At 42.4% G+C, this 288,358-nt stretch overlaps 4 protein-coding genes and 2 long non-coding RNA genes across 15 annotated transcripts in view; 4 read left to right on the top strand and 2 right to left on the bottom strand.

The window, feature by feature from the left end:
- Positions 1–81,641, top strand: part of znf385d (zinc finger protein 385D) — a 101,360-nt gene extending 19,719 nt beyond the window's left edge. Inside the window, exons 3-12 of one of the 6 annotated variants that reach the window (XM_052066040.1) lie at positions 5,093–5,235; positions 12,971–13,112; positions 26,027–26,204; positions 51,618–51,766; positions 67,162–67,293; positions 70,184–70,304; positions 76,506–76,814; positions 76,923–77,110; positions 79,688–79,780; positions 80,901–81,641. In XM_052066040.1, the coding sequence (XP_051922000.1) occupies positions 67,162–67,293; positions 70,184–70,304; positions 76,506–76,814; positions 76,923–77,110; positions 79,688–79,780; positions 80,901–81,140 (1,083 nt within the window). In that variant the 5' untranslated portion in view covers positions 5,093–5,235; positions 12,971–13,112; positions 26,027–26,204; positions 51,618–51,766 and the 3' untranslated portion in view covers positions 81,141–81,641. Of the gene's footprint in view, positions 1–5,092; positions 5,236–12,966; positions 13,113–26,026; positions 26,205–33,166; positions 33,374–51,617; positions 51,767–67,161; positions 67,294–70,183; positions 70,305–76,505; positions 76,815–76,922; positions 77,111–79,687; positions 79,781–80,900 lie in introns of those variants that run through there. The other 5 variants (XM_052066041.1, XM_052066042.1, XM_052066036.1 and 2 more) reach the window with 5 other exon arrangements.
- On the top strand, positions 64,196–66,226 carry LOC127601066 (uncharacterized). The gene is made up of 2 exons (XR_007962485.1): positions 64,196–64,333; positions 64,518–66,226. It is a non-coding gene; the product is annotated as an uncharacterized LOC127601066 (long non-coding RNA).
- A 5,549-nt stretch (positions 81,642–87,190) lies between the features above and the next one.
- On the bottom strand, positions 87,191–91,913 carry rab5ab (RAB5A, member RAS oncogene family, b). The gene is made up of 6 exons (XM_052066049.1): positions 91,721–91,913; positions 89,833–90,031; positions 89,000–89,151; positions 88,582–88,704; positions 88,286–88,379; positions 87,191–88,051 (listed from the first exon to the last, which is right to left on the bottom strand). Exons 2-6 carry the CDS (start codon positions 89,996–89,998, stop codon positions 87,936–87,938), a joined length of 651 nt encoding a protein of 216 aa, XP_051922009.1. The 5' UTR covers positions 89,999–90,031; positions 91,721–91,913; the 3' UTR covers positions 87,191–87,935.
- Positions 91,914–92,157: 244 nt separating this feature from the next.
- efhb (EF-hand domain family, member B) lies at positions 92,158–100,133 on the top strand. 2 transcript variants are annotated; one of them, XM_052066034.1, is made up of 13 exons: positions 92,158–92,393; positions 92,536–92,595; positions 93,576–93,719; positions 93,937–94,111; positions 94,210–94,320; positions 94,414–94,534; positions 95,062–95,142; positions 95,219–95,286; positions 95,364–95,524; positions 97,523–97,730; positions 97,805–98,017; positions 98,885–99,066; positions 99,587–100,133. In XM_052066034.1, the coding sequence occupies exons 1-13, from the start codon at positions 92,358–92,360 to the stop codon at positions 99,731–99,733; spliced, it is 1,707 nt and encodes a 568-aa protein (XP_051921994.1). In that variant the 5' UTR covers positions 92,158–92,357; the 3' UTR covers positions 99,734–100,133. The 2 variants fall into 2 exon arrangements, with proteins under 2 accessions (XP_051921994.1, XP_051921993.1); XM_052066033.1 differs by lacking the exons at positions 92,158–92,393; positions 92,536–92,595 and adding an exon at positions 93,364–93,491.
- A 24,043-nt stretch (positions 100,134–124,176) lies between these two features.
- LOC127601052 (DNA-binding protein SATB1) lies at positions 124,177–191,276 on the top strand. 3 transcript variants are annotated; one of them, XM_052066028.1, is made up of 13 exons: positions 124,177–124,465; positions 142,574–142,819; positions 149,712–149,888; positions 150,612–150,738; positions 152,818–152,941; positions 160,428–160,539; positions 161,390–161,467; positions 163,631–164,133; positions 166,614–166,826; positions 170,309–170,380; positions 171,213–171,368; positions 186,666–186,881; positions 188,382–191,276. In XM_052066028.1, the coding sequence occupies exons 2-13, from the start codon at positions 142,603–142,605 to the stop codon at positions 188,955–188,957; spliced, it is 2,571 nt and encodes an 856-aa protein (XP_051921988.1). In that variant the 5' UTR covers positions 124,177–124,465; positions 142,574–142,602; the 3' UTR covers positions 188,958–191,276. The 3 variants fall into 3 exon arrangements, with proteins under 3 accessions (XP_051921988.1, XP_051921990.1, XP_051921987.1); XM_052066030.1 differs by lacking the exon at positions 124,177–124,465 and adding an exon at positions 138,114–140,781 and having other exon boundaries at positions 152,818–152,866; XM_052066027.1 differs by lacking the exon at positions 124,177–124,465 and adding an exon at positions 138,114–140,781.
- A 36,356-nt stretch (positions 191,277–227,632) lies between these two features.
- On the bottom strand, positions 227,633–273,977 carry LOC127601065 (uncharacterized). 2 transcript variants are annotated; one of them, XR_007962483.1, is made up of 3 exons: positions 273,900–273,977; positions 273,691–273,817; positions 227,633–228,237 (listed from the first exon to the last, which is right to left on the bottom strand). It is a non-coding gene; the product is annotated as an uncharacterized LOC127601065 (long non-coding RNA). The 2 variants fall into 2 exon arrangements; XR_007962484.1 differs by lacking the exon at positions 227,633–228,237 and adding an exon at positions 268,914–269,732.
- Between the last annotated feature and the right edge of the window lie 14,381 nt (positions 273,978–288,358).

The following is a 288,358-nucleotide window of genomic DNA, read 5'->3' as shown; positions in this document are numbered from 1 at the left end:
AATTTAGAGTGTTCAATCAGCCTGCCACGCATGTTTTTGGAATGTGGGAGGAAACCGGAGCACCCGGAGAAAACCCACACAGGGGGAGAACATGCAAACTCCACACAGGGAGGCCGGAGCTGGAATCGAACCCGGTACCTCTGCACTGTGAAGCCGACGTGCTAACCACTGGACTACCGGGCCGCCCACCGCATATACAGGAAATTCTAAATTTTGAGTCTATGACCACGTTGTGTCACAACATGCCAGGCGGTGCTGGGCTCTGTTGGAAGTGTAATTCACAGCAAGAAGTAAAGAAGACACAGGTTATGTTAAAAAAACGTGTTCTGATGCTAATCTGCTAGCTCACCGCTAGCTACCCCAACAGCACTGCCGACAGTGCTTTAAGTGTGTTTATTTATTGTCTGTCGAAATCTTCAGCGATTAATGGTGTGTCTGGAATGTATCCCTTGAAAATTAACAACAGTTAGCTGAAGTGGTAATGTCATGACTTGTTGGCTGTGATCTTATTGTTCAGCTGCAGGCCTCACCGCGATTTCCAAGTAGCTGACTTTTGTATTCGGCGGCGTCAAGCCCCTCGGGAAGAGTCAACCTTTTGCTACCGACGAGCGGCAGTCTTAATGCTGTTCCTTCCTTCTTGTAGCGTAGCCGTTGTTCTCCTTGCGGCCACCATTTTATGTCAAAACTTGTAAACGTTTGCCGGGTGGTCAACTCACGCTCCAGCCAGAAGGATTGGAGCATAAAAGATGAATCCAACTCCAGGTTTATCACACCTGCTCGGTCATTTTGGATTTAATAGACATCTTTTATTGTGTGAATGTGTGTGTGTGTGTGGGGGGGGGGGGGGGCGGGGGCGGGCTCTTTATCGCACCTCTCGCGTCGCTCTATCATTTACAACTACATCCAGAAATAAGTAGTTTGTGTTTAGAAAAGTGAGCAAACACAAAGTCGTCAGGGAGATAATACAAACCATCAAGTGCATTTCAAAACATCGCTGTTGGGTAAATGATGGATGGATGGATGGATGGATGGATGAAGGATGATTGGAGGGAGAGAACGAAGGACAGATGGATGGATGAGTATGGATGATGGATGACTGGAGGGAAGGAGAGTGGAAAGGGTGGATGATAGTTGAAGAGATACATTGTGGGACAGATGAATTGACGATTGGAGAGAGGGAAGGGGAGAGGAAAAGATATATAGAGGGATGAGTTCTGAGTAGATGACGGATGGCGGTGGAATAAATTGGTGGTTGGAGGATGGCGATAGGAGTACTGATGGATGGATGAGGTTAGAATCAATGACAGATGCAGGGAGGGATAAATTGGTGGGTGGATGATGGACTGGTAAAAGGATGGACGGATTGATTCAGGAAAGGGAATGACTGAAGGATGGATGGGTGAAGGGATGGATGAAAGGATGAATGGAAGGAGGGATGGATGCTGATATATTGGTGAGGAGATTGATGATGGAATGGATGGATGGATGAGGTTAGGGCAGATGGATGTGGATGAAATGGGGTATGCAAGAATGTATTGATGGATGGATGAATGCATGATGTACGGATGAATGTATGGGTAAAGCGATGATGCAGGGATGAATGGATGATGGAAGGATTGGTTGACGGTTGACGGTTGATGGATGGGGTTGGGATGTATTGATGGATGAAGAAATGGCTTTATGTAAGGGATGTTTATGTGTATGCATGTATGCGTGTCATTGGTGCTTCCTGATAGTTGTCCTCGTAGTTATGTAAATAATAATAATAATAATAATAATAATAATACATTTTATTTATAAGCGCCTTTCAAGACACCCAAGGACACTTTACAATAACAAAAAACACAAAATAATACAGGTTGAGCAGCGGCAGCCAAAACGCGCCAGCGTTCACTCAACCCGAAAGTCAGAAAGAAACCACAAGGGAGGGAGAAGGGGAGAAAAAAAAACACGCTCGATGCTTGTACATGCCGCACCAGGTAGCGTTTGAATAAAAATTAATTTGACCGTCAAATCAGGAGTAGAGAGGAACGATGTGGAAAACGCTGCGTTCGATTCAAACATCATATTTTTACTTTTTAGATATTCAAACTGACTTAAAAAAAAAAACTACAACCAAGGCCAGCGTCTGCCTTTCCATCCTGTTGAAAAGAGCTGTCATAAAACTGTGATTGACTGCCCCTTGTTTCGTCTTTCCTCCAGATCAAAGACAAGAATTTTCAAAGGACATTTGGTTTGCTCACCCACCCGATGTTTTGTTTGACTTCAGAATATGCGGTGGTTTCCTGTAACGCCTAAAAAAAAGTTGCTTCACAACAAACGTGCCTGGACAGAAAGTGATGAGCTGGCAGGGAACGCACTGGCATCCGTGTTAAACTGCACGCCGAACCCTAGGACGCCAATGAGCCTCCAGGACTCAGCAGCCCTTCCCCGCTCACCCCCTCCCACGACCCGTCACAAATGCCTACGATAGACTGTGAGAAAACTTAACATGACTTGAATACACAGAAAAAAATAAAAGGGCAAAATCCCAACCGTGAATTACGTTTTGGGCAAACTCGGCTGCCGCAGCAGCCGGAAAGTCGGTGTTAGCGTAGTATTATGGGAAGTCTGGCATGTTTCTCGATTAGATTCAAGCAATAGGAATATAGCGAGGGGAAGCCCTCGGAGAATCTATTCATGACAGCAGCTCTAAAAGCCGTTCAAATCCATTCACTGCTTGATGGGACTCAATATTGCGTTTTGCTGTTGGAGCTCACATTGTGTCCCTCGGGCTGCGTCCGCTCTCGTATTCATTCCAACCTCTTCGTGAAAACCTTATTAACGAGGAGCAGATAAGCAAATACTATCCTCCCTCATCCCCGTCCCCCCTGAACCTCCCAATAATAATTAGCCAACTAACGAGAAGGACGAGGAGCTGCCGATCCCGGTCCGGCACGTCAAGTCCAACCTGGAAAAACAAACGGTCTGACAAATGGACATGGAACGTACGCGCACACATCTGGACGGTCAGGAAGGGAAAAAAGAAAACAAATGAGAAACGCTGAAGCAAGCTGTTATTAATTACAAGAAAATGATGATGAGGATGAGTAGTCTGATGGGGGAAGGTCCACGCTTTGGAAAGACACGTGAGAAGGATGACAAATCGGCTGCAGCCTGAGCCCCTTGGCGGGAATTCCAGGAGTTAAAATCCCAAAATATATACGCGGCACATTCTTGAACAAACACAGGGCGGCTCCTCAAGGCTGGATTATCACGCATCCATCATCTTGGAGCTTGTTTTTCTTTAAAGAGTACAGTGAACCCATGTTAATAGGTAAAAATAAAAAAAACACATTAACAAATGCATTAACGCACTACAAAACGCTGAAACACATTAAGAAAACCCCACCAAAACACTTTTGGAATATTCCCTTGTGTCTGTACTTTATCGCTGTCAAAGAGGAGCCAGTCATATAAAATCACGTAAAAAAAAAAAAAGACTTTCACTTGCATAGTTATTTTATTATTATTATTCATTCATTCATCTTCCGTACCACTTGATCCTCACCAGGGTTGCGGGGGGTGCTGGAGCCCATCCCAGCCGTCTCCGGGCAGTAGGCGGGGGACACCCTGAATCGGTTGCCAGCCAATCGCAGGGCACACATAGACGAACAACCATCCACGCTCACACTCACACCTAGGGACAATTTAGAGTGTTCAATCAGCCTGCCATGCATATTTTTGGAATGTGGGAGGAAACCGGAGTACCCGGAGAAAACCCACGCAGGCCCAGGGAGAACATGCAAACTCCACACAAAGGAGGCCGGAGCTGGAATCGAACCCGGTACCTCTGCACTGTGAAGCCGACGTGCTAACCACTGGACTACCGGGCCGCCCTATTTTATTATTATTTATTTATTGTATTATTTATTATTTATTCATTATTTTAACACACACGGAGCAGCAACATCTACAAACCGAGTTGAAAACAATACTCATGGATATCTCCTAGGTTGGAGCAATGATGATTGGGGTCCTTCTCTGCCCCTTCTTATTCTGTTACGCTACTGTTATTCAGACAGTGTGTACATCAATACTGGACTTGAATATGTCTAAAAATGCATGGAAATAATGATATAATTAAAATGCTTTGGACAAAAAAAGTTAGAAACATATTTTTTTTAATAAACACATGCACTACTAAAAAGTTTAAAACACCTCCGCCGTACTGTAACTATGCACAGTTTTCAAACATTTTATTCTGTGATTCTTTCACCACATTTTGCAAATCGCTCGTTTTGATATTATGGCTTGAATGCAAGGTTTGGTGTTGAAACCGTACAATGTTTTAATTGGAGTTTGTTTTTATGTGTCAGTATTTAACTAGAGGAGACAAGCGAGTAGCTTGAAGCAGGCACACCTTGACTCTTACTTGGAGAACCGTGAGGCTTTAGTCACGGTGGAAGAAATTAAGAACAGTTCCAAATCACAGTCACTCTTAGCATAAAACCGACATACTTTTGCTAGAATGCAAAAACCTGCCAGGAAAACAACTGCAGAATTTGGGGGTTAATTAGAAGCACTTTAAGTGGTGGCAGGTGTGTGCTGACGCCCCCGTTTGTCATCAGGTTAAATGTGACTGGTTAATTCCGAGCGCAGCCTCTTCCCCGGTTAAAATAGGGTGTGCACATTTGTACAACCACATGATCTCATTGTTCCTCATTTTGACTTCCCCTCTCAAAATTTTTTTTTTTTGCAATATTAGTTAAATTGTGCAGATTACGGATTTTTTTTTCATGTCACACAAACCTGACATTTGCACTTGGATGTGTGTACTTTGACTGTGTTCTAGTGGTGGACTGTATGTTACAAAGAGAGCAACTAAGAAGACAAAAACAAGTGAGCTCATTGTTGCCGTGCGAGTTTCCAACCCATTACAGCGGATTCGGGTCAGCGAGCTTGATAAACGACCGGCGGTGGCATGGCGCTGACCCACGGGTCCAGTCAGACCCATTCAGGCCCGGTCAGGCCCGAGCGGATAATGTTGCCGGCCGGGTTGTCATTAATTCCCGTTCTTCCGTCAATATCTAATTATCTGATCTGTCTGCAGGAGCGCAGCCGCAAGATCAAGCCCACGGTAGAAGTCTTTAAATGGCCAATAAAGCCACCCGGCAGAGATGCCGTGCCTCAGTGGCCGCGTTTGGTTCGGGCCATTATCATCATCATCATCATCATCATCATCATCATCATCAGGTATATTCCTATCTTCGTTGTAGGATGTTATTAATTTACATTAACTACCTGGTTGGGGAGATAAAGATGCAGTTGTGTTGTTGCATCCCGAATGTGTTCCGGCCGTGAATACTTGTATGTATTTTTCTCATTACACATGTAATATATTCTTATTAGTGAGCACGTTCACAAATATCCTTTCATCAAATGTACCCAAAAAGCATAGAAAATGAAAGGTCTCTAGTCAGCGTACACAGCAGCAAAATACCAAATATAATTAAATTCCATCCATCCATCCATTTTCCGATCCACTTTATCCTCACAAAGGTCATGGGCCGTGCTGGAGCCTATCCCAGCTGTCTTCGGGCAGTGGGCTGGGGACACCCTGAAACGGTTGCCAGCCAATCACAGGGCACACAAACAACCATCCACACTCAAGCACACACCTAGGGTGTGATTTTTGGTTTAATTACATGAAAAACAAATGTTTATTTTGTTACCTTGTATATTTTCCGTACTATAAGTCGCTTCTGAGTATAAGTCGCACCAGCCATAAAATGCATATTAAAGAAGAAAAAAAAAACAAATACTGTATTTGTCAAACAGGAGTATAATTCACATTTTGGGAGGCGTGGGGGACATTTATTTGAGAAACTCCAAGACCAGACATGTCATCTTGAAAGGCAAATAATAATAATCAAGAACAATAGGCTGAATAGGTACGATATGTTACATGACGCACAAACGCGAACTGAGGACGTGCCTGGTATGTTCACATTAAGTATTCAGAGTTATTCAGATAATTATAGCATAAAGAACATGCTATGAATACATCAGTTTCGCTACAAATCAGTAAATCCAATGAAATTTTCTTTCACGGTGATCTCTGCAAACTCCGGAGGTAGAAGTTGCATCACTTCCTCTTCTACGTCACTTACGTCAGAGTCATTGTCAACTATTTTTATCAGTTATCGCCAATGTAGAAAGTATCAACACAGGGCTAGAGTACCCTCTTGCGGTTGAATGTAAAAATAACGTGAAATAATACACAGTCGGGGTGGTCCGGTAGTCCAGTGGTTAGCACGTCGACTTCACAGTGCAGAGGTACCGGGTTCGATTCCAGCTCCGGCCTCCCTGGGTGGAGTTTGCATGTTCTCCCCGGCCCTGCGTGGGTTTTCTCCGGGTGCTCTGGTTTCCTCCCAGATTCCAAAAACATGCGTGGCAGGATGATTGAACACTCTAAATTGTCCCTAGGTGTGAGTGTGAGTGCGAATGGTTGTTCGTTTCTGTGTGCCCTGCGATTGGCTGGCTACCGATTCAGGGTGTCCCCCGCCTACTGCCCGAAGACAGCTGGGATAGGCTCCAGCACCCCCCGCGACCCTAGTGAGGATTCAAGTGGCTCGGAAGATGAATGAATGAATATACAGTCATGTGTGACATACATAAATCGCACCCCCGCCCAAACAATGAAAAAAACCCCCTGCGATTTATAGTCTGGAAAATACGGTATGCTTTTTAAACAGTGTAGTGTTAGTTTTCTTGATTGAAAAAATTGAACAGAATCAGTCGCGGTGTTTTTCGTTTGTCTGGAATGAAATGATGGCATTTCAAATCATTTCAAAGGGGAACATTGATTTGACAGTTGGATTTGATATGTGGACATTCCAACCTTTGCGAATGACTCCCGCACCCTTCTTTCTCGTGAGGGGGGGTTACTCACACTTGATAAATTGATATCATCGTTACCACTCACTGTTTTTTGCACAACTTGTGCAAAAAGCAGCATGAAAAGACCGTGTTTATCATCTGTTCACCTTCACGCTCAGATTATGATTGGAGAAGAGATAAGCAAGGATCAGATAACACGGACAATAAAAGTCTGGAGCAGGAAGGGACTAAAATGTAATGTTATTCCTGTGGCGTTCCAATGTTTTGTGTTGAGTTGCAACTCCACATTCCCAATCCTCCACAGCGGGTTTTGAAATATAAATGAAATGTCCGCATGTCTTATGAACACATCACATTACATTGTTATGAACTCAGAATGCACGTTTTTATAGAGATGGATGCCCAAAACGTAATGCACAGTGGGATTTTGCCCTTTTATTTTTTCTGTGTATTCAAGTCATTGTTTTAAATGGAGACTCCAAAGATGGTTTCACTGAAGCAACATGAAATTTGGTAGGTATATATATTATGAATAGTCCTATAAAATATCTCAAGAAGCCATGTCCAAATAAAAGCACAGCAAGTTTGCAATGACAGTTTGAAGCAGATAATCGGGCTGGAAATCAGGAAAATTCTGAAGTCAGTTTTACTTGGCAACATGCAATTTGATAGGCATGTCAGAATGAGTAAACAAGAAGCCATGTGTGTGTGTGTGTGTGTGTGGGGGGGGGGGGTTAACCCTGGGGGTGCCCCCCTTCCAAGATAAGAAAGTGTAGGAAGTCTGCCATTTTGATTTGATGTAGCCAATTTTGACCATTCTCAGGGGTTATTTAGTTGATTTTTTTCAAAATTTGGCATTTGATGCCAATTATTTTACAAACTAGACAATATAAAATTTGCTCGGCATGTGCATTGTGAGTAAACACAATTTTTTTTCGAGAAGTCATCCATGAAAATACACAGAAAGTCAACCAATTTGATTTGAAACAATGATTTTTAGGGATCGTTCAAAGTTCAAACTACTAAAAGCTCACAATGTCGGTTTTTAATTCGACGGACATGTCTATCATGAGTAGAAACACACAAAAAAAAATCTCAAGAAACCACACCAAAAAAAAGAAGCAAAAGAACTTTGACATTTTACTTTGCAGCAGATTTGGGCTACATGGAAAATTTTGCCCCACTACTCAGTGTTACTTTGCAATGTGAAATTGGATAGGCATGTGATCATAAGGAGACACACGAAAACAGTCTCAATAAGTCATGTCGGGGGGGGGGGGCTGAAATTCATTCTGCCATTTCAGGGTAATTTCGGCCATTCTCAGTGGTCCTTGCAATTGTTTCAAAATCTAGCCTTCAAAGCTAGTTTTACTGGACACTAAAAAATTTGGAAGATGTGTCCATTGTGAGCCGACGCAAAAAAAAAAAAGTCTGAAAAAGTCATGCTGGAAAAGACACAGGAAGTCTTCTATTTTGGTTTGATCTTATCCCGTTCATTAGGTCTTTTGTTTCCATTTGTGTTCGTCAACCGGGGGCCCCTTGTGTCTTCCGATCGGCTCTCTCAGCTACTTGTGGCTCGTCCAGGTGTTCCTCGTTGTCTCGTCAGTTGGCTTGTATTTTGTTCTCTGCTTTCTTTCAACCCTGCTCAGTTCATTGTTTGTGCTTTCTGTCAGCTGTCTTGTTCCCAGCTCATGTTCTGTTGAGTCTTGTCCCAATGTTTATTTGGAACTTTGAATCTGGTTTTTGGACTTTGTTGATTTTGTTGATGTGTCCATTTTGAATTGCGTATGCCTTATTTACTTTCCTTTGAGCTCTTTTAAGATTGCATTCCTATTTTTTTGGAGTGCAATCCGACCTTCCTCCCTGCTTCGCTGCACTTGGGTCCGCAACCTCATATGCACCTCATTTGACAGGTATGGCCAATTTCAGGTCATTTGATCAATTTCCAAAGGTCCTTTGAAGTCCTTGCGTTGGAAGTTGGCCGAGAAAAGTTGTCTGGTTGCTACTCACCGTGAATCATGTGTACTCGGTGAGTTTTTGTCAGTGCATGTGACCGAGCAAAGCTGTGATGTTTGATGACTCGGCATTAAAATTTTACAAATACAACCAACTACAAAGCTGCTTTGATTTTGCAGCTTCACATTTGGTAGGCATGTCCAGTTTGGGTCGAGTCGCAAAGAAAAGTGGCTATTTTTTAATGAGGGGGAAAAAAATAAGTTGAGCTTTACATGAAACTTGGTAGGCATTTCTATTATGAGTAGACCCACCAAAAAGGCTGAAGAAGACATGCCTAAAAAGACTCCAAGTCTGCCATGTTGGTTTGAACAAACCATTTTGGGTCCTTTTGGGCCATTTCCAGAGGTCCTTTCTTGGCTTTGTCTTGGAACATGTCCTCAATGCTTCACCCAATTCTGACCAAATTTGAACCACCTGCACCAAACAGATGGACCACTGACCATTTGAGATTTTGGATTGCAGGTGGAAACAAAATGGGAGTGAAATTTGATGAGCCACCGTGAAACGGGAAACTCCAATAAGTCAACTCCATCGGGTCAGAGCTTGACTCGTGACTCCTGATGCTTGTTTTTTTTTTCTTCTCTTTGTCCCCCAAAACTGCCTCATTGCCCATTTTTTTCTTGACTTTGTCACAGTTTGGTTTGAAGCTTTATTCATTATTTGTGGATGACTCATTACTGATGGCGGGCATGCAATTCGCCACATTTTCCGTGTAGAAGACATAGTGCAGGATGGTTAAAGAGGAAGCCAGGATGCCAAATGAAAGAGTACACAATTTTGCTCTCTCCTATTCCTCACTGATCAAATTCAAGTCACAAATGTGAGTTTTATCGACACCAAGCAAAATGACTCCGGCTTCACTCGTATCCCCGTAGTTCCATCATCCGCTAAGGATAATTTCTCCTCTATTGATTTGTTCTTTTACACATTATTTCTCGGGTTGGAGGTGAGTGGGGAGACTTGAGCGTCTCCAAATGGGAAGATGATTTATTTTTTTTAAAAGAACAAGAGCAGCAGAATGTTCCGCTGGTGGCACTTGTTACACCAGGGAGCTTGTAAAGGGACTGACTCTCGTCTTTGTGCTGTGGTGTGATCATATAGAGGACATCATGAGCCATGCTCTATGTAGCGGATTTTTAGTGAGCTTTTTTTAATGGGTTTATATTATGCGCACAAGTCTGAATTGAGCACATTGCGTCGTAACGTGGTATAGTTATCAGCTAGAAGAAGAGGCAGAGAAGGTCTCCAATAAATCTCTTGTTATAGCCATTGTGCCCAGAGAGGAATATCTGCCTGTCAGTACTTTTGGTTGCTCTGTTTGTATGTGCCGCTGCTGTATTTTTTTTCAAGTCACCCTTTTTGAAGGTTAAGAATTACTGTACTTGGTCTTAGTATGTCAGGAGTGACCCACCAGTGGCCGGTCGACCAGGGCGGAAAAGGAGAGAGATTTTTTTGTTGTGTATGTGTGGATGATATTGACCTTTTCAGGGACAACAGTTACTACAGTGGACAGTCTCTGTTACAAAGTGCATGAAAGGGTTAATATTTTTGTGTTGGTGTGCAGCTGCATCCTATCTGTCTCCCGTCCGCAAAAGGCGTAAGAACAAGTGCAAAGGAATACTAATTGAAATGTACATTTTAATCAGTGAAAATGTGTTTAAAACCTATGGGAGGGGCAAAACTAAAAATATTTTTAATACAATACACAAAGTAGGTGAAAGGCAGAAAGACGATTTGCACTTAAGCCTATCGATGCAAAAAAAAATCATAAAGCCAAATAACAGCCGTTTTAGCTAACCAGAAACCTGAAGTGTTAAGACAATGACTTTACTCTGTATGAATGTAAATGGAGTGTATAAAAAAAAAGAGGCAAAAAATAAACAATGAAATTGAATGAAAACAAAGCTAACTTTAGAAATCTTGATGGATTTTAGTTACAAAAAAGGGTATCGTAAAAAGAAATTTGCGTTCCACCATGTTGAGTTTTCTCCATTGTTGAGTTAAGTGGTTGGCACATCATAGCACTCCCGAGTGGAGTCTTTGCCATTTTAGCTGTTAAATTCGTTCAGGCAGTCCCATATTGAATTTCAGTTCAGATATTTTTATAGGAAACCGTGTCTTACATCTTGCCGTATACACATCACACCTCATAGCTTTAGCGTTTAAGCTAATCAGGCCACGGTGTTGTGTGCTTGTTCCACTGAGTATCCATGCTGGAGTTAAGTGGCTGGAATGTGCTAAACTGGAGTCATGCTGGGTTCACAGTAGTTGACAGGAAATTACATTTATCCCCCACTTGTATCCCTCAACTCCCCCGCTAAGTTGCTGGCAGGCCGCAGCGAAGGGCATAACCGATCGTGAGGTTCAGAGCTTTACACCAGGTTCATCCGAAGCACAGAAGCTGATCATTACTACCCATGCTAATAATGCCTGACATTTACAACGTGTATCACGCTTTTCCAGACACTCAGATGCGTTACAGTGGATACATTATAATAATAATAATAATACATCTTATTTATAATCGCCTTTCAACATTAGTCATGCACTCGCCACCCAATCACCATCTTTGTCCAAAGACATGTACAGCACTTTGTGTGCAGCGATGGCTGTTTGAAAGTGCTCTATAAATACAGTTGAGTTGAGAAAGACTGGAAACGTAAGAAACAAGTGTTGAACTGTGCATGCTTGCCCCGGAATCTCGTGCCTGAATGGACGTTGGCCCCGAGGGCATGTGATTGTTGGATGGTTTCACAGGCGCCTGCTCAGGTCTGGTGCCAATGTCGTCAAGCCTGAATAAGCTCAGTGTGATTTCCGCCACACCGCCCAAAGACAATCTCCAGCTCTTCAAAGACGAGCGTAGAAAAGACAAAACATGACAGGACAGCTTCATCCACCTTGTGTGCTGTCACTTCAGCACTATTCTCTCACAAACACCTCATAACCTCTGTTTTATTTCATCTGTCATCACTCCAGCTCAAACTGCTGTCAGGGTTTTTAAGTTATGAGCTGTTGCCGCGTACTAGGTGGTGGAAATTATTCAATGTAGAGGCTTTGAGCGGTTTCTCATGTTGAGTGTTTAACCAAACCACAAAAGTTACAAAAGTCCATTAGCTTCATGTTAACACACAACCCAAAACATCAAACCTTGGCTAAGTCTAGCATGAATGTTGTGGTAGTTAATGCCCTTTAAGCAACTTATTTTAGAACGCAAAACATGCAGCAAGGCATGTATACAGACACAATATAATTTTCCTAATAACATTATTGCCCCGATTTTTTTTTTTTTTTAATGTTTGTCTATCGAGATTCTCAGTTATCCAGGTCATCGTATCAGTAAAGGTTGAATCGATGCAAATGGACTGATTTTGTTTGAAGACTTTGTGTCCTTTTTTTGTCATTTTTCCCAAAATGTTTAAAGATGACACAGGCACTTATACATTCGAGCCACAGTATGACAATACTTCTCATGCGCTTTTATTCTTTATCCTCTGTGGTAAATGACTATCGTCTGTATTATAACGGTGGCCAAGGCCCACACGCTGGAAGGAGCAGCACAATGCCAATGTACTTACTGTGTTAAAGTATGAAAGCAGGATGCACCTAACAGTTTAAATATATATGTTCAATTTTATTATGTTATTACTATTTTTTTATTGCTCTTTTGTTGATACAAAAAGAACACCTCATAATACACATTAATGACATGACCATTATTTCAGTGGAGAAAGATGGCTTCAGTGTTTTTTGGCCTTAAAGGTGTGTTGGTGGAATTAAGTGAACGAGAAATTAAAGTCAAATACACATATACAAGTAAGTTTTTTTCAGTTGCTACCATTGACTAATTTCGTGTACAGTCAATTCACAATGTTAGCAAAACTACAGTAACTCATTGTTTGGGTAGCATAAAAGTCGCGCAAATGCTAGCTAGCGTTGAGTGTAAGAAAACAAAACGAGGCATTTACATTAAGTCACATGGATGGATAAGGAGTTGAATTAGTACTTCTATTTTTACCATTTTGATACCTATGAAGCTTTTTATATTATTATTTTTTTTGTCCTTGTCAGACAGTACAATATTCCAGACAAATGAGGCTCCAAAGTATTTCCATCGCCAGCAAGATGACGGTGATGAGGTCTCGCGGGGGAACAAGATGGAATTGTGGAGGTCTGCTATTGGATTGTGGAGTACGACGTCTTCGGAGTGGTGCCAGGTGACTGTTTTCATTTTACATTTCACCTCAAAATTAATGCGGTTCCTGTTTGGATACATTTGAAGTTTAACCAAGAAATAGCTCAAATAATACAGTCTAATCTTGACTCAAGAATTAATTGTGTTCCTTATACAAGCTTGCAACTCAAACTAAAATCGAATTTCCCTATTGAAATGAATCGAAATGCCCTAAATCCTTTCCAGTCGCTGTGTCAATGACTGTGGCTCTCCTTGCGCTCATGCGAAATGATTACAGTGTACATATGGTACAATAAATACAATGTAAATATGGTACATTTGAGGTGCGTAGTCATTAAGTATGGTGCAAATAAGGGACATCAGAGGTACAGTATGCACATCAAATATTATGCATATGTGGTACATTAGAGGTGCACAGACATAAAATACACCTCGGCGCACCCATCAAACTTCGAAAGTTCACAGACGACAACATAGTCATCCGACAAGAATTGGAGCAGCTGGCGCTCTGAACACGCTCAAGACTGTAGAGATGATCACGGACTTTAGGGAACATTCTTCGCCACAGCTGCCCCTCACATTATTCAACTGCTGCGTGTCAACTGTGGAGACCTTCAAGATCCTGGGAATCACAGTCGCTCAGGACTTGAAGTAGGAGGCCAACATTAACTCCGTTCTGAAAAAGGACCAGCAGATGATGTAATGCCTGAAAGCTGCTGAAGAAGCACTGCCTGCCACAGCTGCTGTCATCAAGTCAGTCCTGTGTTCCTCCATCACAGTCTGGTTTCGGGCCCGCAAAAAAAAAAAAGGATAAAATCTGACTACAATGTACAATTAGGACTGGGGTGGTGGTGGGGGGCCGGAGTAAAAAAAAATCATTGGTACTGTTCTACCAACTTTCGAGGACTTGCTTATCGCAAGAACCATTAGGGGTACCAACTTTACATTTCGTGAAAATAAGTTGCATTGGTGGTGTATGGAAGATTAAATAAGACGTAAATATGATCCATTAGGTGTACATACATTTTATGTAAATATAATTCATTAGAGGCATTTAGGACATTAAACACGATGTAAATAATGTACATTGATTCTGCATGCCTTGTTCCGACTGAGAGTGTCACAGATGCGCGTCTTCCCATGAGGCCTTGCAATCTGTATGCAAATGTACATGGGGGAGTGACAAATGAACAAGGCACGCTGTTGTCAGCTCCTATTTGTCAGGTGAGGGCTGAGCAGGCCTCCTGTATGTCCACCAGGCACGAAACACTTGTACCACGCATCGCATGATTCATAATCACAGAATGGCAAAATGAAAGAGGCGTCTCGACGGAGGCACGCCGAAGTGCACGAGATGATCCGTGGTGCTGTGTATATTCACGATAGACGAATTGACCTTTTGGCAAACTCGCGTGTTCGTTTGCATCAACGGTCTGGCACATTTGCGACGCGCAGTTAGCTGGCGAGCCATGACTCTGCCCCTAAAAATGTATCTTTGCTCCAAATCGTCTGCTGCAATGGTTGCTTTAGCGTACCCTAAGTGCACATATAATTGACGCCTTCAAAAATGTGATTCAGTTGACAAAAAAGGATATTAAAAGTGTTGAAGTGTCTTGAAAATCACATCAGTCCTTTACATGAATGTGTCATAAAATTACTCCTTTTTTTTTAATGCTCGATTTTCAGCCTTCGTTTTCTCATTACTTCACACTTTTTGCCTTCCTGATACTCTGCACACACAAAAGGTGCGGAAAAAAAAGCTCAGATTTATTTACTTTGTCTGTTGAGTTTTAACCAGGCAATATGATGATTTTCACTGAGCGTGCAGCTGTTTGTTTAACCAAAACTCCAATCTGTGTTGGAGATATTGCTTCTGGCGTAGGAAAGGAAATCAAATCAGGATGGACACCCCCCCACCCCCCAGCACAAATGACACAGCAGGCAGAATAAAATATAGGAAAAAAGCTGACATTTCCTACATGACATGGAGTGTACAACATGGGAAACATGAGTGGGATTATCAAGTTGGGTTGATTAAGATAAGGTAAAAATAATTAAAAACTGTGCAAAATACGTCGTCAGCTCTGAAAAATAAATGAATACATCATACAGATATTTATAAGTCGACACACCCTTGTTGAAATTCCAAATCTTTCTAAGTCAAAGAAGATAAGACAGAAATTTTATTTAAAAAATATATATATTTTTGTTATTTACAAGAACTACAACTCAAGTGAAATAAATACATCTCTTCAAGAGCACACGCCCGCCTCCATTTAAAGTGCCTCCCATTAAAATAAAGTTCAGCTGTTCTAGTATGCCTTTCCTGACACCTTTGTGGCCCCTCGCCAATAATTTGCCCACCCCTCTTGTTGTGTTGTGAGACATAAAGCAAGATTCAACCCAACTTCAGATATCCACAACTGGAGTGAGGAAAAAAAAAATAGAGCAATTAAGACACTTGATGCCCTCGCATATGGGCAAAGAGAGCTATTTGTTTTTGCAAGGCTGAAGAAACTAAATCTTTACATTTATCCATTTTATCAAGTTACTCTTAATTACCAATTCATCGTATAAATTCGGAATACATTTCAGCTTTGGAACATTTCCCAAATTCTTGAACCTCCCACAGAAATTTACTGGAAATTTTGTCAACCTTCACGGGGAAATTTCCCCTCCCCCTATGTAACTCCAACTCTCTCCAAATAGTATGACCCGGGTCTCCTTTGCAGGGGTCATCTGTAAGTAGTTGAGGAGGGTGAAAAGACCCGCCAGGCAATGAACTGCTTGCTCTGTCCTTGGCGGCGGTCACAGCTAAACAGCGGGAGGAGGGGAAAATAGCTCCAGTGGAGCATCGGGATTTATGTGGATGACATGTTCTTTACGAGCATTACGCCAGAGATGATGGCAGTTGGTGGTCCCCATAAATAACCCGACACTTACATTTTTATTGACTTTTGATTGATGATGGAAGCGCCATTGTTACAGCTGCAATGCCAGAATTGAATTGGAAACGGACACTAAATTTCAACCAAAATGGCCGCCAACGCGGGATTCACAGCCGAGGGTACCAGCGTTGATCCACATGGGTCGTATTTATTCTAGCTCGGGGGAAAGACGTGTCATTGCTGTCTAAAAGCTGTTTGCTTACAGGTCCATAGTTACTGGAATGATGGCAATGAAAGCCTCCTTCCCAAAAACGCCAACAGTTCGTGGCTCGTGCCAAAGTCCATGTCACGTCAACATTTTTAAAAAGTGAGCGTTTGTATCGGAAAGTTGCCGTTTGCCAGACAAACATGTTTATTTGTACACAGCGTGAGACATCGGAGGAGCAAGCGAGAATGGATTTTTATTTTCTTTTTTCAGGACAGAATGATTTATCACAATTAAGTTGGACTTGATTTAAAAATCAAAATTTGCTCCAGTCAGACGTCCCTCATCTTTTCTTCCGCATGGATCAAGTATCAGCATGAAACCAGCAATTTGTTCCTCTTGCGGCTCCTCTGCAAACTTTATTTGATTTTTCCTTGTTGTTGACTATTCAGCTATTCAACTTTGCATTGACTTAAAAAAAATACTGTGAAAAAGCATTTGTTATTGTCATGACAAGAGTATGTTGTGCAACTCTCAATTACATTTTGTCATGAAGAAAAAAAATAAAACAAGGCTTGTGTGGGAAAACGGCACAAAAAAAGAGACGAAAGGTTATTTAGTTACTGGAATAATAATGAAAGCATCTCAAAAAGCGAGTTAATAAAAGTAATTAAATCCCTTTAGTCGCTGGAAACATAACAATCAATCATAATAATTATCAGTATTAAAATGCTTGTTTTATCACTCCAAAAATATTCCATGTGTTATATTTATATTTAACTAATGAAATAACTATACATTTTTTGGTAAATAAAATAAGCCACAATATATTTAAATCAATTTTTTAATACATTTTAACAATGTTTTTGTTTTCCTCTTTGAGAATCGCATATGATTAAAAAAAAAAAAAATCCAATTGAACCGAGAAAGTTTGCTCAGCCCCAGTCGAATTAGGTGAAATCAATGACACTATTATATAAAAACTGTGTTAAGTAGAATTAGAATCTAACTGAGGTCCAATCATGGCTCAGCAAAATACAAATAAAATGTCATTTTATTTCAAAGAGCCCAATTCAGATTGGATGTAGATGAGAGATTTCATTCCCTTGTACTAACTACTTGGTGCTACTGTGCGATTTCAAGCCAAGTACTTGAAAGCAGAAATGTCTTCCTTCCCACCAGGGTGGCTGTCACGAGGCCTGGGCCTGGCTGCAAAGTTTTCTGGGCTTCCTCACAAAGTAACTCTCTTGTAAATGTGTCCCACAAAAAAAGTGTCCCAATAAAAACTCTGCCATTTCATCGCTGCCATATTAGCGAGCTGCGGTGGAGTTAATCTAGCAGGTCGCCCGGATAGCACGTTTGAGTCGGTTCACTCAAGGACTCCGAAATGGATCTTCTCAAACAATGAAGCTCCCGGACAACCACGCTCAGTTTTTAGTGGGATAGCGCTGACTGAAGAGATTAACGAACTGCAGGAGCCGCTCTTGCCTTACCATCAAAGACTGGATTTACATCACTCCAGTCAGACAATTCAAATTTTTTTTTTTTGGGGGGGTGGGGTTCAAGTAGCATGACAACCTTTTCCGAAATACATAAATCAGAAATGGGATCAATTTCCCAATGGGAATTCAGTGTAAAGGCACCGATGAGATCTACCCTGTGAATGTCATCTTGACGTCATTGTTATCCACCTTTAAAATTTGTGGTCTCCAATCACCGGTCCGCGGGCTATTTGGGACCGCATTTGCTCAGACGGACAACAACAAAAATATTAATAAAATATGCAGTGGAGCTTCTACGCCAGCACGCCACAACTCCCCACCCTGTCGGTTAACTTACAAAGGGCAATAATATATGTTGGGAGGGGTTAAAATGATTAAAATATGATTAAAAATTGTGATATTAAAGTTGCTATCAATCAGATGCGGCAGAAATGTGTATGACGGCAGCCAATCGGGAGTCCAAAAAGTAACGATTATTTTACTGATGACTTTCTTTCAGAAGTAACTTATTTACCCTACTATTAACTTCATTCTAAAAGAAACTTAGAAAAAGTTACTTTAGTAGTTACATGGAGCGGATGGCGACAGTCCAGATTTGGCTACGTCATAGGAAGACTTTACGTAACATAACAGAGCTACCGGTACTTGTATACGTGTGTGTGTATGTGTGTGTGTGTAATATGTACTGTATATCTACAAATGTGTGTGTATATATGTATATATATATATATATACAGTATCTATCTATATATATCTATCTCATGACATGATGTCACTCCCTCAGATGGGAATGTAAAGTTGACTTCTCCCGCAATAGCTGACTATGTTCAAGCTGTAAATACCAGAGTTTCCTTTTCTCATGTGTTCCATCGTGTCAAATTACTTGTTGAGTGCCTTCACCGAGCACATGATGGTGTTCGGAATCAGGTGAACATGGCCGAGGTGCACGCGCTGTGAATTTACGTCTTGTGAAATATTTTTTCCTGCCGCAACCTGGAGGTGGTTAACTGTAATTGCCTCTGGTGGTGAAAGGTGCTGCGCTTAGAAATATTGATGTCTTCTTCGAGTAGAAGTGAATATATTATACATGGCGACGTTTTGTGGTGTGTGATAAGTGAACAATGACTGAACATGCAGCAATGACCAATCCTCAACCACAACATTTTTTAAATGAGAAACATTAGCTAGCGGAGGATAAAAATCCCCAAGAACTTCATCTAACATGCTTCTATCAAAACAACCATTTCTAGATATACACAGAGAGAGAGATTCATTCGCAGTTCAGTCTGTATTTTTCTTGTAGGCTCCCGTGCCTGAGGAATTGTGTCAATTTGTGAGGTCCAATCTCCATTTGATTTCATCCGAACGGTGTTCTTCATCACCAAACCGTTCCAAGCCTGCCTTGATTGACTTTGCTCTGGAACAGAAGAGGAACTTCCCCAAACCGTTGCCACAAAGTTGGCAACGCTCAGTTCCAAAGCTCATCCGAAAGGCTGTCATCCAAGCCCTGATCCTGATTGATTGATTAATGGATTAAGAGCTATGTCGTGGATCTTTTCGTGTCTTTGATGATTTGACAGTTTTGGACGCGGTGTCTGTTGTCAGCAGAGCCTTCTTGGAATCATCCTCTGATGATGATGTCACTTCTCATTCAGTGGGAACGCCAGACATCGGGATTGCATTTAAACCCCAGAAATGCAAGTCAGATGATCAGTCAGGCGGGATATAAAACTGTGGTAAAAGTAGATGTTCTGATTCCTTCATTTAAGTAAAAGTAAATGAGTTCGGACAAAAAAAAAAACAACCAAACAAAAAAAATCAAAACAATATATTGTCATAGCTTTGTTCATGTTACACAGTGATAAACAAAAAATGTTCAATAAGCCAATGAGGACAAAAGAAAAAAAATACATTTAGCTGTTCGTGTGTTTTCAGGTTAAACAAAATTTGAACGCTAAATGTTGGTGGTTTTCACTTTTTTTGTAGCCTACAATATCTTTCAATTTTTTCAAATAAGACTATGAATGCGGAATATTTTTCTCATATGAATTATGTCGTTGTTAACGTTCCCCGGTTCATGCTCCACCATTTTATACGTGCCAAGATCGTAATCCATCCATCGATGTTGAAAAAATGAACATGCATATTTCGAGCAAGGAGTAGAAAATACAGATGTCTTTTTTTTAAATAGGGAGTAAAAGTAAATGGTTGTAATATAATACTTACATAAAGTGCAGAAACTCTGAACCTCCATTTATTGTGAGGGATACGTTCCATATCCATGACAGGTGCAATTCACAAAATTCAGAGAACGTTTCCGAAACACGTTTGCTTTGTAGTTTTAGTTTTAAAACACAATTTTTTTTTTAGTCTCTTGGTCTGAATTTACTGTAAAACTGGCACACAAAAAGAGACCTAAATAGCAAATTTGACCACCATGTTCAACTAAGCAATGCAATTTTATCGAACAAGCATCCACTTAGCTTAATGCCTACGCAATGGAAATTAGCATAAAGAGTAATTACGAAACAGCTGCTACTTTAATACACGCGGAGCGGCAAGGCATTCAAACGGAGCATACAATAACACTCACGGGCATGTATCACAAAATCACATTTTCTCACACACACACACACACACACACACACACACACACACACACACACACACACACACACACACACACACACACACACACACACACACGTGCGCACTCGGTGATGAGACACTGACAGAGAGTAACTTGAGTGATGAGACTCAAGGGAGGTTTTTTGGCGGGCTGCACAGCCAATCAGCTCACAGGATAAATCCACTCGTGCTGTCATTGGTCAACGTCACGCTGGGAACCAATCAAGTAAGATAAGATAAGATATCCTTTATTCGTCCCACACTGGGGAAACGACAAACAACAAACATCTTTCAATTAAATGCAATATGAACACAAAATGGATAAATCGCAGTACTATTTACAATTTTCCTTCACATCATTTAATTATTATTATTATTATTGTTGTTATTTTTTATTCATCAGCCTGACAGCAGTCGGTAGGAACGAGCGTCGGTATCTCTCCTTCTTGCAGCGCGGGTGTAAGAGTCTCTGGCTGAAGGAGCTACCAAGTGCTGTCAGGGCGGGCTGGAGGGGGTGGGAGGGACTGGCCATCATAGCTTTTAGCTTCGTTAGCATCCTTCTGTTGCCCACCACCTCCAGAGTGTCAAGGGAGCAACCCAGGACAGAACTGGCCTTCCTGACCAGTCGCTCCAGTCTCTTTCTGTCCCGGGCCGAGATGCTGCCTGACCAGCAGACAATGCCATAATGGATGGCCGAGGCCACCACCGAGTTATAGAACGTCTTAAGGAGTGACCCCTGAACCCCAAAAGACCTCAGTTTCCTGAGTAGGAAGAGTCGGCTCTGTCCTTTCCTAATCAGGGTGTCCGTGTTTGTAGACCAGTCCAGTTTGTCGTTGAGAAGAACACCAAGGTACTTGTAGGAGGTCACCCTCTCTATGTCCATACCCTGGATGTTCATCGGTGCTGGTGAGGACTTATTCCTGCAGAAATCCACAACCAACTCCTTAGTTTTCCCAGGGTTGATCTGGAGGAGATTCTGCTGGCACCAGTCCACAAAGTCCTTTGTCAGTACAGCCATGTCCAAAACCTTTGAGTCATTCTGCATTTTTTATGAATACAGTACTTTGGGGAAAAAAAAACCTGCGATGGAGTGAGACCATGATAATTGAAGCGCAATATAGCGGGGATCACTGTAATCAAGAACAGATTTATCAAAACTTGACCTTCAATAGAGTATCCGAGTTTCTGAACTTACTTCACACCACTGCCCTCCATACAATCATGCCGACGTGAGACTTCCCTGCTCTCTTCCGCAAAGAGACAGCGGGGCCCGAGGACTTAATTTGTCCCCGCACACTTTGTCCCCAACTCCAGTGGAAGCCGTTTTCAGCATGTAGCCGGTGACATTCCAGCGCTAATGCCTGCCTTGGCTTTCAGCGTAACAAGAGTCAGATGATTGGCTGAGTCACAGTGGATCACGTAGAGCCTGTCCTTCGTCTTAATCCGCTCTTCAGTGGCCTTGAGTTGGCTTCGCCGCGGGTTACGAGTTACACAAAACCACAGTTTACCCTCTGCGTTCCTTGTAAAATGGGGAGTTGTTTAGTCAGATGCCATTTGCTGCAGACTTGATTTAACACCAGTCTTGCTTTATTTTTGCTGAGCATTAAGGAAGGAGGTCACCGGGAAACACAGCAGTGACCAATTAGACTGTCAAACCGGGGAGCTTTTGCACGCGGACTCGATGAAAGTCGGATCGTCACGAGGGAGGGAGCGTAGGGACCGATCGTCAAGCTACCAAAGCAGGGGTGGTAATCACAATTTTGTTGCCAATGATAACGATGATATCACCGTGCAACCATTGTGCGCTAATCGATATTGGAATGAAAAGCTCCAAGGTTGTCTGCAGCAAAGTAGCACCCGGCTCCATTTTCGACTAACTCGTCATTCAAGAACAACGCGGCGGCTTCAGCCCTAGAAAAAAAATAACTCACGAGTTTTGTTGAAATGTTTTGTGGGTAGCCGTCTAATTGTTGAGGGAAAATACTTTTTTGGAAGAAAAACTCCAAGGATATCTGCAGCCACTTTGTTGAACCAAAGTAGCACCACTCCATTTTTGATTGACACTTCATGCAAAAAAAAAATAAAAATCCAAAACAACAAACAAACAAATCAGCTCTACACATAGAGAGAGATATTTGTTAAGTTACAATATTCTGTTAATAGTCTATTTTTTTTTTGTTTTGGAATTTTTTTTTGAAGGAAAAGTCAGGAGAATTACATTTCGGTGTTCCAAGAATAAAGTCATCATATTTAGTGAAATATGTAATAATCCTCTACAAAGAAGAAAACTACAACTACGTTTATCTGCAGTGTCTTTATTAAAACAAAACGCTGTTGTGACTCTTCACCATTTTTGAGGGAAATATCACCAGGGGTCATAAATATGTCATAATATTACAACAATAAAGTCACAATTAAGCGTGGGATGGGAACCGGTTTGAAGGTATACCACATTCTGGAGGAATCACATTAACCCTTTGAGGGACAGCCGTTAGTCCAGTGAATGATTTATCATGTTATCGGCTTTCAGGGTGCATGAAAGGGGTCAAATTTTCCGTGCTAAGTTCCATTTGACGGTTAAGTTGTCACGTTAAAAATATAATAATTGTGCCTTATGATATTAGGCCGCAGGTGTCAAACACAAGGCCCGGGGGCCAGATCTGGCCCACCACATCATTTGATGTGGCCCGCGAAAGCAAATCAAGCATGTCAAGTTCCATGATGCTTGCTAAAGTCTGAACCAAAATTTCAAATTGTCATATGTAGTAAATAATCATGTTGAGCTATTGCAAGCATTTTCTTGTTTTACATTATTACAGAAACTTGAACAACAGTGCAACAAACTACTCTCCTGTCTCGACTTTTGATTTCAAAAATCGCGATCTATTAATTGCGTACTGTATATTTAATAATATGAGGCGGTGATTCAACATTTATACGGTATCACCGTCATAACGGCCCTTCGAGGAAAACTGACTACAATGTGACCCGCGACAAAAATGAGTTTGACACCCCTGGTTTAGGCAATTGTCAGAGTGCATTCTTTTTGGGGGGGGGGGGGTAATTGCAACGTAATTGCAACCTAATTGCAACGTTCCGTCAATACAGTTTTGTTGAACGTGATGAGAGTGGAGTTTTTATTGTAAGAGAAGTACTTCATGTGAGGCATAAATGTTATAGTTGCGCTTTTTTTCGCACAAGAATAAAGCCACAGTAGTATAAAAAGAGTCCCAATTTTATGTTGAGGATTTGCAAAGCTTGTGCGAATTGGAACTAGCTCTTCAAGTTTGATAGTGTCATATTTTCCCTTTAATTATTTTTTGTTGCTTCCCCAAAAATTCACGTGACAATACAAGTACCAGTACCTGTTGGACAAGGTAGTCTTTGCTGTTCTTTTAATTGCCTTTCAAGAGTGACACCGGCATGGCAGATTGCATTCATTTAAAAGTGCCACAACACTTTCCACGTCACCTTTTGTTAGACTTTTCTAATCAGCGCTGAGGAGATTCCAATTATACGAAATGTCGTCCAAGTGAATTCCAACAAGGATGGTCTCGCCCGGTTGGCTAAGAATAAAAATGGTCATAATAATATGCACCTCCCTACTCTGCTAATTTTTCAAAACAACAATATTTGTTTGAGATTTCTAAAGGAGAGTCGCATGAATCTTTATCAGTTTGAAGCTTTTGATGACCCAAACATTGAAAGCCTCAAGTGGTTTCATGCACGCGCTAATTAAAAGTCCACAAAAAGGGTCGCGTTGGGGACCTACGTTATAAAAGCCATTCCAAATTGAACTTGTTGTCATTCTCTGCACAAGTCGTCTCCTTGCAATCTCCCGCTGCTTCTTCTTCTTCTTCCTCCTTCATCCTCGTTATCAGTCCCTGCAGCTTGTCAAGCAGAACGCGCCCGAACGGACGAACGCAGGTATTGATCTCCGGGGAAGGCACAATCGCTGCCGTCTAACGAGCACAAATTAGAGTCAAAAGCTCGGCGGACGACTAAAAAGAGCTTTACTGCACAAAGACGCGGAAAACCGATGAAGTGAGGCGGCTGAGACAAAAGGCGAAATCAAAATTGGGAGATGACGAGCTTTGAAGTCCGATCACAACAGCAGCTTTGATTGACTTCAGGCGCAGTTGCAATTACATGGGAAAAAAAAAACACTCTGACAATATTTCTATACAAAGAAATGATCTAAGACAGAGGGTGTCAAAGTGTTTTTTTTTGTCGGGGGGCCCCCATAGTGGTTCTGGTTTGTCTTCAGAGGGCTGTGGTAACTGTGTAATCACTTCATTACGTGCTCACATCAACACAATGACGATCAAAATTGGCTCTGCAATTTATTCTTGTTTGGTACACTGCTACCGCAACTTAACGAATGCCCTGACTTGATTCAAGGAGCCGATTTTTGCCACGGTTCCTATATAGGCATACATATGATGATATATTACCGTTGGCACAATGGTGGCCTAATTTCTTGTGAAATATTCATTTTTTTGCGGTGGCTACTTCTCGAACCCGGAAATAAGACGCTCGATTCACTGAAAACCCCGCCTCTCCCCATGTGGCTGCTCCTCCCCTTTTGTGACGTCCTCAAGCAGCTTGCTGCGCACACCACAAAGCAAAACTGTAAATGAAAAGCTGTTATCACTTGGCAGACGAGTGGCGCTTTTCCTTTAGTCCCACACAGTCCCACGCCGCTATGAGCTGTCATGCATTTGGCCGCCCCTCTTAAGTCAACAACTCATCGACTTCACTCAGCGGTTTCCGAAGCCGGTCGCCAGCTGCCCAAAGCCGCCATCCCCGAGGCTGGAGCTGCAACACGGCCTCTTAAATCTTGATGAGAGACTTCATCAAATATCATGAAATTGTTGCTAATCTCACAAGACTTCTTCGAATAGAACAAAACTCTCACAAAAACTAGTGAGACGTTAAAATGATTCGTGCACTGAGTTGGTCATCCATCAGTCGATCAACTCGGGTCACCAAATGTTGCAGCGCTTCTGCTTGTGAAACTTTTTGAAATCTCACAAATTCTCGGCTAAATCTCATGAGACTTGGTCAGATCATGCAGATTTTGCGATGAAATGCTTGAGGTTTCCTTAAATCTCACTTGTGGGTTCCTTACGCAACGTCCACAGAATCTGGTAAAAATTGCTTCAACTAAATCTTTTAAGAATGGTTGGAATGTCAAGTCGTCCACCAAATCTTACAAGACTCAAACAAAATCTCATAAGACTTGCTTGAATCACGCAAAAAAAGAGAAAATCTGCCAAATCTTATGGGACTTTCTCTAAATTGCATAAAAAGTGATCCATTCTTGTAAGACACATTTTTTTTACAAACTGCGAGTTGCAGCAAGGTAATGTGAAACATTTTTGTTGTTTTTTGCTTTTATTAAATATACAACAATCTTGTTTACATCGTGCCGTCATGTTCTCCAACTTACGAGCGTGTGCAGGACCACCTGCTAGTAATCACATCCGCCATCCGGGGCGCTGCAACTTATTCCGATGTCTGCTTCCAATTACGCCAAAGCGTAGGATTGGTCGACGATGAAAAAGGGGAGGGGATCGGGGGATTGTGAGGACATTTTGATCCTCTCTGCTTAAAAGAAATATACATAAAACAAGCTAGGCGAAGGGTCAAAAGTTTGTCGAGTTTAACAAGGCTGTGAAACTTTTTAAAATGTTGTTTCTCAATCTCACAGCAACTGGACACTTGGTTTCCTGCCCCCGCCGAGCCGCTATCTTCCCGCATTAATAACGTCCTCAGCTGCTCCATCCCAGATGACTCACAGCTGCAAATGGAAACAGCCAGAATAGTTTGAAGATGCTGCCACTTGTTCCAGTCTTCACCGATCCACTCCCAGCCCGGAGGCCCCCCAGGTACGAGTGCTTATCTGGCCGCCCCGCTGATAAGAAACACATGGAGGGGAAGCGGTGGGAAGTCAGTCTTCAGTTGCAACAGGCTAAGTGGGGACCGTGGGGGGAAGGGCGGGGTTAAGGAGTGCATGTCACAAACAAATCCCATGTGAAGAGAGCAGAGATGCTCCAGTGAAAGGTCCCCGCACTCAAAAGAACACGTAATCTGAACGCAGTACTAACTTGTGGTATCGGGAGTGCAAATCTACACATATTCACTTTAAAAAAAAATACACAAATGCCTCTACGTCCAAATTTCGGCATCTCAATTGTCATTATACACTGGTACTTCTACTTAAGAAATGAATTGGTTCTGGAAGAAATTTCTTTACTCGAAAATGTTGTAAGTAGAGACGCGTTTTCCATGTAAATGGTCTAATCTGTCCCAAGCCCGTAAAAAAATTTCATTCTCAAGCATAAAAATGCATCAAAATATGTAACAAATATATGTTACGAACAGATTATTGCACAATAAATAAGAATTGTGCATAATGTATTTAAAAAAAAGAATAAAGATTAAAAATGGTCATTTAACTTTTAACTGCAACCTCATCGTTTTCTGCCCTCTTTAGTCCATCTTCTCTCTCAGAAGTGGTTTTTGCCTGGCGTTTTGTAAAGAACTGATCCGAGGACGTTTACTTTTGTCAGATTTTAACAATCCTTCAAAAATGTCAAATTGCAAACATCAGCATAGTGAGCAATCGCCCGACTAGTGAACACTTTTTCTGGCTGATTCACATTTACGTCAAACTATCGTATAATACCTCAAAAGAACCCTCGCAATGACTTCCTCTAAATTCTGTCAGAATTCTGCTAAATCACTTCTTCAAATCTGCTGAGTTTTCCAGCGAAACACGTGAGACTTACATCATTCTCACGAGACTTACACACAAATCATACAAGACTCGTGAAATTCCCACGAGATTTAAGTCAATCTCACTTCCACAATGTATTGTGTTGGAACTTGGTCGCTGTATTTTTCCTCCGCGCGCTCTGCATGAGCATGTTCTCCCCGTGACGGCCGCTGGATAAATATCACGCAAACGTGAAGTGACACTTCGGGACGTTCTTGAAGGGTGCAGCAGTCGCAGCTCTCGCGCAGCCTTACACCATTTTGTACGCCAGCCAACTCATCAGCGTCGACAAGTGAATACAAACGCTCAATCTGGAGCACTTGCATGAGAACAAGAACCACCTCAAATGTACATCAAGGGAAAGTTCGTATACGCAACAAGAGAATGGTTTCTATTTTCAGACATTTTCTTTTTAAGGGCAGCTCTTGTATGTTCTTAAATGTTTGACTTGTGCAGAAATGTATATAAATGGATTTATGTATGAGAACCAACGGCCCGGTAGACCAGTGGTTCGCGCGTCGGCTTCACAGTGCAGAGGTACCGGGTTCGATTCCAGCTCCGGCCTCCCTGTGTGGAGTTTGCATGTTCTCCCCGGGCCTGCGTGGGTTTTCTCCGGGTGCTCCGGTTTCCTCCCACATTCCAAAAACATGCGTGGCAGGCTGATTGAACGCTCCAAATTGTCCCTAGGTGTGAGTGTGAGCGTGAATGGTTGTTCGTCTCTGTGTGCCCTGTGATTGGCTGGCAACCGATTCAGGGTGTCCCCCGCCTACTGCCCGAAGACGGCTGGGATAGGCTCCAGCACCCCCCGCGACCCTAGTGAGGATCAAGCGGTTCGGAAAATGGATGGATGGATGGATGTATGAGAACCGACTGTCAGGAATGTCAAAGGTAGTTATCCTGTGCAGTGGTACTTCAACTTACAAACATCTCTTCAGATGAAATTTTCAAGTAACCAAACGTCTCAGCAGGAAAATATTGCCTCTTTTTACAAAAGAAATGTTAAGATACCAAAGGTAAAAATACAACATGGGCTGCTAGCCGCTGCTCCGAGTTTCCTGAACGCAACATACTCATAGCTGCTCTGCCATTGGCTATTAGCTAGCATCTTCCTGGCCTCCCATTGGCTAACAGGGACCTCTACCGGATGTGTCTATGTGTATGGATAGATAAATAGATATGTGTCTATGCGGCGCCCTCGTCATTCGGCCGTTGGGCCATGAGGCGTTCCGATAGTTTGACGTAAATCACCCAGAAAAAGTGTTCACCGGTTGGGCGATCGCTCACTATGCTGATGCTTGCCTTGGACATTTTGGAAGGGATTGTTAAAAGCCTAAAATCACTTCTGAGAGAGAACATGAACTAAAGAGGGCAAAAAAAATGATGAAAAAAAACCCCAAACTAAAATTATATAGTTATATAGTATATATTTTTTTTCTGTTGAAGAGCTGTCTTTAATTATTTCTTACTTGGACAAGTCAAGTTACGTAGTCCTTACTTTCAAAAACGCCTCAAGGGCTTCACAAGCGCACAGTTGACATTTATTATAAGGTATCAAAAATTATTTCGATGTCCAAACAAATGGGGTTTTTGACCAACGTCCTGCAATAAATCTCCTTCGACTTAAGAGGTTCCACCAGAGACGACTAAAACCATAAAAGCGATGCATACGATTGTTGTAATCTTTCCCTCCCAGAATCATTCCGTGAACAAGATAGCGCCTTATTCCGCTTTGTGGGGGTCAACAAGCTCCCTCAGGGGGCCGAATTTCCCCTCCCTGGCATCTCCTTTACGAGCGCTGCACGGGTCCTGTCGTCTTCAAACTAATGAAAAGTGTCATGAAAGTGACATCAGGATTAATGCAGTATCCCGGGCTCTACGTCACTCAGGCGCCGTCTTCACGCTACTTAACCGCCAAGACAAACAACCCCTTCGAGTCAAGGTTAAAAACGCCTTTGGATAAACAGTGCAGTAAGTATGCACTTTTCATCAATAATTTACAGAAAAAAAAAAGGTTATGAAAATTCATGCGGTTCAACACGCTCCTCGACACTACACTGACAAATAAGGCCCGTAAAATAAAAAAACGCTTACGGAATCAAGGTCTTTACAAGAATGAGGCTGCTGGGAATTGAGGATGAATAGAAAATGCGCATGGTGCAAAATGGCTGTCCGGAGAAGGCTGAAGGGAACCGCCGGCTGAGAAACGCTGAGCTGGCAGAGGACAGACATTTCATAGATGGTTTTTGATTGGAGTGGAGACACGTCACAGTGTGTCTGCTGGACATCTGTGTGCGTGCAAGCGCGCCTGTGTGTGTGTGTGTGATGCCTTGATGAAGAACAGCATCTCATTTGTAGTCGATAGCGTCGTCTCGGGCTCCAATCGGTCAATTCTGTCTGACCTTCAGCGTTAGTGGTACAGTCGACCAATCACACCACTTGTGTGAGTGTGTGTGTGTGGGAGTGTGTGAGCACGCCTGCGCGGGAATACCAAGCAACGTAGCAAAACAAAGCTTTTGCAATCCTGGTGTGGCGTTGGCAACAAACACGTCGCATGTCACGACTGGTTATTTTGTTAATTGATTATTATTTGGGTAAATAATCGCAGCATTGAAGACTTGGGAAGGAGATCAAAGAGCCACAGCATCCGATTAATTGAGGATTAAAATGTCTTACATCAACAACATCGCTGATTGCACATTTGCGGAAACGACACGTTTTAGAAGAACTTTTGAGTGGTTCCACATTAATATATCTGTCTGGAGTGATGAAAAATGTTTGAGATGAAAATCATATTGACAATGTACAAATTAACAATTATTTCAGTTGAAGATGTTCATTTTAGAGTTTTCTTTTGTTGATGCAAAAAAATTCAGTCATGTACAAAATTATCTATATTTTATATTTATAATTATAAAAAAAATACATTGAATTGTCATTTTCTTGATGAAAATAATTTCAAATAGAATGACACACCAATAAAAATATTCAAGAAACAAATTCCATTTGATATTGTAATGTAAAAATATATACTTGGAAAAAATCATGGCGTGAAAATTTGTATTGAAAATATCTAAAATAAATCTCAAATAATTTGATATCAAAGGATAGTTTAAAATTTTTTGTCAGCAACTTAAAAAAACATAACATAAAATCAATCAATATTTTTTTTATTTAATTTTTTGCTGCAATAAAGTCAAAGAAAAAAATAGGTTGAACCTGTTTTTAATTTGTGCATTTGTATACCTTTCGATACTTTAATGAGAAAAATATTAACCCTTTCAGTGTCATGATTCTGTTTGTGACCAACAGGTGGTACTGTAGGGCTCCCCCTGCAGCTGCACACCTGTTGGTCGTTATGCAATTATTGTTTTAAAAGGACTGCCGGCACAACCACTCGGTGTTGAGTCATTGTTGCTGTTTGGTTGCTACTGTCATGTTTGTTTTCGGTCATGTTTCTGTTTTTGAGAGTTTTTAGTTTCTGCCATGGTTTTTGTTACTTTGGATTCGTTTTGTTCTTAGGACTTTGTTTTGGATTTAAAGTTTTCTGTGTTTTATGAATACAATTTGTCAAGTACACCCTGCTCCTCCCTCCTGCCCTGCTTTTTGGGGTCCACCACCACCACCACCATCACCAGCACCTCGCAAACGTGACATTCAGGGACAGCAGTCACTACAGTGGACAGCTTATCGTGTTATCAGGTTACAGGGTGCACAAAAGGGTTAAGCAGCACATACCTACGTCAGAATATTCAAAAGCTTACATAACCAAGCTCAACAGGTGATGAGTAAGACGATTCGATACACAGACGAGCACAAGCAAGGCAGATAATCTATTTTTAAACGAGCACAAATGTAAAATTTTTCACACGAACGCATCCCTTTCCTTCCGTGCGTTCACATGGCGAGGATAAGGCCTTTGCATCAACATCAATCACGCAGTGTGTTTGCGATAAGGTTGTTGTACTGCGGTGACGGTTTGAAGAATATGAAAAGTTGCATGCAAAAATGCTTACTTGAATTACTTTGCCAAGCAAAAAAAAACATGAACAGCATTGTTTACTTTCAAGAGATTGCAGAAAAGGCTGATAAAAATGTTGATTGTTTGCGACATTAGAAAGACGATTTTCACTCAAAAAGATGGTTTCTCTGCTGTGTGTGTCCACGTCACATCCACCCTCTTTTTTTTTTCAATCATTTGTACTGTGTCGATGCAAATGTAACTATTTTTTTAATCTCCTGCTTTTTAAGTCTGTCAGTAATATACCGTTTCCCTTTTTTGAATTAAAAATAATTGCCACGCATTACTTTTCTTCGATTCGTCACCGTTACCATATGACGTACGTCAAAACCGCTAATTTATTGCAAGGCCACCTGGTGAGTCCCACATGAACCCTTCTCTCTTTTTTTTTTTGCTTACTTTTGGTCTGCAGTCACTCCGGAGGGAAATAAGCAGCTGTGCTTTTAACGCTAAGCAGCAAGAGTAACTTTTTTTTTCTCCTCCCACCTTCTGGAAGCAGCTGTCTAATGTTGGTGAACGTGATGGATGACAGCCGACGTCACGGGGTTGTAAAAATCCAAAACGGCCAAGCCGAGTAGCTGCTGAACGACCAGCATCATCATTAGCTCTATTTTGTGGAAGATTAGCCGCCACCTGCTGCACAAAAGCGTCAATCAAACACTGGACGATATATTGGCGAGGGAAGGGGTCCATATGTGCGCGTTAATGACCTTGCCAAACAGACAGATCATTAGCATTTAGCTCAATTACAACCAAGATGCTCACGGTGTCGCTAAAATGCACTTAATCCTTTGTCGAAGGGACTTTAAGGAAGTTTTGTGGAAAATATTCAGCCACTGACGCTACTTTCGCTTGGCAATGTAATGTAGACTCTCAAACAAGTCAAAGTAGCAAAGCCTGAAAAGTCACAGGAAGTCTGCCATTTTTCTTTGTGGCAGCCATTTTGTTTGTTTTTTCCTGGCATCCCTTCAAAGGCCAATGTGTTGTTGTTGCACTCCATGGAATTCAAAACAAAAACAAAATAATAATCTGCCCTCCAAGCAGATTTCCTTCAGGAAATTGGGTAGGCATGTCTGTCATGAAGAGACCCATAAAAACTCTCAAAAAAGGCATGTCTCAAAAGACACGGGATGTCTGCCGTTTTGCTTTGAAGTCGCCATTTTAGAGGTTTTGCAACGATTCTTCAAAGATCAATTTGTCACCCCCGCGAATAAATAAGTAAATCAAAATTCCCGTGCTGGTTTTACTCGGCAACAAAAAAGCGGGTAAACAGATCTATCATGACTTCAACCGCAAAAAGGTATCAAGACGCCATGACCAAAAAGAAACAAAGTCTGCCATTTAGCTGTGAAGCAAAAACTTTTATCGTCATTTTGGAGAGATTTCTACCACGTTTTAAAAGTTCAGCCCAAAAAACAACAACAACAAAAAAAAACCTGCCTTTTTGTCAATTTTACTTTTTTTTGTTGTTGTTTTAAACATGGTGTCGCGATCACATTTTCACCTGTTGCAGACGGACTTGGAATGTCACCCTGCCAATAAACGGGCGTTCACTGTACAAATGTAATCCCGCACATCACAGTTAAGGAACCCCTGAACACTTAATTGTGCTTTCATGCATGTATATTGTGCATTGGAGTGCATGAGAAAATCTCATCTACCACTTTGCATTTAAAGTTTATTACTGTTATGAGATCACATTTGGCACCGAGTGTGCAGAATAAGACCACAACAACCCCCCCCCCCAAAAAAAAAAAAAAACGGAGAGCAGCCAGGAAAGTAAAGATACATCTGAAGAATGGAGAGGGGCTGCGGGATTAAAAAATAAAAATAAAAAACAACAACAAAAGAACAGACGTGAGATGAAATAAAAGGTGAGTGAGCGCGAGAGGCTTGGTTGACACATAAAACAAAGATGAGAGACCTCATGGGAGAGGAGAGGCTGGAAAATGTAGATAGACAAGAGAGAGAGAGAGAGAGAGAGAGGAGGGGAAGGATGAGGAGGAGGAGACGGAGACGAGCGAGGCCGGGGGAATGCAGGGCGAGAGAGAGAGAGAGAGAGAGAGAAAGAGAGAGAGAGAAAGAGAGAGGGATCTCCTCGTGCAGTTTGCAGACCGAGCATTGACGCCGAAGTGAACACACGCGTTTGCACACACACACTCACGCGCACACGCCGAAGGAGTGTATGACCATGCTGCACACACACACACATTGACACGGAGTTAAGCGTGAAGGAGCTATGGAGGGAAGCATCTTTTTCGGTGAGTCCCTTTACTGTCTTTTTCAGATTTGACACACACACATATACACACACACACACGACTGAGTACACACACAACTGAGTACACACACAGTTTTTGGATGAAAGTGTATGCAGAGTGTGTTGTGTTCAATCTGGCAGGTAGTCCACTTGAGTTTCCTTTAATTGTAATCCCACAAAAAAAAGGAGGAAAGAAAGAGATGGGGTGGGGTGGGGGGCTATGCATGGATTACAAACAGTGACAGCATGGAGAAGCGCGGGTCCGATTCGTGGCAGGCGAGGGTGACCTTGTTCATGGACGTAATCCGACGGATTAAAGGCATCTGTTGTTGGAGGAAGAGAGGAAAGGGGGGGGATTGTTGATGTTGGATGTGGAGGAGAAAGTCCCTGTGAATGGACAAGACACCATGGTGATTGTTTTTTTTTTAGTTTTTTTTTTTAGGTAGAACTAACTTTGACTATATCCTGATTCGTCCTTTCAAATTTTAATTGAAAGGCAAAACAAATTGCAGTATTATCTTTGACATTTTAAATTTGATACTTTTTTTGGTATTTTTACCCAAGGATGCAGTTTTTTTTATTGTTTGAAAACAGGAAAAATATCCACATTGCACTAAAATTAAATACAATTACTTTTTATTACCCTCCACCTTTTTTTAAACTAGAAAATAAGATTTTTAAAAAGTAAAGTTAAAATGTAACATTTATATTACATGATGTTATCCGTACTTTTTTTTTTAAACATGAGAAGCATTATTTCTAATTAAAAAAAGATAAATACATTGTCATAAATGAATACATTTGAATTACAATTATTTGTTCTGATATTTCCCCTCTTTTGTGTTTTTGCTAGAGAAGCAAAAAAACAAACAAACAAAAAACATCCAACCAAACAAAAAAACTCCCAATAACGTCATTACACGATAATTAAATTGTGTGCGCTGCAGTTGATCCCCAGGAATCTTGCGTGTTATTATGATGATGATGATGATGATGATTATTTATTTTTTTTTACCACAAGAGCACATTCATCCCTTATTAAAGTATTTAACCCTTTCATCCACCCTGGAGCCCGATAACACGATCAGCTGCCCACTGTTGTAACTGCTGTAACTAAAATACGATTTTTTATTATTATGCATTTTATTATGAGTATATATAATATTGTGTGTGTATGTTTCGTATGTGCGTGTGTGTTTCGTGTGTGTGTATGTATTACACGGTGTTTGCTACTTCTTCATGTATTCCTCATTTTGAAAGGAAATTCTTTACACTCTGTCAGTCTTTCAGCCCAGTAGGCGGGCATCTGCATAAATTTAGTCAAACGATGGACTACAATTAGGGAAAATTTGTATTTTCGAATCCCACTTGGGGGGGTCAGTTGAATAATAACATTAGAATTTTTGAAGCGCCTGTAATGAAAAGAAAATGCCGGAAGCCATGTCCAATCCGCGGGAAAAATATTGCAGCTGGGTGGTTTCGCCTCGCACGCCTACGGGAAGTTTTAACAGAGGTCACGTTCAGAGATGCGAATGGAAAACAAATCCTGTTTTTTCAGCATCATACTGTAGATTGCCCTTGTTCTACCTTATAAATTCAGACAAATTCCTCCTCCTCCTTCGAGGCTTTTGCACACGTCCATTTGTAGGGTCAAATGGATGGGCTATGTTTGAACCCAAAACAAGAGCCTCCTCCTCCTACACTCCTGCCAAGTGTGGATTCGCTCAGCGTCCACACTTGGCAGAATTTCTTTTGCAGAATTACTCCAAAATTAAAGTTGTTTTGTCTTCCGACCACTGCCTATTAAAGTGGCCTTCAACCAAAGAAGACGACTAATGTTAATGAGCATATCGTTTTCCAATTTTTAGGGATTTTGGCCAAAGAATATCTAGGGCGAGAGCCAAAGAATATTGTCGTTGGGTTTATTTATTTCAAAATGGAACATCTATCTATCTATCTCCGTGTGTGTGGGTATGTGAGTGTGGGTGGGTGTATATCAATACACCCACCCACACACACACTATGTAAGGCCCGGTGGTCAACTAGTTAGCGCGTCAGTCTCACAGTGCAGAGGTGTGGTGTTCGATTCCTGTGTGGACTTTTCATGTTCCTCCACGTACCTGTGTGGGTTTTCTCTGGGTACTCCGGTTTCATCCCGTATTCCAAAAATATGCGGGCGGCAGATTAATATAACACTCTAAATTGTCCCGAGGTGTGAGTGTGAGCACGGATGCTTGTTGATCTTCTGTGTGCCCTGGCAACCGGTTCAGGGTGTCCCCCACCTACTGCCCGAAGATGGCTGGGATAGGCTCCAGCACCCCCCCTCCCCCTTGAAATCTATCTATCTATCTATCTATCTATCTATCTATCTATCTATCTATCTATCTATCTATCTATCTATCTATCTATCTATCTATCTATCTATCTATCTATCTATCTATCTATCTATCTATCTATCTATCTAGCTAGCTAGCTAGCTAGCTAGCTAGCTAGCCTCTCAGGTATACGGTAGCTATAGATGTATAGCTAGCGAGATGTATAGCTAGCTAGCTATACATCTATATCTACTGTATATCTGAGAGACAAGCATTCATGCTGACTGGCATTGCTGAGAGACAAGCATTCACATTAATCTGGATGAGTCACACAAATATCATTCCGTCTTCAAATTGTATACTCATACTGCCGAGAGGCACAAATTATGAAGACCGAAAACCTGTTTTTTCTCAGCGCGTCTGTGGACAGACACAGACGCGAAACGACACGACGGATCAATCTTTTTTAACTTATCTGCAATCAAAGCAGAGTGAAACAGGCGCACTTAAAAAAAAACAAAAAAAACACCCTCAGCCTTTTATGCATCCTGAGTGCTTGAGTGCCAAATCGAAAAAGACGACTCTTCAATTATTCATACAACAGTTTGTCCTGTGGTTTTAAACTGAACGTCATCTTCGAAATGCCTTTTCAAAAAATGTCAACATCAACATGAGAAGTGTGGCAAGTCGAGGTTTCGGACAACTTGCAGGAAATCTTTTCTGTCTTTCTTACTCTCACTAGTACTCTCCTTTCCAAAGGGCCCGGAGGGAATGGCTTTGCGGTCGCTGTGAACGTCTTCTTGGTTAACCTCAGATTACAGGGAGCGCGTGGAGTGACTGTCGGAGGCGGCCCCCTTTATTAGCTAGACGTTCACGGTAGATGGCAGGATGCTAATGCCAGGACCACACATAGACCAGATGACTGTCCGGGGGCGGAAATGCTCTCGCGTTCCTTTTGCAATGCGTTAAAATTAGATGCATGCCAAATGACTAATTACAATGAATTTCCGTTGATGTCCCGTCCTGGGCACACCTGCCTTTTCTCATTTGCAATGTAGGAACCGGATAAAAAATATATATATAAAAGAAAGAAATAAAAAATTAAATCGCCTTATCGTTTCCACACTTGAAATAAAATATTCCATAGCGCCTGTTCTCGTCCTCTCGCTGTCAAGTAATGGGCCATGAGGGATGCAATAATCGAAAGGATGAGCTGACTAAGGCGTGAATTGAAATCTACTTTCATGGCTGACCGCATCGTTCTGCAACGAAGAACGACGCTATCCATTGCGAAACGAAACAGGCTTACTTAAATGTATCTTACAAAACTATTTTTACCACTTATTAGGCGATGTGGGAATAAGACCAATTCATTCAAGGTCGTCAGTCCAGCTTTTATTTTATGGTATTCACATCAAAATGTGTTAAACAACCCAGGACAGAGCAGTTTTTTTTGTTCAAAGCCAACCACAAACGGACTTTATGAAATCCTCTGGAAGGGAATAACTTAATATTTGGTGGCATAACTATTCATTTATCCATTTTCGGATCCGCTTTATCCTTACAAGGGTCGCAGGGCATGCTTGAGCCTATCCCAGCCGTCTTCGGGCAGTCGGCGGGGGGGACACCCTGAACCGGTTGCCAGCATTAGGAGGTGACATACATGTTCCGTGGGGTTAACAGTTACATTAAAAGCTGGAATTTAAAATTTTTTGACTCATATTCATCTTTTGAGCTCAAACCTAAACATCATCAGCGTACAGCAAAAACAATACTTTGGAGTGGGCTGTACGAGGTTTTCACAAAACAATTATCAAATAAAATTGTACATGCAAACACTAATATGTACAAACGATCTATCTCATTTTGTCAAATGAACATCTGTTATCTTAATGCTAATGAATAATGCAAAAGTATTAACAGAAATTAGCATCGATTTGAGGGTCGCGCTCAGTCTTCAAACAAATGTTACTTTTGCACACCTGCAGCAGGAGCAATACATACAAACAGAGTGTATGACAAGCCCCCCCAGCCCACACTCCCCCCCCCAAAAAACATCAAATACGATTGTGATTGCCCCGTGGGGGCGCAAATGATGACCCCAATATTTTGAATCCGTAACAAATACGTGTGACAACACTGCAGAGCTGTTATTTCGAGTGGGCATTTTGACGAGGCCGCCTTCAGCGTTACACGGCCAGACAGAGTGAGTAGTTCATTGGCCGTCCTCTACCTTACCCTTCAACATTCACTTATCTGGGCTCAGAGCTGTGTCGAGAGCCAATAATAAAAAATAAAAAAAAATGTCTGGAGGACGGCGACTGCCATTAATAATGAATCACCTCGCGGCGCTCTCTCGCTCTCTTTTTGTGTCCTGGACTGGAGATGGACGAGAGAGGCTGAGAGAGTCCAGTGGTCTGGGCGCTGCCGCTTCCCCACCCTTCGGCAAATAGGAGAAATCCAATTATGATGAATCCAATTTTGATAGTTATTCCAATGTGATTACGCTCCCAATGCAAGTGAGCTGATTCCGACAAATGAATGGCCTTTTTGAGATGCCCCGCCATACCCCAAAAACCCGTCAGCTATTGCAAGTGGATTATTGTATTCTGGTGAAAACTTATGCATATTAGGGTTCTAAAACGCAACCCGATATCTTCCCCACTGGAAAGTTCAAATGAGTAAACAAACAAATCAATAAAATAGGCGGCCCGGTGGAGCAGTGGTTAGTGCGTGGACATCACAGTGCAGAGGTCGTGGACTCGATTCCGGCTCCGGCCTTCTTGTGTGACGTTTGCATGTTCTCCTCGAGCCTGTGTGGGTTTTCTCCGGGTACTCCAGTTTGCGATTGGCTGGCAACCAGTTCAGGGTGTTCCCCGCCTACTACCCGGAGACAACCGGGATAGGCTGCAGCAACCCCTGCGACCCATGTGAGGATAAAACGGTTCAAAAATGGATGGCTGGATGGATGGATGAATAAAATACATCATTTTGACCAATCAACATAAAATTGGGTGGGTATGACTAACAGGGGTGGGTGAGTACCAATAAGTACTTTGGCCAAAGTTTAGCAAGAAGTCAACATTTTGGCCCAATTCCATCCATCCATCCATCCATCCATCCATCCATCCATCCATCATCTACCGCTTATCTGGGGCCGGGTCGCGGGGGCAACAGTTTTAGCAGGGAAGCCCAGACTTCCCTCTCCCTAGCTACTTCTTCCAGCTCTCCCCGGGGGATCCCGAGACGTTCCCAGGCCAGCTGGGTGTCATAGTCTCTCCAGCGTGTCCTGGGTCTCCCTCGGGGTCTCCTCCCGGTGGGACATGCCCGGAACACCTCACCAGGGAGGCGCTCAGGAGGCATCCGAATCAGATGCCCAAGCCACCTCATCTGGCTCCTCTCGATGTGGAGAGGAGCCACCCAATTCCATGGCTTGTCTTTTTTTCTCTCTTTTTTTTAAAATTTTGCTGAATTTAGCTGAGCTGAACCATTTGCCCAAGTGTGCGCTAATCCAACGCTCGACAGACATTATTTTCGCCAGGACGTCATAACTTGCCTGCATTGTTCATGTCCTCGAAAGAAAGCTATTCAGTCATGAATACAAATATTCATCTTGCGCTTACTAAACCCTTTTCACGCACCCTGGAACTTGATAACATGGTAAGCTGTCCACTGTAGTAACCGCCGCCGTCCCTCAAAAGGTTAAATACAAACATTGAAACTTTTATGCTAACCATAAAACCTTTGTCTTTAGCCAACAGGGAATTTGGGCAGAATTCTCTCCGGTCTCGTCCAGTGCGCACCAGGGTTCGAATGACAGCGTTCATATGTGACCAAACAAACCACACTAGCCCCGGGCTTTGTTGTCAGTGAGTCATGTTTATGTATTTGCCGGAATTATTTTCGCATCCCGGGCGTCTACATCCACGCCGCAGCGGTGTGGCTATTTACCATGTGGACCGTGGCCCGGCATAAAAATAAGATGTTATTTTAATTTATGTGGTCAAATATTTGCAGTCACATTCAGTCATCGCAGTGTCAACAGGAGAAAGCACACACGCAACCGTCTCTCTATGCTTTGTTTGTCACATCCTCGTTTTCCTTCAACGGTTACTGAGCAGAAGAGCAATAATATATTCATTTGAAATTATTATTCAGACGTTTTTTTTTTAAACTTGTACATTCTTCAGCTCATTACTGACAGCCGGGAGATATTTTTCACATCCCCAACTTCTCCACGTTTCCCATTGGAAAAAATGAAATGTCCCAATGAAATGTGTTTGTATTTGAATTATTCTACTAATCCAAATATTATTCAAACATTTAATTTAATTATTATTATTTTTAAACCTCATCCTTCTACATTTCTCAAACAATTCCCGTTTCAAAATGTTCAGCTCATTCAGAATAGCCTAATAATTGCTTTCTATTTTCTACTCTTTTACCACATGCTAGCGTAAATACTGCTAGCATGTTAGCATTTGACCGACAGAGGACAGTTTAATCCAGTCTTCGAGAAAGAAACAAACAAGACTTTTACGACTACCATAAGCGACTCAGTCAACTACAGTCACCTATATTACTATATGCTGTGAGTATTGTGATATTTTCTGTCGACATGTTTTGATGTATCATTTGTGTTCACTGAAGAGTGGGTGATAGCACTAAGACGATCGATGCGATACAGTAGCCCGTTTATGGCAATTTGAATTGTGTCTTCGCATTCAGCGAGTGAAATTTGTGTGGTTGTTTTAAATATATACCATGTAATTCTCTTTGATTTATGTTGAGTTTGACCGTAAACTGGGAGCGGCAATACACATCTTGAAACCTCATTTTTGAAGAATCCTTCACCCCCTTGCCAAACTGCTGCTTGTATCTTGGAAAAACTCATAAGTCAGGCGACTCGTATCTCAAGGCACCGTCCATTTTTTTTTTTAAGCCTCCAATTCTTTCCTTTCTCACATATTCCACACCGTTCCACTCCTACATTTTAATTATTAGACCCTTGAGGGGAAAGTGGCTGTTTTGGGCCACCTGGACCTCCGGGGTTTCGTGCAAATACATCTGTCCTATCCCACCTGAGTCCAAAAGTAGAACTCAAATATTTACACCTCCAGGAAAATAAAAGCAGAGTGTGAGAGAGGCAATAGTTGTTTGTCTTGAGTGTCTGCATGGTGTGTGAGGACACAGCAGATATTTATCAAGCCTGATCCCTTGTGATGTAAATAAAGGCAGAGCACTAGAGGACAGTCTGTGAATGCAATACCGATGCACTCAATGTTAGCTCAAGCTGAACTTGATTATCTCCTCAAAGCACAAAAACACGATAGCCATCATAGTTGATGAGAATCTGGGCGCTTTCACAGTTTTGACCGTGGGTAGGATTTTGGTCTTAAGACTGTAAATACCTCATTCCTTTATAAAAGCCTCCCAATTCGCAGTTGTAATCACTTTGACTATTTTTGATAATTAACGTAAATGTGTTCAGGACTTTATCTTGTCTTGGAGTTTTATGAATAGACATAAGCGTGGCCAGGCAATGAATCAATTTTGTTAAGATTTTATTTATCAGGGTGATTGTGTTTTTTTTTGTGCCACATTTGGAGTGATTATGTGCACTCTTCCCACTAACAACATGGCCAACGATAGACTGGAGTTCATTTGCAAAAGGAGTCAGTGTTGCCAGATTAGCGACAAGCAACTTGATTCCTTTTTAGAAACTGATTTAAATGTATCTTTATTATGACCCCTACCTTCTTTTTTTAAAGCTTTTTAAAATCTTGACTGATAATATAATTACTCAGCTTGTCACTGTACATGATTTGACAAAAGCAAAGGAAGTACTTATTTTTGCTTATTTGTCGTTATTTGGGGTTCTTTTAAGGGTCAGGGGGGAGCAAAGGGGGAATTTTTTTTTTGTTTAAAATTGAACTTGTCACGTTCTGCCCGAAGCGATAACGATCGCTCCGTGCAGAACAAGGAAATAAAGGGTTGGATCCCCGGAAAACAGACAACGAAAAAATCTTGTCAAAGAAAAGGGTGTCTTTAATGACAAAAACAGAAAGAGCCCGACAGGGAAAAAACGGTAACACAAAACGCTGGTCAAATAAGGACCAGGAATAACAAAGACGGAAACAACAACTGAAAACGCTCGCGGAAAACAAGAAAGCGCGAGGAGGGCCTGAATTGGCGGAAATACGAATAATACAAAATCTTTAGAGGCTAAACGCGAATAACAAGAGTCTCGGCCGTAAGGCAAAAAGGCAACGGGTCAAATGACAAATAGCGAAATCGAGCGCGAGAGTAATATGGCACGGCGTGGAATTCTCCGGCAGTGAGATGACTGCCGGAGTCTCTTAATAAAGGAGGGTAATCAGCCCGAAATTACGGACAGGGGTGCAGATGGCGGAGGAGAAAACCCGCCACCTGCTGGCGGACACGCGACGTGACAGAACTTAGTGGAATTTTTAAAAAAAGTTCTTGAAAGATCAGATGTGAAAAACAATTCAAAGCAATCATGAAATGTGCAATGACTTATAGGGCTCTATTTTCATAGACAGGTGTGCTCGGCGTCAAACCTGGCAGATCTTGATTTTGGTGTGTGACCAAGTCTCATTTGGGAATTTGGCAGCATGCGCTGTGCCATGCTGGGCATTCTGGCGGACAGACGGCATTTTCTTTGACACGCCCCTGGCGCATCTGACAATTTGCTGACAGAAAGTCGACTAAACTTTAGACCAGGCGAAAACAGGTTTGGCGCAGGTGGCGTAACATGATTTTGAGAAATTTCACCGAGGCCCAGGCTGATAAATTCTCCGCTCTGCCGATTCACGGGGTTTCTATCATCGTGATTCATTCACACCCCCCAGACACAAATGATTGAGGTGGAAAGCGGTCTTCAATTACCCCCCCCCCCCCCCCCCCCCCCCCCCCCCCTTCGCAGCAGTGATCTGTGACCGCTCAGGTCAACTCGACATGATCCGCAATGGGAAGTTTGCCGTCGCATTCTTATAGTCATCGTTGTTTGCGTAGACCACACCGAAAAGTCTATTCCTGCTTCTGGATACTCAAAAGACTTTTTGCGCGCCTCTCCTGCGCTGAATTTAAAGGGAATGAATGGAGCCGCTTTCATTGGCTAAGAAGTAAGCCTGTTGTGGTCATTCCCACCACGGTCTCCGAAAATGCCAAAACAAAGAAAACTCCACCCATGCGTACAGTTTGCCTGCACTTGATTTGCACTGGGCGCAGAAATCAAGCCCAACGTGTCGAAAAATTCCACTTCACTCGCCGTTGACCCTTTTCCTTCCCTCCGCTATTGTTGTGGTACCTCAAACAACTTTTTGCAGATTTGACTTGGATGTGGTGTGACCGGTGTTGTGTGTGTCTTGTTCCGCGCTGAAGGCATCCCGCCTCAGTTTTTGGCTCTGTTGGGCGTAAAATTGCCGGGTGGGCTTCACCCCCCCACTCCCCCTCCACACATACACATTCTTTGGGGTCTGTGGCATTACCAATGTGTTGCATCACCACAGCAAAGGCCGAATAAAAAAAAAAAAGAACTAATTTGCCATCTGTGCTAGATAAACAAGTATAGCGGCTATGTGGCTCCACTGAACGCAGCACTGCAGGCAGGCCCGGCTGGCTTGTGGAGCAGCAGCAGCCATGCATGGAAGCATACGTTGCGCCCAAATCACTTTGGACCTTCTAGCGTTGAGTGGAGACTTCACAGATGTGCAGATTACCCATGATGCACTGGGGCACTAAAAGCACTAACCATCCCCCGCGTTTCCCCTCCTGCTCTAGCCACAGATGCTCTTCGGCATTGACCCGCTGACAAATAGGACGCGTCCTCTTCAGCCTCCACGGTGGACACAGTGGACACCATCATTTGTACGCCGTCGTCGTTGGGCAGAATCCTCACATTGGCAAAATCAGTCCCTTTCAGGAAATAAGAAGTTCTCAAACACTGCATGGTTCAAATCTTATTGCGTACAATATCAAGACAGCGCCGCCATAATATCGTGTTCAATCGCCAATTTAATAGGCTAAAATATACTCACTAATAATGCTGCCTGTCAGTGATTAAAATTGTATCACGCATTGCCAGCACGTGCACATCAAACTCTGTGCTCAGGGCTTGTCTGGTCCCACACCAGACAAAAAGACGAAAGAATAATTCACAAAAGCAAACCACTGCATTTACATCATGTTCCCAAACTTTTTCCCCGTGCTTTAAAGCCACGAGTGATGCAATAGCTATCAATGATGAGCTAGCTGCCTAAGCAGCTTAGTCGGCAAAAGATAAATCTGCTCGCATTTACGTTCATGGCTGACCTGTGCACCGAAGCATAACAGCGATCCGAACAAAACAACCTTCCTCAGATGTTTATCACCGAACTTACACTTCCAATCTTGAGGTGACAAAATGCTGCCGCAGACTGACCAATCAGGTGGCGTTTTACAACACTTATCAGACAGTTGAGCGCTATAACTGACACTATATGTTGGCGAAGAACGCGTACAAAATATTAGGTCACATCTGGACAGACCAATAGAATGGTTTGTGAAAAAAAAGTGAAATTTAACTCATTTAGACATGGCCAATTTATAGAATAGAAAATAAATAAATCAATAAATAGTGTTGGTGGCAGCCCCCCCCCTCCACCCCCCCCCCCCCCACACACACAAAAAAAACCCCAAACAAACAAAAAGTACAGGACTCCATTTCACCAAGGCCTCCCGCAGTCCTTTCGGGTGGCACTACTCTGAAACAAACCCTTCATGTTCTTCAACCAAGGCAGTGCCATTAAGAAAACATGCTAAATGGCACGAATGACGAATTACTTTGATGGTGTGATGTGTCAATCAAAAAAAAGGTCCATAGAACGGGGAGCCAACGGCATCCGGCCACAAAATTCTGACATAATTAACATGATCGTTGAGGGACTTGCTAATTAATTCAGGAGATAGAAAAAAAGAAAAAAAGAAATGCCATTAGCTTGTTCCTGGTAGATGTAGCCTAAAGGCAAGCTAACTAGCATAACATGTAAATGAGCCTAAACTAAGATTGAGTGGTTCTTTTGGAGGTTGTTGCTGTTTGATTTACAATCTGTTGGGCGAGGATTGATGATGGACTTCCCCGAAATCGAAGTAAGAAAGCTTTAATCGCTTGAGTCTGACTTTTCTGTTGCACAGACTGATGGCGGAGAAGTGCTCTTTTGACACTGAAGCGGACTGAATGCATTTGCGCTCTTTAAATGCGAGATGACATTAACGAGCTGTTACATTCTTCAAAGACAATCCAACCAAACGTTTTGAACTCGATGCCTTTGCGAAAACATCTTCTACAAACCAGATGATAGAGGTTTGGTTTCCAGTCTTGGAAGTGGCAGGCAGCCATGTCATCTTCTCTGTACAAGTAGTTTTTACAACATCCACGTGATTTTTTTCCCCCTCCTCACCTCAGATGAATTACGTTTTTATAGATATCTATTTTGGGGGGAATTTGAAAGATACTTCACATAGGTTGGAGAATCTTTGATTGACGGGAATGCGTTTTATATGAGTCATTTAACCCTTTTCATGCACCCTGTAACCTGATAACATGATAAGCTGTACACTGTAGTAACTGCTGTCCCTGAAAGGCTTAAGGCTCTGCCCTAGGAATTTATCTGATTTGAATATTTTGCGTTTTAACTTGGAGCCACGGTGATATATGTCTTTGATGTTCCTTTTCAAGTGCTTTTAGTTTTACAGTTCTCGAGAGCTACTCGCTATTGTCCATTTGGACCCGGTGCGCTATGTAGTTGTTGCACATTAAACTGATTATAGCTGACTGGCTTAGTGCTTTGACATGTTGCCAGTGGTGACCGTTGATGAGATTTAAGAGTTCCATTAAACATGGCTGAGAGTCATGATAGCTGGAATGTACCATTTTGTGTCTGGACATGTTGGCTCAGGTCACTCCTGCCATGTTATTTCCTTGCAGCTACAGAAAACCCCCCTAAAACAAAACTTAAACGGTCTTTTTTTCCTCATTAGCATTCAGAAAGCAGAGTTTATCCCATTTAAAGTTGGATTGGATTGAATTAGACTTCATAACATAAATATGACGAACCGCAATACAATCGTTATTTTATTTTTCCATTCAAGTGAGTTGTATTATTGGACCGAACCCAATCACGTTGTCATTATTGTTTCTCATTGCGCGGAAATTGGAGCAAAGAAATGTGTTCATGATTTACCATGTTTTATTAGTGTGAAGTGTATTGCAGCTTAATTGAAGTCAATTCTTTTGTCCCATCATAATCATAGTGTATTAAATCGGAATGAGAGCCAATCACATTGTATCACATATTAATTGTAATGAATTTTAATGTCTTGTATCACAGCAATGTGCAGCAACACATATAAACGCACAAATCCAACACTCTCAATTCTCAACAATTATTATAATGATTCCTATTTAAGGAAATGATCTGCCTCAGTGCTGCCTGGCATTTTGCGGTGCAACAAAACTCTCACCCTGTGCTGTAAAAAGCAATGAAGCAAAAGAACACAGCAGTAGCCCAAATTTTCTTTTCTTTTTTTTTTTTTTTTTTGGAAAGTCACATGGCTGCCTACCACATTTCAGAAACACGTATCACACATCTACTTTCAACTCTTCTCATGTCATCCGGCCGCAGACGAACCAAACGGAATCCTCACACAGGCGTGCCACGTGCTTGAAGGCTGACGTGCAAGATGGCACCAAACATGGGCTTTTATTGTTTATTGGAAGCACGGCACGCAGAGACGAGCCTCCTTATGAGTCACCACATGTGGCCTCCTGGCAGCAGATGGTGATGCTGTCACTCTGGCATCTTCTCTTCCTGCTTCCATCGGTTCAATCTATATTTTTTTCTTTCTTAACCACATGATTTATTTTATATGGTTGTTATTGCTCCTCTCTCTTGCGGTTGAGTGCTTTCATTTCACTGGAGACTTGAAATTGTATTTGAATTTTGAAAAAAACATGTACATGAAGTTTGCCAAGGACTCGATTAACTTTGGTGTTTGCGACTACACGTTTAAATGCAACCCCTTGGGTTAATTGCCGTGGTTGTTTTTGAAAAACACATTTGCTAAGTTTGTTTTAGACCGTTGTCTTTGTTACAAACATTGACCGGTTAATTTCCTTGAAGAAGAAATCGTTTTTCAGAAGTATTAAAAAAAAAAAACTAATTAATTTGTGTTAATTAGTTAACTAATTAACTAAAAATAATGACAACTAACTAAACTAGTTAATTTTCGATGAAATTATCAATGAGATAATTGGAAATCATGTGCGCTGGGTTAATTGGATTCTCAATTTTCCTCAGCATGTACATTAGGTTGGTTTAATCATTTAATATTCTTGGTTATTCATGACAGGTGGCTCGGTGGAGCACTGGTTAGGGTGACAAGCTCACAGTGCAGAGGTTGTGGGTTCGAGCCTGGCTGCGGCCTTCCTGTGTGGAGTTTGCATGTTCTCGCTGTGCCTGCGTGGCTTTTCTCTGGGTACTCTGGTTCCCTCCCAGATTCCAAAAACATGCATGGCAGGCTAATTGAACACTCCACGCGGATGGGAAAATGTTAAAATGTTCTCATAAACGGACATTACATTTTATAATCTGATGTGCCTTACGTATGGATGCCGGCTTTTCTGTTGGTTGTCTTTCATTGAAACTCCTTCCTATTTTCCAGTCACATTCTTGCTCTCATTCTGACCGACATCTAAATGCTAGCACGCGTCTATGTTTTCGTCACAGCACAACTATAGGACTGCTTCCTGCATCCGTGTCTCGGGATCATGATAAATGTAGTCCTTTTAGAGTAATGCTGCGGTCAGACCGAATGCGAGCTGACCGCTTCTGGCGGTTCCCATGATGCGATGCGGGACAATATCATTGCGCTCGGTGGGACTGAGAAGTAAATGACACAGATAGCTTCTAATAGCTGCTGGGACCGAGCAAAAAAAAAAAACGGAAGCACGCTTGGATAATGGGGAGTAGGTGGCCTATCAAGTGAGGAGAATTGACTTGTTCAAAGCCGTTGAACCGTCAATCAAGTAAAAACACAACTACTGTAAAATAACAAAAGGTACTAAAGATATGCAGTACATATGCATGCAGGTATTTGTTTAGGACAAAATTGTCGATGTAGTTTATGAATATGCATTCCTTTAGTTGAAGATGAAATTGTTATTGATGTTTCTTAAAAAACACAATAGACTAACCCCATAGTAACCTCTTTGGTCCATCTGCGATTGCGTACTGATAGCGGCTGTTGTCACTTTCTGGCCTCCTCCTCCTTTTTCTCCTCCCCTCATTCTCACCGCTTTTTTTTTATTTTTACGACTTTTGCTTTTATTTACTTTCGACTGAAACGCCGCCACCGTGGCTTTCCTTGGGCTGTAATTGATGCGACATGCTGGCCGTCGTCAAAGCCACTCTGCCTCTCTGCTTTTCGTTAGGGCCCCAACGGGCTACTTTAATTCCTTCAAGTTCTGGAAGGCCTCCACGATTTTATCGGCCCGCTCTTCTCTGATCCTGGCACGTCATAGCAAATCTCGTGCTGTTTCCAATTAGCCCTTTATGAAAACTTCAGCTGGCATGACCGTTGCGGCACAAATGTGCTCGCTCGTGACATTTGGATCATCTGATAGGACACAGGTGGTCATCCGAGGCCGCCGATTTACAATTGTATATTTTTACTATCCTTTTTGGCCTTTTAGTCCACACGCAAAGATTTGGTTTTGGAGTCGCCCCGAGCAAAATTTATGGAAAACTGCGGCTGGGTTCAAGACGAAACTGACTCTGTTGACAGGAAAATCTGATTTTGGACGTTGGCTTTCCTCCTTTTGCATGATGTCACGACTGCTAAGTGAAAATAAATAAGACGAGTAACTGTACTTACCTCAATTTAGAGACTCTGTGGCTAACCAAAACAGCAGCACTCATCATTTTGACTTTCAGGTGAATGAGTGTGTTCTCCTGTTGAAGAATGTACAGTGGTACCTCTACTTACGAACGTCTCTTTATACGAAATGTTCAAAAGGCCTCAACAGGAAAATATTGAAAAGAAATGTCAAGTTACCAAAGTTAAAAATATAGTATAGGCTGCTACTCACAGCTCCAAGTTTCATGAACGCAACATACTTTTTGCTGCTCTGCCATTGGCTATTGGCTAACATCTTCCTGGAATCCCATTGGCTAAAAGGGACTATATGTGTAGATAGATAAATGTGTGTCTATGTAAATTTACAATTTGCGTGCATTGAGTCTCATACAAAATTGCACTGATGGTTAATTTACAAGAACAAGAAAAAGAAGGAGCAGAGAAGGTCCCAAACTAGGCTCCAGTTATCGTCGTTCTCGCGGTGCAGAGAGAATATTTGCCTGTGAGTATTGCCATCATTGCCACGGGATTCAGAAAGTGAAATTGGAGAGTGTCAGTACGACTTGAGGTGCATCGGTGTCCGAATAAATAAATGAATAAATAATCAAGACGAGAACCAACATAAAGCAGAAATCTGTCTCCGTTGGAGGTTTTTACTCGTGGCGTGATGATGAAATCAAATTGAAAAATTGTCATTCACTTTCTTTTAAAACATGTTTGAAAACTGGAAAAAAGAAATGGAAAAAAACAACAAGCAACATTCCTGAGTGGGAATGGCCTCCTCAAGGGCATTGAACACGAATCTCCTTCCCACCTCATCACGTTTGTTTTTATTTTAATGTTTAAAAAAAAACGAGCTGCTGCCTTTGTGATTAAAACTGGCCCGGAAAGTAGTTAATCGTTAATTACGTGCGAACTATTTTGTGTTTGTAAGACCATTTGAGTGAGACCCATCCCTAGGGTGGAAACCGTGTCTGAGTTTGGATGTTGAGCTTTTGCCCGTTGCCAACTTTTCATTCAAAGCAGATGTTTGGCTCGTAACATTGCAAAAATAGGGAATAAACAAAACATGCGCACGTCATCCAAAACATGTTTCATGTGTGCAGCTTTGTTGTATTCGATTGGAGACAATTTAGTCAATACGGCAAGATATTTTTTTTTTGTCTATCACTTATGGGTGACTAAAATGCTTAAAAAAGCATTCACCATTGATGCGGGTCCGCAGCGTGACAGCCGTCCAAAGATTCGAGAGCGTTAATAAAGCCGTACAACTAATGGACATGTTGGAATGAAACCATGGAAGATTTTTTTTAATTTCCTCCCACGTTAGAGCAGCCTGATAAAATGACCAAAAATAAAAGCTAAGTCTAAACACTGTTAATATCGTGTTGGCGGAATGAGAATTAACCAGATTAATCCATCCGTTTTCATCCACCGAAGGGTGCCGAAATGTTGACAATTCTGCTACCACGTGCTGTCGACAGAAATTGATGTCAAAGAACCCTTTATTGCAAACACGTGACCAAAGCCAGAAAACAGGCGAGCTGGAGTTCGTACAAAGTGTGTGTCGCATATGTGTTAAGGATGACACAGTTCATGAAGTGAATAGGGAACGCCATGAAAAAAATGTAAAAAAAAAAGCCAATTGAAGGTCAACTGACAGCCGTTTGCTGAGTCAGTATTGCTCATGTCATAATTCTAATGTCATAATTGCAAAAACCGTAAATCGTTATTTTGCCATCCAAATCCCTTTCTCAATACTGCTTTAGTTTTTTTTTCAACAAAAGCCCCCCCCCGCCAAAAAAAACCCATGAAAATGAATTTTATCTCTGAAGTGGGCGGCCCGGTAGCCCAGTGGTTAGCACGTCGGCTTCACAGTGCAGAGGTACCGAGTTCGATTCCAGCTCCGGCCTCCCTGTGTGGAGTTTGCATGTTCTCCCCGGGCCTGCGTGGGTTTTCTCCGGGTGCTCCGGTTTCCTCCCACATTCCAAAAACATGCGTGGCAGGCTGATTGAACACTCTAAATTGTCCCTAGGTGTGAGTGTGAGCGTGAATGGTTGTTTGTTTCTGTGTGCCCTGCGATTGGCTGGCAAACGATTCAGGGTGTCCCCCGCCTACTGCCCGGAGACGGCTGGGATGGGCTCCAGCACCCCCCGCGACCCTAGTGAGGATCAAGCGGCTCGGAAGATGAATGAATGAATGAATGAATGAATGAATGAAAGAAGGAAGTCTACACTTGTTTTTTGTGAAGTTCGGTCACAGAACACAATCGTCTCTGGGCTCGTTAACCCTAACGAGGAGCGCCATCAACACAAGTTTTTTGATGGGAATGGGCGGAGAAAAGTCTTCATTAACTCTATTTTGCTCATAAACCCGGGGAAATACAACAAAAAAACAGTGGCCAGCAGGTGGCATCATTGTGTCCTTTTTGAATGTGATCACAGAGTATCAAAACAATGTGGACGTTGAGCGTAATCAGCAGCTTGCGATTGATCAAAATGTTTGTTACCTTAAATCTACTGCAAAGAGTGTTGCAAAAGAGAAAAAAGATGACAGATTGTTTAAATTTAGAAACATAAGTGGTGACTGAAACACCCATGCATGGCAAAATGCACATGCACGCACACACGCTGCTAAATACTACTACTACTAAATTACGTGCCAATAATTTACGTTTCTCAAATTTAAAATTGTAACCGTGGTGATAGTTGAAAATGCATCACCTTGCCATCAGAAGCGCAATTTCATCGTCGCAGTTGGTATTTGATCGAAGAACTGTTCAAATGAGGCATTGCGAACCCCCCCCCCTCCACTTGTGACGAAAGAAGAGTCGAATCTTTCATTACTTTTTTTCTTCCGTGTTTACATAATCATTTTTTTTATTGATTGCCATTGATACTTCAATCAATCACAATTCAGCAAGAGTCACATTGTCAGTATCATTTCTGTTTCTATAAGTGTACAGGAAAAATGGCTTTGAACGTTTGGATTGTGTCCCCCACCCCCCTGCAGGTAACACATGTCACAACGGCCTGGTGCACCCCGTGACCCGGTCCGCCTTGCCGTCTGTTCACAGTGCTCTGGGCGTCAAGCACTTTCTTCCCTTCCCATTGGACAACAACGTCTCGCCCGCCGTGAATATCTTCCCGGGATTCAATACTGTGAGTATCAACCTTGCTATTTTTGTGTTATGTTTTCTTTTGTTTGTTTCTTGCTGTTGTCTTTGGTTTAACGTCTTACCAAAAGCAAGCGACTAGTTCTGGGACAGTGAATGTGTCTGTTGCTGTTGACTAATTTGTAGTGGGTGAGCGTGTCTTGTTTTGGGATTTTTTTTTTCTCAGGTGTTGCATACACACACACACACGAAAAAGGTTCATTGAATAATTTCAATTGTCTGAACTGGTGCTCGTAAGAGGGAGCACATAACTCCTACTTTGGAATCCCTTCACTGGCTCCTTTTGCATTTTTGAGTTCTTTTTCATTTTTTTTTCTTATTTGTTTTCAAATGTTTCCACAGCCAGACCCGACCTTCTCTCTCTTTTATTCTTTGACTTCTGACTCACCAGGGGACATGATTGAGTGTTTTTGTGCTTTGTGTTGTATGACTTATTTTTGCTTCTTGCACAGCACGTTTGTACATAGCGGTGGTTATTTTAAAGTTCTGTATAAATACAGTTGAGTTGACGTTCCATTAGACAAAAATTGAGGAACACTGACGTTTGGTGTGTTGAATAATCCCACCTGATGTTTTTGTGATCATGTACACTGGGCTCCTTGATGACTAAATTACATTTGATACTTTGAAAATGCAAACGTAAAGTTCCTTGAAGACTTCAAAATGGAGCTTACTTAGCCATCCATTCATTCTGAAATCATCGGACCCTCTGAAAAAATGTAAATCTGATTGGTTATGGAAACAGTGCTATTGCTTATTTAGTCGAAGTCGCATCAGTCGTGGGCAGATTAGATTGACATGGCAACCTATAAAGGCTGAAATCTGATTGGACTAGAAAATCTAACATCGCCATCCACGCATCGAAGCGCTGCAGTCAAGCGAAATGCTTTCATGGAACAAAATATTTGAATTTAAGTTGTAAATGTCGGTCAGTGCTTACCACTGCATTCAAAATAAAATTGCCTGTCCATTTCCAGGCACACATTGTTGCTATTTTCTTTGTTTCTTATGGGAAAGTGATTTTTGGTGTTCACATCCTTGATGTGGGCTCGCACACAAATGATCAGAGAGACAATGTGGAACTCTTCAACCTCATCGTGAAGCTGTCATTCGCCTTCCCCCTGTGGGCTTATTGCCATTTCCTTCCACCGCGTCCTCTTTTTGCCAGCTGCACTCCAAGTATCAAACCCCTTTGTCCTAATTCGAAAGAATCGGACCGCCGGATTTTGACGCGGCTTTTATCCCTTTCCGCTTTTCTCGTTTCGCGGCAGTAATCGCGACCTTTTGATGACGCCGCCCATTCCGACTTCGCTCGTATTTCCGCTTTAATGACTTTTAAAGGGAAAATCAATAGATCTGTTTGGACGTGAAGTTGTGCACAAGCTCGATTGCACAATAGTAAATATATATCCCGACATATGTATGACTTCTGGATTTTTGGACTCAGCAAATTGACCTTCCACGTTATTGGAATTGTAAACAATGGAGACGATTTGAATAAACATACGTGGAGTCAAAAAACATCGCAGTCAATTTTGTGATTGACCCGGTGAACGAAAAACGGTCATCAAAGAAATGAACGTATGCCAATTGGAAAAAGTCAAATTCAAATTAGAGCCTGAACATTAAAATCATTCAGGAGTCTTCAGTGAACCGAACAGACACCTTTCATGAATACCAAACACAGATTCAAAAGTCTGAACCTGCTTTCGTAAACATCAAGGACAACTTAGTTTTCCATGAACTGACTGTACACTCCCCCCACCCCCGCCCAAAAAAGAAAGTAGTGCCGTGTGCAAACTGTATTAAATCAACGAGTAAAATGGATCTGCATTTGTTCTGGTAACCATGCCTGCTTCAAACCGTGGCGTGAATTTAAAATTCATGTTTGCAAAATGTGGGAAAGTGCCAGGACGCTTTGCATATTTCTCAGGTGAGGAGCTTTTTTTTTTTTGAACCCAAGAGGAGGGAACACATGTGAGCTTTAACGACAAGATGACTCGCGCTTGGCAACCAGATCCTCAGAAATCATCTCATCCCCATCATAAATCGACAGAAAATACACACACACACACACACACACACACACACACACACACACACACACAGACCAAAGCATCTCCAAAATCTGTAAATTAGCATTCCAAATCATCGCTTGCCTTTGCTTTTATGATTTCTTCACCCCCTCTCCAAAGGAAATATTCACCCAACAAAGTTAACAACTCTGGACGGCATCTCGCCTGCACTGGCCCGGTGTAGTGACGTCTCTGACGTTCTTTTGTCCAAGCTCTTTTCATTTACGACGTATGGCTTACAACTTGGTTATGAGTTATGTGTGGCAGACATGTTTGGCTCTTGCCGCTTCCACTCATCACATCGAGTCGCTCTCCAAGGGAGTGGTGGAAAGGGGGGGCGGGGGGAAAGAAATACGTCTGCCAAATTTTGCTGTCATGTGTGGTTACCATAGTGACTATTTTATAATACTTCCAAGCGAATGACAATGTTTTCCGCCACTCAAGCAGTTGTTTTTTGTTCAGTATGTTTCACCAAGTTCACATTACCCTGCCAGACAAGCTGTAAATCGCAGGACTGACACAAATCTTGGGAAATCACAGGGAGAGACGTGACAGTCCCCGATTGTTGAAAAATCGACACTATAGCGACCATGGGAAGAAACTTTTAAAACATAGATAGACCCTCACCAAAATAATTTCAATACAATTAAATGCAACACACTTCAACTCACAAATCAATCTGCTAGCTTCATGCTAACATAGACGCTCCTGTTTGTTCCAACAGAGATTAGCATAAATGTAGCAGTAATTACAAACACCCAAGCAACTGCTCGTGTTTCAATGTTTAGTGTTCACCAAAATGCCATTTGATTGTGGCAAAATTACTTTTGTCCAGTCTACACGAAGCGTCTCAATTCACTTCAACATACTGTATTTCCTTGGCACCAAGATATCACAAAGCAATACTTTTCTTGTGAATAATAAATAAATAAATAAAACCGGTGACTATGGAAAATGTCAACAAATAATGGCACACAGACCCTCCCCCCCCAAAAAAAAGGCATCATATTTTTTAAAGGAAGAATTTGTAGTTTTAAGACAACAAGCAAGATATGAATGTTCTCCACTCCCTCTCCATGGGCCTAGGGATGAGCATTTTTTTTTCGAGCGTTAGATATTCCACCATACAGTGTCATGTTTCGGTTTGTGACCAACAGGTGGCACTGTAGGGCTCTCCCTGCCGCTGCACACCTGTTGGTCGTTATGTCGTTAGCCGTTTAAAAGGACTCCCGGCACGACCACTCAGTGTCGGGTCATGTGTGGCTGTTTGTTTGCTACTGTCATGGTTGTTCTCAGTCATGTTTTGTTTTAGCTTCAGTCATGGTTTTGTTTGACACTATGGATTCATTTTGTTGTTAGGACTTTGTTTGTTTAGGATTTAAGTTTTTTGTGTTTTATCAATACACTTGTTCAAGTACACCCTGCTCCTCCCTCCTGCCTGCTTTTTTGGGGTCCTCCACCAGCTCGCAACGTGATACACAGTTTCAGCAAAGCTCTTGACGCCAGAGCAAACAGGTCAGTTACGAGGCCGCAAGATTGTGCCACTTACCGGCGACAAAGCTATCCTCCAACTGAAATGATTGACACTTCATTGGTCACGCCTTCTGTCTCTGATTGGTTGTTCTTTCTCGGGCTCGGTGGTTTCTCAGAACTCAAATAAGAGGTACAGGATGAAAGTGGAAGCAGAAAGTGATCATTTACAAATGTGCGACTCTCAGGTTTATAACGACGGGTTTAACAATATGGCAAATTGAGATTTTTATTTATTTATTTGTTTTTTTGGGGAGAACTGCAAACTCTTTCAAGAACAGGAGATGTATCAGTACTCCTCCTACGTGCATTCATCGGCACAAATACCTGCACCATCACATCCTTACTGAGCGCAAACACTTTTGCCGGACCTGTGGTGAGGTATCTGTCAGTCAGGTCGGGCTGGTCACGTTTGTGCAGTTGTTGAGCGGCCAAAAAAAACTGAAATTGAAACTTTTTGGATTGGAATGAAAGCGAAACTTAAAGTGAGGGCAGCGGCTTAACACATAGAAGTGTGTGTGCCCGTATGTGTGTATGAGTGTACAAGTCTCTGCAGGCCTGAAAATAAGATCTGTCTGGCAAGCGGCCGACATTTGTCTTAGAGAAACAATACAAAGTCCATTTCCCCCTGCAGAGTAATCAGGAGTGTGATTTATTGATTGTGCACGCTGGGAAATTGCTTTGTAGTGGCACGCATACACACGGACACACTCACACTGGAGGCTTCCATCATCGTCCATTTGGGGCGTGGACACACACTCACTTAGTCAATGTTAGCGTTCCTGCTCAATGGAGGTGACGGACGTGTTTATTCAAGTAACTTAGTGTCTCATAAAAGCAATGGGATAATTATCGAGTGTTAGGATTTTGATAGATCTTTTTCAGACCGTTTGGCCTTATTTAGGAGCGGCATTTGAGCAAAACAAAAATGGGATTGAGCTTTTGTTGCGATGAAAATGCAGGAAACAAAATATTAATTTTTTTATTATCATGTTTTTAACCCTTAGGTCCTTCGAAACAAAAAACCCCTAAGTTACGCGTTTTACAATTTTGGAAATGATGTATGTTGTGTTATACAAACATTCTTTTTTTTTTTTTTTTCAAACACTCAAAATGTTCAGAGGCATCTGTGCTATCCATACATATATAGTTTTTATTAGTTATAAAGGCAAACTCATTTGCGATCCTCTGGCGCCACCTAAAAGTTGCACAATTGGAATGACTTCAACCCAACAATGTGGCATGCATACGTCTGTCCAAGCGAAAACAAAGCGATTGACGTAAAAATCGCGTGAAATGCATGTTTACACATTAGGTTTACGATGCATTCAAAAATATGAATTATAATCGGTCTCTATGGTGCAAAATATGTAAATTGTGAAGATTACGGAATCAAAACCTTTTTTATTATTGCTGCAATGCCTGAGAATTATCAGCCGGTGACGTCATGAAATTTCGGCCATTTTAGAACCCCCCCCCCCATACGTTTCAGCTCTCTCGTGTTTTTCCGAATGCCTTTGCCTTTGATTCAAAGACATAATTTTGCATTTATCGCAAACGGTGGACTACGAGGGTTAAACACATCACTCTGTGTTTCGTTTTTAGAATACTACCTCAGATCTCCCTCCCTGCCCCTCTCTCTCTCACTATATATACAGTATTCATTCATTCATTCATCTTCCGAGCCGCTTGATCCTCACTAGGGTCGCGGGGGTGTTGGAGCCTATCCCAGCTGTCTTCGGGCAGTAGGCGGGGGACACCCTGAATCGGTTGCCAGCCAATCGCAGGGCACACAGAAACGAACAACCATTCGCACTCACACTCACACCTAGGGACAATTTAGAGTGTTCAATCAGCCTGCCACGCATGTTTTTGGAAATGTGGGAGGAAACCGGAGCACCCGGAGAAAACCCACGCAGGCCCGGGGAGAACATGCAAACTCCACACAGGGAGGCCGGAGCTGGAATCGAACCCGGTACCTCTGCACTGTGAAGCCGACGTGCTAACCACTGGACTACCGGGCCGCCTCTATATACAGTATATACTGTATATATACATTTTTTTTCATTTGACTGATGACTCAGCTGGCTAGTTCTGCGTATAAAATTTTTGGGAATCATGAACTCATTCTTTAACACCGTATCGGGATTATAACAAGACTTTACAGAAGGATTTTTCTTTTGAAGTGAACTACATAGTCCACTCGATAAAAATCCCGATTGAGTGCTGAGCGAGTAACGATTGAGTGAATAGTTCCAGACACAACAATAGAGTTAAAGCTCAGCTGGGAGGGAGATTAACAACGGTATTTAGTACAAGTGAACAGCGTACTACAGGACTCAAAATTAGGGTTCCTCCCAAAATCCGATAGATGAGGAGCAGGCAGCTTGAAGCCATTAAGCTTATCTACAAACTCGTGACTTTATCTGCGGGTCGCCCAGGCAACCCATCCCAAAACCCGCCAGCTGGATTGTTCGTGGCTCGTAAATCTCTGGGAACATTCAGGTTGAAATGATTTTCTTCTTTTTTTCTTTTTTTATTTTTTGCCACAGGGACCACGTACTGTTTTCTTCTCTCCATGGGGACGACATGTTCCATCCTAAACTTTAAACATAGTCACGCTCCAACTTACAACTGGAGATGAGGTATCAAGCTTTGAAAGCAAAGTGCCATACTTGCTTTGCGATCTGCTCCACGCTCTCCACGGTTCTCACAGAGGCGTTCTTATCTTGAGTTTTGGGACGACCAGATGTGCGGTTAGAGCCGACAAACGTTTTTTTGGGGTCTCTCCTCAATGAGACGTCAAAGTAGAACATGCACAAAGGAAGACAAAACGTAGTCAACCTCTCTTTAGTGCAGGCTTTAAAACACACCCCTTGGGAGATGTTAAAATTAAAATTGAGAGTTAGTTTTATCCCTCTGATGCGCTTGAAACACATTGAAAGTTATCGAAATCCACAAAAAGAAAGCCATGGTTCTCAACTGTCATCAAGTCAACTTTATCGAAGTTAGAATTCCCTTGCCAGAAAACGAAAACACGGAAGTACATATTTGTAAAAGTTCACTAATGAGGTATCTGTACCCACTGTATAAAGTCTTGCTGACAACGTCCGAAGAAAGACCAGGTGGGTCGTGGATCCCAAAAATGCAGACTCGGATAAATGCCGATACAAAAATCTTCATTTAAGGAAAAGCGACTGACCGAAAAAAGTATAAAGAGAAATCGCTGGCGACCAACAGGCAGGAAAACCAATCGAGAACAAAAGGCGGCTTGAAACCTGCAAGGTAAAATCAGTAACCGAAAATCCACAAAACTAAATGACAACAGTCCAAAAACACCAACGTAAAACAAGTCAAAAAGGACTTGACAAAAGAGATACTTACAAAACCAAAATCTATCGAGACAAGAGCGACTACGAGAAAGAACATGAGGTCGAGAAAATGGCACTTGGGCATGAACGGCGAACAAGGTCAATAATCTGATGAGCGACATGAGATCTTGGTAGTCCTGACTTACATAGAGTTGTGATGATGATCAAATTGGCGGCAGGAGTGACCACTCGAAGAGGAACCTTCCACTGCTACCTGCTGGAGAAACACAAGAACAGTTGGTGCTCAGTGCTGCCGACCACATTGTGGTACAATCTGGTATCACGCCGAAGCTGCACAACTCTAAATTCAAGACTTGTCTGTGGAGCCGACATTTAAAAACAACAACAATGCGATATAAATTTTCAAGATGAAGCTCTGGCGTTTTGGAAGCCACATGGCGATGTGGACAACAGGTGCGACCACAGATGGGCCACACATGATTCCTGCTCGCTCAACCTTTGATCATTTTTTTTTTCACCCCATCACCAGTGTGAACTCCTCAGGCTCCAAGATCCCAGGCCAATGTTTACGGCAAGGAGGCAACCCCCCCCCCCAAAAAAAACTGAGATCCAGAATTTAAGAAACAAGTCAAAATTAAAAAATTTGTTCCACAATGTGCAGCTCCTTATTATGTGCCTTTTGTTCAGAATAAATAGCCTGTGCTCCAGCCACGTCCTTTAATTTACTGTTAGCTATATTTTTATGTTTCATAAATTAGATTTTGTTTGGTTGTATTAGAGATGAAGTGATTGTGTTTGCATAAAAGTACCTTGAGAAAAAAGAATCGCAGAGTAAGTCGCAATCGCAATGACTTTTTCTTTTTTTTCAAAATCCTTCTGTTCAAAATCCCAATTTGAGACTTGAGTTTGAAATGCCAGCCCTCGTCTGAAACCCGAACACAGGCCTGAAACTGTAGTTTGGCTTTAAATATCCCACTTGAAATTCCAAAGATGACATTTACTATCAAACAGAAACCGCAAAGTATCCAACGTGCTTTGCGGTAACTTGTACGTTTAGCCATGAAAGAGTGAGAACTCTGGAGTGCGTGAAGCGAACCTAATGAAATTTGTCCGGGCGCGCGTCCAACATCCCTACGGGGATGAATAAAATGCAATCTCGCTCCCTCACCTCAAACTTGTCCACACTTCTAAGTGTGGTTTGGGAGCTTTGCGTGCATGTACTCGGCACAGGTGGCCAAAATACTTGCACTCTGTACTACTCGATAGAAGAGAAAAAGAAAGGTCAGGATTGAAGCACAAATACTGCAGATTGGGTGACAGACTGGACCAAGATGGTTCTTTTGATGAGGCCCCCGGGATGGGGGCCGGAGGGGTGCGCTGGTCAGCAGTAAATCATTGATTACAAAGTAAAAGCACAGTTTGGCCTTGGCGACGTGGCGGAGAGAAAAAAAATGCGGCTAGTTTTGTAGCGACGGGAGGCTAATTATGGTACATTCAGTGATGCAGTCAGTTTTTTGTGACTCTCCATTAAAAAAAATATATATGTGTGTGTGTGTATATATATATATATATATATATATATATATATATACAGTCAAACCTCGGTTTTCGTCCATAATCCGTTCCAGAAGGCGGTTCGAACCGTCACTTCCTCGTCTACCTGCTCTAATCCTCGTGTAAGGAAGGCGACAGGAGTCAAATGGTGCATTCAAGTGCGCTCAGGTCCTTCGAGAACCGAAATTTGTCGTCATCCGAGGCATAAAAAAACTTTTGGTCCAAAACCGAATTGGTTGAGAACCGAGACGTTCGAAAACCGAGGTTTTACTGTAGTTGCAAATCAGTGTAGTACACAAATGTAAAAAAAATAAAAATAAATAATAATCATTATAATCATAAACAAATTTTAAATAGAGGCCAAGATATCAGTTTTTTTTCTGACCATTTATCCTTTGTGAATTGAAGGACATGGAGCCCCCCACCCTACCTCCCACCCCCACTCCCTCATTACCGTGTTTGATATTCATGATAGAATATTACAGCAAGATAAATGGTTTAATCTGGCTTTTTTATTGAACGCTGTCACTGCCGAGACGCCCCCATCCTTCGTCTCCCCAGGCGAGTAGAGCCGCCCCGGCCGGCCTCCTGATAGTATGATAGATTAGAAATTAACCTAAAGGGGAATTTTGCGGGGTGAAAAAAAATTAAAAAACACGATCGAAGTCCAGCCAGCGGACTAACAGATGAGGATTTATAAGCCTTGCCTGACATTGCACTTTGGTGGGAAACGCTCCAGTGAACTCCACGTTGAGGTTTTAAAACATTTTTTTTTTCTTTGTCCGATGGACTTCAGCAAGGGAGTAGATGTACTATCCCAGTTGTCAATCATAACGACACATATGGATGACGCAGGCCTGATTATTTTTGTGTTGAATCAAAACAAAATATTTGCAAACATCTGCTTTGACTTTAAAAAAATGATCACCTTTTTTTGCCCATTTTCTGGCATGTTACAAACCAAACAATTGACTGAATTGTGATTCATTTTATGCTAATTCATTTTCTGCGCTGTCTGTTTGAAATAATGCCCCGTTGTTTTAATCTTGGGGTGGAAGACAATTTATTCATTTTTTTAAACTATCTGATTCATCAATTTATCGACCAACCGATCAACGGATTAATCGAATGATGAAATATTCACTAATTGTAGCCCTAGTTGGGTTACTTATTTTGACTCAACAGATTGGCTTGAAGATTGGATTTGAGCTGGCTGAAGAGCTGGTATCAAGCTTGGGTCAATGCCTCGGATTTGTATTTTGTATTTTATCTCGCTGCCGCCAAGCCACGCAGTCAACGTGATTTAAAGTCTCCGCAAGGAGCCAAAGTCACGTCAGCTTTCAAGCCAACAATAGCCCGGAGGTGCGGACGGAGCTTGCGGTGATTCCGGCGGGGGTTCGGCTTTTCAAATGAAGGCAGGTTTTAGTCATTAAAACGGGGGTTTGGATTTCAAATTCGGGTTTCATGTCAGAGGGAGGGTTTCAAATTACAAAACAACAACAAAAATGTTCGCAGTTTGAATGCATCAAATTTCAAGTTGGACCAACGTATGATTGCTAGCGGCGTATTATTAAAAACACAAACCATCAAAGTCCGTCTTGATCAACCAGATCCAAACTCAAACACTCTTCACTTGTTTCCCGTGCTTTGAGATTTTATTGATCGCCGACAGTGCAGCAGTAAATGTCACGTCATTGATTTGAAAAGATCACTGCTTGTTGTCGCCTTTTCTGGCAATCCTCATTGCGGGAAAGCCAGACGTTGTCGTCACCGTCGTGTTTTTCCCGTCACGTTTTCCCGCCGTGTTGGACCGGTTGTCACATGAAGTGCGCCAAATGAGATCGTCGTCCACATTCTGCCATTTTCTCTCCCCTGACGTGACGAGCCCACAGGAAGACTTTTCTTGACTGTCGGATCTGTGTAAAAACGCGTGTTTGCATACGTGACTTACTGTTGTGTTCTCTTGTCTGCATCGGCGCGCACTGTGTGTTCCTGTCGCCATTTTGTCGAGCTTTCAAAATGCCGTGTCTAAACCGATTTCTGTTGAGGTTAAATCCTTTCGTATCTCATTGCAACTGAACAGGGTCAAACACTGATCGTCACTGGAGTGGTTCATATCTGCTCATTTGAAATCGCAATCAATCGGAATCATTTCTACTGCATCGTCGTTACTCTTTGCATCGTCATTGCCGCGTATCACATCGTAATGGGGAAAATCGTATCTCCCTGTATCAGAATCGGAGCGATTTGTATCTACCGCATTGTAGTTGGAGTAAATTGTTTTCACTGCGTCGCAACGTGTTCGAATTGCAGTGTCGCGGATTGTAATTGGGCCGAATCGTATCGATGGCTTTATATTTGAAGCAAATCGGATCTCAATCGTAATTACAGTGAATCCAACCTACTGCTTTGTCCATCCATTTCCAGATCCGCTTATTTTCACTAGGTTCGTGGGGCATGCTGGAGCCTATCCCAGTTGTCTTAGGGCAGTAGGCGGGGTACACCCTGAACTGGTCGCCATCCAATCACAGGGACGAACAACCATCCGCGGTCACACTCACACCTTGAGTGTTCCATTAACCTGCCACGCATGTTCTTGGAATGCGGGAGGAAACGGGAGTACCCGGAGAAAACCCACGCAGGCACAAGGAGAACATGCCAACTCCACACAGGAAGGCTGAACCCGGAATCAACTCTGTACTGTGACGCGGACATCCTCACAAATAATCTCCTTATGGTGTAGAGGTGCAGAGTTCGATTCCGACTTCAGACCTCCTGTGTGGAGTTGGCATTTTCTCCCCATGCCTGAGTGGGTTTTCTCTGGGTACTCCCGATTCCTCCCACATTAACGGAGCACACTAAATTTGTCTTGAGGTGTGAGTGGAGGCGCAGATGGTTGTTCGTCTATGTGTGCTCTGCGATTGGCTGGCAAACGGTTCAGGGTGGGCCCCGCCTACTGCCCAAAGAGAGCTGGGATAGGCTCCAGCACATCCCGTGACCTTCGTGAGGAGATGCGCATGAGAAAATGAATGAAGGGACGTTGCGATTGAATCGTAAATGTAGTGAAACCAACTTCTTTGCAACTGGAGTGAATTGGACGGCATTGCGTTGCACATGTAATGATAGCATTGAAGCAAATTGTATCGTAATCGAAGCGCATCCCACCTACTGAATCGAAATTAGAGTGACTCACATCTCATCACGACTGGAGTGAATTGCATGCTTTCACTTTGTAACAGCAGTGCCTCACAATCATAATTGCAGTGAATCTGATGGATTGATTGAATTGGAATGAAGGTACACTGTGTTTTATCATATCATCATAGAGTGTGTCATCCCAGAATTGAAGTCAAATGGTATCGTTTTGTCGCAGTTGTGTTCTGTGTCATCGCCCAAGTACCGTGAATGACATCACATCCCAAACGTTGTTTGTGCCGGAGACTGCGTGGACGTACGCAGCTCATCAGGATGATTGACAGCTGCGTCTGGGACACGAGCGTCCCAAAGCGTGTGGGCTGTGGCGAGTCCCTCGTGCCACTCGGCGTGGGTGTCGGATGCTGAGACCAAACACGTAAGGTTTAAGTCAGGTGAATAGGTAGGGTTAGGGTCTTAAAACAGAATAAGGGTTTCAAATGACAGATTCGAGTCAGGGTTAGGGTTTCAAATTAGTATTTGAAGACAAGCTCAGGGTGTCGAACTAGCGCTTCAAGACAGGCTTTGGGTTTCAAAGTAGGATTTCAATTAGTGTTTTAAACTACAGTTCTAAAGTGAGGTTTCCAGCCAGTGTTAGGGTGTCAAAGTAAAGTTTCAAACCAGGATTAGAGTTTCAAATTAGTGTGAACTGGGTTTTCAAGCCTGGGTTAGGGCTTCAAGCACCAATTACCATCTTCAAATACGGTTTTTGGCTATGTTTACAGTTTCAAGTTAGGATTAGGGTTCAAATTGGGGTTTCAAGACTGGGGTAGGAATTCCAGATAGGATTCAGGTTTACGCTACAAATCCATAGTTAGGATTTCAAACTAGGGTTACAAGTCATCGGTTTGCGTTCAAGATAGGATTAAGGTTCTAAACTAAAGTTACGGTTTTTGGCTATGTTTACAGTTTCAAGTTACGATTAGGGTTCAAATTTGGGTTTCAAGACTGGGGTAGGAATTCCAGATAGGATTCAGGTTTACGCTTCAAATCCATAGTTGGGATTTCAAACTAGGGTTACAAGTCATCGGTTTGCGTTCAAGATAGGATTAAGGTTCTAAACTAAAGTTTAAAAGTAAGGTTTTTAGCTAAAGTTGGGGTTTCAAGACAGGAGCTGTCTGTCTGGACGGTGTTTGGGTTGTTTCAAACATGGTTAGGGTTTCAAGTTTGATGTTGGCTTTTAAAAGAGCCTTCTGAAAAAAAAGAAATAAGAGGCTTATTTATGAACACGAATTTACAGAAAATCATCGAAGGCAGGGAATGAAACATCTGCAACGGGGCTACAGAGGAAGAATATTGACAGTTGCCATCAATTGAAAGATGAAGGATGTTCCTGAGTCGGTCCTGATGCTGCACTTTTGAAAAGAGTAAAAAGAAGAAAAAAAAAAGGTGTTTGCAGGCCAGCGCGTGTTTCTAACAGCAGGTCATCCTGCTCTGTGACAGCCCAGATGTTTCTCACTGCCGCTGCCTTTCCACAGCTCAGCTGTCCCAGTATGCCGAGCTGCCAGCGCACGCCGCCAACTCCGTGTTTCTCACACACACACACGCGCGCGCACATTTACGCGCACAAAAGGAGCCCTCCCCTTACAAAGTTTTGAGGCGAAAGCTGCAAGTCTGAAGTCTCAGCGATACGAACACAAGCTGGTCGTCGCTCGTGAATAGTACGGCAAGTGCACAGAAATGTGACAGTAACTGCCGTCGCTTTGATAAACCGTGAGCAGAAATGTTGCCATTTCTCAGTACCGCAATTGCAGCTGTTCAATGAATCGTTTTGAAATGTTTGAGGGAATCTCGTAAACGTCAAGAGAAAATTTGGCCTACTTCAAGTATGAATATTACTGTTTAATTAACCCTTTTCAGGGACAATGGTTACTAAAATGGACATTTTATCATGTTCTCAGGATGCAGGGTGCAAGAAAGTGTTCATCTGCAAAATTGTCCTCTTGCTCCGCAGACCCTCCGACCGTCAGTCTTGTCTCTGTAGCTTTGCCAGAGTCAGGAAGCTGGACATTTAGTTAGCTGTGTCGCGGCAGGTCACTAACCTATGACCTACTAATGACTGACCTTTCTGAGCGAAAACCTAAACAGTCCCTGGTGCCGTACTGTCTGGCAGATGTCTGCTGACAGGCCAGTTATTCAAAGAATGCTAGCAAGGATTCGCGCTAGCTGTGAATTTAGGTTGTAAATCTCTAATCTGTACATTTTTACACATTAAAGTCGCTTCTTCTCTCCTCTTCTACGCTCTGTGAAATAACGTCAAACGTCAAAGATTAACTGATGTTAGCCATGCCAGTGAGCTTGTTAGCTAGTTATTTGCTTTAGCTTCAAGTGCAGACATGCTAACTCTCTTCGGTGGCTGTAAGCTCTCAAGACAGCATTTAATTAGTAATTAATGTTATGGTGACTTTGTCTTTAAAAAAAAAGGATCATACCGCTGCTGAAAACTTGTTGACACATTACACAAATTGTGAATTTTTACTTTGATAAACTTCAGCGTCGCTAGTTTCTGCAGTGTATAGGAAAAATATCAATGTTTCAAAAAGTAAATGTGGAAATGGTTTACAATAAAACCATCTGTGTTACGTGGATTGTTGCAAGAGTCTTACAATCTGACTGTCTTTTGACCCCAAATGTATCTGTGAGTCAGCAGATTTTAGCAGATGCAGGGGGGGCGGGGGGGGGGGGGGGGGTGAAGCATCACTTGGACGTTCTGTTTTGTACATTACCCGTTCATTTTTTACAATAAAGAGATTATTGATGTAACTTGGCATGTGTCTGTGTCCATGTGTAAGCAGATGCTACAGTAAATCGTCTTTTTACTGTTACGAGTGAGCATTTAGTGGAGACTGAGGATATATGGCTGCTTGTCAGTGAGCATAGGAGAAAGGTAAATAAGACCTTTGCTTTTGTTGCAGTTCAGGATCGACTTTCATATTTTGCGAGTGACGGTGTGAGCAATGTCATTTCTCGTCAAATATTGCCACACATGCTGTTAGTTAGCCACGCGAACCCAACACCTTGGGTGAACAACTTGTGTATGTGTTGGGGAGACTTGTCAAACACAGACGCACAATCGCAGACTTCACCTGATCCGCAAGTGGACATTTTGCAGTTCTTTATAAACGTACTTTACACACGCCAATCTCCATTATGTAGACCACGCGTCTCACCTGCAGTACATTTAAAATGACTGAGGGGAGCCGCTTCAAATGGACAGGAGTAAAGTCGGCTGTGTTCACTCCCACAGTGGCGCACCCTCCAATTTCTCCCTGCGCGTATGATAATGCACTTTGCACGAAACTTACACAAAATGAGGCCCTTTTCTTTGGAATAATATGTTCGATTTACCCCCAATAATCTAAGCACGGTGTTCTGGCTAAGCTGCTAATTCCACCCATTTTCAGCCACCCAAGGAGGCTGACATTTTATGCAGCACCTCCCCTTTTGTTGATTGAAATTCACTTTAAAGTGCCCTTGGGGTCGGATCACGAACGTCACAGCTTACCTATTTTGAGTTTGGTCACGTAATGTTCTCAATGAGAACCCGAGGGGCACTTTGACACCACTGTTACTTGCGTAACTGACTCGCGTGTAATGTTGCCAGCTTGTAATTTACCTTAGGTCTCAATTCAGAAAAAGTTAACTTGCATGCAACGTCACTCTTAATACGTCCCTCCCCAATTGTGGTACCTCCACAGATGGACCCGGTGCAGAAGGCCGTCCTCCATCACACGCTGGGCCTCCTGCCCGCTGCTACTGCCGCTGCCCCAAAGAGGAGGCACGTTTCCTGTGGAGTTTGCCGCCTGAGGTTCAATTCGCAGGTACACCTGGTAGGGCTTGTAGGCTCAGTGGCAAAATTTTTTTTTAAATGTTGATTTTACACGGCAGCCTCAAATCAATTCAAAAAATTCGCCTCAAAAGATGCGTGAAGTTAAGAAACAGGAAGTCGTCCATTTTGGAAAAAAAAATAGACAATATAGAGATGTTTTCTCTGTATTTTTTACCCCTCATCAGCATTTTTATTCTATACATATTTAAGCTTTTCAAGACACACTTTTTCAAGAATTCCTTCGCGCTCGAAATGGAAGACTATCGGATGAAAACTCTTGGAGGGAACAAAAAAAATAATTCACTTGCACAGTTCTTCAATAAGAGTTGAAACATGCTTGCTGCAAGCTGTTTTATTTTTCACCCTCTGGAAATATTTGCTCTGAAACGGACATGTAAAATAAAAAGTGCATGAAACATTGTGTATCTCAACACCAAATTTGGTTGAACACAACCAAATCATCTGATTTTCTCAAACAAAAGTCTGCTAGCTTAATGCTAACAGATACAATGTTCCCTTGCAAATTCACCTATTTGTTGACTTATTTGGGGAACCGAGTCTCTGTTGCTGAAAAATGAACTTCCTGTTATTGTGCTCGGTTTAAAGTCCTAACGAAAATAAAGGAACTGCTTTGGTGCCATGTTGTGGCATCTTGGTACCAAGAAATTATGTGAATACATGGGGAGGAGTTTCATTTAGACAGACCATTGCTTTGTGTACTGTAGAAATAGTATTGTGGCATCTCTGGAAACATAAAGCCAAAGACGATTAAACATTAGGTATTTAAACACCAAAATGTTCAACCATACCAAGGTCTGCTAGCTTAATGCTAACCTACAATGTGAAACGCCGTAGAGAAGCTAAAGGACATTAGCGTCGATGTCAGTAATTGGAACCTTCAAAATCTTGCTACTTCAACACACATGGCACGTTAATTGGGACTTGTGAAAGGAATTATTTTTAACAACTGCAACCAACTAACGCGACGATTTTCATGTGTCCGAAAAGGTGGTTAAGTGGGCGCGGAAAAATAAATTGTGATCAAGCGTTAGAACGTGGGACTAGATATTCAGCATGGATGTGTCGGTGCTGACACAGCACTTTCACTTGTGCGGTTTATACCGCCTGATTTAGAATGTATAGGATCAAGTAGGACTAATGCAATTCAAATGTTTTATTGATCAGCAAACACATTCACGACACACACACACACAGACGATGTGTATAAATACCATAAAAGTAGATTCTTTGTTTCTTGTTGCGTGCTTGTGAATAAAAGTTTTTTGTTGCTGTGGCAACAAGGGTCGGAAGGCCACAATTATCCCCACGGGTGTTTCGGGCGAAACTTTCTAGCAGAAAATTAGCCATTGTGTGATGTGACAAGCGTGTTTGTTTCCATCGTGTCTCAAAGGGAGCTTGCATGTGGCTGGAGGCAAGCATGGCCCTTGCGTGTTATCTGGTGACCTTCCTGAACTCACAACCTCAATCATGAGTGAAAATGAAAGAAATTGTATTTTGTTGTAATATTCATGATTGATCACGGTTGAATGGATGACTTTACGGACCTGACCACGAATTGTGAAAGTCTGCAAATATCTTTTCTTTTCTTTTATTTTTTACAATCTCTCTCTGTTTATGTTAAATAAGTATGGAAATGCATTCTGTAATGTAAGGGTATAATTTTAAGATGAATAAGTCCAGCAGGAAAAAATGTTGTTATTTACAAAAAGGATAAAATACAGATGCAATCACTTATAACAAGGAAAAATTTAGAATGTTGATCCATAACGGGTTGTTGTATGTTTTTGGGGGGAGGGGTGAAAAAGAAACTTCCTTCTTCTTTACTTTGTGTATGCCCTTTTAATGTCAATTGAACAAAAAAGGGGAAAAATACAATACATTTCTGATGTATCTATTGCATATGTTTTAAAAATGACTACTAATCGTTTTTTAAATTATTATTTTAATTACATTTATTTATTCATTCATTCATTCATCTTCCGAGCCGCTTGATCCTCACTAGGGTCGCGGGGGGTGCTGGAGCCTATCCCAGCTGTCTTCGGGCAGTAGGCGGGGGACACCCTGAATCGGTCGCCAGCCAATCGCAGGGCACACAGAAACAAACAACCATTCGCACTCACACTCACACCTAGGGACAATTTTGAGTGTTCAATCAGCCTGCCATGCATGTTTTTGGAATGTGGGAGGAAACCGGAGCACCCGGAGAAAACCCACGCAGGCCCGGGGAGAACATGCAAACTCCACACAGGGAGGCCAGAGCTGGAATCGAACCCGGTACCTCTGCACTGTGAAGCCGACGTGCTAACCACTGGATACCGGGCCGCCTACATTTATTTACTGAATTACATTTAGTTACTAATAGCCGTAATGATTCATTGGTGGGCAAATCCAACACTATTTAGCTGTGAAATATTTGTTTTTATTGTTTGGGTTTGTTTTTTTATTGGCGGTGTCTTATTACAGGGTTAAAACCACCCGAGATCTCACAGTTTGTCTCGCGCTTCTTTGGATCCATTGAAAATTTATTAGCAGGATTTTAGAGTTGGGAAAGAAAAATGTTGAAATGTGAACAAAAGTGACAAAAGATTGGCATTGGTTACTAAAAAACAATCACATAAATCTGCTCTTTCCAAGTGAATAAGACACTCGTTGGACCATAAAAGCAAGACAAATAGTCTGAAAGGGGTCGGTGAATCACCCCGTAAGATGTGTTCAAAACTGGCAGAGGGAAAATCAAACCTTAGCGCTTTGTGGCCGGGACTAATTAGCTCTAAACTGCTTCGCTCGCCCCTGCGCTCGCCGGCTTTTTCAGGTTTCATTTCATACCATTCCCCGGATTCAATCCAGCCTGCTGTTTGTTCTCCTGGCAGAACCAAGCGTTGGCCCACTACAAGGGCACCAAGCATGCCAGGAAGCTAAAAGCCCGGGACACTCCCAAAAGCAAGCTCAAAGGAACACCGCTCGCCAAGGAGCCCAGAACAGACAGGAAAGGTTGGTGGAAAGCTCCTCCTCTTTTTGTGATTTCACTCGGTAACATTTTGCTGACGTGGTTCTGCGATGACTGCGGTGGCCTTCTAATCCCAAAATGATGTCAGACAAGAGCAATGACTTTTTATGCCCCCCAAAAGTTTGGCTCTGTGAATGTTGAATATTTAATCAACACAAGCAACACGTAATTTCGCTGGCCTGGAACATAGCTCGCGTGTCACATGAGTCGCATGTAACCAAACGTATTCGAATGTAACGTAACCGGCGTGCAATCTAGGACGACTGTTGCGCAACTCAGCTGGCTTGTGACATAATTTGCCATTTGCACGTAAACTAACATAACTCACATGTCACCTAACTATTAAACTGGTGTGCAACGTAACGGAACTCGTGCATAATTTAGCTTGCCCGCGTGTAACAAAGAATTTTCCCATCATGTAACTTGGGTACACTATAACTTTGACGCAAGGTAACTCTTAATACAACAATACAACACAACAATAACAGCTTAAGTGACGTGAAACACAACTTGCTTGCAAATTTAGCTAGCTTGTAATGTAACTTGCGTGTATCTTAACACAGCCCACATATAATTTCGTTTACTTGTACCGTAGCTTTTTCGCATCGCATAATCGGTGTGTAAGCTAACTCTTAGTTAGCATGTAATCTAACGAGGCCTTGGGTGTGTTGTAACACTTGTAAACACACTTTGTGTGGGACCTAACACAGCTCACATATAATTTAGCTTCTTTGTCTCGTGACTTTGTGAGCTGACATGTGTAGCGAACCTTCTAACTGCATATTTATGAATTAGCTTAGCTTTTTCAACTTAGCTAATTGAATGTGAGTCTGTAGGCATACAAACACTTTCATGATCCAACTTTTGCTTACTTTTTTTTTTTTCTGGTGCTGGTCCAACAATTTAACAGACCTGACGTCGCTGCCAGGTGGGTGCTTGAATCCAATGATCTCAACCAGATGTCAGAATCAAAACAAAACAAGAGCACTGAAAAAGACAATATCATCACCATTCCCGCCGGGTAACCGACTTAAAACTGCGACTCACAGCATCTGAGAGGAATCAAAGAAAGCTGGATTTGTAATCGCTGGACTTGATCATGGAAGCTGGGCTATGTTTTGATATGCCTTGCGAGCCAACAGCAGAGTTTAAAACAACCTACAGAGCCATTATTAAGGAAAAGGCACATGATACGGTTGAATAACACCACTATCAGTGTGAATTTGTGTGTGTGACCTATCTGGTGTATAACATAAATTGCATGTCACGTATCTCACTTAATAAACACAAAATGGATGAAATAGCTAACCCAGCACTGGGTCCAAAAGGGATCAAGCCAATGCTGGCTTATTTATGCCAAGCCTGTAGTATTGTGGATTTGACCTAGCATGATGGTTCAAGATTTTTATCCAACAGGGGGTAAAAATTATCCATAATGATGAGTTAAACTGCCAAGTAAACAGGCAACCAGCTGGTCAGTATAGCTGTGGAAATTTATTTAAAATAAAAAAATTAAGAACATTTTTGAAAAAGAAGCAAGTTTCCCCTGTCAGGGATGCCACAGCAAATCACTGGCGTATGCCTGGCACAGTTTTTACACCAGATGCGTGATCCTTGTGTCCTTGGGTGATCCTTGGGTGGGTCAGTGTCACCCACTTAGCCATCCAACTTTTTCAAAGAATGCCACATTAAATTTACTTCAACTTCAGAACACAAAACTGTCCAAAAATAAATAAACATTCGCAACCAGCTTCATATCTTCAACACGTCCGAATCCAAACTTTAACCCAATCTGCCAGGTCAAAATAATTGACAAAACCTTGGTTAAAATTAACCCAAAGTCAAAAGCAACAGCTACCGAGTGAGTGGGTTAAGAAAACCCGTGTCATGTAATGCAACTCAAAAATAACCCAATTTACTTTTTAAAAAATGGACTGATCCACGACTTGGGTCATTTTCTACAAAATCCAGAAAGTTGGGTCCAATTGACCCAAGTACCTTATCGATCCATTTTTGACTCAAATGGGGTTATTTTCGACCCAGCTGTTGTGTGAATCGTAACTCACGTGTCACGTCACTTTCATGTTGCATCAGTTGCCGTACAACACATTACATGCAAAACACATGCACACACACTCTCTTATTGCGATATTGGTAACTTGTCACGTAAAAAACAGCGCCGAGGGGACCTTCCTGGCCACTGTGGCGCTCATTAATCATCCTGAAAGACACCTGCGCATTCCTGGCCCTGTCTGACTCTGCTTTACCCACAATGCACCGGTGGCACCTGCTAATAAATATTAATACACAAGAAGGAATTGGCCACCGGGCAGATGTCAGTTTTTTTGTATCTGTTTATATGAATATTGTATTTGACGTTGTTTTATTTTTTTTATTTATTTGGGAAATAACCAGAAGAACAGCTCATTGACTTAAGTGGGTGCAACCACTGCAGCTATTATATTGATATGATTTTGAAATAATGTGGGATAAAAACACTTCATGCGTGGACATAAGGCTGATCATTTAATGGAGGAATCATTACGAACGTTTTACTTCCTCCATTAACTTAATGTGAGTGAGGACTAATGGACAGCTGGACTCACTGTGTGTGCGTGTGCAGGTGTGTATGTGTGTGTGTGTGTGTGTGTGTGTGTGTGTGCGTGTGTTTCATTTAAGTCTTGAAATGTAAAGTATATTGATGTTTCTGAACTTTATTTCAGAACCACCACAGTTGTACAAGAAAGAACCTAAAAAAAATCTCTTGGTAACATTTCTGTGAAAAAAAACAAATATCCATTTTTTAAGAATTTCTAAATCACAAAATAGGACCAAATTATTGTCAAAATTGTCAACACAAAACATGAAAGAAATGGCAAAAAAATTTTTCGAAAAATGTATATCTTACCAAAAGGCTTGTTTTACAAGCAGTTAAAAAATATTACACCGACCAATTACGAATGGAAGTAATGTAAATTATTTATTCTTTCTGTGCGGCCCGGTGCCAAATGACCCACGGACCGGTATTGGTCCGCGGCCCGGGGTTGGGAACCACTGCTTTAACACAATGAAAAGTATCGCAATCCAATACCTTAAAATAAGGCCGGTATCGGTCTGATACTGATTCGTGGTATCGGTACTCGCCCATCCCAAGATATGAATCTACCATGAGGTTTTTTTTCCTCCAACCCTCTTCTTCTTATTCCTCCTCTTTCATCCATCCTCATCTTCCGTCTTAATCCATCAATCTCCATTTCCTTCCTCCCTTGCGTTCCTCAGCGTTGGCGTGTTTACTCCCCGCCGCCATCCCCTCCTCCTCCTCCTAATGTGAATCCTGCCACTCGGCAGATGATTTTTGGAAGCTTCCCGGTGATCTTGTTGGAGATTTCACAAAGCGGGCCAGATTTTGCAACAAGAAATTAGCCGTGGTTCATTTGGCCACACTGGGGTGAAATTAGAATCAAAAACAAAAGTGTATGACTATGACAAAAAAAAAAAAAAACGTGAAGACGGCAAAAGATTGAACGAGTGCTCGGGCCGTGTAAGAAGCTTATCGATATTCCGCCAGAGGGTAGCGAAGAGCCGTCGAGGGATTTGGGGCTTTTAAGTTGTGACGGCGTGTAATGAGCGCCGGCCGCTTTAACGGGAAGCTTTTCATCCATCCGGCTTCCTCCACAAAGCTAATCACATCTCAGGGGGACACGTGCCATCGCACCGGAAGCGTGATGGCGGAAGAACACAGGAAGAAAAGAGTTGAGCGTTGCCGCCATCCTCTTCTTTGTCGCCTTGGCCCAATTTTTCTCAACCGTTGCCGCTTGCTCAATTACTCTTCTCAGCACATTTGTTTTCTTTGTCATATTACATCATTTTCCTTGGAATATGAATGCAGATTTCTCGTAATACTACAAAAAAGATTCTCAAGAAGACAATAGTTTTCTTTCAGGTTCTTTTTTGTGAACCTATCCCTCCATTCCATCCATTGAATAGCTGTTTTTTTCTTTGGAGGAGTGGGGGTGGCGGGATGAATGTCCTGTGCACTTATCTGAGCTCTCACCTCGTGACGTCCTCCTCCTCGTCCTCGCTCGGCTTTAGAGTCGTCTCACTTTTCATTTGCCTTATTCCGTTTGCTCCCTTTCCTGTCCGCTGTGTTGAGATGGATGGCGGTTGTTAGCTCCATTAGCGATAGCCCATTGACTTCTCCGTCCGTTGGGTCAAGGGTACCAAATACTACCGGCCAACGTAATCTAAATTATTTTCTGCGGCTTTTCTAAAAGACACCAGTAATTTTTTTTGTTTGTTTAATTAGAAAAATATCTCTTAATAATGATGTACTTAAAAAAAAAAACATACACCAATTAAATTTTTCAAAAAGCTAACAGGTTTGCCTCTTTTTTGTGTGTGCACCTTGTCCACTGGGGGGCAGCATAATACACAGTGAGACACAAAGAAGCATTTTTTTTTGCGTCGTGTGTTAGCATCGATTTTGAGGCAAAATGTTAAAATTGTTGTGGCGGAACACCTTTTTATTTATTTGTTTATTTATTTATTGATTGTCATTTTTAGAAAACCATTAATCATGAAAATTGCAAACATACTCTTACATTGCGAAACGTTTTATTATGGCGCTTGCATTCAAGTGAATACATTTTGGAAACTGGGAACGATGAAACAACACGGAAACATCATGATAAAAATGAACCCTTATTTCTGCCAAGTGTCATCTGATTGATTTTTTAAAAATTTTATTAATTGTCAAACAATTGTATATTTGTCATACAAGGAGGCTCATGTTTAGCATTATTCTGACCCGTATTAGCATACTGCATTCCGTTCCCTTTTGTCTGCTTGTTGCAATTCCTCCTGGGTTTTTCTTTAAACTAGAAAGCCACCTTGTTCAGGTATGTCATGTTATTTGGACTGAAATGACACTGACTGAATTGCATTGACTTCACTATTGATTTTCTCTTCTTTCGCTCACTCTTGACTTGTTTTTGTTGTTATTCTGGCAAGTTGCTTGTGTGGATCCCATAAATGGGATTGATTAATCATGTTCATTCTGAGCTGCTGACTGTAAATAAAGTCAAGAGGTGACCGTTTGCCTCCCGAATATAAGATTTATTTATTGCTTGGTCCCTTTCATGCACCCTGTGACCTGAAAACACGATAAGCTGTCCACTGTAGTAACCGCTGTCCCTCAAAGGGTTAAGTCACACACACAACATGTCCTGGGCACTATAAAGCAATCAGAGCAGAAACACCTTGAAAATTCAGCCCCTGGATTCACTAAGTAACATAACATCATCAAGTTCGGTAGGAACGTCTATGACTTGGAGACCCGCAAAAAAAAAAAATTTTAATTAAAAATTAAAAAGTCTTACCATCCGCCATTTTGGTTTGAAGCGGCCAATGTAACATAGATTAGAACATTTCAAGGGTTCCTCTGAATGCCTTCAACTTCATTTACATTCAGCAACATTGAATTTGGAAGACATGTTTATCATGAGGAGACCCACAAAAAAAGTCTCAAGCAGCAGCGCTTTAAAAGATACAGGAAGTCCGCCATCTTGGTTGGATTGATTTCATCATCAATTGGGCCGTTTCTGAGTTATTTTAGAATTATTTGAAAATTCAGCCTCAAAATGCTGTTTCACTCAGCAATGTGAAATTTGGTAGGTATGTCTTTAGGAGTATTTTAAAAAAAAGAGTCTCAAAATGACATGTCAATTTTGGCCTTTAAATTGTTGGAAAATGTAGCTCGCCCCTGAAGTCAGTTTCACAGCGCAACATGAAATTCGGGACGCATGTCTATCATGAGTAGATCGACAAAAATGTCTCAAGAAATCCCACCCAAAACTACACAAAAAAACGTGCAATTTTTGTTTGAAGCAGTCATTTTAGCATCAATATGGCTATTTCTAGAGCTCCTTGGCATTGTTTGAAAACCCAGCCCTCAAAGTCAGGTTCCCCGAGCAACATGAATTTTGGTAGGCATAAATAACAAAAGTAGCCCCCCCCCCCCGCACCAAAGTCTCAAGAAGCTATGCGCAAAAATCAGTTTTGTTTTGTAGCCAACATTTCTGGGGGTCCTTCAAAGACGCAACTGGCAAGCAAAGTTTTGGTGACTTGCCATAATATGCACAAATGTCCATCCATCATCAGCTTTAACGCCGATGATGTCTCTCCAGATGCGGTTCCTACCACAGTGCCTCCGCCGCTGTCCTCCACGCTCCGACTGGCAATCCCATCAGAGTCCACAGTGACCCGTGAGACGCCGACCGACGACGCCGGAAACTTGTCGTCGGTCACCAATGCCCCGGAGGTGACCTCGGAGTTTGAGCTCAACTCGCCCTCAGAACCCGAACCGGATCTGGACCCTGACAAAGAACCCGAGAAGGACGCGGAAACGGAGGAGGAGAAAGCTCGGCGCCTGCTCTACTGCTCGCTCTGCAAGGTGGCCGTCAACTCGCCGTCGCAGCTGGAGGCTCACAATAGCGGTACGAGATTCCAATGGAGGTCATGGGTTCGATTCTAGCTCCAGCGAGGGAACGCCGTACGGTATCGTGACGTGACATGATTGCATTTTTCTGGTTGCCGATGAAAAGGTACCAAGCACAAGACTATGCTGGAGGCCCGCAGCGGCGTGGGCTCCATCAAGTCGTTCCCACGGCCGGGAATCAAAGGCAAAGTGGCGCCGCCGTCCTCGTCCAAGGCTTCCACGGGCCTGCAGAACAAAACGTTTTACTGTGAGACGTGCGACGTGCACGTCAACTCCGAGACGCAGCTGAAGCAGGTGATTGATTCAGCTATGCTCTTTTTCGTGTACTTAATATTTTGTCAGGATTCTAGTTTTACTCAATTGTATTGGTGAATAATTTTGTCAAGGTTGATGTACTGTATATATTGACAGTACAGTGTGTAAATTATCTTGATTTTTGTTGTTTTTTTTTATGTAGGTGTCTATTTCAGATTGACTGCAAGAGTATTTAATGTTGTAAGTGGAGCTGATGTTTGGCGGTTGTCATAATGCGGCGGCTCAGGCTCGTCAGTTGCCATGGCAATGTTCCACTTGCATCATTATCAGACAGCTTGTCAAAAGAAAAAAAGAATCAGGGCAATACGGAATCTTTGTCCGTCTTCGGAAATATCAATGTCGTGTTGGTCGCGTTACCGTGGCAACAGTGGCGCAAAAATACAAACGGTGAACGACGTCGATGACCCTCCGTCTTGAGAGGCCGGCGTGACTTCCTTTAATCCATTTTCTAATCCGTTTGTCCTCAGCAGGGTCACGGGGCGTGCTTGGAGCCTATCCAAGTTGTCTTTGGCCAGCAGTTGGGCTACACCCCAAACTGGTCGCCAACCAATCGCAGAATACATTTAAAAAAAAAATCCAACAAAAACATTGCTCATGTTGATGCTTCTCCCTCATAGCAATGGAACACGGCCCTTCCCTTTGCGTTGCCGTATCAGCAGATGCATGATACACTCCATGTGGAAACCAGCTGTCTCCTTTAGACCACCCAAAACAAACTACGCGAGTGTCTTTTTCCTCATATTACATAACAACAGGGTGGCCCGGTAGTCCAGTGGTTAGCACGTCGGCTTCACAGTGCAGAGGTACCGGGTTCGATTCCAGCTCCGGCCTCCCTGTGTGGAGTTTGCATGTTCTCCCCGGGCCTGCGTGGGTTTTCTCCGGGTGCTCCAGTTTCCTCCCACATTCCGAAAACATGCATGGCAAGCTGATTGGACGCTCTAAATTGTCCCTAGGTGTGAGTGTGGGTGCGTATGGTTGTTCGTTTCTGTGTGCCCTGCGATTGGCTGGCAACCGATTCAGGGTGTCCCCCGCCTACTGCCCGGAGACGGCTGGGATAGGCTCCAGCACCCCCCGCGACCCTGGTGAGGATTAAGCGGTTCGGAAAATGGATGGATGGATGGATGGATATAAAACAACAACAACAAAAAGACAAAACTCGTGTTACTAATTTCAGGGTGTTTGGCCAGCCATTTAATTAAATTTAAGTGGCTAAAATCATGTCAAATTCCCCAATAGAAGTTACGTCACTGGATGCTAAATTGAATTTTGCACGCCGCTTCAGATTTTTTTGGGGGGGAGGGGCATATAAATCTTGTAAGACGTGGCTTTTGTCGGAGTTCACGCTGAGATATTCCACCCAGATGTGACTCGCCTATTTTTCACGTCAACAAAGAAGAACAAGCAGCAGCAGTTAAGTGCAGGACCAATCAAACCACGCAGGGCATGATTTTAAAAAACAAAACCACGGTGGCTCATGGAAACAGATGTGGAGGGTTATCTGGCCACCGACCAATTGCCACACAGTTCATTTTTACACTTTGTGGATGTAGATCAATGAATTTCGCATGTGCGTGTGATTTATCAAAACCGAGATGAACTGCACGAGCTAGTTTTGCGTTTTCAAAAAGCGCTTCTGCACGATTAATATTAAGATTCGACGCCACAAACAAGAATGATTGCAACGTCAGCTATTCAGCAATGCGGATTTAGAGCAGCTGAATGATCTGTGTGAACCCTATTCGACCACGATAAAGCATTTTAAAACTTTTTCGACCTAGAACCTGCACAACTCAATTGAAAAATCCAAGTGGGGACAACATTTTTTTGAGATAATGTCCATCACTGCCCATGTTCCTGTCTTGAAAATAAACAAATAACATTCAAACTCATGTTAAATGGAAGTCACCACATATCCATCATTTAAAATGTCCCTGATTAACCTCAAATAAACTTCAGATGTTCGAGTCGGCTTTTTCTGACATTTCTTGCTTCCGAGCAAAAGCGTGATGGCGCTGTGTTGACACTGTCAGCTTTTTCGAACTGGTTATAGCTTCTGCCACCTTAACTAAGACCTAACTCTTATTATCTCAACTCACAGGTAAGTGGTTCTTTTCCGAGACAAGCCAAATAAAGTTCAGGTGTTTTAGTAGGCTTTCAGTGACAGTTTTTGTTGTTGTTGTCTCGCCGAACCCTGACACTGACGGCTATTTGGAACCGTTCACAATTACCTCCACCTTGACTAAAACCGTTTTCTCAGTGCACTGGTTAAAGGTTCTTTTTGGATTAACCCCCAATACTGTTTTAGACTTTTTGATTTTTGTATTGTTTTGTGCAAACACTGACAACTATTTGTTCATTTTTTTTGGGGGGGGGGGGGGTTATCTATGCTCACCAGGTGGCTTATACTGTATTTAGTGAGCAAGCCGATAAACGTCCTGTACCGCACTCGGGACTGTGCCTTTGTTCTCTACAAACTCTTCTCAACTCTTGGGCGTTTCACACAGTTTGTTTCAGTAATCCAGAAATGTTTCTTGTTTTTCCCCATCCTGCCCTCAGCACATCAGCAGTCGTCGTCATAAAGACAGAGCGGCAGGCAAACCGGCCAAGCCCAAATACACCCCTTACAGCAAAGGAGCCACCAAGCAAACGGTAAGCTAGCAACACACGTTTAGCGCTTCCGACAACACTCTTGGTTGGATTTCCATAAGGATGTAGTTGACATTGACCTGAAAAATTAGCATCTGCTTTTATCCCCGTAGCTTATACGAGGTACTTGTATATCCAAGCACTTTTGTTGTCGGATTTTAGAGTACATTTGACAATTGTGTTAAATGTTATATAAGGAGAATGCTATGACGTTTATCATAGCATGTACGATAGCATTATGTTTGATGTGCCAAGTATTGTAAGACTACATTCTAAGACTAAAAGTGTGAAGATGAAGGATAAAAGGGGGAAGAAGAAGAGGAGCTAAAGCTCCGGAGGGCTGGTTGTTACCAGTTGTGAGGAAAATGTCTCTCACCCCCCTTCTCAACCCATCATTGAGCGAGTTAACGGAGGGGAGCTGGGACTTCTGAGACTTCCTTGTTCGGCCCCCTCCTCGTCCTCCAACAGTGATTGATAAGCCGTGACATGGCGGCGCCGCCGGAGCGCCGCATTTCCATTATGGATACAGAAGATTAGGCCGGATAACTTTGGTCACCTTTTCACACTATTAGCTTCACTGTGTGTGTGTGAGGCTGAGGCTGAGGCTGGATCCGCAAACTCACACCAATTCCAGCTACTATCTTGTGAATTTTGTCTCGCATTATTTAACTTTAATGTCTTCGCCGAAACATTGTGCCATTCTTGCAGAATCCATTTTCCTCTTCTGTGTATCGTTGATACTGATGGACTACGTTGCCTTCGCTCTCATTGATTGAACTGCTTTGGACTCAGAGGCCAACACTCGGCATTTATGTTTGACAAAAACACGTGAAACAAAAGATTTTTGGTTCATCAAAAACATGTACAGTCGAACCTCGTTACGACGTTACTCGAGGGACATAACAAATCTGTACGATATAACGGGAGCTCGTTGGAACCATTTCCAATAAAATGGTCGCCAACAACGGTACAGTATATGAACATCAATAGATGAACTGGATGCGCTGCATCCTGAACTGGAGAAGCCGTTTACGATCATCTTTCAACCTCTTAGACCCAAACTCAATGATTGTCAAATTCATCAACCTTGTGTGTGTGTGTCCCCTAATTTTGTCTTTGTCAGCAGATCAAGCTAAGTTTGGGCAAAGAGCATCCGTGCCCCCCCCTGGCTGCCCTTCTTCCCACACAGCTCATGGCTGCCGCAGCTGCCGCTCTTGGTAGCACGTTCCCGCAGCGCCCGACCCACGGCCCCGCCTCCAACCCTGCCCTCTTCCCGACTCCACCCCTCACCACGCCCCTGCTCCGCCCCGCCGCTGGCCCTATAAGGACCGCCCACCCTCAAGTCCTCTTTGCGCCATACTGAACCCAGATTGGGCAGTGGCAACGGATTTCATGCGGGACCAGTCTATGCATCCAGGATTCAAGATTTGCGCTGTCAGTCAACCTGTACAGCTACATGAGGGCAATAATGTAACACACACACACACACACTCACGTACGTAAATGAACTATGCAGTGTCATTACGTCATGAGTGTCACTAGGTGGCACTCACGTTCCTGTTTGCACTTTAACTATTGTTGATGTGCATGTTTGACGGTGTTCAATGGTTGACTAGGTATCGTTTTTTTTGGGGGGGGGGGTTATGGATTAGTCCTTGTCAAAAAAAATGGTGGTATTTTGTGTTGGTGTGAAATTTCCAGAGGAACCTAAAATGACCTTGAAAGGTGACATTAATTTGACCTCTTGTAAAAATGTTGAATTCCAATCCATTTATTGTTTCAATGCTTTTTGCAAGACTTGCTGTTCGACCATAACGAGCTGAAGAGCAAAATTCACAGTAGGTGTTGGATCCGTGAAAAAAATTCTATGAGATTCTTCTATGAGATTCATAGAGATAAGATAAGATAAGATAAGATATCCTTTATTTGTCCCACAATGGGGAAATTTAGATGAGATTCATAGAGATTCTTCTATGAGATATGAGAGAAGATTCTAAAGATTCTTCACTAAGCACCATTTTCAAACTGGTCCAGGGCTGGTTTCTAAACTGTGACGCGACAAACCTTGCAAGTTCGGGTCATCCTGAAATTTCACACCAAAACCCCATATCAGAAGGTTCTTGTGTGTGTGTGCGTGCGTGCGTGCGTGCCTGTGTGTGTGGTGTCTGGATCACCAGTACCTCTGTGTGTTATCTGTCCAATGTGTTAAAAGTGTTCATTTGAAATAAAACAAGAGTCCTACTTTGTTAAATGTGGTTCTGATTTTCAGATTTAAGTCACGGAAAAGTTGATTAGGTCCACCAAGTTCATTACTAATGGCATTAAAAATTGGAAGGAAGTTAAACTCAAGGGAAAAAGTTTTGAGAAGAATCAAAAAATAGCTTGGAAGGAGCATTTGAATACTTTATAATGACTTTTGAACTCAATGACTTTGACCATCGTCTGTTTTATAATCATCTCAAAATATTTAAGGAATTTTCCATAAAAACAAAACACATGTAACCCTTTCAGGGACAGCGGTTACTACAGTGGACATTTTATCATGTTATCAGGTTACAGGTTGTCATTATTAGTGCATGAAAGGGTAAATAATCCCATTAAAAATGGGGAAAAGACTGCTGCAGAAGAGCATTTTATTGTCTTAAAATTACTGACGTTTGGAACTTGGTGATTTTGACCATTTTGTGATGCATAATCCCTCAAATTTTTGCTGGTCTACTCCCATCAAAAGCCTCATGAATAATCCCATAAAATTAAGAATTTGGAAGCAAGTGAATTGAACATTTCTGGGAAGGAACAACTGAATCCCTCGAAATTACTTTTGAACAAAGCAACTGTGATGGCTTTCGGCTGCTTGCATGAACATTTTATAACCGAGCCTTCAGATTTGGATGCCGAGAGCTCAAAATAGCTCAAGAGTCAAAAGTTGAATGAACAAACACACAAAGTGCATGTACACACACACTCACACGCACACACAGCAGCAGCAGCGTCTGCCCACGCGTGAATGAACACACAAGGATTTGGGAGGAGTTGTCGCCCCCTCTTGGTTGTGTTTGTCTTCACGTGCCTTCAGTATAAATAAAATGAGTAGTCCATGCTATGGATTTTGCGTGGACCGAACCCACATAATTCTAACACACTAAGATAACTTTCTTTAAATCTCTGAAAATCAAATCAATCACTTGTAAACGCCAGAGCAAGAATCCCATCAAACTATTTTCGATTCAACATTTTTTTGTCCTATCTGCATTGTTGAATTTGAAGGCCAGCCAACACGATTAACAAGCTAGCCGAGCTTTAAACCCAACAATGTTGATGATTCTACTTTCAATTCAACAGAGGTGGCAAATCCGGGTCTATAAAATAGAAACCTTGCCAGGGTTCGGCTTTTGCCACAGGTGCTTCTACTCTGATAATCGAGTTCCCCCTGGCAACATTGTGACGGTGTTTTCACTCTCTGGATTTGGATTTGCCACGCCTGCAATCCAAGATTCTCGAGGTGGACCGGGTCTGTGCTACTCCAGGTACAATTTTCAATTCACCATTGTGGTCCTTTCCGTCGTATTGGAAGAACCTTGTTGGTTTTTTTACGGCTCGCTGGCAAAACATACCCTTGCTAGCTGAGGTTAAAGTCCAAGTATCCTCATGATTTTTCGGTTAAACTAAACATAAAACTAGTAGAATGACATGTTATGTATTTTAAACAAACGCATAATCTGTTATTTAATGCTCACAGATGAATAGAAAACTCATATGTAAATCCTCCAAGCAAATGATATTTTGATGCAGTGGTACCTCTACTTACAAAATGAATATGTTCTGGAAGAAATTTCTTAACTAGAACATTTTGGAAGGAGTGACGCATTTTTGGGGGAAAGCTGGAAAGCATTAATAGCATTTTCATGCGAATGTTTGGAGGTCACGAAATGAATTGCTTTTATCTGAGGGCATACCGTATTTGAGATCGAGGGTAGATCGGTAGACTTACCGGTAACTAGCCTATCAGTGTAAAAGGTATTACTGTAGCAGCGTCTATTGATGAAAAAGTAGGGCGGCTGATAACCACAAGAGAAAGGAAACATCTGGAATGTTGTCCAGCACGGACGTCATCACCATAATCGCACTGTTGTTGTTTTTTTAGCTGCGCACTCTCCAAAAGCAGTAACGCAAAGTGATGTCAAGAACATTTTTGTGTCGTTTTCATACGTCCGATGAGAGCAGATGCTCGCTGTCTGTGAAATGTTCTTTGAGGTGGGCACAAAAGTGGTCAGGCTTGATTCTGTGTAGCGGTGTATGCTAGCTTCTGGGCTTAGCGAATCAAATTAATTTGAGAATCATGAATGTGGACAGCACAGCCGGGTGCACTTATCATAGCTTGCCACTTTTCATTTATTAATCTCGCTTGATGTTTACTAAAACATCCATTCTTGTTCCGTAACTCTCTTAGCTCTGGGATTTGTGGCCACCCTCTCCTTCTTTTTCTACCTTCTTAGCTGTGTTCATGCAAATCGCTGGCGTCAGGCCAAATCCTTGTTCCTCCAAAATCATCACACCCCAAAAAATGGCATATTTGTTCAAACCTTAACATGACATATCAGTCAATCATATCATTGTAGCATCAGGACTGTAGTGCCAGCAGGAGAACAATTTAAAACTGAAAGCCATGATAAAATAAGCGTTTAGCAGTTGATATTCTGTCCTTCACATCTCACTTTGATGAAAGAGACTGAATGAGATTCAGGCGCAAGCTGGACCCTTCTTTTGACACCACGGTGCACAACAACTGTCTACCGTTATCTGTGTAGCATTTCCTCATATTAGTGATAAGTTTTCGACCCTGCCAAAATAGCATTGTGGGTGAGTGGACTCCAAGCGCTGTCTGGTGGTTGTGACTCAACTCACGCCACAATAACCAACAGTTTGGCAAATATTCAACAGCTAGTCAAAAAAAAAAGAGGCTTGAAGCACTTCATTGGCACTCCCGGTTGAAGTTTAAAGTCAAAATAAACATTTAAAAATATATATATTGTGTATTTAAAAAACGGCTTAGATTTCCTGTTCGCTAGCTTAATGCTAACATGAAATAGCATCTAAAGTCTGTGGTATTGCTAAAACCATTTTTATCCAATTTTTTTTAATGTCGTCATAAAAATCTTATTCCTGGAGCAGTCACATACACAAGTGAGAAGAGAAGTCAAACAAATTTAGTCTTAAATAAAATAAATAAATACAACCATTTTAACTTGGATGACACACTTCTTTCACATTTGTACCTGTCCTGTGCAATAATAGAGCAATTGGAGACCATTGGGGTCGGGTGGGGGGGAAATGACTCGAACCTTTCCGTGGCATTCAACAACACGAAACGTAGAGTAAGTGTCAATCAAAAGTGAACAATGTCATCATTATAATCGTCGCTACAGCTCTTGTACTGGCTCTCATTAGCTTCTGCGGGTCACCTCTACTTAATCACGCCTCCCCGATGATTGACGGCTCCAACCATGATGGAATTATTCATTAGCGGCTCAGACAGGTGAGACGAACCATTTGACTTTGACGCCCGCTGAACACTGTGCTCTTTGTCCCAAGATGGAGAACAAGGGAACATAGTACAGTACTGTGGAAAATTTGCCGCTGGCTTTGTTGTTAACAGATTAAACAAAACAACAAAAACAATTTCCACAAAGGAATAAATAAAATGAGGAACATACTAATTTAAGCAAAATTAGATTTCCTATCAATTAAATGAAGTCGTAGAGCTGGCCTAAGTAAAGTGAAGAGTCGCCGCACTCCCCCCCTATATAATAGTTTAAGTGCCTTTGTTCGCATCAGCAGTTATCTGGCGCAATTGTGCACTTAGCGAGCTAGCTATATCTGTGTCCCACAAACTGTATCTTCCCTTCAGATATTCCGTTAATGTGGTCGCTTTAGAGTGCCTCATTGTTGGATGTGAGTCGGCACACAGGAGGAAAGCAGAAGAGCGAATGAGGTTTAAAAAAAAAACAGATAAAATGGCCAGCATGTGATTGTGGACAGGCGGCTTCACACTGGCATTCTGAGCACCTCGTCACGGCCTAGAAATATTCCAGCCACCAACAATTTAATTTTTATTTCGTAGTTCAAATAGGTCGTTCTGTGCAGGCATAAAAAAAGATGCTTAGATGAGCATTTTTACGGATCGTAGCAGTTGTATTTCATTGAGAGTTAAATTGGGCATTATTTCAATGCCTTCGGCAAACAGACCCAGAGCATTTTGAAATTGGCTTTTTTTGTTTGTTTGTTTGTTTTTGGTTTTAATGGCTCATTTTATATGCTAGACCATATTTTTAGTGGTTTAAATCATTCTCTATAATGATTTAGAAGACGCATATTTTCTCTTTACACACTAAAGGGAAAAAAGTGTGATGTTCTTACATCAAAAATGTCTGACAAGAAGAAATAGAGGCAGACATGGAACAAGCAGAGTTTGCCTTGATTTAAGATATTTTACCTTTCCAGGCTTTTTTTGTTTGCAATTTACACAGCCATGTATGTTTTGTTCATTTGTTTATTTACCTTCCAAGCCCTCTGCTCATTTTCCCATCGTTTTTTTTTTCAAGGATTTTATTTATACAGACGTACCGATGAATAGGACTTATGAGCCCAAATGACCTTTATGAAATTCGTCTAACGCACGATGCAAAACACGATAGACAGGCTCGGAAAAATAAAAAAGCTGCAGTTTTTTATAAACCTTTAAATGCCTTCATGTGGAAGCGACAAATACATGCCATAAATAATTTTATTAGGTGCCTGGGAACTTTTTAATGGAGAAAAAATAAAAAGCACGTCTGAAAAGTTTAGCCTGCTGCCACCCTTCAGGGAGCACCAGAGAGATGCCGTAAATAAGGATGCTGTCACCTTGGTTAGGGCAAGAGATCAAAGCCTGTTATATACTGTATATTTTTAATTTTGGAGGGTCATAACATGCCAAATACAAGCCGACAAACCTTGATAACATTTCTTAGATCTGCAACATGTACATTTGAATGATTTAAAATGACATTTCAACCCTGTGTTTTGAAGCATGAAGAGGACGTTGTGACGGCGCACTACTGCCCTCGCGTGGCGATGCCAGGGAACTGCTGCAGTGGGACACGTGAAAATGAAGGTACGAGGGGTCTTCTTGGTTTATGGTGGCAAAAACCGTAACCTTCTCAAACGTACACCACGGGGATGTCTGCGCCAGTGTAGTTGTTCCATTCAAACAGTGCGGCGTTTCTTTTTTTGTGTGTAACTTAATGATGTAAGTAAAATGAATCAAATGTTTTAAATTCATGGGCTGCAAGTATTTTTCATACAAATGTTTGCTGGCTATGATGAAGATTTGGTTCAAGCACAACCATTGATCCAGCAAGAGATCAGAGGACGTACAAGAGATTCAATCTTTATTGAATTTATTAAGTTGTATTCAGACACTCAAAAACCGATTAGGCCCGTCGCGTGGTTAAAACCCATCGAGCCGTTAGCGGGTCACAAGCACTCGCTCGTATAAAATGAAGACATGATGATCAACACTGTGCAATGCGATTAAAAGTTCCTTTCCAACGTGACACCAGAGAGTTGATTTTTTTTTTGTCATTGTTTTTGTTAATAACACTACACAGAGCTAATTGGAATTATTAAAAAAAAAAAAGAAACACCACAGCTTTACCAGTTGGAGACAAGAAGAGAATGAATAAAAAAAATAAAATAAAAAGCAAAACCAACTGTACATTTGTTCAAAATCTCTTTCGTTGCGTGGTCATTTCTACACGTGCGGTGTTGACTCAGGGGAAGGGGGAAATGATCCATGAATCCTCCAGGAAGCAAAAAAAAAAAATTTAAAATTCCCTCCTTTTGGAACTGGGGAAAAAGGCGGGGGCATGTCACGGTGAGAGCCATTTTGTGGGCAAGGAGCGTTTGTGTTGGTGAGTTAGTTTACTTCAGGCGTTGTAGTGATAACATGCATCCTTTATACTGATGTACACTTGTTTAAAAAGAAAGAGGAGGAACAAAAGATTTTAGAAATGCAGCTATACAAAGTCTTTTGCTATTTTGGACTGGGGTGGTGAGGAACAAAGTGTGTGTGTGTGTATGTGTGTGTGTGTGGTAACCAAGACCACGGGCGGCCCTCCTAGTTACTGCAACAGGTGCGGCTGCTGGGTTGGGCGGACTCGGTCAGGTCTACTCCCCGGTTTCGCCCGCCGCCGGCGCTAGCTGCCTGGGGCTCGTTTTTGGGGAGCTTCTTGGCTACAACGATATCACCACAAAGCGTCGTCAACAAGCAGCTTTTCCCGGGAGCCCATTGCTACGTCTGACAGCTTTTGCGCGTCATCAAACTCTCAAGGTTGTCTCATGCATTGTGATACGTTTTTTTTTACATGATGTAATATACTCATATTAATAAATGCAATTCACATTAAAAAAATTCTGAAATGGCGTTATACAGTACGTGAAATCCAAGTTTCAGGAGGTGATGCTCACCGATGGCCATGAAAATCTCATTGACGTTCATGGAGGTCTTTGCTGACGTCTCCATGAAGAGCAGGCTGTTGTCGTCGGCGTACGATTGTGCGTCCTGAACACAACACAGGGTCCATGATATCCGCTTCATTATCGCGTGCTTGGGGCACATTCCTAAAGCGCCGCATTAAAGGAACTATTTTCAAAACGCAAACGACTCAGCCGGTACGATGTGACTAAAACTCTCAGCGGCAACTTCATTCGGTAACACTAAACAAAAAAGCTGAGCAAACGGGTGATGGTGTATTTTGACGCACCTGGAAGTCGAGTGCTCGCTTGCTGGCCAGGTCGGCTTTGTTACCGGCGAGCGCGATGACGATGTTGGGACTGGCTTGCCTCTGGAGCTCCTTCACCCAATTCTTTGCTCGCACGAACGACTCCTGCGCGGGGGACACATGAGCCAGGTGTTTGGATGTACCGTATATGCCCGGCTACTAGCTAGCAACCAGTTCTGCCCGGCTACTAGCTAGCAACCAGTTCAGGTTGTACCACATTTCACCAGCCAGAAAAAAAATAAACGCTGTCAGACTCAATCTCACTTATGAATCAAAACTATCCATACAGGTGATGATGAGTGTGAAAGTTGTAACCCACTACACTGGCCAAACGTCAGTTCCATTTTTACCCGCGACCCTAATAAAAAGGCCCAATGCGATAGAAAATGGAGGGATGTACCTCATTGGTGATATCATAGACCACGATGGCGGCCTGGGCACCTCTGTAGTACATGGGCGCCAGGCTGTGGTAGCGTTCCTGACCGGCCGTGTCCCAGATTTCAAATTTGACCGTCGTGTCATCCAAGCAGACTGTCTGAGTCAGGAAAGCGGCTGTGGGGAGCACCAATATGAGACGGGGGGGGGGGGGGGGGGTGTTAGCGTCAGCCTTCTTAGGTTTATAACAATCATGCAGTAAACAACGCAAAAAACTAAATAAGCAAAGTAGTCGACCTGCCCCTCCCAAATGTTTGGACTTGCCTATAATTCATCAAGAGTTCATAACCTTTCAAACCAGAACAAATTACTGGGTTACAGATGATTTTATTTCTATTTTTGTATTTCTTTAAATGCACGGAAGTGCACATGTACATGCAGCAAAGATGCTCTGTCATTTTCAGTAAGAACCCAGGCAAAATGTAGCTCCTCCCGAAAATGCAAATCTTTTTCTCAATTGAGATGTAGCGCTTCAACCATAATTCACGGACAGAAATGACGACTTCCTGATTAGACATGGCTCCGGGCAGCAAACTATTTTCTTGTCTCGAACCATATCCAGTGAAGCAATTTCAAACACAAAAGGCAATTATCAGTTCAAACTCGGCATTTCTTCTAAGTATAAAAAAGCATTAAGGCATTCATTAAAAAAAAAAAAAAAAAAAAAAAAAGGTATCAACAGCAACAAGTTTTTTCTGTCTGTTCATTTTCCAACTCGTGTGAATGGGGCAGGAAGTTTACCAGATTTTTTTGTTTGTTTTTTTGCCGATGACAGGTGGGACAAGAAAAAAAGCAAACCTCCAATGGTGCTTTCCTGGAATTCGTGGAACTGTCCCTTGACGAAGCGGAGCACCAGACTTGACTTCCCCACCGCCGACTCCCCCAGCAGCACGAGCTTGAACTGGCAGATTTTGTTGCCGGCGTTGGGCCCATTGGGTCGGGTAGCTCCGCCTCTACTTGCCATGTCGCTTTTTCCGCACACTTCCTGTTGTGGATGCTGCGGAAACACACGGGCAAATGTCACCTCAACAACTGAATGTTGAAAGCACCTGCACGATGCAAGTTAAGGCTAAAGTGACAAAATTATATGTAGTTGTCCTCAAGGGGCTGCTTAACTATGAAACGACTTCATAAATGTTTAATGGTAAGTGGTCCAATGCCAAAATTCATGTACCCCGGTATGTACCCCGGGGTTCAGTTCCCATTGTGTCCAGTGGAGGAAGATAATGTAAAACACGCTTTTCTTTTGTGTAAACAGGAACAGATTATAAAACATTAAATATGTTCAACCTTTTCTTTTTAAGAAAGTGCAACATCAATGGTTTGTCTTCTTTTTAGGAGATAAAGGATTTGACAAGTGGAACAGTAAGTTATATTTTCATAACTAGTTTTGAACAGAAGTAGAGTTGCATAGATAAAATGAACTGGAAGGCTGGATTTAGCCCGGAGACCTTGAAATCTAAAAGTAGCCAATACAAGAGCGATATTTCTTCGATTGATGGTAATTATTGTGCACCATCACACAATACTTAATGCACAGCAACACCCAAACATTTCCCATGTGTTTGTATGTTTTCATTTTGGTTTTCCCAACATATGATGTAGCACCGCAGATGTGGCGAGTTCACATCTGACTGCTCAGTACACATGGGCTAAAGCAACGATAATCACTGTGAAGAGTCTCACCTCCCACCTCAAGAGACTTGAATGATAACGACCGTTCACATCGACTGAGTCATCGGAATGGTTTGGCATTCCCAATGTCACACGACAAACACTGGCTGCTTTGACAAATTCAACAAGTAGTTGCAGCAACTATGACAATGTCCATGGTACGACCTGACCTCAATATTCTCATTTAGTTATCGTTGTCTCGTCGTCATCGTCGTTATTTTAGGTCACAGGTGTGGAGCAATGGTTATAAAACAGATTTCTGGGAAATAATGTGGGAATATTTAGGACGGAGGCAGTTTCCTTGGCAGTTTTTCCAAACTAACATATTATTACATTACCAGACAAACTGGCCACGTGATTAATTTAACACATTTGACTGCGAACTGCAGTAGTCTGCGTGTAACGCGTTACGAGAGCAAGTTCAATCAACCAACTCGTTCGGTTGTTGTTGATTAGCGCGAACTAGCACAATACTAGCTAACGTTAGCACAGCGGCTACCTTTTAAGTTCGCAACGCCGTACCGAGAGGCGATTCTTAGCTGGTGGCAATGTCAACTTGACGGCGCGTGGTGTCACGGAGCGTGTGTGTACATTTGCGCGTTAAAGTGTCGTTTTGGCAAACGGTGATGGTATGTGCGCTCGATTTGGGTGTGTACGGCTAATGACAGCTACCATGTTAGCCGTCAATGGCAAACAGCTGGCTAGCGTCACAATCCGTTCGCTGTCTTTTGGGTCAATCAAATGTGGTCAAAATGCTTCACAAGCGTCCATGTTTATAATCAAAAGTAGCGCAATCCAGCCGGTCGGACGGGCCTGAGTCACCACGTTAGCGGTTTAGCTTGCTCGATTCCACTCCAGCGTCGCCGTTAAAGGCAGGCTGAGGCTAGCAAGCTAGCCCGCAGAGGAGGCGCTGCGCTCGGGGTTGGACGTGTGTTTAGCCGCGGCCGTGTCGGGTGGAGTCCCCCCCGGTTAGCCGTCAGCTCGCTTTCTCCTTATGGGCTCCTTTACTCACCCAGCCAAGAGACGACGCCGCTGTCTAATGCTGCTGACAGAGTCCCCCCCGAAAAAACAAAACAAAACTACGCACTTTGATGTCTGGCGGGATTAGTGAAACATTAGATTTTTTTGAATGTATTTTTTTTGCTCCAGTAGGCTCCGCCACTTGTCTCAACTTCCCTGTAGGCTTTGTACGAGCGATGATGACAGATCGTATGACTGCGACTGGCAATCCTCCTACGTCTCACCGAGCCCCACCAATCAAACGCGCGACTTCATTCTTATCGTTTGGGGATATTTTATATTATGCGCCTAAAATCCTCGCTTGATAAAACACCAACAAGGCTGAGAAATGAACACAAAATGGCGATGTCTACATTCAATATAAATCTAACTCGTTCGTCTACACGACATTCATTTTTTTTTGTTCGAATCTTTTTTTTGTCAGTTTCGGTTTATTTAATTTCGCGTTTACTCGGACGCACTCTTATTTTGTGTTCGAATGAAATCTTTTCAATATAACAGCGTGTCCTTTTGAAATGTTGCTAGGCAACAACAAACGGTTGGTATGCCTGCTCTCCTGTGTCGTCCTCGAAGAAATATGTTCTTAGTTGAACATTATTTTAAGTATTAAAAGTCAATTGGAGCTCAGTATGACAGACGCAATGAGGATAGCAGACCTGCCGAGGGTAAGTAAACCTTTGTTGTCTGAGTTTATTCACAGAACGCCACCGCCGTTAGCCAAATTTCTGACTGATACTCTGAGCTGATCTGTATTTTCAATATACATTTCATTTGTATCCCCCCCTCACTCACCAACACACACGCCAGGCTGGAAAACAAGTTCCAATTGGGGACAGAGCAGCAACTTGTCTTCAAGAAATAACAAGGGTAAGTTCTAATGAGCGTTTTGAGGGACCCTAAAAGGCTTGATTAAAATTAGGACATTAGTTTTAACATACAGGCTTTCAAAAGACACTGATAATGTTTGAAACTAAATACAAGTTAGATGACCACCATTAAACACATTGATTCACTTTAAATCCAAATAAGACATTTGTGTCACTGAACGTCCAACAGATGTCATTTTCTTGAAATGTTGATCCATGTCGCAATTTTACATAGTAAGACACTAACTAGGAGTAAGTGCTCAAAGCCGGCCTGCTATTTTTTCATCTCTGAGGTCATCTCATCGCCTAAATACAAGCGCGTGTAATTATTCACACTAAAGTCTCCTGCCTGGTTTTGTTGAAAGCAACAATTGGTGTTGGGAGGTGTCAATTTCCCACTTTCCACCAGGTCACTGTTATGGGATACTGACACTGACATACATGGAATAAATGGTTGGACAAAGTTTTCCAGGCAACTTTTTTGCTTTCAGGGGGAGTATGTAAGTCGTAACAGAGCTGGGACAGCACAAGTTGTAACGATCGTATGCCTTTGCTGCTTTGTGTCTTCCACCTTTTCTCCATTGTGACACTATAAATGACACTGAAGCAGACAGGGAAGTGAAGTTAATCACCTGACGCTTACTTCCCCCACCCTGAGTCATGTTGAAAGTAGATTTGGTGTCAAATAATTATTTGATGTCACAATAGATGTTGCCGAATACATCTATCATCTAATTGTGGATGGCAGGATGCAGTGTCACAAGGCATACAGTCATGGCATTATTCTGCCTTTGCTGGCAGAGATTGTGCGTTCTGGATCTGACTGCACAAGAAAGAATCTCTATGAAAGAATCTGAAGATTGGTACTTTTCTGAGTATCTTTGCAGGCTCACTATGGTCATATTGCAACATATCCTCGGTTTCACAAAGCCATGATAAATATGTCAACACGGTGATATTTCTACTTGTTATTTTTTCCAGGCCACAACTCCGCCTATGGTTCGAAAGTACCGCAACAGCAACCGACCAGGACTCGGCATGGTCCGAGTGCACCACGGCAAGGCCAACGACCCAAAAGTGGCCGCCACCCTCGTTCACGGTCTCTGCAGCAAGTCTTCGCAAACGGTCAGCTGGCATTTGAAAGTCCATCCATCAATTTTCTATCGCACTTAAAATGGGTCACGGGTGAACTGGAATCTATTCCGTCTGATTTTTGGAGAGAGGCGGGGAAACACGACCTTGAGGTCAAAATGTATCCTAGCTTAATTTTATGAATAATGCCTTAAATAATGTTATTGCAAAAAAAATAAATAAAATGATACTGTTATTTTACATGTGACAGGCTGCGGTTTTGCTCAACCCGCAACCTGTCAGCAAGTTCCAACAGAAGCTGCAGGAATTCAGTGAGGCTGTGATTGCCTCACGGAAGGCGGCGTTACAGGGACGCTCGCCAAACCCTGCCGGACTTCCCATCTGGTACAATGAGCAAACCACGTTTGGAATTAAAACACTTCGGGGTACGTCACTCCAAATAATCTCTTTAGGTTTTGAGTGTGGTTGGTTTCTCATTTTTTCTTACTGTTTTTTTCTTTTTCTCTTTTTTATTTTTGTGCAGATGTGGAAGCCGCCGATTTGATTTATCCTCCTAAAACTTTGGAAGAGCTGGAAAAGGAGGAACAGGAGGCGCACAAGGTTTACGTTCGCAGTCACAACGGATACTTTGTTGGTGAGAACTCTGCAAAACGAAAAGTTAAACAAGTCAAAGCTGTATGATCAAAGCAGAAGAACACTTTTTTATTCTATTGTAATTGTGTTCCAGGTGAGCAAAAAGACAGGAAGTACAACTATGACAAAAGCATTTGCTTTGGGATCCAGACGCCCTTTTGCAAAGACGGACGCCAAGTCAGTAGAAGTTTGCATTGGTTGGGAGAATCCACCAGGTGACACCAACAGCAACATTTTGATTTGTGTATTTTTTTTATTTTTATTTTGTACCGACAGCTTTTTACTGATCCCAGTTCTATCATTAGCGGTTCTCTAAAGATGTAAGACCATGTGACTGTGGTGGTTGCTGTGCAGCAGTTGTCAGGAACCACTGGCCACTGCTATTTCACTTTTGATCAATCATTAATCAATTACAGATTTTATTTATAACTTCACATTATCTATCGTTTGATTTTTACTGATTTAGATTTTTTTTTTTAATACGAAGTGTTTATTTGATCTTTTTCAATGGGCATTTTTACCTACCTGTATGTATTTTAATAAGCATCCATCCATAATCTGACCCGTTTATCATGACAAGGGTTGCAGTATGATTTCATATTCATAGAATATTACCACAATTTTCATGAAATGTCATTTATTATTTGGGATGATGGAAAAGTGTGAAATGAAAATTGTGGGGCTCATACTCAATGGTATTGAATTTTTGACTCATAAATTGTTAATCATTTATTTTCTGAAGGTTGTACAATCCAAACCCCGAGTGGAAGAGATCTCCAAACAGCAGGGAGAAGTTGGAACGACAAATTGGAAACGTGAACAAGTACGTTTAAAAAAAAAAATTCACACCAACTACGTCAAAACTTCAACTTTTAAAACTTGCCGTGTGTTTCTCCCAGGAGAGGAAACAACGTTGAGGTGCCCCTAGACCGCACCTTTGGAATTATCATACCACAAGATGAATACAGTGAGTTTTTTTTTTTTTTAATGAGAGTGGATGGCGTGAGCAAAGGTGGGCGATGACGTTTTCACGTGTTTGGGCAGGTGTGGAGGAACTGATCCATTCAGCGGAGCAGCCAGTGGATAAGCGAGAGCGAGGCAGCGAGCGCCAGCGTTGCCTGGCCATGGCCGTGCGGAACCGCCTCAAAGTGATCAATTTGCAGAACTTCCCGTCATTGCTGCAAGCCTTCAGGCACTATGACAAGGTACACATGGACTCACAAATCCAGGATTGGGATGATTCGGTCTATGGCCCACTTCAGGCATGAAACAAAGACATTTATTAAATTTATTAGGGCATCTAATCATTTGAGAAATGATCAAAGAAAATACATTGAGTGTATCCGGAAAGTATTCACAGCGTTTTACTTTTTCTGCGTTTTGGTGAGTTATAACTTTATTAGAATGTGGATTTGTCTTTGACATTTTTTTTTTTGTGTGTACAATTTTATAGAAAAAAATACATGTAATTACGTATCGGCCGTGAAATAACAACTCAGATGTAAACAAAATACTGATGCTGCTCGACTAACTCGGGGCCTACTTGTTCCTTTAACCCAGGGGTGTCCAAACTTTTTGCCAAGGGGGCCAGATTTTATGTGGTAAAATGTCGGGGGGCCGACTTTGGCTGACATTCTTTACATTGAACAACAATATTGTTCAACAAATTTTAGTAAGCCAGTCTGTTTCACATTGCCATTTTTATTTTAATTTCAACAATCTTAAGAATTTCTTTTGGTTCATTTGAAACAGGTATATCACATGCAACTGCTTATTCACTTGACTTTTTCTTAAACAGAAGTCTCCTGAGTGCAAATTGATTGATTTGAAACATAAAATGTATCACCATGACTTTTCAATAGTCACAAAACCTTTGACTCAAACAACAGGGAAATGAACAAGCAATACACATATCCACAACTGCAAGGATCATTTGAAATATGACATATCAGTCAATATAAACACGGAGTGATGTCTTGTTAACTCGTGAGTGATGCCCTCTAGTGTCTAAATGCTATTACTCATTTAGTGAATGCTATTACTCATTTAGCCACTAGAGGGAAGCAGTACTCTATGAAACATCACTCACCAGTCTACGAGACCTCAGTCAATGCAACACGTGTTCCATTGCGCCCAACCTGCGGGCCAGACGGCACTGATTTTATGACAGGGGCCGAGGGCCGGATGAAATTCGACCGCGGGCCGGATTTGGCCCGTGGGCCGGACTTTGGACATGCCTGCTTTAACCAATCAAATTTTGAATTCGCCTAACGGTACCATCTCTCTGACCCACCAGCATTTTTCCATCCTCTGGTTGGTGAATCGGAGCAAAACTTGTTGCGGCCAGGTCTGAGGAGCAAAAGACTTCTGTGATCCGCACGCATTTAATATTCCAAGATTTTCAAACATGCTCTGTGTTCTTTTCCCGATTTGATAAATCCTGATTGTGAACCCTTGATAGATGATTGAGATTTTTTGTATTTGTGGTTTCTGTAATTTTGATGTGATAGCGGCACAGTAGATTCATTCATTCATTCATTCATTCATTCATTCATTCATTCATTCATCTTCCGAGCCGCTTGATCCTCATTAGGGTGGCGGGGGGTGCTGGAGCCTTTCCCAGCTGTTTTCGGGCAGTAGGCAGGGGACACCCTGAATCGGTTGCCAGCCAATCGCAGGGCACACATAGACGAACAACCATCCACGCTCACACTCACACCTCGGGACAATTTAGAGTGTTCAACCAGCCTGCCACGCATGTTTTTGGAATGTGGGAGCAAACCGGAGCACCCGGAGAAAACCCACGCAGGCCCGGGGAGAACATGCAAACTCCACACAGGGAGGCCGGGGCTGGAATCGAACCCTGTACCTCTGCACTGTGAAGCCGACGTGCTAACCACTGGACTACCGGGCCGCCCGCACAGTAGATTACTTCGCTAAATTCCCCAACTGAAGGGCCAGCTACCAAATACGCAGGCTGCTAATGATTAGTGGGAAAATGGCTACGGCAACATACGGTAATTTTGGACAAACTACTCGTCAGTGAACACGGATTTAGAATTCCATACAGTATGTATAAAATGAAATAGGAACAATCTCCGCAATCCAGGAAGTAGTCTGGTAACCGGACGGCCCGGGAGATGGATTGATTGAGAACCGCGACGGTCCAAAGATCTGACTACAAAGGCGATTTTTGTCCCTAGAAAGGCAAAGGGCGCATCGACAAGGAGGACCTGCAGGAGGTGTGCCGTCACTTTCAGGTGGTCGCCAGCGAGGCCGTCCTGGACGACGTGGTGAACGACTGCGACCTCGACCGAGACGGATTCATCAACTTCCTGGAGTTTGCCAACTTTCTGAACTTGAAGGACAAGATGCCGCTGGACAAACGGGAGCAGCATTTGGTCATGAACAGTGAGTACCATGTGTGCAGAATTTGTCGATAAAAGACAAACCATTTTTATTCATTTTTTGGTGTATATTTTCAGGCCAGTTCCAGACCGGCTTAGACTGTGACCACAAATTGCGATTGTCTGAACCTGGTTGTGGCGCTTTGTTGACAACCAGTGACCTGGAACCTTTCAAGACCGGCAGCTCAAAGAGGATCGTGAGGACCCTCAGACGACCCGAGCAACACTCAGACCGCTTCATCACCACTGCTTCCTTCATTGGGGCCACTGCGGAGGAGCCGCAACCATCTTGTAAGTTATTCCTATCAGGTCACTACGTTGGAGCCTTGATTTGTGTCGGTCCACTTGGTGCCACGGATGTCCGAGGTGTTCCGACTCGTTTTTAATTGCAGACGAATGAGCTGATCTAAACTTATGCGGGTGCTAATTTTGGGAATTAAAATTTACAGGGTGAATCCATAATTTTTTTTCGCTTTGGTTGGTGTAAAATAAGTAACTGTGAGTGAATACCACATTTGAGCTTGATTTCTTTGAGTGTTTCTTAAAGTCAAAAAGTTGCCATTCAAAATGACTTTACTTTTGTTTCTATACACTCTAAAAACAATCGGGTCAAAAAGAACTCATTTTCAGTTAAATTTGACCAAACTACTGTGTTTAAAAACCCACACTTGGGTCAATTTTAGTCCAAAATTGGGTTATTCAATTTTGACCCAATTTTTAGGGTTACATGAATATAACAAATTGGGTCACAACAATGCAAAAATTTGGTTTATTCCATTTTGACCCAAACTTGAGGTTTAAATGAATACATGAAATTGGGTCAAAATAATGCGATTTATATATATATATATATATATATATATATATATATATACTGTATATATATATTTTTTTTTTTTTACCCAACTCTGATTTAACAAGAAAATTGAGCCAAGTATTCTTGGCTCAATTTATTATCTTAATTTTCTTATCTTAATTATAATTCCCCTAATTGTTTGATGAAAATAGACCAATATTAAAAATGTCTTCATATCTATTAGGCCCTGACAAATGCATTAAATAGGCATTTTCAAATAAGCAAATATCATCCAATTGTTTTGGATGATGGCGAGGGAAGACTGTATTGCGACATATTCTACCCATGTTCGCTTTCCTTAGACGCTCGCACCTTCGGTGTACCGTCAGTGCGCACGGACCTCGTGCCGCCGCGCAACCGGAGGTTCAACAACAACATCAACTACGGTGACGTGGTCTCAGTGGTGGATGTGCTGCTGCCATCAGTTTACGCACGCCAAGGAGTCTACCAGGACCACTTCTTCTGCCCACGCTCCAAGTCAGAAGTATGTATGCTACGTCGGACTATTGAACAAAAAAAAAAATGGCGCTCAAAATTATTTCATAGCTCAAAGAGCAGCACGGATATACAGAGCAAGAATGCGGCATCTAAGAATCGCATGTTGTCGTCCATTTCTGGATTTGTGCTTTCGGTGCCGCCCTCGTCATTTCTGTCCAATGGGAATATCGGATCTTCACACACGTCGAGGTGCTTAAGGAATATAGTTCACTTGCGAAAACGAAAAGAAAATTAAGTCTGTTTTTGGTCCGGTCCAAAGTAATAATATTAATAATAATAATAATAATTCATTTTATTTAAAACCGCCTTTCATGCCACCCAAGGACACTGTACCGACAATGAGGAAATACAATGTAAAAATAGATGAGAAAAATATTATATAAAAACAGGACATGAAATCACAAAACTTGGGAAATGGAAAAATTAAGTGTAGTTTCCATTGTTTGGCTTCCCAAGACAAAGATTTTTTTTTTTTGCGTTACAAGTATTTTGATTCCCATTGACAGATTGCTGAGATTTTCAGCAACGTGGGTGCAAACCTTCCCGAAGAGACGTTCGAGGAGGCCTGGAATCTGGCCTCTACGAAGCATCCCGGCGGCGAAGTCTGCGTGGAATCCTTCCGAACGGTACTCAAGGAAATCAATGCTTTTTAGTGAGGACCAAAAAATTGGTTTTAGCGGCTATTTTTTAGTTTTCTACCAAATGTGGGCATTTAATGTCACGATGAAATGATTCAAAATGTCAACTATCAAGACGAAAACTATCTTTTAATTAGCCGAGGAACAAAGACGTGTGGTGGAATGCTGTGGACTTATAAATGAGTCATGCAAATGATTTGCTGTGTTTTTTTTAAATCATTTGTTCTGTGTGAACATTATATTTGAGGTCTAATTGCATCAAAGGGACAAAACAATTCATTTACAGGCTGTTTGGCTTCACGGAGCTATTTTGCCATCATTTTGGCTAAGCGGATTAATGAAGCGTCTTGTTGGCATGCCGCCTCGACTCGTTGACGCTGTGAAATAGTTTTAAATAAATCAAAATATGAATTCATCACACGTGTCGCGTGCGCTTCTTTGTGTCTGCCGCCATTTAAAAGGGAGTGACGCGATGGCGTGACGAATTGTTTAAACGCCGCGTCCGCTGTCGCGTTGACATCGCGTCACTACGCCTAATCTCATTAGCGCGTCACGAGGAAATGAATCATCTTGTGTGATCTAAACACTATGAATGACGCATTAATGTTCTGCTACATTCAAATGTCTTTTTGTGTTCCTCACACGGCAATCGTGTCAAAATCGCATTTCTGCATGTTGACGTCTTCCACCTTTGATGATATTGAAGCGGTAAAAGTTTTGCAAGTTACACCGGGATCATCAATAAGCGGGAAATATAAACAGAGTGCTGACACATTGTTGGAGAAGTTCAAAATCAGAATTCTCTTATTCTGTCTCACCTCATCATTGATTTGCGACTTACTCGGAATTGATACACAGAATTGTCTGACAAGTACCCCCCCACACCCCCAAAAAAATCCCAGGTGGTCAAATAATTAAAATTTGCCTCACTAATTATATCAATATAAATATCAGGTGAGTTTCGCCAATATTAATACTGCTACTTTAAATAATTAAAGTTGATGGATCACGAAATTGCTCATTTGAATGTATTTTCATGACCTTCAAGTGTTTGACTTTCTTACTCGTGAGGCAAAACTACTAGTTGCCATGTTGATACTAATAGGGTCTAGGTTTAATTGTGGATCAAAAGTGGTACTCGTAGCAGAAATAGATATTCCTAGTGAGAGACGTTTTTTTCCATCGAGTGCACTTAATTGTCTTATCAGAGAGGACAAAGGGTGTCCCATATATGCGCCTCAAAAACGGGTTTCCAAATAACTTCCTGGTTCACAGGCCTGTGCCATTTTTGATTCTGGGCAAGAGAGGAGTGATTGGATCCAGACTCAAACTGCAACACAACCGCGGAAAAATGACCCAGTCCATGTATTGAATTTGTGATTTTTCATTGAGCAAAATTTTATGAAGATGCAATTTTTAAAAAATGGTGAATGGAGTATTAAATATATAGTCTAAATGATTGCAATGACCTCATGAGACGGCACCACGGTCCCATGAAAGACCACACCATTTTTTCCCCTGATGATATTCAGTCAGTTGGTTTCCGGTTCTTGTGCCAAACGGTGGTCACCGTTTAGTTCTCAGACGCTCCCTTTGTCAATGGAATCTGACAAACAAAGTGTACAAAATACAAGTTAATCATGTAGTCGGTCACAAGAAATTACATTTGATGAGACCAGCCATTTTATTCAAATCAGGCTTCAAAACTTGGTTAGGGTTTCATATTATTGTTTCAAGTCACTGAACGGTACAATTGAATTAAACCTCTCGGTGCCATCGGTGACTTTATATTACACAACATGTGTGTTATATGTCACCTGCTTCACTCAAACTCATTCGAGTTGAAGCCCAGGTCGAAGTTTGCTCAGCGAGGAGAGGGACCACTTTACACAGGATCCATGTGATTGGATCCCGGATGTCCACCACCGAAATGTCGGGCCGCCGGCCACAGCTGTCCTCCTTCGACACCGTCAGCTCCCGGCTGCGAGCAGAATGTGCCGCGGTTGAATCCCCCGCGCGGGACGATGGGGACTGCTTCCTCCGGCCGCACTTCGCGGGTGAGCTCACCGCGAGTCCCCGGCACACAGAGAGACAGTTGATAGCCATGGCGGCTCGAGTGAGATGGCGTTGCACCGGGAGACCGCGGACCAAAAGAAAGGTAGGAGGATTGAATCCAACGGCTTTTCTTTGACCACCTTTCACAAGTTATCCAATTTTCTCCCCCACAAAACGTTTGTGTTCGTGCATGCGCCTGCAGCGTTCAAGTACTGTTGGACATCGCACAACTGCATTCAAAAGCTTCGCTTCTTAACATTTGTCAGCGTCAAACTTTGAGAGACAAGTTGGTCACTAAAGTCACTGAAAGCCACCATTTAAAGAGCAAATAATACTTTATTGCTCTTATCATTATGATGGTAGTTTATTACACAGACATGGTGCATATTTCAACAATGGTAAAAATGATCCCATCACTCTTGTGAGGGGTCATAAAAAATAATACCAAAACTTATACCAAAATAATGAAATTGAAGGTCATTTCAAGACATTATTGCCCATTTATTTAATCAAGTCATATTTAATTGTTTATTTTAATGAATTTTATAATTAACCTTCTTAATTTTTAATCAATTTTCTTTCACATTTTAATGATTTCACGGACTGGTTTGATGATGCTAAAAAAACAAAGAAAAACAAACGTGACGCTCAGTTATGGATGTTTTGTTGGTTTTTAAGTGCAATATGAAATAATTACAAATATCTTTTTAGCGAGATTTTCAAAGGTTTAACACACACGGGAAATGGAAAACGCTGCCACAACCTGAAACTAAATCAAAGAAAATAAAGTTTTTAAAAGTTAGACAGTGAAGGATTAAGCTCACAGGAAATGACTTACAAATGCCGCGATCCGAGCTAAAAAAACAGCTCATATTCGGATGGAATTGACATATTTAGGTAGCTTGAAGGCATTTTTAATAAAGTACATAAATACTTTTCTTATCTCTGCAGTAATGTAGATGGACACGTGAGTGCCTCTACCTTACAAGTCCAGCAGAGGGAGCTATGGATCTATTTTTAAGTCTTCTTAAACGATCGAAAAATGACGCACCAATTTGTTTTGTTTTTTGTCAGTTTTTTAAATATTGCATATATTTCCATATTTTGACACCTGGATGTGTCTGTGGAGTAAAATGAAATGGTAAAATATTTAATGTAGTTTTGATGATATGAACTGTTGACATGAAGCTTCCATACACACATGAAATACTTTTTGCAATAGACAATGTGTAAACTAAATGTGTAGTATTTTATAAGCTCCATAGTGTACAATATCATTAGTCCATGTTATGTTGGTTATTTGTGGTTTTATATCTTATGTCGTTGAGCAAATAAAGAAAATGTTCATTCGTGGTATTGAAACTAATTCCTGGATTTACATTTTTTTTAATGAAATTATTTCACATCATTCATTTGGTCATTTATTCCGCTATTTTCAAATAATCAACTCAGGAGGAATTGAACAAGACCAATAAAAAACACTATGGTACGGATATTAAAAATGCATAAAATATACATAAAATACCAAGTTATTATTATTACTGTTGTACTCTTTAATAATAAAGTTAAGTTGAATTTGTGAAACTATTTTGAATCTTTCAAACACCCACACAATTAAATGGCATCTACATAATGTTACGTGGCCAAACTGCCACTGAAAGGCACTGTTGTCTGCATATTGTGCGTGTCTGAGTGTGTGTGAGAGAGAGAGTGAGTGAGAACGCGCGTGCGGCCATGCGTGTGATTGTAAATACATACCCTAATAAAATCCATATATTCGGTGCTATATTGTGAGCAGAGTGTGATAACAAGCAGCTTGACAAAATAAGAAAGGGTGCCATTTGGAATTTACAAGTCTTGCAATTTGACACTTTTTGTGGCACCAAAAATGTTTTAATTGAGGCCAAATAGGAACTATAACGATGTGATAGCTTTTTAGGTGTTAATGAAGACAGTTGAATGCCGAGAAATGGCGCCGCTATTTATCAAAATTGATCATTTGCACACACTGACCATTTTCTGAGGGACATTACATTATGTACTGTACTGTTCATGATGTTGAATCAGAGCAAAAAAAAAAAAAAAACCCAAAACCAAACGGTATCTAAGATGATAACAATCACTTTTGATTAACATTCAAGTAAGCTATTATTTCAAAACAATATTTTATGAGGCATTTATAGAGTATTACACCCCTAAAATATTTGCAACATTTTCTTGCACTCTGTGAGTGTGTTTTTAGTAAGATGCCTCTTGACTAAAAAATTATGGCATAGCTGTGTACTGTATTTTTGTAGTATTAAAAAATATTTGCTTTTAAATTAATCAAAATTATAATCATTTTAAATGTTTCCTGAATTAATTGCATTCCCCCCCCCAAACTTCAACAAGACGTCACTCATCTTTGACGCTAATGAGAGAAATGAGTGTCATTTTTTTAGATTTACTTATCTGTGCATAAATGAAAAAAAAAAATCTGCCCCAAATTTATTATTCATCAGCGATGTGATTAATATGCAAAATTATGCAAATGAAGATGCAATTAGGCTCCAATTCACCAGCGGAGTTTTTCCATTGTAATTTAATACAAAGTAACAGAGCAATTGGTGTCACGTGTAATTATACTTAGCAGAGCGCATGCACACTCGCCGTTCCACAGAAAACCTCTGGGTACTTAAGAGCTGGAGCCATGGGAGCAGAACCTCACAATTGTCCCATCCATTTTTGGGGGGTGTGGGGCTGTGGGGGGTGGGGGCGGGGCATAGATTTTTAATTGCCACATACCTAAGAACAATTTCTGAAATTCCATGTCTTGGTTCCGGCCGGGATTTTAGAGCGGACAATATCAGAGCAGATACTCATGGAACATGGATTATGGATTCCGTTATAGGAGGGCCATAGATTTCAAACTTCTAACGAATGCATCCACACCAACTTTACAGAATTTGAGGCCTTGTTCCTTCCTGGGATGAAAATGAGAGGAATGCGAGACGAACCTGACAAATGAAAGTCAAAAGTTTCCATCTTGAGAGGGCCATAGATTTTACATCATTTCACAGTAACGCGCAGAAACGTACGGGTACTTTTCAGAATTCCAGGTTTTGCTTGAGCTGATAATTCAGAATCTAAGAGATAGGAGAAGCGTCACAAAAATTATTTTGCCATCGCCCTGGTTCTATTGGCTTTTGTTTTGTGACTGCTCTAGACTTTAAATAATCACACACAAACACACACACACACACACACACACACACACACACACACACACACACACACACACACACACACACACACACACACTTTCTGATATGATCTGTAAACCCAGGACTTACTCAGAGTGACGAGAGAGGGACATTTTTTGACCATCTTGCTGGTTCAAACAGTATCTCTCTTGGGAGGGCCATCGATTTTAAATAGTCTCTCTCTCTCTCTCTCATTTATATATATTAGAGCTGTTAGTTTAGCGCGTTTTTATTGGCATTAATTTAAATGAATTTTAACGGGATTAAAATTTTTCTCGCGAGATTAACGCGGCACATGTCACAAGCGGATGTTACGTTGCTCTATAAATACACCAGAAACAAAACAACAAGCGCGCTGCAGAAGTCCACGCCCATGTCTGTTTTACCAGCCACGGCAGCTCGAGACACCCAAAACGGAAACTTAAAGAGTTTATGAATGGGAAGTTTACTTTTAGAAAGTTGCCAGATTGCTCCACTGACAAGACCAAAGTTACCTGTTCTTCTCTCTCTCTATATATCATACAGGTACACGATGTATGCCACTGACGCGATTGTTACTTGTTTGGAACTATTTTGTGTGGAAGGTTACAGTGTTCCGTGTCCATATAAATTGAGCGGGTGGAGTTCGTCTGACAGTGACAGTGCTGCAGTGGTAGCGACCTAGCGAAAATAAAACGCCTCCAGTGTTGTCATCGAACCAAGTGTAGTCATCCGAAATGAGGTCTACACAAAACCGTAGAGAGACTTCCGCACAAGAAGGACCAACACAATCAACATATCCTGACTGTGTTAGGGGGAGTGACCCCCGCCCCCTTTCAGAATGGTTTGCCCCAGCAGTCGGGGGAAGTGCTTGCGCTTGTTTGTACGGCCGGCAGTTTTGAATACAGCACCCTAGATGTGCACTTTATAATGTTATATTGCTCTGTTTTGATTTCATTAAAAAAAGCTGTTAAAGCAGCTGTTGTGTGACAAAATATTTTTTTCACCGTTATTGATGGACAGTAATATTGTGTGAGAGATCATGTGTGAACAACTGCTCCAAGTGAAAAATGTTCATGTAAAATTGAAAATTGAAATCGTTATTTCAGTAAATATTTGCATTTGGCACATATAAAACTGATTCATGATTCCAAGTTGATGAGAGCATTAAAATGGGGAAAAATAGGACAAAAAAACGTAAAAAGTAAAAGGAAATTCAGAAACGATAAAAAATGTGTGAGTAATCACGATTAATTTTTTAGTTCATTTGAGTTAATTATGACAGTTGCATTTTTAATTAGATTAAATATTTTAATCGTTTTAATCGTTATATATATATATATATAAATAAAACGGTGACATTATCTGGTGCTTTTCCAAAATTTTGTGCCTTGTTCTGACCTGGTATTGGAACACGCGAGTTGGGAGATGAATGTCACGGATGTCCCATTGCTCCGGTTTTTCTGCCGAGCCATATATTTTAGATTGTCACATGCGCACTGAAACATACCGTACTTTTTGGGAATTGTAACCCTCGTTCTAATTGGAATTTAGAATTAGGTTCTTCCTCACTCTCTCCGAGTCTAATAGATTTCGTCTTGGTGGGGGGGCCATAAATGTTAAATTGTCACATGCACGTACACATGCACACGGGGAACAAAGACGTCCTCCTTCGTCCGTCCTCACCGCCTCCACTCCGCTGGCTGCGCTCTGTCAAAGAACATAATCCCTCCACAAAATGGAAGCACAAAGGAAACTTGAGCTGAATCCTGTAAAGGCGCGGACACGCCGCACAATGCGTCCTCCCACCCGATTTTTTTTTCTCTCCCCTCGTCTCGCTCGCCTGATGGAAAAAATGCCCCGTGGCGCAGATCAAGCGTTTTCTCCTCCTCCTCCTTCATCATCCCTACTTTTCACCCCCCAGTCCTCCCCCCAACACCACATTACCTCCACAACCAGAGGCCAAGGTCCACTAGGACCTGACCAAGTTTCATTACTTGAAAGCGTCTTTGTTGGGCCACAAATTAGTTGAGTTAGTACATGAATTAGGGAGACCGGGAGTTGATTTGTGAATTCATTCGTTGACCGTGTAAGGGTTAGTTATTAAGTTAGTTATGTGTGATGGGTAGTCAGCCGAGTGAGTTCGCGAGTCAGTGCAGATTGAGTCATGCAGTTAATTCCGTGACTTATGGAGTTAGTGATTTTGTTAGGTGAGTGAGCACTGCAGTTATCGATTGAGTTGAGTGAGTTAGGAAGTTAGGTCGTCAGTTAGGGAGTTAATACGTTTTTGTTTTTTTTAGTGACAGTGCTGTAGCTAAAGGGGTGAGAGAAGAGACTTCAGGTGGGGTTTCTTTGAGGGAAACATGGAGCTAATTCAGGGGTCGGCAACCCAAAATGTTGAAAGAGCCATATTGAATCAAAAAAACGAATCTGTCTGGAGCCGCAACAAATTAAAAGCCTTAGAAAGAAGGCAACACACGCTGTATGTATCTATATTAGCTTTTGCAGTGTGCTAACTTTTGTAGCTGACGTGTACCGTTTTAAAATAATCCTCTCGGTCCTTCAGATTGCCATTCTTTGCCAGTACTCGGTGTATTGGACATGAAACGCCGTTTCTTCATATACAGCCACTTGCCTGGATCCCTGCCCTGCTAATAGAAACGTGTTGCAGGCTATGACGCAAATCTTCGTTGACAGAAAATATTGAAATGTAATATTTATTCGACACATTTTTACAGCATTGGAAAATGTTAAGAATGTTTGTCCTCCTACAGAAAACATATTCAAACAAAAAATATATTTCCCCATCTTTTCCAATTTTCAAACATTTTTAAAAGGCTCCAGGGAGCCACTAGGGCGGGGCTAAAGAGCCGCATGCAGCCCCGGAGGCGCGGGTTGCCGACCCCCGAGCTAATTGAATAACTTAGTTGTTGAATTAGCTAGCTAAAGATGCGATGTCGAGATTGTGATGGCTAAATAGGGAGTGAGTTGAGTGATAGAGGTGGTTAGCTGAGTGAGATATTTTCAGAGCAGTTTGGGACTTAGCTTTCCGTGCGGGTTAACAATTGAAATATTTTTTTTGTATTGTGAGTGAATGAGTTAAGCGAGATAGGGAGGGAGCTGCTTGAGTCAATGATTTCATGGTTTAGTTATGGGAGTGATTTTTGAGATGAGGGAGTTCGTTGATTGAATTAGGTGAGCGAGTTATGTTGGTCAGGGAATTCTTTTTGTATTCAAAATGTATTCAAGATGTATTCAAATTCAGTTTGTAAGTTCAAAAGTGTGTTAAGTGAGGTTGGATGTTGGTGATTAAAAAAAAAAAATTTTTTTTTTTAGCTGCTGAGTGTGTTCAGGAACATATTTACTGTGTGTGGAGAAAGACTTTTCCAAAGACATTTTTCTGGGCATCTAACATAATATTATTGTTTAAAAGCGGTACATATGCAACAAAATAGACAAAATCAAAGGAAGATGAGACGGATTTTGGGCGGAAAAAAAAACAATCTGAGTTTAAATTGGGGAAATTTTAACAGTTAAAAGGAATCGAAATGTTTTATGTCATCTTCATTGGAAGTGAGTGGGGGACATTTCTGGGGGTTGACCTAGCTTCATTGAATGCGGAGTTGGTTGTTTGAAAAACAGAAGAGACGTATCATTTAAATGAGAACACTTGCCGTTTTATTTATGTGTGGCGGAAAGAAAAACAGTTGTTGAGGTTACTCCATGTAGGTCATTGTTGTCTGTTGTTGGCTTTTTTTTGCCTTAAAAGTAGCACCTGAGGGGTGTGTCCCACTCAGGCTCACCCCCTGCAGGCGGAAGTCAGAAGGGCGAGCGTCTGTGCGGTTTGCCATCCACCTCGCCGCCTCTGCCGATTAGATCGCGCCTTTGCTAAAGTAGGCCGCCCGCGCTCGCCGCCGCCACAGGAAGAGGAAGTGCCCCGTGGGGTGGGCGCACCTCCACCTGTGTCGCTGCACATCTGCTGAGTGGCGAGGCGCTCCTCCTGTCGCGCTTCCTGTCGCTGCTTCCATTCGCATGACATATGTCAAAACACGCACGTGAGGTATCGACTCTTGACATGACACACAAACGTAGACACTAATAGTGCTGTTGGTGGGGAGACAGGTGTGTGTGTGAGTGTGTGTGTGTGTTGTTGCGAAACTCATTCAGTTAATAGTAGAGTGAGTTGGTTACAGTGAGCAATACCAATGAGTAAGTTGAATTAGTTAAGCATGACGTTAGTGAATTAGTTGAGTGGGTTAGTGTAGTGCAGTGGTCACCAACATGGTGCCCGCGGGCACCAGGTAGCCCGTGAAGACCACTTGAGTAGCCCGCCAGTGCCTGGACATTGTGATTTGCTAGTAGAAATTATGATTTAAAAATGCAAACATTGGCAGTACTGTGAGACATTTCGAAACACGATCAAAGTCTGACAATTTAAATCATCAAGTATTAAAAATAACACATCCTCATATTATTGAAGGTATTTTGGACAAATATGTTATTTCAGACGTGTATCAATTTGGTAGCCCTTCACACAATCGGTACACATGAAGTTGCTCTCACCCTCAAAAATGTTGGTGACACCTGGTGTAGTGAATTAGTAATCGAGTTATCTGGGTGAGTTAGTTGAGTTCATATTAAGTGAGCGAGTCAACCAAGTGAGTTGGGCATGAAGGTGGTGACTTAATTGACTAAGTTAGGCCATGAAGTTAGTGTGTTGAGTAAGTTAGTGACATGAGAGAGGGACCGCTCCCCACTGCGTCTGTGATCGGACGCCAGATGACGTCCTGCTTGTGCGTCTTGTTCAAGTTTGAGCGCACAAGTGTGGTAATTAACCTCCTTGGTGTGCCGACGCGACGATGAGAGTCAAACACAAGGTGGCGATTGCTGTATTTTTCCACATTTTTTGCCCCCCCCCCAACCCCCAAACATCACAGACATTGACTGTAAATTCTCTAAATGTCTGCTTTGCTTTCATGGATTACTGTCAGTATTGTGAGCGGCTGCCAGGCCCGCTCGCCTTTTTCCGGGCCCGTCTCCGCCACCTTGATATATCTGCCAAATGAATATCTGAAGCCGTAATTAAATTTATCCACCTCTGCACCTTCTGTACGGACGCCACCTTGCACACATCACACCTTACACGCACACACTCGCTTCGGGACATTTTATTTTCAAAAAGAGATTTGAGCATCCCCAACATATTTAATAATAATCATCTGGCACTTTAGTTTTAAGCAGCGGATGAATCGAACATGTCCCAAGTATTTGTGACAAATTTAGTCAATAGATCAAATAGCTTCCAACCTTACTATTTATTTTGTGATTCCTTTTTTTCCACTTGGGAATCTTGAAATGGAAAATATTCAAAGTGAAGTAACCAGCTAACCAGTCGACTACCGTGCCGCCCTGATTTAAACCAATGAGGAATTGAAAATAAACTCATTTAAAAACCTTTCTGCAGGCTTCAAAATCTAATTTGATTTAGATTTAACCCCCAAGGTTTTTAATGAGTAAATCTGATGAATTTGTCTGAATTGGTCTCGTCATGCTATGTGAACCACTATGTGGCCTTGTCCAGTTGACCACCACCACCGGTGTGTCCGGACCCCTGGAACTGCCTGAAAGCAACCAATCGCATTAGCATTAGCGTTAGCATTATCATAAGCATTATCATAGCCTGGCATTCATCACTTTGTCCAATCTTTTGTTTCTCGCCCTTTTTTTTTTCTCTCTGAAGGCGAGCGCGGGAATTATTAGCAGCTTAGCGTGGAGAGGCCCCCCTAAGAAGCTCCAGGGATGTGTAAGCCCCTCTCCCGAGTCCCCGCCAACAACAGCGATGCCGTGTTGGTGTCAGCGGAGGGGTACGGGGGGGTTGGTACGACACCACCACACTGTCAAATCCGCCCCCCCCCCCCCCAAAAAAAGGAACAAAAATAAAACCCCGGGAAATATTAAGTGAACAATAGGAACCATGACTCAGCACATACCCTTTGTTCCCACTTTGTGCGTTTCTGCGCACAACAGTGCACACTTATGTGGGAAAGCCGCGGCGGAGTTTAGTTTTTTTTTTTCCACGGATTTGGGGGTACGGCGTGAAATCCTGTGGCACTTCTCCTCAGCTTGCTGGCATACGTGGGACCAAGGCGCCGGGATTGAACGCGGCTTAATGTTGGCGCTGGCCGCGTGTGCGCGCGTGATAACGCGCTGGCTTTTCTTCCCAGGTTAGCTGCCAGGTTAGCCGCCTAGCGACGCCCGCCCTGTTCCCGCGCTGTATTTTGAGGGGGGGGGGGCGGATGAAGAAGCTGAAGCCTGGTCGCCGAGGTGGTAGTGGGGGAGGGCTAATGCATGTTTTTGGAAGGGTTTTGGTAATTCCCTCCATGTTTGTGAATGCAGATAGTGTGTGACAATGCATGTAAAAACAAACCGCTAGCGCTTAGCCGCTAATGGCTGATTGGCTATTTTGAGGTTATAAATGGAGGCAGAAAATACCTGTGCGTGCACACAGTATGTGCCAGGTTATTTTAACACACACGCTTACAACATTATTTTGGCTTGTTGGATGTAAATTCACATTTGAAACCATAACTTCAGACCCTGTCTTGAAAGCATCATTTGAAAACCATAAACCAGGCCTGAAACTATTATTTGAAAGACTGCTTTAGCCTTAAAACCCTAATTCAGGCTAGAAATCCTAATTGAAACCATAAACAGGCTTGAAACCTTAACATTGGATTGAAACCCTAATTTGAATCCCTTTCTTGTAACCCTAACCCTGACTTGAAACCCTAATTTGAAACCCTGAAAAATATCTTGAAATACTCATTTTGGCTTGACCCGAGCCACTGAATTGAAACCCAAATACAGGATGAAAATCTCACCATATCTTGAAACCTTAACCAGACTTAATATCAAACCATAAAATAAACTCCAAATCCTGGTTTGAAACCCTAATTTGAAACCATAACCTACACTTGAAACCCTGACTTAAAACCGTAACCCAAACTCTAAATCCACATTTGAAACCTTAATTTCAAACCCCGAACCTGGTTTGAAATCCTAACTTGAAACACAAACCCCATTTTCAAACCCTAATTTAAAACCCTAATACAGGCTTGAAACCCTAACACCTTAACCTTAATTTGACATCATTGGTGAGATGTAACTTCCGATTGAATCCTAACCCTGTCTTGACAACCTCGTACTGTATTGGTTTCAAACCCTAATTTGAAACTTTAACGTTTGTTTGAAACCATCTGAGTTGTTTGTGTGTCGACGACGTGTGAGAAATGATAATGTTTGTTGTAAACTGACAACTAGCGCTTAGCCGCTAACAACAGATGGTGAGGAGACTCCTCTTTGCTATATTGGGGCTTTAAATGGCGGCAAACAGAAATATACCTGGACACACACACACACACACGCACGCACTCTATGCGGCAGGTTATTTTTACAGCACTCAACATCTGTAGGTTCCACACTGCAGAGACACTTTTGACGCATGTTCATTAAGTACACGCTTCTTCTTACTCTTGGACGCCGGTGTGTCTACAGTATATGCACTCAAGCAAGAATTTTTAATCCAAGTCCATGGTTGAAACCCTAATTTGACATCTAACACTGTCCGGAAACATTAACCTACCTACATTTGAAACCTCATTTCAGACCCCAAATCTGAATCATAGTTTAAAAACCTAATCCAGGTTTGAAATCCGAATTTGGAACCATACCCCTGGTCTTGAAACCTTAATGTGAAATCCTCATCCAGGTTTGAAATCCCAGTTTGAAACTCTAGCCTTGATTCATAACCCAAACATAAAACCCAAATTCAGGTTCGAAATTCTAATTTGAAAGCCGAATGTGGGTTTCAAACCCTAATAATATACCTGAGGATGATTTTTTAAACCTAACCTTAGTTTGAAACAGTTGTGTTTGAAAAAAGCAAATCCATAATTGAAATCCTAATTTGAAACCCTCACCATAGTTTGAAACACTGATCCAAGTTTTAAATCCGAATTTACTAATCCTAACCTAACCTGTTTTTTAAACCTAAACAAAAGCGCATTTTTCAGTCTTGAAACCCAAATTCAGGTTTTGAAGATTCATTTAAAACCATACCCTCAATTTGAAACCCTAACCTTGTTTAGAACCACCAACCACATCTTGAAACTCTAACCTTTGTTGAAAATGCTAATTTAAACCCAAGACTGTCCTGAAATCCGAATTTAACACTCTCGCCTTCATTTGAAACCTTAATTCAAAACCAACCAACCTTTCCTTGAAACCCTAATTTCAAAACCGAACCTTGGTTTGACACCATAATGTGAACGACTAACCTTTATTTCAAATTGTTAGCCTGGTTTAAAACCTTGTCTTGAAATCCAGGTTCAAAATCCTTGTGTGAAACCCTAACCTTGCCTTGAAACCCTAATATAAAACCCGAATACAGGTTTAAAATCATTTGCAACCTTACTCTTGTTTTGAAACTGATTTGCCACCAGAGTTGAATCTGTTGTCGCTGCATTTGTCCCCGCTTCCTGTAGATTTGCAGGACAGTATTTCCATATACTTCATATACGTGCGCATGTGTGTGTGCGCTTCCTAATGTGTCATCTTTCGGCTTTGTCAACTGAGTTTCAATCACAGTGTGAAACTTTGCGTTTTAGCGGCAGCAAAAGGTTTATTATGATTACATTAGCATAAATGATTTCAAAACATCTGCTTGTCAATAATTATCCCGTGATCTCTGACCCACGCCGGCGGTGAACCCCAGGTGTAAGGCGGCGGCGGAGTAATGAGTGCCTCCCCACTCCCTCGCACGCTTCAATTAGCGCCTTAATATTAGCCTCCAAAAATGAGGAATTGGGAGACTGGATGGAAAGAGGACAAAATGGCCGCTTTCCCAAAATTGGAAGCGCATGTTTGCTTCACACGTCTTCAGAACAGAACCAATTCAAGATTGGGGTTTCAAATTGGGATTTGGATCTTGAATTAGGGGATTCAAGCCTGATTTAGGATTTCATACAAGTGTTAAGACAAGGTTACGATTTCAATTTAGGGTTTAAAAATGAATGAAGGTTTCCAACTTGGAGTGAAGTTTTATATGGACGTTAAGGTTTCAGATTAAGGTTTTATTTTTGGATTTCAAATCTGAATTCGGGGGTTCAATCCTAGGTTCGAGTTTCAAAAAGGAGTTTGAAGCCAAAGTTACATGAGCTGAATTCCTTTGTAGTCAAAGATTGAGTGTGCGCTACTTCATTAACTCTACCACGCAAACACGCAGCTTAGGAAAGTTCTTCCAAAAACTTCTCTTTGCTTAGCTCCATTTATTTCCTCAGCTCCGTTTATTTTATCTTAGTCTGTTTGATCTTAATTTATTTTAGCTTAGCTTAGCGCCAAGCGCCTGCATCTTGGGATGAGCGCTAATAGGAGATTGATGGCATGTAATTAGCGCGATCGGCGTGGGCGCCGCGCTGCCGTGTCGCAACTGTCACCGGCAAACCAGGTGGAACGCCGCGGGGAAACGTCGCCTAAGCACTCGCCGATGAATCACTGACAACCGCGCTTGGATGGAAGCGCAACCCGGTGCCGTGCTGACGGGATTTGAACGGCCAGTCGCTTTGATTTTGCGCACGCGAAGCAGCGGGAACGCCGCAAACGCTCTGAACTTCCCAAAAGTTTAAACTTTTTCTTCTTTTTCTTTTTCTTTTTTTTTTGCGCCTCTGTAATGCCGTCGTGTTAATCAATCGGCGGCAATCCGGGTCAGAAACAACGGCTTGTCTATTTCCCAGGTGCAAGTAATACAGTATGTACTACGTGACCCAGTCAAGTGGAACTTCTGCAGTCCGTAATGGCGTTAAGAAGGTCAGATGGAGGTTCAGCAAGTTTGCTTTATGACAGGCAACACGCGAAGAATCAGGCAAAGCTAACTTTGAAAAAGTTATTTTTCGACTCCAACAAGTTCAAGTCCTGATCTGATTTGACAACTTCCAGGAAATCCAAAGGGTTCGTAGGGTTTCAAACCGGGGTTAGCGTTTCAAGTGTGTGTTCCATCTACGGTGGCAGTTTTAAATTCCAATTTCAAGTCAAGGTCAAAGATTCAAATGAGGTTTGATGTTTTTGAAATAGAGTTTATGTTTGCATTGAGCATTAGAGTTTCAAGTGAATGTTTAAAACTTGGGATAGGGTTTCAAACTCGGTTTTGAAACTTGGGTGAGTGTTTCAAACAAGAGTTATTGTTTCAAATTTCGATTTTAAGCAACAGGTAGGGTTCCAAATGAGGATCGGGCTTTCAAGGTTTGAAACAAGGGAAAGTGTTTCAAATGAGGAGTAGGGTTTCAAGTTCAGGGGTAAAAGTTTGAGTCAACAAGTTGGGATTTCAAAATAGGATTTGAAATTTGGGTTTGGGTTTTAACGTGGAGTTTGAAGACAAGGGTTGGGTTATAAAAATGTTTTTACAGTTTCGAGTTAAGATTTAAAATTTGTGTTAGGGTTTCAAATTAGGGATTGAAGCTTGAGTGAGTGTTTCCAACATTTCAACGTTATTGTTTAAAATTAGGATTGCAAGAACAAGTTAAGGTTTCAAATTAGGGTTTGATGTTCAAGCGAGTTTTTCAAACAAGGGTTACTGTTTCAAGTTAGGGTTTCTAGCATTAGGGATGCAAGAATTGGGGTTTCAAATTTAGGTTTTAAATTTTTATTCATTAGGGTTCTAAGACAGAATTACAGTTTCAGACTCGGGGCTAGTAATTAGGGTCTAAAACAAGAAGATGGGGCTTTAAATTGGACTTGCAAACAAGGTTTAACATTTCAAGGTAGGGTTCCAAGCAATGATCCGGCTTTCAAATGAAGGTTTCGAGCCGGACTCTGAGTTTCAAAAAGATCTATCCTAACTATGAGCACACCCACCCCCCACGCGTCACCCTTTCCCCGGTGACGTCTGTAATTGTCCCCTCGTCCGATGGCTTCATTAAGCTCAGCACTTCTTGGCCTAGGGGGCGGCGGCCAACAATGCAAATGATCTCCTTGTCGTGACAGTTGGGTGCCCACCTCCCGCCCTCGCCGCCACGCCACCCTCTGTATCCAAGGGGGGGCCCCATCCCCTCCCTGCTGTGAGTCATTTTTCCACTCCCTTCCCCGTCATTAGCGTGTAATGATTGGAGCCTTGATTCGCTCAAAAGCATCAAGGCAGTCAGAGGCAGTTAAGGAAAACAACCGAGATGATGTCATCACTCATCGTAAGCCCGCCGACTGTGCGACTGTCACTTTTTATCAATGTCCTCGTTAATGCACGTACAAAGCAATTAAATGCTCAAAACGTCAAAGCTGAAGTCGATTTTGAAACCCTAACAACTGTTGTTTGAAGCCCTAAATCAGACTTCAAACCCTAATTTGAAACCATAAAAACCACAAAAGCCTAACCCTATTTTGAAACCCTTCCCCAGGGTTTTGGAACCCTAATTTGAGACTGTAAACTCTTCGTTTAAAACCCCAACTCTCTTGCGACATACTGACTTCACAACAGAGTGAACTTTCCGGTGCATTTGCGGCGCAACACTTGGATGCTCGTCCATTTATGGCTGCCTCCAGATGGATAGGGATACGGTACCTCTCCCAAGCCGCTTTGCGGCAGATTCCATTCATCCATCGACATGCGGCCGCATCTCGGGGTGCGAGCGTATCATGGCCCATGCGCGTTCCCGCCATTGCCAAACACATGGCGGCTCGGCCCGAGAGCCTCCAGGGAGGCCAGTGGGTTTTTTTTACGTCTCCACGGGCCAGCACGCCCAGAGGTCCTGATGCCCGGGGACGTGTAGCCAATCGGGGACTGGGGTGGCAGTATTCCCCACCCCTCCCACCCCCATCCTTACCCACAGTTCTCCTTAGCCTTTAGCTAAAGGCAGGCTAATGGTGGCCAAGTGTGTAGCGAGAGTGTCTGCGGGTGTTGGGGAAGCGTGTCTTTGGGTTCATCTGGATTGGCGTCGATAAGGATGCGAGTTTGCCGTCCTCTGCCTATCGCCTCTATGCACGACTCCGTGTGTGTGTGTATGTGTGTGTGTGTGTGTGTGTGGCACGGAACGCAGGGACTGGCAGACCACCTCCAGGATGCCAACAGTGACTGATGCCACATTAGACATTCCTTTCAGAGCAAACGCGGTAGCGTTGGTCAGCATCATGCCAGCTCGCGCAGGCCCTCAGGATGCCTGCACCAACCCCCACCACCACACCCCGCAGCACCACCCCCTGAACATCCAAAACAGCCCCCCCACCCCAGCAACCCCACTCCCACCACCCCTGTTCCTTTGAGCACAGAGCTGGCAGCCATGGCGCAAGATTCCAATGAATTCCAGGAACTTGCAGGAAAGGAAAACAAACAACAAAAAGATGTTTTGGATCGTAACTTTGCAATTTAATTTGGAGGAGACTTGTTTTTTTTTTCCGTTTACACAGCAAACGTTTTGTCATCATCACTGAGCTCATAAAGCAGAAATAGCAGCTCGTTTTTTTTTCATCCCTTCCGACCATATGTAAAAAGAAAAAAGGATTGTCAGTGCATTTGATTTGCTCCTCTGTCAGGTGTTGTATATCTTCAGTAAGGCAGATTTTTCCAGATGTTTATGTTTGTTTGTTGACTTTTCAGTACATGCTTCAAATTTGTTCGCAATCGGTTAAAATCTCTAGAATGTAGTTTTAAAAGGCCCTTGGAAATTACCCTACAATGGCCACTTGGAACCAAATTGGATGACTTCCCGTGTCTTTTTCGGCATGGCATCCGGATACTTTTTTGTGGTCTTATCATGCTATGCATGCCAATTGAATTTCATTTTGCTCAGTGAAACCTGCTTCAAGGGCTTAATTTTTAAAAGGTTCTCAGCTTGCACTACTGACTTAGACGGCTCTCTCGGAAACGACCCCCAAAAATCAGCTTCATACCAAAATGGCTGACTTCCTGTGTCTTTCGGGCATGGCATGCTGAGATTTTTTTGCGGGTCTGAATTTCAAGTTGGCGTGCTTCAAATTTGAAAGGAAACCCAAGACTAAAATGGGTGCTTCAAACCAAAATGTCACAATTCCTGTTACTTTTCAGGCGTGGCTTCTTGATTTGTTTTCGGCCTCGACTCATTCTAGACATATCCACCAAAATAGTGAAACCTGCTTCCTGGTTGGATTGTCAAAAAGTTCTGGGGCTACAATACATGGCCCTCTTTGAAACATCTCTGGAAATGACCCGATAAGGCCGCTTCAAACTACGATACCTTACTTTCTGTGTCTTTTCAGGCATGGCATCCTTAGACTTTTTTTGTGGGTCCACTAGTGTTCTTGTTGCTTTCATGTTGCTAAGTGGAATGAACACTGGGTTCTGAATTTTCAAAATATTGAAGATGACCTGGAAATGACCTTCAAAATAGCCGCTTCAAACCAATATGGCTGACATCCCGGGTCTTTTCAGGCCTGTCTTGAGACTTTTGGTCTACTCATTCTAGACAGGCTTACTAACCTTCATGCTACTACGTGAAACCCGTTTGGGTTCTGTAAAACAATTCCCAGAGGCCTTTGTGCCACATGGTTGACCACTAATAATATACACTTAACCCTTACATGGACAGCGGTTACTACAGTGGACAGCTAATCATGTTATCAGGTTACAAGGTGCATGAAAGGGTGAAATGAATACCCCAGTGACAGCATCCATCAAAAACCAAATAAAATATATTATGGCCTCATGATGTGAGTGTTTAAGGAAAAAAAAAAAATCAGACAAGCTATCATGACCGGCAGTGCTGTCAGAAGAGGCTCTTCATGTCCAATTATTGTGGAGGTGAGGATGGTATTCAATCGCACCGCTCCGCCCGGGTTTAAGTGATGACACTGAGTGATTAGAGTGCCGTTAAATACCTGTGCTAATGAGCCAATTAGCCCTATTGACATCCATGGCCGCCTCTGAGGTGGAGCGAACGAGTTCTGTCGCCATCGTTCGCTAATCACAAGCGATAACAGCGCTTAGCCTTCAAACGCTAATCCTGACTCGCGGGCTGCCACTGTGATTTTTCTCAGTACCCACGCTAGGAGTGTTCACACGGCACACATTTGCTCCGGCGCTGCATGCACCGATGTATTTTGTTGCGATATATTTTGCACCGCAGCAAATTGTGTGGAGCGTTCACACGTACAAAGCCGCTGAGCGTGACAGCACCGGCACAGCGTCGGTGAAGCCCCACTTGCGTTCACACTGCAGTTTCTGCAGCGGAGCAAAACGACAGAAAAACGACTTCAATGACACTCAGAAAAGCAAACACTAATGCGCCAAACAGAAAATCAAGAGAGGAAATCACAAAATAAATTATATGGTGGTGCGGGGGGTTGTGAACAAACAACAAAGGAACAAACAACTCCGAGACAGTCCAGTCTCCTACAAAAGGAAAGATGTTACCAGCCAAGTCTTGTGTCGTTATTAAACAAACACATTACGGAAGTCCGACAGAGCACGAAAGCAACGCATTATCGCCATACATACTCTTCACAAGCATTTGCTCTGGAGCAAATTTAACCCAGTTGCGTTCACACGTACAAATTTACATCTGTGCTGCTTCGCAAACGATCATTTGCTCCGGAGCAAATTTTCAAACCACCTCCCTGAGGTGGATCAAATTTGGTCTGGTGTGAGCCTTTTTCCGGGGCTACGCCGGAGCTAATTTGCACATGTGAACGCTCTACTGGGGCAGCCCCGGAGCAGCACCGGACCAAATCTTGCCGTGTGAACACCCCTGCTGAGAGGAACTTCACGCTCCATTTGCCACTTCCTGCTCACTTGTAACTTCGCCCCGGTTGTAACTACCGCCGCGCGGCACTTTCCGTATTATGTTTTTTTCCCCTTGTTGCACGTTTTTAGGAAAATGTCAGTACAGTATCACACATTGAAAGAAGACGATTGAGAAATGATGACGGGGGTTCGGGGAAGTTCAGGGAGATTTCATTCAAAGTTCAACTCAAAACTGAAAGCGAAAACAGATTTTTTTTGGGGGGGGGAGTTTTGAGTCACACATGCGCTCAAGTGTTTGTTATTACGGTAACAATAGACAGTCAGACCAACTTCTCCAGGAAACATCACGCATTTTGTCATGGTGAAGCCCCAAAATTTGTCGAACTTTGATGCCACGTAAGATGGTGTCGGGAAAAAAATTTTACCATTCATATTTGACACCTGCTTCCAAATTGGCCTCAATTGTGGATTTATAGTAGCCTAACAAATGTGGCCCCAAAACGTCCTGTCCTTTTTTGTGCATGAATTCTTGAATTAAGATTTTTTTTTCTTTAGATTTTTCAATTTCCCTGCTGCTTCAAAACCAAAATGGCTGACTTCTGTCAAATCAAATTTCAGGCATGGGTCCTTGAGACTTTTTCATGGATCCCTTTAGAAGAGATGTCTTCACCCAATTTCTTGACAATCAGTAACATTCGTGTTAGGTTCAGATTATCATTTTTTTGAGGGGTGGTTGGGGCTGTAATTCTGGCTGTGTCAAAACAAAATGGCCAACTTCTTGTTACATTTCGGGCATGAGTCCTTGATACTTTTTGCTGTTATTCTAGACACATCCACACAATTTTGTGAGTGACAATCAGTGAATCTGGTGTCCTCGGATGAATTTTTAAAAATCTTTCCCAGAATCAAATGACCATCAATTTTTGATGCCATGCTCCAGTCACAACAAATTACATTACACAATCATTTTTCTCTCGGAGAAAAAAACCCGGAGAAAATCCAAAATGGACTTTTGCTGACTTGATTAAATTGGTGGCCACTACTCTTTTTTTCATGCAGGTGAGGGAGGGAAAAAATACTGTGAACAGTACACATTCCACAGTACAGGATAATCACTCAGGATCATCGTTTGGAGACACCGCAGAATTGGGCTTTTGGTGACTTTCAGCGCAATGGAGGGGTGGGGGGTGGGAATGCGTGAATGTGGCTGATTGTCAGCCTTGACTGTTTTTCGTACGTTACTGTGAGGAAACATCATTCTTGATGAGCTGAATTTGATTAGAAACTGGGTGGAACCCCCCCCCCCCCCCCATCTAAAATTCATCTGCATGATCTCTATACGTGTACCACTGCTTCAGACTAAGGTTTGCCTCTGTGGAATACTTGTTAGTCTATAAAAACTGAACAATTACAGGAGAGAACAAAAACGCTGGGGAAAGTTTTCAACCACAGGGGATTAAAAAAAAAAAATCCCAGATTGATGCGTGTCTTCAGGCGTCTTTCTCAGACAAATGACTGCGAATCGTCAATAGGCTGTCATTAAACTACGACGAGGAGACGTCTGTGTGTTTAGTATCAGCTTGTGAAAAGATTAATTCCTGGGTTTATGCATGTCGCCCCTTGTAATTTTAACTTGCTACTTTTTATCATCGAGACTGTGTTGAGTGCAGAAGTGGCAAAAGTACTTGCATTGTGTATGAACGTCGACGTACAGATACTTGTTTAAAAGAAAGTTAAGAGTACTTATTCGTCTGCTTGAGCAAAAACAAACAAAAAAATCACCTAAGACTGCATTGTAAGTCAATCAGTCAAGAGCAGTCAGATAACTCTCTAGTTATCTTTTTTTTTTTTTTTTTTTTTTTACATTGATCCATTTAGTTCTTAGCCATTCGGTTCTCTTGCTTCATACTAATGGTAAATAGCTTCTGTTGTGTATTGAACCCAGATGGTGCAGCAACACATGGAGACAGGCAATGTAACCGTCCTCAGTCATATATTCTTTATCTTCTTTGATAAATGACAAACATTAGTGATGAACTGATTAGATGAGAGAGGAGTTGAAACATCTCCATGAACAGTCTATCAATCTGTATTATACTGCCCCAGTGGGCCAAAGGCAGGCAAACCGGTACAATGGCCATTCCATTGATGTGGTGTGATGGAAGCTGTTGAAATATTTAACATTTTCTTGAAATATGTCATTACTGTATGGTTTAGTTGTGTATTATATCATGCTCTCGGCATCACTATATTGTCTTATGCCGTATGTTTTTATGCCAGTGACACTCAAAGAGTAGTAGAGGGCTCATATACTGTGTGTGAGTGTGTGGGTGAGGATGTGTATAAAAGCAAAGATCCCAAGTAAATAAAAGGAAAACTACCAGTACATCCTCAGAGTAGAGATACCTGATAAATCTACTTGAGTTAAGTCAAGAAGTATTTGTGTGTCTCCACTTTGATTTGCTGACTTGACTTTCGCCCCCTTTTACGGCTTGTATATACATTAACATATTGCATTTACGTCTTGGAAGTGGTCCACTCCGCTTGGAATGTGTGTGTGTGTGCCCGTGTGTGTGTGTCGAGGTCAGGGTCTGTTGTGTGATTAGCTCGAGCAGCTGCGTGATGGCGTCGAGTGCAAAAAGAAAATAAGCCAGAAAGTTCCTTCATTGAAGCCCTGCATCTTTGTCCATTAACGCCATCTTGTGGACACAAAAGGAAACGCAGTAACAGCTTTCCACGAGCGCCACGAAAAACACAAAACACACACGCGCACACACACACACACGTACACGTTGAATATCACCAGCTGTTGTCCGCAATGATGAAAACACGGAGTGCGAATTTATAATGATTTGGAATCTCTTTAAACTGGTCCTTTTCTCATTTGGACTCCCGGGAGGAATGATGTATGCACACACACTGCAAGGACTTTTTACTTGTTTTAATTTCGTTTCTAAATGCAGATTTTTTTTCTTTTCATTTTGATAAGTTTAGTGGAGGTACACAAGACCAACACGGGAAGTTTTCAGCTTTTTTTAAAGAGAAGAAAAAATGGAAAGAGAGTGTTAGTTTGCCACGACAATCATATTTATAAAATGAATGAATTCTAGTTTTACATCATCTTTCAATCAATTTAATAACGTGCATTCATTTTACATGTTTTTCTGTTTCATCTGCTGCTTCCTTTTTTTTAAATGTCACATTTTTCAAAAAAATGTTTTGCTATTAATTCAAATGTATTTTAATCCTAGGTTTGCTGTAAATTCATCTAAATTCATTGATTTATGTTTTTCTTACTATTAATCCATCTAGTTGTAATATTTTACAACAATGGCGACATTTTTATTCATTTAGAAAGCTTTTTGCTATTAATTAAAATGTATTTTCATTCCATTCCCAACATTTGCTTCCTGTTAACTAAATGACCATGTGTTATTTTATTCTCAATATAAAAAGTAAATGTATTCCCCGTTTCAGTAATTTGAGCATAAAAAATTGCACCTTTCGCTCAAAACGTCATCATTTTAACGTGGAACATGGCACGATATGTACACAAACTGACATACAGTTATTCCCCCCCCCCCCCCCCCCATCATGCGTACGTTACGCACACCTGCAAACTGTCAATCACAGACCAAGGCACGTATACACACGCACACACGTGATTTGAACATGACGTCAACAAAACTCGTCTCGGTTACAATTTCTGAGAAATGTCAATGCTTTAAAACGGCAAGAATATTATTTTGCACTTTGTAGAGATTATTATAATAACCGTCATTGTAATATTAGATTGAAGAGCTCTATCATTGAGACACACACACACACACGCGCGCGCACTCGGTGATTTTTTTTTTGTCCCATGAAACGTTCGTGTGTTATCGGACAGTAAATAAATATGAAATTGTATTGACATCTGACTCTTCATCTGTAGCTGCTTTCTTTTTTTTTTTTGATTAAATAGTTTTTCATCCTAAAAATGAAAACAAGACCAAACGCGTCTATTATAATTGCCGTTATTAGAGAATGTTGATTTTGATTGATGTCATTTCTGCGTCATCTGCCATGTAGAGCTGGAATGTTGAACGAGACGGCTGGAGGGGGGCAGGTGGGGGTCGGGGGGCGACAATAAATGCAAATCAATTTTAAAATCATAAAATAATGTTAGTGATGAGCTTCCAGCATGATTAAAAAGCCTTTTCATTCCGATTAAAGGTCACTTTACATGTTTATTTTTGGGGGGGTTTTCGCTTTCGTTTTACGTTCAGGTGATCCTATCTTTCTCTTTTTCGCGGGCGTGCGCGCGTCCGAAGCGCACACTCACTGGCGCGCGCTCACGCTAACGCACACACTTCACCGCAAAGTGGGGCAAGCCGCGGCACAGCTGGCAAATGATCGATTTGTGCACACGCGTAGCGGGGAGGGGCGGCGCTCGCGCGTTATACCTGCCGCCGCCCCTCTCAAAGTCCCACTCGCATGCCGCCACTACACTCTCTCCTCCTCCTCTCCTCCTTCCTTCCTTCTCCTCTTCTTCCTCCTCGCCTCCTAAGCATCCGCTGCATCATCAAACTTCAGCCCCTAGTAGAAAAATACTTGAAAACAACACAAAAAAAGAGTGGGGGTAAAAAGCAATTTTCTTCCGCTTTTTTTTCACCTCGCTGTGGAACTTTTGATGGAAAACAAGAGGTCGAGCCACTGCTGACTTGACAGGTACGCTCAGTTCTCACTTTGCTTTTTATTTTATTTACCGTCTTTTTAATGCGACTTTTTTTTTTATCTCTTTCACATTTTCATAATCATAAAGCTAATAATTACTGCTTCAAGGATATAGCCTATCTATGAAAAAAATAGCATGAAAAGCAATCGGCAGGCAGACCTTCCTTTTCACTTAAAACCCACACGGATCCAAAGTGGCTTCTTCTTCTGCGTCTGAGATTTTAATATTTCATAAAGAGAGAGGAGGGGGGGGGGGGTGAATGAAAATATGAATTAAAAAACTTAAGAGCATGCAGGCTTTCATGGTAAATCTAAACGGTGGCTTTCAGCACACATTCATCTCATTTTGATTTGAATAACAATTTTGAAAAAGAGGCCAACTAAGGAGAACATGCCTTCACATACTCATTAATAGAACTTATTGAGCAGAAAGATGTGTTTGATATTTCAGATTGAGGACGGAGAAGGTGCAAAATTGGAGTTGAATCTCACTTCTTTATTGGAGTTCTTCTCATTTCATCTTTTACAAACAAAGTGAGCTCAAAGGAACGTTTCACAAGGTCAAGATTTGGAGAAAGTTTCACGCGCGTTTTGTCATGTTTGGCGCGACGCTCACTCAATTGATTGATGTAAAAGGAAAGCAAAACATCGATGGGGTTAAGACTTTTAGATTTGTCAAAGTTGCACATGCACTAATGCCTTTGGATTCATTTCTGCCCATTGAGAGCACACTGAGATACATTACAAGGGCTGTATTCTATTTTTTTTTCGACATGAGGCATTCATTTAAAAAAAATGGAATCAAGTAAAATGAAAGTTAACAGAGATGGGATTTTAAAAAATGTTTTTTTTTCCCCCCCACTGTCAAAGTTTCACATTCTACCATTTTTGGCTATACGCTCACTCAACTGACATCCAATAGATGAGATTTAATTGACATGAGGCACTCATGGCTACATTATATACCCCAAAAGGAAAATTAAACGTTAACAGTCTAAAGTTTTTTTTCCCCCCAATGTTGAACATGTACGCCACAATGTTTATCCGCTCTCGCTTCTTCAGTTCCTCCAGAATGGTAGAATGAGATCCATAGCGAGAGATGTAAGCTATTTAATCGACTCGAGGGGTTTTCATTTTTGACAGATTGATGAAAATGAAGTCTTAACATGGATTTCGCAAAAGTTGCACACACTCTCTACCATGTTTGGTTCTATGTTCACTTCCTTCGATTCACCTGCACAATCCAGGACAAGAGCCCGTTCTATTTAATTGACATGAGGCATTCAGTGTCCGCAGAGATCGCGGAAAACGTAGGTAGGCTTTTTTTACGTTTTGTCCGAGATGCGCACGCGTTCGACTATATTTGGATCGACAGTTGCTTGATTACGTGTACACCTGCACAATCCAAACGAGAGCCGTATTATCTTTAATTAACACCGGGCACTTATTCTTGACTGAGCTCAAAGGCAAATGGAGTTTTAATGGGATTGAGGTTTTCATCAAAGTTTCACGTTGCACTTTTTCACGTTCGGAGAGACGCTAAATTCATTAGTGACACCCATGCGAGCCATTAAGATCCAATATAAAAGCAGTGTCGCTGAACTGACATGAGGCGTTCGTTTTTGATTGAGAGAGAAGATAAATATGGATTACCGGGGTTCTGGGTTTAAAAAAAAACAGTGTTTAGATTTTTTTTAAAGGTTGATATTGTTTTTTTTTTTTTTTTTTAAATCCATGTTCACTTTCTTAGATGCGCTTGCACAAAGTAATGAGATCCACGACTGGGGCGTTATCGTCTTTCATTGACACTGTCGGGGAGGTTTTCATTTTCTTGACTGGGATCGAAGTGAAATGAAGTCTTATTTGGGTCAAGATTTTGGTCAACGTTGTACTCCGTCATGTTTGGATCGACTCTCACTTCGTTAGTTACATCGGCACGATTCAAAGACAATGATACTAGAGTCGTATCTTATTTAAGACTCTCGACTGAGATGGAAAAACAACAAGAAGGCCTAACTATCCGATCGCGACGTACACATTTGTTTCATGAGGGACACCCACCTGTAGGTGACCTAAAGCGATCCGATTTGAGCTGTATTTTATTAGACACGGTCAGGGAGACGTTTGTTGTTTTGACTGAGATCGAAGGCAAATGAAGGGTTGGACTATCATATGCAATGTATACATTGTGTGTTGTTGTGCGCACATGTAAGTGCGAATACTAACCAATGAGGAAGCCATCGGGGTTTTAATCAGTGTGGGGGGGGGGGGGCGTTCATTTTCTACTGAGGAATGTTGTACGTGATCTATATGTCACGCGTATTTGAACGCGTGTGTGATTGATGTGCCAACCAACGTTCATACGGGCATTTAATTAGGTACGCAGTCCGACACGATATGTGCAGTAGTGACACTGTCAGGGTGGTCTTTATTTTCCCCCAGGATCAAAATCGAGGGAGGCTTAAAATGGTGACTGTATGTCATGTGTACATTGTTACTGACGGTACAGGTGTCAAACTTTGACACGCAAACGCGGATCGATCGTGAGCTACGTGGCGGCGCCGCATTTTCGAAGAGGAACTTCAAATCACAACCGCACGAATCGATGTCTCAAACGATTGTTCTGAAGACACATTTTCAGTTGTGTACTTTACAAACACACCGTTTCAGAAATTTTGCGGGAGTTGCACACCGCTGCAAACCACACCGACATGTTGCGCGATGAATGCTTCAGAATGTTTGCTTTTTTTTTTTTTAAGCCATATTCTCACCCTAAAACTCATTCACCAGCTGTCCCCAACCTTTTATTAGCCTCACGGACCGGTTTAACGCCGGACAATATATTCACGGAGCGCCCTTTAAGGTGTGGCGGATAAATACTACAAAATATTCTGATATGACCTGCATGAAAACTGTGGTATTTTCGAAACATAATAATAAACACAAATCGTGACACGAGGAACGTCCTGGTCAGGCGCAAACGCTCTCTGGTCGCTATGGTAACGTTTAAACGTGCCTTCAAAATAAGATATGACGCAAATTCGAAGAGCGTGAAAAATACGACTCCACGCAATGTTGAATCCGTGGAAGCCCTGAGCTTGATTTTCTGCAACCAGGCAGTCGCATCTGTTTCGTTTTGGTCGCCATCGCTGCAGAAAATCTCCGCTTCACACAAGTAGGATGTTGGAAATAGCAACAGTGCTGTTGTGGCGGTCTCAGAATATTGAGCCATAACTTTAATCCACAACGGCAGAGTTGTTGTCTCGAACGTACTTTGAAGGCCGCTGTCATTTGCGATCTCAAAGTTTTTTTTGTTACTCATTTTGCGAGCTCCTCCGTTTCATTTTTAGCGTAACCGATCACGTGACCGAGAAGTGCGCCTTGACGAAGTGTGACACAGACCGATGTCACAGAGGATCGGGTAATTTTTCAAAATAAAATATCTTTCGGATTCCAAAATAAATAAAATGGAATGAATGTATTTTTTTATTCTTTCTGTGCTGCCCGGTATGAAATGACCCGAAAAAATACATTTCCATCTCGCATTACACGACATATTCTTTAAAGCAGTGCATCAAATTAGCAGGAAAAGCAGCTGTACCGCGTCCCAAGCCACGGAGAAACAAAGCATGTCGTGGAGCAGGTTTGTCGCACGCATGATGCAATGTGGACGTTTCTTCGAAATAAGAATCTAGATCAGATAAGTCGAAGTTTTGTGTGTGGTGGCGCAGGGGGAAAAAAAAGAGAGTCAAGCCATGCGGGCATTTTGTGTAAACACATCGCAGCAAATGTCGGTTGCGGCTTCTCTGAACGCCCAAGACGCGTGTGTGCCACTTCTCGCGAAGCGTCGTGGCTGAGCACCCGCGGCCCAGCGATCAAAAAACGTGCTAAACAAAGTTGCAGTTTGTTTGTCCCTGTTTTTTTTTTAATCTTTCAAATTTCAGTTTGTTCGCATAACGTGCAAGTTGTAAATTAGCTTCTAAAATGAATGAAAAAAAATGTCGCGAGCGTCTGGCTGAAACCTCATAAGACCCAATTAGGTAAATGGGTCCCCCCCCCCTCTATACTATTGGTCATTCCACCTGTGGGGATGTTATTTATTTATGTATTTGACAAATTGTTGACCAATTTAAAGCGTCGAAATTGTCAAGCACCGTTTGACGAGGCAATGTGAATGGTTGAACGATTTTTGGCGCGTCCTGAAACATGACTATATCGGAGGGAGAGGATTTCATTTTTCCACCAAAACTGACTTTTTGCAGCAACAAATCTCATTTGAACCCTTCCATGCCTATCATGCCTTTGAACCCCCCCCCCCCCCCCCCCCAAAACATGGCAACTCCCTGCCCTCCTTAAATACAGGTTCCTGGTTAATGTCACTGCAATACTATCAATACATTTAAAGAACTCAAGTTTTTAATGACCATATCAGACAAAAATCTACACTTCGGGGAAATGTCTTGATATGGTTTAAAAATGGTTTAAAAATGGAAGCATATAAATGGCCAGCATCGCCTAAAAGCAAATCGAGTTATACAGTGAATGTGAATCGCAATTGTGACAAACAAGTCGCCCAATTTGAAAAAGTTTGAACGTGTCTCACATGCTTTTCATTCTTCTTCGTCTCTTCCAAAAAAAAGATCATTCAGAAAGCTTATTGTGCATTATTTTTCACTTTGTAGCCCTTGTGTCCAAATATTGATTTTTTTTTTCCAAAATTTACTGTACCCACACAGCAAAATCTTTTGATACCTTCTGCGTAAACCTTCTAGAAATGTTGTAGATTATTGTGTGGTGATTGAGTTTCAGAAGCTGCTGCTGACGCCCACCACCTTAGTCTCGGTTGAGAGTCTTGTGTAAGACTTTTTTATTTTTTTTTGACCCTGCGGGGCCAATTACTAGCGAGGTGGTGTCTTTTTTTTCTTTGTTTATCTGTGATGAAATAATGCTTCCTACCAATTGCTTTAATTGTTGAATTTTATTCCCATTGCGGGGGAAAAAAAAATCTCACCGGGCAAAGCTGTTAAAACACGTGTAAATATAGACTATGGGTCATATGGAGAGCTGTTTGTTATATTTTGACGCTTATCTGGTTGATTTTACACATTGGCGCCAGCACAAAGATGAACATAATACAAATGGCTTCAAATGGAAAACTTCTGGTGTATTTTAAAGCATGGCTCCTTGAGATTTTTTTTGTGGGTTTACTCGTGGTAGATAAGCCTACCAAATTATATGTTGAAACCTACTTCCGGTGTGGCGTCACCACCACATAGCCAATTTTTTAATCCAAAAGCTCTGAAAATGCCCCCCCCCCCATCAGTCTAGTATACATGCTTCAGCTTTAGTAGCAACCGCTACAGCTTCAAACCCACAGTGGCAGAGTTCCCATTTTTGTGTCTGTCTTCTTGAGAGTTTTTTTGCGGGTTCACTTATGATAGATATGACTACCGCGGTTCACGTTGTTAAGTGAAACTGGCTGCAGGTGATGAATTTACATAAAAAATCTGTAGGCTGATTTCAGATAATGACCCAAATGACCCTGATATGTCGAGCTTCCAGGCATTGTTTCTTGAGACTTTTTTTGTGGGTCTACTTATGATTGATATGCCTACCAAATGTCACGTCATTAAGTAAAACTGGCTCTCGGGGCTGAATTTACAAATGCAAATCTCCGGGATGAGTTTGCTTTTAAAGGACCCGGGGAAGTGAGCAAAATGTCCGTAAAACAGCTGCTTTAAACCAAAATGACTGGCTTCCTGGGTATTTTGGGGCAGTGCTTCTTGAGACTTTTTTGTTGGTCTACTCATGATAAACTTGCCTACCAAATTTCATCTCACTGAGTGAAACTGGCTCCAGGGGCAACATTTTTAAAACATTCCAAGGGGCACTACAGAGCCAATTTTAGGAACGTAGATGATTGAAACACTGTCTCAGTGCTGCATTCCATGAGGATTATTAAACACACACACACACACGCCACACACACGCAGTTTATAGTCCCACTTTGCAGGGAATGATATCTTGGATAAAGCCATTAATTGCAGTCTTTTACCGTCTCGATGATGATGGCAGGTTTGCGTGGCATCGACTCCAATTATACCTGCGGTAGGCATGGGACTAAATACCTGTTTAGATGTCTTTTACTAGACTGTCGCCAGTAAATAAGAAGCCTGTCTACCACACGCACATTTGGGGATTCCACCTCCAAATTTTACGATTCGTATGAAGTGATTCACACAGGGTTTATTGCTTTTGTGTTTTTTCCTTGATGTGTGTGTTGTTGCGATTTTGAATGCTGCATTCTTTGAAAAGTCACTCCTTGGGTGAGCACTTAACGGGCGCTCTCGTTGTGTACGTACACCAGCCGAGTTTATGGGTCAGTGTGACACGCAAAACGATTAAAAAAAAAAACAACAACAAAAAAATAAATAAACCTCAATCTCATTAAAGTTTCGAGATTGTATGATTGACTGTTTTCCTTTCCTTCGCATATAATTTCCACATGATGGATGCTCTTCAGTTTAGCGAATTGCTTGGAGGAAACTGTGGGTCAGTGTGACCCACCGTCTCTTCAATCAGGAAAAATATAAATCAATAAAATGCCACAATTATTGTTTTTCCGAAATAAGACAGTGGGTGGAAAAATAAGTGCAGAAGAATACATTCTATCAAATATCTTTTGAGAGTTTTGGCGGGTCACTTTGACCCGCAACTTAACAGGAGGTTTCAGCTCATTGTCTAATCTTCTGAAAGTTCCTTTTATGTCAACGCGACCCAGTGTACATTTCATGAAAAATATCTAAAAACATTTTGAAGACATTTTCCCAACCATTGTGTTTTCCTCAATACTCAAAGTTGTCAATTTGACCCAAAACATGACAAGGGGTTGAACGCTCATTGCCTTAGGCGCTTCAAAGGTTTCTGTCCGATACGTTTGGTGAGTTTTGTCTTGCCTCTGGTATGATTTTCAAAATGGTTGATCCTCATTGCTCGGCTTGGTTTATTATTCGCGGGTGCTTAAACGGTTGACGAGTCCTTGCACGAAGGGGTGGGGGTGGGGGTGGGGGTTTGGGGGTAAAAAGGTAAAACAAAAGCAAAGTCCGTCATGTCACGCTTTTTGCACGGCATGACAAGCCCTCGATACGTGCGCTCTTCCTCTGTGATTACGCCACGGCGTAGCAAATACAATTTTAATACAAGTTTGAAGTCACGATTCAAATCACATTAGCTCAAGGCTTATTTTTTTTCACTTTATTGTCCTTCATTCCGATGCTTGTCTTTATTCCATCTGTGGAGGTTTTTGGGAATCCTACGCCTGTTTTTTTTTTTTTTTTAATTATTATGGAGGAGGAGGGCGAGTTTGCAGGAAAGCGCATCCGAGATCAGCTTGTTAATACCCACCCACGTACCGCAACACACACACTGCATCCTTATCGAGCGTTTTGTTTCTCGCCGGATGAGTGACGCCTCCTTTGACGAGGGATTAAGGCGGCATAGAAAAATAAGATGATAAAAAGGCGACGCGACTTGAAGTCGACACCCGCGTTCTTTTTATTTATTCTCTTATTTTTCCCCAGAGACGCTTTGCCCATTCTGTCGCCTTCCTCGCTTTTATACAGCGCTTCCGACAAAGGCCTCGATGCTCTTCGGAGTATCTGTTCTCCCGCTCACTAATTTGGGGGAGTAGTGATGGCGGTAAGACAAAGTGATGGTATAACATCACGTTGAGAAAACAAAAAGAAGACTCGCAGTACCAAATTTTGGGCCGAGAGCATTCAGACTTTTTTTTTGCGCGCACTGTTACTCCAAACATGTCCAATTGAATGCTGATTGGTGAAACTGCAAAAAAAACCCCCTCCCAAGTCCAAGTATGCATGAACATTTTTTTTAATTGACTGTTTCAACAAGAAACAGTGGTCGAGTGGTTAGCACGTCGACTTCACAGTGCGGAGGTACCGGGTTCAATTCCAGCTCCGGCCTCCCTGTGTGGAGTTTGCATGTTCTCCCCGGGCCTGCGTGGGTTTTCTGCGGGTGCTCCGGTTTCCTCCCACATTCCAAAAACATGCCTGGCAGGCTGACTGAACACTCTAAATTGTCCCTAGGTGTGAGTATGAGCGAGAATGGTTGCTTGTTTCTGTGTGCCCTGAGATTGGCTGGCAACCGGTTCAGGGTGTCCTCCGCCTACTGCCCGAAGACGGCTTGGGATAGGGTCCAGAATACCTCGCGACCCTTGTCAGGAAAAAGCGGTTTGGAAAATGAATGAATGAATGTTTCAAGAATCCTTGAAATGATTGTCATAGTTTGATGCTGCGTTACACTCATACGAGATGGCGTCGGCAAAAATGTGTCTAAAAATCTGTCTAGGCAAGGCAAAGCAAGCGTAATTTTATTTTTTATGCACATTTCATACACAGAGCAAGTCACCTAAACACCCCAAAGCACTTACAAAGACATTAAAGAAATGCAATTGAATACAAATCCAGTAGGGCCCCGAAGGTCAAATAGTGGAGTTCAAAGCAAATATGGTGATGCAACATTTAACTGTTATGCTACATGCAAATTTCACTTTTTGGAGTTGATTCCAGACTTAAGTTTTTGTCATTCTTGTTGTATTGTGAAAGACATGTATGTACTATTATACTGAATAGAAACATTTTCTAGTTTTGACAACAAAAAAAAATCACAAACCGAAATCAATAAAAATATTGCAAGAATGTCCACTTCTCTGCCTTTCTGTGACTCTTCCAGTCTGTCTGTGTCTATTTTGCAACCCGTTGATGACACTATAAGCCCAAATCAAAGCTTTAAGTGTTGCAGACATTCAGAGAATCACAAAGACTGGAGGAATCACAGAAAGGCCAAGTGGTAGACGTTCTTGGACCCTTTTTTTATAGCCATTTAGTTCCTTGTTAGAGAGCAGCAAACGTTTTGTGCAAAAAGTTACAATTACAGTTACCTGATAAAATCATCAACTGTCCACTGTAGTAACCACTGTCCCTGAAAGGGTTAAAGGCACTAATCACTAAATCGGGCTTGCCTGCGCACTGTAAAAACCCCTCAAAAGTGATACCAAAAGAAAAAAGTGCTACAGCAGAAAACGCTGTACTGTAATGTGAGAAATACAGTGTGAGATCAATACCACTGGGGGGCGGGCTGTAGGAAGTGGTCAAAAGGTGCAGCTCAATTTGGCATCGGGGAGGTCATGATGTCACGAGAGTCGCTCTCTGGCTCGCTCGTCGTCTATTTCTAGTCTGCCTCACACGATTAGAAAACAATTAAGCCCTTAGGAGACGACGGCGTGTTCATTACACCTCTTCTGCTTCTTCTCTCGCCTCCTACACTGCCGGGCGGACAGGCGAGGAACATAAGAAATCACCGTATTTTACCGCTAATTGAAAGCCACACTCGCCACGTGTTAAAAAAAAAAAAAGCGGGACTAAGTGGATTTGTTTGTTTGGGGGTGGGTGGGGGGGGGTAGATGTTACGGAATATTTGCCCAACTTATTTCGCGCTTAACATAGACAAGATGATTACGAGTCGTGCTCTTCACATGAGGTCATTAATAAAACATGCAACGCATCCACTCCGCAACAAAGTGTGTGCGTGTGTGGGGGGGGGGGGAAGAGTACAGGGAGAATAACATTGTCATTGAATTGAAATTGTCAATAGCAGATATGACATGATGCCAATCCTCATGTCTCACATTTCTTCTGTTGGTTTTTCACTTTGTTACATATTGTGAAACCTGTCCTCCCACACACACACACACACACACACACACACACACACACACACACACACACATGTGCGCGCACACACTCACTTACAATGACTTGTTTTTTCCGAGAACAGTTCTTTTTATTTTTTTGCAAATTTCATTTTCATTCATACACCCACTGGTCACAATATCGGGTACATTTTCATAACCCCTTCAAATTCAGCCTTTACAAGGATAATAGGGCACCGTTAAAAAAAAAAAGGACAAATTTTCCTCAGCGAGCACTCTGAGGTGGACTGACCAGCGCCAAACCACAGTCCATGGCTGTTTCTTAGTTTGAAATCCAACTGTATGCGGACACCATTCTTCACTCTGGCTGTTTCACTGAAAACACGGAAATGTATTTGGATCATGTGTGAACGTTTATGCTCATGAACCCATCCTCCATGAAAGGTGTCAGAAAACGGCACAATATTTGTCCGGAAATGCTTCGGAGGGCCTCGCAAAACAAATTTGTAGTGGTTTAGTCCTCAACTCCTTTGAAGATGGCAGCGGATGCAAATGTTAGCTTTGTACAAGACACGGGCGCATTGTCGCTCCCTCAGCCATTTTTTTTTCTGCGTTGGGTGGGCATGTAGCAACCATTAAGTAATCCCCCACCCACCCCGCCCCCCCGTCCTGATCAAAGCCACGCCACTCACGTGCTCTGTATGTAATGCGCACTGTAAAGAAGCCGACAATAGCCATAGCCGCGCGGTCGCTAGCATGACTTATTCGTAATTGGAGTGTTACGAAAACACTTCATGTTATGGTATTGATGTTTGATTAAAAATCAAAAATAGGTGATAAACGTGCCCGTTGGGCAGAAATATTTCTTCGCAATCCTCATAGCTGTCTGAGGCACCTTCCACATTTGAAAAGCGGCTTCTACTTCATATATTAGTCTGAGGACTTTTGAACTGCTATTGCTAACCGGAAGTGGATATTCTGCAGTACTTTCCTTTAGAAACGAAATATCATCATCAATATTGCCAAAATAAAACCATCTAAATGAGTATTATTCATTTTTTAAAAATCGACGTCATTCTTTTGGCGACATTGACAGTGTACCTAATATTGTGTCCGCTGGTCATAAACAACAAATTGGCATCAATACGGCAGATTAATTTTCTTAAGCGGAATTTTTTTTTTCTCCCTTAAATCCTGTGCTGTCTCCAAAATGTGTGAATGAGGAGCTGAGACGTTGCTAAAGACCCCCGTCACTTCCCCGTCGCCCACCACTCAGACTAATTTGTATTAGTAATCGCAAATAATGGTATTAATGCCCATTAGCAGCGAGGCGAGGGGCGAACATGAAGACATTACAACACCTACGTGCACTCAGCCTCTAAATAAAGACGCTACCTCCGCACCGAGCCAACTATTTAGAATTTCCATAATCATTCCCGTCTCCTCTCCCATTAGTGTCAGATTTTTTTTTTTCACCTTCCACCCCCCACCCTCCTCCCAAATAGACAAAATATTCTTGTCCCGCAGTTTAAAGAGTGCTGGCCCAGGTGTAGCAAACGCGTAATGACGATTGACATTTAAACGCCTTCGGTGGCAAACGAGACCTCTTTTTGCACTTCATGTTTTCCTTAAAAACGCGGCCAAGCGGCACCAAATCCAGAACTGCCACAATTACGAAACAGAGTGTGTGCGCGTGTCTGTGTGTGCGGGCCACATTGCTGCGAACCCACATTGAGCCCAGCTAAATCTGCATTCAGATTGTGATAAGCTAGTTGTTTCAACATATTATTCTTGCACCCTCCTCCACCCCCAAAGTATTTTCTCATGATTATTATTCCTCCAATTTTTGCCGTTCTACCGCTTCCACATTTCTCCATTGCAGATGCAAAATATTCTCGTCATTCAGGCAAAAAAAGGGACATATCCCACATTTAATGTATCTAACTTGAAAATATTGACATCGTTCAGGAAATCTTGGGAACTTTTTCACCAGGTTTCAAAAAGTCTTAATTTGTCCCACAAATCCAAGTTTTGCCCACGGAATTAGTGGAGACCAAGGTTTCAAAATAAAGTCATCCCGTACTTTCATGATTCACAATTTAGCAGCCGATTCAAATCATTCCAACGTGAAACTGTTCAGGGGACATCTTAAACTATTTCCACGGTCCCAAAATTCACACATTGATGATGAATCCACATTTTCCGCGACGTTGCCAAATGCAGAACTGTCACATATTTACCTAATTTCAACTTCAAGTCTCACATTCTACATTTCAACAATTCAGCCAGTTCCGCAGCATTCCAGTTCAGAATTAGCATTCACGTGCAATTTCTGAATGCATTGTAATCTCGAGTTATTTTTTGTGTCTCCACCCCACACACACACACACACAAATGCTATATGTTAATTGATAATCAGCAGTGTTGCTTCGCCGGTGCGTTCAGTACAAGTCTGCACCCCTTCTGGATGTCAGATTTTTTTTTCCCTTTGCTGCAGTCATGTCGCTGCCAAGCTGGGTGGCTGGCAGCGCCACCACCTGTTGGCCGTGCCAAGCCTTGGCAGGGGTTATCGGCGCTCTCTGATGGCGCCTGACAATCGCCGTGGAAATGACTGCGGCTGCTTGCGTCACACCGGAGAGAAAAAAAAAGGAGCACGTTTCCCCACGACGGCTTAAAAATAAGAGAAAATGCGGTGTAACGCATGTTGACACACACCTTGTTTATTTTATTTTGCGGTGGCACTGCATGGTGCAGAGCAAGTATAAACGTCTGTGTGTGTGTGTGTGTGTGTGTGATGTTCCTGTTCACATTTTCTCTTCGTGGCTCCGCCAAGTTGGTCATGTTTTCATTGACATTTGTGAGCTAGCTTATCAGGGTTACGCCACAAAAATATGAAAATGGAGGTTGTGGGCGTTTTTGGAAAATTCAACCCCCCGAATCCAGCTTCATAGAAATACATCAACTTTCACCAGGGTACACACACACACTCTGAAAAACGTGAATGTTGACGCCCACTAAAAGTTGATGAAGTCATCTGCGGAGGCAATTATTCTTCATTTGTTGGGACAGATCTTTATCATGAACGCAGAATCATCTCATCTCTCTTTCGCTTCCTGTTAGAATCGCGAGGAGAAAAAAAAAAGACTAACAAATACCTTCGTAGCAGTCGCGAGACTCTTTTACAATGCTTCCCACCGCCCCCACTTTATCACCAGGCATCATTCTGTCTCAAGTGACAACGCTTCAGTAGCAGTTTCCTGCTCGAAGGCTTCCGTTCTCGCCTCTTGCGGGGAATTCACTAGGACCAGACAAACTTCTGACCCCACACAGTTGGCAGGAACAGCAATCGGGGGTTAACCGCCGAACGCAACACCTCTTTTCCGTCTTCTTCTAAATCCTTTGACTTTATGTCAAAGTGTCTGTGGTCGGCGTGTTTATCAAACAGCGGCTTTGCAAAGACGAGGTGATTACGATGTTTACGGTTGCGGAGTGAAAATATTGTCACACTGCACGTACGCTTGACCTCGCCAGGACGACTTGGCACCTGTAGTTTTTGTTGTGACTGTAGTCAGCAAACGCACTTCCTGTTTGTCGGTTTCCTGTTCTTTTACCTTCACCACTTTCGATGATACAACACAGCAACCCTCAAGATAATTTCTTTTGGAATAAGTAATTGTTGTGGAACTTCTAAAGTCAAACACAGCCACAAATTTAAATTGGACCACGATTGTTTTACAAAGTACATCGGTACCCCTACTTACGAAATTAATTGGTTCTGGAAGAAATTTTGTAACTAGAAGATTTTGTAAGTAGAGACGCAATTTCCATGTAAATGCCCTAATCCGTTCCAAACCCCCCCGTCTCCAAAATTCAGCCATAAATGTTTTCTCAAGCATAAAAATGCATCTAAATATGTAACACATACTGTACATGTTACAATTATATTATTGCACAATAATACATTTAATAAAGGTTTGCACCGGCCGCAAACAGTCTACAGATATTGTCTTTTACAACACAACTTTCCTAGATTTGCACTTTCATATGTCCCTGTGAATGAGAGCAAAGCATGTAGTCTCCGCCGGCAAGATGCATGCCAGCGATGTACTAAGCGCGTTATGTACCGTCAGTGACTGGGGCGAGGCAGCCTCTCATAATAGCCACACTCTTGCTTTTATTCTCGTCTACTTCCTCTTTGTGTGGCAAGCCTCTTCTTTCTTGTCAATCATGCCATGTTTTCATGGTTCACTAAATCAAACAATATACTGTATGTGAAGCCTCAAAAGCCTACACAATGCTGCAGTTCCTGGTTGTCAATTGTTATTTTTTTTTTCCCATGAGGGTCCATTCCAGTTAAGTTTGGCCATGCCGCTTACGCGGCGGGAAAACCCACTCCATACAGAGAGGCCAAAGTCCGGATTCAAACCCCTAACCTCAATGCGGTGAGGCAGATGCTAACCACTAGTACAACGTGGCACCCCATCAAGCATTATAGGAATAAATTACTTTTAAATCCCAACACATGGGACCCAACTTCAAGAATTTAGTTTAATCAAATCTCATTTGGATTTATTGACACGTCAAAGAGACATCAGCTGCCAGTATATAAAAGACTCGCTTCATTAATTACAATGTCAGCTTGCGAGTGTTTGCACAATCTGTGTGCACTCTCTCGATGTGCGTATTTCTTACTTGTTGACAGTTGGGGTTTTGTGGAGCTTGTCAAATATTTTTGTCTGGTAAAATGACACCAAGGCATGGCATGATGACCTGCTACACAGGTTTCCTTGGCTGTAAAATAACGCCGCAGAACCCGTAATGAGGCAGTGACTTGGGTGTATTAGCCTTTGTTTGTTGACAGGACCTTTGTTGTGTAATGACAACTATCAAGAAAGACAAGTGCAACGTTCACTTTTTTTCCCTTTTTTTGGGAGAGGAGGGGGGGTGCTTAGACGGGTTCACTCCAGATTTTTTTGTTTTGGCTATGACCATGACTATGATGTTTCTGGATATTCTATTGAATGCTTTATTATATGACAAAACTGAAGCCTGCACAGTAGTGAATTTAAAAAGTTTCAATACAATGTTCTGTAAAAATAGGAATGTAGTTTTAGTCTTAGGATAGATAGGTAGGTAGTTTATTGGGGTGTGTTAACCTTTTCAAAACTTAATTATAATTTTTTAAAGATTGTTATAATGTCCTATTATAATCTTCACATATACAAAGTCACGGTACAATATGAGTGAGCTGATTTAACATGTTCAGGGCCCAAATTGAGATGGAAAAAAAGAATGTACCCGACCGTTTCCACATTGCTGATTTGTAAATACAAACAAAGAGTGGCAATAAAAATAGGAATGATTGATTTTACTGATTTATAGTCGCCACTGTTGATGATAATAAATACAGGGAGCCTTCTCACTCCAATCAAGATGATTAGAAATTCCTCCGCATACTTTTTTTTCGACTTTAACACCCCCCCCCCCCCCCCCCCCCCCAGCAACCCGCCATCGGGACTTTTTACGGTCGGTGCAGGTGGAATCATCCGCTCGTCTACGGGGACTAGTTTACCCCCACCACCCCGGAAATGTTGCAGCCCCCTCGGTCGCGCCATGTGCCCGCCGAGGGGAGAGCGAGCAGCCGGGAGAGAACCAGAGTGAGTGAGGGAGGGAGCGAGAGAGTGAGCGAGAGAGAGGCGGAGGAGGAGGAGGGCGATGAGTCAATACAACTAATAATTTAATGGGGACACGCAGGGAGAGCCGGAGCGAGAGAGGGGGGGAGACCGAGAGGCGGATAGCCGAGGCACAAGAGCTCCGAGCCCGAGTAGCGAGACACCTTTTTCCACCTCCAGGCGTCAGCGGCGGCGGTAGTAGCAGCGCGGCAAGCCCCGCGTCTGAGCACCCGGCTGGGGAGCGTCGTTTCTCCGCGACGCCGGGAAAGTGAACGGCACTTTTTGACCTCCCCTCGTCTTTTTTTTTCTCAGCCTTGTTTTGAATGTGGCGAACCTGCTCCGTATCACGTTCCGGCTCCGCGCTACCAACAGCTGAGGGGACATTTGCTAGTTCTTGGTTTCTCGCTAGCTACTTCCCAAGCACCCGGGTCTAGACGCGCACTGTCGCCGGCAACTGTGGCGGTTGTGGTGGATACCATGGTCCGTTCCGTACGCTGTTCTCTTCCCGGCGGCGGCTAGCGGGCAGGCTGCCAGCCAGCCTCTCCCCCAGCCTCCCACGGCCATGTTTGTATTTTTGGGTGAAGTAGTGGCTAACCTCTCACTTTGCACCCGCTTGTTGTTGATTTTCTTCGGGTTGTTTTTTAGCGTCCATGTCGCCGGGCGGTATAAGCTAACATAGCGCAGACACTCACCCCAGCCCCAACATCGGTCGATGGTCCCGCCTCTTGCCCACGGAGCCTCCCAGAAGCCGGCTTGACTTCCGCGCCCGCCCCCCCACTGTCACTCAGTTGCCAACAGGAAGTTTTGCTCTATTTATTATTTGTACTGTTTTCAACAACTTATCAGTCTACCCTGGCCAAACTTGAAGAAAAGAGGAATCCAAGTGGTGGCAAGCTGCTCCTTTCCAGGTTGGTTCCTTCAATTTCTAATTCCTTAATTGCAACTTCCCCTCATATTTCATTCTTATAATATTTTTGGCATTAAAAATCCTGATCTGGATTTTTATATATGTTGTTCCTTTTTTTGTAAGTAAATAATGCAATACAAAACGTCACATCAATGCACAATTTTTCTTCACTGGAAAGGAGCAGCATGTGAATATGATTATTATTTATGCGGATTTGACGTTGATCCCGGGGTGTGGATGCCTTCAGAATGCCCTCCACCGCCCCACCTCGTCCCTCACTTTTCTGCCCTAATTGCAGGGAATTACTTGGCTCATTGCTCGTCATGAATGGGAGGAGTTGATGATCTTTGGATGCGGGGGTGGTCGGGTTTGTCCTCTTTGACAGGTCCAGTGAATTAACACGATGCACTGACATGCACCGTGTATCTTACACACTCGTGCAGCCCCAACAAATGACCTAATGGACATTGCATCTAAGCCACGGGTATATTTCAACAAATGCAATTTGGGTGTGTTGTGAGTTGGTTTAGATCGTGGGGACTAAAAGTGGTGTGAGCTTTCCTGTCATGTTGCTGGTTAAACTGACACATTTCAAAGTGACAAAAATGCAAGAAAAACTTGAGCCGAGTCTAGTTTAAAGATGTATTTTTTTCACTTTAGGATAATACCACATTTAAAAGTGAAAACGAATAAAAACAGGAAGGGTTAAGATCAGTTGCACCTTTTAAAAATGTCAATGTTTAATGTTTTTTTTTTTACGTGTCATGTGTCAAATTGCCCACTTAAAACTTCAATTAAAAACAAGGTAAAAGTAGTTAAAATGTCGTGTAATGGGTATTGTTTTGTACTTGCATAAAAGTCTACACCTGTAAAGTTGTGACATGGCAAAATTCCCCCAAGCCCAAACTGATGCATAGCCTCGGAATACCTCAACCAAACCCCAGCCAAGCCCCTCTGCACTGCGTGCTCGGTAGCAGAACCTCATACCCCGCTGTACGCATCCAAGCGGAATCTCCCCGCAAATTAATGTGTTCTTGCTTAAAAGAAACAAGGCTTGTTTGGCCCAACTCGACTGGGACTCACTTGTGGGATGTCATACATAATACAAGGGCTGTTAAAAAAAGCAGACACGACAGAAAAAGCTAGGCCAACTGAGGTGCTAACACATAGATGTCAAAGTAAACTTAAACCTAAAAAAAACTTTTTGAAATGCCAACTGTTGGCAATGTGAACATTGTGCATGCAGACAGTACAAAAAACACAAAGGCACTTAAGGATTTAAAAATTTCCACTAAGGTTGTATACTACTTCGAATGAGAATTTATACCATGCTAACATGCTAACAGTTATGTTAACAACAATACAATACAATACAATACAATACAATACAATACAATACATGCTGATTTATATAGCGCTTTCACAACAGCGGCAGCTGTAACAAAGACTAACAAGATACCAACCTACAGTAAGTGGCAAAAGCGCTAAGGCACGTACCTGTGGATCAGGATTTAACATAATTTCTCTTACTATTTATAATGATATTTTACGCAATGCTAATATGCTAACACTTAGTATGCTCATATACTCCATGATAGCAACCCGAGTAAAGAAAATGCTGAAGCAGAATCAAAAGGATTTTATAGTTTCAAATACAATTAGCTCACTTGCTACACTGCTAACAGTTCCTTTGCAAACAAAAATGGAGCAAAATGGTTCTTTTGCAACCTCTGGGCAGCAGCAACTGCTGTAGTCCGCCACGTAAAATTGATTTGACTCTCCTGTCTCCACAGGTGACCGCAGCGAGTCGAGGGTTGCTGAGATGATGATGGACCATCTCAGCGAAACGTGTTTGGGCAAGGAGAACGCCGAGCTGGTCAACAGCATGGCTGAGGCCAAGCCCCCACCGGCCAAGCTGCCCCGCATGGAGCAGAACGGCAGCCCCCTGGGGAGGGCCAGGCTGGGCAGCACTGGTACCAAACTGGCCGGGTTGCCCTTCAAGCCTGCCAATCACCTGCTGAAGACCTGCCACAAGCGCGGTATGTTATTTTTATTTGAGAGATTACGTGTTTTCAACACCACTGGTTCATAGGGAATTCACATAGGCATCATTAACAGTTAGGGTTGTGCGTGTATCGGTAGTGACTGGAATTGACCTGCGAATTGGCCATGAAAAACAGGCCGAATCAAAAATGTATTTTGAACCCGGACAAATCATTGATTGTCGTCGCACAGATTGACTGACAACTCAAGTGTGCGTGTGGCGTATGTATGTGGTGAATGTGGATGCGTCATGTGAAAGCAGGCGGCAGGTTCTTTGGGGGAGATCCCGGAAGTGTGTGGGAATAGTTAGAGAGCTAATGAGCATTCAATAAACCGTTAGGCAGAACGGTCAATGAAGCCCATCTTGGCGGTGTTTGAACGCCTCAGTCGTTACTTCGCTGTTGGCCTCTCACGCTGTCATAGCAACAAATGAAGGGAATTCGTGTGTGCGTGTCTGCTTCGACGGGAGAAAAACTCCCCTGCTAGCTTAGCGCTAGTTAGGATGAAGAGGTGACGACACAATGCGGATGGATTTATGGGACCAAAAGCAAAACAAAAACCTCAGCCTGGTTTCTGTCACTGACCAGGATATGGTGTGCGATCCTGGTATTTAAAGCAAGATATATTAAACTAAAAAGGATAAATTTTCCAATATGTTTTCGCTGCTGCGTCAGCATACTGGCGTAATCCAGTTCAGATCAAATGCTATTTACAATTACCATTTAGATTAAACTGGATTTTCATTTGTTGCTGTAAGATGTTTTTTTGTTTTTATTTTTATGAAAAGCCCAAATGTACATCAATTTAATCATCATTTGCTGATCTCAACAAGACAGTAGATTTGGATGCAAGTCTGAGCTCTCGTAACAAACCACATGGTTCGCTCATCATTAAAAGATTGCACAACACAACACAATGCTTTGTGTTGCAACATGTTACGGGAGCCCGAATAACACGAAATACATAAAGCTTGAGAATTGAAGTGACAACGCCAAGCTGTTCTGTAAATTGACACGCAGGGACGAAGCATCTAGCTAACTGCATGTTGCAATTGCGCCGGAAAACTGCTTATGCTAAAATAAACGCAAAAGTTCTCATTTCGTAGGTGAAAGGGGACTCAAGCCAGGGGCCCAAGTCACCAGGGGCCATTTTAGCCACAACTAAAGTCACGAAAACTGCAATGGTGGGAAACAGTAACTCTATACGTCCACAATTGAGTACTACACAGTTCACATCAACTCTTTTCTGCAAACATTTTGAAACAAATCTCTCCTATTCTCTTCACCGTGGACTGTAACTAATGTGGACAGCAATTCAATCGTTGAGTTCCACATAATTTAACTGTAAAAGAAAGATTATAACGAAAAGAAAATCTTGTGTCCAATGCCCAGATGTCCATTCAGAATAGTTACAATATGTCATTGCATCAATGCAGATATTTGGATGAAGTCCCAATTTGGAATATTGACAGTTGATGCAATTCTATTACAGAAGATAACGATACATCGCCCAATGGAAATCTTTCTTTGTCCCTTGTAAATCGTGATATCATAGCGTGGCACTGCAAACCGCTTTTGAACATGACCTTTTGGCTACATTATCCCAATGGATAGATGCCAAAAATGGATACGCTGTGACTTACTTAGTGTTAAAAGAAAATCCCAGCTGCTTTGTGTAAACAGGATAAACTTTATTCTTAATTGGGAAAGTGTGATGAGCTGGGATTTTTTTTTTTTACTGCCTGGAGAATTTGCAGATTTAATAAAGATTTGGCGCATTAATAATAAAATGCTGAGTTTAATCCAATCACACTCATTGGCATTTAAAGTTGAGTACAACTTGCAAGCCCCTCATCCACTTCCCACCACCAACCTCCCTCATTCCGCACGGCCTGCATGCATGCACTCCAAAACTCTTAAACCCTCGTCACAATGCTCCTTTAGTCATCGCAGCATGCAAATACACACACGCGCACACAAACACACAAGCGCTCACACACACTTATTGTGGCCGACAATGGCAAACAGAGGAGCACTGTGAGAATCATTGCTGTGTCGTGCTGCATCGCTGCTGCTGTGTCGTTAGTCCTCCTACTTTCACGTCCTCCTACTTTCATGTCCTCCAAGAGCCACTTTGCCATCGTGACATTGTTTTTTTTTGTGTGTTTTTTTTAATCTGCCAAAACTGTCCAAAGAGAGGTGGCGTTTTTTTTTTAAAGTTATAACCTTTTTCCTCCCTCTCGTTATTTTTGTATTTTTTATTTTATTTATTTATATATTTTATGAGTTTGGAGTTTCCAGGCTTAAAAAACACAGGTTACAAATGATTCTGTTGGCCTTTTGGGATTTTCTCACTTTTATGTCACATATTTAAAAATATGTTTGAATTTGCAAATCCCATCTGTTTATCCAAACATTAAAATCATGCTCCATGAGCCAGGAAGGAATCCAACTTCTGAATCAATTGTTAGATAAGTAAACAAAATATTTTGGTTTTATATGCTTGTTGTCATTTTAAGTCGCTAAGTTGAAGTTTTTTTTTTTTTTTAATGAAACAAAAATTTGTGTGATAAAATTCCTCCACCACCTTTAATTTTTAATGTATTTTTTAAATATATAATCAGGTGTAGTCATTTTCAAACAAACCCTTCCAGCTTTTTTATTTACCCGCCTGCAACTTTCTTATCCTCCAAAAACCATTTTGCGATTATGATATTGTTTTTCTTTAACCCCGCCAAAGTTGCTTTTTTTCCCCACCAAACAGTTACAATGTTTTGTTTTTTAAATGACTTTGGAAAACCTGCAGGTTCCAAGTCATTATTGCACTTGGCGTGAGTACAGTGGCTTTGTTTGGCTGGGAAGGCGTCCTCGAATGGGCCGTTCCCCACCCCCCCCTCGCCGTCGCTCCTTTTAAATCTGTGACTGTGCCGCTCCAGCTGAGAGAGCCTAATTCCTCACCTTCATCATTCTGAGTGGAAGGTCTGAGGAGAGCCCAGCAGCCGTGCTGCACCCCCTCAAAACCTCCATGAGAAGTTCCACGAACGGAATTGTTTCAAGCCCAACGCTTTGGAGCACTTAAGCCTCATTCATCGCGGATGATATGTAACAGATCCATCTGTGATCGGTGAACTTTTGCAATATACTGCATAGTAGGGGTGTTGAACTAATTTTTGTCGTGGGCCACCTTGAGTCGGAGGGCCGTTATGACAGGGAAACCCAACAGGTCGTCTCATCGTATTATTACTTGTACACAACAAATTGATGAATGGGCAACAGGAGGATGCTAGCTAAGCTAAAAGCTATGATGGACAGTCCCTCCCGCCCCTTCCAGCCCGCCCTGACAGCACTGGGTAGCTCCTGTAGCCAGCGACTGTTACACCCGCGCTGCAAGAAGGAGAGATACCGCCGCTCGTTCTTACCGAGTGCTGTCAGGTTGCTGAATAAACATGCGTGAAAACCTGTAACCATTGTAAATAACACAGCCACCTTATGTATGCATAAGATGCAACTTATTTTTGTTATGTATGCATAAGATGCAACTTAATACTGTGTACACTTTTCTGAAACATTTGTTTATTTTGTGCATGCAACACTTTTTTTTTTCTTCTCTACCCCCCCCCCCCTCCAATTTTGCTGCTGTGGACTGCAAATTTCCCCAATGTGGGACAAATAAAGGTTATCTTATCTTAATTACTAGTTTTGAAATCAGTCAACTATAATAGTTTGGTTAGTTATTGTTCAGCTGATTGTAAACAGGGTAACAAAGTGCAACATTATTTATTACCCATGATAATTTGACATTTCGGTGCAGATTTTAGCAGGGATCATGGAAGTTGACACACGTGATTTGCTTTCGCGGGCCACATAAAATGAACTGGCGGACCGGATCTGGCCCTCTTGTTTGACAATGTGCTTAGTATTTTTTCCCCGAATGGTTTCCCCGCTTTAAACAAAGGCAAAGTTATTATAACTTCCCTTCTTAAAGTAAATTCCTCAGTGCCTCTTCTCACCCTCTCGCTGTCAAGAAATGGGAGACTAACATATAACATCACTTTGAGGAAACAAAAAAAAAAGACTCTCTTGCTTGCATAGTTCCCTGAATAAGACCAAAGGTTTTCCAAAAACTTCTCGCTGCCACTACCAGTTGACGTTGACTATAAGACTAACACACTCATCAAGAAAGTATTGTAGTATACTCATTAAATATGAAAATGTTCAACCAAACGAAAGCTTGCTAGTTTAATGCTGACATGTAATGGAAACCAACCACCTTAGCTGGGCTAATAAAATAATGCATAAACGTTAGGGTAATTGCAAACCTTTAAACAACATGTACTTGTGGCCTCAGGAACATGTTTTTATTTTGTTGTACTAGAATAAAGTGTAATTGCACAACCAGGAGAGTAGCGCCAGTTTGTTTTTCTTTTAATCTCACGGAAATTCATGCACTTCAAATCTTTTGTAGGATGCGCTTAAAACAACAACAACAACAAAAAAAAAACAATGTTGATAAAGTCACTGTGTTGTTTGTTGTAAGTTGGTCTTTGTTTCTTTTTTTTCTGTTTTGTTTTTATTAATGTTGTTAAGGGGACAATGTTATGCAGAGGTGTACTTATAACAATTTTATAGACAAACAATACTATTTATAGTTGCGGTAAAGAGTTGGGGGGGGTGGGCCGCAAAATGTTTTTTCTTTCTTCGGAGAGGGGGGGGGGGAAATAATTGAATAGCACTGGGTTTATATTCATACCACAAATGATGATCCTGTTTTATCTCATTTCAAAGTATTTTACAAACTTAAAAATAAATGGCTTACAGTTTATTTCATTAAAAAAAATGCACAAATGCCAGGACACTGGAACCTCTGTTATCCAGTTATTATTTTTTTTCCCGATCCTCTGTTAACAAGCTGAAGCAATGAAAATAGAATAAATCCAATCCTGCCCCGGAACTAAATAATGTTTTATGGGTTTTGTTAAAACGCCATACTGATATTTTGCTCCTACATCACCGCGCAAGCTTTCAGCCTCTTTTGAATAAACACTGAAACTAAATTCACAAGCAAGAGAAGCAAAAAAAAACATATGCTCGCCTTATTTTTGTTATTTACCCTTTTAAGATATCTAATTGGGTTTGTTTGAGCATTGTTGGATGCGAAGGCATCCTCGGACGTGCCATTTTTCCTTTTCCTTTTAAACCTGCGATTTGCGGCGCTCCAGCTGAGAGCGCCTAATTTCTCACCTCCATCATCCGTAGCAGAAGGGCCTCGCCGAAGCCTTGGCGAGAGGACCCACAGCGGGCATTGTGTCCGAGCGCCAGAACAATATTTACCGCCGCCCGTCTGCGGGCTACCCGGGAAACAAAGCCGGTATTGATCCCCCACCCTGCCCGCCCCTCTCAAATGAACCTACACAGCAGTCTTTATTGTTAGATCTTTATCTATTAAAATCGAGGCAAGAGGAAAAGCAGCCCGTTCAGCACATTCCCTGGCATCTGTGGGCTGATTGATTGTTTTGCCAGGACTCTGCGCGCATCTTCTGGAATGCCAGGGATTGGAAAATATTAGGACGTGATGTCGGTTTAATAGGCAGAAGACAATAGTGTGAGAACATCGCCACGGTCTCATGGACTTAACATTTTAGCGCAATGTATTTCAAAGTACTTTTGTGCTTTGGTGAATGCTGTTTTTTTTAAACTATATTCATTTGCACCTGTAGTGATATTTTTACAGTATTTGAACTTTTAACCACGTTTGGATAAGGATCTGAGGGCGCTTCGACAAAAAGGCCAATATTGTACCAATGGAAGATTCTCATGGACGCTGTTTGCCCTGCACCAGAATTCATACTCATGCGGTCCTCTTGTCTCATGTCATCCTCCGAGAGGCAGACTAACAACATACATCCAAAATCTACATTTTTGTTGTTGGGCGTGTTTTTTTGGGGGGGTTTTTTTGAGTGGAAATAGAAACATTCACCCTACCCCAGAAACCAAAATGGTTTTGTCCTGCTGTTCTCAATCAACCAAGAAGCAGCCAGCCAGCTAACAAACTGACTGGCTACTAAAATTAAAATGCCTTTTTTTCCCTCCATCACCTTTTTGATTTGTTTTTGCATCTTGATCAATAATGGAACTCTTCGCCCTCTTCCAGAATCCAAAATGGTCTTCCTTTCATCCTATCTCCAAGAATTAGGAGGTAGCCTGCAATCAAACAGTCATGGGCTGTCCCAAATGTTTCCACTTTTCATTGTGATTTGAGTTGCAATAGATCCGCTGCCCCGGCCCCAAAATTAAAAATGGTTTGGTCATGTCGTCCTATGCCTAGCAAGGAACTCTGTCACGGTCTTCATTTTGCTGTGCAGGGATATAGGAAAGGCCTATCAACAGGAACATCTGCTCCCAGGCATGTTCCTCATATCTCCAAAATGACTACCCCCTTTTTTCAGTGACCAAACACATCACCCTAAAATTAATTTTAATTTCTAATTTATAATCATTGGGCATGTCGCTCCGGCCACCCGTCCCTATCAAATTTTGAAGAAATATCATCGAAGAATAAACTTGTTTTATTTTGGACTCTTTTACCATCCCGTTGTCCCAAAACGTTTATCCAAGCACAGTCCTGTTTCACACTTTTACACGGAAGAAAGGCATCAAACTGAAACTAAAATCACATCTTTAAATGAGCCTCAGCATGTGTTATTGTGCAGGTTATTTCCCTGCCAAAGTGTTTTGATACCTCACTTTGGCGACACGACAAATAGACGACGGGTCAAGATGGAAATTGTCCCATAAAAGAAGAAAAAAAATTTTATGATCTTCGCGCGGCCATTGCGCATAGACGGCAATCGCTCAAAGAAGGTTTTCTGTGTGTGTGTGTGTCTGGCAGGCAACATGCTGCCCGTCTTCTGCGTGGTGGAGCACTACGAGAATCCTATGGATTTTGACAGCAAGGAGGAGCACGCAGAGTTCGTGCTGGTGCGCAAGGACATGCTCTTCAATCAGCTCATCGAGATGGCGCTGCTCTCGCTCGGGTACTCGCACAGCTCAGCCGCCCAGGCCAAAGGTAAGCGCCACCGCAGCCTCTTGATCCTCTCCCTTTTGTTGCACGAATGCTACTCACTGAATGGCGCACTTGAGACAGCCAGACACATTAATCACTGATACTGCACATACGGTAGTGCCTTTATTAGTGTAAAAAAGATTTTCTATGAAAATGGGGTAACTAAAGAGTCCAACTTATTAGCAACACCCAAATAATGGTCTGATTAGGTGATAGTGAGATTATTTTTTACCATAGGAAATAGATCGAGTAATTTTTTTATTTAAATTATTTGATTTAAATAAGCGAAATTGAATTTTATTCAGGGATACACTTATTTAATCTTTTTTTTAATTACACATATTTTTAATTAAATATGAATTTTCAAACAAACCATACCGGCTATGTTTGATATCTCCCCATTAAGAAAATAAAGTTTTAAAAATCTTCAATCTTCAAAAATGTGTGATATAATGTATTTGGCTGTCTTAATGACTCATTTGGTGTTATGCAAATGTTTTAATTAATTTTGATTTTGCAAACACTTCTTTCGCATGTTGTGGGTCAAATTGACCCACCCCCACAAAAAAAATCTAGAAATATATTTCAAAATGCAAAAAACTGTTTTAGTTAATTTCTTATCCTTGATTTAAAATTATATATTTAACTGTCATACAAGTGTAAGAAGTTAATCACAGGTGGAACAATAAAACAACTCTCATAACTTTTGCGTCAATTTTCCACCAGGTATGATTCAGGTGGGAAAGTGGAACCCTATTCCCCTGTCATACGTGACTGATGCGCCCGACGCCACGGTGGCCGACATGCTGCAGGATGTCTACCACGTGGTCACGCTCAAGATCCAGCTGCACAGGTTAGGGCAGACGTACACACACACGCACGCTTGCGTATTCCGGAGCAAATATCTGTTGTGGCTAGAAAAATCTGGAGGGAAGACGGTGATGAAGAGGATTGCTAGCCATAAAAAAAAGAAAAAAATGCAACCTTGTGTGTGTGTGCACACAAACAACCATCCACGCTCACACCTTGGGACAATTTAGAGTGTTCAATCAGCCTGGCTTGCATGTTTTTGGAATGTGAGAGGAAACCGGAGTACCCGGAGAAAACCCACGCAGGCCCGGGGAAAACATGTAAACTCCACACAAGGAGGCAGGAATTGTACCTGGTACCTCTACACTGTGAGGTCGACGTGCTAACCACTGGACCACCGGGCGCGCCGCTGTGTGTGAATTCGTTAAACGATATATTCTCGATATTGCGGCACCGGAGTAGGTGATGAACTGCAATATACTGGGGGAATTACTGTCGATCCAAACAATTTGACATTTCTCTCCTTGCAGTCATACTCGGTGGAGGAGGGATCTTAAATTCAACTCCCCTTAACCCTCGGCTACCCATATAGCTGATTCCGAACTGGTTTTTCTGCTAACATCCTAATCTACTTTGTGTGTACATCTCCTACACCTTGTTGTTATTTTCTCCATTATCTCAACCCACCCCCACCCCATCCACACCCCTCGTCCGTCACCTGACTACTGCAGACATGAAGACAATATTTTGGCAAAGCACGGCGAGAAGGTAGAAGTAAGACAAAATAATAGCGGCGGCGGCCACATGCAGCTGATGTATAATTCATGCATCAATCCAGCAGATGTGTTGTATAAAGTAATTAACTAATCAGAACAATCAGGAGAGGGGGAGAGAGAGAGAGTATGAAAGCAAAGGAGTGAGAGAGAAAGAGAGAGAGAGGGGGAGTGAGAGAGAGAGGGAAAGAGCGAGGGAGTAATCTCCAGATGCATCTGCTTGATGCGCCAAATGAAATCTGTCTGTCTTGGAGGGGCGCTTGCAGCAGGAAAACTGAGAGAATGGAGAGAGAGAGGGAGGAGGGAGGGAAAGAGGAGGAGGTGCTGCTGCTGCTGCTTCTCCTTCACAGCTCAGTCTGCCACTTCATACCCACTGATGCTGTATCGTGTTTGGAATACGCCGCTCAGGACTTGTCATATACGCTCTTGAAACTCAAGTGGCGCATCCATACAATATTTGAAAAACGGGTTGGTTATCTTTTTTCTCCACACGCACGAAACACGCGAAAATATACATGCAGCAACATAAAGGAGCATTTTTGGTGACTTAGAAAGTTGCGTCAAGTCACTTGGAGCCATTTCCAAGCAGCTCCGCGGGTCCCAAGAGTCAAACGTCAGTATAAAGGCAAACTATCACCTGCTGCCGAGCCTAAATTGGTCAGCAGGACGACGAGTCAACCTAGAACCACCAAAAAGCAGAACTGCCAAGAATTAGAATCTACAGATGTCAGTGTCCACGATGAAGCGTGTTTTGCATCGCCATGGACTGGGAGGCTCGGGTGCAAGAAGGAAGCCCTTGCTTCCAAAAGCAGCAGCTTAAAGCTCGGCTGAAGCTTGCTACTGATTACATGGACAACGATAAGACCTACGGGAGGAAAGTTCTATGGTCAGATGAAAGAAAAATGGAGCTGTTTGTCCCCAATGGGCAGCAAAATAACCCCCAAAACATACCTACTGTCAAACGTGGTGGGTCTTCTAACAACATGATGACCGCCAACTGACATCAAAAGTGGTGGATAGGTTCAACCGTCATGTTCCGAGAAACTACTGTTGCTTTAATCGGAACGTCACGTGACATTACTGTTATTTTGCAGATTTCAAAGATGCCCGGCCGTGATTATCCCACATATCGGGGAATTTAATGAAGATTAAATCATGTCGGACGTTGAATTGCTGCATCTATAATTTAATTCAAGATAACATCGGTGCTATCCGTGCTATCGGCCTGCTCTCCATCTGAATTGTTTCTCATTATTCCTATCTTTTTCTCAAATGCCCTCCCTCCCCCCTCTCCCACCCCCTTCTCTCTCTCTCTCTCTCTCTCTCTCTCTCTTTTTTTTTCTCCGCAGTTGTCCTAAGCTGGAGGACCTGCCACCAGAGCAATGGAGCCACTCTACAGTAAGAAACGCCCTCAAGGAGTTACTCAAAGACATGAATCAGAGCTCTCTGGCTAAAGAATGCCCCTTATCACAGGTGCTGAAGCCCAGTCTGCTTATTACTTCCCCTTTAAAAAAAAATATTCTCAGAGCAACAAAAAGCCCAGCTCCGCTACACAAAAGCACACACACTTTATCCGTGACTTACTATTCCAATATTATCAAATGCCTTGAGTTTGATCTGTGTTACATAAGCTCTCCTATCTATTGAAAGCATATTTCTAACATTTTCTTTTCCTCTCCCAATAATGATAACTCAACCGATTGCTGTTGCTTTGTTTTAGTAAGCCAAATGACAACAACTTTCTTGATGATTGTCATATAAGATGTATTTGCTGGTTAAAATCAACTTGACGAATTATCCATTATCAGTCAGTGAATTCTGCAGATTTCTACCAGCAAGGAAAGTCACTCGTAGGAATTCGGAAATTTATAAACCCCGCAATTCACTCCAGAGAAAATAGTTATAATGTCCATCCATCAAGGTCCATTCCAATAATACACCTTTTGCTCATAATAAAATCTTTATTATGAACAAATTCTTTATTAACGCAGCAATGTCATAAAGCGTTTTTCTGAACAATATGACATTATTAATTAACAAAAAACGTTTTTTTCTGACCCCAGTTTGAGGAGGCCGGTGATTTTAAGGGACTCTGAGCCAACCCTTCCGGGCATCAGATCCATTTCCGTGATCTCAACCTCATGATATTGTTGTTGGCAGAATCTCGTGAGGTCCTCTGCGATACCCACACGCGCACGCTCCCAGTGCGTGTTGAGTGTGCATATATCCTGCTAACAGGCACTCTAGTCACTATATCACGGTGGCAGCTCTGGACTCAATGCGATGAAATGGCCATATATCTTTGTGCGTGTGCGTGCGCGTGCATCAATGCAAAGTTTGTGCAATGCATATGCGCAATGTGTGAGTCCAAACTGTATTTCATTGTGGTGCATATTGTTAGTGTATGTGCAAGCAGATCTCCTTTCAGGCGAGCGTATGGTCACCTGGAGACCCTCTCGTGCAGTGTGTGCGTGTGCATGCGTGTGTGTGTGTGTGTTCTTTTGCATTGCGGCGGCGTGTTTGTGTGTTTAGCCGGCCATGAGCAGTGCGCTGATGATGTAAAGAGTCCCTGGGTGGCGTTCAGGCGGAGCCCAGCCCAGTCTGGTAATCACCCTGTTTACGGTCCATATGTGAAGAAGGCTCAGAAGAGAGTGCGCGCACACGTACGGGCTGGCAAACACACACACACACACACACATTTTATTATTATCATCACATTCAAAACAATTTTAAAATGAAATTGAAGAATGCCTCCGTTCTCTCGTGAGTGCAAAAGAAGATCTCCTCAGCTCTTCTTTTTATTATTGTAACAATATGTCTATTATTGTGCTCTTAGTTGAGCTGGGAGCTGTTTCTGTATGTTTAGACTCGATAATATTTGAGCTTTTTGTTTATTTTCGTGATTATTGGTCAAGCCGAACTTGTGGAAATGACTTATGAGAGTTTTATAGTTATTCTCTGGTCGCTTTGGTTTGCCCACATGCTACGACAAAGATTTGGGTGGATCTTCACATGATAGACAATATTTCATGTTGTCATGTGCAACTGGCTTTGGGGGGGCTGAATTATGTTAATTAGAGTAGGTGCTACCCAGCCGAAAATGTGGAAATTATTACAAAATGGCAGTTTATGGTGTCTTCAGGCACGACTTCTTGACCTTTTTTTGTGGGTTGACTTGTCGTAGGCATGCCTGTCAAATAGTCTATCGCTAATTGAAACTGTCTGTTCGGTATGACTCTTCTTGATTCCAGTTAGTTTTTGAAATGAACACTCTCCAACTCCATATCAAAGTGGCGAACGAAAACATGTTTTATGACTGCATTGTGTTTTCTATTTCCTTTGGAGTGATGTTTAGCCATAAAAGCAACAGCCAATCGTCATGACTTGATTTGGATAAACCAAGTGCAGAAAAACGCAATGTGACGTTCCTATTTGTATTCTATTATTCAGAGGGAACAGCTTGTGTGTTGCTTTGCATCGACGCAACCTGAGGTATTGAAGGGAAACTGCGTGGTTTTCACTTCGCACCTTCGTCACAAACGATGCTGCGTGCATCTACGTGCTTTTGCCATCTGTCATCTCGGTAGGGTACGATTTAACCTAAGACATTTTTGGCCCATCTTCCGTTACCATGACCTGCTGTGTTAAGTAGGGAAGCATGATTTCGGGAGTCACCTTTTATTTCTAGTCTGGTGTTTTGTTTTTCTTTAAAGGAAGCAAAGCAAAATATTTAACCTAGCATGGGAGAGCTATGCTCTCTAGTTCTGTTAGCACTCGAGCATTAATAATAATAATTATTATTATTCAAAAAGACACACCTTTTTATCCTTATGAACACCACTGCCATTAAAAAAATCACACACTACCCGTTTTTTATTTAGTTTCAGTCTGTTCCTATATTTGTATCCACACAGGGAGTAATGTCATAGGTGTCATGTCCACGAATAGGATGGATCTGTTCAGTCATGACCGCTGCATTGAAGTCTTAGTGTGCTAATCCCTCTCGCTCCAATCAGCCAATCATGGTTTAGCGCTGTCGTCGCTTGGTACCAAGCTTGGCAGCCCTCCTTTGCCCACTTGGACAGAAACTATGGCAACAAACGAGCACCACCCTCCCAATCTCTGGACACACATCGATGCGTCGACTGCAAAGAGTCATCAAAATGCCATTTTAGTGTGTGTGTGTGTGTGTATTGTGGGGGCAGTTTTTGTAGGTCACCCTAGTTGAGGTGGATGTCATAATTGAGCTGTGATGTTGGCGAGGTTGCAAATGCAGTTGTGCTCCCTGCCCGAATAGGAATGTGTGTGTCTGATGGTGTAAGCGTGCTATTCTGCTTGTGTGCGTGTCTGTGTGTGTCAGATGCCACACCACACACACTTCCTGTTTCCCTAGATGGGAACAGAGTAGATGTTGGGGCCTGATTGTCGCCCAGTGCCACTTCCTGGTCATGCTGATAAGCTCAGCGAGCTGCAGATGGCTATTCCCCCCCCCCCCCCCCCCCTCCACCCCTGTACACACACACACACACACACACACACACATGATATGCACTACACACAGCTGCAGTGCCATGTTACCTGTTGATATGTTGTAACAGAGTCTTCCCAATGGCAACCAAAGTGGCATCACAGGGTTCTGGTGTGTGTGTGCGTGTGTGTGTGTGTGCGTGAGTGTGTGTGTGTGTTGTTGTTGTTTTTGTTTTGTGCGTCGCACACACAATCACGAGGCCGGGCCCCTTGTGAGAGAGCCGGCGTGATGTATTGAGGGAGAGGGCTGATTAATGAGCAGCGTTTATTAGAACATCTGTGTCAAAGATGGCGGCGAGGGCGAGCCAGCCTTGGAAAAGCATTGGGTGGGTGGGGGTTTTAGAAGGGAATCAAGAGAGAGCGAGGATGCCTAAGCCCAGATACACTGTAAATAAAATATGGGCGGCTGGCTGGCGGGGAATTCGGCGAGGCGAAGCCAGGTAGCGGTGAACGCACGACGATTCACTACATTAAAAGCTAAGATAAAAAGGCCAAAATCCAATAGGACAAAGTAAAGAAGGCCATCATGCATAAATGTATGAGCCATTAAAAGGAAGACTTTGCCTTGCTCACCCTCCACTCAGCTCAACTCAAATTGAATGAAGGCTTTTCAGCGGAGCCACAAAAGGCGGCTTTGTAATACGCCGCATGTCCGAATGTGCCTCATCCTGCTCGCCTCCAATTTTGAGCACAAAATGTCCTCCGAATCCTCCTCCCTCCCCGCCCAGACGACACTAATTGGCCACCACCCCTCCCCCAGGTGTCACTAGCTATACGCTGATTGAACATATGCTACAAACCGGTTGCATATATAGTAGGACTGCAGATGGTTATCGCCACATTAAATCACAGAGCTAATATTTACTGAATGCAAGTATTCAGTCAAGGGCCTCCCAAGAAAACGCAACAAAAATATTTACGCGATGCTTTCGATTTCAGACAAATAGCAGTTTGCGATGAATGTCTCGCATCTGTGTTGCATGCATCCAGCCCAACTTCTGGCACTTTCTGTTCTAGCCCAAGCATCATTGGACTGTATAAACGTTCTAGCATGAAATCACTCTGACATATTTTGTCATATTTATATGACAATTATCATGTACAGCTATCCTATGAGCTGCTAACTCCTCATGAGAGCTGCTTTGCATCTGTGTTGCATGGAGGCTACTAACGATTATTTTGCGAGTCGACGACTCACCGATGGTTGCGATTAGCAGACGAATCAGATCACGTGTAAAGGGCGGCATGAGCAAGCAGCTGCTCTTATCTTAACCAATATGCATCTTACAGCTTGATTTCGTTCAGGCACATGTGTCAAACTCAAGGGCCGGGGGCCAGATCTGGCCCGCCACATCATCTTATGTGGCCCGCGAAAGCAAATCAAACATGTCAACTTCTGTGATGCCTGTTAAAATCTGTACCAAAATTTAAAAATCTTATATGTATTAAATAAGAGACATATTTTAAACATTTTCTTGGAACCAAACCCCTCATTTCAGTAACCTAAACAATAGTTTAATAAACCGTTATTGTTGACTTTTTTTAATTTGTTTTCAGCCATAATGGCCCTCCAAGGGAAACAGTAGCTAAAATGTGGCACTCGACAAAAATTAGTTTGACACCCCTGCTTTAAGACAAGAGTGATTCAACTTTTGCAGCTTGTACCAGCATACTCCCACGATCCCGCATGTCATTGCCGTCCAATCAAAGCCGCCGTCGTCCAATTGTTGTGAGTTTTGATCTCGCAGAATAAGTGCTGTTATATAAGTTCTCGTCAGCACTCGAGAAGCAGCGTTCTCAACCATCTGCTCGATAAATGGACGCACAGATGTCATGCTCACACTAATTTATGTACTGAATTTTGAAGAATTTTGATTGCATAACTTGGCCCTTAGTCCTCCATAACTTTCAAAATAAAACCTAATCGTATTGATCACTGATGGACATTGATAACTCTTTTGGGAACATTAATATCACAGATGACTCACACTGCCTGACTCAAGTCTCAGTGTAGTTTTTGAGGAATCACTCTGATCAACAGCAATGTACCAGTAATTGAATTCTCGTTGGGACTCGAGTAGCAGCATTCAGTCTCTCCTTCACCCTCTCACTCTCTCCTACTCACTCTCGCTCTCTCTCCCAGTCACTGCTGTTATAAAAGTTCCAGTCAGCACACGAGTAGTAATATTCACGACCAGCTGCTCATCTGCTGGACTTCAAAATAAAAACGTTATTGATCCATGAGGGAAATTGCTCAATTTGTAAACTGGTGGTTAACCCTCCATTGATTTTCAAAATAAAACACTCTTACTTATGAGTGTGTCATTATCTATCCAGCTGGTTGTCACTGGCGAAAGTAAAGCACTATTATTGCTTTATTTTTCATTTCTTTTTAATCGTAGATTCACTGCTGTCATACAAGTTTGTTGTCAGCACTCAAGTCGCAGTATCCTGGACCGGGTGCTCATTTGCTAGATTTTCCCAAAAATATGATTGATTGATCCCGGTATTCGGGCAGCATTCTGGACCAGTAGCTAGATGGATTTATTTATTGATTTTCTTTTTTGTCCGTTTTGTTTACATACATTTGTCACAAGTTTCCACTCTCGTGCATGATGGTATAAACAAGGGAACGGGGTGACTTGGAGGTCAGGAGTTGAGGAATCGTGTCCCCTTGTTGTCGAGGTACATCATCAGCGTCGCAGTGGATCTTGCTGTGCTCGCCAGCAACCTCACCCAAGCGCATACATTACGGAAAAATGATAAAGAGCGCATATACCTGTAATTCGAAAACAGATGGTCGGTCTCTTTTGAATATGTATGCTGATCGAAAAGCGTTTTTTTTTCTCCCCCCCACCCCCTCCTCATCCGTGCCAACCTTGATATTCACCCCGAGGCCAGCTAGGTGCTAAAACATTCATTTTAATAATGAAAAGCCACCACGGAGGAGGCGAAGATTCTCTTGCTTAGTTGCGAGGAAGGTGAGGATGAGGAGGAGGAGGAGGGCGCAGGTCCGATGTGATGGGATGAGACGGGATCGCGCGGCCGACATGCTCCCCGCGACCTGCCATCTCCTTGAATTCCGAGGTGCCAACAGATTGTTAAAACAGAGCCAGCTGCTGCGATGATTATTATTAAACGACTACGCGGCGGCCTTCTGAAGGTAAAGATCTCGATTGCGTTCAACAGATGCACAGCTTCCCTGTGTGATGAAACAAAAAGAGCAACTCCAGACAAACTCGGTGGCATTTGATAAAAAAGGAGAACGGGCAAAGGCTCTTTGTCGGTTCCCTTTGTTGTACGAGACCCAATCTGCTTGCATGCGTGATGTGTTTCACTTACATTTCCTCGATGTCTGTACTCTCCAAAGTGTCGACTTGCTCTGTTGTACCGTCGTCGCCTTTTCGTTTTACCACCACTGCATGTTCGTGCACAGTTTTTTTTGACAACTGCTGCCCTTCTGTGTTGCATGGTGTCCTCCAACCTCTGGCTAACTGCTATTCCAGGATCTGCACGTGGTCATTGTGGCATTAAAATCCGTCAACTAATACAAAGTTCTATAAGCGCCGTTTATGAGATACGATTCACATCTTTGTCGAAAAGAATAGACGGCGACCTCTGACACCTGGAGACAGCTATTAAAATCACACAACTAAGATTTTTTGTATGAGCACTCTGACAACTGCTTCACATCTGTGTTGCATGGCACTGGTGAACTGTCATTCCATCCCCGGACTATTGAACTGCATATGGACATTATAACTTTGAAATCACTAGGCTAATATTTGCCGAAATTGTATAAGCGTTGTTTCTGAGAAATGCTTCATATCTGTGTTGCATGGAGGCCCCCCGACTTCTGGCTAGATGTTATTCCATCCCAGAACCACTTGACTGTATTTACATTCAAATCACAAATGAAATGTAGTTGTACGGGCACTGTTTCTGAGAAGTGCTTCATGTCCGTATTGCATGGAGTCATAATACGTTTTTAGCATCTGGGAACCTTTTGAGTTTATTTGTTCCTTTTGTAGCATTAACATCACAGAATGAATATTTCCTTTTTTTTGGGCAGTATTTCTGACAACTGCTTGACATTCGTGTTGCATGGCACCTGTGAACTGCGAATCCATCCCAGGATCATTAAACTGTTGATATTTTTATTAGAGCTTTTAAAACACTGAAATTATCAGTCACGTCAGCGTTGCATGGAGTGAACATCAACTTCTGTCATCTGCTTTATTTTCTCTATAAGTTCTAAGTTCCTGTAGATTTTGTAATTTTGCTCACTGCTTGTTTTGTCCATGTAGTCTTTTTTTTTTTTTTTTTTGATCCAACGGCGGGATTCTCATATCTCTCTGTCTGTCCGTCTCTCTGTCTCTGTCTCTGTCTCTGTCTCTCTCTCTCTCTCTCTCTCAATCAATCTCTCTTTCAGAGTATGATTTCCTCCATTGTCAACAGCACTTACTATGCAAATGTGTCGGCGGCAAAGTGTCAAGAATTTGGGCGCTGGTATAAACATTTCAAGAAGACAAAGGATATGATGGGTAAGCAGAACCGTGTGGGGCGGGTTTTTACAAAAATGTGACACACGCACACTTTTGTCCTTCACACGGACTAACCCAATATGCTGTCTGACTAAGTGTGTCTTTGTCTCACTGCTGTCACATGAAGCGGCCGACACATTTTTATCTTGTTATCTAATAATTTGAGATTACGCCACACTGTTCAGCAGCTGAGCTGACTTTGCTTTCATTTGATCCAATCACACCACACACAAATTGAGGCTTCAGGCTTTTTTCCTTTTCTTTTTTTAGGCCGAGGACCATTGGCCTATGTGTGGTCATTGTAGCCTTAAAATCACTGATGTTTTAGTTGTAGAAGCACCGTGTTTGAGAACTGTTCACATCCATGTTACATTGAGTCCACCAACTTCTGGCAAATGTTAGCCGTTTATGGCCATTGTAACATATCACAATCAATGAACTTCAAATTCAGTTGAGTAATTTCTTTTGTGGGGAGGGGGTGGACTGTTTTCACGTCTTTGTTGTATGATACTCGTGAGCTACTATTGCTGCCCGGGACAACTGGACAGTCTGTTACTTTCGCATAAACAAAAAATATATTTTTTATCTATTTTTTATGATTAATGTTTGCGAAGATGTTGAGCAATCGCAATCCTTGGCAATCTCGAACACAATCTTCTCTTCTCGGTTGCGATGACAGGACAGATAATTAATAACGTGACATTGCGATGTTATCTCGTCAAGGCATGGGAACATTATTGGGCGCACCCGTTTTTGGAATGGCCGCTCATTGCATAGAAGGCATTGCATCACACCATACTTCCCATAGCTGCAAGTTCTCTGATGATTCTTTCTTCCCACAACGCCCTAGGCATCCGCCAATCATCCCAGCTGGAAGGCTACCTGGGGACGTGCATCCTTCGCGAGAGCCCCCGTGCTAATGCACTAGGTATGTTTTGGCCACACACGCACATGCATACACACACACACACACACACACACACACACACACATGCTTTCCTTTGGGACGATGGAGGCCAGTGTTTAATTTAGGGGGACTCCATGAAAAAAAAATTATATATATATATATATATATCAAAGACAGGGTTGGTAACTCAATTTATCTCAGCTGCCTTCGGACAGTCGTATTGGTCAACAGCCAATCGCAGGGCACACAGACAGAACAATAATTTGCGCTCACACCCACATATAGGGAAAATTCAGAGTGCCCCATTAACTTGCCACGCATGTCTTTGGAATGTGGGTGGAAACCGGAGTAGCTGGAGAAAACCCACGTAGGCACTGGGAGAACATGCAAACTCCACAGGAAGGCCGGACCTGGAATCGAACCCTGCAGTTTTGCACTGTTCGATCCTGCTAAGTGCAGTGCGAAAAAGGCTTTAAAGTTGTATTTTAAGTAGTACTTGTCCTTATTATTCAGAAAATTGGATTTATTTTCCATCTAATATGACGTAAGATTATGATTCCTGGGTATCGACTATGGAATCTGGTCCAGTCAATTCTGATCAGTTCCCATCCCTACTCATTTCTCATGTAACCTAAGCTCCTCATTCACTTCTTCACCCCCGCGGCCCACATCACGTTCCCATTGTGCCTTTAATCCAGGGCTCTTTTGTGGCATCATTCCACAAGAGGACCACCTCCTCCTCCTCCCCCCTGTTTCGGGGACCGCATGCTCCTTTTCTTTATTCAATTTGCATGGCAGTGCCCCCCAGCATTTAACACGCACACACATTCACATACAAGTCATACCAGCAGAGACCCGGGAATGGCAGGGATTACCGGGAAAAGAAGATATGATTATTACCAGGATGATTTTATTTGTTGTTGTTGTTGTTGTTACTCCCACTAACCCCCTTCACCCCCTTCCATCGTCATTTGTTTTTGACAAACGCTCAATAGACATCGCGGCCGCTCGCTTTGTGCTCGCTGACAGTCGGGAAAACGGGGCGCAACAATTGTGGGTATTTTTGGAAAAAGTCCACGCGTTTTTAATCTTCATCATCTGCTTAAAACATACAGTATGTCTTAGCGCCGTTTTCATCGCGATGAATAAATGCAGAGTGTGGAGGTGTTCACATATGAATGTGGCCCCCTCACTGCTGTGAAAAGGCCACATTCACGTTCCAACAACAAAAGCGCAAAATGTTCATCATTGGCAGCAAAGATCATCGCTGTTATGAGCTAAGAATGTCTTTTAACCAAACTCTTGACACTGTTGACCCCAGAACCAATGGTAGGGTTCAAATGATGATTTCATGAGAGGGTTAGGGTTTTACATTAATATTTCAAGCTTAAATAGTGGTTTGAAAATTGGGGTTGTCAACCATATTTGGGGTTTCAGGATAAGGTTCTGATTTCAGGGTTTTCAGGGGAGTGGAAGAATGTCCAATTAGGGGTTTTGCCCAGGGTTAGGGTTTCAAACTAAGACTGATGTTAAGGTTTCAAATAGAAGTTGGAGTTTCAGACTAGGCTTTCAAATTAACTAAGGTTTGAGTTTCAGACTGGGAGACAGCATTTCCAAGTTGGTGTTCAAACTTTTCAAATTAGGCTTAAATTGATAAATTAGGATTTTAAACTAGGCTTAGAATTTCTATTGAGTATTCAAGGCAGCCATTAAAATTTCAAATGAGTGTTTCAGACTGCAGTTTGTTCAGTGAAACAGCGACCAATTAGGAGATGTACTTCCTAAACAATTGCCGTCGCCTTACTCAACAATCCAAAAGCAGTGATTGGGAAATGAAACGGTGTCTCCCCAAATGTCTTTCCCTGTTTTCCGATCCCTTTCTTTAAGACATTTTTTTAAGACATCCTTCAAATCACTTGTTCCGCTATGCTTTTAATACCTTTCAATCTCTTTTACCCATTTTTCTTTTGTTCATCTAAATGTGCTTTTGTAAATTATGCATGCTTGTTTTAAATGCACATTTTTATCCTGTGTTTTTATGCTCTTGTAAAGTGTCTTTGAGTGGGATGAAAAGCGCTTTAAAAAAATGTATTATTATTATTGATATTTTTATTATTATTTTCTCTTTTGAATTTCACGTCGTATCGCTATTTTCCGTTCCCCTTCTTACCATCCTCTCTCCAGCCGAGATGGATGGCCTGTCCGACCTGTCACCGCCTGGCTCCAACCACAACCACCTGGGCTTCTCCCAGCAGCAGCAGCCCATCCCGGGCAGCACGGCCGAGCAGACGCCCTCGTCCCCGGTGCCCCCGCTGTCCCACGCCCCGCCGCCACCCCCGCAGCACGGAGGGGGCCAGGCAGGGGGCCGGCAAATGCCCCCTGGCCTGCACCACCCGGGCCTGGTGTCCACGCCCATCAGCCCCCAGCTGGTCAACCAGCAGCTGGTGATGGCGCAGATCCTCAACCAGCAGTACGCCGTCAACCGTCTGTTGGCGCAGCAGTCGCTGTCGCAACAGTACCTTAATCACCCGCCCGTGAACCGCAACTCGCATGCCAAGCCTCTGGAGCCCCAGGTCGGATCCAACACCGAGGTGTCCTCTGAGATCTACCAGTGGGTCCGCGATGAGCTCAAGCGGGCCGGCATATCGCAGGCCGTCTTTGCCCGAGTGGCCTTCAACAGAACTCAGGTGAGGTGGCAGCGAAGAGGAAGGATGGCTCAATTTGACTCCATTCATCAGGGACACACTGAAAAGGAAAATAAAAGAAGAAAAAGTCATAGTCTTACAAGAACAGTCATATTTTAAGAAAACTGTTACAAGACGAGTTGTATTTCAAGAAAAAAGTTGCAGAAAATTTGACAAAGTCCTTCATAGAATAGTTTTTTTTTTCAAGAGTGTATTTTTATGCAGACATTTCTTTGAATAATTGACAGTCTTACAATCGTAAAATAGCAAGAATAATATTAAATCCTATAAATTATTTATGTATTGTCTTGAAAGCGCTGATATTCATACTTCATGTCGTCAAATTCTGATCTTTCACGAACACGTGTTTGGCTTCTGTAAATGTATGACTCTCCTCAACTTAAAAAAAAAAATCAGTAAAACATAATGTGATAAGAATCTTTTAGTTTGCTTCTCCTCCTGCCCGAAGTACAATATGTACTGTCTCCCACACAAACAATCTGTTATCTGTGCTGATGGAAGAATGTGGCCTTGTGTACCATCTGAGAGTTTGTCTTTGGAGGATTATTTATTAGCTCCTTTTTTTGTTTTGTTTAGGGAGGGGTGTTAATAAAAGCGGCAGATGAGGTGCAGGTGGAGGTGTTGGTGGAGAAGCTTTGGGAGTCGCGGAGGATTTGATTAATGCATGGCCAGTCATTAAATGTCTCCACCCACACACAATGGAAAAAAAAAAGTTTACAATTTTGTGTCAAGCATCTATTTAGTGTATGTGCTTCAAACTTGGTAGCAATCAGACAAAATCTGTCGAAAAAGTTTATCTTTGAAGGACCCCTGACTGGAAATGGCCAAATTGACCGTAAAATGGCCACTTGGTCGGTTGATTTTTTTGGGGTATGAGAAAGCCTTTAGTGAATCAGGGTCTGACCTTCCTGAGTTACTCAAAATGTGTGTTTTACGCGACTCGTCAAACTTTGCTGCCATACTCCACCCTCACGATCGCAAAACAATTCCTCCGTCCATCACGCGGATGCAGTTGCATTTTGGTATAAATTTGATCAAATCTATAGGGCAAGCGTGCCTTTGAAGGACAACCTGGAATTGGTCCAAATTATACTACAATAGCTAATTCAAGGCAAAATTGCCAACTTCCTGTTGCTTTTCAAATAGGCCTTCTTGAGACATTTTTTATGGGGTTGATACTCGTGGTCAACATGTCTGCCAAATTTCATGATGCTCAAAAGAACTGGCTTCAGGGTCTGGAATTAAAAACAAAACAAACAAACAAAAACGTTAAACTAACCTACTTCAAACAAAATGGCTGACTTCCTGTGTCTTTTAAGGACTGTTTTTTTGAGACTTTTGTTGTTGTTGGTCAAATGGTAGAAATGCTTACCAAATTTCATGCTACCAAATCCAACTGGCTTCAGGGGCTGGATTATTTTTGCTTCATCTGTTTCATTCTTTTCGAAGGGGAAGCCCTCAAAATTGCGATTTGCCAAGAATAATAACGATGACTCCGTGTATAATTCTGCAGCGAAGAGTCTACTTGTCCATCTTTTGTTGACATTTAATAATGACAAAATACTTTCCGCTTTTACGCCAACACGACAGAACATTTGCAAGTCAACTAAAAAGTGGCAAAAAATCAGCACATTGCCTCCGTCACCTTGTTTTCAAAGCAAATCACACCTATTGACAGTGAGAGAATTGCGCAGCGTGCGACCGAGAGATTCCTTAAAAGAGCCAATCACGCTACACGGAACGCTATTGACGAGAAAACAAGAGGGCATGCTGATTGCCAGCTGTGTCACACTTCTAAGAATATGTCCAAGATTGCCCCATAAGGCTTGAAACCCCATTTTCACTCTGATTTGATTTCCACAAATGATCATAAATCGACAGTTTTTCCTCAAAAACATATTATGTTAGTCTCATTTAATTTTTTTTTTTTTTACAATATGTTTGACCAGTTTTGATTGTTGTCCAATGAAAGACAAAGCCAGCAATTTCCACTAATTCTCAGAGCACCTTTAAATGTTGCTGTAAGTCTCTTCCGTCCGCGCAGCCCCTTTAATTGTACTATTGTTCGATTCCATCTTGTCACCCTGGACAGTTTTCGTCCCTAGCACTTGAAGAATATGTCAAACATAATACAAAATGTTACTTTAGGCCTCATTTAATATTGCTTGACCCAAACCATTTTCCCCTGCACCATCAACACTACAGTTGATTATTGTCACGAATAGGATTCAGCCTCTACTTGCTAGAAAATTGCCACGCTTCCTTTAATATTACCATAGACCTTGTCCCGTCTTTCTAAACCGACGTCGCACTTTTCAACCACTGGCCATTTAACAAGACTGTGGTACTTTTGTATTTTTTCACAAATAGGACACAGCCAGTGCTTCCCAACACTTCTGTGACAACTGTTTTTTTTTTTTCCTTTCATTTTCTTGAACTCTCCTTGTCTGGGTGTCCCGCAGGGCTTATTGTCTGAGATCCTGCGGAAAGAAGAGGACCCCAAAACAGCCTCGCAGTCGTTGCTTGTCAACCTGCGCGCTATGCAGAACTTCCTGCAGCTGCCCGAGGCTGAGCGCGACCGTATCTACCAGGAGGAGAGGGAGCGCAGCCTGACCGCCGCATCCGCCATGGGCGCCGCTCCGCTCATCAGCACACCGCCCAGCCGGCCTGTTCAGGTGCGGCCATTCAATTACTCTGTGCGTATTTATTTGTTCGAGTTGTCAATGCATCACATTTGTAAACGTGACCCTAAATCAGCCAAAATGGTTATCTTCCTGTTTTTTTCCCAACTTGGCTTCTTCCTGTCTCTTCCAACTTGGTTTCTTGAAGAAAACTGTTTCAAAAGTTGGCATATTCCAAAAGTGGATAAACTCTCTAGGAGGAGTTTATATTTGGAGGGATTGACACGTAAATGAATGGTTGAAAACAAATCAAACTTCTTTACAACATAGCGTCATCCATCTGTGTACTTTACAGGCCTCAGAATTAGTCGACAAAGTCTCTCAGTAAAGGCACCCTGAAAGTGGCCAAAATGGCAGACTTCGTGTGTCTATTCTGACATGGCTTCTTTTTACTCATAACAGGTTATACCTACCAAATTTCATGTTGAAAGTGAAACTGGTTTCAGGGGTTGAATTTTTAAACCTTTAATTTTTAAAGCCCGTAAGTATCTAATTGAGCGGCAAAGGTTTTTGAGGATTTGTTGAGGTAGCAATTGCTAATTATTATAATGATAATTATTTTTATTGTATTTTTTGGGTCAAGGAAACTGGCTTCAGGGGCTGAAATGTAACTTTTTTAATATTTTTTTTAATGGCACATCAGTGTATCATGGTCCACCTGTGCAGTTTCTATATGTTTTCAAATTTTGGTGCAAATTGGACACATATCTATTGATAAGTTTGCCATTGTGCAAACCCCGACAACTGGTCAAAATGACCCTAAAATGTCCGCTTAGACCTGCAGATACCCTGCATTGACGTAGATCAGTGATAGAAATTATTTCTCAGGTGTGAATTTTGCCCACCATTGTTACATACCATACTTACCCACCATTGTGCATCCCATGACTTCTACATCCCCTCAAAGTTGTACTTCAGCATTTGTTTTTACTTAGCTTTCTAAGCTTTCTACTCAGTGTATTAAGAAGCCCGAATGTATAACAACTACACAACTCGAGTCACTCGTCCGTGTTTAAAAGGAACACTCCGGAGAAATGCATTTGTCAGCAGCATTCAGCCGCTGAGAACAGCCCACAATAACTTCCTCTGTCTTGTTTTTGCATAGCCGCCCTCCTACAAACTGTACCCCCACCCGCCCCTCTTTTTAAATGGCTGCGCACCATCACAGAAAGTCAAAAGTGTGATTGTGAAGCAGCGGAGCTGCACTCTAGCGGGACCGACCACTTTGCAGCTGAAAGCTCATCTTCACATTCTGACTGTGTTAAAGTGTCAGTTCAGTCAACGGGAGAGAACACCCAAGTCAAAGAACGGGTGTATGTTGAGAGGCCTTGTTGTTTTCTTAGCAGTTCCTCTTGCAGTCCATAGTATGTCCAAAGCTACGATGGTAACAAGAAAAAATCCCACTTATGAATATCGATATAGTACAGAGAAACCAAAAAGGTGTTACTTGAAAGAATGGTCTCGTTAAACAATTCAGTGGACAGCAGCTTATTGAGCTCCGCTGCACAACTTCCACCAAGACGCCAAGACCAAAGACTGTTGGAAATTTGGAATATTTGGTGCAATTGAGGCACGCTTGTTTCTTTTGTCTAAATATAAAATGGACACCCGTGTTTCCTGAAGCTGCGATGCAAATGTTGACAAATCAACATCAGTGGAATATCTGCGGGTTGGTATCATTTAACTGCGTGATTTAAAGCCTGCTGACATCTCTCATGTAGCCCTACATGAGGCAAACACACACACACACTCACACTCACTCACGCTCACTCCTGGCCATCTGCCAGCCTCTCATATATAGCGCGATGCAGCATGAATATGCGCACATAAATCATGCAAGGTGGCAATTGAGGCCGAGACAGAAGAAGGTTTTTATAGGCTTGTAAAAAACACACGCGGAGGTATGTGGTGGCGCTCGTGCACGCCACCGCCATGACACTTAGCTCCGAATGACGAGTTCCAGTACCACTGTAATTTTTACCCGAACCCTGCCCTACCGTGACCCTAACCACTGCATTATTTATCCCATATCTTCATAAGATAATGCCAAAATACTTGATTGTTTTAAACCTTTGATACAAAATGTGCTGTGACGTTGTCAGTCTACAGTTTATTGTCCATGTATTTGAATTTGCATTTATTTTGCTTTGGGGCAAGTGAGCTTTGGAAATGAGAACCTGTTCTCAATTGCCCGAACTGGATGAGTAAAGCCTCAGTAAATAAATAAATACACACATATAAACATACACTAATAACCTTATAAAATTACACTACCCTAACCCTAAGGCCCAGCTCACACCAAGAAACGCGCTTGAACGCGACTGAACCAGGGCTGAGACGGGAACTCAAGTAAATTGAGTAAAAAACAAAAAAGCTTTTTTTTCTGCCTGTAGTAGCTAGCGCCTGCCTTATTTATGTGTACAGTACACTGCCAGTAAGTACACCAACTCCAAAATAACCCTTACTTACCAGATAACGTATGGACATCAATGCCTACACCGGCAGCGTGCTGTGGCATAACGTCTGACTCTTCCAGACTGTGTTTGCACCGTCATTTATTTCCATCTCAAACATTTGCTTTCAAAGACAGCAGCACACCAATGAACTGAAATAATGTTCAATCGCTAATTAAGGGTGCCAAAGCCCCCCCCCCCAAAAAAAACAAAACGTAATTACACTGACACTGTGTGGTACCATGCCTGTTGCTAGTTCTTAGCTGTTAGCTGCGCTAGTAGTGCTAGCCGGACTGGTAGCTCTCAAGTTAATCGACCCAAAAAGACTCTGCACACTTGGATGCTGTCAGCCAGACACAGTTGCCGTTCCTACTAATCACTTGTAAATAAACCGGGCATACTGAAAGTGTTGCTTTTAACTGAGGTCTGTTCGTCTCATAGACCAACATTGGTAGATTTATCCAAATTCTAACACGAATGTTTTTAGAGAAGAAAACTGCAATGCATAATTAAAATGTAAGTATAAAATGTTGATCACCTAAAAATGAAAACCAGTTGGCCATTTATTATTAAGTGGAAATGTGTTTTTTGTCCTGTGTATCTTGAATCAAGCAACAAAAAAATAAATGTGTGTATATATATATATTTATATATATACACAGTATATATATAATTTATTTTCATCCAAATACACGATTATTCGACAACAACCATGCCCGTCAACTAGTCAGATCTGACACGACGTTGTCACTCGTACGAAATGATAATTCATATGCTAATGGTGTCTCTGGTTTTATCCGGCTACTTGTTGCAATGTCAAAGGAATCTCGTCAAGAAGCAACACTGTTGAAGTTGATTTGATTTGCTTTTATCATCCTTCTGCCTCAACACCAGAACCAAATCACAGAGTACAACGTGTTTTGTTTTTTAAAATTAATTTATTTTTGAAATGTCCATGTGTTTCTTTGTGCACATATCCTGCTGTCCTTTAAATAAATGGCAGTGTTGTTGTCATTTGTGCAGCCTCGGAGAGAAGACTGTAACAGTGTGCGGCCTGAAGACTGGAACCCCCGCATTCCCGTGGGCCTTTCTCCTGTGAGTAAAATATAATAATAATAATAATGATGATGATGATAGTAGTATTGAAGTGATGCCTTGAGATGTGAGTCCACCGACTTACTGTTGATTTGAGATATGAGCTCTGATTCATCCACAAAAAAAAATTATTTATATTTTGCTTTGACTTGTGCGGTGGGAAAAAAGTAAATATGTATGGTGGCAGTGAACTCAACTCACTCGTTTGCTGTCAAACTAAACATAAAACAAAAATAATTACATGTGTATTTCAAATATCCGCACAGATTTGCCTTCTGCTAGCAAAATGCCAACACACAATGCAAAATGTCATTGGCTGGCTAACAAATAACATTGATCGTCGCAGTGTGCTAAACCTTTTAGCAACAGATATTTGAAGACAAACAGTGTAGCTTATTGAGTCACTTACAATCGTGAAACTATTCTTCTTCGTGTGTCTGTTTGATTGTATTATGCTTCACAGTGTCCAAGTCACTCATACCAGAAATAGTCGCAATGAATTCGTCATGATGCACAAAGTGTCTAATGTTTGACATTCTATTGAATTTTGTTATTGTATGTTTTGATCAAGTACAATATATAGTGCTATTTTCCTTCACCACTAATTACCTAAAAAATGCACTACAAAAATGTTTTTTGTTTGCTTGGTTGTTTGATTTTTGTGAGGCTGGGACAAATTAATGGTATTTCCATTCATTTTAATTGGGAAAAATGATTTGCAATGTGTAAAAGATTAAATTGGTATCTGAAAGCACCACTATGTTAATATAGTAACACTCCCCGAAGGAAATGAAATGCTCAGGAGTTTGAAAATGTCTCCCTTTGGGAGCAGGTGAAGCCATCCCCTCTGCCCAGCGAGTGGAACGGCAAAACGGAGAGCTGCATTCTCAACATCAACTCCAACATCTACGACGAGATCCAGGGAGAGATGAAGAGGGCCAAAGTCTCCCAGGCGCTCTTTGCCAAAGTGGCCGCCTCCAAAAGCCAGGTACACACACAGGTGTCATCTTACAAAATATGCACGGAGAGCCTCACATTGAAAGCTTCGGATTTGAAATTGTTGATATTATTCTTCCCACACAGATGATTGCCCTCACATAGCCGTTAAAAACTGGCAAAGACATGCGGCCGCTACCCCCTCACTCACTGTTTAACAAAGCCATTTAGAAAAAAAAAAATGCAGCAGTAACGAGTTATTATTAAAGATTTTCACAGAGTCTGTAAGAGTTCCACAATTGTACTTGATGAAAAAAGACAAGGATGAGAGGGGAATAGATCACCGGGACTGGGGAATCATCCTGAAATATCTGCAAAGACTTTATTTTTTTTCTTGCTGATTAGCATGATTACACACGTAGATAGCTTTGTTTGACCAAATTGCAGTTTGATGCACAAACCACTGTTTTTTGGGTTTCTTTTTGTCAAAGGGTTCAAAGACTCTGCGGAAGGTTGGGGAGGAAAAATGTGGGAGAGAAAGGGGTGTACAAGGCATATTCGTGGGGGAACGCGGTTGTGTCTGGCCGCTGATTCCCGCCTGCTTCATTGATGGCGGGCGGCTGTGAATGTGAATTGAGGAGCAGATAAGAAGTGTGCTAATTATGCCTGCGAAAGGGGGCCTGGGAGAGCACTTATCGCTGCCTCCATCTCGTAATGGGCGCTCCCCGGGCAGCTGGTACCCCCCCACCGCTACCCCTACCCCGCCCTCCCCTAACCAACCCTCCAAACCCTCCCACCCATCCACCACCAACCCAGCCGGCATTGCCACTTCTGCGCCAACCTTGCTGCTCTTCCTCCTGTCAGCACCTCTGAACTCCTTGCTTGACACCCTTTGGTCTCACTTTGAATGTGTTCCCCCCCCCCACCATCGATGCGATTCGTTTGGTCGGCGCTGACCAAAGCAGTAATCTAACTCGCATATAATCCTAGCATAATTTAGCTGCTGTAAGAAAGTAACCGTAACTTGATCCCAACTTAGCCTGCATTAAGGGGTTATAACTACAGCTAGCGAAATCTGACAGCAGCAGATTCTTACGACGGTAAGAATGTGATCCAACTTTGAGCTAGTCCAACTGGCAAATGAACCGATCGGGCGTGACACAATACCTCATAAATGAGAGGTAGTAAATAGTTTAGCATGTAGTGAACACGTTTCGGTTCAGCATAAAATGGCAATGTGTTTCATTTGCGGAAAGAAAGTGATTCGACTTCAAGCTGATGCAACTGTTATCAGGGCTTACATCGTATACTCTATCTCGTGAAAGTAATGTAACCGTATAGAGCGAAACACATTAGCAGTTGCAGTAAGGACGCAATGCAACCTCAATTTGAATCAGTCGTGAGGTGACTCAACTGCAGGCAGTAAGCAGCTGAGAACCCAGCGAACACATCTGTGGCTATTCCCTCGTCATCAAAGGTGGGGAAGGAGGTTCCGCTTGAGTTTCACGCCGTGGGCAGACAATTGTACTTTTATTCACTTTCACCACCAACAGATCCTGCACCGTGGGTGGCAATGAGAAGCCCGACTCCCCATATTTAGCGTCTTTTATTTAACCTGCTCACCTAGTCTCCAGTGCAGAGCTTGTAATGATCGCTGAGCTGCATGAGATCATTGTCAATATCGAGCACGTTTCCTCTCGACTTGCTTAAACAAACTAGCTCAGCTCATACTAGAGGCAAGGCAAGGCATCTTTATTTATAAAGCTCATTTCATACACAAGATAACTCAATGTGCTCCACATTGTTACAAAACATTTAAAGCAAAAAGAATTTTAGGCATTAAAAAAAAAAAGGAAGAATTTAAGATATGTAAACTCATCCACTCCCAAAGACGTTTTTAAGCGTCTTTTCAGACTTGGTCTAGAATTGGCTGGTATTGAATGAGTTAAGAGCAAATTAAAGAAGGAAAAAATTACTAAATGAAGGTTAAGTACACGAAAATGCTTTTAAAGCCCAGAATCAAACTTTTTTAAGACCAGATTTAAAAGCATTTAGACATGAGGCTACCTTCAATTATGTGGGCAGCTTATTCCATCTACATGTAGCAAAAGCTAAATGCTGATAACACCATCTTTGCTTTGAAGTTTCGTCTCCACTAATTGACCCCAGTCTGGTGACCTCGGAACCCAACTGGGTTTATGTTCCATGAGCATTACTTTTAATGTACTCCATCACTTCTTTTGCACTCTGCTCCCATGGTACCACTCCTACATTCTTGGAGTACCTAAACGGGTACCAAACAGGACAGTGGTGAACAGATTCCGAAGTTGCTCCCAATGACTCATGATACTCACACTTACTGTGACAGTAAATCACTGTTGGGAGGACTTGGAAGGTGACGTGAAGAACTCCCTGATCTTTAAAGCGCAGTGGAAATGCCACATTGAATGTGTGTGGGTGGTGGGGGGGTTGCAGTTAAAGGCTGGCAGAGGACCGCAATGGTTACGAGCCCTGAGAGGGAACAGGATGGCAAATTTCCAACATCCCCTCTACCACCACCAATCGCCCACCCCACTCTTTTTTTCCCCCCAAACACACACAGAATACAATAAGAGACGCCTGCGCATCGGCATATATTGCGCGCGCACACACACACGCACATACACATTCACATAGATACAGTTGCATGCATCGGTAAACTAGTGTTTATCGCTATTCTACTCCAGGGAGCACTATGCTCCCTCACTTTCTCTCTCAGTGGATGAAACACAAGCCCACCAGAACCAGAACCACCGACATGCACCATGGATCCTCTAGAACTGAACACATTGATGGAACAGAACCGTGCCAGGCTCAATGGCGAGGCCACTTCCACTTCGCCACCCCCGCCCGCAACCATTATTTTCCAGGACCCCCGTCTGGGCTTCCTGCCATTCGGACCCATCCTCCACTCTGATCCTCGTCTCTGAAATGTGCATCTCCAAGATCGCCGTTTTCGAATGGGTCATTGGATGGAAAGTAGTCATAAAATTTGACAAATAGATTTAACATAATTACAGCTCTAATATGTTTGTTGAGTGTGCCTTTTAGGTACCATTGTGGTTGGTAACACAATGGTCAATGACAATGGAAACAGCTATGCGAAAAAAAAAAAAGAATGACACAGAACTGAACCATTCGATTTGGAAACAGCCCTTTTCCAATCTTGACAAGCCTTAGTTTAGCCTTAGTTTGTATTTATGTATTCTGTCAAACTGTACCCCCCACCCCCCCACAAATGAGTCCAACTTAAAATTCAAAGTTCACTTTGACTTGCCAAAATAGACGCCTCTCCCATCTGCGGTTGAGTAAATAATTGCCCCCGACTGCTGTTTGCATCGGTGCTGCATTTCACTTGTGATCTAGAGCTTGTTGCCAATGGCAGAAACGGGAGAGACTCGTTAGCTTGGCAGGCTAATATTGGGTTGGGGCAACACAGGTTGTCTTGGGTGGAAAGGGGGTCTTGGGGGGCTTGAGTGAGGTTCGTATCCATTGACGCAACTTTAATGTAACATTCCCGACACTTCCTGAGAGGAATTTCACAACAGATGGAATCAGAGTCCCTGCTGTCATAAAACAAGCACCCTGGGAACCCGGGTTCAAAGCCTTGCGACTCATCAATGACCAGTAGAGACCGCCGCCCTGCGCCACCAGGACAACCCCCCCCCCCACCACCACCTCTCCTCGGCCTCACATGCCTCCCCTTCCTTACTCATGCTCCCTGGAAGAGGCTACGCTAATTAGCCAGGCTCTAATGAGACAGAATGGCACTGATCTGGTCCACCAGAGGGGGTGGGCAACAGAGGCGGAGGAAGGGGGCGGGGGGTCGGTTGAGATTTTGCTCGCCGTGGTGCAGTAGCACAGGGGGTAGGGGGGGGGGTTGGTGTATGCCATCTGTCGCCCTGCACTCGCCTGGCACGGCAGTCCCAGGAGTGGAGTGAAGAGTGCGGGCGGGGTGGGGGCGGGGGGTGCCATTGCTCTGTGGAGGTGGGGGCGTGATAAGGGAGGGTGACGACATAGCTGCAACTGCTGCCATCTTGTTTCCAAAATGACTAATTGGCTGGAATCACTTTAGTGGACCGACGTGATTTGTAGTGCGTGCGTGCATCAGTGCTTGAAAAGACTGATGAACTCCTCCGCCCCCCCCCCCCCATCTGCAAGGATTTTTTTTGGACTTTGTGGTCAAAGAGTACCCTAAACGCAGTTCTCCAAATGTGGTCCATACTGTACATCCGTGTGTAGACAGATCAGAGTTATATGCTTGTTTTTGTCATCTGCCAATGCCCGTTGAGGCTTTAAAAAATTTAACTTGGGCTCTAAATGTGGATTCATTTTGAAAACCAACCCAGTACTTAATTTTCCTGTTGATACTCGTTTGCTGACAAGAACTAGAAGGGATTTCAGTTCAAGAGTCTTGTTTCTTTTGTCGCCGGCTAAGACATTTTTGTGGTCCAAGTGGTGGACTAGGATTAGGTGACTTTGTTTTCATTTGACAAAATGTTTATGACAACATAGACACAACAAAAATGATCATGATCTCAAATGTGATACATACACTATATTCCGTTTGTCAAGTGTTAGCAAGAACTGGAAGAAATCAGAGTTGTGTATTTTTGGTTTTGTTTGTTTGTTTTTTCATTTTTTGTCTTGCAAGGTCCTTTTGTGGTCTTTGAGGTCGACCAGGACTCTGAATGCTTTTCCAGAGTTGATCTAATTGTTAAGTGGTTGTATTTTCAAAACAACGGGAATATGAATTGAGGACTTGCCTATGCCAACTTATGTAAGGAAAATGCTTATCTCTCAAGAGTTAACGTGATCAAACACAAAAACATCCACATATCGTTGTGGATGAGCAGCTGGCACAGAATGCGCACCTTTTCAAGTGCTTACGAGAACTCGCAGATGAGATCAGAGTTCTCCTCTACTTCACCCCCCCCCCCCCCCACCCCCCATCTGCAAGGACCATCATGGCCTTATTGCTGCAGTAGGACTCTAAATACAGGTGACTTTTAACAACAGTTGAACAAAAACGAGGATAAGAGATTTTAGCTCTCCCATACGATCGATCCATTCTCTCTGTGTTCTGCATTCATGATAATTAAAATAAAGTAATTTTGAAATGTTCTGTGAGGGAAAAAAATGGTTGAAGTCGGGAGTCGCGCTACCCTGTTTGTAATGTTTGCAGACCCACAATCCCCTGCAACAAAAAGTGAGGCAGATGAGAGCTGGCAGCCCCGAGGGGTTCAGAAACAGACAGCGTCTGTTTATTAATTTATTCATGTATTTATTTATCTCCTGCTTGCTTATTAGGTTGCCATGGGAACCAAATTGTCTCTTATTGCGGAACTAGAGAGGCAGCTGTCTGAATAATTAATTTAGCGAATGAATTATCCGGCAAACGGCGGTATCCTCCCCTTCCCTCTGAAAATGAGCCTCTCTTTAAATTGTTTAATGGACGGTGGAATTCCCACCAGCTTGTCGCCCCCCCCCCCCCCCCCGCCTTCTCCCCCCACACCCAAATCTTCCTCGTCTTTCTCCTCCTCCTGTCACCGAGTATGCTTATAGCACTTTGTGACTCCCCTGTCATCTTGCTTACGCCACCTCTTACCCCATCTGTCGGCTTTGGCGCGTCACTCCTCGCCTACCTACCTCCTTCCGAGGACGCCACAGCGACGTGGACCCCCTAGCTGCGCGACTTCCTGTTCAGCGTGACGCATTACTATCAGGGTGAGGAATAGTCTGGACGGCAGAGAACTAGAAGAAGCATGTGAGTTTCACCAATAGTTCTACAAAGGGAGAAAAAACTAAATTAGCTTCTTTGCCTCAGATACGAAGACTCGAAATTCATCATCATAATTCAGGGTTTCGTTTTGAGGACCAAACTAAATGTTAGCTCTAGAATTAATGTGATGATGTAGGCTTAAAAAAAAAAAAGAGTCCACCTAGCATATCGGCAGCTGGTCCAGAAAGCTGCTACCTGAGAGCTAGCTAGAACTAGGGGAAGAGTTTTCATTGGTAGCTTTAGCTTTCTATTAAATTCAGTATAGAAATTAATGTGAGCATAAAACAAAGAATTCACTTAACAGAGGAGAAGCTGTTCCTGAATGCTTTGAGTGCTGGCTTGAACCATGAGAGGAGTTTCCATTGTTATCTGTACACTTATTTACGTTGTTGTGCTAACTAACAATGTTGCCATAAATGTCAATAATGAATGTTTTTAAGTTGTTTCAACTTAAATGACTGTTTCAGCCCCCAAAAATAGTTTTGAAGTTTAGTTAGCTCAGACATTTGGGAATTCCATTTGTGTCAACCAAAGAATCCATTCACATAGCAAATGCGCAGCTGATCAGGGGTAGCGAGGTGGAAGGAGGTCGACATATTTTGAGGATATGAGTCAACGCTCCTCGGTATCCTCATTTAATGGAGACGTCGACCAAAGATGACGTCACCTCATTGGCACGCATAATAAATGAAGCGTTGCCTGTTTTATTGTACATTGTTATTATAGAATTGCCGGATTTCATGACCGCAACATGGTGCTCTGGTGGCATGAAGAGGCTGATTAGGTCCCTGCTGAAGGCCGAGGTAGCAAACGCGTTGCCCGTCACCGGTTTAGCATTGCTAGCCGGGCCTCTTCTTCCTCGCCTCGCCTTGCTCACTCTCCTCCTGACAGACCACACAGGGCTTGTTCTGAAGCCCATTCCCGCTAATCTGATCAGGCAGGCAAATACGCCGGGAAAAGCGCTTTAATGATCCCCCTAATTACCTCAAGTCAATACCAACTGTATTATTAGACTCGGGGAAAATATTCCATTAGAGTGCCCCCCCGTGGGAGCGGCCGCCCCCGCTCTGCCCGGGCGCGCTCCCTCACCCTTCCCACCCCGCCCCCTTACACCACCGCTTCCCCCATGCTTGTAATTAATTTTACGTACACACGCAGGAATGCACAAGGTCGCACCTGCAGCCCGGAGCCGCCCGACTCGGAACCGCCTAATCAGATCTGTCATAATTACCATGCTGCATGCTTGTGACACACGCCGGCAAATATTTCAATTTAACTACGCCCCTGCGTGTGTGTGTGCGTGCGCACGTGTGTGTGCTCGGGGAGATATTAAGGCCGATAAAAGTCCTCATGATGGTGCTTGTGTCCACTTTCTCTCTCTCTCTCCGCTTCCTCCTTTTCCGCTTAACCCATCATCATCATCGTCGTCGTCATCATCATCGTATTTTTGTCTCAAATCATTCCACAATGTGTTCCCTGTGTACACATCCTACCAAGGAAGGCCTTTAGGTTGCCATTTTTGGACTTCAGCAGTGCAGTGAGAATTTGGGGTTTAAACGCCACAAGAAACCTATTTGGTCAAATTTTTAAGGATAGCAAATGGACATGCAGTAAATTATTGCCGTAGTTGTACCCCTCCTGAGCACTTAAAACACTTTTAAATTTATTAAACCCCACTTGAGCTTATTAAAACACACTTCTGAAAACGATTCCTTGTACACTTTCAAGAAATAGGAAACAAAGACATTCTTGAGCACAGTTCTCCAAACACGAGGCAATAAAACAAAAACATTGTATCTTGAAACACCAAAAGGTCGAACCCAAAACTGTCATTTTGTCTCACAAATGTCCAATGCTAACATGAATGGAAACATTCGTAGACTGGCTAATGGAGATTCGCATAATTATAAACTTTCCAACAATTGGTACTTTCCTCAGCGCCCGCCTGGCACACAGAAGGCACGCAAACCTCAATTCACAGTAGTCTGTAAAATCCCATTAAAAAAAAAAAAAGATTGCTTCAATATCTGCAGTATTTATCTTCACATTTTTATTCTGTTTGCCAGTTTTTTGGGGTAGCGTGACAAAAATCTGAATCTAACATGATGCTTTATGTCACATAATTTATTATTATTATGGTTTGTTTTTTTAACTTTAATTTGTGAGTAGTTTACTTGAGTAAAATGTTTTCAATGAGTGCCGGAAGAAACCTTAAAGGGTTTCACTTTTTGAGCATGTCGCATTGGCTAAAACATAAAACAAAATCAATCCCAGTAGCCTCAAGAACGCAGCTGCTTAAATGGTTTATCTTGCTTTATCCCCCCGCCCACCCACATCACCCCAACCCTCCATATTTATAATCTTATAAAACTAACATAATGCTTTATGACAAATTAATTAAAGAAGGTCTTTCTGAATGTCCCCCAAAACAAGGGGATTTCCAAATGAATGCTATTAAATTAGCATTTGAAAAAACAACTTTTTGTTGGGAGGGGTTGGGTGGGGTGGGGGGGTGGTGTAGTTTTTGAGGCTAAAATGCGTTTGATGATTGCCAGAAGCAAACTTGTCAGCCAATTACAAACACTTATTGAGCTGACAGTCAATTTGCTGCTTCTCTGTCGGCTCCTAATTCAATAAGATCAGTCACGATTTATCATCTTAATTACGCTTTGATATTAGCAATTAAGGCCCGTATTTGGATGAAATCACAACCCGCGCCTTAATTGACGGAATCAGACTTTGCGTCGTCGTTTGTGCGTTTGAAATGCAGCTGCTGCTGCTGTTTTGTTGTTGTTGTTGCTTCATCGGCGCCGTGTTGGTGCATTTTTATCCTCCATCTGCCCGACGAGCGCCGCGGCGACACAGAAGACGATCAAGAAAACTTTTGTGCTGTCGCAACAGCCCCCACGCACCCACTTAAACCCCCCCCCCAAAAAACTGACACTAATAGATCGAGACAATGCAGTGCGACCTGTAGTTGTGACTTGAAGAGATTTGTGTGCTCAAACATATTCACTGCAATTTATTGACTTTGAATAAGAAAGGTTCAAATGTTTGCCGTTTTTTATGTATTGCACTAAACCAGGAACTGAATCTAATTAATTTTTGCTTTTGGATTGACACTGTCAATTGAAATGATGACTCGTTTTTCAAAATAGGATGGAAATGAAAACTGAAAATCCGTTTCCATTATTAAAAATAATGGTTTGTTAATTGCAGCCCTCGTAATGACATAAATAAATAGAATATAAAGAACGAATCCGTTTTTGCATCATGATTCATTCGTCGTGGTTGCTTCTGATGTGTGCGACTTGGCCATCGGGGGCAGTATAACACAGTCACGTCGACACATATGTAAAGAAGAGTTTCACAGCTACTGTAAGTGACAGAGTAAACTGCTGAACTATTTGCCGTGTATTGAAATCCCGTCGTTGAAAAGCTTCTAGCACCATGACTATTGCTTCCCATTGTTCAACGTATGTTTTAAAGGTGATTGTCTTGCAAACGTTTGTGTGTGCTGCGTAGGAATAAAAGATGTGCTTAAAAATAAGTGTAGCCACGCAGATGTTTAATGTGCTCCATTTAAGATGAACTGGTCATTTGCCTTTGGTTATTCTTTATGCTCCATCTGCCTCTGTTTGCTTGCCTAAACCTCCACCGCCTCCGCCCGAACCCACTTTCTTTCACACACACACACACAAATACATGCGTTATTGGCTGCGGCGGCCGTGACGCAAGCCACCCGGCTGAACCACGGCGCCATTGTTGTGCCATGAGCGAGCGGCGACACGTGGAGGTCGCCTTTCCTGTGCAGTCACGCCGTGGCGTGTCATTGTTGTCAAGTCAGCCCATTGTTTCTCAGAGAGAGGTCGCGACCGCTCGCGGGGAAGGACGGCTTGTCACGTCTCGCGGTCGGACTCTCCTCGAGTCTTTCGGCCTCTTGTCACAGACTGAAAACGGCATTAGATCATTAGTTTGAAATGAATAAACATATGATGTTGATTTTGATGATTCACTGTTTAATCCTGTCTGGAAGACAAGAAAGACGGTGAGTCAGGATTCCAACGTGCAATTTTATCATCCGCTCGTCCGCGGGGTTTGTTTGACGTTTTCATACAAACAACAAAAGTGTTCTATTTACACATCATTTTTATTCCCACGCTGTCCTCGTGCTCGCCACCTGCTGGTGCTGTACGTCGACCTTGCGCCACTCTTGGTCACTAACCTCGCAAATGCATTTGTTAAGCCGTAAGATGATTTGCTACCATTTCGGGAAAACGGAGCGGAAAACCCGCTATCATATGACTCGTGAAGTTTTACCGTAATTACTTTTTCGGGGGTTTTGGAATTTACATGTAAGTCGAGCATACTAAAATCGATGAAAAACTGATGATAGTGCCATAGTAAAATTACGATAACAGGAAATACCCATCTATCCAATTTCTGATCTGCTTATCCTCACAAGGGTAGCAAGGGGGTGCTGGAGCCTCTCCCAGCCGTCTCCGGACTCCCTGAACCGGTTGCCAGCCAAACGCAGGGCACACAGAGACGAACAACCATCCGCGCTCACACTTTAGAGTGTTCAATCAGCATGCAATGCAGATTTTTGGAACGTGGGAGGAAACCGGAATACCCGGAGAAAACCCACGCAGGCCCGGGGAGAAAATGCAAAGTCCACACAGGGAGGCCGCAGCTGGAATTGAACCCGCAACCTCTGCACTGTGAAGTCGACGCGCTAACCACTGGGCCGCCTTACAGAAAATATTTATATAAAATTATTATTTGAAGATTTTTAAAAAATATATATATATCCCCCGCGATAAACGGGGGTTCACTATGGACATTTCCGTCCTGTCATATTGTCCTGCCGCCACTGCAGTTCATTCAAGGCCAGTTCTATTTCCATGGCCTCTCCTCCTCCTCCTGCGGCCAGCAGGCCATTTTCACTCCGCCGCCGAAACTACGTTCAGATAGCAAGATGAAAATACAGTCCGCCCCTCCCCCCTTCTGCAATTATTGCTTATTGTGGCGGGAGATTGGCATATGGTGCGCTGCGTACATGGCGGTCGTCCTCGGCAGATGGGCGTCCACTGTGGCGGAATCTATTTCCAAGGCGCTGCATGTTAGCCCTCACCAGAGCAGGACCGAACGGTTCGCACATCGTCCCCCCCCCCCCCCCCCCCCATCTAATTTTTACCTGACTGAGCTTCTCTTGGAGCCCAGCCAGGTCCAAGGAGACAACGAAACGTCTTCTCTTTTGTCCCGGTCTTGTTTTTGTTTTGTATGTGCAGCTTGGTGGAGCGCATCTTTCCTTCCGTTTCCTCGTTCTAAAAAAAGAGCAGACGCAGATTGTGTCTTCCGTTCTCGGGTTTGCTTTAAAAAGGCATACTGTCGTCTTATTTGCCGGAGGAGCCCGATAACGACCGAATGAGAGTAGATGGGAAGCTCGTCATACATGCTTTTAGGTGTTTGGCTGATTGCTGCTATTTTGGTTAGCAACAGAGTTCAAGAAATGCTTTGTCATTGTTTTGATTATTGTTTTCTCTTTTGAGCCTCACAATGCTTGTGATTTTGTTCCGTGTGAGCCTGTGAACCAAATAACCAGAGGACTGTGTCTGTATTTTTGGGATTGGCTTTAACTGCAGCAAAAAAAAAAAAAAAAAAAAAAAAAAAGCAAAGTGATGGACATCTGTTGGCTTATTTCTTTTATCCGGCGCGCGGCCGAGGTCAGCCTGATGGACCTGATAACGACCAAATGAGATTAGATGGGAAGGTGTGTGTGTGTGTGTGTGTGTGTGTGTGTGTGTGTGTGTGTGTGTGTGTGTGTCCGTGTATCTGTCATTGGCCAGTTTGTGACTTCACCTCTTGCTCTCGTATAGCACATCAACACTATGAATTGCACTATTGTGCCATTGGAATCACAAAAGACCTGCTGATGGCTTTACAACCACGTGAACTCGCCGTTTCTCAGTCACAAGTCGTGGGAAAAACAAAAACAAAAAACAATAAAAAATCTCTATAGTCTGCTTTTTGACGTTGAAATACCCACCGACCGACTCTCCTGCTTATTAATTAGGTGACGGTAACCCATAGGAAGAGGATTACGGTGCAATATTGTGGCAGGTGTGTGCCAACATCGCGCGATAATCCCGAGCTGTCGCTGCTTATTGCTGGGATGAACCTGTTTACAGCATCTGGGAGCTTGTCAGATGTCTATAGGAGGAGGATTTCATACCTCAGTAGGTCACCGCGATGTTTGCGACTACGTCGCGTCGACGCCGTATCGGCACAAATAACTGCCGCGGAGGTTTGATCTGCATAACCGCTGATGTGGAATTTGACAATAGCATATATGTCGAGCGGAATTGGACTTTATAACCAATTGAGTCGGACTATTGTGATGAAAAAGAGAAAGGAAGATGAAAACGTACAGCGGCACATAACGGCGATTGTCAGAGTTTACTTGGACTATAATTCTGAGAGTAAAATTGGGAGCACAACGCCAGATATGACATTTTAGCGTCGCGCCATCTTGATGACGTATCTACCATGAAGGTACAAAAGTGGATAGAAGCATCCAGAGCTCCCGAAGATTCACAAAAAAATTCTCATTCTCTGTAAAGATTGAAATCATTCTTGCTTTACAATTGTCAGCAGTGGACCCACCCCCTACCGCCCAAAAACAAAATCCTGCTTTTTGAAGAATGCCACTTTTCCTTGCAAAAAGAGAGAATTTTGATTTGTAATAAAGTCAGCTCAAAGGAACAATTTCTCAAATGAATCGAAGCAGCCATTGCAACTTGAGATTCAAGACGCTTGGGGATGGGCCTTTTGGCATTGCGACAGATTAATCATTTGAAGAATTTGTCCTGACTCAACTGGTTCCTGTTTACACCTTTTTAAGCGATTGGGGCACCGTGAGAACACGGTTGGATTCGCTCTTTCAACTTGAATCTGTTGTGAACCTTTATATTTTATTATTGTTTTATTTTCCGACCGCTTTTCAGAGACACCGTGCAAAACAACACCATGTGGCAAGAGAAGCTAACATGTAAACATGATGCCAAGACAACATGTTAGGAATGTTGCACATGCTGAATGATACGTTTTAGGAGTTTTCTTCATCGCTGGCCGCAAGCGACGCATTGTAACAAATGTTAATGCGCCTTCTTCATCGTGCTGACGTGAATAATACTTGCTTGGGACTCCAGGGCTCCAGCTCATGTGTGACCCCTCGCGAGTTTAAACCGTAAACAAAATGGATGGATTATTTCTCGAGGTGTTTATTTGGATTGACTAAAGTGGCAGATTATCATGAAAAACTGACAAGAAGAGAAATCAGAATATGATATTTTTAATTACTTCAAGCGTTTTTTTTTTCTCGTTGCCAAGTTCATTTCTACGACACCATTTCCTGGAACAAAAAGCTTTCTGGGTTTTTTTTTGGGGGGGGGGGGGGGTTTGCCCGCGACAAAAAATCCTCCACATGCCATCGAGATTGAGCAAATGAGGTTATGAACATATGCAGTTTTGATTTAAAAAAAAAAAAAAAACGCTGTCCAGTTTCGATAAAATGGCAGCACAAGCTATTCGAAAATAGCATTAGCTTTGTAAACAAGCTAACGATAGTGGTCGCGTACATTAGTAGCATGACTTATTTTTAGTGTTACTATAGCATAAAACTGATCAGTTTGGAGTTTATTTTGCAATGTAAATCATAATAATAACCATAATAAAAATAATAGAACAGGCCAAACATAAAATCAGAAATGTTGCTAATTCTGTGTGACTTCTGAATCCTCTACTTTCTGAGCTCCCTTTGTTCTGCTTGTTTTCGCTCGTCTCTCTCGTTGTAAGCAAACAATGTAGGGACATTTTTTTCCCATGATGCAGATATTCCAAAATAATAATCAAAGCTCCAAAAGGCCAAGCTAACTAGCCATTGTTAGCTTGGGCTAACAAGTCATCAGTCACGCCTTTTTATCTGATTGGGTGAACTGTCTTGGGAATAGAATAGACTTTTTAAACATTAAAGTAGAATTAAAGAGGACTGGGTTTAGATGAAGATAATTATAGTTAAAAATACATCAAGGACACAAGAAGAGAGAAAAGTGGTCCAACAACCTTTCACGGCAGGTTCTTTGGAAGCTTTTTTATTGGTTCCAGGAAATACAACTAACCATCACTTATCCATGACTAGCGACAGCTAATAGATGTAGCGTATACTTTGTATTTAATGAAATGGACTTCCTGGCAGGCTTGGGGAGTTCCCGCCGTGTGGGCTTTGATTGGCTCTGCTACTTTGGGTTTAATCCTGCTGCTTTGCAGAGTGTTTGAGTTGGATTACGCCGTTGCAGGCCCGCGTTGGACAAGACTAGCGTGTGTGTGCGTGTGTGTGCGTGCCTGTGTCCTCCCTCACTGCCGAATCAGCTGAAAGCACAGACGGCCCAACTGGAGCACGGTCCAAATCCCTCTGCATGCAAATTAAAAAGGCAACAATAAATGTGGCAAAGGAACAAGGTGGGCACGGAGGCTTTATGGCCCCGCTTTCTCTTTCTTTCTCCCCCCCTCCTCCTTCCTCTACGGTTTGATGAGGTTTACGGGAGGATCTGGAATGGGACACGCAAAGTGCTGAGTTATCTCCCGTGTGCAGCGTGTGCGCTCGGCTGCCACGGCACGGTGTGCACATGAAGAGTGTGCGCGAGCCAGCCCAGCCAACTAGCCAGTGAGTGAGTGAGTGAGTGAGTGAGCGAGCGCCGCTTGTGTAATCCGGTGGTGACGAACCACAGATTACCGCAACGGCCGCGCTCTGTGTTCTTAAGGCCCATACGAGAAAGTTGGTAATGGGACTAAAATGGCTGAACGCAGCTGTAACATATACGAAAAGAAGACTCTTGCTCGCTCACTTTTGTAATTCTCCAAATAAAACCCGCAGCCTGCTTGCTTGGAGCGGTTTGTGATTTCCCGTTAAAACTTTCCTGTGAAATTCACCCATAAAACAAAAGTGAATGAAACGCTGCAAATCGTGCCATTAAATCTAACTAAGTTTGCTTCATGCTAACATATAAGGCAAAAAGCCATAGACGAGCTAATGGAAATTAGCATCAATGTGCTGTTAATTCTGAACCTTCAGACTACTGCTACGTACCGATACATACAAGCAGTATACGACACTACAGACATATACTGCATGCGAGTAATGACTATTACTGCTGTAAGTGTATATATTTATTCATTTTCCGAAGCGATGATCCTCACAGGGGTCACAAGCATGCTGGAGCCCATTACAAGCTTCCCTACTCAAATTTTAGTACCGGGGTAATTCAGACAAAGTATTTGGAGGTTAATCAGAGGTGTGTGTGTGTGTGTTTATATGAATATAAGATGATCTTTCCATCGGACGTATCGTACTACATGTTAGATTTTGGAACTTTACAAGTACCATGGGTATTATTTGTATTTTACCAGCAGGGTAATGACACGAGGCGTTTGTACTTGTGACGTTTAAAATTTTTTCTTTAATTGCAGGGTTGGCTGTGCGAGCTTCTGCGCTGGAAGGAGGATCCATCTCCAGAGAACCGGACGCTGTGGGAGAACTTGTCCATGATCCGCCGCTTCCTCAGCCTCTCTCAGGCCGAGCGCGACGTCATCTACGAGCAGGAGAGCAGCGCCGGACAGCAACATCACAACAACGCCGCCGACAGGCCGTCGCACTTCTCGCACGTCTCGGCAGACCCGCTGCAGGTGAGCTACGTCACGCTCAACTATTAGCCAGAACAATAACCATTGAGGGCAATGTTTCAGTTGGCTGAGTGGAAATAATCATGAAAATAATAAGAGTAAATGAAGGTATTTTTTAACAATTATTTATTCCTTGAAAAAATGTATAAATTTTTTTGATGGAGAAAACAAAAGAAGACTCTCTTGAAAAAAAAATTATGATTAAATTTGAAACTTAAATGTTTTCTCGCAAAATGCATTTTCTTTTCTTTATTCTGTAAAAATAAAACGGTTTTTTTTAAACCCAAAATGTACCACTTGAAGGGGGGGCGGGGATCCCCTGCCCCCGCCCCCTAAAAAACAATGAAGTGAAGTGAAGCAGAGGTTTGAAATTCGACCCAGGTTTGAATTAGGGCCTCGTTAAATTTGCACATACCTGCAAACAAAGGAACCAAAACAATTTAAATCCCTCAAAAATGTGCAGAATTGTTTTTCATGAATTTTGCTGAATTTTGGATGATTTGCTCCGCGTGTGCGTGAGGTTCCATGGTGTGCGCACGCTCGTCAAGTGGAGTCGTGCAAACACGCTCTTGTGGACCATCTCCTCATGTCCAGCATGTGAATCAGCCATTCAAATCAAAGCGTGAGCGTTTGGACAGGTCAACAGGCAACTCTGCTTGCCCACTCACACACTCCCACACACGGAGACATTTTATCTTGTCGTTTGTTTACGCTAAGGAAAAAAAGGCAAACGGTCTCAAACAACCAGTTTCAGGAAAAATTAGTGTGTCACACACAAAAAATAATAATTTCCTTTTGTGTGTTTAAAAAAAAAACGGGCAAAAGTTGTTCTAGATTCCTAAAAACAAGGGAAAAAACATCCCCCCCAAAACACTTGAATTGTGCTTGATCAAATAGATATCTTTATTTGTCAAGTCTTAAAATACTAAAAATACCACCTAATATAAATGAATCCTCAAAAAAAGTCAAACTTTTGCTCATTAATGATGATTTGAAAAATACAACCAAATTTGCTGAAAAAAAATACAACTTTATTAAAAAAAACTTAAATCTTTTCCTTGAAAAAAAATATTTCCTAAATCCTGATTTAAACCAAATAAATATTTTTTTTTTGGGGGGGAGCACGGGGGAAATACAACTTTCTTTCTTTTGAAAAGAAAAAAAAAACCCTGAATTTAATGTAGGGATCAAACACTCCTTTTTCTCTTCAAATAATGTTTTTCTTGAAATAAATGATATTTTTTAAAAAAATTAAAAAGAGAACTATTTTACATTTTTGAGAAGTTTTTTGTTGAATAAAGCACAACTTCTTAAATCTTTATTCTAAAAAATAGGACTTCCAAAACTTAATGGGAATTTTTCTTTTTGTATATTCTTGAAAAAGAAAATCCGATTTTTCCTCTGCCCGAATAACTAAAACGCGCATGGCGCTCTCGATTTTGCCCTGTCTAACACCCCCCCCCCCCCCCCCCTCCCCGTCGCATGTGTCGTTGGCCTCCTCAGCACCAACCGGCCCTGTCCCAACAACACCCGTCCCAACAGCCCCCCTCGGGCCCTCGCCTGCCCCCGCGCCAGCCTTCCACCGCCTCCCCGGCCGAGACGGAGGACGACGTGGTGCGCAGCCTGGTCAAGTCGCGCTCGGGCGGCGGCGGCGGCAAGATCTCCCTGGAGGCCTTGGGCATTCTGCAGAGCTTCATCCAGGACGTGGGCCCGTACCCTGACGAGGAGGCCGTCCACACGCTGTCCGCCCAACTGGACCTCCCCAAACTCACCGTCATCAAGTTCTTCCAGAACCAGCGCTTCTACGTCAGCCACTCGGCCAAAGGGCCCAAGGAGACGCCCCCCGCCAACGGTGGCAACGGCGGCGCCAGGAGCGGCAGCAGTTGCAGCAGCGGCGGCGGCAGCCCCGCCGCCGCCGCCGCCTTGGACGAGGAGCCCTCGGAGACCGGCGAGGGAGGCGACGCCCACAAGGAGACGGATGAGAGCACGCAGACCAACGCCAACGCCTTCGTGGTCAAAACTGAGGAACAGGCGGGGCGAGGCGCAGGAGGCCCCGTCGTGGAGCAAGCGCATGATTAAAAGGAACAAAAGACTGGCCTGGACTTTCAATTTTTGGATTTTGTAAAAGTATTGTATCATTATGATGATGACGAGTCTGATACACTGTAAAGACTTTTCTGGCATTGTTTCGTAACCTGCACAAACACACAAAACAAGTGGAAAATCGGTAACACTGTTCGCCTAGGACCGTAATTGCCTAAGTCGTTTTTGAAAGTTTTCAGAAAATAAGAGGGGAGGGGGGGCGGTGTGGGTGAAATCAAATTTATAAATGATCACATCCCGGATGACCGACAATCTACACAGACAAAATTTTAAAATAGAAAATGTAAACATTTTTTACCAGTTAAAAATGACTTGGGCAACTATGCCATTAGGTCAAAGTTTTGCTTACTGCACTCACACTTTCAGGACGTGTCCACACGTACTTTTAAAAGGTATCACTTTACATAAACATTTTTTCTTGAGTAATATGCGAAATATGAACCTTTAGGGGGAAAAAAAAACTTTGACTCCATTATGGCTATTGAAAGAATACATTTTTTTTTTTTTTTGCTGAAGATACTTTTTCTCACAAATTTACTTTCTCATATGATTACGACACTTTCTCCCAAAAAATCTCAATTCTTTTAGGATTAAAGTACAATTTGTAAAAATTTAAAATACGATAAAACATTTTTAAAGGCGTTTTGGGGGAAACCAAATAAAATATTTTTTGGGGAAAAAAAGTATTTTAAAAGTATTGATGTATTGGCCACAGCATTGTCTGGAAAAAACTTTTCTTTCACCCAAAAATCACAATCACTCTTAGAAGACTTTTTTTAATGTAACTTTTTATTTTGTTCTTAAAGATAAATCTGATGAGTCTAATATGAGTTACTTTTCCTTAATTATTATGATTTTCATAACTAAAACATCCATCTTTTCATAATAATAATAATGATGTTTTTGGGTAGTTCACAAAATCTGAAGACAGACTTTTGGAAAACATTCACCCTTGCCATTTCTTTAAAGTTGTCCCCCCCCCCAACCCACCCTGCCAATGCATTTTAAAAAAAATAATTTTGAGGGCAAAGAGGAAAAGGGGGAAAAAAGAAATTCCAATCAAATGTGAACATAAGCGCATACGTGTGGACACGTCGTCGCGCTCACTTTTCTTTCCTTGTGTCTTGAAATGTCAGATTCTGTTGGGCAAGAACAATTGACGCCAGTTTGAGTCATTTCTTATTACAAGGATGACTTTTGTGGTTTTATGTGCGTGCGGTTTTTTTTTTTTTTAAGAAACAAAAATCAAGGACCAAGTTGTTTGACAAGGCCTTAAAAAACACCAGGTGTCATATATTGTTATTAATCTTAATATGACGATCAACAGGCCGTCACTCCTGTGTTTTGTTTTTTTTGTTTTGTTTTTTGAGGATGGAACAGAATCTAAGGAAAATTTTCTCTCTACTGTCTGTGCATAAATAAATAGATGTGAAATATATGATCAACCTATGCCAATAATGCCTTGTACCACATGGTTCCTTTTGCCAATGGAACACACAATGAGAAATGTGAATGACGCCATCGTTCTTATTTATTTGCAGTGTTGATGATGTAAGAGATTTTTTTTTTTTTGCATTTCTCCCCCCTCGTCTTTTTTCTATTTATACACAAACGGACGGACAACAACAAAAAGTGTCTTAAACGTTTTCCAGAGGAGAAATGTGCTTTAAAGGTGGCCTATAATCACAGAAAAAAAGAAGGGGAAAAAAAAGGGCAGGGCGAGCGGCACTGATTTCATGTTGTATGCAATTTTTACAAGGATCATGCAAATAAGCTGAAGCGTGTAGAGAGGGAAAAAAATACTTTATGCAATCTGTGTGGAAATCATTTGTGTCTTCCTTTTTTTTTTTTGCTTTTCACGAGCTCCATGTGGACGATTTTTCTTTGAATGCGACTGACTGTTTTCGAAGCGGTTCCTCCTCCGTGCAGATGCGCTTCTTGCTCGTCTCGGAAACGATGGCCAATGAACTTTTTGATGTTTTGTCAAAGTGTACATAGCGCACACGTATACACGCACCGATGTAAATAGAGTGCAAATGCGCAGAGCGGAGAAAAGTCTGTGGTGCCTCTCTTTCAATCAGCTTCTTCTGCATCTTCTTGTGCCGTGTGTGTGTCGAGCACCTGGGAAGCACCGGCTGGACGGTCCCAGCTGCTTAGTTGCCGCTGCCGTGCGTGCGTACCAGTCAGGGTCGGTCTGAACCGGCTTTCTATTGATGTTCTGCTGGTTGTTTGTTTTTTTTTTGTTTTTTTGTTTGTTTTTTCATTAATAAACAAAAAGCCAGAGTAAAAGATTGACAGCGTTTGTGCTTGTTGCATTTTGCTTGAAAATCGATCATTTATTTTGGTCTTTCACACCATTTATTCTCCCCAGTCGCAAAAAATATATAAAATTTTTTTGCGATTTTTGAAAAAGACAACTTATCTTGAAAGAATATTGGAAAAACACAGTAATGTTTTTCTGCCGAAATAAAGAAGTGCAAAAGGGTTAATTATAGTTTTTACAGTCCTTGGGGAAAAAAATTCTCAGGAAATGTTTGAAAAAAATATTGTACAACCTTTTTTTCTTGATAAATACAACTTTAAAAAACCTAAAGGAAATGCAACTGTGATATTAAAATATTGGATAGTGAATGTGTAAGGATGTGTGTGTGTGTGTGTGTGTGTGTGTGTGTGTGTGTGTGTGTGTGTGTGTGTGTGTGTGTGTATATTTTTACAAAAGAAATAACATGAAGAGGATTTAACCCATTTGAGTAGGTTTCAGGCGTCCCGGTGGGCCAGTGGTTAGTGCGTCAACTTCACAGTGGAGAGGTCGTGGGTTCGGCCTTCCTGTGTTTGCATGTTCTCTCCGTGCCTGGGTGGGTTTTCTCCGGGTATTCCGTTTTCCTCCCACATTCCAAAAATATGCATGGTAGGTTGATTGAACACTCGAAAATTGTCCCTAGGTGTGAGTCTGAGCACGAATGTTTTTTCGTCTCTGTGATTGTCTGGCAACCAGTTCAGGGTGTCCCCCGCCTACTGCCCGAAGACAGCTGGGATAGGCTCTAGCACGCACCGCGACTCATGCGAGGATAAAGCCGATCAGAAGATGGATGGATGGATACAGTGCACTCCGCTTAATAGAACACCATTGGGCCGAAGCGCTTCTGTTCTACTAAGCGGGGTTTCTATTAACCGGAGACACTTTATTAGGTACACCTTCAGACACGTCGACGACCAAGTTATGCACGCAGAAAACCCCCTGCTGACGAGTTAGAAGAGATATTTCGACTGTGGACGTCCATATCTTTAATCAAACAACAACTTTAATCAACTTCAGTCAAACATCTCAAATCACGAGAAAAATTTCGTTACTTTTGTCTGGAAACAGGAGTCCGTAATTTTGCGGTTGACTTCCCTCTCAATGCGCTGGATAAGAGGGAAGTCCTGGAAACCGCGGGCGTACCTTCTGAGAATCCGGCAATGCATCGTATCGTCTGAGTATGTCCTTCTTATCCGCAGGTGATAGCCCTCGTCTCTTGAATGAAGTTGAAGCCATTGTGACGTGCGTGTGTCTATGTGTGGAGTGACGCGTGCTACCTGTTACTGTATACGGCTAGAACCACCGCGTTTTCTCGCGATAGTGGTACAGTATCGCGATAGCTACACTTCGAAAACCACTAGTTTACAATGTTCATTGCTTACGGCCTGTTCTATTAAGCGGAGATCTGTTCTACTAAGCGGAGTATCTTGATAGGAAATTGCATTAGGCAAATCTGTTCCAGAGCCTTTTGCCCTATTAAGCGGATTACTCTATTAACCGATGTTCTATTAAGCGGAGTGCACTGTAATAGGTTTCAAACAAGGCGGAACCTTTGTTTGAGGGTAAAATTCCCGATATACTAATCACGCTGATGCACACGACAGCGCTTGTCTAACCTTGTGAATAGCGGCTACCAAAACAGGATTTGGGTAAATCCGCGTTATCAGGATTAATGGGAAGCAGATTTCAGTTCAACCACCTGATGGAAGGCTTAATTAAAAAGGGGAGGGACCAGATCCTAAACGTCCTATGATGATTGACATACTCTATACGGACATCGTGTTCCCTTACCCGGATGTGGGTCACCGAGGGCCCTTCTCTGGAACTAGGCCTGGCGGTGGGGGCTCAATGGCAAGCGCCTGGTGGACTGCACCTGGACAGCGTCCGAAGAGGCGTGGGCTCACGACCTGTGCACGGGGTCAAGAAGGTCGGGTGCAGTGAGAACTGGGCGGCGGCCTTGGCGCTCTGATCCCCGGTGACAGAAACTGGCATTAAATATTACCTTATATATGGAAAAAAACAATGGCATGATATTTGCATGACTTGACTTGAAAAATACATAAAATTGAAAAATTGCTCCAAAGAGTGTCGTCTTGCTTTTTGTTGTTGTTGTTTTGGGGTTTTTTTTGCAGGCCTGAATGATCTTGCCATGGCGGCGGCGGGAGCGCTCGGGAGCCATCTGCGCGTCTCAAATCTTCCCCGATACCCAAGCAAACACGTCTGATCCCTGGCAAAACAGACATAATGAGCACGAGCACCTCGGCGCCACTCAGCTTGTTTGTCAGCGTCGTCACCTCTCTTGATTCGTATTGACAGATATTTATTGATATTTGTTTGTCAGCGGGACAGGGAGTGAGTTGTTCGCAAATTGAAAATGGGAGAGCATTGAGGGCCAAAAGGGAGACGGATGAATGGTGTGTTCTTCTTCCATCTTAACTGTGTTTCGTGAGGAACAATTGTCTAATTGAAAGATTCATCTGGGGTGGGGAGATCATCCCCCCCCCCTGAAAAAAGTATTTTATGAAAGAGACAACTTTTGTTTTGTAAGACTAGTTTTTTTCTAGAAAAGGAAATATTCACAATTAGACAAAAACAACTTGATTATTGTGAAATAACTTTCTTGAAAAAATGCAACTTTATTCACAGATAATCTCAACACATTATCCTATTTTTACAAAACCGGCTCAAATTAAGATTCATTCCTTCATCCCCCCCAAAAAAGAATCAGATAATATTCAAAATATAAAGAATATTTAATTTAAAAGAATACTCAAAGAATTGTTAGTCCCTCGTAATACTTGGACTAATCATAAATTAATACATTTATTTTTTTAATTTTTTTTAAATGAATGACCAAATAAAAGGCAGCCATTTCCCCAAAATACAAAATGTCTATTTTCTTCTCAAAGTCAATATGACCCCCCCTCCCCAAGAAAAATAATTCTGAAAGAAATTTTTCTTAATACGACACTGCAAAAACATAACGTTATTCTTGAAAAAGTATGAGTTTACTAAAATTTTCAACTTTTTCCATGAAAAATACATATTTTTATCGAAAAAAATACCCCGCCAAAAATAATTCTTGTAATTATACAAGTTAAAAAAAAGAGAAAATATATTTCCGTTTTTTTCTCCAAAGAAAAAAAAAAAATAAGTTTCCCCCAAAACATTCTCATAAAACCGTAGAAAGAATAAAACATTTTAAAAAATAAATTTAAATGTCGGGGCGGCCCGGTAGTCCAGTGGTTAGCACGTCGGCTTCACAGTGCAGAGGTACCGGGTTCGATTCCAGCTCCGGCCTCCCTGTGTGGAGTTTGCATGTTCTCCCCGGGCCTGCGTGGGTTTTCTCCGGGTGCTCCGGTTTCCTTCCACATTCCAAAAATATGCATGGCAGGCTGATTGAACACTCTAAATTGTCCCTAGGTGTGAGTGTGAGTGTGGATTGTTGTTCGTTTATGTGTGCCCTGCGATTGGCTGGCAACCGATTCAGGGTGTCCCCCGCCTACTGCCCGGAGACGGCTGGGATGGGCTCCAGCACCCCCCGCGACCCTAGTGAGGATCAAGCGGTACGGAAGATGAAGGAATGAAGATGAAATTTAAATGTCATTTTTGTGCCCATTGATGACAACTTGCCCAGGTAGCTTGTAGTTATGGGAACAAAACAACAAAACATTCCCATTCAGCATAATTTGTGAAGATGGCGCGAACACCTTGTTACCTTTTCAACGTGAGCGCATAATTGACATCTGAATGAGACAAGTGTACCTATTAGCGCGTGCGATCACAATAATGGCATTGTTTTCGGCGAACAAAGTCATTGTCACCCTAAAACAGGTTTCACCTTCAACTAACGTGATTTCCTTTTCCAGCATGTCATGCTAATTTGCTGCAGGAATGACGCATCAATCAACAGTGTCCACATTCAGAAACATTTCAATAGGCAGATTACATTCCGCACACACACACACACACACACACACCAAAAAAATATATCTAAAAAACTCAGTGACCCTGGCTGACAGCCTGGCGAATTTATGTAGCATGTGACGCCTGTTCAAATTGGAATGAATGAACGAATGAATGAATGAAAAAATAAATTAAAATTCACTAAGATTTCATAGAATCATGAGGACATCTAATTTAATTTCTCCAAAAGGGCATGCTACCATTTATTAGGTTAGCATGGTGAGGTGTTAAAGGGGTAAAAACTAAATTAAATTAAAAACAAAGAAAGACCCAGTCAGCAAAATTGGTCTGGCCCAGCTCTGGGGCAGACACGGCACGTACACTCGGCCCACATACCTCAATGAATGACGGTCCTGCAGTGGCCCACGTCTGGCATCCATGATGTGGGCTTCATTCGGCCCAGATCTGAGCCGCATTGTAAAACCATATCTGGCCCTACTCCGGCCCGACGTTGGGCCAGAACAGGTTCCTGATATCAGCCTGAATTTAACCTCAACGAAGTTGTCATAATTTGTGAAACTTACATAGAACTCCAATAAAACCTTAAAAACACTGGAAAAATGCACTTTTCTTTATTTAACAGTGAGCACAAAGTTAAAGCTAAAAACGCCTTACTATACGGTCATTTTTTTTGTCTAAATACGCCTTACTATACATTGCCGTTTTTTTTTCCGTCTAAAAACGCCTCACTATACATGGTCCTTTTTTTCGTCTAAAAACGCCTTACTATACATGGTCGTTTTGTTCGTCTAAAAACGCCTTACTATACATGGTCATTTTTTTCGGCTAAAAACGCCTTACTATACATGGTCCTTTTTTTCGTCTAAAAACGCCTTACTCTACATTGTCGTTTTTTTTCGTCTAAAAACGCCTTACTATACATGGTCCTTTTTTTCGGCTAAAAAACCCTTACTACACATGGTCGTTTTTTTCGTCTAAAAACGCCTTACTATACATGGTCCTTTTTTTCGGCTAAAAACGCCTTACTATACATTGTTGTTTTTTTTGTCTAAAAACGCCTTACTATATATGGTCGTTTTGTTCGTCTAAAGACGCCTTACTATACATGGTCATTTTTTTCCGTCTAAAAACGCCTTACTATACATGGTCCTTTTTTTCATCTAAAAACGCCTTACTATATATACATTGTCGTTTTTTCGTCTAAAAACGCCTTACTACATGGTCCTTTTATTCGTCTAAAAACGCCTTACTATTCATTGTCGTTTTTTTTGGTCTAAAAACGCCTTACTGTACATGGTCCTTTTTTTCGTCTAAAAACGCCTTACTATATATACATTGTCGTTTTTTTCGTCTAAAAACGCCTTACTACATGGTCCTTTTTTTCGTCTAAAAACGCCTTACTATAAATTGTCGTTTTTTTCGTCTAAAAACGCCTTACTATACATGGTCATTTTTTTCATCTAAAAACGCCTTACTATAAATTGTCGTTTTTTTCGTCTAAAAACGCCTTACTATACATGGTCCTTTTTTTCGTCTAAAAACGCCTTACTCTACATTGTCGTTTTTTTTCGTCTAAAAACGCCTTACTATACATGGTCCTTTTTTTCGGCTAAAAAACCCTTACTACACATGGTCGTTTTTTTCGTCTAAAAACGCCTTACTATACATGGTCCTTTTTTTCGGCTAAAAACGCCTTACTATACATTGTCGTTTTTTTTTGTCTAAAAACGCCTTACTATATATGGTCGTTTTGTTCGTCTAAAGACGCCTTACTATACATGGTCATTTTTTTCCGTCTAAAAACGCCTTACTATACATGGTCCTTTTTTTCATCTAAAAACGCCTTACTATATATACATTGTCGTTTTTTCGTCTAAAAACGCCTTACTACATGGTCCTTTTATTCGTCTAAAAACGCCTTACTATTCATTGTCGTTTTTTTTGGTCTAAAAACGCCTTACTGTACATGGTCCTTTTTTTCGTCTAAAAACGCCTTACTATATATACATTGTCGTTTTTTTCGTCTAAAAACGCCTTACTACATGGTCCTTTTTTTCGTCTAAAAACGCCTTACTATAAATTGTCGTTTTTTTCGTCTAAAAACGCCTTACTATACATGGTCATTTTTTTCATCTAAAAACGCCTTACTATAAATTGTCGTTTTTTTCGTCTAAAAACGCCTTACTATACATGGTCATTTTTTTCATCTAAAAACGCCTTACTATACATCACTGGTGTCAAACTCATTTCACAAAGTGAATCGGCCTTAGTAGATGTCAAGTGGGCCGGACCATTAAAATGATACCATACTTTGCTATAAACAACCAAAGCAATATGTCTTTCCTTAGTTTTGGTATAAAGAAGCACAAGAACATTTGGAAAATGTTGAAATTTAATGAATGTATCTTCTACAAAACATTTCATGGAGCACCTTTCATTTCCTTCAACAAATGTGCAATTTACTTTTATCATTCACATACGTGCATTGAAACTGATCCCATTGATTGTACATACTTAATACATAATTTGTATTGAAAAATATAGTAATGCACTTTATAATTAAACAAGATCTATAAAGAAAGGGGGCGGCCCGGTAGTCCAGTGGTTAGTACCTCGGCTTCACATTGCAGAGGTACCGGGTTCGATTCCAGCTCCGGCCTCCCTGTGTGGAGTTTGCATGTTCTCCCCGGGCCTGCGTGGGTTTTCTCCGGGTGCTCCGGTTTCCTCCCACATTCCAAAAACATGCGTGGCAGGCTGATTGAACACTCTAAATTGTCCCTAGGTGTGAGTGTGAGTGTGAATGGTTGTTCGTTTCTGTGTGCCCTGCGATTGGCTGGCAACCGATTCAGGGTGTCCCCCGCCTACTGCCCGAAGACAGCTGGGATAGGCTCCGCGACCCTAGTGAGGATCAAGCGGCTCGGAAGATGAATGAATATAAAGAAAGGAAGTTTTAAAACATTTACACGTGCATAATATCTAAATGTAATCCCTGTCTACACCTTACAAACTAAGGAGAGTGCTATTAAATGTGTAAATGTGAGAGTGCTATTGATAGCGTCTGCTGTCATGGGTCTGTCTCAGTGCACACACACACACACATGCGCGCGAGGTGTGTGTGTGTTTGTGTGTGTGATTACTGGAATTCTGCATCGGTATGCAATTGTAAAATAAGGCTGTGTGTTGAAAAAATAAATCTGAAAATGCATTTAAGGGTGGCTCAATACTGGCTGGCCATATACGGGCCGAGTTGTAAATTGATTTCTGGCCCAAATACTTCACTCCACAACTGCCCCTCATCTGGTTTGCCAGAGTCAAGCCAGTGCCTCCTTTGCCACTCCTGGGCCGTGTTCGGCCCACATGCATAATGCAGTGCCGACTCAAGGCCAGCTGTGCCAGCTTCATGCCGAATCCGGGCCAGATGCCTTTGCAGACTGGGCAGCTAACCTTGTAGAATTGCTATCTTTTACTTTTCGTTTTGATGCCTGAGTAGCACTTCATGGCCAACCAAAAGTCAGTTGACCATTCAGGTGCTCATCTCATATTTGCTTTTTTTGCTTTTCAGAAAAAGTCAGAAGCGTTTGAAAATGAAATTGTATTTTTGGTTTTTGAGAATAAAAAGTCTTACTATTGTCATAATAAAATGCTAATTCTTTTAAATATTTTGATTATTATTTTCTAATTAGAAGCATGACTTTATAAGAACTCTTTTTAAAATAAAAACATGTAAATATTTTAGATTTTTAAAAATAAATATATAATAAATAAAAACATATATATATATTTATACATAGAATATATATCTTTATTTATTAATTTTATGACATGTCCATAGAATAACCTTATCAACAAATTGTATTCGATATGTTTACGGTGTGTTACTTGTGTACACTGCTGTAATGTAACTATGTTGAAGAGCACATTAAAAAAAAAAAAAAAAAAGAAATCGGCAAATATATAGCCGATGTTTGAAGGGCTCTAATTGGTCGATTTAATCAACATAGTAATATTCCTCAAAAATAAAGTTGTATTCACTTGTTTTGTAAAAAAAAAAAAAGTGGAAACCTTTCAAGAATTAAGTTGTATTTTTTGGGGTACCGTCTATGCGAACAAGTGGAAGGATTGAGTCTGAGATAAATAGCGTTGGTGGGGTGATTATCATGAGTTTTTTTCCGCTTGGTTTCTTTGGGATCTGTGAGATGAAGATGTCTATCGTGAGATGATGGAAGCGGGAAGACTTCCTGTTGGATTGACGGCGCCGTCCCGGTAGTGGGCCAGGAGGGGACCTGCAGACATCGTGCTGACCTGCTCGCGCTTATTGTATTATTTGATTTGATTGTATTCATCTGGAGATAAAGCATCAGTGAGCACATCTGCTGCAGATTCTGGTGGACCTGCACTCTATCACGGCTTAACATGAAACTTGATTTCTACACAGGTTGACCTCTGCTAAGGCCAAATGAGCCTCGATTGAAAGGTGCTTTGATTATTTAAATAAATAAATCATGATGCACAAAAAACAAACAATTATTTATGTACCAAGATTCAGGGAAATCATTTTTGTTTAAAAAAAGAAAATCCAAGAAAATATGACTGAGTTTTTGTCTTGAAAAATTCACCTGAAAAAAAATACTACTCGGGTATTACTTTTTCATAAGATACATAGACAGACAGACAGACAGACAAGCTAGGTATATAGCTAGCTAGATAGACACACAAACAGACGGCTAGCTAGCTAGCCAGATAGATAGCTAGATCAATGTGTATTTGAATTTGTTTGGGCTTTTCAACACAGGCGGTGAATTTACAAGAGAGTTGTACCCTCAAACATTGAACACCCAAGTGTTGCACAAGTCAAAATGAGGCTCATTTTTCTTTGTAAATCCAACTAAATTATATTCATGTGTGCTCAGATGAAGATGTTTGCTACACTACGAAAGAAAGTGGCACATGTCTGCCTTGTCGGCATTAATCTGCTTATCTTGATAGATTTTCCCAGCAAGATGGCCACCGCTTGGCGGTCAACAGCTGCTGCTGTCGTCTTAATTTGATTTTAAGTGTTCTGTTGGCGTAGCATTTGACGGTATTGCATTGTATGAAACAGAAATGCATTCCTCATGTAATGAAAATAGTGCACAGAATTAAACACTTCTTGCATCATGATTTCATGCTTAAATCTAAATGGACATTGTGCTGCTCCTTCTGGTGTGCACACCTTGGCCACTAGTGGGCAGTATAATACTTACTAGTAGCATGCAGTCAGGTCCTTCAAGGCCTTTACTGGTGGCCCACAATTTACCATTGGGGGGCGGGAGGGTCCCAAATAAGTTAGAACCTGCAAGTGTACGGTTATAGGCAATCTCTAAAAACAATTTAACTCTTAAAAAAATGCTCTCATCAACCAACAAAAGGAATGAGAAATGACGATGTCATCCAGGGCCAGCGGCTGAAGCCCGAGGGCAGCCATCTTAGGTTGCCGGTGTAACTGGCAAATCCTGTTCAGCTGTCATTGAGTACACTGCAATGAGTGTGTGTTTGACAATTGCATCCCTGCACGGAAGAATGAAATTGATCATTCAGAGTATATTATCTCAGTATGGTGAATCATGACTTACAGGGGTTAGGGGGATTTTGTCCCTGACACATTTCATTGTTGATGGTTCTGACAACATGACGCAGATGAATATTTGAGTTATCGGTACAATCGTATGCTACTGTGTTTTCGGTGTTGAGACCAAAAATAATAATAATAATATTAACATGAAAACGCAGCAGATCAATCAATATATTCAAGTTAGGCGTCCTTAGCTTGTGGCAATGCAAGATGGCTGCTGGAGGCTTCACTACTTGTTACTACTTCGAGTAAGTGGCATTGTTAGTCCAGTTGGATGGAAGTCTGTGCCTTCGGCACTGTGAGGATGAATTTAAAATGTGATTGGCTCGAGAGTCCTATTGCGAATTTAGTAGAAGTTGCATGCGTCAACACTACTGATTCCAAAGGGCCTGAGCAGATTAGGTTAGCATGGCAACAACATTGGGTGAAAAAAAACAAAAAAACAACAACAACAACAATCTAACCATTGGAAGCAGTACAGCAAAGAGACAACTTAATGAAGACAAATGACTGTCGGGAATAAATTTATTTAAATTGCTGGAACAAATATTACAATTTAGATATTAAATGTGTTCTCCGAGCTCAGCAGGTCACCTGGTGTGGCATTTAGCATCCGTTTTTTTTGGATGATCCTGACCTGACTTGTCCCATCTGTCCTCCATTTGAGCATCCTGCTCAATCCAAGTCAATAAAAGTCACCCAACAGGCGTGAGTCGGGCTATTAATAAAACTCTCAAGCGACACATGACTAACAGCTCGCCACTGGTGTCCTCTTGAGCGTCCTCTCGTCGCTCGTTGAACCCCGAGCTCCTCTTCCTGCTCGTCCGCTCCCAAGTAATAATGCGCCGACGCCACTCGTGCATTGACCAAAACAGACTCGAGAAGCCTCAGTGGGTTGCGGGTGCCACTCGTACGCCCAATGATTTTCATCGATGACAAAAAACAAAATACAAGCACTGAGGCCTCGGGCCAGGAAAACTACTGGAGTGCTACTCACTGTCAGTTGTGCTCTTGATTTTTTACTTGATGCATACTTTGATTTATTGTACTCCTACTTGTACTTTTACTTGTTACTAAAAACGCTCCCAAATGATTGGACATATTTTTATGCCCGCCCCCCCCCCCCCCCAAGGAATTCATTCACGGAAGAGTTTTTCCCTGAAGAACGTGTACAGTGAAACTTCTCTACCACGAAACCTACATGGGTGAAAATCCCCCCTAGTGTGAAAAGATTTTCATGCATGAAAACCATTCCCACTTTTCTGCTCCCCCTACAATGACAAGTTGTAGGGGGGAGATTTATACGAAATCTTTTTCTCTGCTCTTGCCTCGCAACGAGATTCACTACAAGGAAAACAAGCCATCCGCAAAAGTCTGATGCAACAGCGACCTCTACTGCTTCGTTCGGAAACGGCAACAGCAACCACCACACTGGTTTACACATGCGCAGTAGTATAGGAAGTATTTGTTTTAGACGCCGCACAAATGTTGCATTGCTAAAATGTCGACCAAACGGACCTTTGCAGACCAAGGGGTTAAAAAAAGAAAAGCGTTAACACTTGAAGATAGGATGATGGTAATAAAAATGAAAGATGGATGAAGCGCAAGAAGTTGATTTAAATGCTGATCGTAAATTTCGCAATTTCTTTGCCTTTTTTTCTTTATGCGCTGACTATATGAAGTGTCAAATAAGTGTATGCTCATACACTATTGGAATAAAAATAAAATGTACACATAGATTTTTTGTGAGTGTGTTTGTGTTTGTCTGAGAAAAAATCTGCTACAGTGAAAAGTCCCCTTTGTGAAAAATGTCTTGCTGCAAACATGATTTCATTGTAGAGGAGTTTCACTGTATTTAAAAAAAGACGTGTTTGTGTTTGTCTGAGATAAAATTTGCTACAGTGAAAAGTCCCCTTTGTGAAAAATGTCTTGCTGCAAACATGATTTCATTGTAGAGGAGTTTCACTGTATTTAAAAAAAAACAGACGATTTTGACCTATAAAAACAACACTTCCAAAAAAAAAGTGAAAACGGCGCCATTTGTTGGAATTAGATGCTTTCTTTCTGTTTTAGGCCCCCATTTTTGAAACACACAAAAGTCTTTTCCACACAAATGTTTGAAATCCCTCTCAGCCTCCATCTTTGATTTTCAATCAGGTTTAAATATTGCGCTGAACCTCTGCAATATTTGAACCTTATTGAACAAACTTCGGCAGGATTTAACCAACACATGCTCGCACCTGGGAGTTGGCGAGATGCTGAGCCAGGGGAAGTTACGGCATGGCGGTCGGATCCCGGGATCCCGACAACGTGGTGACAGATGGCTTATAGCGGAAAATACATTTCCACATACGGGGGTGGGTGGGGCGGCGGGTGGGAACTGCGTGTTTTCAAAGCACATCAAGGACAAAAGTTGCAGGAGGCATCGTGTGGTTACCAAATGTGCATATGGAGTTAAAATCTGGAAGTGTTCCAAGTGGTACAAGGTTTTTGGGCCAAACGCGGTCATTTAAGTTGGAAAAACTTGAAAATATCAATGAGTGATATTTATGGCAGCAATGTTGGTTGGCGCAACAAAGCAGGCAAGTTGTTTGTACTTCAATATTTCAGTTGGGGTTCAACAAAAGTGACAATGATTCTGTTCAACTCTTATTTCTTTGTTATGAAATGCTGGAAAGCCAAAATTGACAACCGCAACATTGAGACGAATTGCGCAACTTAAAATCTTCATTTGATTGAGTAGCATTTTTTTAATCTAAAAACGTCTTACTATATACATGGTCGTTTTTTTCATTGAAAAACGCCCTCCGATACATGGTCGTTTTTTTTTCATTGAAAAACGCCCTCCGATACATGGTCGTTTTTTTCAGCTAAAAACGCCTTAATATTAATGGTAATTGTTTTTCGTCTAAAAATGCCTTACGATACATGGTCGTTTTTTCATTGAAAAACGCCTTCCCATGGTTTTTTTGCGTCAAAAAACGCCTTACTATACACAGTCGTTTTTGTCATCTAAAAACATCTGACTATATTTTGTCATTTTTTAAATCTAAAAACGCCTTACTATACATGGTCGTTATTTTCGTTGAAAAATGCCTTGCTATACATGATCGTGCTTTTCGTCTAAAACGCCTTACCTCATGGTCGTTTTTTCGTATAAAAACGCCTTACTATACATGGTCGTTTTTTTCGTCTAAAAACGCCTTACTATAAACACATGGTGTTTTTTTTCGGTGTTCTTGAAATTTGGAGTTCACCCAACACTTTTTTTCTTTTAGAGGGTAGGGCGACTCCAATGCAACACAAATTAGCCAACAAGGATCAATTTTAATCAGGGAAGAGACTTTGTTTGCCAGAATCTTTGAATCGCGGCACTTTTTCCTCTTCATTTGGCTATTTTTACATGATTGTTGTTTAAAAAAGTTATGTATAGTTACGGTGTGCTAGGAAAAAAAATTGTAAAACAACGCCATGCTGTTGTTAGCTTACGATGCTAACATAATGCTAAGATCATATGACCTGCTTTATAAAGATTATTTATACTGTCCGTTGGCCGCTAATACCCAACATAGCATCAAGGGAAATGGCACCAGCAAATAAAAGTTGTCAAATGGGAGTTTTCCGATGCCGTATGAGCCACAGCTGTGACCCGCCGTCGGCTTACAGATCCCACCATGTCCTGAGAATGTCTTTTGTTCCTCGCCACTTCCTGCTATTGAAAGCTGGGCTGAATGATCATTTTTTCACCATCGCCGAGGCCGGCGCCTGACGTCATCTTTCATCCCCAAAATAGATATGCCCTAACAGAAATTGGAATGGAATCATACAACCCCCCCTGCCCCCCTTCACACACCAGTTTTGAAAATCGGTTCCGTAGTCACCGCATGGTCCCACAAAAATGAAATGGAAATGCAAGTTTAGGGCCAAACAAGGCCGTTCCACTATCAAATCGGTTCCAAGGGGACTTTAGTGCTTAATTCATGTGCTCCTAATCAATTTAATTGTGCTGCTGTTCATATAATAACGTCCTCACAACTTTTTCAATTTCGGGCATCGTCCGGGTAGCAGGCAAATAGGGAGGAGGAAAGTGTGTAAATTTTAATTGTGCAGGATGTTGACACACACACACAGACGGCGGTGTTCCCTAAGGTATAAAAATTTTAAATCAACTAAGTAAGAAAGAAAGTCTCCTTAAGTGGGGTGACAACATGGAGGGGATGACGCCAGAGGAAGTGCTAGACAGAGGGGACAGGGAGGCTTTTGAATTCCCCAAAGATGGTTGATTATTCCGCGCTAAAAGGAAGCGGGAGCGGGAGTGCTCGCCGCCGATGCGTCGCATTAAAACGCTCAGCGAGTTACAAAGACCAGATGTTGCCACATGCCTTATTTATGCGACCGTCAGCTCGCCAATGTAGCGTCGGCTAACATTCGCTCTCTTTCACTTTTTTTTTTATTTTTTTTTTTTTTGCGCCAGAAACAAAAACAGGCAGTGCCTTGCTAAAAAAGGCACGGCAACTTTATTGTTCCACTTCTAAATTGTGCTTTTCGGAGGTCGTAATGTCTTACTTTTGGGTCGGTGATGTCATTGATCGGTCGGCAAATTGTGACAACAACCAACCATGATTTTGCGGAAATATCTGCCAATCCAATCCAGCGGCTCAGACGTGTAAATTCTATTGACTACCTTGTAATGATTAAAAACAAATCCCAATGTGAACGTCGGATACAATAAATGATTTTTTTCTTATATTAAATCACTTTTCACCACTTAAATGAATGTGAAATGCCATGAATACTTTACGGCTTGTCAAATTTGTTTTAGGAAAGAAAAACAGCACAGAATTAGAAAAATAAAATAAAAGATCATCGTAAAGGCCAAGAAAGCAACATGTGGGTGTTTGCAACTCCCAAAATGTGAGAGCCAATAGATTCCACAAGATGGCGGCAAAGCACTTCTTTCCGATTAGATAAGTGTATGGTCTGTCAAAATGAAGCTCTTCCCTCATTACAACATAGTTCCTGGGCAAACGTTGCCACAACCTGAGCACAAAAATGGGAAAAATGTCATTTTCCGGAAAATATGAACTGCAAATATGTCTGTACTGATGACTGTACTCAATGTTGGTCCCACACGAGGGTGAAATAGGACTGCTCCCTCAAAAAGGATCGTTTCAGCCAATTTTTGCTTGCCAGCTTTTCAGTCATGTGTATACGATCTGTAAGATCTTTGATTCTAAAAATATTTTCAGGTGAAAAAAAAAGCTCCTAAACCTAAACCTAAAAAGCTCAAGGCTTCGTCTGTTTTTCCAGTGTATTATTCTTATTTATTTTTTTGCCAAGCCGTCCTCCCTTGACCCAAATACAAACACACATCATCCGGCACCAAGCGGCGCTAAAAACTATTAGCCGGCTAGGCCAACAGATGCTGACGTGCCGTTCGCCTTTCCAGGGATTATTATTTATTTACGCATCTCAATCAAGAGCCGCCCAGATGCCAGTGACGACTCTGGCATAGCACGCACACTGGGAACCATAGCGGGCAGAGTTAGGAATTCTGGGTAACAAAAGCGAACTAATAGAGACGTTTGGTGGCGTGCCAGGTTGGTGAAATCTACCTGATGATGTCGCTTTTGTCCCTCGGCCGCTAATCGCAGAGCATGCGCTAATGGCCAGCGAGCTAATTGCCAGGGCGCTAATCACACGTGCGCTAATAGGCCCGGCGTCTGTCACACGTGATTGTTTTTGACTGGTCGTCCCTTTTTTGGGGAGGTTGGTCATCTGTCCGCGGGAAATAAGAGTGGGTATGCTGCCCGCCGAACTAACCCAGCACCTCGTGATCCCCTGTTGCAAAACATGTTTCTGCAGCCTCTCTGCTAATGTCTGTGGCACAGGCATCAACATGCTTTGTGCGAAATGAATTACCGCTAATTAAAAATCAACAGAAATGAGCATGCAACACTCTGTGCCCCATTAATATTTTAACCAGCAGAAGCGGCGGCAGCAGTAATTAAAGCCGCACTCGCTCTTCTCTTGCTTGCTGTCCACAAATTGGAAGAAGAAGGGAAAAAAAAAACAGAAAAGAAAACAAGAGTACAGGTGTGTGTGCTTGCCTGTCAAGCTCACTAATGTCATGATGGATGGATATCATCGTTTATCGTTAGCTAGTTCAGCGACACCGAGATGGGAGGCGGGAGCTACTGTACGTTGCTAGCAAATGGATGCTAATTGCTTCCCGAACAGAGATGCTTTAACAAAGAAATATGACGGGAAAAAAATGCACAGTCAGTCCGCTTTGATCGCTTTTAATGCAGTGAACCCCTGTATGCTGCAAATCATCCTTTTCAGACCCAATTGGTGAAAGTCTAATGAAGCAACAAATCGTATAGTTCCGCGAATAAGAAGCAAAGCATGCTTGATGTTTAGGCCCCACTTTCAGTTTAAATTTACGGATGATCAATTTTGGAGCCGTGTCGACGGATTTGCGCCCGCATGTTTCGGATACTCCGGTGAGGAGAAGGGCAGCGCTGTCAACTGATCGCCACCTGGTGGTGTGTTGGGGGGGAAATGCCGGCGCGACTTGGTAGACGCAAATGTATTGCGAGGAACGCTTGGCAGAAAGAGATTCAACTCCCACCTCCGGCAGAACTTTGTTAATAGGCGTAGGCCTGAGTGAATATTAATAGACGCGTGTATGATTTAAGACATGATTAATCGAGAAGACGGAGCCGCAGAAAGTCGTGACGGCCGTTTCTTTTAAAATGTTATTTTTTTACGATGTTTACAAACGGCTGATAACTTTGAACGCGTGAAATCAAATCGAGGTTTTACAGTGGAAGTGATGCCGATCTGCCCCCCCCCCCACCGACCCCCCACCTCCCTCGCATCTCTTTAAGTGGTCCAAAATGCCCCTGCCCACCACCTTTTTCAGCCACTCCCCTCAGGCAGACGCTACAGATCCATGCGCACCAAATCCAGTAGACACTTAAACAGCTTCTTCCCTCTAGCCATTAACTCCTTAAACAGTCACTGACAGTCACTCTTCTTGCACCACAAAATGGTACTTCAAAACTAGTGGTTACTCTAAAATGGTTCAATGATTTTGTTGTTTACGATGATACTAGTGCAGCGTGTTATACCGGAGACAAATTCCTTGTGTGTTCTACATACTTGGCCAATAAAGATGATTCTGATTCTGATTCTGATTCTGATTCTGAAATGATGCGCAGAGTCGCTTGTATATTTTGCCTTTGACATTGATGGGCCGCGTCTCTGCCTTTGATTGCATTAAATGCCATTATTGCTATTACGCCCATTATTACGGCTAATGAGGGAAATACGGCCCTGCTTTTCCTCAGCCGGACTTTCATCACGGAAATAAACGAGTAAAAAAAAGGCCTTGATTGAATTAGACTAAAAGCAATCTCTAATAAATGGGCCTCCTCCATGAGACCGCGCTCGCCGCAATGAAATTAGGGTGAGCTGATGCCAGGGCTTGGCATCGCCTTGGGAATGCTCTCGCATGTTCGGGAGAGTTTAAAAAAAAAACGTGAACGTTCAACAAGTTGTTCTAACGGTTGGATGTGAAATGGAAAGAAATGAAAAATAAGTTTATTCCCTTAATTTAGTTTCTCTGGGCTTCGCTGCTTCTAGTACGTGCATGTTCATGTTTTTTTGTCCAATCAGATTTCAGCCTCTGTGTTGCCATGTCAGTCTAATCTGCCCAGGGAGTCCGAATGCGTCTTGTGGCATTTCGAGTCTTAAGGTGTATCAGAAAGAAGCACAAAACTGTGATGACATCCGATTTGCAGCGAATTGCTTTTTCATGTCAAGAGTTTAAAGCCAAGCAGAGTTGCAGTGTTGACGGACACGCAAATCAGCGCAAATTTCTGAGAGTTGGCCTATAAACGCACAGGGTTTTCATTCGTAGGAAAAATGGCATAAAAATGCCTGCGTTTCATTTCTCAATTGAATCACTTCACCTAAATCTGAGTCGTGAAAGACGACGTGATTATCACAGCGCCTCCTGCTGCCCTTTTGATGCCACCGTCTGTGTGCTTCTTGACCTCATCACTTTGGATGCTTTTTCACAGCTTTTTTTTTGGGGGGGGGGGGTGTAAAGGGGGATTTTCTTTCATTATCATTGAATTCCATCAGCAGCCCACAGGGACTTTTATTGTGACGATGTCAATAGACTTTGTTGAGCCTCACATAATGTCCATATTGTGTGTTTAAGATCGAGATCAGGTCACGCGATCCAACCTATCGCCCCCGATGATCAGCATGTTGCTGTTTTTTAAGCGTCGGTTCATTCAATGCACCCCCAAAATAAAAACCTTGGGAATATGAATTCGTCCATTTTACCACAGCGGCGACATTACGACGACGACAACACTACCGCTAATTCTAAAACAGTCATTATAGTGAAAATGTCCTTTCTTTTTCTACCATACAGTACATGAGCTTCCGGGAGTCCTTTTAAATTTATTTCAATATTACTGTACGGCCATTACAGAAGAAGAAATTTAAAAAGTGAACTGGAATTGCAGTTTACTTTATTTATACAAAACTTTGACTTTTTGTTTTGCACTTCAAAAATGCTCCATACTTACAAAAAAATAAAATCAAACAAACACAAAAATTAATACAAATTTAAACCAACACAATTTTTAACCCACAACAGTTCTAAAAATTAATTAAAACTACCTGAAATTAAAACAAAGGTTTTCTAACCCTGATCTCAAGGCACCCCTCTACTATCGTGTAACAAATATGTGAAAAGCTTGAGGTGGTGTAGGTAGCAGAGCCGCAAATGTGATTTGGGACACCGCTCGGCAATGACGCTCCACTCCTCCGTCAGATCCCTTTCCCACCTCTAGGGGCCAACTGACGATCAAGATGGCGCCGAGCATGGCCGTATTTGAATATCCTAAACCAGCTTAGGCGCGCTTTCGCCCGCCTGCCGCTGCCAAAACGCCAAGAGAGCGGCGGCGTTGGTCGGCCCCCGACGCACCAACCCCAGCCACCCCGGGGACCAACCCTGGCCCACCCGCCACACTATCAGCCAACACAGCGCGCCCTCAGGGCGCCACCTTCTTGCTCGTAAAGGGTAAAGATTTGATTTTCATGCAAGATGGAGGCTACTTTACATTTCGCTTTTGTTGCTTCAAAATGGCTGCATGCGCACATACCCTGAGAGATGTCGTGAGTCGTGCGAGTGGGCAACCAGGTGTCCCAACTTGACTCTCTGACTTTTTTCTTTGGGGTTGGTTCCAACGGGAAGGGCTACTCAATCGAATGAAATATTTGGAAGCCAGTTGCAGCGTTCTCGTCTTTCACCCCTCGGGCCACGAGGCGTTCCCATTGTTTTATGTAAATGTGAATCACCCAGAAAAAGTGTTCACCAGTGCAGCGATTGCCCACTACGCTGATGTTTGGACATTTTCGAAGCATTGTTAAAATCAGACAAAAGCAAACGTCCTTGGATGAGTTCTTTACAAAACACCACGCAAAAAAACAAACAAAACAAAAAAAACAGAGAGAACACGATGAGGACGCAGTTCAAAGTTAAATTACCAGCATTTTTATTCTTTAATCTTTACATTCTGCACAACTCTCATTAATTGTGCGATAATCTAATTTTAATGTGTATTTGTGACATATTTTGATGCATTTTTATGCTGTAGGAAACATTTCTGTCTGAATTTTGGGGGAGCTTGGAACGAATTAGGGCATTTACATGAAAACGCGCCTCCACTTACAAAATTTTCTAGTTAAGACATTTCTTCCAGACCCAATTAATTTCGTAAATAGAGATACCATCCATTCCATCCATTTTCCGAACCGCTTGATCCTCACTAGGGTCGCGGGGGGTGCTGGAGCCTATCCCAGCTGTCTTTGGGCAGTAGGCGGGGGACACCCTGAAACAGGTTCCCAGCCAATCGCAGGGCACACAGAGACGAACAACCATCCACGCCCACACTCACACCTAGGGACAATTCAGAGCATCCAATCAGCCTGCCACGCATGTGGGAGGAAACCGGAGCACCCGGAGAAAACCCACGCAGGCCCGGGGAGAACATGCAAACTCCACCCAGGGAGGCCGGAGCTGGAATCAAACCCGGTACCTCTGCACTGTGAAGTCGACGTGCTAACCACTGGACTACCGGGCCGCCGCTAGAGATACCATTGTACCGGTAAAACGCATGTGTGTATTTGTTATACAAAAAATTCAGGGTTTTACATTTCAATCAAGAGCTTCTTCTGACTCACTGTTATGTCATTGGTTGAAATCCACATCTCATGGTTTCGAGACGCCATGTAGTCAACCATGGTCCCCACTACGGGCATTGCCTCATCTCAGTTTTTGGCTTTTTTAATTGGATTTTGGGCAATTTTGTGCAAAATGGGTGGCTATGTGGATGTAGGCTGTTCCACTTGTCTTGGACAAGAAGTGAAGATGCATTTTTCAAAAAAAAAAAATGACGCGTATGGGAGGTGAACCCTATAACAGGGATGGGTAACTGACAGATCGCGCTCACACTGGCCGTGACGCTCAATTGCTTCCTGAAAATAAAAATGTTTAATAAAACAGAGCAGTCTTGACTTGCAATGACAAGGTTAACCACAAGATGGCAGACCTAACTCACCAGCCCCAAGACTGTAGTTGTGCATCAAAGAAGAAGAGAGAGTAGCAAGAAGATGGTGGCTTTCAGGTCAAATAAGAAGCAGATATGATTATCCCATTAAAACACCTGGCCAGGAAGTGCGCTGCCCTTTCACAATCAAGGCTCAACCAAAGCTAACATGTTTACTTTAAACGGAGGAATAATGAATTTACTCTGTGTCCAATAATGTTTTTACATGTGCAAACCTGCAAAATAGTCAAAGAACACGTTCATATGTTTTGATTGACCAATTCACCTTGAAATAACACGACTGTATTGAATTCTTCTTCCTTTTTTTTTCTTAAATCAAGCCACATTAACATTAAGTACAGTTATCCTAAGTGATTCTTTTGCTCAGCGCTAGAGGGAACCCGCACGACCACAATTGAATCACTTGTCTATACATTAGATGTTAAGACACACACACACACACACACACACGAATAAACATACAGTATGTAATGTTTGTGGATCAAGCGGCCATCTTGGCTCCTGATTGACTGACAAAAGCAGCGTTTTGTGAGGGAAGACTAAAAAACATCTCCACTTGCTCACGGCGACAGATAAATGCAAAGAAGCAATGCTACTTATTTTTTTTCCAGCTTTTTTTTTTTTTGGGTCCAGACGGCGGCCGAGCTGCTCCCAGATCAGCCGCTGTTGACTCAGTGTGTTGACACTTGAATTTGGGGGCAAAGTCCTTCTGTGAGCTGTTGATTTTTGAGCTGGAGGCAAGCTGTGAGTTCCAATGGACCCCTTTGAACACCTCCAGCAACATTATTACGGGATGTCACTCACTCTGATATTTATTGTGCCTTTACTTCAGGCGACAGTTAACTGATGTCCAACCGACACACACCGACTAACGCTAGCTAATAAGCACTCTACAATACTGTTAAGACTATATTACAGTGCAATCTAAATAAATATATATATATATATATATATATATATTTGCTTTTTTTGTAGATTATGTATACAGACATTTGAATGTGTTTTTTCATTTGTATTAACACAGACCATAATCGATGTAATAGCTAATGTATAACAATGTAATAACAATTTAAGTGTTTAGTTTCATGTTATTCGCACTGTTCCGCCATGTATATTAGGACCCCAATGTGAGATGAATAAAGTTTGGTCTTATTTTGTCAAGACATTACGGCGGAGTTAAAAATAAATAAAATAAATATATAAATGTTGTGCGGCATTATAATCGAGGCGGTGCATTAAAAACCAATTAAAATGAACTATTGCATTAGCTGAGAAAGAACCAAGTGGGCTGAGATTTTGGAAGCGCTTCGAGTTCTTCATTAAGCGTTATTAGTGCGTGCGTGTTAACGTGTTTATTATCAGCTGCTTAAATTAACGCGAGAAGAACTATCCGTGTACCGTTGTCGTTTCAATTGGCAATAAACAATGAATTCGGAGATGTATTCACATAGTTCCTTTGCATATTGTTTTATAAAATGTGTGAGTGTGCGTGCGAATGTTGCTGTTGAGCTCCTTGTGAAGCAAGTTGCACTACAAGGACTGAAACATTGAACAGTTGGATATTCAAAAGTTTACAGAAGGTCAAAGTGCAGTTTAAAGTTCATCCTGAAATTTCAGCACCTGAAATGTCAAACTTTTTGTGCACAGTGTTTCCTCCGTATCAACAAACCACAAAGCAGAGAGAAAAGATTCCTTTGAGGATTGTCTGCTCGGTCTGCTGAGGTTGCTGTAACATCTCTGCCAACTTCGCTCAGCCTGTCTATGGCGTTTCACATTGTTAGCATTTAGCTAGTGAACTATGATTGGATGAAATAATGTGGCATTTGGGTGTTTGGATATACAATGTTGAATTCACTTTTGTCTTATTAGTCTATTTTACAGTTAAGTGGGAGTATTAAATACAAACCTTGAAACAAGCATTATTTGCCCTTATTTGGAGAACTGTGTTTATTTTTTGTTTTATAACAGTCAGGTTGTGTTTCTGTCGGTTTTTGTTACTTTGGTTCCTTGTAGTTTTCAGGACTGTTCGAGTACTTGTTAGTTTTTTTCCCCCAGTGTACCTCTGTTTGTATTTTAGTTCATTTTAGTCCACAACACTTTCCGCCGGGAAAAGGAACAGAGGGCGCTGCAAGTGTTGCGATCACCCGGAACAGGAACTGAGGGCGACCGCAACAATTGCGTCGCTGGGAACAGGAACAGGGGCCGCCGCAAGTGTTGCGATCACCCGGAACAGGAACTGAGGGCGAACGCAACAATTGCGTCGCTGGGAACAGGTGGCGCCGCAAGTGTTGCGATCACCCGGAACAGGAACTGAGGGCGACCGCAACAATTGCGTCGCTGGGAACAGGAACAGGGGGCGCCGCAAGTGTTGCGATCACCCGGAACAGGAACTGAGGGCGACTGCAACACTTGCGTCGTCGGGAACCGGAACGGCGGGCAGACACAACACTTGCATCACCGGGAACAGGAACGGAGGGCAGCCGTAAAATTTGCATCGCTGGGAATAGGAATGGGCAGCAGTGGTCTTGCGGGGTCCAGTCTTGGTTGGGTCGTTTTGAGTATGTAAATGTCTGTTTGATTTTGTTCGAGTACTTCGTTTTTTTTCCAGTGTACCTTTGTTTGTATTTTTGTGAACAACAACTTGGTCAGTCCACCCTACTCCTCCCTGCCTCCCTGCTTTTTTGGGGTCCTCCAAGTACCACCTCGCAAAACTTGACAATAACATGTTTACATGATGGAGGGGGTAATACAATTGCGACAAATGATGAGGTCACAACGTAATTTGGATTTCCACCTACCAAGTGGACCGATTATGAGGAGCAGAAGAAGTTGTTGTTTGTGAATGAAAACTCCAGCAGATTTCCTTTCGCCAACTTCTTGCAAACGTGCAAGCAGGTGCAGCATTTTGGGTAAATATTGATCCCGTAAATGTGCACCGCCGCTGCCAACAACATGGCGAGCCATCGTCTTCGGGGCCGCCGTCTCCCACAAGGCCGCCGCGGGGAGCGTACAACTGTTGCGAGTGGGCGGCACATCTGTTCACCGAGACAGGAGAAGGCTCCGCCGGTGCCGGCGCGGGTGGGGGTTAGACACTGGTGGGCGCGCGCCCGGGCTATCCGGCACATGCTAATAGCAGCTCTGGTACGGGCGCTTGGGCCTTGACGGCTGCCACTCGCCGTCAGATCCCCGCCGTCACTTTTCTGATAGAGGGAGCATTAAGGCTCATGTTTGTCATCCTCTCCTGCTTTCCGTCCATCTGGTGCGGCGAAGGCGGACCCCACGTCACATTTCGCCATTGAAGCGCCATATGTAGACTAAGAGCTTGCATAGGTTCAGGCGTTGGCCATCAAGAGGATAATTTATGGATTCAAAAGTGCTGCTATCGCGGTGGGCAGTAATAGCGTTGAAATATTTTGTTGTTGTACTTTAAGACGGTGTCAAGAGAATTGTTTCTAAATACATGACACATGTTTCATGATAAATGCTGAAAATTTGCAAATACTGAGAACTGTGTAGTTGTGGCATTAAACTGTCACCATTTCAGTGTCCCAGATTTTTTTTTTTGGGGGGGTGTGCAAGAGAAATGAAGCGACTTCATTCGTTCGCATCAGTTATTATTACAATTACTAAGTTACAATTACTAAATCCGAGCCTGTTAGTTCACGAGCTGGCTGGTTGGCTAATTGAGAGCAGAGACAAGGGCTTGATTTTTATTTTTTCTAATAATTCTGAACCTTTTTTTTTTTTTATAAAAGATTTTTTTCGGGGTTGTTAACACCGTTCTCTATGAAATTTATAGGACGCATTTTCGCTTTACAGGAAGTCGCTTTTCACATATTTGCAATATATGTTCATATTTACTTTGATGACCTTTTACTTTTAGACCCCACATCTGAAACCAGATAACTGTACTTTTTGAAGAACACTAAAAATGAAGGGCAAGAGATCAGAGATCTCTCTTACACACTCCCACACACACACACACACACACACAACCATTGATCACAATGTATCGCCTACAATGAAAACTGGTCCATCATAAATGGCAAGAAAGTGAGTCGTATTTTGTTTTTGTCTTTCCAGAGAGGTTTATATAAAATATCTCAAATGTAATTCCGCAAAGGGTAACGCTGCATGATTTTCATCGACTATTTCCATGGTGCGAAAGCATAATTTGGGGTGTAAAAGTAAAGCCGCGTGAAATGAATATTGGTTATAAATCTGAAAATATTGAAAATAATAATAATGAAGTCATTCCAGACCCCAACACAGTTCAACAAATTTCAAAGTTGAAGGATAGCGACTAATCCTCCACATGTGGCATCTTCATTTTTTTTTTTTGTTTAAGGAAAGCCAAGTGGAGCCGTCTTTTGGACTCGGGGCCAGAGGCTCCGTCAAAGCGTCGCCTGCAGCCAAAGCACATAGTGTGAAATGAGAAGCTCAAGCCGGGATGTGCTTTTGTTTATCGAGCAAGTGCACTCCAAGTCAAGCTTGGCAGCGGCGTCCCCCCCATCCCCTCTTTTCCCCAACTCCGTAAGTCACGAGCGAGGACGTCCAACGGCGGATGCCGGGCCGGAGTCGCGACGACGCTGCGGCGGTGAGGCTTTCAGGCTCGAGTGGCCCAGGAAAAAAATAAAAAGCCGACGCCGCTCAGCCACTTGGCTCCATGTTGTAATCTTTCATGCACACAAAAACGGCGAGCGGCGGAGGTCAACCTAAAGGCGGGAGAAAGTATTGGCGAAAAAAACAAACAAAAAAAAAACATCGGAGTGGCGAAGTGTAGCCGTCGGAACTAAGCTCGGAGAATTGGGGACGAAGATTTGCCGGTGAGGAGCGTCCAAGTCGCGATGAAGGTTTTGAGATGAAGCAGATCCGTGACCGCCGGGCTTTTCGCAGCCAAAAGAGCTCAGAGGGGGGGAAACTTCGCAGTCGGCACAAAGTTGCGAAGAAGACAGCAGTCGGGGAAAGGAATTCGCGCCAAGGTCGGAAAAGTCCAGCAGCGGATTACGACCGAGGCCTTCAAGTGACAAAAAAAAATAAAAAAATAAAAATTGGCCGGCAGAACAATGACAAATGCGGGCGCAGTGGACTCGCGATCTGTTCTGAGGTTGAGGGTTCGAATCTCGGCTACGGCCTTCACGTGTGGAGTTTCTCCTCTCCCGTTTCTTGAGCTTCTCTCGCATACTTCTTTTATTTTCCCAAAGTGCTTTTGTGACTTTTCGGGCAGCGCATCCGCCTCAGCGCTTGTCAGGTGGCAGATTCCAAACTGGACTGTGGAGTTTTCATGTGGATTTTCCCCCAGCGTACTGAGCGCTTTTGGTGGTACGCATGCAGCGACGTTAGCCGAGTGTTTCGGAAAAGGACCGGAAGTTTGGAAAAAATAAAAAATGGTCAAGAAAATGCTTGCTTTGGAAACTTTGTGATGTCTGTGCGCCATCTTGTTTGTCATTCTTTGATTGGCAATATTCCATATTTGTCTCCCGTCCGCTCACTTCCTGTTTCTCTCCACTTTGTTTCCTTCCTGCTTCCTTCTCCATTTTCAAGCTTCTGTCCGTCCCGTTTCCTTTGATTGCGCTTTTCCAGCTTTCTTTTTGCTCCCCACTCACATCGCAACTTGCTTATGTGCTTCCAGTTGACGTCCAGTTTTTGTTCCGGTTCCTTGGTGCTGGCTTCGGCAATTTCAATTAGCTTCCAACTTCCTTCTTCCTGTCACCTTCCTCCTCATTTCTTCGCCGCTTCCTTCCGTCCATGTCCTTCTTCAGCTCGCTTCCTTCCCGCTTCCTGCCTTCAGTCTTACTTTGTGCTGTTGATTTTCAAGCAAAGACATTTTGTCATTATCTTACCTTGATATCAACTAAAAACATCGGACATTTTGTCGGAATATTTGGATTTATTTTTTTTGGTTGATCAAATTGGGACATGATTAGCTTCTTTGGTACTTTCTCGTTGACTTCCCGCTTCGGTCCGACTTCCTTCAGATTCTTTCAACACCTTTTTCCTCACGTTTTTTTGTTTCTTTCCTGCTTCCTGGTTCTGTCCCTCACGTCCTCGTAGAATTTCCTTGCCACCGACTTCCTACTTTTGCCCCGTTTGCTCCATTTCCTGCCGATTCTTTTTTTTCCTGCTCTCTTACTTGCCCCTTTTCACTTCTTCCTGCCTCTCGACTCCTTTGCGCTCCTTCTCATGTCCGACTTCTTCCAGTTCTCGTTTCCTTCCTGCTTCTTCCTCCTTTTTCCTACTTCCCATCTCCTTCCGCTTCCTGTTTACTTCCTGCTTTCCGTGGCTTCTTTCAACGGCGCGCCGCTCAGTGTCTGCCAGGCCGGGCAAATCGTTCGCAACAAGCGTGGCTTCTCATGCCGCTCGCTCCTCGCCTAAACGTCAATCACAGCCAGACTCACGGCTCTTCGCATCTCTCCCCCCAGAGGGTATAAATTAATTCCTCCTCCTCCTCTTCTTCTTCTTCTTCCTTTTTCTTCCTCCTCCTCCTCTCTTTGCCCGACGCCAAGGTGCCGCTCGTTCGCTCGCCTCTGGAAAGAAGGCGAATGAGAACCTCTCCCGAGGGGATCCAGCTTATATAGCATTTCATCCGCATTTCTTAAATCCTCTGATAAAACGTGAATGGCGGTTCTGTGGGGAAACTTGCGCGGTAAAAAGAGAGATTATTTCCCGGAGATACTAATATTAGTCTTTTGGCACCGCGTCGCAGTCGGGAGGGAGGCGGCTATTGACGCCGCCGTTTAATCTCGCTGTGCTCTTTTGTGGCGGCGGGATAACAGGGGGGGTGGGGAGGGGTAAGGGGGGGGGGGCTTGTTGTTTTATTTACATACCTGTGAGAAGCGGCGGGCATTCATGTAGATGACTTATCGGGCCGCGGCAGAACCTCCCCTTCTCCCCACGGCAACGACGATGAGGAGGAGGAGGTAAGAAGGTAGAAGTTAAATCGCTCCCGTTGGCACGCCGCGGCGCAACTCTCGACTTCCTACACAAGTTTGCCGTCGTCGCGTGCGCTTGGATCGTCGTCGCGAGACCAAAATGATACGCGGCCAACGCCGCCCCGTTCATCGCGAAGGATACGTTCCAGGACCCAGGTGAAAGCCGGCGATAATGAGAGGCCACACCTCCCCTCCCACACCCTTGAAACACATTCTCACTTGGTAACACACACTTAAACTTATTATCACGCTTTTTTAAAAAAAAATTTTATTCTTGCTCGGCGCCCGTTGTCCCTCTGCCGCCGTCGTAAATGTGAGACGATCAGATAACATCACTTTGAGGAAACAAACAAACAAACAAAAAAGACAAATTGGCTCGGGGCTCTAAATAAGAGGCAAATCGGCTGGCTTTGTCACACCCGCTTGAAGTCTGCTATGAAAAGTCACAGAAGAGAATCAATATTGTAAACGTCAAAATGTTCAAACGAACCGTCGCCGCTAATTGAAGCAAATTCTGCTCGCCGAATGCGGATCAATACGTAAATAAATAGAAAGTGAACGACTTATATGGGCTATCACAGAAATGGAGGAGAAACACATAAAAATGGCACATGTAAAATTCCGGTGGAGTATTATATAAATACATGAATATTATGTTGTACAGTGGTACCTGTACTTACGAAATTAGTTGGTTCCGGGATAAATTTCTAAACTAGAAAAGACGAGTTTTCCATGTAAATGCTCTAATCCGTGCCAACCCCACCTCCCGCCCCCCAAAAATTCAGACAAATGTTTTCTAAAGCATAAAAATGCATCAAAATATGTACCAAATATATTGTACATGTTACAATTAGATTCTTGAAAACATCAGCATAGTGAGCGATTTTCTGGGTGATTTACATTTACGTAAAACTATCGGAACGCTTCATGGCCGGGGGGGGGGGGGCGATGACGAGGGCGCTGCATATCCACGTTTCTATCTCCACACATAGGCACACAGGTCCCTCTTAGCCAATGGGATGCCAGGATGATGCTCGGTAATAGCCAATGGCAGAGCAGCTATGAGTATGTTGCATTCAAGAAACTCGGAGAAGTGAGTACCAGCCCGTACTGTATTTGTATCTTGAATTTTCTTTCGTAACAATATTTTCCTGTTGAGGCATTTCATAACTTGAAATTTTGTATCAAGAGATGCCTCGAGGTGGGACTGTATTCTTATTAACATTATTATTGCTAATTTTGTAGTTTCATTAAAAAAAAGAGACCCATTCATCACTATGTTCCACTCCAAAATGTATGACGATGGTTATTGTCGATGTCTTTATTCCTATTGAGTGGCATTCTCAAAATTACTCCACAGCGCTTCCCTTTTAATAAAGCGTTTGGGCCTCCTTCACTGTGAATCATCGGGCCCGAACTCCGCTTTAATCCACGATTACCAGTGTCCCAATTAAACGGAATCTACGATTACAAAATAAAATATCTTTCCCCGCGCTCAACTGAGATTATTCAAATCCCCCCCAACCCCCCCCCACCCCGCTGGTGTAATCACAGCCGAGAGTAATCTGGACCCGCCACGTTCGCCATTCATCCGCCAACGTGTAAACAAACGGCGGAGTGGTAAAAAAAAAATGCCGTCAAACTTCGCAGCCTATTTCCAGTCATTAAAATATTAATGGCAGATTAAGCGCCTTAATGTCGTCAAATACAATAGTTCCTCCGCGCCTTTCTTTGAGCGGGAACCATGTCGGGAATGGTGGATAGGAGCGTAATCCCCCCCCCCCCACCACCAACCCCCTCTGTGAACGCACTCTGCCGCCACCTTCTCGCTAAAATGTGTGACTAATGGCCGCAAAGCTGCAGCTTTGGGAACAACGCCGCAAAGCGCGACGGCGCTGAAACGCACCTCGGGGTCGCCATCCCGTCACCCGCCTTGGCGTTAACATGGCGTTAAGGGAGGAGGAGCACATTGTGTGATTTAAGGACGGCTTCAGCTGGATGAGAAGGTGAAGCTTCCGGAATGCCCCCCCACTCTACTCCCCCCACCTCCACCCCCACCCAGCATGATGCTAAGTGAATCGCATTTGGAAAATGGAAGAAGAAGGCCGTTTGGTCAAATTGAAGTCGGCATCCCCATTAAATGCAAAGATTTTTGGGGCTATTTCTAGGGTTTATTTTCGGAAATCGAATCTAAAGATGGAAAATTGAAGATCTCTCAAATAAATATCATTACAATGACTTCACCTTCAATTGCAATGCATAATCTTGAAGCATATTTGTTATCATTGGAAATGTTAGTGTTCATTCAAGTCCACTTCATTCATTCATTCATTCATTCAACTTCCGAGCCGCTTGATCCTCACTAGGGTCGCGGGGGGTGCTGGAGCCTATCCCAACTGTCTTCGGGCAGTAGGTGGGGGACACCCTGAATCGGTTGCCAGCCAATCGCAGGGCACACAGAAACGAACAATCATTCACACTCACACTCACACTTAGGGACAATTCAGAGTGTTCAATCAGCCTGCCACGCATGTTTTTGGAATGTGGGAGGAAACCGGAGCACCCGGAGAAAACCCACGCAGGCCCGGGGAGAACATGCAAACTCCACACAGGGAGGCCGGAGCTGGAACCGAACCCGGTACCTCTGCACTGTGAAGCCGACGTGCTAACCACTGGTCAAGTCCACTTCATAAAATTCAAGATTTCTCCTCCGTGAAATGATTCTTTTTTTACTTAAACCCTTCATTTTGGAAAATATCATTCCATTTAATCTATTTTTTAAGACAATTTAATATTTTTGACCCTCCCCTCCATGAAATGTGGCCCCTTTAAAGGATGTTTAAGGCTGTAATTTTAGAAAAATTAAGTTTAAGACTTTTGTGACCATTTTTGGAACATTTCTTCATATGAGACTTTCTTGAAGGCCACTATAGAAAATGCAAGACCTTACATTAAATGCATTTTTAAAAAAAGGATAATTAAGGACCTCATTTTGGAAATCAAACGTCGGACTTTTGAAGGCCATTTGTAAAATTTAAGAACTCCACTTTGGAAATTCTGAACTTTTCAAGGCCAATCAGTAAAAAAAAAAAAAAAAAAAAAAACGTGCGCCGCGCATGTGTTTGTGAATGTGTGTGTGTGTGTGTGTGTGTGTGTGCTTTCAGTGTACTTATGTTTTTATATTTTAAAAGAACTAAAAAATGAAAAACTAGTCACGAAATGGCATTTTGAAAGACAGAAAAGGCCTTCATTTGGAACAAAATATCCTTTTTAAGTTTAAAACCTCTCCCCCGACAAATATGTACAGTACATTTTAAAGATATTTAATACCTTCATTTCCAAAAAATCACATAAAAGACTTTTTGGCACCTATTTTAAAGGCCACTTAGTAAAATGTCAGAACCCTCCTTCAATAAATGCGTCATTGTTGGAGCAGGGGCATGGCCATTAAAAAAACAAAGATCCTTTTTAAAACCCGTCATCAAAGTTCACCCGATCACAGATGAGACATTGCCTCAATCAAATGCAGAATTTTAAGGACATTTAAGGCCTTCAGTGTGGAAATTCCCATCTGAAAATATCAGCATTTTTGTTAAAGGCAACTTTGAAATTAAAGCCCTCTCCTCCAATAAACTATTGACCACGCAGAAGATTGCAGGTGACAGCGGCAATCTTTATTCATGCGTCGGGATTATAGCCATTACTGGATTTTGGCCCTACAAGGGCCAAAATTCGATAGCCTCAATTTGTCATCGTCTGAGCCAGATGCACTCGTCTTCGTTTCCTTCTTCCTCGCATCGCTGGGAAGTTGAAAGTTTGATCGTCAAAGCAAAGCGCTGATTGTTTTTTGTTGTTGTTTTTTTTTTTCCCCAGGCAGGTGAGATTTTGTGGATCCAAAGCAATTTGCGCTGTTGTTTTTGTTAAATACACTTTGGGAAATGAGGTGAATGAAACCTATAAAATGGAGTTTGCTTCCAGCTGAATCGTTAATTTGCTGCACACCAACGCCCCTGTACCCCCCCCCCCTCCCAAAAAAAAGCGCCTTCCTCACCCTCCCAATCATGACAGTGTTTCGCTGTTGTTTGATCAGCTTTTGCAAATTTGAATGGCAAATTTATCGTGCAGGTGTTTTTCATGGAGTAACTGCAGCGCATAATGCGGGGAAGGTGCTCGCTGCTTAATGCGCTTTAAGCAGCTCCAGCCGCTTGAGTTGAATTCAGTCAAGTTTGGTTGGACGGCAAACTGACACTGAGCAAACGCATTTAGGTGGAACCATTACAACTCAAAGGATTCATTTACGTCCAAGGGTATGACACCCCCCCACACACACAAAAAAGCACGATTTAATGGTGGGCAATGCTCAATACTTTTCTTTCTAGAAGTGTTTTTGCTTGAGTGTTGTCCTTAACAAAAAAAACTTACCGCCAACTGCCAAGTAACCAACCAGTCTCACGACTATTTGATAGGTAGAATCTGTCCATCTGTCATTGAAGCAACAAATAGGCTAACCAACCAACCAGCCGACAAACTTACTCGCCAACTATCCATTATTCAAACAACCAACCAACCGGCGGACTCACTACCACAGCCGGCAATGAAATATTCAACTAACACGCCAAAAGGAACAAAAACAGACAAGCTTACTAGAAAAACGAACCAAACAAGCAAATAGCTAAACAATAAACAAAATAAACAAACAAAAACCAACCAACCACCTATTCACAAACCAACAAGCTCAGCGTCCAACCATATATGCTTCAATCTATTCTATCTAAATCTATATATTTTATACTTCATTCTGTACTGAATACAGTGCATTTTTAAATGTATTTTTGTGCATTCAAATACTATTTGTTTTTCTACTTTTTGTTCAATTTTTCTGCTGTAAATTGTGAATGTCTCCATTGTGAGACAAATAAAGGTTTTCTTATCTTATCACCCCCCCCTGAAAAAAAAAACCCTAACCAATGTATCAACCAACGCACTAACCAAGACATGAAACACGAATGAACTAACCAGTCAACCATCCAAATAATGAATAAACATTAACCAACCACCCAACTTAACTCACACAATTAACTCCGATCAAAGCAAGACAGACCTCTCCTTTCCTTCTGTGGTGACAGCAATGACAAGGTATGATTTATTTCTCATTTGATCTCAAATTTTTTGTTTGACTGCGCCCACATTTTCAAACAGCAGTCAATCAGTGTTGCTTCACTTTTTTTTCTTTCTTTCATTCACAGGCACAAAACCCAACCTTTTTTTCTGCGGGGCTCATGAGGAGCCACGTATTTGCTCACAGACCGGGTCCGTATGTAAACACACGTGCGCACACACGCAATGAAGACAACGGCTATTAGCGTGCGCACCTGTGCTCCCGCCTGCGCCGCGCCGCTAATATCTTCTAAATCTCCACATAAGGTGCGTCTTCCACGGGGCTTACAGCACCATTTGCTCTAATAAATTCTTTTGGCAGCACGGTGCGCAAGCTGCTTCGGCGAGAGCCCCGCGAGGAGCCCTGCAGGACGGGAGGGGGCGGTGGTACTGGAATATGAGGATAAATAGTGGATGGCTAAGGGAGGGGTGTTTGGGAATCCACCCGTAGCCTCAGCCTTCTCCTCGACCTGCTTCCAAAGGAAACATCGTACAATCGTTTATCATTGTTTAGCTTGCGGACGAAGCATCTCAGACATCCAATAGGCAGACCCAGACCCCGTCGATCACTAACGAGCAAACGCAACCAACCGACCGACCAACAAAAATTCACACCCAACAAAGTAAACCAGACTTGCAGCCTGAAAACATTTTAAAATTCTTCAATAATTTCTGACTCTTGAACCATTCCAACAGTATCAGTATCGCAAATGTGACCAGAACACCACAACAGCAGTTAACAATAACAGTGCGATATCAATAGTATCATGATACCGACTGAGTGTCACGGCAGCAAGAGTATCTATCACCTTGTAAGCAGTACTGAACTAAGAAGAAGTAGTAGAAGAAGGGAGAGGACAAGCAGAAGAAAAGCATTTAAAGACAGGATTAAGTGGACAAAATACTTGGATTGGATTTTACCCTTGGCTGCACTATCGAGGTGGATCGTGGTTAAGGTAAGCCATTTTAAACTTTAAAGTAAAAGGGTTTGGCATTTTAGGGATGAAAACAACCACCAATTGGCAAATATTTGTATATGCAAAGTATGTAAGATGTGTGTGTGTGTGTTTGGGCAGCCACCGCATGATGTGAATACATTGATAGATGCTGCACTCCGTTTAACATTTTAATCACAGTGGACTTTTCATCTCTTGGGCTATGACGATTTTTTTTTCCTTAGGAGGAGGTTAAAATAATATGAAAGACTGACGATGACGGACGGGTACGCCAGCCACTGATGGATGACGAATGATGGACCAACAACATTTTGTAAAATGCCCAACTCTGCAATTATTTTTGTCTTTTTAATTAGATTTTTTCCCCCAAGTTTCCAGGAAGGAGCAAATGTCTCAAACATTCCAAATGTGTGTATGGAGGGCCTCCATCTCAAAACTCACGAAGATGATCCGTCGACGAGAGGCTCATTAAGAGAATCAGGAAGGAGGGGAGGCGGAGACGGGGTTTCCGAGGGGGAGGAGGAGAGACGCAGAAGGGGGTACTGAAGGAGGGCTTAAGTGTTGACTAATAGAGGCGCTCCAAGGTATTTATTCCTTATTGTTTCTCTGGAAAGTCATTATGGCGCACCAGCCCGCCGCCTTCCTTCTGATTCCCGGCAAAGTGTACCAGATAGATGGCGGGGGGGCCTGCGTGCGTGTGTTTTGATTCCACTACCTCCCACTCATCACGCCTACTCCACTTTAAAGGACCGGCCCATGGCTTTGGGGCATCTTCACACGAAGAGGCAGCTCCTCGGGTTGCAATGAACTGACACTTGTTAGATGACACAAATCATCATACCATTAGCATCAAACACACCAAGTGTATCATAATACCAACAATATCATGATAACCTATCAACAGCAATGCTCTCAACAGTATTTCAATTCCATATCAACATTAGTGACACCAACATTATCACAATACCATACAGCACCAACAATGCCAACGGTATGATGATACCAACTGTATCACAAAATCACCAGCGTCTTGATGTCAACAACGATACCAGCAGCAATACCGCAAAACACGACTGTATTATGATCGCAACATTGTCATTGTACAAACACTATGATACCATGTCAGCAACTAGCACATCGAAACTATCACAATCCCAAAAATGTCTCAATATCAACTGTTTTACAGTACCAAGAGAGTCACATAGCCAAAATGTAACAACATGTATAATATCAAGATACCTATGTATCACAATATCAAATATGTCACAAACAACTTGTGTTGCAAAAACTGTAACACAAGTTGGACACGCCCAAGAGCAGCAAAATGCCCCTGGTCAACAGTATCACGATATCAACACTATCACCATACCCGTTGTGTCACCATAAGACACTATAGACATAAGAGTATCACAAATCCAACTGTGTTTCCAATTCTGACTGGTTCACGACAATGTTGCCATACCAGCTTTGTCATGATAATAGTAGTATCACGAAGCCAGCAGTAAATGATGACCACCCAACATCAACGCCAACATTTCCAACAATAAATAACGTGTCACAATTGACAGTTTTACGATAGAGTGGATCACAATACCAACATCTTAACAGAACTCAATTACAACTGTATCATGATATGAACTGTGTCACAATTCTGATAGTGTCAGCAAACATGCAGTATCACCTATACCAAGAAGAGTCACAACAGCAACAATATATTTTAATATCGTGGTAATTAACGCAGTTTGCCAGTTTCTTTTTTTCGCAGACTTGGTGAAACAAGATTCTGATTCTGGTAACATTTAAGCATCTTTATAGAAAAGGGAATTAAAAACATCAACCCCCCCAACAATTGGCGGCCATTTCGCTCATGAATGGCAGCAGCTGGCGATCGCTTTTGGGAGGTTAAATGGTTTAATAGTAATTATGGTTGAGCAACGCAGCAGCATTACAAGTAAACTTTTTACGGGCATTCAAATTGTCTTCAAAATCATTTAATTGCGCGCCAGTGTGCCCACGCAGCGGGGCAAAGACGACATGAATACGATTAAAAGACACCTGCACACCTCTGCACTCTCACGTTTCAATATGCTGCTTTGTTCAATTTCCTTCCACAAGCACGCTAGGAGCTAGCTAGCGGCACAATGTGGCCCACTCACAAAGAATAAATAAGGTGACATTACAAAAAGTTTTGTTCAGTCTTAATCAACAAGCGAAGCACTTGATTGTGGAGCCGCCATTAAGCGCTATGACCTTTCACGGCGACGACAGATCAAAAAGGTATGCTGGAGAAGGCGGAGGAAGGGTAAACACTCAGCATTAGCAAAGCATGATGGGAGCCAGACGGCTGACTCCCTTTTATGAAAATGAGCAAAATATGTTCAACACAGGTGACACCAGACTAAAAAGGAAACGATACATGAGATTCTTGTTTGTCAAACAAGTGGGCTGTATTTCACGGTTAAAATGGGAGCTTGTAGTTTTTAGCCTGACATCAGTCCCCCGCCTCCCTCCAGCCTATTGTGTGAGAGCGATTTTCAAATATGGGAATTCAAAATGGCATAAAATTCTGATAGCACGCAGTCAAAGAGAATACATCTCAACCTCCAAAAGAACAGCAGCACTAGCGACTCTTAACATAACATTAGCATTGTAAACAAGCCAACATTAGCGAGCAATGGCTGCTAAGTTAGCGTAGCATGATTTGTAATAGAAATTGTAATAGAAATTTGTAATATCACACTATATACAATTTACTTTGTACAACCAATTAAAAATCATAGATAAATAAAGTTGGAAATTACATTTTGATGAACACCTCATAGGTCATGTCGTGTGTTTCTGATAGGATATTCTTTTTTGGGTGTGTGTGTTTTAATTGTTAACATCATCTTTAAAGTGTGACAACAATTTATAGTCGGCCGCTAAATCTTTGTTTTGGGGTGTGGGGGGATGAAATAATATAATAAAAGTATCAACATAACAGCTGTATCATGATAGCAACCAAAAGTTGTGGGAACAATATCAAAATTCTTCCAGTATCACAATTCAAACAGTGTCATTGTAATGATTATCCAAAATAATTTAATATTTAAGCCACAAATGGTAATCTATATACACACAAACATAATTATTGAAAAACGAAATAAGAAACGAACGCTTATTATTAGACAAAGAAAATGTACTGCTAATTTCGCGGTGAAATTGAGGATACAGCCGCTCCCCTCTAAACTACTATTTAAATGAGCCCAAAATATCGTCAATGTTAATCATTTCGAATCACTTTTAAACCACAATTTTACCGCCTTGAAGTGCCGTGACCACCGATCATGTGATCTAATACATGAATGACAATCAACCATTTGATACAATTACAACGATGGCAGACTTCCTGTTAGAATAGATATGGCCTCATCCGTGTGCGCGCGCGCGTGTATGTGTGAGAGCGCGTGTACAGTATGTTGGCAAGGACACACAAACGCACACTTTGAGCAAAGCCAACCACCCTTTCTGATGGCTTGGGGCCCGCCGCCGTCTCCCACGGGGGTCATCGAGTAGCGCCAGGATTCCTCCACGCGTGTGTGTGTGTGTGTGTATTAAACAAAAGAGATGCTCTTGCCAGTAGTTACGTCAAACAGCAGCAGCAGCAGCAGCAGCAGCCCAAATCCACCTGGAACCAACATCGGACAGTCGGCTGGTTGACGAGACGAAGCCTTGGTAGCCTGGAAAGTGGATGAAGGAGGTCAAACTTTCAAGGGGCCCATGATGGAAAAGTGGCTTTAATAATACAATAATTCACCATTTGAGAACTACAAAGGCCCAAATATTACCCGGAAATTGTTTTTTTTTTAATCCTTTGTAGATGTTGAACGTCAGAGAGCTTTTATAAAGACACCTGGGAATAGATTACGTTAAAAATAATTTTTTTAAAAAAAGGATATATCCTCTCTTTAAAATAAACGTTCGGAAACGCTTGCACACAAAACGGCCGTTAAGGTTCCTGCGAATACCTGATTCTATCCCTCCCCCCTACCACCCTTTTTGACCCCCCTCCAACCCTCATCTCCCTTTAAAAATCAGCAAATCCATTTTGCTCAACAGCTGCACCTCTGTAGTGCGCAGATAACGAGCTGGGCCAGGCCCGACGCCGCAGCAGATAGGCCCAAATCTGGCCCCCTTTTTTTTGCAAAAATGCTAATGACGACGGGAAAGGAAACACTTAGCGGGCCAAAAAAAAACAACAAACAAAAAAGGATGGACAAGAAAGAGAGAGAGAGAGCGAGAGAGCGAGAGAGAGAGAGAGAGAGAGGGGGCTCTTGTAGATCTGTCACTTTCTCCATGGACAGATATGTGCTTGTAAGTGCGCTCAACACTTGTTCCTGGTGTCTTATCTGGCGCCGCGCAGAATGCTGACCTACATTGCATCAAGCACAATGACACCACGCAAAAACATCCTCTTCTTCTCTTTTGCGCCCTCCTCCACCACCACGTCCACCACCCGCCCCTTCCCCACAGCCGCCTCCTGCCATCACCTTAAAAAAAAACAAAAAAAAAACAGATGGATTGAGAAGGAAATGCCGGCAAATCCCGTCAACAGAAGGTATTCTTTCTCAAATAAAAGCTCAAGGCTTAAATTAAAAAAACAAACAAACAACAACATTTCAGCGCCTATCCTGATGTTTTATTGCGGTGGCAAGCCGGTGAATAAATATGGAAAATATGGCCTTAGCTGAGCGGTGGAAATAAAATATATATATATATATATACACAAAGAAGAACATGGCGGTAAATTGACATAATTGGGGAAGGGGGGGGGGCATTTTTCACTCAGGATGACACAAGTGTGTATGAGAATGAATTCCATTAGAGGACTTGCTTTTTCCCTATTTTGCTTCAAGGTGTAACACAAAACGATTGGAATCGGAAAACAGGTTTTGATTCAAAAGTCGAGTGCGTTGAATTGAACCCAAATCATACTTGAATGGTATCGCACGCCATGTATTGAGATACGCGTTGTGGATCGTCTGATTGGAGAAGCGCGCACCCCTATATTGACGCTCTTCACCAAGTTTTTTGTTTTTTTTAGGGCGACCAAGTATCTGTTGATACGAGTACATCCAATATAGCAGCAAAGAATCCCCCCCCCCCAAAAAAAAAACAAAAAACAAACCTGTATATCAAAATAGTCTCTTGATTTTTAATTTAAATTAAATTATTCCACAACATGACACCATAACATGAATAACAGGGAGAGCATTTCATTTTTTATTTTACGATTGAATATCAGTATCGTCTTATTTGTAATGTGTGAATATTTGATAAAAATAACACAAAAAAGTCACAAAATTGTCAACTTTAAAAGTTCAATGAAGTTGACCACGGTGTTCAAGTGGATGCTGAAATTTTGAAAGTAGTGCTTGTCAAAACAAGAACCCGATTGAAATTCTTCCGAAATCCAACACAACTTACTCGGTTTGCCCCCAAGCAAACAAGCGCAAAGTGAATGTTCCAGTTTGCTATTTATAAGTTTATTGCTCACCAAATGGAAACAAGCAGGTTATTATCCATAAGCGACCATTATTTTCCATCACATGACGTTCCAGTTCACGATAATTATGGGCTCGCTCCTCCACATGCTAATTGCAGATCGACTTAAATGTGTTTTGATAGATGGGAGAACATATACTGTAGATGCTGCTACCGCTGCTCCTGCCGAGATTGTTTTTGTTCGAGGAACGCTTCGCCATGGACACCCTTCGTGATGCGACCCCACTTTGCTCTGACAGGCAAGCTGTCTGCGTTTCTAGGCAGCAACATAACTCTTCTTCTGACTCTGCTCTTCGAATGGCAGTGAAGTAGACACTTCTAGAAAAGCAAATGGATGTTTTGATCATCTAAGACAGACGCTAAACTGCTGACCTGAGGTTTGTTGGTTGCAATTTCTCACATCGGAAATGTGGGTGTTAAGTATGGCAACTACCAGAGTTATAATTTTGGATTTTTCTTGAGTAGGTTTTAATTCCATTTGACTTTTTTTAAAACTTGTTAGCTTTGAGTAGGTTTTAGAACGTGTTTGTTAGCATTTTATTATGCATCGTTTTTATTGGCTTTAGGATTAGTTTTAGATTTTTTTTTCTGATTATTTTTGTCAAGTGCAAGATACAAAGTCACCATAAGTGAATCCTTGTGCATTGAGATCTGTAGGGTAAGTCCAGCCTGATTTTTGTTTTTCATTTTCATTGCTCTTGTGAATTATATGATTGTCTTCCTCTATGGCAGGGGTGTCAAATGTATTTTTGTCACTGCTACTTTTGAGTTACGTCTTCCCTTAGACGGCCGTTACGACACAAAAACGTTTAATTGCATTGCATTAATTTTATGAAAAACAAATGCAAAAGCTCAATGTCATTTATTACACAAGACAATTTGACATTTTGTGCCGCCAGCTCGGCGTCGTCTCATTAATCGCTGATTGGCATTGACGAGGAGTTAAACGCAACTGTTGAGTAGCAAAAAACGTTTTTTTAAAAGAAAAAAAAAGGCCTCGCTGGCACAGGTGCTGGCTTGATGAATAACCACTTTAATTAGCCTTATTCAATCATTCTCCTACTTCTTTGCACCGCCACTACTCTGGTATGGCATTATCCTCTTGTTGTCACCGCCGCTCCACAAACGCCTATCAGAGGTGTTTAAGAGGCGTTTTACCTGCTCGCCGCTCTCCTGTCATTTCACCTCGCAGGTTTGTCAAAGGGAAGAAAAGACACCACTTGAATGGCTGCCGGCGAGGTCGACACACTTGAGGTGGAGGAGGCGCGCCGCCGCCTTTCAAGGGAAACATCTGTGGGGTGAGCGGAGGGGAAAGTGGGCGTCGTTGCACCTGCTTTGAGGCTCCACAATGTCTTATTATTAGGGCCTGAGAAGGAAGGCACAGGAAGTCGGCAGACTTTGACGTCGATATTGTGGAGCCATGTTGGTCAATTGTAAGGTGCGCAAATGCAAACTCGGCCGAGAGACAAAGACCGTTTTTTTTTTTTTAGTATTGAAAACATGCGACAGCAGAACGGCACACAACAAACACCAGTATATTATGGAAGATAAAAATAATTCAAATGAATTCAAACTAAAGAAAAATATCGAGGCTGGGCCAACCAACTTTGATGTCAAGTACGGGACGACAAAAAAAAATCATCTTTCGGGCCGCAAATGGCCCCCGAACATCATGTTTGAGAACTGGGCTTCTAGAAGCTATTTTTAAATGCAGTTTAGTCATGTGGAGACATAATTTGTAGCAAGCAAGGATGGAATGGCTGCTTAAAAAGAATGTGATTTAATTTATTTTTTGGGGCAAAAGTATCAGGACATGGATTTTAATCAATGGCTCAACCACAGAGAGAAACGATGTCGGCCTACCTCCTGAACTAGTCACCTGCCAAGCTCATGGCTTATATAGACAAATAACCATTCACACTCAAATTCAGATAATTCAATGCCCTAACCTTATCCACTGAGTGTCACATCCTCACCCGAAAATATGGAGAGAATACTTTTGTCTTTCTTGGCATTAAAAGTAGAAATAAAACCTGTCGTTTCCCCCCTGGGAAGCTGGCAGCGCAACAGCATTGCAAGATGTGAGTGGATTGACACAAAACAAACGAGGCGAATTTCTTTGGAAGGAGGGAGAGGGGATGGGGCGCGCCCGCCGACAACTGGGACTCCCCCGGGAGCACAAATAGAGATGTTAGCACTCCAAAGAAAGAAGCAGGCAGTGTCACCGCTTTCATGTTGGCGAGAGACAGAAAGATGATTCTTCTCGGTGGAGACTGCATCACCTGTCATGATCATACAAAAAGTCGGTGTCCCGTTTAGTTTTTTCCTATTGGAAATATTGAAAGCATCTTTTCAAAACTTGAGCTAGTATGATTATGAAGGGTTGTAATTTATTTTTTAAATGACTTAAAAATAAATAAAGAAGGCGGCCCGGTAGTCCAGTGGTTAGCACGTCGGCTTCACAGTGCAGAGGTACCGGGTTCGATTCCAGCTCCGGCCTCTCTGTGTGGAGTTCGCATGTTCTCCCCGGGCCTGTGTGGGTTTTCTCCGGGTGCTCCGGTTTCCTCCCACATTCCAAAAACATGCGTGGCAGGCTGATTGAACACTCTAAAATTGTCCCTAGGTGTGAGTGTGAGCGTGGATGGTTGTTCGTTTCTGTGTGCCCTGCTATTGGCTGGCAACCGATTCAGGGTGTCCCCCGCCTACTGCCCGAAGACAGCTGGGATAGGCTCCAGCACCCCCGCGACCCTAGTGAGGATCAAGCGGCTCGGAAGATGGATGGATGGATAAATAAAGAAATAAAATTCATTCCAAAAATAAAATCTACCTGATAGATATGCATGCATTAATCCATAAAGTCCATTAATCAGCCAGCTGTGTGTTTGACGGTTGCATAATTGCTTTTTTAATTTTTTTAAATCCCAAAACAAAAATTAGCTTTATTTCAAGTGCATCACCATGAGTCTTTTTTGGGGAGGGCTGGGGGGGGTGGGGGGGGGGCTCAGGGGGGGTTGTCAGGTTTTATTTGAGCATCAGTCAATGGGCGGCTTCCCATTAAGCCAAATGTTAACAGGACTGCATTTGAGGTGAACAAAAAGAGAGATGTGCTTTTATCAAGTCAGGGATGCTTCACTCACTTTGTGTTGCAAAGTGATAACACACACACACACACACTCTATCAGCACGTTTGATGTAGTCTGGACCCTCCCTGACCCCGGACCTTCACCCTCGGAGTCTCCACGGGTTCCCCAACAAGAGTCGACACCGTTTTGCAGAAACGTGGTCGTCACACATCTTCACTTCAGTTGTATCCAACAACCACTGAGGCGGACAGATCGTTATGTTCTCATTCTCTTTGGTTTAAATGTCATTTAGATCCGATTGCTTATGGCTCATTGTGCAAATGGAAAGAGAGAACGCCCCCAAAAAATGATTTGTTTTCCAACTTAGCACATGATGAACAATGATGTGAGCCAAAAAAAACTCATTTCAAATGTTCCAACGGTGGGACGCCAGACTGCCACCAAAACTTATTTGGAGATTTAGCTGAGAAGCTTTCACACGGTGTTTAGTTCCACCAGCACTGAAAGCATGCAGGGGTGACCAAAATAGTCTGCCTCTATTCTTTTATCTGGTCCACCGAGCATTTACATCAAGTTCGTTTTGCCGGTACAATGTTACCTCTACTTACGAACGTGTTCTTTACAAAACGCAAGGCAAAAACCACTTCCGAGATAGAACATGGACTAAATAGGGCAAAAGAAGACGATGAGGACGCAGTTGAAAGTTAAATGACCATCATTTTGATTCTTTACTCTTTTCAAATTTTTTTAGGCTTTAAATTAGGGTTTCAAGATTTCCAATTATGCTTTTTGAAGCTTGATTCGGGCTCTCACATTTGTTGGGATTGGGCTACCTTCATGCAGGCTGAAAAGCGGAAGCTTTTGTGTCCTCTTCCCCTGATGGCGCCACGGCGCGCGCGCGAAGGTCTATTAGTTTAGTAATTGCTGGCCGATTAGCAGACGCGGCGCTTGGCAGGGCCCGGAGGCCCGCACGCTCCCTGGAAGGAGAAGCACCTCCTGGAGGATCCTGATACAATACAGCCGCCTGGCCGCCATACATCCTGCTCGTCCTCCCCTCGTGGGTCGCCGCCTGCATCAATCCTGCGCTGCCTGTCTGGACGCCCACCAGCTGGCTTCATTACGGCCTCATCCTCCTCATCTTCCTCCTCATCCGCCACATTTTTGCACCGTTTTATCTTAGGCGCTGGTCCCACCTTCGGACGCTCATGCGGGTTTTCTTGCCACGCAACCGGCGGCTAATGAAAAGAAGCCAAATGGCAAGTACGGTGATTTGTTCGCGAATGCTCCTTTTTTTTTTTTTTTAAAGGCAAAGTCAACATTTTTCTTTGAGCGTATGATGCGCCCCAACAAGTCGCCCGAACTGCATTCTAATAAAGCGGTAACTCTAATTATGAAATTCATTGATTCTGGATGAAATTTTTTAACTCGACAATGTAAGTAAAGACGTGTTTTCCATGCAAATGGTCTAATCCGTTCCAAACACCCCAAAATTCAGACAGAAATGTTTTCTAAAGCATAAAAATGCATCAAACGATGTAACAAATACATCAAAATACACACATGTTGCAATTACTTAACCTTACCCTAACCGAAAGCCCGAAACTCAAACTCTGGCTTGGATTAGCCTTTTAAACGTCACGGTGACAAAAAGCATCACGTTTTTCTACTAATACTTTAAAAAAAACCTACGAAAGTATCATGACGACATTTCCCAGCACTACAATAATGTCGAGCGGCATGAACGCCGATGGCTACTCGCATCTTTCATTTTTGTTCATCTTTGCGTGCTTGCTGGCTCGCACACACCAAACACAAAGTTTTGAACTTGTACAAGCCTCCTGATCACAGAGTTAAATTGTGACGCTAATCAGCAGGCGTCCTGATCCACTCACTTTGCCTAATCTGTGTAAATCCAGATTAAAGCTGCCATTACGACACCAGTCAAACAGTATTTTTTTTTCCTTTCTCCCCCACCACCGCCACCGCCACTGTGTCTGTGTTTGATGGAGCTTCTGCAGTTGGACGGCGGACAAGTCACAGCTGACTTAGTCACCCTGCCTTTTCCCCGTTTGTCATTATTTGCTTTGGAGGGAAGACGGGAACTGGATAGCAGACCGCAGATGGTCCTGTTGATTGTTTCTTGATAGGCCGTCACTGATAGGCAGATGGCATGAAAGGGATGCAAAGTGGAAGTCTTCTACAATGTCTTGATGCAGATATGGAAAAAAAAAAAAGACATATTTGATAGCCTTAATGTCCATGTCAAGGCCCTGTATCAATAACTAATAACCCTTTGTCCTCAATAGTAAGACAATACGACCCTTTTATATTTAATATTCACAATATTATACGAACAGTAACTGCATATTTGCATATTTACGGCTTTTTTGGGCAGATACAGAAAAACGTCTAATCTTTCCAAAATGGTTCCAACTCCGATACAGTCTTGCCCGCCCCAACGGAGGAGGGTGGTTCTGTTTTGCCCGTGTGACAATGTGCGAGTCAATCGCCTTAACTGGTTTCAACTGCTAAGTGTGCACGTGTGCAGATAAATCTGTGAAATTTAGCCCAGCCTGAGAACTTTAGTTTGAAACCCTAACCTAGGAAGATTGTAACAATAACACTGCTCCAAAACCCTAATGCTAGTTTGAAACCCTAACACACAGGTGTTCAAGTCGAGTTCCAGGGGCCAGATCTGGCCCGCCACATCATTTTATGTGGCCCGCGAAAGCAAATCAAACATGTCAACTTTCATGATGCTTGCTGAAATCTGAACCATCATTTCAAATAGTCATATCTAATTCCTAACAACAATATTTGAACAGGCGGCCCGGTAGTCCAGTGGTTAGCACGTCGGCTTCACAGTGCAGAGGTACCGGGTTCGATTCCAGTTCCGGCCTCCCTGTGTGGAGTTTGCATGTTCTCCCCGGGCCTGCGTGGGTTTTCTCCGGGTGCTCCGGTTTCCTCCCACATTCCAAAAACATGCATGGCAGGCTGATTGAATACTCTAAACACTCAGTGTGAGTGTGAGCGTGGATGCTTGTTTGTCTCTGTGTGCCCTGCGATTGGCTGGCAACCGATTCAGGGTGTCCCCCGCCTACTGCCCGAAGACAGCTGGGATAGGCTCCAGCACCCCCCGCGACCCTAGTGAGGATCAAGCGGCTTTAAAGATGAATGAATGAACGAATATTTGAACAAGCCAGTATTCTTGACTTCTGATTTCAAAACAAGTTACCCATCAATATGTTGTTCCCTGTGTATGGAATATGTGGAGGTGGTGAAACATTTGGTTTCAAAATTCACAGTCCCACGACAACAATGGGTTTGACACCCCTGGCCTAACAAACATACTTGAAATCCCGAACCTTAGTTTAGAACCTAGAGACAGCCTTCAAACCCAAATTTAATTCACCCGAAGTTGTTTCGGCTACTGCATCCCTTTTTTGTGTTGGGGTACTTTACTCTGTGTGTGTTGACATCACGCTCCGGTGCACACACATTCATAAATAATAACTGAAGCTTTGCCGCACCCCTCAGTCTGTGTTGTTGACCCCCAGTGCGATTCACCTTCAAGTTTGCAGCCATGCTACAGCGTCACTGCATGTGCAATTACTTCACAACGATGTTACACAGATTGCTTCTTGCAATTTTGGACACCCGCTATTCCATTTTGCCATTACGAGTTAGCATTGAAATCGCAGACTTGTAGGCAGAGTTGTGTGTTTCTTTGAAACAGCCCTTGTGTTATTATCTCCGTTCTATATTTTGTTTGGTAGCGAACTTCAACGTGCTATCACGTAGGAGCGTGTGCACTTGAGTGTGCGGTATGTCTGTGTGCATTACAGCAAGATGTTGCGTTTTATTTTTCTGCTTCTTTCGCTTTGACAACACAAAGACGACGAAGGGAAAAACAAGACGTGCCGGAGACATAGATTTAATATCCTCGTCTGCAACAAGGCAGCGTCTTGATGCAATAATCTCAAATTAAATCATGAATAATGGAAGTCGTGAAGAGGAATTAATAATTCAATAGATAAATAATTTACCAAATAATCAAATACATAAATAATGACGTCCACCATAAAGAATCCAATGAAATCTTTGCAGGCAGGCAGCCTAGAAAAAAAGAAAGAAAACAAAATAAATAAATAAATAGAGTGTAGTCCTATTATATGTACGTGTATCGAGTGAGAAATAACATTGCGCTGCAGTCGTACGCGTTATTTGACAAGTGGAGATTAATGTTTGATGGATCACTGCATGCGTAAACGCACACACGTGCATTCAAAATAATTTCCACATGCTGTCATGTGACACATGTCGCGATGAAATGGCTCATTTAGGATTACATCTACTCCATATATCATGTATCCATAAATATACAGCATGCAAACGGCACTGTATGCAGTCGCTTCATCAGAAACACGCTCGGACTAATGAGATTACAAAACAATGCTTGGTTGATGAATTCGATCATGTTCACTTTTGGTTCATATTATTTATTGTTGAAGTTTGCTGGAGGAGGGTCAACTGTATCGTGTTTCTAATACTTGACGCAAGTCCAATATTTGGCACATAAAGGAATGTTATTAGATTTGGTTTATACCTGTAGTCCGGGGGTCAGCAACCTGCGGCTCCAGAGCCGCATGTGGCTCTTTAGCGCCGCCCTAGTGGCTCCCTGCAGCGTTTTCAAAAATGTTTGAAAATGGAAAAAGATGGAGGACGAATATATTTATATTTTTGTTTTATATGGTTTCTGTAAGAGGACAAACATGACACAAGCATTCTTAATGCTTTCCAATGCTGTAAAAATAGAATAAATATTACATTTCAACATTTTTGTCAATGAAGATTTGCATCATAACCTGCGGCACTTGTTTCTATTAGCAGGGTGGGATGCCTGGCAAGTGGCTGTTTAAAAAATAAAAATCATTATGGCATGCATGTGTAAGTGCGTGCGTATACGCGCGTGTGGTAACGGATCGATCGCGGGTGGTTGGTTGATCGAAAAGTCGCTCTATGGTCAAAAATGGTTGGGCACCCCTGCTCTACAGGCTGCACTGCACGGGGGCAGGGAGGGGCTTATAATAATAAAGGCTCATTGTGTATTTTTTTTGTGTAACTTATATAAGGCGTTTAATTTTTTTGCGGCTCCAGACATATTTGGGGTTTTTTTGGGGGGTCCAATATGGCTCAACATTATGCATTGCCGACCCCTGGCTTCGTCCAACATTCCCAGTCTATATATCTGACTCAATATTCATAGTCCGAACCTTCCATCCTTAGTCCAACAATCCAAGTCAAAGCATCTCTCTGCAGCCCTACGTTCACGGTCTTAACCTTGTAATCCTGAGTGAACTTTTTCACGGCACTGCAACTTTACATCCTTTCATCTCTGTCTACTCGCCTTTAGTCCTCCATCGTTGTCCTGTGAGTAACAACAGGCTACGTGTTGTCCAATGCTTGTTATAGAAACAGATAAGGCGGTGACATCCGGAATGCGACACCTTAACGCTCATCCTGGGAACATGATTGGCTTCCTGGGGACTCTAAACGACAATTATCTTTGTCACGGCTGCCTCGGGAGTGTTATCTATATTCACACACCTCTTCCCTCTTGATGCGACATTACAGCTCCCCTTTAGTTCCCCGACTTGCCTTTTGGTAGTCATGAAGTGCTAAGGAGATTGTCGGTCGATTTGAATTCGAGTGTCAATAAACCCCCCGCCAGGCTTTTATCTTTTTTTTTTTTTTTTTAAACGGTAAACCATCCAGCCTCCTTTGATACGGAGATTATGTTCACAGTTTGCCGGAACAAACACGCTATTGGTGAAAATCTGCGATATAGAGAGAGCAAATTCAAACAAGTTTGGGATAGTTTGACCCCAATCACGCACACGTATAACAAATTTAAATACACTTTACAGTATTCCTTAAAGCCTGAACTCAATGTAGCACTTGGTGTCAAGAAATGGAGACTATTGTCGAACATGACTAAATTCCAGTTTGCCTGCAGATTGTTAAAAAAAAAAAAAAAAGCTTCGAAAACCTGCAATATCGTGGGGGCGTGAACGATGCAGCGCAATGTCGGGGGTAAAAACTGTATTACCATTTGTATAAGCGGCAGGCAAATTGATTTCCCGCCCGAGTGGCACACCCCGGCTGTTATTTACATTTTAAAGGCACTTTCTTTAAAGCGCACATTGTTCATGCAGCGAAGAGGCGAAAGCAACGGTGGGACAAGTTTGCCACGCTCACCACGCGTCGGGAAATAAAAGCGACGGAAGAAAACAGCAGTGAGGCTATGATCAAATAAGACGTCGCGAAGCGGATTTCTGCTTTGAGTGGCGTGCGTGCTTACATGAAGTCAGGCGGGATATCATCGATCATTAAACAACTGAGCAATTGTGTGAAATTGATCATTGCTATGGGTAAGAAGTTAGGATTGGGAATGAAGTAACGTATTTTCCGGACTAGACTGGTGAGTCGCAGTTTTTCTCATAGTTTGGCCAGGGGTGCCATTTATACTCTGGACCGACATGTGTGTGAAATGATGACCACATATGAACCTCTACTTACGAAAGTAAATTGGTTCTGGAAGAAATTTCTTAACTAGAAAAATTCGTCAGGAGAGGCGCTTTTTCCATCCCCAAATCCGTTCCAAGCGCCCCCCCCCCCCAAAAAAAATATTCAGACATAAATGTTTTTTAAAGCATAAAAATGCATCAAAATATGTAACAAATACATGTTACAGTTAGATTATTGTACACTAAATGAATAAAGAAGAAAAATGATGGTCATTAACTTTTAACTGCACAAGAACTTGGGAGATCGGAATGGAGTTTGGGATTAGGAATGCTGTCAATGGCGTTTGATATCCTCTTCAAGTGACAGACACATCGACAGCGACGATGCGGTCTTTTTGTCAAGCCGTCAAAGTCATCAGTCGCTGGTTTCCGGGGAGACAAAAAAAAAAAAAAGGAAGCATCATTAATTGATGCGTCGTAGCTATCAGTCTAAATATTTAGTCACCTCTCACAGACTACTTCTTCATTTTAAATGGCTTGAAAATACTTTATGTGTCCACTTGGGGCTGTTTTTAAATATTTGATCAGCCTCATGAATAATGAATTAATGACTCGTGCACAATGCGTTTTTCATTTATGTATCCGCAACCCAACTTTTGGGGAAGTTGATGCATTTTGTCCGGCAAAATCTGAAGCAAAACTTTGTAGACTATTTATTTATATTTGAGATTTAAGCCTGCTTTTCATCTCATCTTTTACCCTTGTGTCCTCTTCCTTCCCTTTCTCACCACTTCTACGTTCCCAGTCCAAAACCTTCGATCTCTTTCCATTTCTCACAGTCGTAAGCTTCTCTCTCTTGTCCTGACTTTTGTCTATTCTTTAAATTATAGCCGTAACCTTAGCTCCTTATCCCGGGTACGGGTGAGAGCAACTCGACTCCGGCGGATCAAAACCCAGCTGAAAAGGGGTCACGTATGTTTAAAAGACTCGAGATAGACGGCGAAATATCCTGACTGGGTCAGAAACTGCGCATATGTCCTGTTATGAAAAAAAAATAAAAATTAAGCCAAGCGCGAGTAATTTTTACCCCGGCTTAAGTCCAGCATTCGGACTTTGGCTTCAGTTGTCACTTCCAGGAGAAAGAGTGGCGATGGCGGCAGCTGGCAGGTGCGGCAGTTTATCACAATGCCAGAAATAATCCAAAGTGACAACTGGCAGCGGCACAAATGATTTATTAGTCTTTTTACTCGGCTCCTAACCATCCTCAGGGCGGGAATCAATTATTAACCGACGATGTGTCTTCAAATCATTAATTCTGCCATGAGCAGGGAGACAAGTCAAGCGGGCCTTGGATGAGGTTTGCCGGGCGAGTTCTTGCGACACGCCGGCCAGGCCAGAGTGCAAAAAGACGCAAGGAACATTTTTATTTATTTTTTTGGCCCATTAATACCAATTAGGCTTGTCACAACAGTAGGAATCATAAGCAGAAGCTTAGTGGCTCTCATCATGAGTGAAACTGTAGCCAATCCCTTGTGGGATGTTTTTTTTCTCTCTTTCAAACACATCTAACCTTATTAAAGACACTTCAACATGAAAAAAAATTAAAAGACAAATTAGTTTGCTTTGGTATCTTTGCTCACTTTTTAATCCGTAAATAAATGAGACGACTGTATAAAATCACAAAGACAGGAAAAGACTTTCGTTCACACGATTCTGCAAATAAGAGGCTAAATACGACTGCCTCACACCGTTTGTCATTCCCAGCAGACGTTTAAAGAAAAACTGACACATATATTGACAGATATTGAAACACAAAAATATACCACCAAAAGGTATTTTGTCGAATGTGAATCACTCGTCGAACAAAAGCCGAGTAGCTTCATGCGAACACACAACGTGAAACCACATAGATGGCTAATGGAAATTAGCATAGATGTGTGGTATATGGTTTTTGCTGCTTCGCTGGTCTTCAAAAAACACTCGGTGATCGGTGGCTGTTTCCCGACGAATGAGCACTTCAGGGACCACGGCTGATTGGGAAAAGATTTTATTCTACCAATGTCAGAGTGAAGTCTTTCCAAAAAGTTGAGTGGCCCAAGGCATGGATGTAAAAAAGCCTCTCTCCCCTGTCAGGCCCGTGTCTTTTATACCTGGCAAGGCGCTGATGTCATGGCTTTGTGCACCAGCTGCGGTTTTCAATCTACTAGTTTACTTCAGTCCTAAAAAAAAGGGATCTTGACCAGTGCTGTTGGTGATGGATGACAACAGCCACTCCACCCCACTATAGGACCGCACACACTGCTGAAACTGGATTCTCCCTGACCAGCAAATATAGAATAGAATCGTGTTACTGACGCCAGGTGGACATTCTAAGGCCACCTACAGGGATAGAGAGGGAATTCCAAATTACACTTCAGATGCTAATTATTAACCTTCAGCAACACACAGCAGCAGCAACAAACAAACCGAGCACACAAAAATACTTAAAGGAATATATTATCTCTGCTCTGTGGTAACACCAACTACTATTAGAGCCTAGTTGGGGACCTTCTCTGCCTCTTCTTGCTGTTGACTACGCTGAATGTTGTGGCACAACCGAACGCTACAATGTTAATCACACAAGTCGTTTGAAACCGTTAGATGAGGAAAAACGTCCTTTTTACAAAAAAAAAAAAAAAGTTGAGATGTCACATTCTGACAACGGGCCACAATGTTCTGCCGGTGTGGAGCAGCCACCGATTCACCGCGAGCGTTTTCTCCATTTCCATCAATTAGGAATGTCACAATATTTGAAACAGCACAATGACAGCAGAGACGAGTGAGATTGACGACATGAAAGGTGGTGCGGAGTAGACTCATTCTTCTTGCTTTGCCTGGGAAAGGCTTCAAGTTTTATGTATAATTAATTTGGTTGTGTTTTGGAAAGTTGCGTTTTATCTGCCATAATTCCAGCCCTCTCATCTTTATGAATACAAAGCATATATAATGCGCCGCCCGCCTGTTATTAATTATGGAAATAACACAACAAAAGCACATCCTAAATCCATTACGCTGGTAAGCAAGACTTGTCTCAATAAATCAGCATCTACAATCAAAATTGAAATCATTTTTTATGCATAATGCATGTGCTTGTTGCCTGCAACATCTGTTCATTATGCAGAGTAATGCATTCTTGTAGTTTTTTAAAAACTTGCGTCCTATAAAATAATCATAATGACTGCTTCATTACGGCTTGCGGGAAGACACCAGTACATTTTACAATATGCCGCCTGATTTACGCCTTCATTTACTTCTTTTATGGTCCATGCCGTTGCAGGTTCGAAGGGAGAAACGCATTTGATTTTTCTTTTTTCCTTTGTTTAATACATACGATGTAAAAGAAGCACACGTTGAAATGGCTGTGAAAGCTATGCTAAGTTCACATCCCTGCTGTCATTCATAATGGATGGATGAAGAGAGGCCTACAGCTAGCAGCAGGCTAGCTTGATAGATATAGTTAGCTAGGTGGGTGGCTAGCTTTCTAGCTAACTAGCTCGGTAGCTAGCAAGGTAGCTAACAAGCTGGTAGATATGTAGGTACTACGTACCGAAAATAATAGCGCTACAGGAATATCAAAATACAATAATCTATACGTAGGAATCATCGCATTACTCGGTTGTAAGTAATTGGTTTATTAAAACAAAGTAAAGCCTTTACATGAAGAAGCAGAGGCACTCTGTTAGGAGTTTATTTTCCAATGCGTTTTGACACCGTTTCTCAGCTTCTTCATGCCTTTTAAATCTCCCCGCCACATCATGTTTGAAGAGCACCTGTTGTGAATTATTTTCTACAATTAATGTCAAAGTAAAGTGGTTTGTTAAAGTCAAGTCAAGTCAACAGTATTTCTAGAGCACTTTCAAACAGCCATCGCTGCATACAAAGTGCTGTACATGGAGCGATTTACCATACACAATAAACAGTAAGATGAATCGGTACTAAAGGCGGTAGAAAGCACCAAGCAGTAAAATCAAGAGCAAATCTAAGTCATGCTGAGTCGAACGCCAAAGAATACAAGTGAGTTTTGAGGAGGGCTTAGAAGGCGCAATTTGTACACGTCGCCTGACGTAAGATCCAGTCAGAGTTGTGACGTGGCTAGATATGAGCAAAACAACGAGGGAGCAGCCCGAGTTGATATTTCCTGCATTGAGATGGACTGAAATATTGACAAGGTGACCTCCTTCCGCCTGCTGACCACAGCTAGCGTGCCGCCCGTGTCCTCGTCAGCCTTCAATTATTGATCACCTGCTCCCAAGTGAAAAATCTCCTTTTCACATTATTGAACTCCATCTCCTGGTGACTCTTGATTGCTCATTTAGCCATCAAACGTCGAACTCCGGGGCGCTGAATGTATGACCGACAGGTTAATTGTAACCACATGTACATTTTTAGCAACCTAAAAAGAACATTTGACATGGTCCAAAAAAAAAAAGGACTGGAGGAGCACTGTGCAAAGTGTTGGGGGGGGAAAAAAGTCACTGTGTTGCAACACCCATCAAACGCAAATTTCAACTGGCCCACAGCCTGTTGCATAAAATTAATGTTCAAAGAAAATAAAAAAGCTATTTTATATTTCACTGGAAAACGGTAGCAGACCTCTGGCTGCTGTCTCCCGTGCTTTTGGAATTGCGCTGCGCGCACACTCTGCTTCTCCAAACGCACCACTTTCAAAGTCGTGTTGGGGTGTCAGAGTGAACTCCTTGCTGCATGACATTTGTGTGGGCCTTTCCAGCCCAAATAAACTTTGATAAAGCAGGTTCGAGGTTAATCATTAATGTGTTTTTGAAAAAAAAAAAAATCACAAAAAAGTTTTATTTTTTTAATGTTTGTAAAGGACTAAGAAGTTGCCCCAACACAAATTGGCACCGTTTGATGCAGTCCGATGCTGGCAGGCAACCATGTGGCTGGAAAGGGATGATGGGGTTTGTCGTAAGCGGCAGCTGAGCCCGATGGGGAGGAGGAGGAGAAAGAGGAGGGGGACGATCAGGGAGGGATGGGATGCATGTTGTCGGGGCGGTCGGGGATCAGTGAGGAACAACAGCACTGCTCCTGTGCGTCTGCTCCCAGACACTTTCCCTAATCTGATAACCAACGAAGACAGGTTGCCTGGGTCGCTACCTGGCAGCCCACCTGCCCGTCCGGCCCCCATCGGATTGGGGTGGAAAAGGCCCCGGCTCGGGTTTTGCAAGCGGCGGGTCGGCAGCCTCATGAGGATGCTTAAAGGGTGATTAATCATTGTTTAGGCGACAGGACGGGAGGGCGGGGGGGACAGGAGGGGAAACTACGTCGCACACCTCCGAAGCAATTAATCCCCGTGATCTCCACCAGGTTTGTCTTGTAGATAAGTCGGCCTACCAAAATGTTCCTAATTCATCAAGCGAGGACTAAAAACACGCAATTTATTCCCCATCGCCTTTCCAAAAAAAAAAAAAAAGAAAAAGCACTGTGCGTGGGTTATATTAGCTGTGTAGAACACAGACTCCAGGTTACAACAGGAATCTGCATTCTCAAAAGTTGACACTTTGTGAATAAACTGCAATGCATGGAGGAACCCAGAACCGATATAAACAAATATTTAAAGCGCAACATCAGTACTTTTAAAAAGGTGGCTCGTATCACCTGTAATACAGTCCGGAGAATAAAATTTAACAACTTATTTTTTGGAAAGTGCAATCTTATTTGTCCTGTATTATCTTGCATAAAAGTTGACCAACAAATTATGACTTTTTTGGGGGGGGGATGAAATTCCAACATTGACAGTTTGTCTTCTTTTTGAGAAAGTGCAACATCAGTGAACATAAATCTGTGCTGAAAGTTGACTGGCCTCACCTCAGACTAAAATGACACTTGTATCACAAGATTTAATGAACATAGCAGGTGAAGCATTTTCCTTTTAGCAAAGTGCAACATGAATAATTTGCCTTTTATCGTTTCGCAAAGCTGACTGGCCCCGCCTCCATAGACTGCATTTAGCAGACGAAACATCGTTGTACAACATAATTTTTCGCATTTTTGTCATGTCTGTTGTTTGTTTTTGTTTCAGCTACAGCTAGGATGAAAGTTGTTTCCCTGCAGCCGGCCCACCTGTTCCAGGCCATCATTTATAATTATGCCTCGTTATTGAAGGAATCTGAGTTCTGTCGCGTGCGGACGTTGTATCGGTCTGTCGTGGTGAAGAAGGAGCTGAGCCAATGGGCGAAGCTCTCAATTTACCGGTCGATCTACGTCCCAACCCTCACCTATGGTCACGAGCTATGGGTCGTGACCGAAAGAACGAGATCCCGGATACAAGCGGCTGAAATGAGTTTTCTCCGCAGGGTGTCCGGGCTCTCCCTTAGAGATAAGGTGAGAAGCTCCGTCATCCGGGAGGGGCTCAGAGTCGAGCCGCTTCTCCTCCACATCGAGAGGAGCCAGATGAGGTGGCTTGGGCATCTGATTCGGATGCCTCCTGAGCGCCTCCCCGGTGAGGTGTTCCGGTCATGTCCCACCGGGAGGAGACCCAGAGGAAGACCCAGGACACGCTGGAGAGACTATGTCACCCAGCTGGCCTGGGAACGACTCGGGATCCCCCGGGGAGAGCTGGAAGAAGTAGCTAGGGAGAGGGAAGTCTGGGCTTCCCTGCTAAAGCTGTTGCCCCCGCGACCCGGCACCGGATAAGCGGTAGATGATGGATGGATGGATGGATGGATGGATGGAGTTCTGTCGCTCTTCGTTGGCTTGTTCACCTTGCTTGCTGTTTATGCTCAAGTGTTGTTTTCCAGACCTCTCGATCTCGTTTGTAGTCGTTTTGCTCTCTTACTTCATTAAGTGTTGGCATTATTTTGTCACTTTGATCTTGCTCTTATTTTTCGTGGAAATTGGACTCTCTGCAGTTTCGTTTGTCTTCTCAGTGTTACCTTGTGCATTTTGCCGTTTCCTCATTTTCCCCTGGATCTTTGTATCCAGCGTTTTCTGTTTGGACTTTTATCGGTTTTAAAAATAAATATTTTTGTTATTCGCATTTAGTCTGTCTGCATTTGGGGATCCAGAACATTATTCGGTTCACTCTCAAACCTGACAGTTTTCTTTTGAAGAAAGTGCAACATCGATCATTTGTGCTCTTGTACATTCTCGAATTGTTGAATCCTCACCCCTGAATCTAAGACTGATCAAACCCGATATTCAATAACAACGGAATAATAGAGCTGAAATCTCTTCTTTTTAAGAAAGTGCCTCATCAATTGTAGTAATGAATAGGTGATTTTTTTGTTTGTTTTCTTTTCGTTGCAAGGTGAATTATGGGAGGAAAAGATCACGTCTGAAGTAATTAATTCCCGTGATATGCACCAGGTTTGTCTTGTCGATAAATCGGCCTCCCAAATGGTTCCAAATTCATCAAGTGCACCCCGCCCCCACCTCCGCATAAAACACAATTTATTCCCCATCGTTTACGGTGGAGCATTTTTTACATAAAATAAGCAGAGACTTTGCCACATCGGAGTGTGCGTTATATTAGCTCCCTATAAGATAAGTACCCCAGATTACGACGGGAATCTGCTTTTATTGCTTGCATCTGGCCCAGTCACAATTCATTTTCGTATTTGCTGTGGCAAATTTTGAGCGATGGTGGCATAAATCACGCCACTAATCAGAAACATAAGTGACAAGAAGCCATCGCACGCCCAACCCACCAAACAACCCTTCGCCCCCACCCCACCCCCCTTTCCCCTCGCATCAAAGAAGCAACATATGGCAGAGTAAAGAAAGCTTTTATTTGCAAGGTATATAACCTGAGTGTAAAAAAAAAAAAAAAGATATTACCCATCCTCATTTACATTTTTCCATCATCGCGGCTGTAGCGTGCGCACCAACAACTTCAATAATGGACAAGAAAAACATTTGTGCCTCGTTATAGATTTGAATCTCAACTCGAGTGCAGTTCGGAAAATGATGCAGATGGATGCTGTTTGTTGCAAGGTGAATTACAGCTCACAAATTTTTGCCAAAAGTTCACCGAGCACCTCTAATAAACTGCATTGAAGAATTAAACCGATGCTGATACTAAGATACTACTAATCATTTATGACAGTTGAGATCTTTTCATTTTAGGAAAGTCCAACATCAATAATTTAGCTATGCAAAAAAGTGGCTCGCCTTGCCTGTCATAACTGCACTGATAGACGAAAATGACACCTATCAAGCACCTCTAAATATTCAATAATATTCAACAACTTAAATCTTTTCTTTTTAGGAAACTGCAACGTGAATAATTGTAGATATTTGAACATTTTTCTTTTAGCTTTGCAGAAGGTGGCCTTGTCTCTGATGAATTGCACAGACAGACAATTTACGTATCGTGCAATATTTAATAATCTACTGTAAATCACCCAAAATATTTTCTTTTTTCAGGAAGTACGCCATCAGTAATTTGCTACAACTTGACTCATTTCACTTCAAATAGAGTAAATTGACAGATGAAAACGACATCCATAAGGCCCAATATTTAATAATTGATAAAACATCTTGAAAGGAAAGCACAAGGTCAATAACTTTTATATTTGCTAAAATTTGGCACCCATTATAAACTGCAGTGACAGACAAACAAGGTGAAATCTTTTCTTTTTAGGAAATATAAATCACTAAATAATTTTTAGGAAACGCAACATGCAGATTTTTTTTTTGCAAAGTGGCAAACTGTAATAAATTGCAATCAAGTGACTCCGCCCAAACTTTTTAGGAAATTTCAAAATTTACTTAACGATAAGATGACCCCTCCCCCACACAGTTTTTTTTTAATTGCAAAAATGAATATCTTTGCCCAAAGTTCACACCTTGCCTCTAATAAACTGCCATGGCAGGCGAACCTGACGCTGATGCGACAAGACGAATCCCAGTTATTACGAGTTCTCTGCGGAAAACTCCTGCCTCTCACTTCCAAATCATATTTGGAGAAGAAATGTGTGTGTGGGGGGGGGGTTGCACATTCTTGCCAATAATACTAAAATGGCTGCGGTTTTAATTGCGTCATTACATAGCCAATATCAGCCGCCTGCCTGCCAATATCAATATTGCCATAACACGAGCAGAATACAGATGACCCCGGGTGTATGCAGGGCACCCCCCCGCCCCACCCCCCGCGCGCAACTGCACTGATGATGTGTGTGGGTGGGGGGGGGGGCTGTTTGGCGACTCCTCTTTCTAATGTCCCACCCCAGAGTCCCACATTTGTTTGGAGTTTCATGGCAGGATGGTGCCACACACAGGAATTGATGGGCCTTGAGGGGAACATCTGTGTGTGCGTGTGAGAGAGAGAGAGAGAGAGAGAGAGAGAGAGAGAGAGAGAGAGAGAGAGAGAGAGAGAGAGAGAGAGAGAGAGAGAGAGAGAGAGAAAGAGAGAGAGAGCATAATGTATTCATCGTGTTGTGGTCACTCATCATAGGGCATGAATGTCATAGTTACTTCAGACTCCATTTTAGCAAGCACTCCAAGTTTGACTCCTTTATCATACGTGGAATAGCATCACATACTGACCTTACAACAAAATATGAAACACTGTTATATTTAAAAACCAAAACGTTCAAGCACACCATGTAAGTTTGTCTAAAAAAAAAACATCAGATAGCTCAACACGAAATTCATCACCCAAAAAGACCCATCTACAAATCCACCTAAAATTTAGCATATTAAATTAACCTAAAGTTCATGTTTTTGGAAAGTAGGAGGACACTGGAGCACCCGGATAAAATCCACCTAGGTACTGCAGACCTAAAAACTGTGAGGTGACTGTCCTAATCACCCTTTCGCCACATCGTCATTAGCCTCGATGCTACGGTACGAACCTTCAATCAACTTCTACTTCAACACACGCACTGCAGCAACACATACAAATGGAGCGTACAGATACAAGAGATTTCAACTTTGTACACATAAAGACCAAAATGTTCAAGCACACCATATCATTTCAGCTACCTTGATGCTTACATACAATATAATGCCACAGCGTAAGATGTTACAGTATTTATAAACCTTCAAAGTTCAATCAACTGCCACTTTAACCCACATGGGGCAGTGACACAGAAATCTTGATTTATTTAAGTGCCACATCAACGCTTTGTCTTCTTTTTTAATAAACAGAGTAAAACAATATATTGTGGAGATGCCGTAAATGAAGGGATGAGGAAGGTGAGTCGTCAATTTACTCCACACAAAAAAAAAAAAAGACTTGAGTCTTTTTCTAAAGTCTTGTCTTTTTTAACCACTTTCAAAAAGGCAAAAGTTCCTCTCGTAGTCCCCACAATAAACTGGGCAGATCTACATTAATACAGTCAGGACCATAGGGATGATTTTGCCCTTTCAATATTTCACGCTTGCATCCAGTGTCTCTTTGCATCAGATTGTTGTTTAACTGTTAATGTCACAGCAGTAGATAAAGGTGGTGTGTGAGGGCGAGTAGCGGGGACAGGACAAGGAGGACGGATGATTTATTTACTGCCAACATGTCAGTCAGATCTACTGTGGGCTTACCGGCGGCCTGTGGTTAACAAGCTAGCAGGTTAGCATGAAGTGTATGATGCCGCACGTAGCCAAACAACAATAACAATCTAATTCTCGCGCAAATCTGAGGCAGTGGCGATTTCATAGCTAGGTCGTTGACATGTATTGACGATATTGCTATCATCTAGTATCAAACTTCATATCCACAAAAGCCCCGTACAATATAGGTCCCGTGTGCATGTATTAGTGACTGCACCATTTGCGCTGAATTGTCAGTAATATAAAGCTTTATAACCACTACAATATCAATGTAGTTTTATTAGCTCATCTGTGGCATTTCCCATTATGTGTTAGCATTAAGCTAATGCAGTTTCAAAAGGCAAAATTACTAGATTTAGCTGCGCAAACAAGGTGTGTATACACTTTGGGTTAAACTAAACATCAGCTAGGAGAGGCAATAAATAAGTTACCAAGGTTTTACTGTGTCTGAGTTCTTGTGGTGAATCGCCTGAAGTTCACTTGTTTGTCCAATTTTTGTTCACAAGACAAAGGGGGGTGGGGGAGGAGGGTGGTGGTGGGTGGCGGGGGGTTACTGGTCCAGCGACAGCCTGTCAAATTTTCGTAAATTGGGGCACTCATAAATCAAGCTACCATTGTATTTGTGTTTGGTACCATGTCCATAAGCCAGATACACACACAATGTATAATGTATGAAGTGCTGCCCGGATAAGTGAAAATGCTTCGCTCGACTGCCCCATCAGAATGGGGCTCTTTTAAGCAACAGAACAAGTCGGAGGAAAATAAATACAAGTAATAATAAATATATCGGATATTGGCGGTAAGCATCACCTAAAAGATTCTTTCCAGCTTATTTCACCTGTTAGTTCTTAGGAACTTCACACACGATTGCTCTCCTGACTTAACTTTTATTGGAAAGTGGAGCCGTGATTGTTTTGTTGCACCTGGTATTTGTTGTACCCTCCTCCCCCACTCCCTCCATGACGAGCCCCCTGATTGATGGACAGGGTCCAGGACATCTCTGCGATCGACAGCTGTTGATAGCTCTGAAATGGAGAGCAGCAGTCGGAGCGTAACAATAAGCTCATTGCGCTCTTGGCTTGGGTCGCCAGTATTGAGGGGCGTTTGGGGGGAGGGGGGGGCGTGGCGCGCGAGGGGTACCTCGTGAATTTCACGGGGGACCACAAATGAGTGCACATGAAAATTGAGCTGGGGAGGGAGAGCATAACTAGTAATACAACACTGATAATTACAATAAACACAGCAAACTGAAAACAATTCAAACTTTTTTGTTGATGTGAATGCCTGAAAATTGTGGTCAAAGAGAAGAGTTTATGTACAAGGTCATTATATATATGTGTAGGCCGGAGGTTCGGGATGGTTTAAAAATGGTTTAAAAGAAATTTGAAACCATTTTTGATTCAGAGTGTGGGATTCTGGTGCCAAATTAAGTTTTGTTTTGTTTTTAACCCCCAGTCTTGGGGGAGGTTTGCACTCAACTACACACAGTCGGTTACTAGATCCCATCAGGGTAGATTGTTGTACCTTGGTGGGCACAAAACAAATACCACTTTTGGAGCCAAGAGCATTCAGTACAACAGGTAGATTGTTGTACCTCTCAGGACAGAGACATACTCCCACACACATGAGTCCAATAGCCCGAAACATGCAACACACTGGATTAGATTGTTGCACAATGAGGTACACGAATACTAGACTATCAGATTTGGATTTGAACAACCAACGCTAAGCTTTCAGGATATCATGGTGGGTTGAACCCATGTTGTACCTTGAAGGATATCCCCTTTTGGAGGCCCACGTGGAGAGGACGATAGGGTGGATTGTTGCACCCCAAAGGACACAAACCAACACTCAGGGTCGATTGTTGTACCTTGGTAGACAAACTAAATCCCGCTTTTGTAGTATAAACGGGAGTTCAACAGTCAGTCCGAAGTGTGCAGGACTTCAGGGTAGATTGTCGTACTTTTGTTTTCTTCTTTTTATTTTTATAGGTGCAGATGATACAATTAGTTTTTTTTGAGGAGGCCAACCGTAGCTTCGTGTAGCGTATATGTTATATGTCCTCTGAGGTTACCAAAACATCACATTTCAATATGAAATTAGCATTGTGGGAGGTCACCACTCCCTGAGCTTAATTAAGGTAATTTCACCATGGTGTGAATGCATTTTTTTTAAATTCCTCTTCCTTCATTTTTAAAAGCACTTATTTGGCAGGGGCTTATTTCTTATATTAAAAAAGACAACATTAGGCTGAAAATGATTTGGCAATGATTTTTGTGAGTTTGAGCCCCCTATTGAGGGAAATCTCAGGGTTTCGCGCAGTGATGAAATACTTAATAAGAAAATGCGCGGCGGCTGCCAGCGTCGCCTTTGTGCGCGCTAACGGCTCGCTGGAGTGTGCGAGGACTTGTAAACTTTCCAAGCCTTGCAAAGTTCACTTGCCGAGTTTTTTTTTTTTTGCCTCATCGCGGCATCTGCGATTAGACGGGAAGGAGAACATCTTTAATTGCTTTAAAATCGGAATGCATGATAAGACGGGATTAATTTGATTTTACCCCCCCACACCCAAACCCCTCGTACAAGTAGCAGATGGTTTATGTCTTCGCAAAGGCTCCTGTTGTAAGATGAGATTCCCCCAGCACGCCTGTGATTGGTCATTGCTAATGAAGCATGCTGGGCTGATTATTGATTTCGAAAATGAGGACAACACGAGTATTGTGCTCGTGTGTGTATGTAATAAATTAAAGACAAGCTCTGTTACGGAGTTGACAGAAATCTGCTTTAAACGACATCAAATATTGCATTTTCCGTTCAGGTGCTCTCCGGCCTGTCACACTCGTTTTATTGTTTATTTCCAAACAGCCACTTTTATATTTACCGCTAACAAGCAGATGGTCGACTTGACTTATTTGTGTTTCTCAATGACCGATCAGATGCATGATGGGAAAAGCAATGAGCTGCTTGTCAGGGAAAAAAAACTCATTCACGCGCACATTCCCTCCATTGACTGCTGTTTTTTGGTCATTTTTTTGCGGTTATTATTGGCTGCCACAGATGTTTTCCAGCCTCCTTGCCGACAAATTAACATCCTCACGCCGACAGGCTTGGGAATTAACGACAGTTGTTTACGGGAGGTGCCGGGCTGGTACCATCAAATGGTTCCCGACACTCGATTTTGGCGGTTTTAGGGCATGGCGCAGGATGCAAATACAATGCCGGCTAAGACATATGTTTTGTTACATATTAAGATCCTTGCTAGAGGTGCAACAACGAATCGATAAATAAGCAGTTTATTATCATATTTATTGATAATTATTTTGGATTCATCTTTTCGAGCAGGGGTATCAAAAGTATTTTTGTCGCGGGCCACTTTGGAGTTTACGTCTTCCCTCAGAGGGCCGCTCTGAAGGTGAAAGCCAAATGTTTAATCATCTCATTGTATTTATTATTTGTACACAACAAATTCATGCATTACGAGTTTAGAAATCAAGTCAAGTCACCTGCTCTAGATTGTTCAGTTACAGGGTAGGAAAATTATTGCAAACTCTCTACGTTATTTATTAGAAATGACAAAGTTGATTGTCTAGATTTTAGCACGAATCATGCAAGTTGACACATGTAATTTTCTTGCGCGGACCACAGATAATAACATGCTGGGCCAGATCTGGCCCCCGGGCCTTGAGTTTGACACCTGTATTTTGGAGAATTTTGTTTAGTTTAAAAGAGTCCAAATCCACAGAATTTCAGCCTCTCAACATTGATGACATGTTGCGGCCCAAATCAGGAACTGAATCACCGTTACATTATGCTGGCTGACTCAACTGCATTTCTCGAGCACTTTCAAACAGCCATCGCTGCATACAAAGTGCTGTACATGGAGCAACTAACATATACAACAAGAAAGCAATGAATCAGTAACAAAGATGGTAGAAGGCACCAAACAGAAAAACTATTAAAATCAATCTGAGTCATGCCGAGTTAAATGCCAAAGAATACAAGTGAGTTTTGAAGCAGGTTTTAAAGATGGGCGGCGGGGGGCTTGCCGAATGTTCAGTGGGAGGTCATTCCAGAGAGAGGGAACAGCAACAGATGCAACAGAAATGCTCGATCCCCTCTAAGCCTCTGTTTAGTTCCAATTAATTCTAGTTAATTCTAATGTCTGGTCCGCGGACCGGAGGCGCCGGGCAGGTGTGTAGGGGAGGAGGAGCTCAGAGAGTTAAGGTGGCGCGAGATCTTGAAAAGAACTCGAAAATGTAGAAGGAACCAGTGAAGGGATGCCAGAGTAGCAGTTATGTGCCTCTTTTCCTGCGCTGTCACTTTGAAATAATCATGTTTTTCTTTTTTTTTGTTAATCAAAGGGATGGAATTGAAATAATTCACCAATGTTTTTCATTGATTCATCCGCAAAACAATTGAGGGATTCATCAAGGTTGTGTCAATCCCCTATTTGTAAAAATCACTTGTGACTCTCTGCTAGAAACAATCCCCAGTGGCCTTTTGCCACCTGTTGCTAATTGGTGGATGAACCCATCCCGACTGCAGCGCTGATTCAAAGCAGTTCGCGAGGGAGGGACAGGGGTGGGGGGGCAAACAAGCCTCAAGACCCTTGAGGGCGGCACTGCCATCAACTTCATGGAATTTTTTTTCCTGCGTACTTAACAATTGATGCGTTGCCACTTCTTGTTATTTACACTGCACTGATGGTGACGCAGGGTGTCCGACGGGAGCTGGCGGCATGTGCGAAGTCTTTAATATTGTAACGCAAACGCCACCTGCAGCCGGAGGCACGAGATGCCCCCCTACCGCCATCCCACTCCTGTCCCCATGACTGGCTATGCGGAGGACTTATAGAAGAATATATAATGAATAAAGTCCACCGCCCCGTCCCACAGGACAACCGTTGTGTTCACTTGACCTGCTTTAGCGTTCACTGTGCATGCACGCATCATTACCTCCCCCAAGGCAGCCTTGAAGGAGGGGGTGGGCTCACCATCCAGCGCCCATCTCCCACCCTTTAATTAGAAGGGCATGTATAAATAGGGTCACAGTGATCCCCTCTTATGTAATAATGACTTTTTTAAAATCTTGTACTTGACACTTGATATATAAAAAAAAAACAAATAGAGCTAACAAAACTACATTAAAATGAACCATTTGTGGAAAACAAAAAACGATAAAGACTCACACAAAGCTGCTTAGAAATATTTCCTATACAAGTTACATTAATAACAATGCACCGAAATATACATTAAAAAGCAAACAATTCTTTTCGATTCAACGCAAATGTATTTAACTTGGTACTTATAATAATAATACATTTTATTTATAAGCACCTTTAGAGACACCCAAGGACACTTTACAATAAAAAACACAAAACAATACGGGTTGAGCAGCGGTTATGTATTAATAATATTAATGTATTAATTAATATTATTATTATTACTTAAGCTAAATGTAACCACGCTGTAGTAAAGGCAATCACTCTAGCATACCACAAGAGGGAGCCAAAGTACCCTAAGTGGTACCAGTACCGCACTTTGCAAATCACCAGATAATTAAACTGTATTTTTTTTTTATCATTTAGCATGCATCTTCAAAGCAAAGAAAAAAAAAATCGATGATCGACTCAGTTCACGACGCTCACCTTTTGTCGTGTTTCCCCGTCATCTGCAAACAAAACGAGCATGCCTGTCGCATTAATTGAAGGTGACGGCGCGTTACAGGAGTTCAGCACATATTAGCGAGGCGGTGTGGACCCGAGGCGAGCGTCTCATCTAAATGCAGACGCTGCGTTAAATCCATTAAAAAAAAAAAAAAACAAGACGGAGGAATAGACAAACAAGATTGACGTGCAGATAAAGCGCGGTAGCACAAATAATGAAAAATCATTTTATCGACGACACATCGAGGAGCCTCTTTAGGTGACGCTCGCTTTAATCCTGTTGACTATTCTACGGCACTATATTTGTCTCACCAAAAACGCGCGCCTTGACAAATTGCTATAGAGCCCGCAATCCTATTAAGGCGCGCTGTACAGTGCTGTGCTGTCATTAATGCACCGCAAGAGTGTTGATGTATTTATAGAGCTTTGTTGAGACGCCTTTGTGAAGTCAATCAGGGAAAGAAATAAAAAGGCTTAAAGCTGAAAGGTTTGCCTCGTTTTCAGACACTTTACAGCAGAAGCGATTGCTCATGCCTGAGCTGGCGTGGATCGTTTCACACAGGTGTGGGAAAACGGCGTGTTTTTGATATTAGCAAACACATCAGCCAGGTCAGTCATGGATCAGATTTAAAAAGTCATAAAAAATAAAAATATGTTCTATTTAATTCAAGTACATTATAGAAATATATTTAAGGTAAGCAAAGGCAAAAATAAAAATATTTTTTAGAACTGTATAGCGAAATGAATTCCCCAGATTTTAAAATTTGGGAAAAAGTGACTGAGGAATGATTTAATCAAAAAATAAATAAGTAATAGAAATTAAATTGTGCAATATTCCCTCCTGCTGTTTATTTTCCAAGTTTTCCTTTCAAGATGGCCCTGCTGCTCATTCCATCATAGGTCCCTTTTACTTGTATTTATACACCTCGTACCGTTTAGTTTTCCTCGAGGCACGTACAGAAGATGACAATTCAGATTTTCACCGACTACAATTTCTACACGCATTGTGTCCATCACCCCGCACACGACATACACAACCGCGACGACTGATCTCGGTTCAGATTCATCCCCCGAAGCTCCGCCCAGCCACGGGATTATCGCGCGAGTAATAAAAGCCTGAATCCAGGCATCTATTGTCAATGCGGCGCGGCGAGCGTGCCAGGATGCTGCTGCCCTTTGACTGACTGCGGCACTTATTAGTATTAACCCATCAGCCAGCCAGCAGATTGGCGTGCGAGCGCCGTGCTGCAAAAAAATGAGAAATGAAGCAATTAGAGTGCTTCACATACATTATTTACCTCTCATTAGCTTCCCGTGACGCCAACGCCGCTAAAAACGTCTTGGCCGTTGCACAGGCAATTAGTAAAAATTAGCGGCGGAGGATTTGGCCTGGGTTCAGGCCACATGGCGGCCGAGATACCGGAGTGCGTGTCATTTTGTACGTTTGGCCGACAAAAAAAAAAATACTGTAATACCTCCCATATTTGTGCTTCACGTGCTCACATATTCACTTTTTTTATTTTCCTGTACTGTGTTCCTTCTGAAATGCTCGAAGTTGCCACAAGTTGGTGACAAAGCCATGTTGAAGAGGAAAGTAGTACTTTGAGCCCAAGCAAAGGTTAATATATAAGAAAAAATAATGATAATTATAATTGGAAAAAAAAACATTTCACCTAACTCCCGTCACTTCTTTCTTAAAATACTGAACTTGTTTTCTTTTTTTAATGTTCATATCATTTTTTAAACTGTTATTTTGTAAAGGTAAACACAGAGTTTCCATGAGCTCGGCATCTATTGTCACACACAAAAGAAAAGAAAGCATTTAGTGTCACGAAAGGTGAAAATAACGCGGAAAAACAAGCAAAACAGGTGTTGCGTGCGCGAGAAAGTTAACGCTAACGTGCGACGGCGTAGCGGCGGCTAATTATACAGCCGCGTATTACAGCGCATGCTAATGAGCAGGTACGCCCGTTGATTTCCTCTTATAATGCTGGCGTGTGTCATTAATGATTCATTTTGGCATTTTTTTTTTTCCACGCACCTGTGCTGCCGATGCGAGCCGCGCCGTATCGCCGCGCTTGGTCGCTTGGACTGACAACCACTGATTTACATTTCACAAAACGCATGACTCCTCTTTTAGCGGCAAAATAACCATTTTGTTTGGTACACCTGTGCCATCTAATGACATCCGGTTGAAGAATTGAGCACATTTTAAGTGCGCATGATGCTCTATTTCAACAAGACGAACGCCAAGCACAATGCTAACGCTAACTCCAACCATCATCAAAATCCTAACCTTTAACCAGAGGTGGTCTGCATCTAGGGCCGGACCGATAAGGATTGTTTTGGGATTGATGTCAGTTTCGATATTGAGCAGAATGAAATTTGCAAGTGATTAATCATTCGATTAGTTACAAGAGCAAATAATTATTTTTTTTCCAAATGTGTTTATCCCCTTAACACTTACAACACTAAAGATATGGATTATGGACTGTTTTACAATACTTTGTCCTTTAGAAACAGCAAAAATCAGCCAATTTTTTTTCTTTGCACATTGTTGCCCAGTTTAAAAGCGCGAATGTCATCTCAGCCAATTAAAATTGGACGACCAGTTAATCAGTCAGGCCTGAGTTGGTACTCCCTCCATTTATTCAATTTTTTGGGGATAAATTGTACTTTGGACAGTTTTAAAGCACACCATTTTGAATGTGACTTCAGTATTTTTGTTGATGAAGAAACATTTGTTTTACGGTCTTACATGGAGCTAAATTTCCACTTATGACCTTTCTCCTTGTATAGATTCTTGCTTGTGTGATTTAATAGTTTTGGTTTGTCAGAGGAACTTGTACCTCAGGTGCTGCCAACAATCCAACATAACCACCAGCAAAGTTTGACTCAATACCATCAAGCCGACAGACCGGATGGTCACATGACCACGCAGTTTTCATTCATTCATTTGTGCGGTCTGAACAAGAACTCCACTCGCAACATAAAAATGGTTTTCTCTGTCATGTCTGTCTTGGAAAACTGTTGTGTTTATGTTCACTTTTGTGTGTGTGTGTGTCTGGTCAACTTTATTGGTCTGATTATAAAAAAAAAAGGTATTAATCACCAGTTACTCTGAAATGGAGCAGTTTTTTTTTCAAGACAGGACTTTTTAATTTGACGTATGCTATTGTCTAACCCTGACGGATCTCATTTCAAACCCAAACCCTGACCCACCTAACCCTTTTTTCAAGACATGCACAATTTTTGGACACACTCTTCATGTATGTTTAAAGGTATAACCTTAAAAAAAAAACTTTCAGTAACACTGACAATGGTGACGAGCAGACTATCGCGTCTTGCGACTTGTTGGCTTCGTTTGCCAACTTTTGACAATGTCGCCCCCCGCGGCATTTCTGGCTGTCAAACAAGCGCGTACAGCAAAAAGTTAGTCCTTGAAATTCCACACCTGCGCCGGCTGGAGGCATGTTGGTCTATCCTCCTCTTCCTCCTCCATTTTCCTCCCATTCTCTCTTTTTTTTTTCTTCATCTTCCAACATTGTTTGTCCTCCCTTTTGTGCCGCACCAAAACTCTCAAATTGGATTTTTTTTTTTTTTAACGTGTCACATCCCCGGAGGTGCGCGCTCGGCGGCAGGTGTGGAAAAGATAAAATTGAAAAAAAAACAAGGTAAAGAAAGCAAAACGGAGTGAGATCTCCCACTCATCCATGTGAATTTATGCTGGTTAGCTTCTTAGTGATGTAAATGCATGCCGATGACAATATGGCGTGCAAACTTTTTCCACAGTTAATTGTTTGGCAAAAGATGATAAAAACGTGATAAAGTGCTGTGAGCACCGTCCAGGTTTGTGGCTTCAAACGTTCTACTTCCCCATCGGGTACAAAAAGAAAAAAAAAATTCTTGCACTTTTAGGGGCTTAGAATGTCTAGTCCCTAAGGGGATGCCCTCAAAAACTTTGAAATACACTACCTCAACTTTTTTAGGCTGAAAAAAAAGAGGCAAATATGAACAAATTCCCAAGGAATTATTCTTCTTTTTAAATGATTTCATAATACTTTTTCGTGTCACGTTTCTACGACAAATGTGTTATTTTGATGAGATGTGATTATTACAAACTGTGTTAAATCAAATTTACTCATGCTGATGAACTCGAGAATGTATTGTGTGCGTTTATCTGCCCACGGACTCCCTGTTATAATGTATTTGTGTTCGAACACTTGAGACTCATCTCAGTCTCAAGACCACATTTTAAAGATCTAGATCTCGTCTCAGATTGGCGGGAGTTGGGCTTTTACATAGTCAAGACCAGCATGCGTCTACTGTTCTTTCTTGTGTTACCAAAAAAAACATCGTTAACTAACGATGTTACTAAACCGCCCTCCACCATGTCCGTTATGACTGTGACTATCACAGCGTCGTGAGAGTTATTATTTTACATCAGTGTGCATATTGAGGTCATAAATTGCCAGGGACTTATTGTTCTCATATGCAGCCAAATTCCTGAAATCCTCGTGTTCAAATACATACAAGGTTTGACTTTTTTGTTTTTTGCAAGAATTGAATTGAAAAAAAATGTTAAAGGGGAAGTCAGAGGCGGCCATTTTGCCACTTTCTGTCAGGTCAAAATGACCTCACAATTGCTCCTGAGCCAAGTGTGATGTCATTCTCAGTCGACAGCAAGTGGCAAGATGACTCTACCCTGGGACTTCCGGGTAGAGTGAACGCTGGCGCGTTTTTGGCTGCCGCTGCTCTCCCACAAACTTTTGTGTTTTACGGTGTTTTTACGCTCGATTGTTTTACTGTTTCGCATGGAATCACGATCATCATCTCACAGTCATTCCACCCAGCCCCCATTCAGGCCTGTCTCGCACTCTCAACTATCTTCGACTGTTTCGTCCCGGCGTCTCAGCGTCCTACCTGTCAACCTGTCGATCCTCCATCGACCTGTCAAGGGTCTGCTCCAGTACTCGTTGGCCGAGCTCCTTCGGCTCCGCTTCCAATGGCTGGGCCCTCCTCCTGCGCTACACCGGCTCCCGGACATCGTTCGCTTTCCTTCCCGGAAATATATTCATCGTGGGTCTCGTCGGGGCTTCTGCCTCAACCGATCCAACACCATCGTCTCCTTCTGGTCTTCCTCCCGTCGGCCATCCAGAAACGCCGGCCGATCCATCGACCATCGTGCGTTAGCCGGCTTGGCTAGGTCGGCTAACGGCCCCCGCAGCAGCGAGACTGCCGCCGTCAACTTCGGGCTACTTAATATCCGTTCGCTTACTGGGAAGGGTAATCTCATTCAAGATATCCTCACGGACCGTAAGCTTGACATTCTCTGCTTGAATGAAACCTGGCAAACTCCCGGGGACTTCTCACAGTTGAACGATTCCACTCCCCCGGGATTTGTTTACATTTCCAAGCCCCGCGATTCTGGTCGCGGAGGAGGTCTCGCGATAGTATACCGCGAGAAGTGGAAAGTACTTTCGGTTTCACTCCCGCCACTTTCCTCCTTTGAATGCCTTGCCTGTCAAATATCCGGACCCATCCCCACGATTATTGCCACAGTGTACCGCTCCCCCAAACCCCACCGCGACTTTTTAAATGAAGTGTCTACTGTCCTCTCCCATCTCTCCTCTCTGTCACCAAATGTAATAATCCTGGGAGATTTTAATATACATATGGACAACACTGCTCTTCCTCTCATCATTGACTTCACTTCTTCAATTAACAGTCTTGGTTTTGATCAATTTGTAGATTTTCCCACACACATCAAAGGTCACACCCTGGATCTGATCTGCTGCTCTGGTATTTCCCCCTCCAACTGTACTGCTGACGAACTTCCAATAACGGACCACTTCCTTATCTCATTCAACATTACACTCCAGCTCTCAACTGCCAAATCACCCCGGACCATTGTTTACCGTAATATTAAAGACATTAACATTGACTCTCTCACTGCATGGCTGACCACCCTGACTCCGGACATTGACTCCACTCCTGATGATTTGGTTTTCCAATACAACTCTGGTCTCACCAGCATCCTCAATACGCTCGCCCCTGTCAAGTCCCGCTCTGTCCTTTTTACTCGGTCTGCCCCTTGGTTCACCCCTCATCTACGTTCCTTGAAATCCCAAACCCGGCAGCTTGAGAGACTTTATAGGAAAACCGGCCTCACTGCTCACAAGGACATCTATGCAGCTCAGCTATCCCTCTACAAGGATTCCATCTCTCAAGCAAAATCACACTACTACTCCGGACTCATCTGCTCCAATGCTGGAAATACTAAGACTCTCTTTTCCCTTTGGAACAGAATCACTCAACCTCCTGACTCCCTACCACCTCACTTTTACTCTCGTGACACCTGCAATGCACTTCTCCTCTTTTTCAATGAAAAAATCAACAGAATCCACCAGCATCTGGGCTCCTCTGTACCTTTCCCCTCATCTGAACCTCTCACCCCTTGCAAACTGTTCTCTTCTTTTGAACTCCCCCATCTCTCATTAATTTCAGACCTCATCATTAAATCCAAGACTTCCTCCTGTCAGCTTGATCCCCTCCCCACAGTTCTGGTCAAATCCTGCCTACCCTCTCTGCTTCCCTTCATCTCAGCCATTATCCATTCCTCTCTGTCGACTGGAATTGTTCCTGTACTCTTCAAAACTGCAGCTGTCACACCAATCCTGAAAAAAACTGGTTCAGATCCCAATGACTTCAATAACCTACGCCCCATTTCCCATCTTCCCTTCATCTCGAAAATTCTGGAGAAAACTGTCGCCTCTCAGATCCACTCCCACCTCACCGACAATAGTCTTTATGAACAATTCCAGTCCGGCTTCCGTCCCCGTCACAGTACTGAAACAGCCCTCATAAAAATCACAAACGATCTTCTCATGGCAGCAGACTCTGGCCTTATCTCCATCCTCATCCTCCTTGACCTGAGTGCAGCCTTCGACACAATCTCTCACCCCATCCTCCTCAATCGACTCTCTACCATAGGCATCACCAACACCCCTCTACATTGGTTCCACTCATATCTCACTGGCCGCTCTCAGTTCATTCAAGTTGATTCTTTTACTTCACAATCCCTCCCCGTTTCTTCTGGTGTTCCCCAGGGTTCTGTCCTCGGTCCGCTCCTCTTCATTGTCTACCTCCTTCCACTCGGAAACATTTTCCGCAAATTTGGCTTACACTTTCACTGCTTTGCGGATGACACCCAGCTCTATCTCTCCAGCAAACCCGACGCTTCTCTCCCACCCTCGTCCCTCTCTCACTGTCTCTCAGAAATCAAATCTTGGTTCACCCACAATTTCCTCAAGCTAAACAGCAATAAAACTGAACTCCTACTCGTCGGTACCAAATCCACTCTAAACAAAGCCGACAGTTTCTCCCTCACAATTGATAATGCCACTATATCTCCTTCCCCCCAGGTGAAGAGTCTGGGTGTCATCCTTGACAGTTCACTATCCTTTCACTCCCACATCAATAACATTACCCGGTCCGCTCATTTCCACCTTCGCAATATAAACCGCCTCCGTCCCTCACTCACTCCGCACACCACCGCTATCCTTGTTCACAGTCTCGTCACTTCCCGTATTGACTACTGCAACTCACTCCTCTTCGGTGTCCATCAAAAATTCCTCCATAAACTTCAACTTGTTCAGAATTCAGCAGCCCGGATCATCACGAGAACCCCCTCCTTCCATCATATCACCCCCATCCTCCGACAGCTCCACTGGCTTCCTGTCAAACTTAGAATCAACTTCAAAATACTTCTCTATACATTCAAAGCCATCCATAACCTTGCGCCCCCCTATCTGTCAGATCTTCTTCAAATCTCCATTCCCTCTCGCTCACTCAGGTCCTCATCCTCCCTCCACCTTTTTCTACCCTCTGCCCGTCTCAGTACAATGGGGTGCAGAGCCTTCAGTCGCTCTGCCCCCAAACTCTGGAACTCACTTCCTCCCAACATTCGTAATATTGACTCTCTTTCCTTATTCAAAACCCAGCTCAAAACCCACCTAGTCAGACTTGCCTACCCGCCTTAAATCTTTCTTTCTTTATTTATTATTTTATCTGTGTTTTATTATTGGTCTTGGCTGTACAGTGTCCTTGAGTGTTGTGAAAGGCGCTTACAAATGTGATGTATTATTATTATTATTATTATTAAGATGGCCGCTTGCTGAGATGGACAAAAATGGGTGGTGTTTGCTGTTTAACTCATATTTCACAAATGCAATATTCATCAGAATGCCATTTTTAGACGAGTGGGGCTGCACAGGACGTTCTTGTAATGAACTTTTTGGGGATCGACTTCCCCTTAAAGATTAGAAATTCTTTGGAGAGTTTTTGGCATTCAAATGCACTAAAGAATTTTTTTATTAAAATTAAAGAGGGAAAGCACTTTCACTGTTCAACTTAGTCCTGTTTTTTTTAATTGATTTTTATGGTTGGTCTTCGCTTGTCATTGTCTTGATCTGTCTCAACTCTCATAGATATGTACACATACAAAGAATAGACATATATATGCTCCTATTTACACACAAACACATCCAGTATACATACACATAGTCTCTGGTTTTTAAAAAAAGGAAGTAAAATAAGTCTAGCCAAAGATTTATAATTTTTAAAAACTATCCATCATTTTTCAGCTTATCCTAGTTGGCCTGTTAAAATAAAACGTTACACCAGGTTCTGTGAAGCCGTCGCAGTGCCCTTTACGCCTTCTACCTTGGTCCAGCTCCGCTAACACTAACCAACCATTCTGAACTTTGGCTGCCAAGTGTGCTCAAGCGCCATTCAGACGGCGAGGACGGCGCACCGTTGTTCGCGCAAGTGGAGTCTTTAAGTGGAGATCCCGCAAATAGAAACAAGCAGTGACGAAAAAGCACACGGGGAGGGACGTCAACAATTAGCAGGCGTGAAGCCGACGCCGGAATTAGCATGCGGGACTGATAAATATGCATGTAAAGACGCTCCCCCCGGGGGGGAGGAACATCTTTGATTGATAGCTGTGCAATTGAAGGATGTGTAAATGCGCTGGCTGGCTGGCAGCACTTGTTAAAAGTTTGAGCAACTTTATAATCCCTCACGCCACATCTGCTCGCCGCCTGTGAAACGTCATTAAATTATTACCGGCAGCTGGCCGCCAAGCCAAGCTAACGCCGCTACTTCTTATCCGAATGCTCCCTGATTTACGCCGCATCTCGAGCAGAATAAATGATTATTTTATACATGTGTAAAATAAACGCCCCACCCTGCATAATTCATGAGTTTTCAGTCCTATGAGGTGACTAAGTGAAAGATGATGCTTTAGGGTTTAAGATACAAAAATAGGTTGGTTGACATAGCGGACAGAGCAGTTGTTTGTGGTTTGTAGATTGAGCTCACAGTGGTGACATTCTGGGTTTGAATCCGAACTCTGGTCTACCTGTGTGGAGTTTAGATGTTCTCCCCTCGCTTGTGTGGGGGGTTTTCCAGTTGTACTTTCAGGAAGTGACTTACTAACTTTTGGGGCCTTCCGGACTCCTCGTGGTTAAGCACATTTGCAACAGTTCTGAGCAGGGTTATGATATTTGAGCATTTTTAATGTTAGTTTTAGTTTTAGTTTTTAGTTGGGGTTTTTTTTTGTTTGTTTTTGGTCTTTTGAATTACTGCTCCCATCAATCAATTGGTGACGGATATTCATGAAAGAGTCTGCGAGATCCATCACCCTTTGCATATACATGATCTGGTCAGCAAGTGTCATTTTTCTCAAATTGTTTCTATAGAATAACATGCATTTAAATCAATTAAATAACCCATTGTAGTCGCTGCATTCCACTGCTTCATACCAGCAATGCACAACAGCGTGCGTTCGATGTCGAGGAATAAAAGAAAAAGAAAAGGGACAAATGCTGGTGTTTAACTGTGACCCACATTATCAACTATCGAGAACAGGAACACATATATGATCTATGTCCTTAGAACTTCATTAATTAAATGTATCGTACCACGTAATGTGCTCTGGGAAGCGAGTGGCAAGATTTTACGACACGTGTCCAGTGTTGCTGCATTTTGTTTATTGGCGACATAAAAACTAAAGAAAAAAAATCAAGGATGTATGCTCTGTATTGATAGGAGACATCAGCCTCAAGAAAAAGAGTTTAAGGGTTGAGTATAAAATGGCTGATTTTCAATGGACATGCATTGACGTTACCTTCTTCGGGAAAGAGGGTCACCGCCGACAGAGAGCTAGCATTAGCATTAGCCTGTCGCTTCATTGCGCTCAGCTCAGCAGTTGGAAACAGTCGATGGCCGTAAAGAGTTTCAGAAAGGGCGTCGGTTGCTCTCTGGATTTGTCGACATTCAAGTTTGCTCGCTGCAGTAATCGCAATCGTCAGTCTTATTTTCTTCACGTAGTTACGGTGTAGCAGAGCGACATGATGATGTCACGTCAGTTTTTTTCCCCCTGTCAAGGTTACGTGGAAGACACCCAACCAATGTTCAGATGCAAATTATTTTCCTTGGCGAAAATAACTTTTCCTCCTATTTTTTGCCATGTTATAGACCAGTGGTCACCAACATGGTGCCCGCGGGCACCAGGTAGCCCGTGAAGACCACTTGAGTAGCCCGCCAGTGCCTGGACATTGTGATTTGCTAGTAGAAATTATGATTTAAAAATGCAAACATTGGCAGTACTGTGAGACATTTCGAAACACGATCAAAGTCTGACAATTTAAATCATCAAGTATTAAAAATAACACATCCTCATATTATTGAAGGTATTTTGGACAAATATGTTATTTCAGACGTGTATCAATTTGGTAGCCCTTCACACAATCGGTACACATGAAGTTGCTCTCACCCTCAAAAATGTTGGTGACACCTGTTATAGACTATCATAGGAACAGTCAGAATTTGGGAACTTTGCTGCAATTATTATTTGAAGCATTTGTCCTGCATTTTTAAATGATAAAGGGATAGAAATTCTTCAAATGTTTTAAAATCTCTGTAGCTCTAAAATTGAGCATTTTATACCGAATCCATGACCGGTATCGGCTTATCACACTCGTGGATAATCGGTATTGGCATTTAAAAACTCAGATTGGAACACGGCTAGTTTGGAGAGCATCTTTGTTATTTATTTATTAATTTATTTTGTATAACTGTAAGATGCCGTTTCAGTCCACCGCCGCCCTCAACATTTTTGTTTTATATTTCTTTACTGCACCAATTGTTTTTTTTTTATTAAGTTTTAATTTGGAATTCTGGTAGTGTGCATTAACTATAATAACATTTTTTGAGGATCAGGGTTCAAATCTTGGCTCCTGCTACTGTGGTTTCCTCCCACATTCGAAAAAACATGCATATTAGCTTCCGTGAACACCAAATTATCCATAGGTGTGAATGTGAGTTTTAATGTTTTTTTTTGTTTGTTTTTAGGCGTGCGATTGGTTGGTGGCCACTTCAGGATGCAAACCACTTGTCTTGCCAAAAGTAAACAAGGATCAAACAAGCGCTACAGAAAATGGATTGATGGTTGTATAATTGACATATAAAGTTAACCCGACTGCCAATAACAATGTGACACGCTGAAGGCAGGCAGCCTCACTGGGAAGACTTGCAGCGCCATCTAATGTCAACTTGAGGAAAAAAATATATACAGTGCATGGGACTGCAAATAAAGTATTGCTGTGTGTAATTGGGGCGCATCCTCAGTGCAGCATGTTCCCGCGGATCTCACTGCAAAATGAGGGGGCGACCACATTAAACACCAAAATAAAAAAATTGTGAGTGAGCGTGCATGCGAGCATGCACGTTTGTGTGCACAACTCCCAGGGGTGTTTCCTTTCATTTAGCCATCGCTTTCCTTGTCTTAAATTTATTTGACACACGCATTTGACAGTCAGATTAGACTTTATATATATTACACACACACAGTTCCTTTAATGTCATATTAAAATACATAAAAATATTTAAGCTTTATTTTTAAGAGTGTAATGAATTGAATTAATGTAGGAATTACTGATAAATTCCAATTATGTTAATAGTTATGAGTGTCATTCTGATTCTACGATGTAAACTAATGACAAAGTATCATTCCAATCAAAAGATGAGGAAAAGGACTTATGACAGAACCTATCTACAGTGTGTTGTATATTTTAATTACTTTTCATTCATTAAGAAAGTAAGAATATTAATAAAGAGAGTTTCAATGAGCTACAAAGGAGTTCTCATGCCCTGGCTGGTGCACCGGACCCCAGATACAAGCTGTTCAATTGCTGTGGGACTGCTGTCAGTTTGTTCCACATTGCTGGCAGTAAGTCAGATTTGTTTCCAGTGGGTGTTGGACTCCACCAAGGATGCCCTTTCTTACCGATTCTGTTCAGAACCTTTTTGAATTTCTAGGCATAGCCGAGGTGTTCCGGTTTGGTGGGCTCTGTATTGCATTTCTGCGATTAACAGATGGTGACCATGGTCACAGATGGTGTGGCTTGAACAGTACGTGGTACTGTTCAAGCCACAACCTTCAACTCTCACTAGAGCGGTTTGCATCAGAGTGTGAAGTGGTTGGGATGAGAATGAGCACCTCCAAATTTGAGGCTTTGGTACTCGGATGGACATGGTCAAGGGTCCTGCACTGTGTAGAGGAGTTCAAGTATCATCAGGTCTTATTCATGAGTGTGTCACGGTTGATTTGTTTGGTGGCTCTCTAGGGCTCCTCCTACAGCGGCACACCTGTTGGTCATCATGTCATTCGTAGGTTTTCTGTTAAAAAGACTCCCGGCCACTCGGTGTCGGGTCATTGTTGCCGTTTCTGTCACTGTTTCTGTTGGTTTGTGTTCATCACGTCATATTTTTTTGCTTATGCCATGGGTTTTGTTGTTATTTTGAATTCTTATTGTTTTCAGGACTTTGCTTGTTTTGGATTTGGTTTTCTCAGCATTTGATTAACACATTTTGCCCCTCCGTCTGGCCTTCTTTTTGGGGTCCTGCAAAACCCCCCGCACCATGACAGGGTGAGGGGAGAATGGAGGCAGGCAGGATCGGTCCTGCGTTTGCAGTTTCCTCCGCAGGGTGTCCGGGCTTCTCTACGGGGGGAAAGCTTGGTCAACCGAAAGAGTGATCCGAGTAGCATTACTGCTCTTCCACATTGAGAGGAGCCAGATGAAGTGGCCCGGGCATCTGATCAGAATGCGTCCCAGATGCCTCCCAGGGGAGGTGTTCCAGGTACGACCCACAAGTAGGAGGCCTCGGGGATGACCCAGGACACACTGGAGGTAATGTGTTGTACTGGGAATGCTTTGGGATCCCGCCAGTGGAGTTGGAAGAAGTGGCTGGGGGAGAGGGAAGTCTGGGCTTCCCTGCTTAAACTGCAGCCTCCGCGATCTGACCTCAAGTGGGAGGATGATTTGTCATCGGATTCATCCACTCACCGACCATTTTGTTAGGTACGGTTACATTTTAAAAAGCAGTGCCAACAACAAAACAACATATTAGAAATGCTTCTCCAAATTATCGTACACTAAAAGTACACTCACAACTACGGACTATAAGCTTAATAGTACATTTTTAATTTACTACTTTTAAATGTCAGCATATTCTTTTTGACATGTTACAGAGATACAATGATAATCACTTCAAATATTCAGCAGAATGCATCAAATGCTTTTAAGTTCATTTTGTCATGGCACTTCTTAGAGCTTTAAACACACACACACACACACGCACACACTTGTGTCTGTGTGCATGTGTCTTTGTCTTCCCGCCCTGCTGTTTTCTCCTGATAATTCTAAATGTCCGCATTCTTCTGTTGTGAAGTTGATCCTCTGTCTTTGTAGAAACAGACACCACCAGTCAGCGCCTGTGTTCCGCTGCCCGGGGAATGGCCAGGCAATTAGTGGGATTCAAACGCACGTGAGTATCGCTTGCAGGCCACCCGTATATCTTGCTAGGGGCTTGTATCTTTCTGGAAATTCCCCCGCGGCTGCCCGTATTGCTTACTATGGGTTTGTATTGCTCATATATAGCTTGCTTGCCACCCATATCACTCACTATTAGCCCATACCGCTCTAACAATGTTGGTAACTATGGGCTTTTACCGTTCACTGACCACCTGCCTTAGTTTAAAAAAAATATATATATAACATTTTGTAATTATTGTTTTGGTTCCATTGGTTTGGATAGTATATATATTGAATATTTTTAGGACAGTAGAAAATTGTCAGGTGATCACATTTTAATCATTTGCAGCCGAAAGTACTTTTTTTCAGTCTAGCGGCTTTTTGTAAGGCAATGTTATGTACTACACAAGTACTTTTTTTTTTTTACATGAGTTAGTCAAGACACTTCTTTATTTAAATGATTTACCTGTGTTTTAACGAGCGGCAATTGTATATTGATGTGAAAATGATTAAAACAAAAAGCATTTTGCGATAAGATGGTAAAAAAATAAACATTGTCCAATGCCTTTATTATAAGATGCATTTATAAACTTTAAATTAAAACAGATTTCATCATCCAGCCGCTTTGAGGTACCTTTACCCCCTTTTTTGTTTATCTTTTAAAAAAACAGATGTGACATGATAACCTAAACATGCTGAATGTATTTTTTTCAAAAATATTTTATGGTCATGTTTATGTTTTTCCTTGCACACATGCGTCAAGAAAAAGCATCTGAAAATAATTAGCCAACGAGGTGGCGTCGAGCAGCATATGGTGAGGTCGTGCGGCAATGGAGGGGCTTGTCAATCATCTATTTGCAGACGTATGGAAATCAACGACACAACTGGTGGCGATTCATCAAGTCGCTGTCACACGAGTGTACTTTTACAAAACATCCCAAACTTTAAGAGTTACTTCCAGAACCCCTGTGAGCTGACTTTGCCACTCGTACAGAATCTGCTAGCATAACTAGCTTGACAAAAACACAGCAAGTGACATGGTTGTCTTTGAAAGGCAGAAGCCACTTTTTTTTTTTTTTTTACCCCCGTTAACAGGACGGAAGAAATGCAAGTGTCTATCAGAGTACCCTGTAAAGGGGAAATACTGTCTCTATGTTTTCGCCATGAAAAAATTAGGAAAAGTGACATGGTGAAAAACAAACTAAACTTAAATGCTATAGCTCCACGATTCAGTGATACATGATTTTTCGTCTTGGCACTTATTCAGCAGTTATCTTCATATATGTCAAATGTATATGAAAATAAATCTGATTTCACTTGACAGTGTCTTTAAAAGTGTGTTTTTCTATTTTAAAGAAATGTGTTTAAATCACATGCCACGTGTATAAGTTAGAACTTAACACGCAAAATTGCACACCGACGACAAACAGAATGTTGTGCCATTTTGAGTTTTCCAAGGTTTTCTCCAACATTCTGGTCAGTTCTAGTAGCAAACTGTCCTCGAGTGAGAGTTAGCCACAAGAGAATCGACACAAACTGCAGTTTTTTTTCTGCCTGTTTTTTCTTCCGGAAAGCATGACAGCTGCATTTAAATATGAAATAGCTGCAAATTTGCTGCAGCGACAGCATCGCAGAGCTGTGAACAAAAGCGACGTTTGGAGGGGAAGAAAAAGCAAAACGCGTGTAAAGCAGCTCTTTGTCGCTGTTCGCCGCGCCGCCGCTTTTGTTTGCACACAATGGGATGAAATATTTTTAACCGGTAATTACCTGGCGGGGATCCGACGTGCCGGGATTCGCAGGCCAGTGTGGCGCGGCAGGTTGGAAGGTACCGCCGCCGTGTGAGTGTGCCCGTGTGAATTTGCGTGTGTGTGACTGGCAGAAGGTTTCCGCAACTGTCTCTTCACCATTCAAGATGAGAGTCACCGCTTCACGCCAAGTCCATCACGGGCGAACGCGAGCAACGGATTTAGAAAGCCTCCCGCCTAGTCGTCGCTCCTTCCAAATCCAGTACGTCTGTTGTCCCGCCATTGGTAAACTATTGTGGCGTGTCCCTAGTTATTTTTACTGTCTTGTGCCATTTATCGGGCTAAAACGTAAAGGGGCTTAGATACAGGCCCAATTCAACTTGTACCGTACCATCGCAAAGAACACAAGCCGAAGCAGAATTAAGTAGTTCTTTAATCGGGGAAAGAGGCAATTAGTGTTACAAAAGTCGCAATGTCATTGCACAAAAACGCCAGTTGGAATTCCTTTGAGATTGTTGAGAAATGTTTGAGGAAAGACAGTTTTGACCAGACAATAGCCTCCGACTTTAGGTTTTGGGGTGGTTGGCTTGGACATTAAGGGTTGGGATTTAGAAAATGGGTTTAGGCTAGGATTTGGAGTACAGGGTAATGTGAGGTTAGGGTTGGGTTTAGGCTCGAGTTCGCGGGCTGACAGTTGGAGTTGTAAAGTTTGTATGACTGGGTTGTGTTTAGGTCTCTGTTTCAGGGTTAGTTGAAGAACGGATGAGGTTAGGTCCGGAAATCAATGTTCTTCCTACGAGTGGTAAAGTAGGCACGGGCAATGGATTTTGTCCTTTTAAAAGCATGTCCAGTTTTTATTTTTAAGGAGAAATAAGGGATTCAATGAGTTTTGGGCAATATACATGATACCGTATATATATATAGATAGATATATAATATCTATCTATCTATATACTGTATATATATATATATATATTGCTTGTCGTCCCGCACGCGGTCTGTCCTTCCGTCTGTCCCTTTTCAAAACGTACCTACTTCACCGCGCCGCTGCGCGCCGCCACTGCGCCGCTCAGGCAGTGGCTCACTACGATCGCGCGGGCATCTTAGCGAAAAAATGTTGTCTACCCACAAGCATTGCAATAAAATTGTTAGTTATATAGTAGAGCTAAACATCTCTTTATTTTCGCGATAAGCAATGAAGATGAACAAAACGTTGAACCAAGCAACAACACTTTTGTGGGCCGAAGGCCCACCTTACCAGCCTTCCGCAGGAACCAGCTAGTATATAGGATTAAAAATGCCATTACATATATTTATCTTGGCTTGTCAAATCCAATATCGATACCAAATACAATTTCTTTTCTCCATCCTCCCCCCGCCCCTCTTTTTTTAATCAATGATAACTGACTGGATAAGTTCAAAAAAATGAAGTTGACACATGGAGCATTATTCTGGTAAGAGGGCTTTGTGTTTTTTTTTAATTATTTGTTTGTATTCCCTAACATTTGGAGAAGGCAAATTATATATCCAGATATTTTTATATTTTCCGCATATCCTGCCAGCAGTGTTTTGAGAACAAAAAGATTTCAAAAAGTGATAAATCACAAATCTCTGTCATAACACAGTCAAACGTTTCAAGGTCTGCCGACATTCACTCTTTGTGTCCAAATAGAACAAAGAAAAGTGTCACGATGAGTCAACTCATAAGACTTTTTTTTTCTCACTGTTAAATGACCTTCACAAGTCAGATGGAATGGCTGTTTGTTTTTTTTTTCTTTTTAATTCCCCATTTTTATTTTCTTTGACAATAAAAACAATTGTGGATTTACACCGGGTGATAAAGGAGCGCATCTCATAACATGCTCCAATAATCCACCTGCTCTAATTACAATCATAAAGTGTCGGAGTCGAGCCGTAATGTAGCGCTGATTCATGTCCGTGCTGACAAAACTTTTTGTTGTCGTTTTTCTTGTTTTTCTTTTCTTTAACTTTGGCCAGTCTGGAGTGGCAACAAACCAAGCGTGTAACTTGAAATCAGGATCTTTGTTCAATAAATGTTTTTTCCCCCTCCAAACATTCTCTCAGCAGCCTCCAAACTTTTTTTGCACCGCGAAATGGTTTCATGTGAAGGCATATTTTAATAGGCCAGTAAAGCGAAAGAAATGTGAAATGATCCAACTTACCATTACGATGAATGTCGTTCGTGAGTGACCCGTACTTCTCTTCAATGAGCCGATCCCATCGAAAAAGCTCCACTGCTTTGTGTTTTAAAGCCAGCAGGAAAATATTTTGACGTGGAATCCATCGTTGCTGAAAAATGGGGGAAAAACAGGAAGAAAGAAAATTACAAAGCAAGAATGTTGTTGCTGCTTATATAAGAGCAGTCCCCAACCTTTTTTGCCCCACGGACCGGTTTAATGTCAGACAATATTTTCAGGGACCGACCTTGAAAGTGTGACAGATAAATAGAACAAAATAAAATATGATCTGCATGACAATTGTGGTATTTTCAAAACATCATAATAAAGACGAATCATGACACGAGGCCGCAACACTCTCTGGTCGCTATGGTAACGTTTAAACGTGCCTTTAAAATATGATACAAAGTGCATGAAAAATACGACTCATCATCTCCGCATATTATGGAGAGTGGGCTCGGTGCGTGGGAATTTCCCTTTGAGACAAATCGTATTTTAAGTAGGAAATCTTGATACCGTCCATTAAATGTCGCCCTCTTTTTCTTGGAAGTCGTAGGCTCCTCTTCTGTCTCCTGGCTGGGCGTTTTCCCTTTCCCAAAGACGTTTGTTGTTTTACTCATTTTGCTAGCTCCCGCGTTTCCATTTTAGCGGTAACCTATCACGTGACCGCGAAGCGCACCTTGACCTGCGTCAAGAGAGAAATACTGTACAGTAGAAGGATGTAACGGAGAATCTGGTCACTTTTCAAAATAAAAAATCTTTCAGATTCCCGAAATGAATAAAACGGAAGTAATGCGAGTTATGTATTCTTTCTTTGCGGCCCGGTACCAAATGACCGACGGATCGGTGCCGGTCCGCAGCCTGGGGGTTGGGGACCGCTGTTTTATAACATAACTATTAGTATGTGTGGCATACTGCACATTAGCAACATCCAAATTTCAAGTGCAACATGATGTTTAGCATTTCTCCTCTAAAGTGCATTAGGCGGGAAAATTCAACGGAAGAATTTGCGCAGGAGCAGTTTAGAATGTGAGTAAATGACGGGAAGGACGGGGGAGAGTCAGCGCTGCCAGAAAAGCAACCGGATGCCTTTTCACTCTTGCTCACTGGGAGAATATGGCCTACAGGTAGTAAATCAAGGATGAAATGTTTTGCCAATGTTGTTGCAATATTAAAAGTTTTGTTGTCCAATTCCTTTGGCACTTTGAGGCTAATTAAATATGGTTTCAAAAAAACAACAAGCGCCTTAGTGTCTGAATGCGTAAAAATTGCATTTTCACCATTGAGATGACGCTAACAATATAAAGAAAACTGAATTCTTTTTTCCCCCCCATTTACGACATGATTAACATTTGGTTTAAAAAAAAATAAAATCTATCTCAACAGATCATCTTGCGATAATCAGAAACCAAGTGATGAAAACACATTTTGCCATACCGGAAAGCTAACGACGTGCTGATAAAATCTCAATGTTGAAGATCAAAGTTGATGGCATCATGTCACGGATGAGATCACGCTAGGACCGGAACCCATTGATAACTCGATGCTATCTCCCATGGATAATTTACACACAAAAAATGTGGTTCGTTTTTTTTTTTTCTTCTTTTCTCTGCTTTATGGAAAGCCATTTGAGCCTTTATTTGATATCCATCTTACGGTGTCGTACGCTCTTTGTATTTTGTGTTACGAGTGAGAAGGAAGAGGGGATCAGTACAATGGACCTTCAACTAAACGCTGCGCCTGACCCTTTTTTGACATTTCCCCCGGCGTGACCGAGCGTTGGTGTGTTTCTGTGGAAATTATTAACATCTGCTGCGCAGGCATCAGGAGGGAGTCACGCGTGCCTTAATGGGCTCTTGTTTAGTCATTTATGGCTAAGCGTGTCATTACACCGCGATTTACGAGCCAGAGTCTCCTCCGCGAGTTTCACCTCGCCGCTATTTATTTTGGGGCTCTTTTTTTAACGGCCATAGAGGCTGCCTAACCGTCCTCCCTCGCTATCCAATTAATGCTGATGATCGGGTGCATCACGAGCACAGTTTTTTTTTTTTTTTTTTTTTGCTTTGACTGTTAAAAATAACTACATGAATAACTTGGTGTGATGAGGAAAAATGTGCATTAATATTGGACCCCATTTCTGTCCAGAGCTCAAACCAAACATGGTGAAGTGGCATTCAGCTGTTATGCTGCACAAAAATAGAACTGAAGTCAGCCCGCAGTATAAATGGGTTTAAATTCGTGTTAAGACACATTGCATAGGAAAGCCAATTAACAAAACGGAAAATTTTGTGTTGAATTTCCCCAACTTAAAAGTTTGTTGCCATGAAATTTAGCGCTCACTCTACAGTTTTTTTTTTGTTTGTTTGTTTGGGTTTTTTTATGTATATAGTACACTTCTTTCAAGTCACTTTGGACGACACTGTTAAAATGTTTCATTTCAAGCTTTGGTCTATAATTTGCCAAGAAATGGTCAAAAACGCTCATTGTTTTCCAAAGTAAAAGCAGATTTTGTAAATGTTGTATTTTGACTCAACACAAATCTAATAAGTACAGTTTGTTTTCATAGAGAACTACAGATAGACTGCTGAGAATCTGAAATTTCAAGGATTTGGACCATTTTAATTCAAAGAGGTCTGAAATCGCTATCGATAAATCTGATAACAAATTAGTTGTCAATCAATCGATTCAACATTGCACCTCTACTTGTTTGTCTGTACTATGTGTCCTGTGATTGACTGACCACCAATTCAGGGTTGCACCCCCGCTTAGATATGAGCTCTAGAAAATGGATGTATGGTTTCCATAACTTCTAAACAAGCATAGGTTTGTTTGCCATTTTAAGCCCATGAATAAAACATGAATATTTTTGCCCAGGAGCTACAACTTCACTCCAAGTCCTCCAACACCGCTTCTTAGAAGTTATAAAAAACACGCCCACTCTAGTGTTTTGAGCGCATCAACGTCACATGACCTGGTGTCGCTGGCGCGGTGGAGCAGTGGAGTAACCCGACATGCTTGCCGGCTCTAAATATTCAATCAACTCATGACATCGTTGGTCATGGTGAGCGACGACACGCTCTCGGTAGCAGATGGTGGATTTAGTTGTGACGGGTACAAACACACACGCATGCGTGAACACACACAGACTCACACGTGCCCACAAACGCTGTATGTCACAAACTCAACATACTACTATCATGTCGAAACTGCTGGCAACAGAAGCGAGTACAAGCCAAAATGAAAATCGCTCACTATGCTGATGTTTGCCTTGCATATTTTCGAAGGATTATTAAAAGACGACATAACACCAGGCAAAAACCACTTCACGGGACAAAGAGGGCAAAAAATGATGAGGACGCAGTTAAAAGTTATATTACCATCATTTATTGTGCAATTATCTAATTGCAACATGCATTTGTTACATATTTTGATGCATTTTTGTGCTTTAGAAAACATTTGTGTCTGACTTTGGGCCATGGAACGGATTAGGGCTTTTACATGGAAAACGCGTCTTGATTTACAAAATTTTCTAGTTCAGAAATTTCTTCCGGAACCAATTAATTTCGTAAATACAGGTACCAATGTATTTTTACAAATTACATCATATTCTACTCAAAACAACTCAGTTTGTCATTTCTATGAAACAAACACAAAGAAAATTCCTAACAAAGACACACAAACGGGTTAAATCTATGACATGCCCAAAATGTGCTTTAATATCATAACCTCTCCCACAAATAGAGAATATTGTGACAGAAATTCTCAAAGCAGTCATTGTTGGCCTTTTCTGGGAGTGGCTCTCTTCAAACTTCTGATTGGCTAAAAGAGTCATGCAGTCAGGTGGGTTCGAGCCCCACCTGTTGGTTTCGTGTCGAGTTACTTTTCTGTCTATTTTGACTGTTGTGTGTCAGTATTCCATCAGCGCGTATTGTCGCCGTGCGTTTCACATTCACCCTCGACACTATCCCGCCGGCGAGTGTCATCCGTCAGCTCATCGGCGTCGTCGCTCCGCTTTTTATGGTGTCTGCAGCCTCTCATTGGGCTGATTTATGCGCCTGGCGCAGATGTTGCTTACATCCCAGATTTGTTACTTATTTATTTATTTTTTATTCAATTACCGAATCTATCTGGCTGTTTTAATTACGGCTATGAAAAGCCCCCGTATCCACCTCGTCGGCGCCTCTGCCCGGATCAACGCCTTCTTGACATCACATCACACGCCGGCAATCGACGGGGCTGCCTTCACTCTGCTTTAAAAAATAAATAAGTACATTTAAAAAATCAACTCATATTACATGCATGGAGCTGGCTGTCATTGAACGGTATATTAATATCCATGTTTTAACATTTATTCAACCAAGTAAAAGACCAATTGAGACCATGGTCTCATTTGCAGTGCTGATCTGGCCGATAATAAATAGTTGACGTTGTAGACAGGCATCTACATGGACATCTATAATTTACACATGGTACGAAAGATGTGAAGTTGTCCATCTAAAAATATTTTTAATCAGACATCTACATGAAAACCTTTTTTTAACTACCAGTGAGGAATAGGATAATGTTACAGAGTATAGATGAATGATTCATGAAATTAATGTTAATTTTTTTTTATTTTTAAATGGCGCTACTGGGCGGTACACGTACAAAGGTGGGGTACAAGATTGATCGGGCTGGGGACACGGGGTGGGGGGGCGGGGGGGGGGTGGTCTCCAAGTGTCTATTTCGTGGCACAAATGTGCACCAATTTGAGACTCCAGTGCACGGAAAGTTGAATTCCACGATGTTGAAAAAATATCCATAATGGATGTTTTATATAGCTATATTTATCATGTACCGAAAGAAATTCCATGTTTATTATCTAATGAAAGGTCAGCCCGGTGGGTCCAGTGGTTAGCGAGACGACCTCACAGTGCAGAGGTGCAGGGTTCGATTCGAGCTCCGGCCTTCCTGTGTGGAGTATGCATGTTCTCCCCGTGCCTGCGTGGGGTTTCTCCGGGTACTCCGGTTTCCTCCCACATTCCAAAAACATGCATGGCAGGCTGAATGAATACTCTAAATTGTCCCAAGGTGTGAGTGTGAGAGCGGATGGTTGTTTGTGAGTGCCCTCCAATTGGCTCGCAACCGGTTCAGGGTGTCCCTTGCTTCCTGCCCGAAGACAACTAGGACAGGTTCCAGCACCCCCTGCAACCTTTGTGAGGATAAAGCGGATCAGAAAATGAATGGATGGATATATATTGTGCAGCCCTCATTGCCAGCATGCTGTATTTAAAGGGAATGAGAGAAGCCGCTTTCATCGGCCATTATTGAAGTCAGCTGTGACTACTTCCACAGTGGCACTGCCTTCCCTCTTTCAGATCCACTGGACTTCTCTCGTCTGCAAGATGACCAACACTCAATCTAACCCACCTCCATGTAGAGTTTTGCCCCGCGCCATGCGGGATTGACGCCATTCACGGAAATGGAGCCCTCGTTTTCTAGGAATGTGTATGCAAACAATATGACCAAATATTTGGTGCCGATTATCGTCAGGCACCAACTATGAATGTTCTTAAACTGTGCGGCAAACCGGTGGGCTGATTGTGTCGCCTCCCAAGCACCACATTGCTTAATTGCTACCTCAGGGGTGGAGTGTCACTCAAAACCGAGCCACAGTTTTTTTTTTGTTTCCGATTGATTTCCGACACAAGGGCGCCGCACTTTTTCCCACAACTTGGTTGCCAAACTTTTCTCCCCGCCATCCATCCTGCATTTCATCTCGAGTATTACTCAAGAAGAAAAAGAAGCGCTAAGTCGACGGGTAGCGATAAGATGCGCATCCGCACTCATCTGAAGCTCCTTCGAGGACGGGCTTGGCGACTCCCCCCTCCCCCCTCCACCCCCCCACGTGCTCACTCTCTGAGGTTTTTGTTGTTCTCTTTCTCTCTGGTGGATGAGCTCTGGAAGCTCATGCATTTTTATTGCCATCTGGAGAATACCAACAGGTCTTAACAAGAGCGCTCTCGCCGGGGAAACGCTTGACTCGCTGTCAACTCCTTTGACTGCCTGCTCCCAAGTGTGTGCCCGTGCCTGTGTGTGCCTGTGTGTGTGTATACACATGAGCAGTGGCCATCATGGAGCTGCTTGCGAAACCAGCCAAAACAATATTTGACCGATGTAATCGAAATAGAGTGGTACCTTGCCTTTTGAGTGCCCCAACTTTTTTCTAATTTTTTTTTTTGCTTAATAGAATTTACATGTCAGTCGGTCGGTAGATGCCAGCAGCAAACTTCACATCCAGCCTCCATCATTGGATCCGACATTTTTGGTGGTGGCCTTGCCAGAAACGGCACTGGACTTGCATATTAATTTAATGATATATCACATGAGAGGTTTCGGTTTGAGTATGGTACTTTATGAAAACATGAATTCTGTGTCATTTTTTGCATGTTTTTTTTTTCCGCCGGATAAAAATCAAACATTTGAAATTTTCTGAGCTGCAGATATTTTTAATCCATTCTTTCGAAAATATTTTAACGTGAATCACTAAAGATGTATGCTGCAAGGAAATAAGATCAACGATGATTGATCACGACACAGTCATCGCATTATTGTTAATGTGCAAGCAAGTTCAAGTGGTTTTGTTTTCGGGTTTAGTCAAAGTGACAATACTTTCAGTGCAGTAAAACTATACGTGATAATGACCTGCTTAAATAAAGGCGATACACATTTGCTTTATGTAGACAAAGTTAAGATGGTGTGCTATCAAATTTATTTATTTTTGCTTTTATCATCAATCATCTATTTCAAGCACGACATTCATTTTCAAAAGATGCCGCCCCTTCGTTCATTAAAATAAACTGTAACAAGATATTGCACTTGATTCACTCAACTAAAAAGTGAGACAAAATATACTTTTTGTCAGCCAAATATAAAAAAAGAAAATCTAATTCTCAAAAGTTGTGACCACTTGGTTCAATGCAAAGTAACAATGGCATCATCTGCTGACAACGAACCTTCGTTTTCCAGTCTTGTCTAGTTTACATGAAATACAAAGCACTCATAGTCAGATGCGGGCTTGACAAGGATCACAACAGTGAAAAAGACCTATTTGTCACTTATTTGCTTAAAACACGAATATTAAAGTCAAGGCCCGTGGGCCAGATCTGGGCCGCCCCATAATTTTCTGCGGACCGCGAAAGCAAATCAAACATGGCAACTTCCATGATCCCTCGCTAAAATATCAAGCAACATTTCAAGTTCTCATATTTAATCTCATCTATGGTCACGGGCTACGGGTCGTGACCATAGAGTTTTCTCCGCAGGGTGTCCGGGCTCTCCCTTAGAGATAAGGTGAGAAGCTCGGTCATCCGGGAGGGGCTCAGAGTAGAGCCGCTTTTCCTCCACATCGAGAGGAGCCAGATGAGGTGGCTCGGGCATTTAATTAGGATGCCTCCTGGACACCTCCCTGGTGAGGTGTTCCGGGCATGTCCCACTGGCAGGAGACCCCGAGGACGACCCAGGACACGCTGGAGAGACTATGTCACCCAGCTGGCATGGGAACGCCTCAGGATCCGCCAGGAAGAGCTCGAAGAAGTGGCTAGGGAGAGGGAAGTCTGGGCTTCCCTCCTAAAGCTGCTGCCCCCGCGACCCGACCCCGGATAAGCGGTGGAAAATGGATGGATGGATGGATTTCAGTCATCATGGCCCTCCAAAGGAAATGGTAACTAAAATGTGGCACGTGACGAAAATGGGTTTGACACCCCTGGCTTAAAACACAACTTACATTTCCAAAGGATGTTATCACTTTGTTCTTTAAAACAAAGTAACGACGCACCATTCAGGTGCTACTTCCTTCCAGCTTGGCCTTTCACTGAGTTGGGAAGCCATGAGGAATACTAAGTGTCTCGTCCGATTCCCCCTTACTAAATCCCATCCCTGCCTCCCCCTTATGATGCTTGCCTCCCATCGGGGGGGAATGGGGGGGGGGGGGATTGCAAGGTGAGCGGAAGCTACGCTCGTCACGGCTGCACGCCTGCGACAAACATTAGTCGCCGCTAATGACGACATCGTGACAGCGTGCAAGTCCCGGCACCATATGGCAAATTGCCACAACAATATCCTGCCGGTTATTAATCAGGATTTTTTTTTTTTTAACGGTGTGCCGTGATAATTAGAATAATTAGGGGGGGAGCAGGCAGAGGGATTCCAATGTAAAATAAATAAATAAAGAGACAATCTTCTGTGGGAAGGGTGGTGGTGGGTCAATGCGAGTTGTGGTGCTCCTCGTTTGTGTTTTCTTTTGGAGATCCTTTCAAAATAAGGTACAAATGAAATGGACCTACGGTCATATGAGATGAAGCGTTTTCTGGAAAAATAGGTCTGAAAAACATCACAAAACAAGATTTTTGGTCTCACGCTGGTCAACAAATCAGAAATCCAAGTACATTGCTCAAGATGATTGTTTGGCGCCGATTCCAAAGCTGTCGTAGTTTTTTTTTTTTCTGTAGCACATCAAGTTCGCCTTAAGAATAATCATAAGAAGAAGAAGAATTCAAATACAATGATGCAATACGTAATGTAGTAATACATCGAGTCATGTTTATGCATGAAGGGTTAAGTTCAGCAACAGGTGGATTTTTTTCTGAAACGTCAGTTAACTACAAGGCTTGGATTTTGCCATTTGGGCTTGTTAAAATCCAGATTGCACAGGTCAAACTTTTTTTTTTTTAATCCGCATCAATACATTTCGGGACACGTCATGTCTTTCAATGTCTTTGCTAAATTCACTGCAGTAAAAATACACCATGTCGATCTTAAAACAGGAGGTTCATTTTTTGATATCGTCGACATTTGTTTTGATTAACGCAAAGTAATTTTTTTTATTCACTTTACTCTCCTCACTACAGTAAAGTCAGTTTAAATCAAGATTTCTTCTAAAAATGTGTCCACACTAGGTTTCCTAACACAAAGTAAAAGTATCTGTTATTTGATCACTTTGCTCTGCCCTGCAGTGAAAATCGAATGCCGCAAAGTAAATACAAAAGACAGCCACATTAACTCTACTGCAGTTAAAATCTACTTTAATTTCCAGTATTTGTTTTTTTTTTTTAGCATTATATGTCAGCTCTACAATCAATTTTTACAAAGAGTCACAAAAACAGCTTCAACCAAGCATGCTTGACCTCTTATGAATCTTTTTGTGTCCTCAAAGTGAGTTTACAAAAGTCTTCCATTCCTTGAGAGCCAGAGAACAGGTATGAAGAAATACTGAAAGTGGAAGCGTGGATAAACCTAGCGTGGGTGGGTCTGGAATGTATCTTACACGATAAGCGGGTTTCATTGCACGACGCTTGGCAATGGAAGGGTGCCAAAATACGGTCTGCTCATTCTCCATTTTGACAATGGCAAATCTATTCATTTGGTGCGATGTCATAAAGTGGATGGCGAAAGGTGACGCGCAGACACGTTTGTGACGCGCGCTGTATCGTGCACATTGATGAGGTGGAGGAAGGCGCTGTCATTTCATGCAGTTTATGGAGGTAAAAATGACAAAAAACATCTGCTCTTGTGACCGTAAAGCCCCCCCTTCACACCCTATCCCCACATTAATTGTAAGCGTCTCCACCAGGACCAGGCTGAGGAGGATGGAGAAACCGGTAGGAAAATGAGGTCACGGTTTAAATTAGAAAGTAATAAGAATGCTTCATCCAAATTTGAGTTTTGTGACTTTTTTAGTGTGTCTACAATCAAATGAAACATATTAACATTGCACTGATATACAGGGACTAAGATTTTTTAAAAAGTGGCATTTGAGCAAGGGTGTGTAGACTTATCATATCTGCTGCATGTAAACTTGCACTCACCGATAGCTGGTCAAACATGAAATCGGCTTCATGTAATTTGTGCGTTTAATAGAGAGGGCAATAAAATGATAGTATGGAAACTTTTGGGGGGAGATTGTGATTGCGCTGGTACGACTTTACACAAATAATCGATTGACTCAACTTGAAATTTCGTGGGGCTTGTGTTTATTTTTGCCACGCAAAATTGGCACTTGCTTGAAGTTTGCACATATTGGATGCTCCCGGCTCTCAAACCCGTGTGGCCCACCAGTAGTCTTACTACTGGACTTACTTTAGTAGTCATACTAAATCGACGGTGCGGTTCCGAATACTTTGCGGTAATGGACGTGCCAACTGTTTGATATTGACAATGACGTGTGCTTTGAAGAAGTCGTCATTTGTGTCGGTCTTCAACCCGTTTGTGTGTGCGCGTGTGTGTCTCTGAAACACACACACGCATAAACACACACAGAGGAATGAGTTCACTCTGCGCTTGTGATTACCACACAGCCCTCAGAGGACGCACTAATGTATCCAAATGTATTTACAACAGATGTTGCATTTTATTTTTCACGATAACGAAAACAAGAAAAAAAAGGGGGGAGAAAACATTTTTGGATTTATTTGTTTTTTACTTCATTACGGCCAAGTTTGTCTTTTCACCTCCTCCTTGAGGTTGCTCAGCACTAGGGTGAGAGAAGTGCGCCACCTAATGGCTCCACGCATGCGTGTTTTGTTTTTTTTTTTAAGCGTGTGAGCAGTGTGGGAGCTGTGAACTAAAACGTGACATTTACATCCACAATGAATTAGTTTGTGATATGCATAGTACATTTTTTTAAAGTAATTTAATGAAATTCAAGTATGTTATAATATGGTCATATTTTCTTTGTACTTAGTTTGTATTTGCTAAAATTTAAGTGAGTAAAACATGGTGACTATTTGTTTCAAACAAATAACTAGTGTGTACTACAGTCTGGATTTTTTTCTTTTAGTAATAAACAATATTTCAGCATTCGTGTTGTTTTTATTAAATTCAGTCATTTTTCGTAGTGGCCGATATAATTTTCAGGATTTCATTCAGATTTTTTTTTGTTTTATTAAGGCAGCAGTTGATAGAAAATAGACAACTAATTACATTTATTTCAATGAAACGTCTGTTTCACTAATTTAATCCGTTTATAAAGCTGTCAATATTAGTATTTATATCAAAATATAACTGTGTATAATGGTCAGCATTTTTTATGTAAATTGAATAGTTTTTTGTAATCGAATTAGAATTAGCTGTGCATAATATTTGTTATTTTGTATTTAAATTACATTAGAATAGTAACATTTATAAGATGGTCTGCATTTCTGTAATTTAAAGAAAAATTAGTAGCGTACAACATGGTCAGTTTTTTTAATTTAAATCAAATTAGGGTTTGTATTGCATAATATCATCCCAGTTTGATATTTAATTTTAGTTTCTTTAATGAGATGAAATTAGTCAAAGAAAATAGGATCGGTTTTGTTTGGTCTATCTTCAAATGAACTTCTGAATGTAAATTTCAAGCTTCAATTGCACTTGATTCATTTTTTAATTATTATGTTGGAGTTTTCGTTAAAAAAAATTGGGGGGGGGGGGGGGCGCACCATCAGACAGTTGGTCTGGAGGTCAAAGGGGGTGGAGGTACGTAAACATTAAAGATGGAGCCCTCGATGCACCGGAGTGGTGATCACTCTTCCTCCGCCTCCCCTTTTTCCTCTTCTCAAACACCCTCCAGTGCTGGCAGTGGGCGAGGAAGTAGAAGAAGATGAGTGATTTTTCAATAAAAATGACGATAGAGGCTTCCTTCTCCTCCTCCTTCACGCTTTGATTGATCTGGGCTCCGGCGCGCCTTGATTGATTGGATGGCCTGCGGAACTACTTCTTGGTGGCGTTTGTCAAGCGACTTGTCATTTATCGCATGTTTTATTGTTAAAGCGCACTTCATTAGCGACACGCAGAGATTTATCTGCGTGGCGCTCTTGAAGTAGAGAAACTGACGACAAAGTTTGCCAGATGAGATGTGAAGATGATGACGATGATTATGATGATTACGGGGGCTTACGCTTCATGTCATCACAGAGGGAACTTTCAGGCACACAAGAATCCGTTTAAAGGCCAAAAATTAGTTCGATGGTACTGTATGGAGATAGAAAACGCTCTTAAAACCGCTGCGCTTCCTGACGCAACCCCACATTTCCATACAGGAATGTGACATTACACTTACTGACAACTCCAGGACACAAAAACTGTCCAAAATGGCAACCAGCTTCTTCAGCCCGTCCAGAATCCAATCCTATAATTTTTTGTGCGTCGATTCAAAGTGATGATAGTGGAAGGTAGAAGCAGCTCGACGAAATGTTGCTTAGCATGTTCGATTAGCCTTTAGCAAGCATTCCGGTTTCTCATGTGCCCCCCCCCCCCCCCCCCCAAGTTATATATCGACTTTGGTAGCGTTTAAGGTTAAGATTAGACAAAAGTCAGGCTGCGGTTAACCAGACGCTCGTACCTATCTGATTGTTACTTTTCTGAGGGGGTACTTTTTGTGGGATTGATGTGTGCTAGAGGCTGCTAGCATAAAGTAGCCTACACGACACTCCTACCTAGCCATGTCCTGTTTCTAAGTGGCATTAGCATCAGGACATATGGTGCCGAGGTTAAAAAAATAAAAACAAGCCGGAATAAAGAGTCCAACCCCTACGGAGTCACTTTCATCTTCATTAGAACATAACTCTCACTTTGTGATGGCCACCTCACTTGCTCAATGCAGACAAATGAGCGTCAAGTGATAGTCATGCGGATGCCGCTACCTCCAATTCGGATGTCTCATCCATATTCGCACTGGCAGAACAAGTGACATATGGTCGCTACTCACACTACACACACTCTAACCAAGAGCTACCAATCCGGAATTGGATTTAACACTTCAATTCCCCACTGACCAACAAGGCCGACTCAATTACCGGAACACACACACACTCGGAACACACACTTACTGGTGTAATCCAATTAGACCATGATGAAGATGATGAGGATTCGGTGTGTGTGTGGGTGTGTGTGTGTGAGGGAGAGAGAAAGCATTTACCTGATCTGTACATATTTACAAATAATGCTCAATTTTGATTGACAGTGTCAGAGAAGGAGGTAGGTAGGCAGGCAAGGGAGTAAGTGTCCAAACATACATGTACTGTATATTTTTCAAGCAGGTATATTTTTCCTATTAAAAAGGTAGAGGGGAAATTGAATGGGTCATTGTTAAGTAGGCAGCAAAGGTGCAAGGTTCGAAGTTGGTAGACGCACCTTTGGTACGATCGTACCGACTGCGCAGGTAGGTAGGTTGGTAGGTAGGCAGATATCGATCAATCACACACAGTACTTTTAGCTAGGTGGTATTAGGTTGGTGGGTAGCCTATAGGTAGTGTCGTGGGTTAGTAGTAGCTTAGCATCGGCTGAAGAATTAATCGAATTCATGTCGACATTGCAGTGCAGTAGGATGCAATTTTTGCAATGAACACTGAAAAGACTGCAATTAAGTGTTTAGCCATTTGACACCTCTAAATGGAGACTAAATGGCTTTCATGTTGACCGACGGTGTATTCAACTTTATTTTTGTGTAATTATTATTATTATTAGTTTCTTTTGCTACAGATGTATTGCTTGTGTTTGTTTAAAAAAATACATGGGAAGAGGACCTTGAAAAAAATAATCGCATCTTAAATCACAATCTCAATCAAAGTATTGGGGGGGTGGGGGGAATCACAATGATATTAGTCTTCAAAATCGTTTAGCGCTAGTTTTGTGGAAGGTTGGTTTGGCCATCGAAATGTAGACTGGTATACGGCTTGGTAGCAGGCAAGTAAGTCGGTAGTCGGCAAGTGTGTACTGGGCATGTGGGTAGGTCAGTCAGTATTATGATAATTTAGGTCGGAGGCGAACATAGGGAGTTCAACAGATTATTGATAGGAGTTGGTATAGGTGGTCAGTGGCTCAGTTAAATAGTTGAGAGATAGGTAGCCAGTAGGTAGCAAAGTAAGCAAGTTTCAGTTGCAGTATTTGCCTTTCCAAAATTAACATACACACACACACACACACACACACACACACACTCAAGAACCACAATGGACGACAGACAAACAAACAACGTGCAAACAAAGCCATCTTACCCGTCGTGCGTCGAGTCGGGGGAGTTATCCTATCCATGTTGCTGTAACACAGTATCCAAAAGGCGAGGACCCCGAGACCCGCCAGAGGAAACCCCCACCCGGGGGAGCCATTAAGCTTGAGCTTCGGTAGCGTCAGCCGCTGTGGGATAGGAGGAAACTCACGGGAGAAGCGGCGCAACAGAGGCACGACACGCTCGCAACACCTGTCACCCCCAACACTAATGAGACACACAATTAGCAATTAGCAACGCGTTCTGTCAGCGCTAATATCGACCGAGTGAATGCAAACACAAGCGGCCTTTCGCCAAGCGCCTCGATGTATGCTGGGAGGAAACCAGACCAAAAAAATAAAACATAAAAGATCATGCTATACTGTATTGCTATAATTTAGACACTAGCTGAATAGCCTGATGATGGAAATCCCCAATAACCCGTTATTGAATTGGTTATGGGATTTATTTATTTTTTTTGCAATAAATGGGGTACATGTGCAGTATATGAATACAGAAAACAGAATACGGATGAGGCATCCAATGATGACTAAGCCCATGCTTAAATGAAATAAAAATGGAATTGCCTGTACTATTTTTTTTTAGTTATCCATGAATATCCCACACAGTATGGTCTCAAAGCACTATGTA

This window comes from Hippocampus zosterae, chromosome 5, assembly GCF_025434085.1.
Source record: "Hippocampus zosterae strain Florida chromosome 5, ASM2543408v3, whole genome shotgun sequence".
NCBI lineage: Eukaryota > Metazoa > Chordata > Actinopteri > Syngnathiformes > Syngnathidae > Hippocampus > Hippocampus zosterae.
The sequence above is the reverse complement of the archived record's forward strand: the minus strand, read 5'-3'. Positions and strand labels throughout refer to the sequence as shown.

Bases quoted from the DNA above. Each gene is read 5' to 3' on its own strand.
- rab5ab (XM_052066049.1), bottom strand. From the start codon at position 89,998: ATGGCAAGTAGAGGCGGAGCTACCCGACCCAATGGGCCCAACGCCGGC. The intron at 88,705-88,999 runs GTACATCCCTCC...TCCCCCGCGCAG, and splicing joins TCTATGATATCACCAATGAG to GAGTCGTTCGTGCGAGCAAA. The intron at 88,380-88,581 runs GTGCGTCAAAAT...TGTTGTGTTCAG, and splicing joins AGCGAGCACTCGACTTCCAG to GACGCACAATCGTACGCCGA.
- efhb (XM_052066033.1), top strand. From the start codon at position 93,369: ATGGCATTATTCTGCCTTTGCTGGCAGAGATTGTGCGTTCTGGATCTG. The intron at 94,535-95,061 runs GTGACACCAACA...TATTTTCTGAAG, and splicing joins TGGTTGGGAGAATCCACCAG to GTTGTACAATCCAAACCCCG. The intron at 95,287-95,363 runs GTGAGTTTTTTT...GTGTTTGGGCAG, and splicing joins CATACCACAAGATGAATACA to GTGTGGAGGAACTGATCCAT.
- LOC127601052 (XM_052066028.1), top strand. From the start codon at position 142,603: ATGATGATGGACCATCTCAGCGAAACGTGTTTGGGCAAGGAGAACGCC. The intron at 160,540-161,389 runs GTAAGCAGAACC...ACAACGCCCTAG, and splicing joins GAAGACAAAGGATATGATGG to GCATCCGCCAATCATCCCAG. The intron at 164,134-166,613 runs GTGAGGTGGCAG...GGTGTCCCGCAG, and splicing joins TGGCCTTCAACAGAACTCAG to GGCTTATTGTCTGAGATCCT.